Genomic DNA, 288,358 nt, shown 5'->3' with positions numbered 1-288,358 from the left:
GGGATATGACTGCTGTGGGGGGAACTAAGGGGACATGACTGCTGTGTGTGGGGGTGCACCTAGGGGACATGACTGCTGTGTGGGGGCACTAAGGGGGCATAAAACTGTGTGAGGGGGCACTAAGGGGACATAGCTATTGTGTGGGGCACTAGAGGGGCATTACTGTTTTGGGGCACTAAGGGAGCATAACTACTGTGGGGGGGCACTAAGGGGGCATAACTACTGTGGGGGGGCACTAAGGGGGCATAACTACTGTGGGGGGGCACTAAGGGGGCATAACTACTGTGGGGGCACTAAGGGGTCGAAATAACATAACAAAAACAAAGACAGGTGCACTATGCGGTCTTACTAACTCTCGTACTGGTGTAAAATTGAGAATTTGCCACCATCTCCTGCTTGGAGGACATGTCTGAGCCTGAGCACCGCGCCAAGGTTTCTCAAGTAGCTCGGGAACCTAACGCTAAACCTACCTGGGCCGTGTGGGCAATACCAGGAGCCAGTGGGCGAATTACAGGTGCGCAAGGTCCGACTCAAAGCAATCTCCCAGTAACCTCCAGCATGTGACCACGCATACAATGGGAGGAGGCCGAGAGCTCGGAGGCCCGGGCTATATCAGCCAGTCTTGGGTGGGGCTCAGAGCTCTCAGCCTCCCCCCAGTACGAGAGTTAGTAAGACCACATAGTGCACCTGTCTTTGTTTTTGTTATGTCATTTTGACTGTTTATCACATCCACACATTTGCTATCCTGTGTAGGATGTCCATTGTGGTACTTGTGGTCCACTGCAGGCATCCTCCATTGTAGGCATTTTTGCTGGGGATCGCCATTGGCAACGGGCCAGAAGTGCAGGATCTGCCCCCCGGTATAGATGCACCACTGCATATGGGGTTCAGCACCTCCTGCTTTTTAATACCACGCCAATTTGTAGTTTGAATTTTGAATTTTTGGGGGCACTAAGGGGGCATAACTACTGTGGGGGGCACTAAGGGGGCATAACTACTGTGGGGGGCACTAAGGGGGTATAACTACTGTGGGGGGCACTAAGGGGGCATTACTGTCTGGGGTTATAACTATTGTGTGGGGGGCACTAAGGGGACATAACTATTGTGTGGGCCGCACTAAGGGAGGGAACTACTGTGTGGGGGACACTAAGGGGGCATTACTGTCTGGGGTTATAACTACTGTTTGGGGGGCACTAAGGGGTTATAACTACAGTTTGGGGGGCACTAAGGGGACATAACTATTGTGTGGGGGGCACTAAGGGGACATAACTATTGTGTGGGGGGCACTAAGAGGACATCACTTCTGTGGGGGCATTACTGTTTGGGGGCACTAAGAAGAGCGAGCAGGTACGGGCGGGTATACCTTGGCACAGGCATGTTTTGGCGGTGCACTGTCTGCTGATGTTGTCCTTCCTTTGGCCTTTTACCAGTTGGGAGTTGTAGTCCTAGGAGAGGTCGCCCAGCACCCGGGCTCCTGAGTGGTGCACCTTCCTCGTGTTGCTCCGGGGTCTCCTCACCGTCCTTTGTACACATCCAGCGGTTACACGCCACTTGTCACTGGATGAGAGCCACGGAAGACGCAGGGTGATAAGTGGCGCCTTCTGTGTAATCTGCCGCTGTGGAGGGCTCTCCAGGAGCGGTGAGGTATGTGACCCCGGAGGACTTCACACCCTGAGTATACAGTATACAGGACCTGCGCCAGTCAGAACGCAACCTCTTAAAGGGACAGTACGGCCTTCCGGGAGAAGTTCTGGAACTTTATAAAATACTTTGCTTCAATTCATCAACGTTCTCAAGATCTCTGAATGTAAATGATGAACTGTTATATTCCCTGACAGCAAGCAGAGATGTTGCCGTGTACTCACCAGAGGGAGCGGCAGATTGGGCCTGCAGATGACATAACTGATCATATGATCATTGGGAGGCTGGTCATGTGACATCCGGGCATTTTGCCACCTAGCGGAGTGTAAAGAGTTAATAATAACACATCTGTTCCTTAGCGGACATCCGATAATCCGGAGTCTGCCCATCGCTTTGATGCCGGATTACAGGATGTTTACTGATCTCTCTGAGCAGGTGTGTGGTGGAATGAAGCTGGATAATGGGAGTAGTTGTCTTGCTGTGTATATCGGTGAGATTCACACCCGTGTCCTCTCCTCTGTGGACAATCTCTACAGATTCTTCTATTTCATCTCCTGTTCAATCAGGATGGATTAAATGAATAAAATGCCAGAGCTACAGTAATGACTGACAGACGACCCGAAAATGTCCTATAGATTGTTCCTGCTGGATATACTGGAAACGTATCGGGGCTATTTGTGGCAGGAGCCGCCGTCTTCTTAGTGAGTTTCATGCGTCACATTCAATTCTGATATTCGCCCTGCAGGCCACGCCCCCCACGCGCACACCACCATTCACCTGCGATTACACCTGCGGGGTCAATAGACGGGAATTCTTCATCTCTGAGAGCTTTGATGATTGAAGTGATTCCTCAGGTTAAATATAATTTGGAGAAAAGGCAGGAACCTGGGAGGCTGAGGCACAGCATGGCGCCTCCCACAATGCACCGGCGAATCATGTACAACGTGGCGCCTCCCACAATGCACCGGCGAATCATGTACAACGTGGCGCCTCCCACAATGCACCGGCGAATCATGTATAACGTGGCGCCTCCCACAATGCACCGGGGAATCATGTACAACGTGGCGCCTCCCACAATGCACCGGGGAATCATGTATAACGTGGCGCCTCCCACAATGCACCGGCGAATCATGTATAACGTGGCGCCTCCCACAATGCACCGGCGAATCATGTATAACGTGGCGCCTCCCACAATGCACCGGCGAATCATGTATAACGTGGCGCCTCCCACAATGCAACGGGGAATCATGTACAACGTGGCGCCTCCCACAATGCACCGGGGAATCATGTATAACATGGCGCCTCCCACAATGCACCGGGGAATCATGTATAACGTGGCGCCTCCCACAATGCACCGGCGAATCATATACAACGTGGCGCCTCCCACAATGCACCGGCGAATCATGTACAATGTGGCGCCTCCCACAATGCACCGGGGAATCATGTATAACGTGGCGCCTCCCACAATGCACCGGCGAATCATGTACAACGTGGCGCCTCCCACAATGCAATGGGGGATCATGTATAACGTGGCGCCTCCCACAATGCCCCGGGGAATCATGTACAACGTGGCGCCTCCCACAATGCACTGGGGAATCATGTACAACATGGTGCCTCCCACAATGCACCGGGGAATCATGTATAACGTGGCGCCTCCCACAATACACCGGGGAATCATGTACAACGTGGCGCCTCCCACAATGCACCAGAAAATCATGTACAACATGGCGCCTCCCACAATGCATCGGGGAATCATGTACAACGTGGCGCCTCCCACAATGCACCGGGGAATCATGTACAACATGGTGCCTCCCACAATGCACCGGGGAATCATGTACAACGTGGCTCCTCCCACAATGCACCGGAAAATCATGTACAACATGGCGCCTCCCACAATGCACCGGGGAATCATGTATAACGTTGCGCCTCCCACAATGCACCGGGGAATCATGTACAACGTGGCGCCTCCCACAATGCACCGGGGAATCATGTACAACATGGCGCCTCCCACAATGCACCGGCGAATCATGTACAATGTGGCGCCACCCACAATGCACCGGCGAATCATGTACAACGTGGCGCCTCCCACAATGCATCGGCGAATCATGTATAACGTGGCGCCTCCCACAATGCACCGGCGAATCATGTACAACGTGGCGCCTCCCACAATGCACCGGAAAATCATGTACAACATGGCGCCTCCCACAATGCACCGGGGAATCATGTACTACGTGGCGCCTCCCACAATGCACCGGGGAATCATGTACAATTTGGCGCCTCCCACAATGCACCGGGGAATCATGTACAATGTGGCGCCTCCCACAATGCACCGGAGAAACATGTACAACGTGGCGCCTCCCACAATGCACCGGGGAATCATGTACAACGTGGTGTCTCCCACAATGCACCGGGGAATCATGTACAACGTGGCGCCTCCCACAATGCACCGGGGAATCATGTACAACGTGGCGCCTCCCACAATGCACCGGGGAATCATGTACAACGTGGCGCCTCCCACAATGCACCGGGGAATCATGTACAACGTGGCGCTTCCGACAATGCATCGGGGAATCATGTACAACGTGGCGCCTCCCACAATGCACCGGGGAATCATGTACAACGTGGTGCCTCCCACAATGCACCGGCTAATCATGTACAACGTGGCGCCTCCCACAATGCACCGGGGAATCATGTACAACGTGGCGCCTCCCACAATGCATCGGGGAATCATGTACAACGTGGCGCCTCCCACAATGCACCGGGGAATCATGTACAACGTGGCGCCTCCCACAATGCACCGGCGAATCATGTACAACGTGGCGCCTCCCACAATGCACCGGGGAATCATGTACAACGTGGCGCCTCCCACAATGCACCGGCGAATCATGTACAACGTGGCGCCTCCCACAATGCATCGGCGAATCATGTATAACGTGGCGCCTCCCACAATGCACCGGAAAATCATGTACAACATGGCACCTCCCACAATGCACCGGGGAATCATGTACTACGTGGCGCCTCCCACAATGCACCGGGGAATCATGTACAATTTGGCGCCTCCCACAATGCACCGGGGAATCATGTACAATGTGGCGCCTCCCACAATGCACCGGAGAAACATGTACAACGTGGCGCCTCCCACAATGCACCGGGGAATCATGTACAACGTGGCGCCTCCCACAATGCACCGGGGAATCATGTACAACGTGGCGCCTCCCACAATGCACCGGCGAATCATGTACAACGTGGCGCCTCCCACAATGCATCGGGGAATCATGTACAACGTGGTGCCTCCCACAATGCACCGGCGAATCATGTACAACGTGGCGCCTCCCACAATGCACCGGGGAATCATGTACAACGTGGCGCCTCCCACAATGCACCGGCGAATCATGTACAATGTGGCGCCTCCCACACTGCACCGGGGAATCATGTATAACGTGGCGCCTCCCACAATGCACCGGGGAATCATGTACAACGTGGCGCCTCCCACAATGCACCGGCGAATCATGTACAACGTGGCGCCTCCCACAATGCACCGGGGAATCATGTACAACGTGGCGCCTCCCACAATGCATCGGGGAATCATGTACAACGTGGCGCCTCCCACAATGCACCGGGGAATCATGTACTACGTGGCGCCTCCCACAATGCACCGGGGAATCATGTACAATTTGGCGCCTCCCACAATGCACCGGGGAATCATGTACAATGTGGCGCCTCCCACAATGCACCGGAGAAACATGTACAACGTGGCGCCTCCCACAATGCACCGGGGAATCATGTACAACGTGGCGCCTCCCACAATGCACCGGGGAATCATGTACAACGTGGCGCCTCCCACAATGCACCGGCGAATCATGTACAACGTGGCGCCTCCCACAATGCGCCGGGGAATCATGTACAACGTGGCGCCTCCCACAATGCACCGGCGAATCATGTACAACGTGGCGCCTCCCACAATGCACCGGGGAATCATGTACAACGTGGCGCCTCCCACAATGCACCGGGGAATCATGTACAACGTGGCGCCTCCCACAATGCACCGGGGAATCATGTACAATGTGGCGCCTCCCACAATGCCCGGGGAATCATGTACAACGTGGCGCCTCCCACAATGCACCGAGGAATCATGTACAACGTGGCGCCTCCCACAATGCACCGGGGAATCATGTACAACGTGGCGCCTCCCACAATGCACCGGGGAATCATGTACAACGTGGCGCCTCCCACAATGCACCGGGGAATCATGTACAACGTGGCGCCTCCCACAATTCACCGGGGAATCATGTACAACGTGGCGCCTCCCAGAATGCACCGAGGAATCATGTACAACGTGGCGCCTCCCAGAATGCATAATAGTCACTGTGATGTCACAGTACAGGATAATAAACACAGTGATGTCACAGTACAGAGATAATACACACAGTGATGTCACAGTACAGAGATAATACACACGGTGATGTCACAGTACAGGGATAATACACACAGTGATGTCACAGTACAGGGATAATACACACAGTGATGTCACAGTACAGAGATAATACACACAGTGATGTCACAGTACAGAGATAATAAACACAGTGATGTCACAGTACAGAGATAATACACACAGTGATGTCACAGTACAGAGATAATACACACAGTGATGTCACAGTACAGGGATAATAAACACAGTGATGTCACAGTACAGGGACGATAAACACAGTGATGTCACAGTACAGAGATAATACACACAGTGATGTCACAGTACAGAGATAATACACACGGTGATGTCACAGTACAGGGATAATACACACAGTGATGTCACAGTACAGGGATAATACACACAGTGATGTCACAGTACAGAGATAATACACACAGTGATGTCACAGTACAGAGATAATAAACACAGTGATGTCACAGTACAGAGATAATACACACAGTGATGTCACAGTACAGAGATAATACACACAGTGATGTCACAGTACAGAGATAATAAACACAGTGATGTCACAGTACAGGGATAATACACACAATGATGTCACAGTACAGAGATAATACACACAGTGATGTCACAGTACAGGGATAGTAAACACAGTGATGTCACAGTACAGAGATAATACACAGTGATGTCACAGTACAGAGATAATAAACACAGTGATGTCACAGTACAGAGATAATACACACAGTGATGTCACAGTACAGAGATAATACACACAGTGATGTCACAGTACAGGGATAATAAACACAGTGATGTCACAGTACAGGGATATACACACAGTGATGTCACGTACAGGGATAGATAAACACAGTGATGTCACAGTACAGAGATAATAAAACAGTGATGTCACAGTACAGAGATAATAAACACAGTGATGTCCACAGTACAGAGACAATAAACACAGTGATGTCACAGTACAGAGATAATAAACACAGTGATGTCACAGTACAGAGATAATAAACACAGTGATGTCACAGTACAGAGATAATACACACAGTTATGTCACAGTACAGGGATAATACACACAGTGATGTCACAGTACAGGGATAATACACACAGTGATGTCACAGTACAGAGATAATACACACAGTGATGTCACAGTACAGAGATAATAAACACAGTGATGTCACAGTACAGAGATAATACACACAGTGATGTCACAGTACAGGGATAATACACACAGTGATGTCACAGTACAGGGATAATACACACAGTGATGTCAGAGTACAGAGATATAAACACAGTGATGTCACAGTACAGAGATAATACACACAGTGATGTCACAGTACAGAGATAATAAACACAGCGATGTCACAGTACAGAGATAATACACACAGTGATGTCACAGTACAGAGATAATAAACACAGTGATGTCACAGTACAGGGATAATACACACAGCGATGTCACAGTACAGAGATAATATACACAGTGATGTCACAGTACAGGGATAATACACACAGTGATGTCACAGTACAGAGATAATATACACAGTGATGTCACAGTACAGGGATAATACACACAGTGATGTCACAGTACAGAGATAATATACACAGTGATGTCACAGTACAGGGATAATACACACAGTGATGTCACAGTACAGAGATAATACACACAGCGATGTCACAGTACAGAGATGATAAACACAGTGATGTCACAGTACAGGGATAATACACACAGTGATGTCACAGTACAAAGATAATACACACAGTGATGTCACAGTACAGAGATAATACACACAGTGATGTCACAGTACAGAGATAATACACACAGTGATGTCACAGTACAGGGATAATACACACAGTGATGTCACAGTACAGAGATAATAAACACAGTGATGTCACAGTACAGAGATAATACACACAGTGATGTCACAGTACAGGATAATACACACAGTGATGTCACAGTACAAGATAATACACACAGTGATGTCAACAGTACAGAGATAATACACACAGTGATGTCACAGTACAGGGATAATACACACAGTGATGTCACAGTACTGGGATAATACACACAGTGATGTCACAGTGCAGGGATAATACACACAGTGATGTCACAGTACAGAGATAATACACACAGTGATGTCACAGTACAGGGATAATACACACAGTGATGTCACAGTACAGAGATAATAAACACAGTGATGTCACAGTACAGAGATAATACACACAGTGATGTCACAGTACAGGGATAATACACACAGTGATGTCACAGTACAAAGATAATACACACAGTGATGTCACAGTACAGAGATAATACACACAGTGATGTCACAGTACAGGGATAATACACACAGTGATGTCACAGTACAGGGATAATACACACAGTGATGTCCCCTGGCAAGAAAATATATTTTCTCACTTTTACTGATGATTATTCGGGGTATATTGTTGTTTATTTGGTTCATAATAAAAATGAAGTTTAAGAGAAAAGTGAAGAATATCTCTCTGAAGTAACAAGTTTGGGAAAAAGCCAAAGATTCTCTGTGCAAACAATGGAACTGAATCCACAAGTGAGAAGACGGAATCATATTCCAGACGACTGGACCATACTGTCGCGATCAGTGGGGAATTCCACACTAAACACAGGAGGGAAGGGGAACAGTAACTACCTATCAATATGAATAGGCCTTGAAGGTAGGAATATTCATAAGCAGGATACCTAGGCCCTGATTTCCCTATAAGGCCTTAGAATAAGTAGAGGACCAGAGACAACCCATTCCTCCCCAGATGGACGAATGGAAGTCTCTGTCTCAGGCCCAGATACAACAACAGGGAATATAAAAAATACAAACAAACACAACACTTAACTTCTGTAGAGATGGAAGAACAGGAACACCAGAGAGGATCTCACACCAGCTCAGCCAAACCCACATGAAGCTATCTACAGCATACTCAGAAGGGTGGGGTCAGACTATAAAGGGTGGAAGCGATGACCACTGAGCAACAGCTGAGAAAAGGGAAGTGGTCATTAACCCTATCAACACTGAATCAAGAGAAATCAAGGAGGCTGTTAGATTCCTCCACGCTCAGCCAATCTCCTTGATTTCCTGACATCAGTCACCTGAGGGACCGTGACACATACAATACAGAAAGAAAGAACGAAAACTCTCTGTGAAAGCGGAAGAAGTACAGTGTGCTGTGTGACGCAGATCCACTGATTCAGAATAGGCGACCAAGTAAAGCTACTGAGAAAAAGCCTTGTGAAAAATGTAACAAGAAGCCCAAACTGCACCACATAAGAATATCTGGAGGTAAAGCATTTGTACATGTAGCCAAAGAAAAAGGTACCAAATGGGAATCCCATGGCAAGGATGTATCCGGGTAGGCTACAGTGAATCTCTAAAGGGTTACAGAATCCTTCACCCAAAGAACAACAAGATAACAATAAGTAGAAATGTAGTAATAGATGAGAGTCATGTATCATACAAGTTTCATGATGTCAATAGTTCATCTTAAACTAGAACAACTTCAGTCACAATCCAAAGGCAACCTGTCAAGGACGTTCCCGTGGCAGGTACCAGGAGATCGGAGAGAATCTGGTAACCCGTGGTTTAAATGGACAAGTTCACTGTGGATCTTATTGTGTCTGTGTTTTGGTGAATGCCGCACCCCTTGCTTCAGGTGTTGCTTGTTGGTAATTTACTTTTCCCATAAGTAGCCGCTTCTCACTCTCGGAGGTGCGGTTTATAGATTGTCTTCCTGCCTTCTAGCTGGTCGGTTGTACCGTCGTGGCCAAAAGTTTTGAGAATGACACAAATATTAGTTTTCACAGAGTTTGCTGCTAAACTGCTGTTAGATCTTTGTCTCAGTTGTTTCTGTGATGTAGTGAGATATAATTACTCGCACTTCATACGTTTCAAAGGCTTTTATCGACAATTACATGACATTTATGCGGAGTCAGTATTTGCAGTGTTGGCCCTTCTTTTTCAGGACCTCTGCAATCCGACTGCGCATGCTCTCAACCAACTTCTGGGCCAATTCCTGACTGACAACCCATTCTTTCATAATCACTTCTTGGAGTTTGTCAGAATTAGTGGGTTTTTGTTTGTCCACCTGCCTCTTGAGGATTGACCACAAGTTCTCAATGGGATTAAGATCTGGGGAGTTTCCAGGCCATGGACCCAAAATGTCAACATTTAGGTCCCCGAGCCACTTAGTTATCCCTTTTGCCTTATGGCGCGGTGCTCCATCCTGCTGGAAAATGCATTGTTCTTCACCAAACTGTTGTTGGATTGTTGGAAGAAGTTGCTGTTGGAGGGTGTTTTGGTGCCATTCTTTATTCATGGCTGTGTTTTTGGGCAGAATTGTGAGTGAGCCCACTCCCTTGGATGAGAAGCAACCCCACACATGAATGGTCTCAGGATGCTTTACTGTTGGCATGACACAGGACTGATGGTAGCGCTCACCTTTTCTTCTCCGGACAAGCCTTTTTCCTGATGCCCCAAACAATCGGAAAGAGGCTTCATCGGAGAATATGACTTTGCCCCGGTCCTCAGCCGTCCATTCACCATACTTTCTGCAGAAGATCAATCTGTCCCTGATATTTTTTTGGGAGAGAAGTGGCTTCTTTGCTGCCCTTCTTGACACCAGGCCATCTTCCAAAAGTCTTCGCCTCACTGTGCGTGCAGATGCGCTCACACCTGCCTGCTGCCATTCCTGAGCAAGCGCTGCACTGGTGGCACTCCGATCCCGCAGCTGAATCCTCTTTAGGAGACGATCCTGGTGCTTGCTGGACTTTCTTGGACGCCCTGAAGCCTTCTTAACAAGAATTGAACCTCTTTCCTTGAAGTTCTTGATGATCCTATAAATTGTTGATTGAGCTGCAATCTTAGTAGCCACAATATCCTTGCCTGTGAAGCCATTTTTATGCAACGCAATGATGGCTGCACGCGTTTCTTTGCAGGTCACCATGGTTAACAATGGAAGAACAATGATTTCAAGCATCACCGTCCTTTTAACAGGTCAAGTCTGCCATTTTACCCCAATCAGCCTGACATAATGATCTCCAGCCTTGTGCTCGTCAACATTCTCACCTGAGTTAACAAGACGATTACTGAAATGATCTCAGCAGGTCCTTTAATGACAGCAATGAAATGCAGTGGAAAGTTTTTTTTGGGATTAAGTTCATTTTCATGGCAAAGAAGGACGATGCAATTCATCTGATCACTCTTCATAACATTCTGGAGTAGATGCAAATTGCTATTATAAAAACTTAAGCAGCAACTTTTCCAATTTCCAATATTTATGTAAATCTCAAAACTTTTGGCCACGACTGTACTCTGTGCGGCTTCTGGAGTTGCCAATTTTCTACTTTCAGATAAGTCTTGTCTGTTCTTATTGTTTTGTGTTTGTTATATTCCCTGTTGTTTGTATTTGGACCTGAGACAGAGACTTCCATTCGTCCATCTGGGGAGGAATGGGTTGTCTCTGGTCCTAACCTCATTCCAGGGCCTTATAGGGGTATAAGGGCCTAGGTATACAGCATATGAATATTCCTACCTTCAAGGTCTATTCATATTGATAGGTAGTTAGGGCCTGGATTAGGGTTGTTTAGGAGGTGACCTGTCCCTTCCCTAGTTTCAAGGCCTAGTTTCTGTTCCCCTTCCTTCCTGTGTTTAGTGTGGAGTTTTTCCCCCACACTGATCGTGACACAACCAGAAAGAAGGTACAGAAATGTGAAGAAACCATAGATGTACCAGATCAACTTCAAGTCAGAAGATCAACCAGATCAAACAAAGGCATCCCGGCTCAACACTTATCTTACATGGTCAAGACCCTTCCGGAGTCAGAGCCACCGTCATGGGAAGAGACGGAGCCTATACCGGGCGAACGGAGCGGCGCCCAGACTTGCTAGTAAGTGCAGGGGGACCCCTGGGCGCCGCTCTGCCCACAGGTATAGTTAGTTTTTCGTTTGTAGAGTAGTGAAAGGTCCTCTTTAACTTCAAACATGGAAGCTCACAAAGTTCCAGACAAGCAGTGGGGGCGCTATTCTATGTGGCCACTTTGCAGACACATAAGCAAACCATGTCAAAGAACACTGTGAAGAGAGTTCTTAGATATCTGAAAGCCTCTGTAGATACAAGTTTGAAGATATCTGCCTCAGGAGAGCTTAAACTCCTCGGCTATGTAGATGCGGACTAGGCTGATTCAGAGGACCAGAAATCCACAAGCGGTTACATATTCAAGCTAGGCGACAGTTCAATTTCCTGGTCTAGCAGAAACAGGATTCTGTTGCTGTGTCTTCTACAGAAGCCTACGCCAGTCAAGAAGTAATTGCATGATTTTCCTATCTTATGACGTAAAGTCATGATTTTATTAAAGACACGGAGGCGAGTATTGCATCACTCTTTCTTTACTGAAAATCCACAGCAGCAAAGAATTAACATAAAACCTTAAAGGGCCAACCCCCAAGTAACCCCTCCCATAAACCAGTCCATAAATAGGTCCTCTCTTGACAACTCTTCCTCTTTCTTTGATGCAACAAGCCGAACCACTTGAGAAACCGGACCGAGGACTCTCCAACCGAACTCCAACCGGGAACATGTAACGGGAACCGCAACCAGGGCGGAACTGGAACAGAGGTCAACTGGAACTAAGAACTCCTTGAAAACCGCACAGGGACCCACCAGGAATCAACCTACGGAGACAAACAGAACAAACAAAGGTAATCCCGGAATATGAAAGACCGGTCCAATCATAAGGCGTATAAACATCATATATTTTAACATATCATTCATGAACATAATCAAACAATCATATGACAAAAAACCCCATCAGAAGGGAGGGAAGTAAAAGGGCGGGGCAATACTCGCCTCCGTGTCTTTAATAAAATCATGACTTTACGTCATAAGATAGGAAAATCATGCAATTTTTTAACAAGACACGGAGGCTCGTATTGCAAGTTTAAAGCGACGATATTACAGAGGAAAAAACGTGAGGAGGCGGCCTGAAGTAAAACTCCCGAAACGTAGAAGCCCTAGACCAATCTGCTAACCGTAAAACATCTTCCAGGCGGGTCCCAGCCACTGTCATGGAGGTAGCCGAAGCTCCCCTAACCGAATGAGCTGTGAAAATAGATTTATCCACTCCGGCTTGGGACAAAATCCATTTAACCCAACGGGACAGGGTGACACTGGACACCGGAAGAAAAGGCCTGCGGAAGGAAACAAACAACTGCGGGGCCGCAGGATCCCGTAGAGAAGACGTGCGGCTCAAATACTCCTGTAAACAGAGCACCGGGCAGAGGGATAAGTTATCTGGAAAGGCCGGATAGGACACCGACCGAATACTAGTCTTTGTGCGTCGAGAGATGTTGAAAGAAACACCACTTGGAGTGAAAGATAAAGCATCGAAATCCAAGGCCCGCACATCTGAAACCCTCTTGCAAGAAATCAAGCAAAACAGGGTGACTAGCTTCGCCGAAATTTGGCGGAGAGATAAGGCTGAATTGATGGGCCAAGCAGAGAGAAAACGCAAGACCAGCGTTACATCCCAGGAACTAGTGAAGTGAGGCCTAGGTGGGCGAGACAAACGAGACCCTTTGAGAAGTCGGCACACCAAGGGATGTTGACCAGCTGGACAGCCCGCGAATCCGTTATGTCGAGACGAAATGGCCGAACGAAAGAGGTTAATGGACCAATAGGCCTTACCTTCCTCAAAGAGAGACGATAGAAACTCGAGTAAATCCGTCACAGGTGCTGCCAAGGGATCCAGACCCCGCCCCACGCACCAGTCAGACCAGCGTCTCCAGGCTGACTGATAGGCGCGTCGGGTGCCGGGGGCCCATGCGCTCCCCAAGAGGATACGAGTCGTTGACGATAAGCCTGGGACCGTCCACTGCTCCCCGAAACTCTGCATGCTAGAAGACGGAGAGAGCCGTCTGCCACCAGTGGATGACGCTGGTCCAGGGGTCCACGAAGGAGGTCCGGAAACGAGGGAAGGAGAAGGGGGTTCTCCACCAACAACTCCAGGAGTTGAGGGAACCACGACTGGGCTTGCCAAAAGGGAACTATCAACACCAAGTCCGCTAGCTGCTGCCGTACCTGCGACAGCACTCGCGGGATGAGCGCAAACGGTGGAAAGGCATAAGCTCGAAGACCCGACCAATCTTGTAGCAGGGCGTCCACAGCCTCCGACAGAGGGTCCGGCCTCCAACTGTAGAAGCGTGGTAACTGGGCGTTCCAACGTGAGGCAAAAAGGTCCATAGAGAGAGGTCCCCAAATCGACATGATGGAGGAGAATACCGCCGGATCTAATCTCCAATCGCTGAAGTCCGAAGAATGGCGAGAGCTCCAGTCCGCGAAAGTATTGCGAAGCCCTGGGATATATTCTGCGACCACTGTGAAGCCGTTGTCGAGGCAAAAGTTCCAAAATTCCTTCGCCAGGTGTGTCAGGATCGAAGAATGAGTGCCCCCCATGGCGTTGACATAACGCACGGCTGACACATTGTCCATCCTGAGTCTGATGCATGCTGACATCCTGTCCCTGGTGAAGCTGCGAATGGCAAAGGATCCCGCCAGCAGCTCCAGAGCGTTTATGTGAAGGTGAGACTCGTCGCCTGACCAGGGACCTCCGGTGGAGACCCCATTGCAGTACGCACCCCAGCCGGAGAGACTGGCGTCTGATTCCACAATTAGATCGGGCTGAGGCCCCACAATGGCTTTGCCATTCCAAGCATCCAGGTTGGATATCCACCACCTGAGTTCGTCCCTCGTCTCGCGATCCAGGGTCACTACATCCGCATAAGACGCTCCCGCTTGAAGATGGGCGATCTTGAGTCGCTGCAAAGCCCGATAGTGCAGAGGAGCCGGGAAGATTGCTTGGATAGAGGAGGAGAGAAGCCCGATGATGCGTGCCAGATGACGGAGTGACAACTCCGGGAGTCTCAACGAGTGACGCAATTCCTTGCGTATGGACCTGACCTTGGTACCTGGAAGGTATAAAGTTAGTTCGCTGGAATTCACCACAAAACCCAGAAATTCTATCGACCTGGAGGGCAGGAGACAAGATTTCTCGGTTTTGATGACAAACCCAAGACCCGTAAGAAGAGACATCGCAGAATGCAGGTGCATTAGGAGCTCCGATGGAGATTGAGCCATGAACAGGATATCGTCCAGATAAATCACCAGACGAATACCCTGACTGCGGAGCCAAGCTACCACAGGTCTCATCAACTTGGTAAAGCACCAAGGGGCTGAGGAGAGACCAAACGGTAGGCACGTGAACTGCCAGAGGAGGTTGTGCCAACGAAACTGGAGGAGCAACCTGGACAGGGGAGAGACGGGAACCGTCAGGTAGGCGTCCTTCAGGTCTAACTTCCCCATCCAGTCTCCCGGGAGCAAAAGGTCTCTGAGTAAATGGATCCCCTCCATTTTGAAATGGCGGTAGCACACAAATCTGTTCAGATTCCTTAAATTTATCACTGGTCGGAATTGGCCTTCTTTCTTTTCTACCAGAAAGATATTGCTGACAACACCGACAGAATGGGGAGGAGCCCTCTCTATCGCTCCTTTGACCACCAGAGCTTGAAGCTCTTGGTCCATGCAAGCTCGAGCTGGTTCTGGCAAGACCAGCGGAGGAGGGTCCAGCAGAGACAAATGAGAAACAGTGAGATCTATCTGAAACCCTTGGATTGTGGACAGTACCCATGGGTCGGAGGTGACCTGGCTCCAAGCGGGCAAAAAATGTCGGAGTCTGCCCCCGATACAGTGGCTGGAAGAAAACCAACGGTGTTGCGGACTTACCGAGAGGGCGTCTTGATCCAGCACCGCCTCTGAAACCTCTGGAGCGGAACGACTGGCCCCTGGATGGGAAGAAGGAGGACTGTGGCCTCTGGTCCTGGGCTGCCGATCGTTGGTTGTAGGGACCTCGAGCGTTTCCACGCGTCTGGAACTGGACACGGCCGGACAGACGGCCCCTGAAGCTGCCGGCCCGTGGAACACCCTGCGCATGGAGCTCTGCGCTTTATCAAGCGCAGTAAAGGCCCCAACAAATTTGCCTAGGTCTTTAATGAAACTGTCCCCAAAGAGAAGACCTTGAGCCTCCTTACCCGTCTCGGTAAGCGCCATATTGGACAGTTTTGGTTCAATTTTCATAAGAAGAGCCTTCCTACGCTCAATAGAGAGGGAGGAATTGACATTCCCTACTAAACAAATGGCGCGCTGCGCCCAGCCACTGAGGATTTCTGGGTCTATGGCCGTACCCTCCGTTCTGGCAGTCTCAGCCATCTCAAAAAATTTTGTCAGGGGTCCCAGACTGTCTAAGAGCTTGTCCTGACAAGCCCTAAGGGCTGAATCCAGGCCCTTGCGGGGGTTAAAACCCGATTTCGAAAGGAATTGGATCATCTTCGGATCCACGTTTGGTGTCTCACATACCTTATTCGGTACCACGGGACGGGGGCATTCAGCCTTTAATTTGTTACGGGTCTCCTTGGAGAGTGGTTTCCTCACCCTATTCTCCAAATAATGAGCCACATGAGGTAAAGGCAACCATTCAGCTGACCTAGGATGGTGTAGGCTGTCCGGGTCGAACAGGGGTTCTCCCTGCGGATCAATGACAGAGTCAGGGCCCGGGGTATTTGCCTCTGGATCCGCCGAAGAAGGGGGAAGGCTCGGTGGAGAAAACCCCTCAAAATCATCAGCTACGCGGACCCCGGCAAGGTCCATGTCAGAGGCATAGTAATCTTCATTCAAAACCTCCTCATCGGACTCCAACTCTGAGTCAGAACTGCGTTCGGGGCGAGCCCGAGCGGACTTCCACGCGCACGTTTTTTCCGCCTGGCGCGGGCAGGCTCTCTTACGTGACCTACGCACGTTGTCTGTTGATGGAGCTAAGCCATCTGTACAATCATTTCTGGAGGTTACAGGGGTAGGGGCAACAGCCGGAGTAGGGGCAGGGTTCTGCGCTCTAAGCGCTTGGTAGATAGACTGCGAAATCACAGATGACATATTCCCCATAGCATTTGCAATAGCAGCTGAAATGGATTGTTGTAAATCCATCCCATGTGATTCTGATTGGGCAGGAATTGTACCAGCAGGGGGGGCAACCGAGCTGGTGGAGGCGTCCATTAGAGAGGGCAGAGGAGATATCTCGCTGGGGGAAGACATGAAGCAAGGAGTTAGTCACTCCTGAGAGAAAATACCAGAAGGTGCGGTAACAGAGCCGGCGAGCGCAGGTACTGGCGGTGAGTCGCGACTGAATCAACCGGAAACGGAAGAGGGCGGAAGGGGGGGTAGAGAAACGCCCCCCCAGGCACCCAGGAGGAGCAAGATGGCGGCCGCGACGCTGAACCGGCCGCCGCGTGGTAGGCAAAAAGGGAGTCCCAAGATGGCGCCCGAGAATCTCGGGCCCGGCGCTCCTCCCACCCCGGGCAAGCGAACGTCGAAGTCTCACAATCGCGAGACTTAAGACGGCAAGGCGCGAACTCAAGGAAGGGAAGGAGAAATGGCGCCCGAACTGTAAGTAAACGGGGGGGGGGCGAACCGCAACAGGGAGCGAAATGCGGAGGCAAACCGGGGTTCACCTTGCCGCAAGTTAAAAACACAGACTCCCTAAGAGGATAAAGGGAACATGACAAAAGAGCTCTCAGTGACAACTAAAGGAAGGACAAAAAATGGGGGGTATAAAGAACAAGTTAACCCCTAGCAGACAGTTATAACCACAGGAACGCTACAATAAGGTTAATCACAATATAATACAAAAAAGGCATGATTCACAAGACAAGATTATAGGCACTTATCTGCTGTGGGCAGCAGCAAAGAAAGAGGAAGAGTTGTCAAGAGAGGACCTATTTATGGACTGGTTTATGGGAGGGGTTATTTGGGGGTTGGCCCTTTAAGGTTTTATGTTAATTCTTTGCTGCTGTGGATTTTCAGTAAAGAAAGAGTGATGCAATACTCGCCTCCGTGTCTTGTTATAAAATCTGGTTCAATCAACTTGTGGAAGATCTTGGTGAACCCTTAAAGGGATCCTCTCACTTCAGCAAGTGGCATTTATCATGTAGAGAAAGTTAATGTATTGTTATTCTCCATATTGCCTCCTCTGCTGGCTGGATTCATTTTTCCATCACCTTATACACTGCTCGTTTCCATGGTTACAGACCACCCTGCAATCCATCAGTGGTGGTCGTGCTTGCACAATATAGGTAAAAGCACTAGTCTATGTGCCCCCCATGGTCCCGACCACCAGAGAGGCTGATGTTTTTTCCTATAGTGTGCAAGCACGACCACCACTGATGGATTGCAGGGTGGTCTGTAACCATGGAAACGAGCAGTGTATAATGTGATGGAAAAATGAATCCAGCCAGCGAAGGAGGCAATATGGATAATCACAATACATTAGAAAGTGGCTTGTATTAACTTTCTCTACATGATAAATGCCACTTACTGAAGTGAGAGGACCCCTTTAAGTCAGCCAACAATATCTATGAAGACAAGCAAGCATACATTAAACTTGCAAGCAGTGAAAAAATTAGCGCAAGAACAAAGCACATTGATGTAAAATATCCTCATCTGGGTGATCTGGTGGAAGGAGGCAGAATTCAGATTGCTTACTGTGACGCTGAGAAAACGGAGCTGACGCGATGGCGAAACCACTGCCAAGAGCAAGTGTGAGAACTGGGAAGGAGGTCCAGGAGTAGTGCCCAGTGTTCTGTATGTGATGTGACTGCCTGTCTCCAGACACAGTGTCATAACTGTTAATAAAGTTCTGCTAAAAAGAAAAGGCAGGAAGCGGAAATAATATCTCATCCACAGGGAGCTGGACACGTATCTCATCCACAGGGGGCTAGACATGTATCTCATCCACAGGGAGCTGGACATGTATCTCATCCACAGGGAGCTGGACACGTATCTCATCCACAGGGGGCTAGACATGTATCTCATCCACAGGGAGCTGGACATGTATCTCATCCACAGGGAGCGGAACACGTATCTCATCCACAGGGGGCTGGACACGTATCTCATCCACAGGGAGTTGGACATGTATCTCATCCACAGGGAGCGGAACATGTATCTCATCCACAGGGAGCTGGACATGTATCTCATCCACAGGGAGCTGGACATGTATCTCATCCACAGGGAGCGGAACACGTATCTCATCCACAGGGGGCTGGACACGTATCTCATCCACAGGGAGTTGGACATGTATCTCATCCACAGGGAGCGGAACATGTATCTCATCCACAGGGAGCTGGACACGTATCTCATCCACAGGGAGCTGGACATGTATCTCATCCATAAGGAGCTGGACACGTATCTCATCCACAGGGAGCTGGACATGTATCTCATCCACAGGGAGCTGGACACGTATCTCATCCACAGGGGGCTGGACATGTATCTCATCCACAGGGAGTTGGACATGTATCTCATCCACAGGGAGTTGGACACGTATCTCATCCACAGGGAGCTGGACATGTATCTCATCCACAGGGGGCTGGACATGTATCTCATCCACAGGGAGTTGGACATGTATCTCATCCACAGGGGGCTGGACACGTATCTCATCCACAGGGGGCTGGACATGTATCTCATCCACAGGGGGCTGGACATGTATCTCATCCACAGGGGGCTGGACATGTATCTCATCCACAGGGAGCTGGACATGTATCTCATCCACAGGGAGCGGAACACGTATCTCATCCACAGGGGGCTGGACACGTATCTCATCCACAGGGAGTTGGACATGTATCTCATCCACAGGGAGCGGAACATGTATCTCATCCACAGGGAGCTGGACACGTATCTCATCCACAGGGAGCTGGACATGTATCTCATCCATAAGGAGCTGGACACGTATCTCATCCACAGGGAGCTGGACATGTATCTCATCCACAGGGAGCTGGACACGTATCTCATCCACAGGGGGCTGGACATGTATCTCATCCACAGGGAGTTGGACATGTATCTCATCCACAGGGAGCGGAACATGTATCTCATCCACAGGGGGCTGGACATGTATCTCATCCACAGGGGGCTGGACATGTATCTCATCCACAGGGGGCTGGACATGTATCTCATCCACAGGGAGTTGGACATGTATCTCATCCACAGGGAGCGGAACATGTATCTCATCCACAGGGAGCGGAACATGTATCTCATCCACAGGGAGCTGGACATGTATCTCATCCACAGGGAGCTGGACATGTATCCCATCCATAAGGAGCTGGACACGTATCTCATCCACAGGGAGCTGGACATGTATCTCATCCACAGGGAGCTGGACATGTATCCCATCCATAAGGAGCTGGACACGTATCTCATCCACAGGGAGCGGAACACGTATCTCATCCACAGGGGGCTGGACATGTATCTCATCCATAAGGAGCTGGACACGTATCTCATCCACAGGGAGCGGAACACGTATCTCATCCACAGGGAGCTGGACACGTATCTCATCCACAGGGAGCTGGACATGTATCTCATCCACAGGGAGCTGGACACGTATCTCATCCACAGGGAGCTGGACATGTATCTCATCCACAGGGAGCTGGACACGTATCTCATCCACAGGGAGCTGGACACGTAGCTCATTCACAGGGAGCTGGACACGTATCTCATCCACAGGGAGCTGGACACGTATCTCATCCACAGGGGGCTGGACATGTATCTCATCCACAGGGGGCTGGACACGTATCTTATCCACAGGGAGCTGGACACGTATCTCATCCACAGGGAGCTGGACACGTATCTCATCCACAGGGAGCGGAACACGTATCTCATCCACAGGGGGCTGGACATGTATCTCATCCACAGGGAGCTGGACACGTATCTCATCCACAGGGGGCTGGACATGTATCTCATCCACAGGGGGCTGGACATGTATCTCATCCACAGGGGGCTGGACACGTATCTCATCCACAGGGGGCTGGACATGTATCTCATCCACAGGGGGCTGGACATGTATCTCATCCACAGGGGGCTGGACACGTATCTCATCCACAGGGGGCTGGACATGTATCTCATCCACAGGGGGCTGGACACGTATCTCATCCACAGGGGGCTGGACATGTATCTCATCCACAGGGGGCTGGACATGTAATATAAAGCTGATGAGGGTTTGGCGGTGAGGACCCCCCTTGGTATGATCATCCGTCTGCCTTTGCTCGTGTGTCAGGTGATCGGCGGTATATTCACACGGATATCAGGAATATTCCATCACAATATCTTCCCAGGTCATCTGCATGTGTAAGATGGCCCTAAGTCTGCACGTATCTGATGATGTCATGAATCCCAGGGCCTGCCCAGCTATGATGTCACTTCTTACAGTAACCAGGCAGATCAGCGCTGATCGACCTCCTGCACCGTGACTGAGCCGGCGTCCAGGTCCAGAGAATGGCGGGCGCTTGTATTCTGACCCCGACAAATATATAAACAATCCAGAAAGACGAGACTCTGGAACATTCTTTCCTATGAGTAACTTAAGAAAAGTACAAAGTCTTGACATGAAATATTCAGCGTGAAGTTAATCAGCTCTCACTGTGTCCCCCGGGGCCCACAATATCCAGATGACCCCGGCGCTTACACTTCTCTTCAGATAATCTGATTCCCGTCTCCGAATTCTACCTGAGGCCTCTACACGTCAGTGTCCGCGCCCCCCGCGCCTGGGTATTTCTGGGCCAGGATCGCAGCAGCAATTAGCTAAGTGTTCTCCCACTTTTATCTCCCTGATCTGACGACATGCTTCTAGAACATTCTGTGGGGCAGAAAATCACCTTCTATGGGAGGTCGGCGCTGCAAGAGTCCGAGACGGGAGAATAAACAGAGGATGCACTGTCTGTTATCTATATATCTATTATCTATATCTATATATGTATCTATCTATTATCTATCTATTATCTATATATCTATTATCTATATATCTATTATCTATCTATTATCTATATATCTATTATCTATATATCTATTATCTATATATCTATCTATTATCTATCTATCTATTATCTATCTATCTATTATCTATCTATCTATCTATCTATTATCTATCTATCTATTATCTATCTATCTATTATCTATCTATCTATTATCTATCTATCTATCTATTATCTATCTATTATCTATCTATCTATCTATCTATCTATCTATTATCTATCTATCTATTATCTATCTATCTATCTATCTATTATCTATATCTATCTATCTATTATCTATCTATCTATCTATTATCTATCTATCTATCTATCTATCTATTATATATCTATATATTATCTATATCTATATATCTATCTATTATCTATATACGTATCTTTATATCTATCTATCTATTATCTATCTATCTATTATCTATCTATCTATCTATTATCTATATCTATCTATCTATTATCTATCTATCTATCTATCTATCTATCTATCTATCTATCTATTATCTATATCTATCTATCTATTATCTATCTATCTATCTATTATCTATCTATCTATCTATCTATCTATCTATTATATATCTATATATTATCTATATCTATATATCTATCTATTATCTATATACGTATCTTTATATCTATCTATCTATTATCTATCTATCTATTATCTATATACGTATCTATCTATCTATATATCTATGTATTTCATATCTATCTCAGCCGCACAGTCAGTAGTATTGTTGGGTGCAATCCCTCTGGGGGTAAAGGCACAATTCCAGGAGTCGATCCAGAGACGATTGATGCCGGGGACTCCAGATTCGAGGTGCTGGACCTTTTAGCCCGGCTCTCAGAGGCCTTTGTCGAGCACTGAGGTGGCGCCACAATTAACTGCCGACAGGATTGACACAGTGCAGGTAATTCATGAAATAAACATTAAAGCCCATACTCCATGTCCTCCTTCTGCAGAGTTAGTAACATGAGCTGTAGAGTTGTTAGAAGGAGGTCCTCCTGTAGGGGTCGACATAATGCAGGATTCAAAGGTGTATGGGATCAAGGTCCATGATTGCGGATCTCATTGAATAGTATGTGATAACCATAATGCACTGAAGTGACCAGTGTATGAGGGGTTAATAACAACAGCGGTGAACATGTACAGACCAGAACTCGGCACGACTCACCGCTGGTGGTTCCTGTGGGTCGATGGCGCTTGTTACGGAAAGGTGCGTCCAGCAGCTGCTCACCCGCGTGCAGCGGCGACACCAGTGGGTAGGAAGCTATCAACACGTATGTGCCGGCAGAACATTAGAAGTGGTGATCTAATGGTAATCGCCATAGTCTAGCGTCAGATCGCTGGTAGACGGGGCCCCTCAGGAGGGTAACGTCAGAATGTGCTGGGAGATTAGTGGATGCCTCGTAGAGATAAGTAACATGGAAGTGCACTGCACGGCAGAGGGTGACCGGAGTCAGAGGACATCCCACTCCTCCCCATGTTCATTTCACAACAAAGAGTACAAAGCTTCACCTATTACGGGGGAAATTAAAATAGTGGCATGAACAAAATTACAGCCTCCGGAGAAGGAACTGAAATAAGGGCATGTAGGGCCCGGTTAGGAGTCCTGCAAGCACCCAATATGTGGAGGTACAAAAGTCCTGGGAGACACCTACTAAATGAGAACACAGACCTAGGACGTAAGGAACCTATAAGAACCAGTAGAGTAGAGCCAAGGAGGAGAAAAAAAAAGAGAACATACAATACATTTCATATATTGAACATTAGTGTATGTTAGTGCATACATAATACAAAGACACGTGTAGTGCCCTGGAGCAGGGAGTACTTCGACCTTTGGACATTTGCCTATTTCCCCTAAGCAAAGTTAAAGCTTCTTACTTTATTTCTCTTGAAAGGGTTAACTTATATTGTTTATTCCCGTGTTACTGCATTTTATATGTTGTGATATATATCCTGTTCATTATCACTGTATTTGTGAGTCTCTGTGGAAAGGGTTAATGAACACTGAGAGACTTTTGGGACTTTGAATAAGAAGCTGGTAATTTTCCACAGCTAAAAAAACTATGATAGTGGCTCACCCTCTCAGATGTAAAAAACATGGGTGCTCTGCCTGCGGCCCACCGTATATGTTCCAAAAGTACCAATAATAATGTAGGTGACAGGCACTATATATCCCGGGGTTGCATAGATATATCACTCAGATAGGTATATTTATATATACACATTCGTACACGTGTAATTTATTCTCCATAAAAACTGATCAAAACAGGCAGTAATTCATATTGAGTAAAATAATGGAAATGAATAATAAGATAAAATCCCTCTCTAATAGATCTATAAATGATAACCCCAGGCCCGAGCCGGTCTTCACATATATTGATACAGTTTGAGGCACATGCTTGGTCCGGCCCATTGTAATAAATATAGATGTGCTATATACTTGATAAATGGATATTCAGGTCACTCTAAATAGTTGGTCCCAACCACCTGGGACGCCGGGAGAAGTGAGCCTAGTACAGCGCGGGACTCAACCGCTGAAGCAGGAGAAACACAAACCTGGATGATACGTTTGAACTGCTGATCAATCCTCCAGGCGGTAAAGTGACCGCATGTTACATTGTATCACTCTATACTCAGAGACTTGCCTTCTTTTCCCTAACACCTAATATAATGGCTTGACATGGTGATATGGACACATGAGCATGAGGGGATATTTCTACAACTATTATAACAATTGAACAAGACGTCTTTGTATACTTATATACATGTATTTTTTATGCAATTTTTTTATACATTTTTATATTTTTTCAACGCGTACTACAATAATATGGAGGGAATATACTAATCTATGAACTTATGGACCTACTGCCACGGAACTAAAATGTTTTTTTTTTTTTTATAATTACTAAGAAGGTAAACATTACTAACTATCTACCAACTATTTATAGTGACCTGAATATCCATTTATCAAATATATAGCACGTCTATACAGGGGCGTAGCTAGAAATGACTGGGCCCCATAGCAAAAAAAATTATGGGCCCCCCCTCCCGGATCTCCCACCCCCACATACCTATTGGACCTCCCACCCCTTCCAGAGCTCCCACCCAAACACCCCTCCAGGACCTCCCACCCCAACATCCCCCCCTTAAGTGTCGTCCACAGATCCCCCCCTTAAGTGTCGTCCACAGATTCCCCCCCCTTCAGTGTCGTCCACAGATCCCCCCTTTAGTGTTCTCCACAGATCCCCCCTTTAGTGTCGTCCAGAGATCCCCCCTTTAGTGTCGTCCACAGATCCCCCCTTTAGTGTCGTCCACAGATCCCCCCTTTAGTGTCGTCCACAGATCCCCCTTTAGTGTCGTCCACAGATCACCCCTTTAGTGTCGTCCACAGATCCCCCCTTTAGTGTCGTCCACAGATCCCCCCTTTAGTGTCGTCCACAGATCCCCCTTTAGTGTCGTCCACAGATCCCCCCTTTAGTGTCGTCCACAGATCCCCCCTTTAGTGTCCTCCACAGATCCCCCTTCAGTGTCCTCCACAGATCCCCCCTTCAGTGTCCTCCACAGATCCCCCCTTCAGTGTCCTCCACAGATCCCCCCTTCAGTGTCCTCCACAGATCCCCCCTTCAGTGTCCTCCACAGATCCCCCCTTCAGTGTCCTCCACAGATCCCCCCTTCAGTGTCCTCCACAGATCCCTCCTTCAGTGTCCTCCACAGATCCCCCCTTCAGTGTCGTCCACAGATCCCCCTTTAGTGTCGTCCACAGATCCCCCCTTTAGTGTCGTCCACAGATCCCCCTTTAGTGTCGTCCACAGATCCCCCCTTTAGTGTCGTCCACAGATCCCCCCTTTAGTGTCCTCCACAGATCCCCCCTTCAGTGTCCTCCACAGATCCCCCCTTCAGTGTCCTCCACAGATCCCCCCTTCAGTGTCCTCCACAGATCCCCCCTTCAGTGTCCTCCACAGATCCCCCCTTCAGTGTCCTCCACAGATCCCCCCTTCAGTGTCCTCCACAGATCCCTCCTTCAGTGTCCTCCACAGATCCCCCCTTCAGTGTCCTCCACAGATCCCCCCTTCACTGGCCTACCTCATCTTCTGCTCGTGCAGCAGTGCGCCTCGGGCCCGCCTACTCCAGTCCTGACCTGACTACTCCTCTGCTTCCTTGGCTTCCCCCCTAGCCAGGCCCGAGCCGCGGACCGCCCAAGCCCCGCCCACTACAGCCGCGGCCCACCTGGCTGCCCGGCTGTGTAAAAAAAAAAAAAAATGAATGGCGTAGGGCCCCATAGCCACTGCTATGGTTGCTATGGCTATCCCTACACCACTGCGTCTATATTTATTACAGTGGGCCGGACCAAGTACGCTGAGCAAAAATATAAACGCAACACTTTTGGTTTTGCTCCCATTTTGCATGAGCTGAACTCAAAGATCTGAAACATTTTCTACAGACACAGAAGACCCGTTACTCCCAAATATTGTTCACAAATCTGTCTAGATCTGTGTCAGTGAGCACTTCTCCTTTGCCGAGATAATCCATCCCACCTCACAGGTGTGGCATATCAAGGGGCTGATTAGACAGCATGAATATTGCACAGGTCTGCCTTAGACTGCCCACAATAAAAGGCCACTCTGAAATGTGCACAGTTTTGCCTTACTGGGGGGGGGGGGGGGGGTTAGAAAACCAGTCAGTATCTGGTGTGGCCACCATTTGCCTCACGCAGTGCAACACATCACCGTCGCCTGCCCATACCATAACCCCACCACCACCATGGGCCACTCGATCCACAACGTTGACGTCAGCAAACCGATCTCACCCACACACGCTGTCTGCCATCTGCCCTGAACAGTGAAAACCGGGACTCATCCGTGAACAGAACGCCTCTCCAACGTGCCAGACGCCATCGAATGTGAGTATTTTCCCACTCAAGTTAGTTACGATGACGAACTGCAGTCAGGTCCAGACCCCGATGAGGGCGACGAGTATGCAGACGGTTTCTGACAGTTTGTGCAGAATTTCTTTGGTTATACAAACCGATTGTTGCTGCAGCTGTCCGGGTGGCTGGTCTCAGACGATCATGGAGGTGAACATGCTGGATGTGGAGGTCCTGGGCTGGTGTGGTTACACGTGGGTTGTGAGGCCGGTTGGATGTACTGCCAAATTCTCTGAAACGCCTCTGGAGACGGCATATGGTAGAGAAATGAACATTCATTGCACGGGCAACAGCTCTGGTAGACGTTCCTGCAGTCAGCATGCCAATTGCAAGCTCCCTCAAACATTGTGACATCTGTGTGTCACGGCTGGGGATGGGGGAACCCTCAGCCGTGCGGTACCCGTAGATGTTTGGTCGCTGCTTGGCCAGGACCACAGGATCAGGGAGCAGGTCACCTCCTAAAGCCTCCCTAATCTGACCCTAACTCCTAGCGGCATGAGCCGACCTTAAAGGTAGGAGGACTCATGCTCTGGAACCTCGGGTCCCTACTAACCCTCCGCAGGTCCCTAAGCTAGGAGCTGGGTAGACTACCTGTTCCTCCTGGACATGGAGGAACAGGAGCCTAGATGGCCAAGCTGTAAATAAGGGGAAACCAATACAACTTATGGCAGTGGCAGGTACGTGGAAACTACAACCTCACCTACCTGCCACAGACACACAGCCTGGAACCCATGTAAAAGTGCTGTTGTCCACAGCAACAGAAATGACAACAGCACACACCATACATCACATGGGTAACCAGGAAACCATAAGGTGCAATAAACAAGCAACCACATACACATAAACATCACATCAGACAAGGTAACATTTTTTTTTTTAGGGCGCCTCCAGCTTACTACAAGGCTGGAGTACCCCTCAGACATCAGGTCTCAACTGCGGCTTTAAAGCCCACATAGCCACACCCACACTCAGACACACCCAGTGCACACACACTAGAAAGGAAGTTAACCCTTCACACACCAGGGAAGGGAAGACAGCAACTTAAAGGGGAATACACACAATAACCCCCGTGCACACCAGACAAGGGAAGTGCACACAAACACACATTGCCAAGGGCAACCACACGCATACCTGTTGTCCGCGGCAACAGCACTTGAGGCAAACAACTAAGTGCCCCCAGCTGCGGTTGACACAACACCAAACCGCGGGCAACTGCATGCGGCTCCCAAGGAGTCACGACCATGACCAAGGGTCGTGACACTGTGGCATTGTGCTGTGTGATCAAACTGCACATTTCAGAGTGGGCTTTTATTGTGGGCAGTCTAAGGCACACCTGTGCAATATTCATGCTGTCTAATCAGCCCCTTGATCTGCCGCACCTGTGAGGTGGTCTGGATTATCTCGGCAAAGGAGAAGCGCTCACTGACACAGATCTAGACAGATTTGTGAACAATATTTGGGAGTATTGGGTCTTCTGTGTCTGCAGAAAATGTTTCAGATCTTTGAGTTCAGCTCATGCAAAATGGGAGCAAAACCGAAAGTGTTGCGTTTAGATTTTTTGCTCAGTGTATGTGCCTTCAAACGATAAAAATCACTGTTATATCAATTGTTGTCATATATATGTGAAGACCGGCTCGGGCCTAGGGTTATCATTATAGATATATTACGGAGAGATTTTATCTTATTATTCATTTCCATTATTTTACTCAATATGAATAACCCCCTGTTTTAGGGTACTTTCACACTAGCGTTTTTCTTTTCCGGTTTTGAGTTCCGTCACAGGGGCTCATTACCTAATGCATTCTGAATGGAGAGCGATCTGGATGCATCAGTTCAGTCCCTCTTACGTTTTTTGGCCAAAATTCCTGAACACTTGCTGGCATTAATTTCCATTGAAATGTATTAGTGCCAGATCCGGCATTAAAATTGACGCATTGACGGATCCGTTCTTCCGGTTCGCGCATGCACAGACCCTTAAATCTGTGAAAAAAATAGATACCGGATCCGTTTTTCCAGATAACACTGGATAGACGTATCTGGTATTTCAATGCATTTATCAGACGGATCCGCATCCGGATCGTTTGACAAATGCCATCCACTTGCGTCCGGATTGCCGGATTCCCGATGGAACTGCCTGCCGGAATCTTCTGCCGCAAGTGGGAAAGTACCCTTAATCAGTTTTTATGGATAAAAAGAATAATCCCAGAAGACGTGTTGATTTTTCAATCCATGATATTCTTTTTATTCCATACAGTAAAGTAAGTTTACAGGACGCGTTTCGACCCGTCCAGCCTTCCAAATCAACCGCCGATAGTACATACCCAAATCTGGGCCTACAAGTCGCACCAACCGTTCGAAAGACTAAGGTTAAACCTCTAATAACCCCTTAGGCGACCTTAAAGGGATTTTATAGATGTGGACTGTGTCATAATTGTAGGAAGACAACTCCAGTAACATCCACCACTAATGGTTTACAATGGTAGATTAAAGAATCCCGACCCCCTAACAGCCAGGCAGCCATTTATATTGGGGGTCGATGCCGGGCTGTTCTGGGCCTTTCCCTTCACCCCTTATCCACATGATCAAAGGAAACTTTATTTCATTTATATATGATTTTATCAGTTCTTGTGGAGGATAAAGGATGTAACAGTGTAACGTGTGGAATATATGACTGATCCCAATCACAGCGCAGTCCGGGCCGTAGTTTACCATTGGTCCCTTTAATCATGCATTTTATTTCCAGACACGGAGGCTCCTATTGCTTTAACCCTTTCTTTACTGTCCACCAATAGCAGCAAAGAAAACATGACATAAAGGAAAGAAACCATGGCAACAGGCCCCTCCCCATCTCGTGCCAGTATAATAGAGCCCACATCCTTAAAGGGACACTGACCGGCCCAATAAGCATAATTAGCTGTATATATGACTGCACAGGTCTTCTAATGTGTAATAAAAACATATAAGTCTACCCCCTGTCCACCTTATAAATACAGTAAACTGATGTTTTATAACTGATAGAATCGTCTTCTTTCTGCCCAAGGGGCGGGGTTTCAGTTCACTTGCGCCCAGCCAGCCTCGCCCCAACCGCCGCCCAGCTCATCAATATTCATTTCGCTGGGCGGCTTCAGATGTGTTTGAGAGCAGCGCTCTGAGTGCCCGGCGCAGGCGCAGAACGCAGAGGCTGAAGCGGCCTCAAAGAAGCAGAGGGGACGCAGGCGCGATGCGATTCCGGCCAGTGAGGGTGCCGGGCTCATGCGCTGAAGCTAAAAGGGAGTCCGATGCCCATAGCTTTCTATTGGGCATGTGCCGGATCTCGGAAGGTCGGGGACAGCAGAAGCCGCCCAGCGAAGTGAATATTGATGAGCTGGGCGGCGGTTGGGGCGAGGCTGGCTGGGCGCAAGTGAACTGAAACGCCGCCCCTTGGGCAGAAAGAAGACGATTCTATCAGTTATAAAACATCAGTTTACTGTATTTATAAGGTGGACAGGGGGTAGACTTATATGATTTTATTACACATTAGAAGACCTGTGCAGTCATATATACAGCTAATTATGCTTATTGGGCCGGTCAGTGTCCCTTTAAGTCCTTCCTCTTTCTTTGCTGCTGCCACCAAGGTAAGTGCACTTCAGAACAGTTACTTTACCTTTATTTGTACCTATTTCACTGTTTCACTTGATTGGTGGTTTTTGTTATTATAGGTTTCTTCCCTTACAGGTATCGCTTATATATATATATATATATATATATATGTCTGGTTAGTTCGGCGCATTTATATATATTTTCTCCCCTGTCGCCATCGCTCCCACACCAGTCTCTGCCTCAGGGACTGGTGTGGTTTTTTCCTTCTGGCGTCCCTGGATCCATTCCCCACTTCCGTTTTATCCCTCTCTCTTCCATATATCCTCTGCTTCTTCGCCTGCTGCGTCCGTCCGCCATTGCTCTTACCTACTTCTCCTAGGGATAGCAGTTTTTCGGTCTTCCCTTGGCCCTGCCTCCTCGTTCCCCATCTCTTCCTTCTTCTCCTTCTTCTCCGCGCGCTCCTACTGACACACCTGTAGTCTTGCGAGACTTCGGGCGCCGCGTTCTTCCATTCCAGCCGGCAGTAGCGGACGACAGGCTCCTGGTCTCTGGCCTCTGGTACCCAGTTTGCTCTGTTTTTGTTGCCATTGGGCTACTACTTGATTGCCCCTTTCTGACAGCACTTTGCGGCAGGAGGGATCCAGGGTCCGTTAGACCTACTGCCCTCAACTAATTTTCTATAGGTCATTCAATAGAGAATCACTATGTCCAGGCAAAGGGTGCCCCTTAGCCCCCCTTCCCCTGTGGACCACGAATTGGAAGAAGCCCCGGGTAATCCTGGCCTTTCCCTCCTGCGGGAGTGGATAATCCCCGGGTGGATGACTCCCAGGTCCTTGCGCTCCAGCGCTCTATTACTGACGGCATCATTGTGGCTATGGGATCTATGTCCTCCACACTATCCCGGTCCATCTCTGAGAAGCTTATGGCCTATCCCTCTGCTTCCAGAGTTCAGGTTCCCCATGCCACTCTTGACTGTAGGTCATCAGCTCCTGACCCGTCAGCCTCCAGAAATGATTTGAGCAGTGTGACTTTTGCCACCCATGATAGAGCGCCTATGTCGCACAAAGGGGCCTGGACACGCCAGGCAGAAAAAGTGCGCCCTTGGAAATGTGCCAGAGCACAACCAGACACTGAGTCCGAGTCGGACTTTGGTTCAGAGGAGGAGGCTCCAACTGACGCCTTAGGCGAAACTGATGGGGACCTTGGGGATGTACCGGTGGACCAATCCATTTCAGCTCCTTCGGCCAGCGGCTCCCTAGCTGAGGCCGCCGCAGCCTCTTCAGCCCCCCTTATAGACCCAGTTGGAGAACCCCTTTTTGACCCGGATGCCCTCCATCATCCCAGATCGGCGGAGTGGCTCCCGTTAGATCATGTGGCCAAATACTTAGAGGCCCGTATGCGGTGCCCCCTTAGTAAGGAGGCCCACAATAAGCTACGGGCTGAATGCCCGAGACCCCTGGTGCCTAACAAGGTCTGTGATACCCCAGTGGTGGACCCTAAGATGGCACAATTTTTGGCCAAATCAGGTTGGAATCCTCGCAAGGGGCCTTAAAAGCCTGCCTGGACAAACTCTTGGATGTTTTTGGCCCCTTGGCCAAAATTTTTGAGCTGGCAGAAACCGCTAGAGCTGAGGACAGGCAGGTGGACCCAGAGGAACTCCGGGGCTGGGTTCAACGCGCCACAAGGATTGCTCTTTGGAGATTCTTTTATCAAGGATATAGGCAGTTTTGTGGGCGCCTTTACAGCATTAGACAAGGCCTAGTCCTCCATGAAGAGGGTGTTTCAGAATAGAGTTTCTACCAGGGTCGGCAGTTCCAGGGGCCATCTGTCCGGCGGGTCGACCTTCCAGACCCGAGGCATGGGTCGAGGCTCCTTCTCTCAGAGGTCCTTTGCTCAGAGGAACCCCTACCCAGAGGCAAGGCAATCTTCTTCTTCCTTCTTCCCCACTCGTGGCAGATCAGGCTGTTTCAGAGCCTACAGAGGTTCCATGAGATCAAGACATCCTTATGGTAAGTCCTACACCCCCTCTGCATTTTTTGGATATTTATTTAGGGGGGAGAGTCTCTTTTCTCATGTTTGGTCCAGCATCACCTCGGACCCGTGGGTTCTTTCCACAGTTTAGGGGTTCCACATAGAGTTGGTAGACGACCCTCCTTTCCTGCCACCACCACATATCCAGGTCCAAACAGGCGCAAGCTTTGGTGGATCAGGAGCTTTCGGACCTCTACCAGAAAGGGGCGGTGGAATGGGCCCCAGACGGACATTCGGGAGTTGTCAGCAGCATTTTCCTAGTGGAAAAGAAAGGAGTTCGTGAGGTACCGCCACTTCAAAATGGAAGGGATTCACATCCTCAGAGAGCTTCTTCTGCAAAGAGATTGGATGATGAAGCTCGACCTCAAGGATGCATATCTGACGGTCCCGGTGTCAGAGTCTTCCAGAGACCTGCATTTCCTCTGGAAAGGGGACATTTGGCGGTTTACATGTCTCCCCTTTGGTCTCTCTTCAGCTCCTTGGTGCTTCACCAAATTAATGCGTCCAGCTATGGCTTGGTTGCGCAGTCGAGGAGTGCGTCTAATAATCTACCTAGACGACATCCTTATCATGGCTCAGAACCGATCCATCCTTCTCAGTCATCTAGATTTGACGATGAATCTCCTGTCCCGTCTGGGTTTTCTTCTCAACGGAGAGAAGTCTGTGCTGGTACCATCTCGCACCATGGACTTTCTGGGCTTCACGGTGGATTCGACCACGTCTACGCTACGCCTCCCTCGGGAAAAAATCCATTCCATCCGCAAGGAGTTGCGCTGCGCCTTGGCGGCTCCCCAGATCTTGCTGTGGCATCTGGCCCGGATTATCGGCCTCCTGGATTCAGGCAGTTTTCCCAGCCCCACTGCATTACCGGGCCTTGCAACACTTGAAGATTGCCCACCTACACGCGGGGGCTTCATATGCAGATCTCATCTCACTGGATTCAGATACCAGAGACGAATTGTTATGGTGGATCCACAATCTCTCGGGCCCCAACCGGACTTTACGGTGGAGTCGAACGCCAGTCTTCGAGGTTGGGGCTCTCACTGCGAAGGGGTGACCACCGGAGGATGCTGGTCAGAAGATGAGTCCCACCTCCACATCAATGCTCTGGAGCTTCTGAGGGGATCCTTCGCGATTCGCAGTTTTGCGAATGGGGTGGCCAAGGCGTGCATCAGGGTGCGTATGGACAACGTCTTGGCGGTGAGATACATCAACTCCATGGGAGGCACTCATTAAGCTGTCTCTGCTAGAGAAGGACTATTGGTCGTTCTGTCTGGCCAGGGACATTGTGGTACTGGCGTAATACCTTCCGGGGCTCCACAACACTCATGCGGACTAGAGCTCTCGGTATCTCAAGAATGGCAGCGATTGGAAGTTGCACGAGCAGGTTTTCGCTGCTTTATCATCTCACTGGGGTCCCTTTTCTATCGACCTCTTCGCTTCCCGTTTGAACACTCAGCTTTTCCGTTTTTACAGCTGGCGCCCGGACCGAGATGCGGCCTTCATACAGGACTGGTTGGGGTCCCTGATGTACGCTTTTCCGCTGTTTTCCATGATTCCGCGGGTCCTGAGTCAAGTTTGCCAGCAATTGGCTGAGCTGGTTTTGGTGGTCCCCTTTTGGGGCACTCAATTTGGTTTCCCCAATTGCTAGAGCTGACAGTCGACACACCCTTCCTCCTGCCTTGCTTTCTGGTTCTCTTACGAGGACCGTCGGGGCTTCAGCATCCTCTCATACTGGATGGCCCTCTTCGGCTCCTGGCATGCAGAATTTAGGGAACTCCTGGGAAATCCGGGGGAATTTCAGAAACTACTCAACGTCTTTTGGAGGATGCAAGGGCTCCGGCACAAGAAGATCTTATAGAGCAGCCTGGAGATCTTGGTCTCACTGGTGCCTGGCTCGGGACTTGGATCCCTTTTCGACTCCTATAGCGGAGATTTTGCAGTTCCTTACTTCCTTGTTCGAAGAGGGCAAGGCTTACCGTACAATTAACTTGTTCAGGTCGGCTATCTCCTCCGCTCACCAAGGTTTCGACGGGCGTCCGGCGGGACGGCACCCCTTGGTGTGTCGTCTACTCCGTGGTTCACGCCTGGCTAGGCCCCCGAGGCCTCGGTTCTCCATGACTTGGGATGTGTCTTGTGTTTTGTCTCTTTTCTCTACCTGGCTGTCCAACCCGGATCTCTCCTTTCGCCAGTTGTCGTCCAAGCTAGTTACACTCCTGTGTCTCATCTCTTGTAAGAGAGTATCCGACGTCTGGGCTCTGGACCATGATGCCGTTTGTTCACTCCAGAGGGTGTTACCTTCAACTTTACTCGCCGCACCAAGACACACATCCACGTGGTACATTATCCCGCTTTCCCTTCGACCACAGCACTCTCTCCGGTACTCCTGCCTCAAGGAATATGAGGCTCGTACGTTAGCGCATCGCTCTTCCGTGTCTCCCCAGCTTTTTCTTTCGTTCCATCGGCCCTTCTCCCCTGTTACCAGCACTACGTTGGCTCGATGGGTTAAGTGGGTCATGTCCTTAGCGGGAGTGGACACTTCAGTCTTCAAGGCTCACTCCACCAGAAAAGCGGCGCCCACTTCTATGGCGGTAGCAGGTGCTTAACTGGAAGATGTCATGAGGCTGGTGGATTGGTCCAGAGTATCCACCTTCACGGAATTCTACTTTCGACCGTCACTACATACTTTCTCGTCTGTTATGGGTCGGCTTTGAACTCGCAATAGGAGCCTCCGTGTCTTGAAATAAAATTGCATGATTTTCCTATTCTATGACGTAAAGTCATGATTTTATGACACGGCGGCGAGTATTGCTCCACCCTTTTGCCCGTCCTGGCAATCCTTTTGGTGTCAATATGTGATTTATTTTGCCTTAATTTAGTTGCATTGATAATGATATTTATCTTCAGGGATGTTTGCCCTTTTTAGGTGTAATTCTGCAATTTCTGTCTTTCTTGTTTTGCAGGGTAGAATCATCGAGATCATTAGGAGCTTAACAGTGTGGCTCCAGTGCTGAGTTCGCCAGGCCGTAGCGATGTTTCCAGTTCCGGAGAGTTCAGCGGTTCGTGCTGCATCGGTTGAAGAGGAATGTTCCGAATTGTTCCTGTTTTTGAGTTGGTGTCACCTCGCTAAGAAAGAGGAAGGACTTAAGGATGTGGGGTCTATTATACTGGCACAAGATGGGGAGGGGCCTGTTGCCATGGTTTCTTTCCTTTATGTCATGTTTTCTTTGCTGCTATTGGTGGACAGTAAAGAAAGGGTTAAAGCAATACTCGCCTCCGTGTGTTTCATAAAATCATGACTTTACGTCATAGAATAGGAATCGCTGGTGCAACTGGAAACGAAAGATACTAAACCTGCAACAATGAAGCAGGCCTGGCATCTCAAGAGCGCATGCGCGGAGATCCACGAGCCGGCATACAGGAGAGCTGCAGGATACAGCAGGTAGAGCAAGCGAATGGGGAGTGGGGAGGCCATCTCTGTACACCAGCGATTGAGCTCCCACTTAACTCTCGTCGCTGAAGCACCGCAAGTCCCAGCCCATCTATGGAGACTGCCAGGAGCGGTGAGAAGCGCTATGGACGTTACCATTTACCTGTCATCTGCCGTTGTCCACAGGGATATTACTAAATTCCCTACATCTATCCTTAACTTACTCAGAGATGTTACTATTAACCCCCTCATCCATTGTAGACCGTCAGGGTGAACCGTTATCTATACTAGACCACCAAAGATGTTACTATTAAAGGGAGCCTGTCACCTCCATATGGCCGTATACAGCGCTTACTTTGCCCTATCGCGCACCTATACATAATTGTTACGGTACCTTTGTCTTTAGACTTGCAGAAGCTGGGGGGAAAAACTTTGATTGATATGCAAATGAGCGCTCGCAAGTGCGGCGGTCACTGTGTTGGTGCCGAGGCTGCCCTGCCTTTTTTCATTGTTCCCCAGCCTCTGCATGTGCCCGCCCATTCCCTTGCGTCATCCTCTGGTCCGGCCGAGATCCCGCGACTGTGCACTGCCTCGCACAGTGTGGTTCATGTCTGCAGATCACCTGCGCATGCTCCAGACTCCACGGTGACAATACAACACGTGTGGTTCATGTCTGCAGATCACCTGCGCATGCTCCAGACTCCACGGTGACAATACAACACGTGTGGTTCATGTCTGCAGAACACCTGCGCATGCTCCAGACTCCACGGTGACAATACAACACGTGTGGTTCATGTCTGCAGAACACCTGCGCATGCTCCAGACTCCACGGTGACAATACAACACGTGTGGTTCATGTCTGCAGAACACCTGCGCATGCTCCAGACTCCACGGTGACAATACAACACGTGTGGTTCATGTCTGCAGAACACCTGCGCATGCTCCAGACTCCACGGTGACAATACAACACGTGTGGTTCATGTCTGCAGAACACCTGCGCGTGCTCCAGACTCCACGGTGACAATACAACACGCGTGGTTCATGTCTGCAGAACACCTGCGCATGCTCCAGACTCCACGGTGACAATACAACACGTGTGGTTCATGTCTGCAGAACACCTGCGCATGCTCCAGACTCCACGGTGACAATACAACACGTGTGGTTCATGTCTGCAGAACACCTGCGCATGCTCCAGACTCCACGGTGACAATACAACACGTGTGGTTCATGTCTGCAGAACACCTGCGCATGCTCCAGACTCCACGGTGACAATACAACACGTGTGGTTCATGTCTGCAGATCACCTGCGCATGCTCCAGACTCCACGGTGACAATACTACACGTGTGGTTCATGTCTGCAGATCACCTGCGCATGCTCCAGACTCCACGGTGACAATACAACACGTGTGGTTCATGTCTGCAGAACACCTGCGCATGCTCCAGACTCCACGGTGACAATACAACACGTGTGGTTCATGTCTGCAGATCACCTGCGCATGCTCCAGACTCCACGGTGACAATACAACACGTGTAGTTCATGTCTGCAGAACACCTGCGCATGCTCCAGACTCCACGGTGACAATACAACACGTGTGGTTCATGTCTGCAGATCACCTGCGCATGCTCCAGACTCCACGGTGACAATACAACACGTGTGGTTCATGTCTGCAGAACACCTGCGCATGCTCCAGACTCCACGGTGACAATACAACACGTGTGGTTCATGTCTGCAGAACACCTGCGCATGCTCCAGACTCCACGGTGACAATACAACACGTGTGGTTCATGTCTGCAGAACACCTGCGCATGCTCCAGACTCCACGGTGACAATACAACACGTGTGGTTCATGTCTGCAGAACACCTGCGCATGCTCCAGACTCCACGGTGACAATACAACACGTGTGGTTCATGTCTGCAGATCACCTGCGCATGCTCCAGACTCCACGGTGACAATACAATACGTGTGGTTCATGTCTGCAGATCACCTGCGCATGCTCCAGACTCCACGGTGACAATACAACACGTGTGGTTCATGTCTGCAGATCACCTGCGCATGCTCCAGACTCCATGGTGACAATACAACACGTGTGGTTCATGTCTGCAGAACACCTGCGCATGCTCCAGACTCCACGGTGACAATACAACACGTGTGGTTCATGTCTGCAGAACACCTGCGCATGCTCCAGACTCCACGGTGACAATACAACACGTGTGGTTCATGTCTGCAGAACACCTGCGCGTGCTCCAGACTCCACGGTGACAATACAACACGTGTGGTTCATGTCTGCAGATCACCTGCGCATGCTCCAGACTCCACGGTGACAATACAACACGTGTGGTTCATGTCTGCCGATCACCTGCGCATGCTCCAGACTCCACGGTGACAATACAACACGTGTGGTTCATGTCTGCAGATCACCTGCGCATGCTCCAGACTCCACGGTGACAATACAACACGTGTGGTTCATGTCTGCAGATCACCTGCGCATGCTCCAGACTCCACGGTGACAATACAACACGTGTGGTTCATGTCTGCAGATCACCTGCGCATGCTCCAGACTCCACGGTGACAATACAACACGTGTGGTTCATGTCTGCAGATCACCTGCGCATGCTCCAGACTCCACGGTGACAATACAACACGTGTGGTTCATGTCTGCAGAACACCTGCGCATGCTCCAGACTCCACGGTGACAATACAACACGTGTGGCTCATGTCTGCAGATCACCTGCGCATGCTCCAGACTCCACGGTGACAATACTACACGTGTGGTTCATGTCTGCAGAACACCTGCGCATGCTCCAGACTCCACGGTGACAATACTACACGTGTGGTTCATGTCTGCAGAACAGCTGCGCATGCTCCAGACTCCACGGTGACAATACAACACGTGTGGTTCATGTCTGCAGAACACCTGCGCATGCTCCAGACTCCACGGTGACAATACAACACGTGTGGTTCATGTCTGCAGAACACCTGCGCATGCTCCAGACTCCACGGTGACAATACAACACGTGTGGTTCATGTCTGCAGAACACCTGCGCATGCTCCAGACTCCACGGTGACAATACAACACGTGTGGTTCATGTCTGCAGAACACCTGCGCATGCTCCAGACTCCACGGTGACAATACTACACGTGTGGTTCATGTCTGCAGAACACCTGCGCATGCTCCAGACTCCACGGTGACAATACTACACGTGTGGTTCATGTCTGCAGATCACCTGCGCATGCTCCAGACTCCACGGTGACAATACAACACGTGTGGTTCATGTCTGCAGAACACCTGTGCATGCTCCAGACTCCATGGTGACAATACAACACGTGTGGTTCATGTCTGCAGAACACCTGCGCATGCTCCAGACTCCATGGTGACAATACAACACGTGTGGTTCATGTCTGCAGAACACCTGCGCATGCTCCAGACTCCACGGTGACAATACAACACGTGTGGTTCATGTCTGCAGAACACCTGCGCATGCTCCAGACTCAGAGGTGACAATACAACACGTGTGGTTCATGTCTGCAGAACACCTGCGCATGCTCCAGACTCAGAGGTGACAATACAACACGTGTGGTTCATGTCTGCAGAACACCTGCGCATGCTCCAGACTCAGAGGTGACAATACAACACGTGTGGTTCATGTCTGCAGATCACCTGCGCATGCTCCTGACTCCACGGTGACAATACAACACGTGTGGTTCATGTCTGCAGAACACCTGCGCATGCTCCAGACTCAGAGGTGACAATACAACACGTGTGGTTCATGTCTGCAGAACACCTGCGCATGCTCCAGACTCAGAGGTGACAATACAACACGTGTGGTTCATGTCTGCAGATCACCTGCGCATGCTCCAGACTCCACGGTGACAATACAACACGTGTGGTTCATGTCTGCAGATCACCTGCGCATGCTCCTGACTCCACGGTGACAATACAACACGTGTGGTTCATGTCTGCAGATCACCTGCGCATGCTCCAGACTCAGAGGTGACAATACAACACGTGTGGTTCATGTCTGCAGAACACCTGCGCATGCTCCAGACTCCACTGTGACAATACAACACGTGTGGTTCATGTCTGCAGAACACCTGCGCATGCTCCAGACTCCACGGTGACAATACAACACGTGTGGTTCATGTCTGCAGATCACCTGCGCATGCTCCAGACTCCACGGTGACAATACTACACGTGTGGTTCATGTCTGCAGATCACCTGCGCATGCTCCAGACTCCACGGTGACAATACAACACGTGTGGTTCATGTCTGCAGAACACCTGCGCATGCTCCAGACTCCACGGTGACAATACAACACGTGTGGTTCATGTCTGCAGATCACCTGCGCATGCTCCAGACTCCACGGTGACAATACAACACGTGTAGTTCATGTCTGCAGAACACCTGCGCATGCTCCAGACTCCACGGTGACAATACAACACGTGTGGTTCATGTCTGCAGATCACCTGCGCATGCTCCAGACTCCACGGTGACAATACAACACGTGTAGTTCATGTCTGCAGAACACCTGCGCATGCTCCAGACTCCACGGTGACAATACAACACGTGTGGTTCATGTCTGCAGATCACCTGCGCATGCTCCAGACTCCACGGTGACAATACAACACGTGTAGTTCATGTCTGCAGAACACCTGCGCATGCTCCAGACTCCACGGTGACAATACAACACGTGTGGTTCATGTCTGCAGAACACCTGCGCATGCTCCAGACTCCACGGTGACAATACAACACGTGTGGTTCATGTCTGCAGAACACCTGCGCATGCTCCAGACTCAGAGGTGACAATACAACACGTGTGGTTCATGTCTGCAGATCACCTGCGCGTGCTCCAGACTCCACGGCTAGACAAAGCATCCCCCCATGCCCGCTCCTCTCACTGAGCCTCCACCAATAGATAACAGCCGTGGTATTTGCCACAAGTGTTGCCCCACCCCTAGACCATGCCGCTCACAGCCAATCGTTTCCAGGCGCACCGTGCTCCCATGGCAACACCAGAGGCGTTCCACCGGCACAGCCAAATCCCTGCCCGCTTATCCAGCAAGCTGGGGTTAGCGCTCCATGATCACTATGGCGGTACTCCAACTCCAGTAATTTCATATCAGAAGACTGGAACACGTCTGGGGTGAAGGCTCCGCGGGGCCCCTCTGCTCAGGGCTCTGCGGACTCCTTTATCTCCATGATTCCCAACTTCCCACAATTCTTGATACTTGATCGGCGTGATGTCCCGCAGCCCCGGAGTTTGGATTCACACGCATTGGGGCTTCAGATGGTCTCGTTGTGAGCGTGCCGCTGGCGTACATTAATATGTATTGATCGGTGGTCGGTAGGTTGCAGTAGCGCCGCTGCGGTCTTCTCGCTGCGTTCCCTCGGTCAGTGACATGTTCGCCGGTCATGTGGCCAGGATGCAGCTCGGCCCCAATGGTGAGCACGGAGAAGGCCACGGCGCTCACAGGTCATCAGTGTCTATGTCTCGGGCCAGCAGAGAGGACATGCCCTCTGAGAAAGTGCACGCGCACTAAGCTGCAGCTTGAAACGTGAGGTGCAGGGCTGCGTCTATGTGTGTTAGAAGGAGATGTCCTTACAGTGCATGGAGGTCAGACACCGGAGGTGCGGTGAGTAAAGTGCATATTCACCGCTCCCTGGGCCTCCTGTCCTCGAAGGCTGCAATCAGCTCCTCCATCATTTTACTCATTTTATCCTTTTACCTTACCCTTAACTTTCGATTCCGTGGAGAGGAGCTGCACCCGGTTGGCGTCCGGACCTGCCTAGATTCACGTGTTCGGCAGTGTTGTGCCGACTTATGCACAACCTCATCCATAAGCCCCGCTGATCTCCGGGCGGCTTAATTGTTGATGGTTCTCACACTATGTAGCGCCCGGCTATAGGAGCATCTATTACTGCTGACAACCTGCCTGTATATCCTGTCTGAGAGGTAGTCACAGCCCCGCCCCCTGCTGATGACATCACTGATATACCGCAGGAACATCTATTACTGCTGACAACCTGCCTGTATATCCTGTCTGAGAGGTTGTCACAGCCCCGCCCCCTGCTGATGACATCACTGATATACCGCAGGAACATCTATTACTGCTGACAACCTGCCTGTATATCCTGTCTGAGAGGTAGTCACAGCCCCGCCCCCTGCTGATGACATCACTGATATACCGCAGGAACATCTATTACTGCTGACAACCTGCCTGTATATCCTGTCTGAGAGGTAGTCACAGCCCCGCCCCCTGCTGATGACATCACTGATATACTGACATGTGATCAGACATGAGATCCACCCCTTATACTACAGGAACATCTATTACTGCTGACAACCTGCCTGTATATCCTGTCTGAGAGGTAGTCACAGCTCCGCCCCCTGCTGATGACATCACTGATATAATGACATGTGATCAGACATGAGATCCACACACCTTATACTACAGGAACATCTATTACTGCTGACAACCTGCCTGTACATCATGTCTGAGAGGTTGTCACAGCCCCGCCCCCTGCTGATGACATCACTGATATAATGACGTGATCCACACACCTTATACTACAGGAACATCTATTACTGCTGACAACCTGCCTGTATATCCTGTCTGAGAGGTAGTCACAGCCCCGCCCCTGCTGATGACATCACTGATATAATGACATGTGATCAGACATGAGATCACACACCTTATACTACAGGAACATCTATTACTGCTGACAACCTGCCTGTATATCCTGTCTGAGAGGTAGTCACAGCCCCGCCCCCTGCTGATGACATCACTGATATAATGACATGTGATCAGACATGAGATCACACACCTTATACTACAGGAACATCTATTACTGCTGACAACCTGCCTGTATATCCTGTCTGAGAGGTAGTCACAGCCCCGCCCCCTGCTGATGACATCACTAATATAGTGGCATGAGATCACACACCTTATACTACAGGAACATCTATTACTGCTGACAACCTGCCTGTATATCCTGTCTGAGAGGTAGTCACAGCCCCGCCCCCTGCTGATGACATCACTGATATAATGACATGTGATCAGACATGAGATCACACACCTTATACTACAGGAACATCTATTACTGCTGACCACCTGCCTGTATATCCTGTCTGAGAGGTAGTCACAGCCCCGCCCCGTGCTGATGACATCACTGATATACTGACACGTGATCAGACATGAGATCACACCTTATACTACAGGAACATCTATTACTGCTGACAACCTGCCTGTATATCCTGTCTGAGAGGTAGTCACAGCCCCGCCCCCTGCTGATGACATCACTGATATACTGACATGTGATCAGACATGAGATCCACACCTTATACTACAGGAACATCTATTACTGCTGACAACCTGCCTGTATATCCTGTCTGAGAGGTAGTCACAGCCCCGCCCCCTGCTGATGACATCACTGATATAATGACATGTGATCAGACATGAGATCACACCCCTTATACTACAGGAACATCTATTACTGCTGACAACCTGCCTGTATATTCTGTCTGAGAGGTAGTCACAGCTCCGCCCCCTGCTGATGACATCACTGATATAATGACATGTGATCAGACATGAGATCCACACCTTATACTACAGGAACATCTATTACTGCTGACAACCTGCCTGTACATCATGTCTGAGAGGTTGTCACAGCCCCGCCCCCTGCTGATGACATCACTGATATAATGACGTGATCCACACACCTTATACTACAGGAACATCTATTACTGCTGACAACCTGCCTGTATATCCTGTCTGAGAGGTTGTCACAGCCCCGCCCCCTGCTGATGACATCACTGATATAATGACATGTGATCAGACATGAGATCACACACCTTATACTACAGGAACATCTATTACTGCTGACAACCTGCCTGTATATCCTGTCTGAGAGGTAGTCACAGCCCCGCCCCCTGCTGATGACATCACGGATATAATGACGTGATCAGACATGAAATCACACACCTTATACTACAGGAACATCTATTACTGCTGACAACCTGCCTGTATATCCTGTCTGAGAGGTAGTCACAGCCCCGCCCCCTGCTGATGACATCACTGATATAATGACATGTGATCAGACATGAGATCACACACCTTATACTACAGGAACATCTATTACTGCTGACCACCTGCCTGTATATCCTGTCTGAGAGGTAGTCACAGCCCCGCCCCGTGCTGATGACATCACTGATATAATGACATGTGATCAGACATGAGATCCACACCTTATACTACAGGAACATCTATTACTGCTGACAACCTGCCTGTATATCCTGTCTGAGAGGTAGTCACAGCCCCACCCCCTGCTGATGACATCACTGATATAATGACATGTGATCAGACATGAGATCCACACCTTATACTACAGGAGCATCTATTACTGCTGACAACCTGCCTGTATATCCTGTCTGAGAGGTAGTCACAGCCCCGCCCCCTGCTGATGACATCACTGATATAATGACATGTGATCACACACCTGATACTACAGGAACATCTATTACTGCTGACAACCTGCCTGTATATCCTGCCTGAGAGGTAGTCACAGCCCCGCCCCCTGCTGATGACATCACTGATATACTGACATGTGATCAGACATGAGATCACACCCCTTATACTACAGGAACATCTATTACTGCTGACAACCTGCCTGTATATCCTGTCTGAGAGGTAGTCACAGCCCCGCCCCCTGCTGATGACATCACTGATATAATGACATGTGATCACACACCTTATACTACAGGAACATCTATTACTGCTGACAACCTGCCTGTATATCCTGTCTGAGAGGTAGTCACAGCCCCGCCCCCTGCTGATGACATCACTGATATACTGACATGTGATCAGCCATGAGATCCACACCTTATACTACAGGAACATCTATTACTGCTGACAACCTGCCTGTATATCCTGTCTGAGAGGTAGTCACAGCCCCGCCCCCTGCTGATGACATCACTGATATACTGACATGTGATCAGACATGATGTCACACCCCTTATACTGCATACATTACTGGTGCAGGGGCAGATTATTTCTGGGGTTAAGTAGGCCGCCCCCAGTAATCAGTGATCTTTCAGCGGCCTTTTCTGTCTATGCCCATAGTGGTAGGCAGCTCCCGCTGGGGGTAGGTGCCGGGCTCTATGACTCAGGATAACATTGGGGCAGATGTACGGGCTCACAAGGAGCCAGTTTCCGGAGCTCACGCCCCACGCGGCTGTTTTGGGGTCCGGCTACGAGCTCAGCTTTCTTACTCCCGGCTATGACGTCTACAACTGCATTAAGAAGCCTGACCGCGTGGCCGCACCCTCACAGGGAGCCTGTCACCTGCCTGACCGCGTGGCCGCACCCTCACAGGGAGCCTGTCACCTACCTGACCGCGTGGCCGCACCCTCACAGGGAGCCTGTCACCTATCTGACCGCGTGGCCGCACCCTCACAGGGAGCCTGTCACCTGCCTGACCGCGTGGCCGCACCCTCACAGGGAGCCTGTCACCTACCTGACCGCGTGGCCGCACCCTCACAGGGAGCCTGTCACCTATCTGACCGCGTGGCCGCACCCTCACAGGGAGCCTGTCTTCTACCTGACCGCGTGGCCGCACCCTCACAGGGAGCCTGTCACCTGCCTGACCGCGTGGCCGCACCCTCACAGGGAGCCTGTCACCTGCCTGACCGCGTGGCCGCACCCTCACAGGGAGCCTGTCACCTGCCTGACCGCGTGGCCGCACCCTCACAGGGAGCCTGTCACCTGCCTGACCGCGTGGCCGCACCCTCACAGGGAGCCTGTCACCTACCTGACCGCGTGGCCGCACCCTCACAGGGAGCCTGTCACCTACCTGACCGCGTGGCCGCACCCTCACAGGGAGCCTGTCACCTACCTGACCGCGTGGCCGCACTCTCACAGGGAGCCTGTCACCTACCTGACCGCGTGGCCGCACCCTCACAGGGAGCCTGTCACCTTACCTGACCGCGTGGCCGCACCCTCACAGGGAGCCTGTCACCTACCTGACCGCGTGGCCGCACCCTCACAGGGAGCCTGTCACCTACCTGACCGCGTGGCCGCACCCTCACAGGGAGCCTGTCACCTGCCTGACCACGTGGCCGCACCCTCACAGGGAGCCTGTCACCTGCCTGACCGCGTGGCCGCACCCTCACAGGGAGCCTGTCACCTACCTGACCGCGTGGCCGCACCCTCACAGGGAGCCTGTCACCTACCTGACCGCGTGGCCGCACCCTCACAGGGAGCCTGTCACCTGCCTGACCGCGTGGCCGCACCCTCACAGGGAGCCTGTCACCTGCCTGACCGCGTGGCCGCACCCTCACAGGGAGCCTGTCACCTGCCTGACCGCGTGGCCGCACCCTCACAGGGAGCCTGTCACCTACCTGACCGCGTGGCCGCACCCTCACAGGAAGCCTGTCACCTACCTGACTGCGTGGCCGCACCCTCACAGGGAGTCTGTCACCTACCTGACCGCTTGGCCGCACCCTCACAGGGAGCCTGTCACCTACCTGACCGCGTGGCTGCACCCTCACAGGGAGCCTGTCACCTACCTGACCGCTTGGCCGCACCCTCACAGGGAGCCTGTCACCTACCTGACCGCGTGGCCGCACCCTCACAGGGAGCCTGTCACCTACCTGACCGCGTGGCCGCACCCTCACAGGGAGCCTGTCACCTACCTGACCGCGTGGCCGCACCCTCACAGGGAGCCTGTCACCTACCTGACCGCTTCTAAACCGACCACATGGCTCGGTGGGACACGACGACGTCATGTTACCTTTCTTTACATCTTCAGATCACAGTTTTCCCGTCAGTGTTCGGGGACAGTCTCATTAAGGCCTCATGCACACCACTTCGTTCCGTTTTTTTTTTAAGGTAAGATGGAGACTTATTCATTTTAATGGGTCAGCAAAAAAATGCTGATAGTTCATCCGTTTGTGTTCCGCATCCGTTGTCCGTGTTTCCCTTCAGCAAAAAAAAATAGTGCTTTTTTCACATTTGCGGACAAGGATAGGCATTTATTACAAGGGATCTGTGGAAAAAAACGGATCCTCCCAAAAAAACGGATGTCGTGTGCATGTAGCCCAATTCTGTGATTTCATATGATGTCATCATTCCCAATCAGAGAAACTAAATAAGGCCTCATGCACACGACCGTTGTTTCATTCCATGTCCAATGTTCCGTTTTTCGTGATTTTCTGCGGACCTATTGACTTTCAATGTGTCCGTTGAAAACTCAGCTAATGCACCGTTTGTCGTCCGCGTCCGTGATCCGTGGTTTCAGTCAGTCAAAAAAAATATAACCTGTCCTATTTTTTTCACGAAAAACGGTTCGCAGACCCATTCAAGTCAATGGGACCGTAAAAAAAAACGCGGAGGCACACAAGATTGTCATCCGCATCCGTTTTTTTCCTATCATTTGCATGGCAAACTTGACTTAGATTTTTTTTTTCTTTCCTTCTTGTCTGGAGATCCTCCAAAAATAAAGGAAGACACGCGGAAACAAAAACGGAAACGGATCACGGAACAACGGAACCCCATTTTGCGGAACGGAACACAACAACGGTCGTGTGCATGAGGCCTAAGGTGAACGGTTCCTTTAAATATGTCTGTAGATAAACAAGAAACCAGAAACCATTTGTCAGTTCAGCAGGAGAGTGGGCAGCGGGTACAGGACGTGCTGAGACGATGGGAGTCATTACAGGAGTCAACACCACTGATTGCTGGCTGACAAATGATGTATGAAGTCATAGATCCTTAGAACATACGAGATCCCTGCATCTGATCCGTGTATACCAGCTGTACATATATCATTATATACAGGGGATGCCCAGGTTATACCAGCTGTACATATATAATTATATACAGGAGATACCCAGGTTATACCAGCTGTACATATATAATTATATAGAGGAGATGCCCAGGTTATACCAGCTGTACATATATAATTATATAGAGGATACCCAGGTTATACCAGCTGTACATATATAATTATATACAGGAGATGCCCAGGTTATACCAGCTGTACATATATCATTATATACAGGAGATACCCAGGTTATACCAGCTGTACATATATCATTATATACAGGAGATACCCAGGTTATACCAGCTGTACATATATAATTATATAGAGGAGATGCCCAGGTTATACCAGCTGTACATATATAATTATATAGAGGATACCCAGGTTATACCAGCTGTACATATATAATTATATACAGGAGATGCCCAGGTTATACCAGCTGTACATATATCATTATATAGAGGATACCCAGGTTATACCAGCTGTACATATATAATTATATACAGGAGATGCCCAGGTTATACCAGCTGTACATATATAATTATATACAGGAGATGCCCAGGTTATACCAGCTGTACATATATCATTATATACAGGAGATACCCAGGTTATACCAGCCGTACATATATAATTATATACAGGAGATGCCCAGGTTATACCAGCTGTACATATATAATTATATACAGGAGATGCCCAGGTTATACCAGCTGTACATATATAATTATATACAGGAGATGCCCTGGTTATACCAGCTGTACATATATAATTATATACAGGAGATACCCAGGTTATACCAGCTGTACATATATAATTATATACAGGAGATGCCCAGGTTATACCAGATGTACATATATAATTATATACAAGAGATACCCAGGTTATACCAGCTGTACATATATATTTATATACAGGAGATGCCCAGGTTATACCAGCTGTACATATATAATTATATACAGGAGATGCCCAGGTTATACCTGCTGTACATATATAATTATAGACAGGAGATGCCCAGGTTATACCAGCTGTACATATATATTTATATACAGGAGATGCCCAGGTTATACCAGCTGTACATATATAGTTATATACATGAGATACCCAGGTTATACCAGCTGTACATATATAATTATATACGGGAGATGCCCAGGTTATACCAGCTGTACATATATAATTATATACGGGAGATGCCCAGGTTATACCAGCTGTACATATATAATTATATACAGGAGATGCCCAGGTTATACCAGCTGTACATATATAATTATATACAGGGGATGCCCAGGTTATACCAGCTGTACATATATAATTATATACAGGAGATGCCCAGGTTATACCAGCTGTACATATATAATTATATACAGGAGATGCCCAGGTTATACCAGCTGTACATATATAATTATATACAGGAGATGCCCAGGTTATACCAGCTGTACATATATAATTATATACAGGAGATGCCCAGGTTATACCAGCTGTACATATATAATTATATACAGGAGATGCCCAGGTTATACCAGCTGTACATATATCATTATATACAGGAGATACCCAGGTTATACCAGCCGTACATATATAATTATATACAGGAGATGCCCAGGTTATACCAGCTGTACATATATAATTATATACAGGAGATGCCCAGGTTATACCAGCTGTACATATATAATTATATACAGGAGATGCCCGGGTTATACCAGCTGTACATATATAATTATATACAGGAGATACCCAGGTTATACCAGCTGTACATATATAATTATATACAGGAGATGCCCAGGTTATACCAGATGTACATATATAATTATATACAAGAGATACCCAGGTTATACCAGCTGTACATATATATTTATATACAGGAGATGCCCAGGTTATACCAGCTGTACATATATAATTATATACAGGAGATGCCCAGGTTATACCTGCTGTACATATATAATTATAGACAGGAGATGCCCAGGTTATACCAGCTGTACATATATATTTATATACAGGAGATGCCCAGGTTATACCAGCTGTACGTATATAGTTATATACATGAGATACCCAGGTTATACCAGCTGTACATATATAATTATATACGGGAGATGCCCAGGTTATACCAGCTGTACATATATAATTATATACGGGAGATGCCCAGGTTATACCAGAATGGTCCATATCACTATATACAAGAAGATGTATAACTTATACCAGCTGTACATACAGTACAGACCAAAAGTTTGGACGCACCTTCTCACTCAAAGAGTTTTCTTTATTTTCATGACTATGAAAATTGTAGATTTACTATAAATGGAGACAGTCCAGCACTGCTGCTACTCTCCCTAGGAGCGGCCGTCCTGTAAAGATGACTGCAAGAGCGCAGCGCAGACTGCTCAATGAGGTGAAGAAGATTCCTAGAGTGTCAGCTAAAGACTTACAGAAGTCTCTGGCATATGCTGACATCCCTGTTAGCGAATCTACGATACGTAAAACACTAAACAAGAATGGATTTCATGGGAGGACACCACAGAGGAAGCCACTGCTGTCCAAAAAACACTGCTGCACGTTTACAGTTTGCACAAGAGCACCTGGATGTTCCACAGCAGTACTGGCCAAATGTTCTGTGGACAGATGAACTTAGATAAAGATCAGATCACATTTGGAGCGGCCGATGTCACATAGAATGTAGTCTCCTCAGATGTTACAAATCAGGACGGGTCTTACATGTAATGGAGCGGCCGATATCACACAGAATGTGGTCTCCTCAGATGTTACAAATCAGGACGGGTCTTACATGTAATGGAGCGGCCGATATCACACAGAATGTGGTCTCCTCAGATGTTACAAATCAGGACGGGTCTTACATGTAATGGAGCGGTGTCACAACCAGACAGCTGAGAAGCTCTGACAGAAGCCTTTCAGAACCTCCTCCTTGAGTTTCTTTGTTGTGCTGTTCAGTTCCTCATCTCGTTAGCCTCTCTCAGCTGTCATGGAGTTGGACTGATTGCATCCCTTTAAATTCCGCCCCATAATGCATTACTGGGCGGCTTATACTTCTTCCTGGAGTGTGTGTGCACGCTGATCCTGTTTTCCAGTCTGCTACAAAGTTAAGTGCTGAACATTTATCTGTTACTTTCTGTTTGCTGGATCCCAGGTGACCCTGACTCCCTCCGTGTCTGGTGTAGGGAGCCGGTGGTCGTGTCCCCTCACTATTGTAGGGTGCTCAGGGCTTTATAGTCAAGGTTCGTGGATATGCAAACCTCCACCATTCGGATCTTTGCATAGGCTGAGCAGCCAGGGAAAGTGCCAGGTCTTCTGCAGGGGTCTCCCTTGGTTCCTTAGTTTTTGGATCCAGCGAGTCGTTTATACATGTTGCTTTGCCTTGTTTCCTGTACACCATCCGTGACATTATAAGCCGCCGTAACCGTCTCAAGCATGGATCCGGTTTCACTTTTGGCTGAACGCTTCCAGGGTCTTTCATTGGAGGTAGCTGATCTCCGTAGGACTCTTTCTCAGTTTCTAGTGACCGGTTCAGCTTGCGTTCATGGAGTTTGTTCTGAGCCTAAGATCTCGCTCCCGGATACGTTCTCCGGGGGTAGTGAGAATTTTGTGCGTTTTAGAGAGGCTTGCAAACTCCATTTTCGCCTTCTTCCCCATTCTTCTGGTGATGAGGAACGGAGGGTGGGGATCATTATATCGCTGCTCAGAGGTAACGCTCAGTCCTGGGCCTTTTCGCTGCCGGAGGATGAATTCTTTTTAGCCCTGGGTCAGATATATGATGATCCGGATCGTATTGCTCTGGCGGAGTCTAGACTACGTCTCCTATGCCAGGGTAAACAATCCGCAGAAATATACTGCTCAGAATTTCGGAGATGGGCAGTTGATACTGGTTGGAATGATGCTGCGCTCCGAAGTCAATTTTGCCATGGTCTTTCAGAGGGATTGAAAGACGCATTTGCCTTTCATGAGAGGCCTATCTCCTTGGACTCTGCTATGTCTCAGGCCGTTCGTATTGACAGGCGTCTTAGAGAGAGAGGAGAGATGTCTCCTTCCTGTCATACTCAGTCCCAGGACAGTGCAGCGGTCCCATTCTGTGCGCAGGGGTCTCAGTCGCTGTCAGCCCCTTCTGAGCAGGAGCCCATGCAGCTGGGGTTGATTGCTTCTGACAATAGAAGATTCAGCCCGCATGGGAGGGTTTGTTTTTGTTGTGGAGGTATAAATCATTTGGCAAATGTTTGTCCCTCTAGGAGATTCAGGCAGTTTTCTGGGAGTAATAAAGAAACAAACAGGAAAAAATCTTTTAAAAATGTTCCGTCTGTTACTATTGGCAGGATTGAGGCGGAAATTGAAGGTTTTCCGTTTGCTTGTAGTTCCCGTTTTGTCCTGCCTGCTAGGGTGGCGCTAGAGAGCAAGAGCATTGGGAAAGGATATACCTGTTTTTGCTATTGATTCCGCTCCACTTTCTCAGAAATCATTAAAGGGCATAGTTCACAATATCCGTTTAATTGTGAGTGATGCTCATGTGGAGGATGTGTCATGTTTCGTCCTTAGCGGTTTACCTACTCCTCTAGTGTTGGGGCTACCCTGGCTCATTAAACATAACCCCACCATTGATTGGCAAGCGAGGCAAATAAATGGTTGGAGTGACTTTTGCAGAGAGAATTGCCTCATGACATCTGTTTCTGAGGTTGCTACTAAGACTGTACCATCTTTTCTCTCTGAATTTTCGGATGTCTTCTCTGAGAGTGGAGTTCAGGATTTGCCCCCGCACAGGGAGTACGATTGCCCTATTAATCTCATCCCAGGCGCCAAGCTGCCTAAATCTCGTTTATACAATCTTTCCCAACCTGAGAGGATCGCTATGCGTGCTTATATCTCTGAGAGTCTGAGAAAGGGACACATACGACCCTCGAAGTCACCTGTTGCCGCTGGTTTTTTCTTTGTTAAGAAAAAAGATGGTTCTTTAAGACCTTGTCTGGATTTCAGGGAGCTGAACAATATCACAATTCGTGACCCTTATCCGCTTCCTCTGATCCCAGACCTATTTAACCAGATTGTTGGGGCTAAAGTCTTTTCCAAATTAGATCTAAGAGGGGCATACAACCTGGTCAAGGTCAGAGAAGGGGACGAATGGAAGACGGCCTTCAATACCCCTGAGGGCCATTTTGAGAATTTGGTTATGCCTTTTGGTTTGATGAATGCCCCAGCCATTTTTCAGCATTTCGTGAACAGCATTTTTTATCATTTGATGGGGAAATTTGTATTAGTGTATTTGGATGACATTTTGATTTTTTCTCCTGATTTCAAAACTCATAAGGAACATTTACGTCAGGTCTTGCTCATCCTGCGGGAGAATAAATTATATGCGAAACTGGAAAAATGTGTGTTTGCGGTTCCAGAAATTCAATTTCTGGGGTTTCTTCTCTCCGCTTCTGGTTTTCGCATGGACCCCGAGAAGGTCCGCGCTGTGCTTAAGTGGGAGCTTCCTGAGAATCAGAAGGAGCTGATGCGGTTTTTGGGCTTTGCCAATTATTACAGGAAGTTTATTTTGAATTATTCCTCTATTGTTAAACCACTCACTGATATGACCAGAAAGGGGGTAGATTTTTCTTCCTGGTCGGTAGAGGCGCGTAAGGCTTTTTCTAATATCAAGGAGAGTTTTGCTTCCGCTCCCATCTTGGTGCAACCTGATGTTTCGTTACCCTTCATAGTTGAGGTTGATGCTTCTGAGGTGGGTGTGGGGGCGGTCTTGTCTCAGGGTTCCTCTCCTGCCAAATGGCGACCGTGTGCCTTTTTCTCAAGAAAACTCTCCTCCGCAGAGAGAAATTACGATGTGGGAGATAGGGAATTGTTGGCCATCAAGTTGGCTTTTGAGGAATGGCGCCATTGGCTAGAGGGAGCCAGACACCCTATTACCGTATTTACTGACCATAAAAATCTGGCCTACTTGGAGTCAGCCAAGCGTCTGAACCCGAGACAGGCCAGATGGTCTTTGTTCTTTTCTAGGTTTAATTTTGTGGTCACGTTCCGCCCTGGAGTTAAGAATGTGAAGGCAGATGCCCTGTCACGTTGTTTTCCGGGAGGCGGGAATTTTGAAGACCCGGGTCCCATTTTGGCTGAAGGTGTGGTGGTCTCTGCTCTCTTTTCTGAATTGGAGGCAGAGGTGCAGGCAGCCCAGTCAGAGGCTCCTGATCTTTGTCCTCCTGGGAGGTTGTTTGTGGCTCTCGCTTTAAGACACAAGATTTTTAAGGAACACCACGATACGGTCCTTGCTGGGCACCCGGGGGCAAGAGCCACACTGGATCTCATCGCTCAGAGATTCTGGTGGCCTGCGCTTCGTAAGTCAGTTGAGGGTTTTGTGGCAGCCTGAGAGACTTGCGCTCGTGCCAAAGTCCCTCATTCACGGCCATCAGGTCCTCTCCTTCCCTTACCCATTCCTTCCGGTCCTTGGACACATCTGTGCATGGACTTTATAACGGACCTGCCTCGTTCCTCGGGGAAGACTGTGATTCTGGTGGTGGTGGACCGTTTTAGCAAAATGGTGTATTTCATCCCTTTTCCTGGTTTGCCCAATGCTAAGACGCTGGCGCAGGCATTTATTGATCACATTGTCAAATTGCACGGTATTCCTTCAGACATAGTCTCTGATAGGGGCACGCAGTTTGTTTCCAGATTCTGGAAGGCTTTCTGTTCTCGCTTGGGGGTTCGGTTGTCATTCTCTTCTGCTTTCCACCCGCAGTCGAATGGTCAGACAGAGTGCGTCAATCAGAATCCGGAGACATATCTGCGCTGTTTTGTGGCGGAGAATCAAGAGGATTGGTGTTCTTTTTTGTCCCTTGCTGAGTTTGCTTTAAATAACCGTCGTCAGGAGTCCTCTGAAAAGTCACAATTTTTTGGTGCATATGGGTTTCATCCGCAGTTTGGGACTTTCTCGAGAGAGAGGGGTCTTCTGGTTTACCTGATGAGGACAGATTCTCCTCGTCTTTGTCATCTATTTGGCAAAAGATTCAGGATAATCTAAAGAGCATGAGTGAGAGATATAAGCGTGTGGCTGATAAGAGACGTGTGCCTGGTCCGGACCTGAATGTTGGTGATCTGGTGTGGTTGTCTACCAAGAATATCAAATTGAAGGTTCCCTCCTGGAAGTTGGGTCCTAGGTTTATTGGGCCTTACAAAATCCTGTCTGTCATCAATCCTGTTGCCTACCGTCTTGATCTTCCTCAGACTTGGAAGATCCATAATGTTTTTCATAAGTCCTTATTGAAACCTTATGTTCAACCCATTGTACCTTCACCTTTGCCTCCTCCTCCGATTATGGTTGATGGGAATCTTAAATTTCAGGTCTCTAGGATTGTGGATTCTCGTCTTGTCCGCGGTTCTCTTCAGTACCTTGTTCATTGGGAGGGTTATGGTCCTGAGGAGAGTATGTGGGTCCCAGTGACGGACATTAAGGCCTCTCGTCTCATCAGGGCTTTCCATAGGTCTCATCCTGAGAAGGTGGGCTCTGAGTGTCCGGAGTCCACTCGTGGAGGGAGGGGTACTGTCACAACCAGACAGCTGAGAAGCTCTGACAGAGGCCTTTCAGAACCTCCTCCTTGAGTTCTCTTTGTTGTGCTGTTCAGTTCCTCGTCTCGTTAGCCTCTCTCAGCTGTTATGGAGTTGGACTGATTGCATCCCTTCAAATTCCGCCCCATAATGCATTACTGGGCGGCTTATACTACTTCCTGGAGTGTGTGTGCATGCTGATCTTGTTTTCCAGTCTGCTACAAAGTTAAGTGCTGAACATTTATCTGTTATTTTCTGTTTGCTGGATCCCAGGTGACCCTGACTCCCTCCGTGTCTGGTGTAGGGAGCCGGTGGTTGTGTCCCCTCACTATTCTAGGGTGTTCAGGGGTTATATAGTCGAGGTACGTGGATATGCAACCTTCCACCTCTGGGATCTTTGCATAGGCTGAGCAGCCAGGGAAAGTGCCAGGTTTTGTGCAGGGGTCTCCATTTTAGTTCCTTAGCTTTGGATCCAGTGAGTCATATATGCATGTTGCTTTGTCTTGTTTCCTGTACACCGTCCGTGACAAGCGGCCGATATCACACAGAATGTAGTCTCCTCAGATGCTACAGATCAGGGTGGGTCTTACATGTAATGGAGCGGCCGATGTCACACAGAATGTAGTCTCCTCAGATGTTACAGATCAGGACGGGTCTTACATGTAATGGAGCGGCCGATATCACACAGAATGTGGTCTCCTCAGATGTTACAGATCAGGACGGGTCTTACATGTAATGGAGCGGCCGATATCACACAGAATGCGGTCTCCTCAGATCTTACAGATCAGGACGGGTCTTACATGTAATGGAGCGGCCGATATCACACAGAATGCGGTCTCCTCAGATGTTACAGATCAGGACGGGTCTTACATGTAATGGAGCGGCCGATATCACACAGAATGCGGTCTCCTCAGATCTTACAGATCAGGACGGGTCTTACATGTAATGGAGCGGCCGATATCACACAGAATGTGGTCTCCTCAGATGTTACAGATCAGGACGGGTCTTACATGTAATGGAGCGGCCGATATCACACAGAATGTGGTCTCCTCAGATGTTACAGATCAGGACGGGTCTTACATGTAATGGAGCGGCCGATATCACACAGAATGTGGTCTCCTCAGATGTTACAGATCAGGACGGGTCTTACATGTAATGGAGCGGCCGATATCACACAGAATGCGGTCTCCTCAGATCTTACAGATCAGGACGGGTCTTACATGTAATGGAGCGGCCGATATCACACAGAATGTGGTCTCCTCAGATGTTACAGATCAGGACGGGTCTTACATGTAATGGAGCGGCCGATATCACACAGAATGTGGTCTCCTCAGATGTTACAGATCAGGACGGGTCTTACATGTAATGGAGCGGCCGATATCACACAGAATGTAGTCTCCTCAGATGTTACAGATCAGGACGGGTCTTACATGTAATGGAGCGGCCGATGTCACACAGAATGAGATCTCACTGCTGCACAAGTGATCATGGGGCAAAAAGGTTTCTCTCTAAAGTTGTTGAAGCAATCATATTTACTGTGCACTTTGCTAACTGATTTGTACCTTAGCATCCAGATGTGTGGTGTAATATGTTACTTTACACAATTTCTCGCATCCAGTAAGGTCGTTCCCCTCCACGGCAGGCATACACTTCTGCACATTTTTTGTACAAGTTGCAAATCCACTCTTCTACCTTGACATGTGGAGGTATAAACAGGTGGGCCAAGCTTTGTGGAGTGTGCTCAGGCACCAGAGGCTTCTCCTGAACATGGGTGCCATACAGTCACATAAGTCCTTTGTAAGACTGGTTACCTTTACAGGTCTTTCTCTACACCTCTCTAGCATCTGGTCTCTTTTGGAGATGTATTAACTTTCTACTGGGTGGATACAGGTCCAGGATGCACTGTCCTGTCAGTTTCACATTTGTGCTTCCTTTCTTTAGCCCTTACTAGTCTGTACTAGTTGGAATGAAATGACTTAGTCTGTTTGACTAACTTAAAACTGGCTCTAGAATGTTCCTAACCCTTCCTGTTAAGAGGGTGACACCAGCTCCATCTAGTGGTGACTAAAGTTATAGCCTATAATTACCATACCAGCATTGTTTGAAGATGTGGTTAATTTTCCCTTCATAGATATTGATGAGATACATTATATGGAGAGAAGTACTGGACCCCTCTACATTCCACCTCTAGGAGCTTTTATGACAGCCATAGCCATTAATATAGAGTTGCCAATCCCCCCCACCTCCCAATTTGCTCCTCTGGGAAGGTCCCCCCCTTGCTCTTCTGGGAAGACTTTCTAGAAGATTTTTGCCCCTTCATCCAGAAGAACATTTGTGAGTTCAGACCCTGATGTTGGAGGAAAGTGCCTGGCTTGCAGTCTCCACTCTGGTGTTGGATGAGGTTGAAGTCAGCGCTCTGTACAGCCGGTCAAGTTCTTCCAGACTCCCCCAACCATGCCAATATGGAGCATGCTTTGTGCACTGGGATACAGTCATAAGGGAACAGAAAAGGGCCTTCCCCAAACTGTTCCCACAATGTTGTCACCATACAATTGTCCAGTCGTCTGCTCATTCATTGTATGGGACCGCTGCAGCAATCTCCTGCACAGCATGAACACGAGCAGTCGTTATTGCGATCACTAGTCCTCATACAGCTGCATTGTTTCTGGGCAGCAGATCGCTGTTTAGACAGCACAATCTGCTGCCTAGAAATGATAATTAAGGTGCCTACATGAACAACTGGATCACCCAATGAATGAGAGTTTTGCTCGCTCATCGGGTGATCAGCGGCACCTTTAGGGCAGATTGTCAGGAACAGGTGTTCGCAGGAACGTTTGTTCCCAATAATGTGGCAGATGTGCACATGTAAATCCACCTTAAAGGGGTTTTGCCATCACATACAATGGGGGCATATCGCTAGGATATGCCCCCATTGTCTAAAAGACAAGTCTACAACGAGAACGGAGAGGGGAAATTAATGGAGGGAGCACTGCGCATGTGTCCTCTATTCATTTCAATGGGGCCGGTCTGCCCCATAGAAATGAATGGGAGCAGGGGCCGCGCGTGCGCTCCCATTCACTTGAATGGGAGCAGCGCTTGGTGGTGGGTGGACCCTGGGAAACCCGAGGTCCTCCAGCCACGGTTCTCCCCGCTCCATTCTCCTTGTAGGTAGGTGCGGGTCCCGCACCTATCAGACAATGTTGGCATATCCTAGTGATATGCCCCCATTGTATGTGATGGGAATAGTCCTTTAAGTGCCAAGGCCGATCCCTGATCCCCCCCATAGCATTATCCTCCTCCAGCAGACTGTACAGCTGGCACAATTCAGTCAGGCAGGTAACGTTCTTCTGGTATTCAACAGATTTGGCCATCGGACAGATAGAGAAGTGGCGCCCGCAGCAGTGGACCAAAGGAGCCGGCACTGAGCTGTGGGAAGCAGGGAAGTATGATTCCCTCCACAGGTCTGGGGGAACCCAAAATTTGTTAAAAAGGTGGAGAACTCCTTTAAAGGGGTTGTCCCGGTTCAGAGTTGAACCCAGACATAACTTTTTCTTCACCCATTCAGCCCGTATGAGCGGTGCATCGGAGCACTTCACGTCCGATGCTCCCCTTGCTCTGTATCATGCAGGACAAGGGCTGTTTGCTTCACATTTTTACACTGCTAGGCAGATGTTTTACAGGCTAGGGCTGCGCTAAAGACCACCCATTAGTGTCAGTGATGTCACCAGGCTCTCCGCTAGGCGGAAGTCTCCACCTAGCATTCCCATACAGTAGTCCGGTACGTCACCAGTAGTGAAGAAGAATGCTCCGATGCTGCAATCATTCATGCTGAATGAGAGAAGATGGGATGAGCTCCGAACTTGGACAACCCCTTTAAGTTTCAGAGAGAAGGTGGAGATGGGACCATCAGATCAGCTTTATCGCTGGAGCCGCTCTTGCCTGATGTACATTTTCCATTACCAACAGTGAAGGACTCCTCGGGATGGTGGACAAGAACATTGTTATAATGTGATCAGTACCAATTATTAAGTCATGTGATCTTACTGGTAACGGTGTGTTCCTGGTCATGTGATGTTTTTGGCCGTGTCTTGGTCCATATGACATGAACTCACCACATTACGTTATTTTTTGTCCTTTTTGCCATAAAGTGAAGTGGTTTCCCCACATGAACAGGAATTCTGAGGTCTAGAATCTGCATCACATTCTGTCCTAGTGTCCTTCATTAAGGAATGCCGCCCTGGACACAGTGATCCTTCTGCTCTCCTGATATGGGAACTTATCGCATATAAATGAACATTGAAAACAAAGATGCAGCAAGTACAATGTATTAGACATTAATTTCTGGTCACGTGACATCAAAGAACCCATGTAAATCTGATATCCCCTAAATGGAACAATCCGGGCAATAAATGGCATGCGTGTATATTGCCTTATCCATGATAATTTTTCTGGAGAATGCTCGATGAATGCAGTCTGGAAGATCAGGGTGTTAGGGGTAGATTGCTGTATCCACATCTGAGGATGATGGAGGTGAACTCCTGGTCTTATGAGAAGCTATAGATGAGTGATCACAGAGGAAACCTCTCCTTATCTGCAGCTTAAGAAGATCCAGGGTCTCAGGTGGGATTGGGACAGCTAAGAGCCTCGTTCACAAAGACTTGAGGTTAGTGATCCATGGCCTCCTAATCCAGGGAATTGGTTTATGGGATAAGCACTGACCATTGTGACCGGCCCGAGGACTCCTGTGGATCACAGAGGGGATTAGTCCATCTCATCAGGAGACACGGGAATGACTGCTGATGGGATGAAGTCTACCTATAGGACACTGTAGCTGTGTGCCAGGAGTAACCAGCACAATATCATGTACAGGACCAACTTTTGCCTATATATCAGCAGCCATCACCTTCATACTAGATATTGCCAAGCGACATTATAAAGTATGCGCCGGTGTCCAGAACCTTTCGTGCCACTTGTATCCATGTTTCTTTAATTGAATGAGGCTGAGCTGCAATACCAGATACGGACAGGACAGAAGGGGCGCTGTTCGGGTGAATAAGGAGAGCCTTTTTCCAACCCTGGACAAACATTTTAATCATTTTTAGTATGGCACATCCTGGCCTAATGCTCCTCACATAGCTGAGGGTTTGTTCCAATTGTATCCAGTGTGGGTGATCCTCTAAACAGAAAGAGCCTAGGGATAAAAAACAAAAGAAAAAAGACTTGGTGACCTTTTTAATATGCAATGATTTATTGTTAGAGGTAGAACGGATCTGGAAAATCCACAAAGAATGATTAACAGTCACGTGGGAAATGATTGCAGTGACCACTAGCAGGACAGAATCTCTATCAGGGGTCATCTTAGTTGGCAGCAGTGAGACAGAGCACAGTTAGCAGGGCGAACTGAGTGTAATCTGGGCCCACGGAAATTTAAGGTTATGAACCTCTTCCCAACCAGTACAGCTGTTGCAGATTTGATTTGGGTTCAGAACTTAGGGTTTTTAGGAGAACCACTACTTTAGGGAGTGTTTAACTGGCTGTGGTCCACCTCTGGCGATGGCTACATCTTCCTGAAAAAGACGTTCTCGTGATCCTCATAGTCCTTCATTCTCTAGGATATAAACCTTGAACTCATGGACCTGAGGGAAAGAATCCATATGGTGGTCTGATACATATGACAAACCACTGCCCAGGAGCAGAAGACCTTCCTCATAGTTAACAACTGTAGATCTTCCATCAAGGCACAGCTCCACACTTCTCATGATGGATTCTTGCCTCAGTCAGTCACACATACCATCAGGTACATTAGGACATCTACAGCATGACTGGACCATCCTATACTCCAGAAGGCGTCCTTCTGTTGGTCTTTTCCTCCAGTGGCTGGCGCCATTTCTGTTTCCTTCAGACACAGACTGTAAGGTGCAGCTACTATCAGAGTATTTATCTTGGGTTGTGGCAGGTAGCATAAAAGCTGGAGACTCCACACATATCACCTCCATGATGTTATCCTTATTGATCCACATGAAAATAGCTATCATGCTAGCAAAGACCAGGACAACGACCTTCTGCCACAGAGTTTTATGGCATATCAATTAGCTGCATCATGTGTGACCTGTTCCTGGTGGGTCTCTCTAATACCTGGAGACCCTTCTTCTTGTGATTGATGGGCTTTCCAATGGTTTGACCAAACTATCATCCTTGAATAGAATATCTAGATGATTTTCCATGATTGTCTAAGGTTGGAAAGCTCTTAGAAAACCTCCACCACCAGGTATTCTGTGGCTATCTTTAGACAGTGCTAGACTCACTTCTCCAGAGACAAGTCCCATTTCTGTCATCTGATGCTTCCTTAGAGACAGACTGGGAATGTCTCTTATTAGTCAGAAGTGGTCTTTATATCAGGAGCTGGAACCTGAAAGGGAAAGATCTGCAAGACCTCCCGAGAAGCCACAATCTTTATGGCACTGGTGCTGAAGGGGGTCGATACAAACAATATATGGTCCAGCTACATTGGGGTCGATATAAGTGATATGCTGTCCTGCTACATATGCTTTATACATGGGGCAAGGGGGTTCTGGTGCTAATGCAGGTTACAGACGGTTGCGTGTCTCCGAGACCCGGCTTGTGTTTTATGGGCACATGTGACCGTGAGTCGTGGCATTTATGGACATAATACATTGTAATCTGGGTCTTTAGCCTCAATGACTGCTGCACATATTGTGTTCCTAGAAGGCTTACGCTGCCGGCACAGACAACGTCCTGATAATTGAAGGCGCTGGACATCAAAGGAGACAACCACTCTTCCCGGAGAGGGTGCTGGTGACCACAGTCGTCCAGTAGCTATGCCATGTCCTCTCTCTATGGCTACCCGTGTGTTATGAGGCTGCGGTGCCAAGAAAATCATAAAACACTGGGATTTACATCAAGGGGAGACGCAGAAACGTCCGTGAATGATTCTGCTTTGATCCTGGCTTGAACAAAGGCTGCAGAATCACAGAAGCTTTTACCTTCGAGCAGCTGTCACATGGAGGCGAATAATTGGATAATTAAAGGTCTTGCATTATGTCAATTTTATTTGGGTTTCTTGATCCTAAATTGGAATGTACCATTGATAGGGGGTTAAGTGCTCACCCAGCACATGCACGGAATTCTACACACGCTCTGAGCGCCAGCGAGAGGACCACAGACACGAAACATGAGATGAAGGCAAACTACTGAACCCAGGGGAAGACTGTGCAGGACAACGGAAGATGAGGAGCATGGAGGAGGGTGTGATGGTAATGAGTTATAAATATGAATGTGAACAGAAAGGAGGAAGGAAGGAAAAGGAGGAAGTAGGCAGAAAAGAGGAAAAGAAGGGAAGACAAGGAAGGAGGAATGGAAGAAGGATGGAAGAGAAGGAGGGAAGAAATGGTTGGAAGAGGAAATGAGAAATGGAGGGAAGAGGAGGGAGAAGAAGGAAAGACGAGAAAAATAAAGAATGAAGGAAGAAAAAGGGGAAAAAAGAGGAAAAATAGGAGATAGAGAAGAAGGGAAGTGATTGAGGGAAGGGGAGGAAAAAATGAGAGATTAAGGGAGGGGAAGGAAGAAGAGGTGAAAATGTGACGGAAAAAAAGAGAAGGAAGAGGGTCATGACTTATGCTCATGTGTTCCATTCCATGCCGTGTGGTTGTCGGATACTGGTGGTGTGTATCTAGGGCCATGTGTCGGTGTAGCAGTGCACACCTGCCTCTGTCTTGTGTGTACTGGGGTATAAAAGAAGAAAGAAGGGTTAGTCAGATCTGAATGGACTCCACTGGATCTGAAAAACTTGAGTAATGTGGAGAAGACAGAATAGTAGATAGGCTGCTCCAGGGTTTGTCGAGCAGACTAGTGTGTCCGCATGTGTAAGATAAATGGGGTAGAAGAAAATAGGAGGACTGGTGGGTGTTGGTAACCCCTCAGATCCGCCTATTATTGGAAACCCGTTGTGAGCGCCAATAGTGATTGGTCGGTAGGAAGGTATTTTGGTACGGTATATGTTTGTTACATAGTATAAATGAACTACAATGGGTCTCGAGTGCCTGAGAGACCGTTATCTGTAGTATCAAACAAGCCAATGTGTAGTAGATGAGATAGAGCAAACAAGTAAAAACATGTATCATAAAAATACTAAAGTATCGTATACTTCTTACTCACTTCACGAGGGGGGTGGTGGTTTACCAGGATAAGCATAAAACACCTGTAAACCAACCCCCCTCATCCCAGCCTGGATCGCTTCTAGAATCTTACAAGATGAAGGCAGCCAATCACACGGGGGCTTCTGTTCACTTGTCTTTGTTATGGTAAATATCCGGCTCAACGTGTTTCGGGACGTCCCTTCATCATGAGCAAACTCCTGATGAAGGGATATTTCCCATAGTAAAGACAAGTGAACAGAAGCCCCCGTGTGATTGGCTGCCTTCATCTTGTAAGATTCTAGAAGCGATCCAGGCTGGGGGGTGTCCTAGGGTCCGCTGCCAAGTTCTTCGGGACCGTCCCAGGAGGTAGCGGTCTGGTTGCTAACCCGCAGCGAGGTCTACATCCGGGGAGGTGCCAGAATAATGCCCTTAGGGTTTGGCCCAACGTCACAGTGGTTACACATTACCACTGATCTGTAATCAGATGATCCATTACAAAGAGGAGGAAAGATACGGAAGACAGACGAGAAGGAGGAAAGAGGAAGAAAGAAGGAAGGGGGAGGAGTAAAGACAATGAAGTATTAGGAAGAAGAAAAGGGAGAGAAGGACAGGAGGAGGAAGAGAAGGAAAGAGGAGGATAAGAAGGTAGAGAAAGAGGGAAGAAGGGGCAGAAGTAAATGGAGGAGGGAAGAGGAGGAAGAAAGAGAGGGAAGACAAGGTAGAGGAAGGAGTGTTAAAGACTTAGGAGAAGAGGAAGAAAAGGAAAATATGGAAAGAGGAGGAAAAGACAAAAGGAAGAGGAAGAAAAAGTAGGAATAGAGAATGAAAAAGAGGAACATAGAAGGAAGAGCTGGGAGGAAGGAAGCACAGAAGGGAGGAAGGAATGTGGAAGGAGAAAGGAAAGACAGAGATGCCGGTGCGGTTTTTGTCTGCGTATTTGCAGTGCTGCGGCAGGATCTCCACTGGTCCCCATTATAGTGAATGGGGTCGGACTTCCGGAAGTGCTCGGCTGCACACGGCTGTTCCCCTGCCAAAACCATTAATGTCAGTGTGAATCAGGCCTAGTCCGCAGTTCATCCAGAGAATTCCCGACACTTGCACCACAGCAGAAACAGAAAACTCTTCCACCAGTGCAGGAAACCGATGTAGAAAAGAATGTATTAAAACAATCAAATATATAAAATCCTATATAAGGTATTTTGGAGGCGTGCTGCCTCCGTCTCTCCGAGGCCCCCCGGGGTCAGATAGACCTTTGTGTAGGAATGTCCTCATGCTTGTGATTGACAGACCCCTTATGATTCTCCCACGAGCTGTGGTCACAGACACAGGACGCATTATTTAGCGGCCGGTCAGCCAAGTGCCCTGTGATTGGCCGATCTGTAATTATCCCACTAGCAGAGACGTGACCATTATGGACAATTACCCGGCTATTGAAGGAAATAGTCCGATAACCAGAGCGTTGCTGATCACCGTGATCTCAGAGACGGGGCAATATCTTTAATATTGATGCAATTACCCAGCTTTAATTTGCAGTAATTAACTTCATGTTCCCAGGGCCTGAAGACATCATGACTGACAGAGGGTGAGATACTCTGCGGACGGGGAAGCCACAGGGTCGCTGCTTAGAAGGAGAAATATGAAGGCTAAGGATGGGGCCCAGAGGAAGCAGTCACACCTGGGCCGAGAGGCCTGCGGGCCCCTCTAGCTCATAAGACACCAGTATTATGAACAGGGGCCCTGGTATAGATTGCCATCAGTGTATGAGATGGTCGCTGTTCTTACAATGGAGAATGAACCAGAAACAATGGAGTATGAGCCAATCACAAAGGTGTATATAATGGTCCCATCAGTGTATGAGCCGGGCACATGGGCGTATCAGCCGGGCACATGGGTGTATGAGCCGGGCACATGGGCGTATGAGCCGGGCACATGGGCGTATGAGCCGGGCACATGGGCGTATGAGCCGGGCATATCAGTGTATGAGCCGGGCACATGGGTGTATGAGCCGGGCACATGGGCGTATGAGCCGGGCATATCAATGTATGAGCCGGGCACATGGGTGTATGAGCCGGGCACATGGGTGTATGAGCCGGGCACATGGGCGTATGAGCTGGGCATATCAGTGTATGAGATGGTCGCTGTTCTTACAATGGAGAATGAACCAGAAACAATGGAGTATGAGCCAATCACAAAGGTGTATATAATGGTCCCATCAGTGTATGAGCCGGGCACATGGGCGTATCAGCCGGGCACATGGGTGTATGAGCCGGGCACATGGGTGTATGAGCCGGGCACATGGGCGTATGAGCTGGGCATATCAGTGTATGAGCCGGGCACATGGGTGTATGAGCCGGGCACATGGGCGTATGAGCTGGGCATATCAGTGTATGAGATGGGCACTGTTCTTACAATGGAGAATGAACCAGAAACAATGGAGTATGAGCCAATCATAAAGGTGTATATAATGGTCCCATCAGTGTATGAGCCGGGCACATGGGCGTATGAGCCGGGCACATGGGTGTATGAGCCGGGCACATGGGCGTATGAGCCGGGCACATGGGCGTATGAGCCGGGCATATCAGTGTATGAGCCGGGCACATGGGTGTATGAGCCGGGCACATGGGTGTATGAGCCGGGCACATGGGCGTATGAGCTGGGCATATCAGTGTATGAGCCGGGCACATGGGTGTATGAGCCGGCCACATGGGCGTATGAGCTGGGCATATCAGTGTATGAGATGGGCACTGTTCTTACAATGGAGAATGAACCAGAAACAATGGAGTATGAGCCAATCACAAAGGTGTATATAATGGTCCCATCAGTGTATGAGCCGGGCACATGGGCGTATCAGCCGGGCACATGGGTGTATGAGCCGGGCACATGGGTGTATGAGCCGGGCACATGGGCGTATGAGCTGGGCATATCAGTGTATGAGCCGGGCACATGGGTGTATGAGCCGGGCACATGGGTGTATGAGCCGGGCACATGGGCGTATGAGCTGGGCATATCAGTGTATGAGCCGGGCACATGGGTGTATGAGCCGGGCACATGGGCGTATGAGCTGGGCATATCAGTGTATGAGATGGGCACTGTTCTTACAATGGAGAATGAACCAGAAACAATGGAGTATGAGCCAATCACAAAGGTGTATATAATGGTCCCATCAGTGTATGAGCCGGGCACATGGGCGTATCAGCCGGGCACATGGGCGTATGAGCCGGGCACATGGGCGTATGAGCCGGGCACATGGGCGTATGAGCCGGGCACATGGGCGTATGAGCCGGGCACATGGGCGTATGAGCCGGGCACATGGGCGTATGAGCCGGGCACATGGGCGTATGAGCCGGGCACATGGGCGTATGAGCCGGGCACATGGGCGTATGAGCCGGGCACATGGGTGTATGAGCCGGGCACATGGTTGTATGAGCCGGGCACATGGGTGTATCAGCCGGGCACATGAGTGTATCAGCCGGGCACACGAGTGTATCAGCCGGGCACATGGGTGTATATAATGGTCCCATCAGTGTATGAGCCGGGCACATGGGTGTATCAGCCGGGCACATGGGTGTATCAGCCGGGCACATGGGTGTATCAGCCGGGCACATGGGTGCACATGTACCTGCACATAGTAGTAATGCCCACACTGTGCCCTCTTCACAGCAGTTATGCCCAGATATTAAGTCTTGTAGACTTGATAAAGGGGTCATGCGCACCCCGAAACGCGTTGTCTCTCAATAAACCCGTACTTGTCAAAACCGGTTGTGATTTGCGCCTCACGTCCACCAGCTCGCCAGACCACAAAGGTCGTGACGGGCACGGTCAGTATTCCTTTATAGCAGTTGCTTTACCCGGACATATCCCCTTCTCCCCACTCAGCCCCCCTGACATTTCATACTCCGATGCTCTCCCTTGGCCTGCGCTGTAAAGGTGTCACCGGGCTCACTGCTAGGCGGAAGCCCCCCATAGTACTAATGAGGCACCCCTAATAGAAATAAGGCCAATCTATAAGGCACTCCTATGGAGCCCTCAGTAGTAATGCCCGCCACCACTGCCCACAGTATTTATAATGCCTCCTGCCGTACCCCCCGGAGTTATATTCATCTCTGTAGTGCCCCCATACATTATGATGCCTGTCCCCTCCCTCCAATCTTCTATACAATGCAGTCCCATGTAAATAACATCACTCCTCTCCCTCCATTCTTCTATACCATGCAGTCCCATGTAAATAACACTAGTCCTCTGCCTCCAGTCTACTATGATACAGTCCCATGTAAATCACCTCTTTCTTACAGTCTTCTATAACATACAGACCTATGTAAATAACTTAAATCCCCTCCAACACATAGTCCCATGTAAATAACATCAACCCTTACCCTTCAGTCCTCTATAATATCCAGTCCCATGTAAATAACACCAGTCATCTCCCCCCAATATTCTATAACATACAGTCCTATGTAACTGACACCGATCCCCTCCCTTCAGCCCCTCTAACATACAGTCCCAGTTAAATAACATATTTCCCTCCCACTAAGCAGGGATGAGGTATAATGGGGAGAACCACATCTCCCAGCATTTCTCTGGCACTCACATTCATTCCATGGCATCACAGGTCTCCACTGCTGAGCGCCGCCTCTTTCTGCATGGTCACATGACGGTGACCTCATCACAGGTCCTACCTCCACTTCCACTGCTGAAAAGATCACATGACTATGATATCATCGCAGGTCCTTCAGCTATGGAGTGTATGCAGATTGACAGTAAGTCCTAATCAGCCCTCAATAAAACACCTCAGCTGGCACAGGCTATATGTCCGCCCCTGATGGGTGTATGAACCAGGCACATGGGTGTATGAGCCGGGCACATGGGTGTATGAGCCGGGCACATGGGTGTATGAGCCGGGCACATGGGTGTATGAGCCTGTCCCATCGGTGTATTAGCCGGGCACATGGGTGTATGAGCCGGGCACATGGGTGTATGAGCCGGGCACATGGGTGTATGAGCCGGGCACATGGGCGTATGAGCCTAATACCATCCCTACAGTGAAGCATGGTGGTGGCAGCATCATGTCTGGAGGAGACCAGGCGCCGCTCATCTCCTGTCCAATACCATCCCTACAGTGAAGCATGGTGGTGGCAGCATCATATCTGGAGGAGACCAGGCGCCGCTCATCACCTGCCCAATACCATCCCTACAGTGAAGCATGGTGGTGGCAGCATCATGTCTGGAGGAGACCAGGCGCCGCTCATCACCTGCCCAATACCATCCCTACAGTGAAGCATGGTGGTGGCAGCATCATGTCTGGAGGGGGATCAGGCTGCTCTGCGTATCTGGAGGGGGATCAGGCTGCTCTGCGTATCTGGAGGGGGATCAGGTTGCTCTGCATAACTGGAGGGGGATCAGGTTGCTCTGCATATCTGGAGGGGGATCAGGTTGCTCTGCGTATCTGGAGGGGTTAAGGCTGCCGTGCGTATATGGAGAGGTTCAGGCTGCCCTGTGTATCTGGAGGGGTTCAGGCTGCTCTGCGTATCTGGAGGGGTTCAGGCTGCTCTGCGTATCTGGAGGGGTTCAGGCTGCTCTGCGTATCTGGAGGGGTTCAGGCTGCCGTGCGTATCTGGAGAGGTTCAGGCTGCCATGCGTATCTGGAGGGGTTCAGGCTGCCGTGCGTATCTGGAGGGGGTTCAGGGTGCTGTGCGTATCTAGAGGGGTTCAGGCTGCCGTGCGTATCTGGAGGGGGTTCAGGCTGCTCTGCGTATCTAGAGGGGTTCAGGCTGCTCTGCGTATCTAGAGGGGTTCAGGCTGCTGTGTGTATCTGGAGGGGGTTCAGGGTGCTGTGTGTATCTAGAGGGGTTCAGGCTGCTGTGTGTATCTGGAGGGGGTTCAGGGTGCTGTGTGTATCTGGAGGGGGTTCAGGGTGCTCTGCGTATCTAGAGGGGTTCAGGCTGCTCTGCGTATCTGGAGGGGTTCAGGCTGCTGTGTGTATCTGGAGGGGGTTCAGGGTGCTCTGCGTATCTGGAGGGGTTCAGGCTGCTGTGTATCTGGAGGGGGTTCAGGGTGCTCTGCGTATCTGGAGGGGTTCAGGCTGCTGTGTGTATCTGGAGGGGGTTCAGGGTGCTCTGCGTATCTGGAGGGGTTCAGGCTGCTGTGTGTATCTGGAGGGGGTTCAGGGTGCTCTGTGTATCTGGAGAGGCTCGGGATTCTGTATGTTCCAGATGTATTTCTTTTCTACTCCTATTGTTTTCTAGATCTGCTTCCTCAGCTTGTGGAGTGAAAGGAGCTCTTCTCCTTCCTCCCTACTCTCAATGCTACATCATGACTGTATGCTCCCTCACACTGACTTCACTGCTTAGATGTCTCTTGTGGGATGAAATGGGAGTAGATATAAAATGGGAAAAGATATCTTAGTAATAATACTTGCAAAGTTGCTTCAAATTTGGATGTTTCCTCTACTGAAGAGTATGGTAGAGGTGGAGAGGGACTTTATCTTATATCTATTTCTCATATCTACTGTATCTCTCATCTCTATCTGACTCCCAATAAAGATATAAAACACAACACTTACACCAGTAAGCTGCTCCAAGTACAGCGCGTTGTTTTACCTGTGTTAAGGAATTCATTTCACTCATCAGCATTTAATAAGAGATATCTGCAGAGGACATTTCACATCCAAATTATGTCCAAGAATGTGAGAAGTGTCAACGGTTACCAGAGATAAATGAGAATTTGACTAATGTGAACACAGAGACAAGGTTTTCTCCACTTCACTGAAACTGCTCAGAGCCCGAGATATTAACTCCACGCAATACTAGATAAGACTGCAGCAAATGATGTATTCAGCCAGTGATAAACTTACTATGTTTTCAGTAATACTGTTATAATACTGCCTCCTATGTACAAGAATACAACTACTATAATACTGCTCCTATGTACAAGAATACAACTACTATAATACTGCCTCCTATGTACAAGACTATAACTACTATAATACTGCTCCTATGTACAGGGATATAACTGCTATAATACTGCTCCTATGTACAGGAATATAACTACTATAATACTGCTCCTATGTACAAGAATATAACTACTATAATACTGCCCCCTATGTACAAGAATATAACTACTATAATACTGCTCCTATGTACAAGAATATAACTACTATAATACTGCCTCATATGTACAAGAATATAACTACTATAATACTGCCTCCTATGTACAAGAATATAACTACTATAATACTGCCTCCTATGTACAAGAATATAACTGCTATAATACTGCTCCTATGTACAAGAATACAACTACTATAATACTGCCTCCTATGTACAAGACTATAACTACTATAATACTGCCTCCTATGTACAAGACTATAACTACTATAATACTGCCTCCTATGTACAAGAATATAACTACTATAATACTGCTCCTATGTACAAGAATATAACTACTATAATACTGCCTCATATGTACAAGAATATAACTACTATAATACTGCCTCCTATGTACAAGAATATAACTACTATAATACTGCTCCTATGTACAGGAATATAACTACTATAATACTGCTCCTATGTACAATAATATAACTACTATAATACTGCATCCTATGTACAAGAATATAACTACTATAATACTGCCTCCTATGTACAAGAATATAACTACTATAATACTGCTCCTATTACAAGAATATAACTACTATAATACTGCTCCTATATACAAAAATATAACTACTATAATACTGCTCCTATGTACAAGAATATAACTACTATAATACTGCATCCTATGTACAAGAATATAACTACTATAATACTGCCTCCTATGTACAAGAATACAACTACTATAATACTGCCTCCTATGTACAAGAATATAACTACTATAATACTGCTCCTATGTACAAGAATATAACTACTATAATACTGCTCCTATGTACAAGAATATAACTACTATAATACTGCCTCCTATGTACAAGAATATAACTACTATAATACTGCCTCCTATGTACAAGAATATAACTACTATAATACTGCTCCTATGTACAAGAATATAACTACTATAATACTGCTCCTATGTACAAGAATATAACTACTATAATACTGCCTCCTATGTACAAGAATATAACTACTATAATACTGCCTCCTATGTACAAGAATATAACTACTATAATACTGCTCCTATGTACAAGAATATAACTACTATAATACTGCCTCCTATGTACAAGAATATAACTACTATAATACTGCTCCTATGTACAAGAATAACTACTATAATACTGCTCCTATGTACAAGATATAACTACTATAATACTGCTCCTATGTACAAGAATATAACTACTATAATACTGCTCCTATGTACAAGAATATAACTACTATAATACTGCTCCTATGTACAAGAATATAACTACTATAATACTGCTCCTATGTACAAGAATAACTACTATAATACTGCTCCTATGTACAAGAATATAACTACTATAATACTGCTCCTATGTACAAGAATATAACTACTATAATACTGCTCCTATGTACAAGAATATAACTACTATAATACTGCTCCTATGTACAAGAATATAACTACTATAATACTGCTCCTATGTACAAGAATATAACTACTATAATACTGCTCCTATGTACAAGAATATAACTACTATAATACTGCTCCTATGTACAAGAATATAACTACTATAATACTGCTCCTATGTACAAGAATATAACTACTATAATACTGCTCCTATGTACAAGAATATAACTACTAATACTGCTCCTATGTACAAGAATATAACTACTATAATACTGCTCCTATGTACAAGAATATAACTACTATAATACTGCTCCTATGTACAAGAATATAACTACTATAATACTGCTCCTATGTACAAGAATATAACTACTATAATACTGCTCCTATGTACAAGAATATAACTACTATAATACTGCTCCTATGTACAAGAATATAACTACTATAATACTGCCTCCTATGTACAAGAATATAACTACTATAATACTGCCTCCTATGTACAAGAATATAACTACTATAATACTGCTCCTATGTACAAGAATATAACTACTATAATACTGCTCCTATGTACAAGAATATAACTACTATAATACTGCTCCTATGTACAAGAATATAACTACTATAATACTGCTCCTATGTACAAGAATATAACTACTATAATACTGCTCCTATGTACAAGAATATAACTACTATAATACTGCCTCCTATGTACAAGAATATAACTACTATAATACTGCCTCCTATGTACAAGAATATAACTACTATAATACTGCTCCTATGTACAAGAATATAACTACTATAATACTGCTCCTATGTACAAGAATATAACTACTATAATACTGCTCCTATGTACAAGAATATAACTACTATAATACTGCTCCTATGTACAAGAATATAACTACTATAATACTGCTCCTATGTACAAGAATATAACTACTATAATACTGCTCCTATGTACAAGAATATAACTACTATAATACTGCCTCCTATGTACAAGAATATAACTACTATAATACTGCTCCTATGTACAAGAATATAACTACTATAATACTGCCTCCTATGTACAAGAATATAACTACTATAATACTGCCTCCTATGTACAAGAATATAACTACTATAATACTGCTCCTATGTACAAGAATATAACAACTACTATAATACTGCTCCTATGTACAAGAATATAACTACTATAATACTGCCTCCTATGTACAAGAATATAACTACTATAATACTGCTCCTATGTACAAGAATATAACTACTACTATAATACTGCTCCTATGTACAAGAATATAACTACTATAATACTGCTCCTATGTACAAGAATATAACTACTATAATACTGCTCCTATGTACAAGAATATAACTACTATAATACTGCCTCCTATGTACAAGAATATAACTACTATAATACTGCTCCTATGTACAAGAATATAACTACTATAATACTGCTCCTATGTACAAGAATATAACTACTATAATACTGCTCCTATGTACAAGAATATAACTACTATAATACTGCTCCTATGTACAAGAATATAACTACTATAATACTGCTCCTATGTACAAGAATATAACTACTATAATACTGCTCCTATGTACAAGAATATAACTACTATAATACTGCTCCTATGTACAAGAATATAACTACTATAATACTGCTCCTATGTACAAGAATATAACTACTATAATACTGCTCCTATGTACAAGAATATAACTACTATAATACTGCTCCTATGTACAAGAATATAACTACTATAATACTGCTCCTATGTACAAGAATATAACTACTATAATACTGCTCCTATGTACAAGAATATAACTACTATAATACTGCCTCCTATGTACAAGAATATAACTACTATAATACTGCTCCTATGTACAAGAATATAACTACTATAATACTGCTCCTATGTACAAGAATATAACTACTATAATACTGCTCCTATGTACAAGAATATAACTACTATAATACTGCTCCTATGTACAAGAATATAACTACTATAATACTGCTCCTAGTGTACAAGAATATAACTACTATAATACTGCTCCTATGTACAAGAATATAACTACTATAATACTGCTCCTATGTACAAGAATATAACTACTATAATACTGCTCCTATGTACAAGAATATAACTACTATATACTGCTCCTATGTACAAGAATATAACTACTATAATACTGCTCCTATGTACAAGAATATAACTACTATAATACTGCTCCTATGTACAAGAATATAACTACTATAATACTGCTCCTATGTACAAGAATATAACTACTATAATACTGCTCCTATGTACAAGAATATAACTACTATAATACTGCTCCTATGTACAAGAATATAACTACTATAATACTGCTCCTATGTACAAGAATATAACTACTATAATACTGCTCCTATGTACAAGAATATAACTACTATAATACTGCTCCTATGTACAAGAATATAACTACTATAATACTGCTCCTATGTACAAGAATATAACTACTATAATACTGCTCCTATGTACAAGAATATAACTACTATAATACTGCTCCTATGTACAAGAATATAACTACTATAATACTGCTCCTATGTACAAGAATATAACTACTATAATACTGCTCCTATGTACAAGAATATAACTACTATAATACTGCTCCTATGTACAAGAATATAACTACTATAATACTGCTCCTATGTACAAGAATATAACTACTATAATACTGCTCCTATGTACAAGAATATAACTACTATAATACTGCTCCTATGTACAAGAATATAACTACTATAATACTGCTCCTATGTACAAGAATATAACTACTATAATACTGCTCCTATGTACAAGAATATAACTACTATAATACTGCTCCTATGTACAAGAATATAACTACTATAATACTGCTCCTATGTACAAGAATATAACTACTATAATACTGCTCCCTATGTACAAGGAATATAACTACTATAATACTGCCTCCTATGTACAAGAATATAACTACTATAATACTGCTCCTATGTACAAGAATATAACTACTATAATACTGCTCCTATGTACAAGGAATCTAACTACTATAATACTGCTCCTATGTACAAGAATATAACTACTATAATACTGCTCCTATGTACAAGATATAACTACTATAATACTGCTCCTATGTACAAGAATATAACTACTATATACTGCTCCTATGTACAAGAATATAACTACTATAATACTGCTCCTATGTACAAGAATATAACTACTATAATACTGCTCCTATGTACAAGAATATAACTACTATAATACTGCTCCTATGTACAAGAATATAACTACTATAATACTGCTCCTATGTACAAGAATATAACTACTATAATACTGCTCCTATGTACAAGAATATAACTACTATAATACTGCTCCTATGTACAAGAATATAACTACTATAATACTGCTCCTATGTACAAGAATATAACTACTATAATACTGCTCCTATGTACAAGAATATAATACTATAATACTGCCTCCTATGTACAAGAATATAACTACTATAATACTGCTCCTATGTACAAGAATATAACTACTATAATACTGCCTCCTATGTACAAGAATATAACTACTATAATACTGCTCCTATGTACAAGAATATAACTACTATAATACCTGCTCCTATGTACAAGAATATAACTACTATAATACTGCTCCTATGTACAAGAATATAACTACTATAATACTGCTCCTATGTACAAGAATATAACTACTATAATACTGCTCCTATGTACAAGAATATAACTACTATAATACTGCTCCTATGTACAAGAATATAACTACTATAATACTGCTCCTATGTACAAGAATATAACTACTATAATACTGCTCCTATGTACAAGAATATAACTACTATAATACTGCTCCTATGTACAAGAATATAACTACTATAATACTGCTCCTATGTACAAGAATATACTACTATAATACTGCTCCTATGTACAAGAATATAACTACTATAATACTGCCTCCTATGTACAAGAATATAACTACTATAATACTGCCTCCTATGTACAAGAATATAATACTATCATACTGCTCCTATGTACAAGAATACAACTACTATAATACTGCTCCTATGTACAAGAATATAACTACTATAATACTGCTCCTATGTACAAGAATATAACTACTATAATACTGCCTCCTATGTACAAGAATATCACTACTATAATACTGTCTCCTATGTACAAGAATATAACTACTATAATACTGTCTCCTATGTACAAGAATATAACTACTATAATACTGCCCCTATGTACAAGAATATAACTACTATAATACTGCTCCTATGTACAGGAATATATACTGCGATAATACTGCTCCTATGTACAAGAATATAACTACTAATACTGCTCCTATGTACAAGAATATAACTACTATAATACTGCCTCCTATGTACAAGAATATAACTACTATAATACTGTCTCCTATGTACAAGAATATAACTACTATAATACTGTCTCCTATGTACAAGAATATAACTACTATAATACTGCCCCTATGTACAAGAATATAACTACTATAATACTGCTCCTATGTACAGGAATATAACTGCGATAATACTGCTCCTATGTACAAGAATATAACTACTATAATACTGCTCCTATGTACAAGAATATAACTACTATAATACTGCTCCTATGTACAAGAATATAACTACTATAATACTGTCTCCTATGTACAAGAATATAACTACTATAATACTGTCTCCTATGTACAAGAATATAACTGCTATAATACTGCCTCCTATGTACAAGAATATACCTACTATAATACTGCTCCTATGTACTAGAATATAACTACTATAATACTATCACCCCTTTTAATAATGAATGGAACACTATTCGTGGTATTTTACAAACACATTGGGCAGTCCTTCAGACTGATAGAAGACTTGCTGCATCTCACCCACAAATGGAAGAGATCATGTAACTTATGAGATATGTTAGCAATCAGCCACTATATACCACACATACGAAAAGGAATTTTTGGGAGAAGTGGTCTGAAAGGGGGATTATTTTCTTGTGGTACGACTTTTTGGGACTCTTCTAAAGGAAAGAATATAAAATTGTACATAGCATTACCTGCAACACGGAAGCAGTTATATATTAGATTTCGTACCCTGTGACTTCCTCTACATTGGGATCACTACAAGAGCCCTGGAAGTTGGGGTTCTAGAACATGTAAACAAAATTCAAGCTGCCTCGGAGGTTCTAGAAAAAGATTTGGACGGGTTAAAATCCATTCTCTGAGAGGTTTGAAATTTAGAGGAATAGATAGGATCAGATTGGGATCCAGGGGTGGGGATGTCAGAAACTAAGCGGATAGTATACAGTGTATGGGACACCGGGACTCCTTGTGGCTGAAGGAATCAAATAGTTTTAAATATTTTTTGTAAATTTGCAAGACTTTAAATTTTGGGGCATATTCTTTGGTTTTAATAATTTTTTTGTTTATTATATATTTCTTTTTAGAAGTCTGAATATTTCCATTTCTTCTTCTGTTGGGATGTAGTGAAAGAGAAAAAAGAAAGAGAAGCAACAAAGAAAAATAAAAAAAAGAGACAAAAGGGGAAAAATATATAAATATATATAATAAAATCATGAGAGGCAGACACCTGGATATACCCCCTTATTGACTTTTTGGTTGATCCTTTTGATAGTCCATTAATTAGAAACAAAATAATGGAAGATAGAAAAGGGGAGGAGATTTAATAGTCAAAATATTGAGAAATATATTTAAAGGGAACCTGTCATGTGGATATTTGATTATAATCTAACTAATTATATACAATCATTAACTACTACAAAGTGCCTCAGATGTATTCACTTACTGGTGTGACAGATGGTTACCTCATAATATACACACAAAGATGCAGCATGTTAATGAGCTGATTTGAGTCCAGCGTGATGTCATTGAGTCCAGCGTTTATTTAATTAACAGCTTTAGCCACTCCTCCGCCCACCTGCTGCTGAATTATATGGGAAATAACTGTCAATCAGCAGCAGGTGGGCGGGGAGGGTCAGGAGCTCATGAATATTCAGGACTCATCATTATCAGCTGGAGCTTTTCAATACAAGATGTTGGCAGATTGACTGCGTCAAAGAAAGTGACCCAGCATTTTGCTAAGAGAATCAGTCACTTATGTTGCCCTTACTTAGGACACCATAAAACTAGTGACAGGTTCCCTTTAAGAAACACGTTCATTAACAGCTCACTTCCTGTTTTAAAATACCTGCAAAAACATTATTTTATTTTATATTATATTTAGGGATGATTCTTACTATTTTTTGGGTTTATGGATGTGCTTTACCCACCAGGTGCCACCTTATGATGACCCTTGGTGGGTTAGACCACATCCTCTCAATATTGTATTTTTGCTATTTTTATACACCACTATTTCTATTGCACTTTGGGTTGTTTGCCTCTCACCCACGTCCTTTTTTTTCCTAGGGAGGGGCCCGGACGCAAACTTTGCCTCATTATAGATTTGCACGGATGTCACTTTTATTTATAGTATAATCATGGTATTATTGTAACGGGGAGCCAGCGACACGCTCTCTCCCTGCAGCGCCGCCGGCATCCCATTCATGAGGAGGAGCGAGGACGCGTCTCCATGGTAACAAGGGGTGGAGAGGACCCCGCTGCGCATGCCTCTTCAGTGGCCGGCATCCCATTCATGAGGAGGAGCGAGGACGCGGCTAGTGTCCTCGTCTCCATGGTAACAAGGGGGTGGAGAGGACCCCGCTGCGCACGCCTCTTCAGTGGCCGGCATCCTTCGTCCCCTACACAATGGGCGGAGGTAACTGAGCGCCAATATCAACGAGTCAGAGCTCAGGTGTATTGATGTGCTGGACATGGGTCACCTGACACTGGCCACATCACGTGACCCATCATTTAGACCTTGTCACCTCACTAGCGTTCTCTGCACGTGTGACTGCTTTTGTTTGACCTCGGCTTGTATTGACTTCGATCTTGTGTTACCCCTTGTACTGACGCGACCTCTTGGCTCCTGACCTCGGCTTGTATTGACTTCGATCTTGTGTTACCCCTTTGTGCCCTTGTTGCCTCCTGGGTCTTGACCTCGGCTTCCATTGGTTTCAGTTGTGGTTTTGCCTGGGACGCTTGTTGCTTGTGTGTTTTCTGTCCTGTCTTTTGGTTTCTCCCCTTGTTGTTTCCTCCCTTTAGGCCCCTGCACGTACGTAAGCTAGGGACCGCCACCCAGTTGTACCCCGTCGGTCAGGACGGACCGTGCCCGTCGGTGGAGTTTATGGCTGCACTTATTCATACCTTTTCGTGACAATAACATGTGTCACTACAATCTATTTATGTCACTTTATTCTAAGTATTTTATATACACTATTGTTGTAATGTTTGTCACTAATCGTGTAATAATAATTGTGGGCATTTATTTTTTAGATTTTATTAGACAGGTGGTTATGCTAAAACATGAATATGTCTAAGTAGGTTCGAGTTCCGTTATCCTTGATGTAAATGTTCCCTTTAAGATAGATTCCATTGGATCCTAATCCGACGCATGCGCTGTCTTACTTCATCTGGGTGTGCTCCTACATGCACGACGCATGCGCAGTGGTGCGTCAGGGACGCGCTGAAGGATGGAGTCGGCCATCATGGCGGATTTGCGCCCACATAGGTGGAATTCCAGGTCATTCTGATCACTATTATGTACTCCCTATATACACCCTGTACAGCTCATAGCCATCACCTCCTGACGAAGCCTTTGGGGTGAAACGCGCGTCGAGGTGTCTGTGCTTGGGGCGGCATTCCAGGTTATTAGTGAACCAGGTCACAGGGTATGTTCCATTTGGATGTTTATATGCTACTTTCTTATGTTTAGGGCATATTATATCTATATCCTTTGGCATACTGGATGCGCTCGCGGTGCGCTGTATAACCATATATCCTTGACATCAGTATAATTATGTACATTGGCGACACTGTGATAATTTATTATTCTTAACTTCACATTTACTGTGATTTGCTCAGCAACCCGACCAAAGCAATATAGTGAGTAGGTTTATTGGATATACCTTGGTGGCGCTATGTCATAACCTAATAACCAAATATATACATCACTATTCCTGATATAATGCCCTTTGCTATGCTCTCCATCATTTCTTATCTTTCTATTTTCTTTCCTTTAAATAATGAAGTGTTCCTGCGTGGCAAGACCACGTACTGTTATCTCACATATATGTTCTTATTATTATAGCCTAATTTACCACCCTAACTCCTCCCACAGCTTTTACACTACATGTAATATACCGAAACATGCGGATTGTTCCCGATTACTGTGCTATTACTTTGTGGAACGTTTAGCCGAATGATTCACGAAATATCAGCGTTTTTGTGGCCTATAGGAATGAATGTTCAAAACTAGAGTAGGAGTGACAAAAGCTAGAGTGTGAGCTGAAAAATCAGGACATGATTTCTAACCGGCCACCACTCCCTCAATTTCAAGCCCACCTACACAGATCGTATATCAAAACGTTCAGCTATCCCTGCTGCCACTAAAAATGTCCACGGCTAAACCATAGTCCTGATACTTTTCACAATATGACCATTTGTTTGCAATTGACATTCATTTAAACTCCACTCTAGCCACCTCAAATTTGAAGGGCAATTTCTAAATTGCGACTGTGCCTTCATTTTTAATATTTCAGATATGCATCAATTTAATATTTCAGATATGCGACTATGCATCAAAATGTAGGTCTGGGTCTTGTGATTCTCACAATATAAAGCTCTTCGCTGTAGGATTTACCACCAGTGAAGAGAGCAAGTTGGAGCAGTTTGTTTTTAACCGCTCTTCTCTGCCCTTGCTGTAGAGCGAGTTGCCATAGGCAAGAACACTTCACAGAATTTCCCCAGAAATTGTAGCTTTTTTTTTTATAAATCAATAAAGCTTGTAATATTTTTGTATATTTTGAGTCCCATTGGCTTTTTTGGTATATAATGAAGGGAACAGGTCCGTTTTATCTCATAGAGAACGCTGTAAAAACAAAACCCATAAAACTATATAAATGTGGTATCACTGTAATCGTACTGACCGGAGAATGAAGGGAACAGGTCAGTTTTATCTCATAGGGAACGCTGTAAAAACAAAACCCATAAAACTATATAAATGTGGTATCACTGTAATCGTACTGACCGGAGAATGGAGAGAACAGGTCCGTTTTATCTCACAGGGAACGCTGTAAATATGAAACCTATAAAACTATGGTGGAAATGTTTTTCCTATTCCAACACATTTGGAAATTGTTTCCAGCTTCCCACTATATCGTATGCAATTTTAAATGGTGCCAATTGAAAGTACCACCTGTCCTGCAAAAACAGGCCAATAAGGTTAGGTAAGCAGAAAAATAAGAAATGTACGGCTCTAGGAAGGCAAAGAGTTCAAAAACAAAAATGCAAAAACAGAAAATCGCAACATCCTGATGGGGGTTAAAGGGCTGACACTGACTGGACCGGGTATTATCCATTGGGTGGCACTAGAGAGCTGGCGAATGTCCTCCTGGATAACAGCTTATTTACAGTCCCCTTTTCCCAGGGTGCATTGCCTGCCCGAAAAGACTCCCTCCCGTGCTGCAGCAATATACTGCCCTATACTGTACGAAACCGCCCAATCATACATCATGCTGTATAGTTCTCAGTCATTCTCTATTCCTTTGTACAGTTGGAGGTGTCCACGGAGGCCGCCACGCTCTGAACAGTCCCATGAATCCGTCAGCGCCTTTTATAAGGAGTCTCCCTGATCTGTGCAGATCCATGGCAAGTGCAGTGTGGAAAATGTGCTAGAAATTCTGTCCGTGTGTAGAACCGAACTAGAGGATGGACGGGCCCAAAAACACGAGTAATGTAGAGCGCACAGTGCGGCACAGAGCGGTACCGTACAGAGCGGAACCGTACAGTGTGGCATCATACAGTGCGGCACAGAGCGGTACCGTACAGTGTGGCATCATACAGTGCGGCACAGAGCGGTACCGTACAGTGTGGCATCATACAGTGCGGCACAGAGCGGTACCGTACAGTGCGGCACAGAGCAGTATGGCACAGTATAAAGCTGTAGTGTAGTATGGTACAGTATAGAGCAGTATATTGCAGTATGGTACAGTATAAAGCGGTAGTGTGGCATAGCACAGTATGGTACAGTATAGAACAGTACAGTGTGGTATCGCCAACACGACACAGTATTAGCGCAGTATGGCAAAGAATAGAGCAGTATTGTACAGTATAGAGCAGTACAGTGTTGTGTAGCCCACTATGGTACAGTATAGAGCCATATAATGTGGTATAGTGCAGTATGGTACAGTATAGACCAGTAGTGTGGTATAGCGCAATATGGTACAGTATAGAGCAGTACAGTGTGGTAAAGAGCAGTATGGCACAGTATGCTACAGTATAGAGCAGTATAGTACAGTTTAGTGCGGTACAGCGTGTTACAGTATAAAGTACAGTGTGGTACAGTATAGAGCAGTAGAGTGTAGTATAGCGCAGCATGGCACAGTACAGAGCAGTATGGCACAGTATAGAGTAGTACAGTGCTGTGTAGAGCAGTATGGCACAAAGTAGAGCAGCACAATGCTGTATAGCAGAGTATGGTATAGTATAAGGCAGTATGGCACAGAGTAGAGCAGTACAGTGCGGTATAGAGCAGTATGGCACAGAGTAGAGCAGTACAGTGCGGTATAGAGCAGTATGGCACAGTATGCTACAGTATAGAGCAGTACAGTGCGGTATAGAGCAGTATGGCACAGTATGCTACAGTATAGAGCAGTATAGTACAGTATAGAGCAGTACAGTGTGGTACAGTATAGAGCAGTAGAGTGTAGTATAGCGCAGCATGGCACAGTACAGAGCAGTATGGCACAGTATAGAGTAGTACAGTGCTGTGTAGAGCAGTATGGCACAAAGTAGAGCAGCACAATGCTGTATAGCAGAGTATGGTATAGTATAAGGTAGTATGGCACAGAGTAGAGCAGTACAGTGCGGTATAGAGCAGTATGGCACAGAGTAGAGCAGTACAGTGCAGTAAGGGTGCAGAACTACTTGGGGGGGGGTGCTAAGGGGGCAGCACTAGGGTAAGGAGGGCACTAATAGGGCAGAACTACTGTAAAGGGGCCAGCACTATGGTAGAGGGGCACTAAGAGGGAATATCTACTATGGGGGCACACAGGGCGGGGGCAGCATATTGTAAAGTAACCGCTGACTCCACCCGTCCAGAGCTGGTAAGCGGTTTCATATTTTTTACACGACTGAGAAGCTGGAGAATGTATGGAGAGGGTAGGCATTCCTGCCTACCCCCGGGAAGGGTAGCTGCAGGCAGGTTGCTGGGGGGCCCAGCCTTCTCTAGTTATGCCCCTGACCATGAAGAAGCGTAACCAGACAGCCAGAAAACGGCCATTGTCTAGTGGACTTACATGCCAGCCGATGTGGAGGCATGGATCACTGCTTCCTGGACATCCGCCGCAGAGCGCCATTTCCCAGGAAGTGGCGGTGTGCCCCCGAGTGTAGGCGTGCTCAGCACTGCCACCCCCATGGCCAGCTATCGGGCTCTGTTCACATCTGTCACAGGGTAGGTATGGGGCATATAGAGAGGAATAGAAAGCCTACCATAACCATCTGTGAAGACGGCTTCTGATCTCCGAGAAGACATCATGTCAGGAGACTGTGCCGTTCTCAGTCACCCGTGTCTTCTACAGTCATTAGCCGCACTGAGGGTCATCACTAATTAAAAAGCAGAAGTTCTCCAGCCCTGTGGTTAGGGGAGCAGTGAAGCGTTACAGCCGCTCTTCGGTGACCCTTTCCTCCTACCTGAATGGCCAGGTGACTAAGAAGGGCAAGGAGCAGACGGACAGATGTGAGAGGGATCTTTGGCGCCAGACGTGCACCGCGTAAGGAGGCACATCTTAGCTTTGTGTAGACGCGTGAACATCTCCTAGAACAAAATGGAGCCCCGTCAGGGAGATATCGAGCCCCGTGTCAGTAATGGCCCCAATCTCCACAAGCCGTCTATGATGGACCACCATGCGACAAAATGCACACCCGGGTTTAGGCAAACTTCTTGCCCATTCTAAAGCAGCCCCATCCCTGGCTCCGTGCTCGAGGCACCATCTCCACCCTTACCAAAATGTCATTCAAAAAGAAAACTGGCCAATATCTGATTTTACCAGTGCTATAAAGTCAACCCGGTGCACATGGCGCTGGTCATCGCCACCAGTGTGATTCACTAAGACCATAGGCACTAGGGGCCGACTGCGAACCTCCACCACAACGGGCAAAACCAGCAACCAGCGCAGAAGACATGGGCTTAAGAGAAGCCAAAGGACGGGGTGATGACCCACATTGTAGACCACGAGCTTGGAGAAAACCGATAACAAGTCTCTGTGTTTGCTGATCCTCTAGGGAACATGTGCGTGCCGATCTCAGGGGCGTAAGGCTACTTTCACACTTGGGTTGTTAAGATCCGGCAGGCCGTTCCGTCACCAGAACTGTCTGCCAGATCCGGAAATCCGTGTGCAAACGGATAGTATTTGTAGACGGATCCGTCTAACAAATGCATTGAAACGCCGGATCCGTCTCTCCGGTGTCATCCGGAAAAACGGATCTGGTATTTATTATTTTTTGCATTTTTAAAGGTCTGCGCACACGCAGACAGGAAAAACTGATCCGTTTTTCCTGAACACTTGGTGCTGGATCCGGCATTAATGCATTTCAATGGAAAATAATGCCGGATCTGGCAAGTGTTCCGGAATTTTGGACGGAGATAAAACTGCAGCATGCTGCGGTATTATCTCCATCCTGAAAAGGAAAAAAGACTGAACTGAAGACGTTCTGAGCGGATTGCTCTCCATTCAGAATGCACGGGGATGAAACGGATCAGTTCTTTTCCGGTCTTGAGCCCCTAGGACGGAACTCAGCGCCAGAAAAGAATAACGCTAGTGTGAAAGTGCCCTAAAGCGTCACGTATAGCAATGGCTGCAGGAAGTGTGGGCCGATCCGCGAGAGTGACAAAGACGGAACAAGAAGAGAAACGATAAGAGGCTTTACCACCCATGCGGAGCCGGCCAAGGGAGAAAACCACCCTCTGCTCAAGGAGCCCACACAGAAGTACGCAGCTCAACGAAGAAACACAAAGAACCCGTAGAAAACGCGGCGACTGAAAATCTGAAGAAGGAATTCGTGGGGAGAAAGATGGAAGCGCTCCGGCCGGGCAAACGATGTGGCCGTCAAGAACAATGGTGGCTTACACCGTCCACAGACCCTAACCAGTTCCCGAATCACGTCCCCCTCCCCTCCGCGACTATAGTCAGCGCCGCTTACACTTTTACTCTGCAGATCTCGTCCTACAGATCGCAAAAGGTAAAATCCACAGCGTAAATTGGCTGCAGAAAATAGGCCGCTCATGACCCTCTAAATACAGACCCGGGGCAGACCCCTCCTTAATACAGACCCAGGGAAGACCCCTAATAAATACAGACCCAGGGCAGACCCCTCCTTAATACAGACCCAGGGAAGACCCCTCCTAAATACAGACCCAGGGCAGACCCCTCCTTAATACAGACACAGGGCAGACCCCTCCTAAATACAGACCCGGGGCAGACCCCTCCTTAATACAGACCCAGGGAAGACCCCTCCTAAATACAGACCCAGGGCAGACCCCTCCTTAATACAGACCCAGGGAAGACCCCTCCTTAATACAGACCCAGGGAAGACCCCTCCTTAATACAGACCCAGGGAAGACCCCTCCTAAATACAGACCCAGGGCAGACCCCTCCTTAATACAGACCCCCCCTAAATACAGACCCAGGGCAGACCCCTCCTAAATACAGACCCAGGGAAGACCCCTCCTAAATACAGACCCAGGGCAGACCCCTCCTTAATACAGACCCAGGGAAGACCCCTCCTTAATACAGACCCAGGGCAGACCCCTCCTTAATACAGACCCAGGGAAGACCCCTCCTAAATACAGACCCAGGGCAGACCCCTCCTTAATACAGACCCAGGGAAGACCCCCCCTAAATACAGACCCAGGGAAGACCCCTCCTTAATACAGACCCAGGGAAGACCCCTCCTAAATACAGACCCAGGGCAGACCCCTCCTTAATACAGACCCCCCCTAAATACAGACCCAGGGCAGACCCCTCCTAAATACAGACCCAGGGCAGACCCCACTAATAAGCTCAGAGCCCCTCACAGCTGCTCCTCTCCTGGCTGCGCTCTCTCTCCCTCCAGACGCAGTCACACAAGGCGATTTGGTCTCCATTCGGTCTGAACGCGGGGGCGGCTGCCGTCAGTCACGTGTCACAGCCACCAGGTTGACAGGAAGAAACGCCCCTCCCTGAGGCGGAGAATGGCGCTCTGTAGCGTGGGGCCGGGCCAAGGGCGGGGCTTGACAGGCAAGGGGGCGTGGTCCAGTCCTTCACCCAGAGCGCGGGAAGAGAACCTTCAGCCTGTCTCAGCAACCGCCAGGGCCTCGCCGAGGCTAGTGGTGGGCGTGTGCTGAGTGCCCCGCCCATTCCTGTGCCTACTTACAGCCTCCTCCCACTAATCAAGAAGCAGCCTGGAACTTAGAGCCCACCCACAGAAAAGGGGCCACATCTCGGCATATAGCTAGTGGGCCCCATACGCCTGTGGATCCTAACATACAGAGGAAGGTGAAGGAAGGTAAGAATGTCTACAGGAGAACTATAAGTCCCAGCAGACACCTCCTGTCAGGCAGTGTATGTCAGGAACCAGCTCTGTGTGTTTTGCCTGACAACCAATCAGAATCCAGAGTTCCTCCTGAACTGGAAATGAAGATGGCCGCCTGGTGTCACTGATGGAAGATGGCTGCCTGGTGTCACTGGTAGAAAATGGCCGCTTGGTGTCACTGGTAGAAGATGGCCGCCTGGTGTCACTGGTAGAAGATTGCCGCCTGGTGTCACTGGTAGAAGATGGCCCGCGCCTGGTGTCACTGGTAGAAGATGGCCCGCGCCTGGTGTCACTGGTAGAAGATGGCCGGTGCCTGGTGTCACTGGTAGAAGATGGCCGGTGCCTGGTGTCACTGGTAGAAGATGGCCGCCTGGTGTCACTGGTAGAAGATGGCCACCTGGTGTCACTGGTAGAAGATGGCCACCTGGTGTCACTGGTAGAAGGTGGCCGCCTGGTGTCACTGGTAGAAGATGGCCGCCTGGTGTCACTGGTAGAAGATGGCCGCCTGGTGTCACTGGTAGAAGAGGGCCGCCTGGTGTCACTGGTAGAAGATGGCCGGTGCCTGGTGTCACTGGTAGAAGATGGCCCGCGCCTGGTGTCACTGGTAGAAGATGGCCGCCTGGTGTCACTAGTGGAAGATGGCCTCCTGGTGTCACTGATGGAAGATGGCCGCCTGGTGTCACTGATGGAAGATGGCCGCCTGGTGTCACTGGTGGAAGATGGCCGCCTGGTGTCACTGGTAGAAGATGGCCGCCTGGTGTCACTGGTAGAAGATGGCCGGTGCCTGGTGTCACTGGTAGAAGATGGCCCGCGCCTGGTGTCACTGGTAGAAGATGGCCGCCTGGTGTCACTGGTGGAAGATGGCCGGTGCCTGGTGTCACTGGTAGAAGATGGCCGCCTGGTGTCACTGGTAGAAGATGGCCGCCTGGTGTCACTGGTAGAAGATGGCCGCCTGGTGTCACTGGTAGAAGATGGCCTGCGCCTGGTGTCACTGGTAGAAGATGGCCGGTGCCTGGTGTCACTGGTAGAAGGCCGCCTGGTGTCACTGGTAGAAGATGGCCACCTGGTGTCACTGGTAGAAGATGGCCACCTGGTGTCACTGGTAGAAGGTGGCCGCCTGGTGTCACTGGTAGAAGATGGCCGCCTGGTGTCACTGGTAGAAGATGGCCGCCTGGTGTCACTGGTAGAAGATGGCCGCCTGGTGTCACTGGTAGAAGATGGCCGGTGCCTGGTGTCACTGGTAGAAGATGGCCCGCGCCTGGTGTCACTGGTAGAAGATGGCCGCCTGGTGTCACTAGTGGAAGATGGCCTCCTGGTGTCACTGATGGAAGATGGCCGCCTGGTGTCACTGATGGAAGATGGCCGCCTGGTGTCACTGGTGGAAGATGGCCGCCTGGTGTCACTGGTAGAAGATGGCCGCCTGGTGTCACTGGTAGAAGATGGCCGGTGCCTGGTGTCACTGGTAGAAGATGGCCTGCGCCTGGTGTCACTGGTAGAAGATGGCCGCCTGGTGTCACTGGTGGAAGATGGCCGGTGCCTGGTGTCACTGGTAGAAGATGGCCGCCTGGTGTCACTGGTAGAAGATGGCCGCCTGGTGTCACTGGTAGAAGATGGCCGCCTGGTGTCACTGGTAGAAGATGGCCCGCGCCTGGTGTCACTGGTAGAAGATGGCCGGTGCCTGGTGTCACTGGTAGAAGATGGCCGCCTGGTGTCACTGGTAGAAGATGGCCGCCTGGTGTCACTGGTGGAAGATGGCCGCCTGGTGTCACTGGTAGAAGATGGCCGCCTGGTGTCACTGGTAGAAGATGGCCGCCTGGTGTCACTGATGGAAGATGGCCGCCTGGTGTCAGTGATGGAAGATGGCCGCCTGGTGTCACTAGTGGAAGACGGCCTCCTGGTGTCACTGACGGAAGATGGCCTCCTGGTGTCACTAGTGGAAGATGGCCTCCTGGTGTCACTGATGGAAGATGGCCGCCTGGTGTCACTGATGGAAGACGGCCTCCTGGTGTCACTGATGGAAGATGGCTGCTGTGAGAAGTCTCTTCACACTGTCCACTCCCGTCGTGCTGTGACTGGTCAGGTGGCCGCCATGTTGGATGCGCCCTGTGCTGGAATGCGGATGGTTGATGATTTTGTGCTGATATGAACTTGTCCTGATGAATTACTGCCGAGGAATCCTGAGAATCTGGGGTTTAGCCCCAGGAGGGAACAGTCGCAGCACCCAGTGATTTAACCCCTGCTCCGCCAGTTGGAATACTGTCAAGTGGTTCCTGTACTTCCGCTCATTTAGTCTCCCCAGGGGAAGCATGAGGCATCCGGGAGGTGCGGTGCGTTATTCACTGAGGCCCAGACAGAAACCAGTCAGCAATGAGCAACTTCAACAGGACTGTGTGCAGAACATTGCTCCTCAAGGACACGATGATCTGCATGCTGATTATAAGTGTATCGATAATAATGTGACTGCTTATACTACCATAGTAGTATACTATACTGCCACACACAACCTGAAAAACAGCACCTTACAGTATGTGACTAATGCCGACAAACTGTGACTGAATTATGCCAGTGTTATCCAATACATTCCAGAACTGTAAGGGTTACATAGCATCATAAATCAATATAATGCTATGTGACCCCCGGCAGCGCTGGGAGGTCAGGGCGGGTGCTGCAAGAGGAACGCTCGTCTGCAAGGTGCTGCTCCTATGTACAAGAATATAACTTCTATAATACTGCTCCTATGTACAGGAATATAACTACTATAATACTGCCTCCTATGTACAAGAATATAACTACTATAATACTGCTCCTATGTACAAGAATATAACTACTATAATACTGCCTCCTATGTACAAGATTATAACTACTATAATACTGCTCCTATGTACAAGAATATAACTACTATAATACTGCTCCTATGTACAAGAATATAACTAATATAATACTGCTCCAATGTACAAGACTATAACTACTATAATACTGCTCCAATGTACAGGAATATAACTACTAGAATACTGCTCCTATGTACAAGAATATAACTACTATAATACTGCTCCTATGTACAGGAATATAACTACTATAATACTGCCTCCTATGTACAAGAATATAACTACTATAATACTGCTCCTATGTACAAGAATATAACTACTATAATACTGCCTCCTATGTACAAGAATATAACTACTATAATACTGCTCCTATGTACAAGAATATAACTACTATAATACTGCTCCTATGTACAAGAATATAACTGCTATAATACTGCTCCTATGTACAAGAATATAACTACTATAATACTGCTCCTATGTACAAGAATATAACTACTATAATACTGCTCCTATGTACAAGAATATAACTACTATAATACTGCTCCTATGTACAAGAATATAACTACTATAATACTGCTCCTATGTACAAGAATATACTACTATAATACTGCTCCTATGTACAAGAATATAACTACTATAATACTGCTCCTATGTACAAGAATATAACTACTATAATACTGCTCCTATGTACAAGAATATAACTACTATAATACTGCTCCTATGTACAAGAATATAACTACTATAATACTGCTCCTATGTACAAGAATATAACTACTATAATACTGCTCCTATGTACAAGAATATAACTACTATAATACTGCTCCTATGTACAAGAATATAACTACTATAATACTGCTCCTATGTACAAGAATATAACTACTATAATACTGCTCCTATGTACAAGAATATAACTACTATAATACTGCTCCTATGTACAAGAATATAACTACTATAATACTGCTCCTATGTACAAGAATATAACTACTATAATACTGCTCCTATGTACAAGAATATAACTACTATAATACTGCTCCTATGTACAAGAATATAACTACTATAATACTGCTCCTATGTACAAGAATATAACTACTATAATACTGCTCCTATGTACAAGAATATAACTACTATAATACTGCCTCCTATGTACAAGAATATAACTACTATAATACTGCTCCTATGTACAAGAATATAACTACTATAATACTGCCTCCTATGTACAAGAATATAACTACTATAATACTGCTCCTATGTACAAGAATATAACTACTATAATACTGCTCCTATGTACAAGAATATAACTACTATAATACTGCTCCTATGTACAAGAATATAACTACTATAATACTGCTCCTATGTACAAGAATATAACTACTATAATACTGCTCCTATGTACAAGAATATAACTACTATAATACTGCTCCTATGTACAAGAATATAACTACTATAATACTGCTCCTATGTACAAGAATATAACTACTATAATACTGCCTCCTATGTACAAGAATATAACTACTATAATATGCCTCCTATAAGTAATAACTGATAATCGCCTATGTACAAGAATATAACTACTATAATACTGCTCCTATGTACAAGAATATAACTACTATAATACTGCTCCTATGTACAAGAATATAACTACTATAATACTGCTCCTATGTACAAGACTATAACTACTATAATACTGCTCCTATGTACAAGAATATAACTACTATAATACTGCTCCTATGTACAAGAATATAACTACTATAATACTGCCTCCTATGTACAAGAATATAACTACTATAATACTGCTCCTATGTACAAGAATATAACTACTATAATACTGCCTCCTATGTACAAGAATATAACTACTATAATACTGCTCCTATGTACAAGATATAACTACTATAATACTGCTCCTATGTACAGGAATATAACTACTATATACTGCTCCTATGTACAAGAATATAACTACTATAATACTGCTCCTATGTACAAGAATATAACTACTATAATACTGCTCCTATGTACAAGAATATAACTACTATAATACTGCTCCTATGTACAAGAATATAACTACTATAATACTGCTCCTATGTACAAGAATATAACTACTATAATACTGCTCCTATGTACAAGAATATAACTACTATAATACTGCTCCTATGTACAAGAATATAACTACTATAATACTGCTCCTATGTACAAGAATATAACTACTATAATACTGCTCCTATGTACAGGAATATAACTACTATAATACTGCTCCTATGTACAAGAATATAACTACTATAATACTGCCTCCTATGTACAAGAATATAACTACTATAATACTGCTCCTATGTACAAGAATATAACTACTATAATACTGCTCCTATGTACAAGAATATAACTACTATAATACTGCTCCTATGTACAAGAATATAACTACTATAATACTGCTCCTATGTACAAGAATATAACTACTATAATACTGCTCCTATGTACAAGAATATAACTACTATAATACTGCTCCTATGTACAAGAATATAACTACTATAATACTGCTCCTATGTACAAGAATATAACTACTATAATACTGCTCCTATGTACAAGAATATAACTACTATAATACTGCTCCTATGTACAAGAATATAACTACTATAATACTGCTCCTATGTACAGGAATATAACTACTATAATACTGCTCCTATGTACAGGGATATAACTACTATAATACTGCCTCCTATGTACAATAATATAACTACTATAATACTGCTCCTATGTACAAGAATATAACTACTATAATACTGCCTTCTATGTACAGGAATATAACTACTATAATACTGCTCCTATGTACAAGAATATAACTACTATAATACTGCTCCTATGTACAAGAATATAACTATAATACTGCTCCTATGTACAAGAATATAACTACTATAATACTGCTCCTATGTACAGGAATATAACTACTATAATACTGCTCCTATGTACAAGAATATAACTACTATAATACTGCTCCTATGTACAAGAATATAACTGCTATAATACTGCTCCTATGTACAAGAATATAACTACTATAATACTGCCTCCTATGTACAAGAATATAACTACTATAATACTGCTCCTATGTACAAGAATATAACTACTATAATACTGCTCCTATGTACAAGAATATAACTACTATAATACTGCCTCCTATGTACAAGAATATAACTGCTATAACACTGCTCCTATGTACAAGAATATAACTACTATAATACTGCCTCCTATGTACAAGAATATAACTACTATAATACTGCTCCTATGTACAAGAATATAACTACTATAATACTGCTCCTATGTACAGGGATATAACTACTATAATACTGCCTCCTATGTACAAGAATATAACTACTATAATACTGCCTCCTATGTACAGGGATATAACTACTATAATACTGCCTCCTATGTACAGGGATATAACTACTATAATACTGCCTCCTATGTACAAGAATATAACTACTATAATACTGCCTCCTATGTACAAGAATATAACTACTATAATACTGCCTCCTATGTACAGGGATATAACTACTATAATACTGCCCCTATGTACAAGTATATAACTACTATAATACTGCCTCCTATGTACAAGTATATAACCACTATAATACTTCTGTACCTTATATAGATACAGTACGATCTTCTGGATTGTTCTTTTCACCTTCTCACTATTTCTGAGTTTTATGCTTTATTGTAGAAATTATTTTAGTCGGTGACTATTGATGGAGGTTTTATAGATTGTGTTTGGTGATCAGACTCCTCTCTTCTTACTATGATTATAGATTTGGTGTTATTATATGTGGATACATATCTGACACCACAGAGATACTGCAGTGTGTCCTCAGTGCGCCGCTTCTGCTCCTGACCTCCCAATTCTCATTCTTCAGGTGTCGGCAGGGTTTATGGCGGTGCTTCGTATAGGAAATCATTCCTTGGTTCAAACTCAGTAAATTTCATATTGAGCCGTTTGGTCACCTGAACCATGTAGCGGTATTACATCCTGTATGTATTGTGTGGTGTGTTGCTGGTGAATGCTGAAATGTGTCTCATACAGAATGTCATCGATAACCTATCAGGGAATGTCTGCTGCCCACCTGATCGGGTGTGTACGGTATAAAAGCTGCCGTTCCTCCACGCCAGTCTGAGTTCATAGCGCCGAAGTCTTCACATCGACATCACGATTAAAGGTAAAGTGCCGACTCCAGTGATTCCTCACGTAACGTCAGCATCTCAGCCTTGTGAGCTCAGACCAGCGGAGAAGAGTTGTGACCCTGGAGTGGTAGGTAATTCAGCAGGTAAGTACTGCGGCAGATTGATAGGCAGAAAGTCTGCAGCATTTTACAGTAGCAGCAAAGTGAGAGTGCAGTGAGGGGCACGCTGTGAACTGAGTGAGAATGCAGTGAGGGGCATGCTGTGAACTGAGTGAGAATGCAGTGAGGGGCACGCTGTGAACTGTGTGAGAATGCAGTGAGGGACACGCTGTGAACTGAGTGAGAATGCAGTGAGGGGCACGCTGTGAACTGAGTGAGAATGCAGTGAGGGGCATGCTGTGAACTGAGTGAGAATGCAGTGAGGGGCACGCTGTGAACTGAGTGAGAATGCAGTGAGGGGCACGCTGTGAACTGAGTGAGAATGCAGTGAGGGGCACGCTGTGAACTGAGTGAGAATGCAGTGAGGGGCACGCTGTGAACTGAGTGAGAATGCAGTGAGGGGCACGCTGTGAACTGAGTGAGAATGCAGTGAGGGGCACGCTGTGAACTGAGTGAGAATGTAGTGAGGGGCACACTGTGAACTGAGTGAGAATGCAGTGAGGGGCACGCTGTGAACTGAGTGAGAATGCAGTGAGGGGCACGCTGTGAACTGAGTGAGAATGCAGTGAGGGGCACGCTGTGAACTGAGTGAGAATGCAGTGAGGGGCACGCTGTGAACTGAGTGAGAATGCAGTGAGGGGCACGCTGTGAACTGAGTGAGAATGCAGTGAGGGGCACGCTGTGAACTGAGTGAGAATGCAGTGAGGGGCACGCTGTGAACTGAGTGAGAATGCAGTGAGGGGCACGCTGTGAACTGAGTGAGAATGCAGTGAGGGGCACGCTGTGAACTGAGTGAGAATGCAGTGAGGGGCACGCTGTGAACTGAGTGAGAATGCAGTGAGGGGCACGCTGTGAACTGAATGAGAATGCAGTGAGGGGCACGCTGTGAACTGAGTGAGAAGGCAGTGAGGGGCACGCTGTGAACTGAGTGAGAATGCAGTGAGGGGCACGCTGTGAACTGAGTGAGAATACATTGAGGGGCACGCTGTGAATTGGGTGAGAATGCAGTGAGGGGCACGCTGTGAATTGGGTGAGAATGCAGTGAGGGGCACGCTGTGAACTGTGTGAGAATGTAGTGAGAACCACGCTGCAAATTGAGATTTTTGACAATATGCAATTTATCTGTTGAGGATCGACAACGTTCCACAAGAACTTCTCAGCAGAGTTACTTGTGCGACCTCGCGTAGCAAACAGGAGGCGCAAATGCTGACCGTTTGTGAGGAGAGGATCCAAGAAAACTGCTGACTGCTTCCTCCAGATCTCCTGGTCAGGAGGTGTCTCTACGACGTCTATGCCATTTCATGGTAATTAGGATTCTGTGACTCATCTGGAGTTTCTGGAAAATCCTAAGGAATTCTTTCTGACTAGGACAGCGTCTCAGCTCCACCCACCCAAATTCTCATCCTACTGCTTGAATATGTCACTTCAAAGGCTCGACCACCTCCTCTGACCTGCAGTTGTGACATTGTAAGGGCATGGAGAGGCCTGGGAAAAAGTCAGCCGTCCTGTGCCCCCCAGCAGAGCGATTTACATGCAGGACTCTTTGCCTTCAGGCCGGATGAAGCATTTGTCAAATATTTTGTTGAGGGGGGTCTTGGTGAAGAAGTCAGGAACTGAAATGGGTTGTAATGGCTGGCATTGTTACTCTTTATAAGGTTAATGGCTGATATAAATCCCATCCTGGACACTGCGGAGTTCACACCTCATGAGGGAGTCTCAAGTATGTGCTAACTGGTCAGAAAGCCGTGATGGTCCTCAGGGATAATTTCCTAATTTAGGGAGCTGTTACATGTTGTATATCGCATGTTCTTCGATATACGAGCTGATTATCGGGAACAACCGTTCCGATGAATTTGCCCAATTATCATGTGGGCTAATAGGGGCTTATGAAATGATTGTAAGGTGCAGTGGCCATAAAATACCCAGGTGGGGCAAATTCAAGACATTTATATAGAGGAGCCATAGAAAGTTCTATAGGAGGGATATTGATGACCTCCTCCTTATCTGGAAGGGTTCGGAGGTCGACATAAATTTGCTCTGTTGGTTCTGATGATTGGGACTTGTCCTTCACCAGCACAGTCACAATGACAGAGGTGGAATATTTGGATTTGACATGAATAGCAGATGATAAGAAGATCCTTACAAAGACCTAAGGAGGCCGATTCCCATAGTCTGCTGCCTTTAAAACGTGGTTGTTACAAAAAATGGAAAACGAATGTGCCTTCTGGCCAACCGAAAGGGATTAGACGCAGTTGCACTGGGATGAGAATTTCTGCCTCAGAGTAAATGGTTTTGTAATAGATTTCGGCAAAGAACTTTCAGAAATGATGTCAGCAGCCTTAAAGCAGGCGAGCGATCAGACTCCATCAGATTGTGGTAGGCCAACCATTGGTGAGACCAGTTCTTACCACCTACATCGAGTTCTCACGACCCTCACACATTACCGGCCAGTGCCACTAACTGACCCCTGCCTTCAGGGAGCAATTAATAAGCCACAATTAACGATTAGGAGGGCCCCTGCAATTAAAAATACTGTGGCCCTGAAAAATATCACTTTGCCCATATTAAAATCTACCGTGATGAGTTTTCAATGTAATATCTCCAAATGCAAATTGGGTAGCAAAATTTTGACTCGATTCCGATGCTGTCATAGAGGTCAGGTGACGGCTATGTGATTCTGCCGCCGGCACCTGCCGCCTTTATTTGTATTAATGGTTCAGTTATCTTCATTGGTGGCGCAGTGGCCACAGCCCCTTCCCGTCCCTCTCTCTTATTGGCGGCACAGGGGGGCAGGAGAGACTGCTTCCCCCTGTGCTGCTGAGGAGAACAAGGAGCGCGCTGAGAGCAGTAGCATAGCCTAGTATCGGTAAATGTCAAATCCCGGTATCGAATCGACACCGGTACAAAAGTATGGATTGAGTATCGATAATTCAATACCCGCTACAACCTTAATGCAAATGCTGTTTGAATGTAGGCCAAAAGATGTCGTCCTTGACTAGTTTTACCACAAACAAGGATTTTCCCATTAAATGATTCTTAAATCGTTCCTCTGATTGTGGTATTTACGCCATCCAGTGCCCCGTGGACCACAGCGCACAGGTCGCACCCCAACAAACAGATGTAATGTGAGAAGCGGTTTCCTAAGACATCGCCTGTACCGCCATGCTGCCCTCGTTCTTTGGTGTGACTTACCAGACCTTTGATGACTTCCTATAGAATAAAGTCTAACCCCGGTCCCTCTATCAGTTTCAGAAGAGGGAGATGTTCTGGACCGTCCAGGATCTCAACAAATCTGTTGTAAATCTGCATAATTAGAGCGCTTCCACTGATCTGTCACTTTCATTGGAGCTCCAAACGCTGGTATTTCGCTTGACAGCGAGTGGATCCCTGTTGGATCCTATTACAGTTTATGGGGTCTGGCGACGGCAGTATCCGGTCGGGCCGGAACTCCAGCAAGCTGTTCTCCAGATCAGTTTATAGTGGGCTTACTGTTATTTGCAATATACCTATGGAAGACGTGGGTGAGGCCACCAGCCTGTTTGGTCCTGTTCATAATGGCAGAAGATGCCTCCTCTCGCCCCTCTCTATGGTGATCTTTATCACTATGTATCATGCGTTCACATCTTGTTCTTTTTAATACCTCCTGGAAGACCCTAATAGAGTGATCATTGCTATCAGCGCCCCCAACTGGTCCTTCTGGGGTTTAGAATCTAAAACTTTGCGGATGGCCTAAAAGGAATGCTTCTTCCATGCCGATTATGATGTTTTAATTCTACGTCTGTATGGTCCTTTGACCTGAACACTGGCGCCAGCCTTCAGGTCATCGGGAGGTTGAGCGAAGTGCTGGCGCATGCGCACTTCGCTCAATGAAGCTGAACGGAGAAGTCCGCACGGGCGCATCAGGCACAGGCCTGTGCGCACGCGCGGGATGTTAGAGAAGAAGGAGGGGGGAGTGAGGGAGAGCCGGAGGAGTAGCAAAGGATTCTGAGGCGGCGCTGATGACAGCAAAGGAGGAGCTGGGCACGAACGGCGGCGGGTGCGGGCGGCATCTGGAAGACATGAGCATCCCCCCGGGCACCTTAGTGAGATGAATGACAGGTTAGATAAAACGTTTTTTACACTAAATGAGCCGACAGATTTAGCTTATAAGACCACATTAGGAATCACAAGAGCTCCATGCACAGAACCATATTTTTGAGTGTGGGGGACAAAAACTGGTGACAGAATCCCTTTAATCCGCTACTTGTATTATCTACTTGGAGGTATTTTTAGACATGTTGCTATAGTTTGGTTCTATATTTTATGTTTTAACTTTTGTGAACCCCAACCCTATGAGGGAGTTCTACCTTAATGGATTTGTGTGCATTTAATCCTGCTATCTGCTTCTTGCTCTTATGTATATTTTTTGACCTGAAGAAAGGGGTTTAAACCCCAAAACGCGTAATCAGAACATCATTTTATTCTCCGTGTTTGCATATGTTTTTAATAAAGACACTTTACTATTTTTACCATAGAAAGTGTTGTTACTTTTAATTTTGAAACTGTTGATTTACTGGGAGCGCACCATCTCTGGACCTTTTTTCCTTTTGTTCTTATTTGAGAATACACAAGATCGGGTTGGATTATCTAAGAAGATTTTATGTAGATCGTTCTGGAAATTATGAAATTGGTTTAGATTGGTGGTTAGTATTCCTTTCTGCTGGTCAATTTTTTGGGTTGTTTTTTGATTGGCCAATAATCTCAACAACAATAATTGGACCTGACTGAGACCTCTCTAGATTCTGTGTCTGGGATGTGGCAGTATCAAATTCAGAATGAATCTCCTAACATCGACTGAAAGTCATCATATCCCATCATAACTCTGTAGAAACCATGATACTCGTGCTCATCCTTAATTCCAAAAGATTACACATCACCAGAAACTCTCTTTATCCTTCAGAAACTGTGATCACAAGTGATGTCATTCATGATGCACCCAAGGATCTGCTCAGTAGAACTGCCCAAAACCTGATGACCTGAAGACATGAATTGATGACCTGATATGAGGAGAAGATCTCACAACGCCTCGTCTTGGTGGATTGCAGAGAGTTAGGATTCAGCTAATTACTCTATAGCAGTATTCTCTAGATCTCCTCAACCTGTGGTGGCATCAACTTCTGCAGATAGTCATACATTTTGGTAAATCTGTGTTCATTCAAATAAATCTTTGATACACACCCCATGTATGGCAGAAACATCATTTGATATCAGACTGAATGGAGAAATGGAAGGAGGTATAATGGGATGAGATATCATGATTCCAACCTGACAATAGAACATAAAAGGACACTACAGCGGTCTTGAGAATCCTTAGATGAAAGTCAGCCAGAATGAAAATGATAATTTCATCTCATGGAGAAATTGATGAGCAGATGTGAGGAGAAGATCTCACAACATCTGGTCTTGGTCATTTGAGGAGATTTAAGGTACCTTTACACAAAGTGATTATCTGTACGATAGAGCGGTGAACGAGTCATTTCTGGCTGGAAACATGGAAACATCGTAGTTGCAATCGGTGGAATCGTGACCATCATGCGTGCATTAAACAATTGCTGTTTACACAAAGAAAATCTTTAACGACCAACAATTATTTTTGTGCCTACACAAACGACCGGCTGTTGCTAGTTGCTCACTCGATTACAGATTTTACATGACAAGACAATCGTGCAGTTTCTCACGATTGAACGAGAATTGACGCGATAATTAGGTAGCTTGTGTAAAGGTACCTTTTTATGAAGCAGATATTACTCCATAACACCATGAAACTGAACTGCTGACTTTTTTCCTCTAGACCTCCTCATCATGAGGTGTGTCTGACATACATACTGTACAAAGTCCTTCCCGTTTCTGTCACTGGGACTCATGTCCTATCATGGAAGATTTTATTCAGAAGGGTCTGGAAGTTATGAAATTGATTGTTGGCCAATATTCCTACAAATATGCTTCTTTATATGAAATTTTTGGGTTATATTTTGATGGGCCAATAATTTCACCGCTGGGACTATTGCACCCATGTGGTGGCACCAACTTCTGCAGATCTTTAAACATTTTGGTAAATCTGTAATCATTCAAACAAGTATGAATCTCCTGGACCCTACCTAATGGAAGTCGGCCAGAACATTGCTATAATTTCGTCTCACCAGTGAAGCGTTTTGAACATCCCCAAGTCTAGAGTCTACACCATTGTAGATTGTTCATCGTTTGGAATCAGCTGTTCTGGTGCTAAAGACAAATGTCTAGGTCTCTAAATGAACGCTCCCCTGCTTGATGGAAGATGTCAGCGTTGGCCGATCTTTGTCAGCAGTTCTTAAGGAGCCATTATGTGGCTGTCCTAAAAAAACTGCCATCACACATAGAAACATGGGTCCTAAGTATCTCTGACTCCGTGTATGTATAGATGTTGAGGAATGGGGGATGGGCTGGCAGGATAGAGCTCTGTGCTTCCAGGCCCCGGAATAATAAGCATTAAAATGTCAGCTATAACTTTATAGCTTCTACTGTAAACAAAAAAAATTGCTAATGCGATGCTCTTATTGAAGGTGGACTTCCCCTTTAAGCAGTGGCACCCTCAGTGGTCCATCTCATGGAGTGAGGTTCCCAGGAACATCTGAAGAATGAAGTTCTGGTATTTTAATTACCTACAAATTGTCGGTTTTATTCAGATCCAATCTTCCCTTATCTCAGAGGCCATGAAGATGAGTCAGCGGAGGGCAGAGGTTGCACTGCGGCTGGACGTGTGCTCACCGCTTCCAGGCGTGCGCCGGAGGTATGCAGCTTCCTGACAACACAGAAATGGCTTGTAACAACAGGAGTCGGTGATCACAACTCTAAAACCTCCTGCGCTGGTCTGTTGGTGGCTGTCCTAATCCAGCTCTTATGTCTCTTGTTGACTTTAGGTTTAGGTTTTGTTGGCCGCACTTTCCTCGACCTTTTAGCATATGCATTAAATGGATGCAACAAACTTAGGAAGATATGTGACATGGAGGCCCTAACTCTGTGGGACCCAGGATATGCTGCTGCTTCTGGAGCCTCAGAGGTGGGGTCTCTGCTGATCACTGTGGCGCATCACAGGAGGAAAGAAGCCGCCCCCAAACCACCCACGAGGTGCCTGTACCATATGTCTAAAGCAGGTGTGAGCTGCGCCAAAGTGACTGCAGTGATAGTTTTGGTGCACTTTTCTCTTCCTCAGTCCGTCGCTCGGTCGTTTATCCAAGTTTTTTATATAAAAAAATAAAGTTGCATTCCTAGAATAAATCTGACGCTTCTTGACGCCTCTTGGCCACGCTATTTTCCACTTACTCTTTAAAACTATGTAGTGAGGCGTAAAAAGTGTCTAAACCCCATAATAAACTTGGTGCCTGAAAACTATGGGGCAGGGATCATCCACCTCTGGCACTCCAGCCGTTCTGAAACTCCCAGAATGCTTCATTCACATCTATGGGAGTTACAAAAACTCCTGAATAAGTGTGCATGATGGGAGTTGTAGTTTCACAACACCTAAAGTGCAGAAGGATGCTGATCCCTGCTATAGGGACTACCGAAATAAGACATCTGATGGGATTTGCTCAAGCACATTCACACCGCCCTCGTGGACAATTATGTAACGAGGCCAGAGATCTGTAAGGAGCTTGTTTGTTCTCCACAAAGCTGCCAACATCCACAGTGCCCCCCCATAGTAGTGACATCCACAGTGCCCCCATAACGGTGACATCCACAGTGCCCCCATAACGGTGACCTCCACAGTGCCCCCATAACGGTGACATCCACAGTGCCCCCATAACGGTGACCTCCACAGTGCCCCCATAACGGTGACCTCCACAGTGCCCCCATAACAGTGACCTCCACAGTGCCCCCATAACAGTGACCTCCACAGCGCCCCCATAACAGTGACATCCACAGTGCCCCCATAACGGTGACATCCACAGTGCCCCCATAACAGTGACATCCACAGTGCCCCCATAACAGTGACATCCACAGTGCCCGATAACAGTGACATCCACAGAGCCCCCATAATGGTGACATCCACAGTGCCCCCATAACGGTGACATCCACAGCGCCCCCATAACAGTGACATCCACAGTGCCCCCATAATGGTGACCTCCACAGCGCCCCCATAACAGTGACATCCACAGTACCCCCATAACAGTGACCTCCACATCGCCCCCATAACAGTGACCTCCACAGTGCCCTCATAACAGTGACATCCACAGTGCCCCATAACAGTGACATCCACAGTGCCCCCATAACAGTGACCTCCACAGCGCCCCCATAACAGTGACATCCACAGTGCCCGATAACAGTGACATCCACAGAGCCCCCATAATGGTGACATCCACAGTGCCCCCATAACAGTGACATCCACAGCGCCCCTATAACAGTGACATCCACAGTGCTCCCATAACGGTGACATCCACAGTGCTCCCATAACGGTGACATCCACAGCGCCCCCATAACAGTGACCTCCACAGTGCCCCCATAACAGTGCCATCCACAGTGCCCGATAACAGTGACATCCACAGAGCCCCCATAATGGTGACATCCACAGTGCCCCCATAACGGTGACCTCCACAGCGCCCCCATAACAGTGACCTCCACAGCGCCCCCATAACAGTGACATCCACAGTGCCCGATAACAGTGACATCCACAGTGCCCCCATAACAGTGACCTCCACAGTGCCCCCATAATGGTGACATCCACAGTGCCCCCATAACAGTGACATCCACAGCGCCCCCATAACAGTGACATCCACAGTGCCCCCATAACAGTGACATCCACAGTGCCCCCATAACAGTGCCATCCACAGTGCCCCCATAACAGTGACCTCAACAGTGCCCCCATAACAGTGACATCCACAGCGCCCCCATAACAGTGACCTCCACAGTGCCCCCATAACAGTGACATCCACAGCGCCCCCATAACAGTGACCTCCACAGTGCCCCCCATAACAGTGACATCCACAGTGCCCCCATAACAGTGACCTCCACAGTGCCCCCATAACAGTGACATCCACAGTGCCCCCATAACAGTGCCATCCACAGTGCCCCCATAACAGTGACCTCAACAGTGCCCCCATAACAGTGACATCCACAGCGCCCCCATAACAGTGACCTCCACAGTGCCCCCATAACAGTGACATCCACAGCGCCCCCATAACAGTGACCTCCACAGTGCCCCATAACAGTGACCTCCACAGCGCCCCCATAACAGTGACCTCCACAGTGCCCCCATAACAGTGACCTCCACAGTGCCCCCATAACAGTGACATCCACAGTGCCCCCATAACAGTGACCTCCACAGCGCCCCCATAACAGTGCCATCCATGGCTGCTGATGGGGTCATGTGACCAGACACATCACTCCTCCATTCCAACACACTGCATCTGTACTAACAGTGCTGCCATTTTCAGACTATGCATGTACAGCCCCCCCCCCCCTACTGGTTACCCCCCTCTGTACCTTTACTGAAGGCTAATAGCAATTTATTCATCACTTTTAGTGCAAATAATAAAGGAATGGCAGAACATAGAGCCATAAGACTAGAGGCTCCAGGATTGTTATTACATGAAGCCATTAATACAGGCCGGTCAGGAGCGGGGAGAGGTCCTCTCTAAAGGGGTTGGCCACGTTCTGGCTACTGCTGACCAAGGTGTTTGTAATGTGATTATATGGCACTTACTATTATCACCTTTGTTGAATTCTGTGCCTATTTCTACATTTATTTGGTATGCCCCCTTGTTTGTGCTGTCCACACAGTGGTCCTGTCCATAGAATGGCTGCTGGTGGAGGGTTATGTGACCGGACGGCTCCCCCCCATGTGATGTCTCCTAATACACTGCACCTGCAGTCCTGGGAGCTTAGTACAGATGCGGTGTGTTGGGATGGACGCATGGTGTGACCGGTCACATGACCCCCCATCAGCGGCCATCTTATGGACATCTTATGGACAGGACTCCTATGCAGACAACACAGAAGGTTCGGCTTATGAAATATCACAGAATGTCATCAAAGGCTAAATTAGCAAGTGCCATATAGTCATCTCACAAACCCATTGGTCACAAGTAGCCAGAAAGTGGCCGAACCTTTTAATTGTATTTTAGTGAAATATTATTCCTTTGCTTCCTCAAGAATTTCATTGCAGAATCCTGGAAGTCTCTGGATGAACAGAGCAGCTTTGTGTCTGGTAAATGAGATGGAATCTCCCTGACCTCTGTAGGGTCACTGGTGATATCACTCGGGTGCCGGTAACATATTCATTATGGTGTCTCATCAAGAAAAGGTATCGGCTGCTTGAGAGCTTCATTGGTGGTGATCATCGGTGGAAGTGCTAATTCTGCTGAAACAGATGAGGCATCGGAGACCAGCAATCATGTCTTAGACCAGAATGTGTGACTCGGAGAAGGCTGCCATTGTCTCCTATTTATGATACAACTATGGGATTGAGGTACCAAGGTCTCACACATGAAGGTTTAGCCATCCCCTACATATTATTGACAACATTTCATGTCCCAATTGATAATTTTTGCTACACCTTCATTATACCTGGGCAACCATGAGTGGGATTTCTCCTGCTCCTAGATGTAGCTGGCTTTCTGGACCACCTCTTCGAGGGGGTCGCATAATTAGATTGTGATTTTCGGTGCTCCCTCTTGTCTATGCATGTTACATGGTCAAACGTGGTGGTCACCTCTTTTCTTAAAGGGGTTGTGTGGGCTTTTAATATTGGTGACCTATCCTTAGGATAGATCATCAATATCACATTGGTGGGGCTCTGTCCCTCTTCCTGCTTGGTGCTGCTTTGCCATAGACAGCTGATGTGTGGGACCCCCACCGATCTGATAGTCATGACCTATCCTGAGAATAGGTCATCAATAGTAAAAGCCTGGACAACCCCTTTAACTGTTTCACTGAAAGTTGCCTTTTTGACCCTCATTACAGTCCCTATTTTCTCTTCTATATTTTAAGTCTGTGCAGCTCATATTCTGATGGACAACATTAAAGGTGATTACCCTTCATCTTCCTCCGTTTTAACCATTTATTGGTGCTTAGGTACTGGATAGGTCATCGGCATCTGATTGGTGGTTTCAGAAGGCACCGGCTCTTGCAGTAGCACCGCGGCCCTCTCGCAGCCTACCGTAAGCCAGTGACCTCACTTCCATTAGTCACATGGCCTAGGCTGAGCTGCGACACCAAGCACTGCCACTATACAATGTACAGCGTGGTGTTTGGTGAGCTGCGAGAAGGCCACGGCGTTACTGCGAGCATCGGTGACTTATACAGCTGATCAGCCGAGGTCCCAGATATCAGACTCCTACCTCTCAGGTACTGATGACCTATCTAGAGGAAGGGTCATCAGTTAAAAAATCTTTGAAAACCTCTGTAAAGGAGTTACATCATGGAATGGTATGTTATCATGGTTTAAAGCAGGCATCCTCAAACTGCGGCCCTCCAGCTGTTGCAAAACTACAACTCCCAGCATGCCCGAACAGCCTACAGGTATCAGCCTACAGCAGGGCATTGTGGGAGTTGTAGTTTTACAACAGCTGGAGGGCCGCAGTTTGAGGATGCCTGGTTTAAAGCATTGAATCCATAACAGTACAGAAATCTGGTTCCTTGTTAGAAATCTATTTAACATTAATCTATTTGAACTAGGCCTTGGTAGTGGCGGTAGAAATCCAGGCATTGGTAGTGGTGGAAATCCAGGCATTAGTAGTGGCGGGGGAAATCCAGGCATTAGTAGTGGCGGGGGAAAGCCAGGCATTAGTATTGGCGGTGGAAAGCCAGGCATTGGTATTGGCGGTGGAAAGCCAGGCATTGGTATTGGCGGTGGAAAGCCAGGCATTGGTATTGGCGGTGGAAAGCCAGGCATTAGTAGTGGTGGGGGAAAGCCAGGCATTGGTATTGGCGGTGGAAAGCCAGGCATTGGTAGTGGCGGGGGAAAGCCAGGCATTGGTATTGGCGGTGCAAAGCCAGGCCTTGGTAGTGGCGGTGGAAAGCCAGGCATTTGTAGTGGCGGTGGAAAGCCAGGCATTGGTAGTGGCGGTGGAAAGCCAGGTATTGGTAGTGGCGGTGGAAAGCCAGGCATTGGTATTGGCGGTGCAAAGCCAGGCATTGGTATTGGCGGTGCAAAGCCAGGCCTTGGTAGTGGCGGTAGAAAGCTAGGCATTGGTAGTGGCGGTAGAAATCCAGGCATTGGTAGTGGTGGAAATCCAGGCATTGGTAGTGGTGGAAATCCAGGCATTAGTAGTGGCGGGGGAAAGCCAGGCATTAGTATTGGCGGTGGAAAGCCAGGCATTGGTATTGGCGGTGGAAAGCCAGGCATTGGTATTGGCGGTGGAAAGCCAGGCATTGGTATTGGCGGTGGAAAGCCAGGCATTGGTATTGGCGGTGGAAAGCCAGGCATTGGTATTGGCGGTGGAAAGCCAGGCATTGGTATTGGCGGTGCAAAGCCAGGCATTGGTAGTGGCGGGGGAGAGCCAGGCATTGGTAGTGGCGTGGAGAGCCAGGCATTGGTAGTGGTGGTGGAGAGCCAGGCTTTGGTAGTGGCGGTGGAGAGCCAGGCTTTGGTAGTGGCGGTGGAAAGCCAGGCATTGGTAGTGGCGGTGGAAAGCCAGGCATTGGTAGTGGCGGTGGAAAGCCAGGCTTTGGTAGTGGCTAGAGATGAGCGAATAAATTTGTTTATCAAAACAGACTTCTTGAGCAGTGAAGGACTCGCCCCACCGCTCCTTCCCCCTTGATTGCCAGAGCTGGACATCTTGCCCGACCCTGCCAAGCTTAGACACGTGTAGCTCTGCTACATAGGGCTGTGGCTCTGATCACATCTGTGTCGTAAGAAGCCTTTGCCACAGATTCTGCCCTCAAAATGATGGACACCTCTGTGGAACCTGATCGACCCCATTACAAGTCAGTGCTGTCCGCTGTCATTTAGGGTGGTGGCACACAGCTTTTGGTGGAAATTTTCGATGCCTATTTTTCAGCCAATGCCAGAAGTGGGCAGAAAACACTGGCTTTGGCGCAAAACCACCCTAATAATGGAAACCACCCGGCATGTGGACAGAGCCTTGGAGCTTCAGCATTTAATCCTTCATTGTTTTATGGTTACAAAATGTGCAATTTGACAAAAGAGCCTTTTTTTCCTGGGCCGCCTCGACCACCCCTGTCTTTGATTCCAGGTCACTGAGGGACTTGTGTAAGATTTTCCGAGCTTTATTTGTTGTTTTTTCCTTCCCCTGGATCGACTTGCAGGATAACCGTGATCCCAGATAACCTCACGAAGAGGTCGCACAGACTTTAATTTAAATGTACCGAAAAACCTCTGAGGACAAGAGAAAGATTGTCCCTGTGTAATAACCGAGCCGTTTTTGTAAAGTTGGTTACTGAGAGCAGAAATAATCATCCATTCCACCCTGGAAGCCTCAGTAATTTGCACACCCAGAGCTCTAATAATAGGATTCTGTGCGATTACATCATAGGCTGCACCATGATGAAAGCCGCTGACCTACCAGGACACGTCTTATCTAGCCCGAGTCACCAGTCACAGCAGGGCAGCCTCATGCATTTTTCACTTCCATGAATAATTTCCCTTTACTTAAATCTACTTCGAAGAATGAAAAAAATTTCATTGACGTCTCGTCTTTGAAATTCATATGAGGCTGGACTGATTTTACCAAGAAACTCTCTTCCTCTCCTCCAGTCTGAATAATACATCTCAGATTAATGGGCGAGAGTCGCGCTCGGAGTAGTCCCAGCGCAGAGCCAATTAGGGCCTGAACCAACACCCCAAGCTGGAAGCGGCTGCAGATATCCACGTCAGGAGGTCTCATGCACATGTCCTGCTTAGAGGTTCTAAAATCTCCCCAAATACATATGTGTACGGCTACTGTCACACCGGTGTTTACTGGATCCAGAAGGGTTAAGCAAAAACGCTTCCGTTACTGGTAATACAACCGTCTGCATCCGTTATGAACCGATCCGGTTATATTATCTGTAACATAGCCAAGACGGATCCGTCATGTACTCCACTGAAAGTCAACGGGGGACGGATCCGTCATGTACTCCACTGAAAGTCAATGGGGGACGGATCCGTCGTGTACTCCACTGAAAGTCAATGGGGGACGGATCCGTCATGTACTCCACTGAAAGTCAATGGGGGACGGATCCGTCATGTACTCCACTGAAAGTCAATGGGGGACGGATCCGTCATGTACTCCACTGAAAGTCAATGGGGGTCGGATCCGTCATGAACTCCACTGAAAGTCAATGGGGACGGATCCGTCATGTACTCCACTGAAAGTCAATGGGGACGGATCCGTCATGTACTCCACTGAAAGTCAACGGGGGTCGGATCCGTCATGTACTCCACTGAAAGTCAATGGTGGACGGATCCGTCATGTACTCCACTGAAAGTCAATGGGGACGGATCCGTCATGTACTCCACTGAAAGTCAATGGGGGACGGATCCGTCGTGTACTCCACTGAAAGTCAATGGGGGACGGATCCGTCATGTACTCCACTGAAAGTCAATGAGGGACGGATCCGTCATGTACTCCACTGAAAGTCAATAGGGGACGGATCCGTCATGTACTCCACTGAAAGTCAATGGGGGACGGATCCGTCATGTACTCCACTGAAAGTCAATGGGGGACGGATCCGTCATGTACTCCACTGAAAGTCAATGGGGGACATATCCGTCATGTACTCCACTGAAAGTCAATGGGGGACGGATCCGTCATGTACTCCACTGAAAGTCAATGGGGGTCGGATCCGTCATGTACTCCACTGAAAGTCAATGGGGGACGGATCCGTCATGTACTCCACTGAGAGTCAATGGGGGACGGATCCGTCATGTGCTCCACTGAAAGTCAATGCGGGACGGATCCGTCATGTACTCCACTGAAAGTCAATGGGGGACGGATCCGTCATGTACTCCACTGAAAGTCAATGGGGGACGGATCCGTCATGTACTCCACTGAAAGTCAATGGGGGACGGATCCGTCATGTACTCCACTGAAAGTCAATGGGGGTCGGATCCGTCATGTACTCCACTGAAAGTCAATGGGGGACGGATCCGTCATGTACTCCACTGAAAGTCAATGGGGGACGGATCCGTCATGTACTCCACTGAAAGTCAATGGGGGTCGGATCCGTCATGTACTCCACTGAAAGTCAATGGGGGACGGATCCGTCATGTACTCCACTGAAAGTCAATGGGGGACGGATCCGTCATGTACTCCACTGAAAGTCAATGGGGGACGGATCCGTCATGTACTCCACTGAAAGTCAATGGTGGACGGATCCGTCATGTGCTCCACTGAGAGTCAATGGGGGACGGATCCGTCATGTGCTCCACTGAAAGTCAATGGTGGACGGATCCGTCATGTGCTCCACTGAAAGTCAATGGGGGACGGATCCGTCATGTACTCCACTGAAAGTCAATGGGGGACGGATCCGTCATGTACTCCACTGAAAGTCAACGGGGGACGGATCCGCCATGTACTCCACTGAAAGTCAATGGGGGACGGATCCGTCATGTACTCCACTGAAAGTCAATGGGGGACGGATCCGTCATGTACTCCACTGAAAGTCAATGGGGGACGGATCCGTCATGTACTCCACTGAAAGTCAATGGGGGACGGATCCGTCATGTACTCCACTGAAAGTCAATGGGGGACGGATCCGTCATGTACTCCACTGAAAGTCAATGGTGGACGGATCCGTCATGTACTCCATTGAATGTCAACGGGGGACGGATCCGTCATGTACTCCACTGAAACTATATAACTATATATGTACAGCTGGTATAACCTGGGCATCTCCTGTATATAATTATATATTTACAGCTGGTATAACCTGGGCATCTCCTGTATATAACTATATATGTACAGCTGGTATAACCTGGGCATCTCCTGTATATAATTATACATGTACAGCTGGTATAACCTGGGCATCTCCTGTATATAATTATACATGTACAGATGGTATAACCTGGGCATCTCCTGTATATAATTATATATGTATAACTTCTTCCAGGCCAGCTGATATATAATAATATACAGAAGTTTCCAAGGCCAGATGGTGACTAGTAGGACCTGGGCCTAGTGGGCTGTCTGGCTCAGGCTGAATGCTGCTGAATCGACGTGGCAGTGGGCCAGTGGCACAAGCCTGAACACTGGAGGCTGGCTGGGCTCACTGTGGGCGGCGCGCTCTGGCTGGGTGGTTTGAGGTTTCTGAGACGCTGAGTGACTGAGCGTGAGTGCTGCCGCTGCGACTGGCTGGCAGAGAGGGCGATGGGGGTGAGTCACTGTGTAGTATAGAGTCTACTGTGGGCAGTGGCAGACTAGTAGTGCGGCACCCGCGGTGAGGTCCCATCCCGCGCTCCTCTGTTCCCGACTTCCCGCCTGCACAAACCAGAATTGGCAGCTGCAGCGCTGATAACGTTGTGACGTCACATACACGCGCAGTGTGATCCAAACGTGCTGCCAGGCCCTGCCTTCTGCCAATTGGTACTTAAAGTGACCATGCCTGAGCAGACCCGCCGTCCCGTCACCCATAACAAATAAAAGGTTTTCTTCTGGCTGTCCGTCCTGGCCTTGCGCCGGACGGAGGACCAGGAGTCTAAAAACCAGGCTGTCCTTCCTAAAACTGGACGTCTGGCCACCCTATTTGTATCCCAGGACGGGTGCTGTTGTTTGCTCTCCGGTATGAGAACGGAATGCATTCTGGAGCGCTCCGTTCTGTTCTGTTACGTTTTGTCCTCATTGATAATGAATGGGGTCAAGACAGAAGCATTTTTTTTCCGGTATTGAGACCCTATGACAGAACTCAATACCGGAAAATATTAACGCTAGTGTGAAAGTAGCCTTTAACCCAGTCATAAGGGAGGTAACCATTGAAAAATGGGTGTCCTCCTGGTGGCTGCTTCCCATGCCTGACCCCTTGGAGATAGTCATGATCTTAATTTCTTGGAGATAAGTAGGGCACTGTTATCTTTGGACTATTAGATGTCCAGAGGCTCAGCCTCTACCTCTTTGCTTTTCAGACATTTAGCTCAGACGTGAACTAGCCTTTAGATTTTGGTGCTGCCATTCCTCAAAGCATAGCATCATATTTCACCCAGCACTAATGACCAGACTCTAGTGACCTAACAGCCGACCACCTCCTAAGTTATCCATGCCTGATCTATTTCACTTATTTCTAAAGCTCTTCATAAAAACTTCTCCGAATCTGTCCATCATGGGAGATGGTGCCTCAGTCTTAACTTTGGACTGCTGGTACCCAGGGGAAACCCATGAATGGGGAGGGAAAGGGGGAGAACCAGACCCTCAGGCCCCTTTGCTCATCAACTCGTCGAATAACCACACGGACACCATCTTTAACTTAATAAACTCTTTACTGGGTGATGATCGGCCACAGCTACAGATTACACGGCAATAATCGTCATACCATCCTCCCCACCAATCATTTCTCCGCTGCGGTGTGCCAACCTCTGCTCCCAGAGTGCACGTACGCCCAATGTCACTTGTTCCGACCAGTTTTGTTATAACCTTGCCGCCAGCTGTGACTTCAAAACCGCCCGAAGCTCTCGAACCTCAATAAAAGAAAGAGAACATGAACAACAAAGTCCAACAACCACAATCCCGGTATACAAAAGAAGGGCGGGCGGGACCAGCACTTCCCATGCCGTCAAGAGGAAGTACCGAGGGAAGGAAGGGGGTTATATCCACTCCTTCCCCCTCCCCTTCCTGTCCCTCGGCCCTCCCTCCACTGCCTTTCTTCTGTCTCCCATTGCCTGCACTATTAACCCTTCCGCCCCCACTATCCACCTGCTGCCACATTAACCCCTCCTGCAACACGGAAACCCGGAAAAAAAGGGCGGGGCCCTAAACTACCCCATAAAAGAAAAGGGGGGGGGTGGGGGAAACCATCAGTCCCTCATCCCCCTCCCTATACGGTCGGGGGCTCTCCATTCTCAACGAACCCATAAACTTTCATTAACACCACAATCTCATCCATGCTATTTGTATCTTCAGATGACTTTGACTTGTCTGCATTGTGGAAGGGTGATAGTCTAGAGAGCATAAATTTGAGGGAGCTAGTCTTCAATTTGTTTTGGTCTGAAATCTCAAAATCTGACACTAGTCACCGCAGTCCCACTCAGAAATCCACACACTATTGGACCTGATATCCAATGACTCTTTGGTGGAGGGATGGAGAATAGCTGAGCCTGGTGTGGTCATCCCATGGACTTCTGCTGAATTAACAACCCAGACTCTTAAAATGCTGCCCAAATACATCTTCGACAAAGATCCCTTCAGACAAGGAACCAGTGAAATACTAGTAAACCTCGTATTTTGACTTTCAGTTTTATGATAACTCTCTGGATGATCCCCCCCCAAAGTTGTGTTCTTTCAAGTGGGTTCCCCTGGTATATTGTGAAGAGCAGGTCCCCAATCAGCTTTATTCCATGCATACATGCGGCCTGTTAGTGTCTGCTCTTACAAAGGTGTCGGTAATTTTTACTTATGGGATTGTTCTATGGAAGCACACCCTAAGTCAGGTTCCATGGAACCCATGTAGAAGAATCCATGGACTTTACCAAACATTTACATATTGGGATTACAAAAAAATAAAAACTTGAAAAATAATGTTCCAGTGCTCAAGAACGTCACCTTGTTCCACCTTACAGCAGAGATGATTTGAGATTCACATCTAAAGGAGGATCAGAAATGTTAGTCTATCTCTGTCGGGCTGTTCCAGCATGAAATAAATTCTGGGATTCCCGACCATCAAATGCAAGAATTCTATTCTACCAGCACGGCCCCGGATTCTTCCACAAACTACTGGCAACTTTTGCCATTGACTTTTCATTTTTTTCATGATTTTTTATAAATAATTGATGGGTCTGAATAACACGATGGCTGCTACCAGATGAAAATCTCGACTTTCTGAGGAATCTTTCAGATTTATCTATAAAATATCACAAACAATAAAAAAAATCCTATTTCAAAATTCTGTTAAAAAAAAAGTAGCAAAATAAAAGCTGTGCCGTCTTTGCGCCCAGCCTAAAAAGTGTTCCACCGGCGCTACTACTTATGAGATAGAGACTGTTCATCCCACGGGGCCCTCTGAGAGTGCCGTGCCTCCACCGTCTTCCCGACGATTATGTCTCCACGTTAGTAACTTGTGTGTGCTGAACAATTAAGAATTGATATGCGGAATAAGAAAAGAAAACCTCCTCCCGTGTGAATAGGCCCCAGCACCGGAACATTGTCTGCGAGCTGCGCTCGTTCTGGGAGGTGAGGTTGTTCTATCAATCTAGAGCCTATAATAGTGTAGTTTAGTGTCTGGGCCTGGACTCTGGTGGAGATATTGTGCTGCGATGAATGAGACGGAGGCGCAGGCTGAGCCTCTACGCTAGGCCCTCCCGTTGTCTATTCAGGCCAGACCTAATCGGCTTCTGCATATCTCTGCGCCAAAGCCTCTCTCTCACTAGTGGATTTTTTCTGGGTTTTGTTACTGTTCTTAAAAAGCTCAGCTGGCTGCTGGGCCTGAAAAGAATCAAATTATTAAAGATTTTGTGGAAAATCCACTGAGAAAAGGCCATGTAATAATGATAGCATTGTCCGCCGGCGAGCCTTCCCAGCGGCCGGCGGGGGAAATGATCAACATGGGCTTTGTCTTATTAACCCTTTCTATTGAGACAAAATAATATTTAGCTTTCCACTAAATCGCTTCTTATGTCCCTAATCCTCCGGCTCCTCTCGCTGTCTCCATCCTGCCGTCCTGCCAAAGAGGCTTCTATCTCCTGGAAAGCAGCAACCTCACCACTGCAGTGTACAGACACTGACCACTGCCACTCACTGCAGAGTACTGCCCCTCACCACTGCAGTGCACAGACACTGACCACTGCCACTCACTGCAGAGTACTGCCCCTCACCACTGCAGTGCACAGACACTGACCACTGCCACTCACTGCATAGTACTGCCCCTCACCACTGCAGTGCACAGACACTGACCACTGCCACTCACTGCAGAGTACTGCCCCTCACCACTGCAGTGTACAGACACTGACCACTGCCACTCACTGCAGAGTACTGCCCCTCACCACTGCAGTGTACAGACACTGACCACTGCCACTCACTGCAGAGTACTGCCCCTCACCACTGCAGTGTACAGACACTGACCACTGCCACTCACTGCAGAGTACTGCCCCTCACCACTGCAGTGTACAGACACTGACCACTGCCACTCACTGCAGAGTACTGCCCCTCACCACTGCAGTGTACGCACACTGACCACTGCCAGTCACTGCAGAGTACTGCCCCTCACCACTGCAGTGTACAGACACTGACCACTGCCAGTCACTGCAGAGCACAGCCCCTCACCACTGCAGTGTACAGACACTGACCACTGCCACTCACTGCAGAGTACTGCCCCTCACCACTGCAGTGTACAGACACTGACCACTGCCACTCACTTCAGAGTACTGCCCCTCACCACTGCAGTGTACACACACTGACCACTGCCACTCACTGCAGAGTACTGCCCCTCACCACTGCAGTGTACAGACACTGACCACTGCCAGTCACTGCAGAGCACAGCCCCTCACCACTGCAGTGTACAGACACTGACCACTGCCACTCACTGCAGACTACTGCCCCTCATCACTGCAGTGTACAGACACTGACCACTGCCAGTCACTGCAGAGTACTGCCCCTCACCACTGCAGTGTACAGACACTGACCACTGCCAGTCACTACAGGTCACTGCAGAGTACTGCCCCTCACCACTGCAGTGTATAGACACTGACCACTGCCACTCACTGCATAGTACTGCCCCTCACCACTGCAGTGTACAGACACTGACCACTGCCACTCACTGCAGAGTACTGCCCCTCACCACTGCAGTGTATAGACACTGACCACTGCCACTCACTGCAGAGTACTGCCCCTCACCACTGCAGTGTACAGACACTGACCTCTGCCACTCACTGCAGACTACTGCCCCTCATCACTGCAGTGTACAGACACTGACCACTGCCAGTCACTGCCGAGTACTGCCCCTCACCACTGCAGTGTACAGGCACTGACCACTGCCACTCATTGCAGAGTACTGCCCCTCATCACTGCAGTGTACAGACACTGACCACTGCCAGTCACTGCAGAGTACTGCCCCTCACCACTGCAGCGTATAGACATTGACCACTGCCACTCACTGCAGACTACTGCCCCTCACCATTGCAGTGTACAGACACTGACCACTGCCAGTCACTGCAGAGTACTGCCCCTCACCACTGCAGTGTACAGACACTGACCACTGCCAGTCACTGCAGAGTACTACCCCTCACCACTGCAGTGTATAGACACTGACCACTGCCACTCACTGCAGAGTACTGCCCCTCACCACTGCAGTGTACAGACACTGACCACTGCCACTCACTGCAGAGTACTGCCTCTCACCACAGAATAATGCCCCTTACCACTGCCCTTAACTAATGAACACTGCCACGCACTGTTGAGCATTGCCCTTCACTTCTAACCAGTACCACTTACTACTGACCACAGCCCCTTACCACTGACCACATGTCAGTGATATAGAAGTGATGAGAATGTCTGTACAGCGCTGTGGAATATATCAGTGATATATAAGTAATGAGAATGTCTGTACAGCGCTGGGGAATATGTCAGCGATATATAAGTGATGAGAATGTCTGTACAGCACTGTGGAATATGTCAGTGATATATAAGTGATGGGAATGTCTGTACAGCGCTGTGGAATATGTCAGTGATATATAAGGGATGAGAATGTCTGTACGGCGCTGTGGAATATGTCAGTGATATATAAGGGATGAGAATGTCTGTACAGCGCTGCAGAATATGTCAGTGATATATAAGTGATGAGAATGTCTGTACAGCGCTGTGGAATATGTCAGTGATATATAAGTGATGAGAATGTCTGTACAGCGCTGTGGAATATGTCAGTGATATATAAGTGATGAGAATGTCTGTACAGCGCTGTGGAATATGTCAGTGATATATAAGTGATGAGAATGTCTGTACAGCGCTGTGGAATATGTCAGTGATATATAAGTGATGGGAATGTCTGTACAGCGCTGTGTAATATGTCAGTGATATATAAGGGATGAGAATGTCTGTACAGTGCTGTGGAATATGTCAGGGATATATATAAGTAATGAGAATGTCTGTACAGCTCTGTGGAATATGTCAGTGATATATAAGTAATGAGAATGTCTGTACAGTGCTGTGGAATATGTCAGTGATATATCAGTGATGAGAATGTCTGTACAGCGCTGTGGAATATGTCAGTGATATATAAGTGATGGGAATGTCTGTACAGGGCTGTGGAATATGTCAGTGATATATAAGGGATGAGAATGTCTGTACAGCGCTGTGGAATATGTCAGTGATATATAAGTGATGAGAATGTCTGTACAGCGCTGTGGAATATGTCAGTGATATATAAGTAATGAGAATGTCTGTACAGCGCTGTGGAATATGTCAGTGATATATAAGTGATGAGAATGTCTGTACAGCGCTGTGTAATATGTCAGTGATATATAAGTAATGAGAATGTCTGTACAGCGCTGTGGAATATGTCAGTGATATATAAGTGATGAGAATGTCTGTACAGCGCTGTGGAATATGTCAGTGATATATAAGTAATGAGAATGTCTGTACAGCGCTGCGGAATATGTCAGTGATATATAAGTGATGAGAATGTCTGTACAGCGCTGTGTAATATGTCAGTGATATATAAGGGATGAGAATGTCTGTACGGCGCTGTGGAATATGTCAGTGATATATAAGTGATGGGAATGTCTGTACAGCGCTGTGGAATATGTCAGTGATATATAAGGGATGAGAATGTCTGTACAGCGCTGTGGAATATGTCAGTGATATATAAGTGAGGAAAAGAAAAAAACGGCCCTTGATTATTGACCACTACCTCTTACCACTCACCACTGACCACTACTCCGCCATACTTACTACTGTAATTTATATACACTGATCAGCCCCTCAGTACTAACCACTGCAGTGTATGTACACTGACCACTGGCCTCACCACTGACTGCTGCCCCTGATTACTTCTGCTGACACTGCCCTTCATTACTGATCACTGCAATGTATGGATATTGACTACAGCCCCTCGCCACTGGATACTGCTCCTCACCACTGCCCCTTACCACAACCAAAGGAGGTGAGGCAGAAGAGGGGCAGCAGATCCGGGCTGCTGGACACAATAAGTAGGGTGAATGAAGCGCTGCTCCTTTTGAGGCAATAGGGCTCCTTTTTCAAGTCTCAGAAAAAGTAGCAGAGCTGTAAGTGACAACAGCGACCCACGCTGAAGGATCACGAGTGGCTGTTTTTAGCATCTTGATAAAGTTGTGTTCCTGCACTGGAAAGATATCCCATCAGACCACTCTGGTCTAATCATCCCTGCCCTCATCTAGAAGGCTCTGAAGAAGCCATGACACTTGTAAGGTGGAGATAACTCCTGTTACAATCAGTCTTGTGTTTATGAAGTAAGTTCTTCCAAGTCTAGGTTTGGAGATAGAAGGGGACAGAGCGACCTCGACTCGAGTGAGAGCCACCTCCTAAGGTCGGTGAGAAGAACCAGTTGTGCTTCACCAACCGAATGGAAGGGGCTACCTGCACTCAGAGCACCTAGCCCCTGAAGGGCACTGAGGCAACGTGGATGCTGAGTGGACAAACGAAAAGCCACCGTCCGCTGAGTAGGGATGAGTGAATCGACTTCAGGGGAAACATCCAAAGTCAATTCGCATAAAACTTAGTTCTAATACTGTACGGAGCAAGAGCTCCGCACAGTATTAGAATGTATTGGCTCCGATGAGCCAAAGTTATTGCTTTGCGAAGTCTTACGAGACTTCACGTAATAACTTTATTAATTAATTTGTACCGTAAAAAAACATTTCCCGATCTCGGTTCGGTTCGGCTCCGTACAGTGTTAGAACTAGGTTTTATGCAAATCGGCTTTGGATGTTTCATCCGAAGTCGATTCGCTCATCCCTAGTTCTGAGCTTTGTGCCCTCACTTCTGCCTGAGATCTTTAACCGCTGCGCATCGTGAAGTAAGCCGAGCCGTCCCTGTCCGTAGTCCCCCTCCAGACAGTTAACCATTTCCTGCATTTCTCAGTTCTTTCCGCTTATTTTTAACTTTTTTATTACCTACTGCTGCATTTTTTTTTATTTGGGATTTTATTATTTTTGTCTCCTGTTTATTCTTTTATTTTTGTACGCTCCTCGTGCGTTGTAGGATTTGCTGCCTTTATACTTGTTCTCGTTATTCATGGATTAATTGGCAAATGAGGGATATTTTGTGGGATTTTTATTCAGGTGAATTATTGTATTAAATCATAGTAATTAAAAAATCCTGAGCATGTCCAGATGTGTCATATCCACAGTGGGGTTAAGTAGTATGTTTAGTGAAGCCCTATGAGAGCTTGTTGTTTTTTTTTGCAGGGCAAGTTGTAGTTTTGGGGTTCACATAACGTACTGATTAACTTTTATTTACTCTTTTTGGGGGGAGATGGGAAAAAACAGCAATATACCACCAATTAGTTTTTACGTTATACATTTTTCGGCGTTCCATTTTTTTTACATAAATAACATGATACCTTTTGCTCTCTGTGATTACAGTGATACCAAGTATATGTAGATGTTTATGTTTTGCTACTTATAAAAAGTAGCACAATAAAAAAAAATTGCATTGCAGCATCCCAAAACCCATTTCTAAGGAACTGTGTTGGGGCTTGATTTTTGTGGGATGACATAGTTTTCGTTAATATCATTTTGGGTGAACATAACACTTTTTATAAAAAATTTCTGGTGGCGAATAAGCAAAAAAATTCTGAAATTCTGGCTTTGTTTTTGTTTTTATGGTGTTCACCGTATGGGATAAATTATATGGTAAATGTGCGGTGTGGGTCCTGATCCGTAGAGTGGATTTTATTTTGGCAATTTTTTCCTTTGTATTTTTTAACTTCTTTTTAAACAATTCACTAGTCCCACAAGGGGACTTTAACAGGCAATTGTTTAATCACTTCTGTAATGCATTGTACTGTCAGTGCTATACTGACTGACAGATACTAACACAACCAAGGTCACTATTGGTTAATATGGTACATAAATTGGGCAACCAGAAATCCAGTATAAATAAACAATAGAGCGGTGGCCCTATCAATAATACTTAACTTTTAATAATATATAAAAAACATTGCCCAAAAGATAAATGATAGAAAATAAATAAAAATTGTGCAATTTTGCCAGTGCATAAGGTAGAAACAACCTGCAGGTTAACGGTATCAGAGGGTCCCTAACCTGAGAGCCTAGTGTCTTGCCTTAATTGCCCCTACTTGGCCTGAGCTGCCCTTTAACGCCCCGGTAGCGGAGCACTCGCCCCTCTGAGCCGTCCCTCAAATCTGACTAGGGCTCCCTGCTGTACCCTAAAATGGAGTAGTTTCCAGGCTGAGGATAAGCGGGATGCGCAGGCAGAGATTCCCAGGTGATCAATAAAGTAATATTGTTTCTATAATACATTGTACTGCTTATGTAGTACACTGTATTATACTGTCTGTGCTATACTGAGCAGGCTGCGAGAAATACACTACAGGCAGACACAGACCCTGGTGGCAAGTGAAAGGCAGCTCCAAATGTATTATTTTTTTTACCTGGACCTTTGGGGCCCATTATAGCATCAGAGCCTGGGCCCTGGGCCCACCGGATCATGTGGTAATGTGGTGGGCCAGTGTGATGCTAACTGGATTCTCCACCGCACATGTGAACCTAGCCTTACAGGATTTGCTGCTAAGGGGACAGTTATTTGTTGGTTTCTGAAAGGTTATGCTAAAGATCCAACCAATATGGCGGCTGCTCCGAGGGTCACAACAGAACAGAAACTGAATGGCAATATAAGTAAGAAATGAGGAAATTCTTATCTTCTGATAAAGGTTTTAGAACTTTATGGTGAGAGCAGTTCAGATATTGGGGGTCTGCACGTGTAACTGGCAGTAAGATATATCCATGAGGCCAGCCAGGTGGCGATTTTTCACACTATATATTATATATATTGCGCTTATTCTATATTTCATTCTGTGTAATGTAATTCCCCACAATCTTTAGATCCCGAACTTTGAAACATGTTTTTACAATTTTCCCCCTAAATTTTGAGGTATATTTTTAGCATTTTCACAGATTTTAATAGTTTTTCCTTGTGTTTTATACGATTAGGTATTTTGAGCGGCAGGTCCTGGGATGGCGGTGACGCGGCTAGTCACACCGATTCTTGAGTCTTGTTTGTCTTTCCCATTAATGGAGTCCGGGGTAAGCGTGTTTTGCTATATGTTTTCCCTGAATTGCTGGATCGGTTTTGTTTTGGCCTCATTTATCCGCTCGCCCCCCAGGTCTCCGCTCTACAGGTATCTGGTGAAAGGGAAAATAATCCCTTTATGTTACAACAATCTTGTCTGCTTACCGCACATCCCAACACTGGTTTCCCATACATTTCCTTTTAATATGTGCAAAGCCTTTTTTAATGAATCGTCCAAATACTGAGAGATTGCCGACTTATCTCGGTGGTGTACCTATAGTGCAAACAATGGCCGACTCCTAGGTGCGGAACTGCCATTCATGGCCTTCTCTTCACAAAAAAAATCAAAAACAAACACAAAAACATCAAGTTTGTTTTCAGGAATCTCTGCCAGAAGTTCTACTATAGGACGGAATAATATTCTTCATGGACGGTGAAGGCAAATCCCATCCTACAAGAAAGCCACGTCTGGTTCATCGCTCGTAGCCTCATACAGAGGAAAATTGGAGAATTTTGGAATCCAGTATATATATTACGATGAATGAATTTGTTTTACTTGATCCTTTTCAATAGTTTTTGTCTTTTGGTTATTTTGCTGGAGTTAATGGCACAAAGAGAACATAAAGAAGTGAACTTGAGTAAACACAATGGAAATGTTTTATGCAGCGCAGTGATCTCGACTGTTCATGGCAGGACTGGAGGACATGTGGATCTGGGCATGGGCTGACTTGCAGTGAATATCTCATCTAGTGGTCACAGAGTCTTAATAGAATTTAGCATATACATATTTTTTTTTTTATTTAATGTGAAAAAGGATTTGTTAAAATTTCAGTCATCGCAGGTTTAAAGATAGAAGGAACAGAGCCAAAGATTCAGAAGAAATCTTCCATAAAAGAAGGGCCCCCTTGGATTTAGTCTCAGGTGTTGACCCTTGGTCAGAAGCCACCTCCATCAGGTTATTTCTCAGGGAGACCTTCTCCGCGCCTGTGCAGTGTTTGGGGTCCTACACCCTCCCGATGGGACTGAGCTCTGGGCTGTGTTATAAAAATGTAGTAGGAAAGTAACCGGGACCTAGAGCGACCAGCAGATTGGAAGGATGGCTTCACTGGAGACCTTGTTCAGAAAAGGACGCGTTTCGGGGATAAACCCCTTCTTTAGGACAGTCCTGTAAATATCCTGTACATCTTGAGAGGGGATTTAGGCCCTATATGTGTTTATTATAGCTCTAACATATTCCGTAGTGCTGTACAGAGATTGTCATGAGTCAGCACAGTCCCTACCTGTGATGGCTATCCTCCGGCACTCCAGCTGTGGTAAAACTACGACTTCCAAGAAGTACACTTGATTGGCTGTTCTCAGAACTCCATAGAAATGAATGGAGCATGCTGGGAGTCATAGTTTCACCACAGCTGGAGTGCCGGAGGTTAACCATCACTGATCTATACCCAATGGACCTCCCTATCTCGCTCATGTTTGGGCCAGTTACAGTTTGAGTCAGTTATCCTATCAGTATGTGTGGGAGGATACCCTTAAAGGGGTCCTCTCGCTTCAGTAAATGGCATTTATCATGTAGAGAAAGTTTATACAAGGCACTTTCTAATGTAGTGCGATTCTCCATATTGCCTCCTTTGGCTAGATTTCCTATATTGTGCAAGCATGGCCACCGCTGATGGATAACCAGGGTGGTTGTAACCATGGAAATGAGGACTCTATAATGTGATGGAAAAATGAATCTACCCATAAAAGGAGGCAATATAAACAATCACAATACATTAGTAAGTGCCTTGTATTTACTCTACATGGCAAATGCCACTTATTGAAGTGACACAACCCCTTTAAGAACATGCTGAGAACATACAAAATCCATGGTCATCGTTTGTTGGATTCAAGCTTTGGTGCATTTTAACCACTGAGCCACCAAGCTGGCATATGTTCTTTCTTGGTTGCAGTGGTGCCCCTCTGAATTATTGTCTTTGACCTGGTCACACACAATACCAGTCATTGTGGTGCTCTGCTTTTTCACCCTTCTAGCCCAGTACTAAGAAAGACCTTTGGTTTGTTTTTTTAAGATGTCCTTCCTTTCTCATTGCTTTGCCATGTAGGGGTTTTCAATTTTTTTGATGCTCCTGGTCTGCAGACCGCTGTAGTGAGATCTCACATAAATCGATGCAGTAACGTCATGGTCAGACGATGCAGTAACGTCATGGTCAGACGATGCAGTAACGTCATGGTCAGACGATACAATAAAATCATGGTCAGACGATGCAATAACGTCATGGTCAGACGATGCAGTAACGTCATGGTCAGACGATGCAGTAACGTCATGGTCAGACGATGCAGTAACGTCATGGTCAGACGATGCAGTAACGTCATGGTCAGACGATGCAGTAACGTCATGGTCAGACGATGCAGTAACGTCATGGTCAGACGATGCAGTAACGTCATGGTCAGACGATGCAGTAACGTCATGGTCAGACGATGCAGTAACGTCATGGTCAGACGATGCAGTAACGTCATGGTCAGACGATGCAGTAACGTCATGGTCAGACGATGCAGTAACGTCATGGTCAGACGATGCAGTAACGTCATGGTCAGACGATGCAGTAACGTCATGGTCAGACGATGCAGTAACGTCATGGTCAGACGATGCAATAACGTCATGATCAGACGATGCAGTAACGTCATGGTCAGACGATGCAATAACGTCATGGTCAGACGATGCAGTAACGTCCTGGTCAGACGATGCAGTAACGTCCTGGTCAGACGATGCAGTAACGTCCTGGTCAGACGATGCAGTAACGTCCTGGTCAGACGATGCAGTAACGTCATGGTCAGACTATCCAATAAAATCATGGTCAGACGATACAAAAAATTGATGGTCAGACGATGCAGTAACGTCATGGTCAGACGATGCAATAACGTTGCAGTCAGACGAATATGAATGTGCCATTCTGAAGACTAGTGTCACGGATGGTGTTGCAGAAAACAAGAAGTAACAAATAAAGATCCGACTGACTTGATCCCAAACTAAGGAACAAAATTGTGAGCCCTATTAAAGCCCTATAGCTCTCCCTGACTGCTCAGCCCATGCAAAGATCTCTGTGATAGAAAGCTGCATGTCCAAGTACCTAGACTGAGTGACACCTGAAAACGCTATAATAGTGAGGGGACACGACCACCGGCTCCCTGCACTTAATACGGAGGGAGTCAGGGTCACCTAGAATCAAGCCAACAGGAAAACACAAATAAAGGGATAGACTTATCTGAGAAACCAGCAGTAGCAAACTTCTAGCAGTGAGCACAATCCAGGAAGTAGTATAAACCGCAAAGTGAGGCAGTATGGGAGGGGATATAAAGGGAGGCAATCACTGCTAATAGATGACAGCTGGGAGAGGGAGAAGAGATGTCAAAGCGAAACCAAAACAAAAGAACATCATGCAAGAGGTACTGAAGAACGTCTGTCAGAACTTCCCAGAGATCTGGCGGTGACAACTAGAGAGGCTCCGCAGAAGAAATAAGACAGGAGCCTGGAGATCTCTGACACTCTCCCTCCAGCATCACCATTACATCTGTATTCCTCCTGCTGCCATTAAGTGAATGGTGTATATGGGAGAATAGGTGGAAAGTAGGACAATACCTCGACTACTGTCAGTGGGGAAGGGGATGTTACAGAGGCCACGATTTTGGGCCAACACTGGACTTCTCGCCTGCCCTGGTCTATGTCCTGGTGCCACCAACCAGCCTCTCATTTTCCCTTGCTCTGTGACACCATGCAGGGTGTGGCCTGCTTCTGCCACTCCTGCTCTATAGGGCATGCACTCTCTCTGGCTCTTAAAGGGCCAGCGCATGCACTCTAATTACACAGGGTCCTAGCTTCCTGATTCAGTCTGGACCTTCATGCCTCCCAATGGCTGGCCACCTTCAAGTACTTCAGGCACCTTCCTGCCTGAAAAGTAGGTTCCTAGTCTACTAGTATCCTGCTCAGTTGTGCCTGTCTAACAACTTCTGCCCATTTTCTATGACCCTCAGATTCCTGACCTGTGCCTGATCTCCGTATTGAGTTTTTATGCCAGGGGGAACTGCCAGGATAATGCACATAGGATTAGCCCAAAGTCAAATCTTTTGGTTGACACAGTGGTTCTTCACACATTGCCATAACAAGTAGACAGTGATGCTGCCACATGGAAGGAGAGGGGAGAGTGCTATTGCCAGTGGGGGAGAGGTGGGAAGAGAGAGAATGATGCTGTCAGTGAGGTAGGGAAGCAATGCTGGTGCCAGAGGGGAAAGTGGGAAGGGGGACAATGCTGCTACCAATGTGAAATGGGCAAAGTGCTGCTGCCAGTGATGAAATGGGCAGAGAAAGAATGCTGCTGTCAGTGGGAGAGGAGTGGGAAGAGAGGGAATGCTGCTGCCACTCAGGAATAAGTGGGAAGAGAGTGAATGCCATTGTCTGTGGGAGAGGAGTGGGAAGGGGATGAATGCTTCTACGAGAATTTGATTAATATTTCAGCAACCACTACTGTAAATAGACCACAGTCCTGACCATAACCATAGAGGGTATATCGCTGTATTCTGCTGCAGAACTTCTATGACCGATGTTCTGGTACTATCACTCCCAGCATATCCCGGCCAGTAGTGGACAGTATCTCGGGAGCCACAGACAGCAGAATATTATAGTCATCATTTCCAAGCCTAAAAGAACTATGGGTTAATTTATTAAGACCAGCGTTTTAGATCCCTTGTGCTGGAGGTGGATCCGATGACATCTACATTACTTTGCCGTATCCACCGCCGGTCAAAATGTAAGACCGCTTTCTTGCTGGCTTAAATGTAGACCATTTTCTACACCTAAAACAGGCATAGAACATGATAAATGAGAAGGGCCTTCCGGCCCGTTTCCTTCCCTGCCCCCTTTATTAAACCTGGCTTGAGGGGGGGGGGGGGGGGGGGGGGAGTTGCAGATTGAGCTGCAAACAGTGACAGATACAGTGTATACGCCAGAAAACGTATATCACTTACTAAATGACCCCCTATATTCCTTGCCAATATATGAAGGAGGGTTAATTTAGGGAATTAACATAGGGGTCTGATCAGGGATTTAAATTTTTAGCGTCTGTTCTTGGATCTGGAGATAGGTGTAGTAGTGAGGGGCTGTAAAACATGCAGGAGAACTCATCATGGTGGTCTGGGGCAGATGGAGAAGAAAAGGAAATGTGAACATCTACAATGAAAAGAGATGTCATTGGAAGTAACTACATGGCAATCTCTTATATCTAGCAATATGTTCAATGTTTATTGCAATAATTTACCACATTTACATAATCGTGCCCTTCGCTTTCATGAGTGACATACACAATGCTAATTAGATAGTTCCCCCTAAACTCTTAGCTCTGCCTATTCGGCCTCATTGCTGGCAGTTTTGTCTTCCTGACTACACCCCCGATTATGTCATATAGAGAAGTAGATTAAAGAAAAACTTGTCCACAATCCTAATTGTCATCTTAAATCACTGAAAATTCTGATGTGCTTGTGTTTGTCAGTGATGAGGTGGCCCAGGCCCAAGTCCCTCAAGGTCCAGACTGGATCCAGAAGCCGGGACCCTGTGTAATTGGGGATACACCCCCTCCATGAACACCTGCTCCATATACAACCCTTCCATGTACATCCCCTCAGTCATATACAGCCTCTGCAGGTACACTGCTCCATGTATATTCCCTCTAAGAGCACCCCCTTCATGTACATACCCTCTAAGTGCACCCTCCATGCACACCCCAATATTCTATTTAATTGGTGCATAAACAAAAATAAATGATAAATGGCAAATACTCTTTGAAAAGTCCTTCCAAATATTTGAACCATTAATATGAATTATAATAGAACAACCCCCCCCCCCCCCCGTTACGACAGATGTTCCCACGGACAGGCTTGCATGGTATGAACGTCAGGTTGAGTAGGTGTCCTGGATTCGGGATGGATCATGAGTGACCGGAGAGGAATGTGTGCAAATAAAGCCGGCCGCAGTCTATTAAGAGCGTCTCAATTTCTCCCACCGGCCCCAGTCTCCCACTTGAATGTGCTCTCCAGCTGATGCGTCTAAATAGGTACTAATCCCTTCATGGAAAGTATGAGGTCGGTGCCACGCTGTACAAAACACACAAGGCGAATCATGGCCCAGCAGAAGACAATGGCTTCTCCATTCTGCGCAGAAACAGTATTAATCAAGCTTTCACAATGTATAGAGAGGATGGGCCGACAGACAATAATACAGGAATCTGTGGGTTAATGTAAGGCCGAGGTTTTCAGGGGATCTCAGCCCCTCCATTGTGCTGAATGAAAGAAAAGAGCATCTCACTTCTGTCCAGCAAATAATCCTCCACCAATTTCTAGTGGAATAATTAACTGAGCCGCTTAATTCAGCACAGATTTCCTGATTTGACTCAGAAGGAACCTTACAAGCCGAGTAAGCCTCTTCTGTAAAGAAGCCAATTGGCAGAGCTTTGGTTTGGTCTCCAGCTCTGGGCAAGAGGAGGGAACGTTTTGTTTCAGAGAAAATCATCGGCAATAACTGCTGGCGGGGACATAAAGAAGGGGGTCCTGCAGAAGAAAGCCCCGGCAGGAGAGCCGCGCTGCCCACCAGGGTGACCCAGATTTCATTGTGAAGGTGAAAAAACACAAGATAAGGGAAAGATCCCCGACAGGTTCGTTGTCAACTGTCCGTTTCCTGAACATACAGAAAAACTTAAATGTCAGCACTTCATTTAAATAGTAAATTCAATGCTTAAAAATACAGATTAGAAAAATGAATCTAATAATTCTGACGGCGACAATGTAGACGGTGGTGAGAACAAAACACGACCATCTAGTATCTCCGACATCCTTTATCTGGGGGACTGATTGCCAGGAACTCCCAAAAAAGGGACTCGAGGAGGTTGGTTGGTGAGATCTTCAGACTCCTTTACAAGAGGCGATGACCGACCCAGACATTACCCTATAGAAACGTAGAACCCATGCTCCAACAACCAATGAGATGTATGGCTGACAATATTGGAAACTGTAGGAGAACGGTGACTAAACGAGAGCCAATCGACTTACTATGTCATGACTTGCTATGGGCAGACACCTGTCCATGTAAATGGACCTATATCAAGGGGGTACTGTTTCCCCTCGTGGAGAGCGCCTGGTAGGCAGAAGGAGTCTTATAGGCCATGCAATGCTCCCCTGGGAAAAGGGTATGTAAATTAGATCTCTTTACAAAACCAAGAAAGCCGTGCTTCTGAGGGCCACCAGTCGGAAGGTAGCTCTCCTATAAGTCAATGTATTGCACAGCCGATTCCTTCCCGGCAATCATTGCTCTCTAGCGGAGGAGACTGCTGAAATACATGCAGCGATCTCCTCCTCAGTGTTGGGAGGAGCGATCGTTATGCCATAGCTCTTCCCGATACAGAATCATTGTTTGCCGGGAGCAGATTGTGATTAGACACTATGATCTGTCGCCTGCCAACAATGATTTTTTAACCCGTCAAAAGATCTCCATTATGTGCAGAACGAGCGTTTACTCGTTCGTTGGGCAGTCGGCGGCAGTATTACACTGCAAGATGATCCCTAAAGAGCGTTACTACGAACACTCGTTAGCAATCATCTGCCGAAAGGTCAGCAGGTGTAATACACCCTTTAGTTCTGGAGTTTAGCACCAAATAACCTGACAAGGACCAGAAGATGCCGGATTCTCATCCTCTAGAACAGAAGTAGAAAAAATTAAATTTTCCAGTCAGTTGGTTAATCAACAAAAGTGTCTTTAGCATCGACCGGATACTTGGAGAAGCCCCTTATATTTGCTGAATCTGAATTTAAAGGGGTATTCCCATCAGACAATGGGGGCATATCGCCACCTCTGGGACCCGCACCTACAAGGAGAATGAAGCGGGGAGCTATTTTCGGCGGCCCCATTGAAACAAATGGAGGGCAGTTGCGCATGCGCAGTGCGGCCTCCATTCATTTCCCCGCTCTATTCTCGTTGTAGGTGCGGGTCCCAGAAGTGGGATCTGCACCTATCAGTATATGGGGGCATATCCTAGCCATATGCCCCTATTGTATGTGATGGCAAAACCCCTTTAAAACCTTCTGAGGTCCCACCTGGTGTAAGACACGTTCTCCATTCATGGTTGATGTGCTTCCTATTACCATATCGTTACCTTTGCTAGTTACTCCATGTCAGCTCTTCCATAACTATCTGCTCACAACACATCCAGTGCTCCTCTAGACCCTCAGATCCTGCATTGACCAGACCGTTCACGGGATAAGGGTCTTCCATTGTTTATGGATGCAGCATTAAATTCTGCTCCACAGTACATCCACAGAAACATGACCGACTACACATTTTAGACACTTCCAGAAGTCCTTAGATGTAAAAAATGCTTCAGTGGCCTTGTGTCTGTGGTTTTACTACTACAGCTTAAAGGGCATCTGTCAGCAGATTTGTCCCTATGACACCGGCTGACCTGTTACATGTGCGCTCTGCAGCGGAAGACGCCTGTGTTGGTCCCATGTTGACATGTGCAGTGCTGAGAAAACGGATGTTTTAGTATATGGAAACGAGCCTCGCGTTGCCATTACTCCTCTTAGAGGCTCTGCCATCTCTGAAACCTGCCACCCCCTCTCCACTCTGACAGGACCTGGAGTGATGACGATCTCACTGCCCGGTCCTGTAAATTAAAGTGCAGAGGGCGAGGCAGATGCAGAGAGAGCAGAGCCTCTAGGTGTAAAGGTAACGCCCCCGTTGCTCCTAGATCATCTTTAGCATTTATTAAAACATCATTTTTCTCAGCACTGCGGGAGCACGTGAACATGGAACCAACACAGATACCGCCAGCTGCCGAGCCACATTCAACAGGTCAGCCGGTGTCATGGGGACAGATCTGCTGACAGATGCCCTATAAACTTTCAATCGTTCGGATCCATGTTTCTGACTTTCCATTCTCTCCACTGCCTTTAGTTATTATCTCTTATTATATCTAAATTATTCAAAACAGAACCTTGTTTAGTTAATAAAAAATAAAGATATTTATTTAGAATGAAGATTAGTATTTGAGGGGATATTCCCAGAATGTAGCATATAACAGCAGTCTGGATGTGTAGTCTGGAGCATCACCTATAACAGCAGTCTGGATGTGTAGTCTGGAGCATCACCTATAACTGCCGTATGGATGTATAGTCTGGAGCATCACCTATAACTGCCGTATGGATGTATAGTCTGGAGCGCCCCCTATAACTGCCGTATGGATGTATAGTCTGGAGCATCACCTATAACTGCCGTATGGATGTATAGTCTGGAGCATCACCTATAACAGCAGTCTGGATGTATAGTCTGGAGCATCACCTATAACAGCAGTCTGGATGTATAGACTGGAGCATCACCTATAACTGCCATATGGATGTATAGTCTGGAGCATCACCTATAACAGCAGTCTGGATGTATAGTCTGGAGCACCCCCTATAACTGCCGTATGGATGTATAGTCTGGAGCATCACCTATAACTGCCATATGGATGTATAGTCTGGAGCATCACCTATAACTGCCGTATGGATGTATAGTCTGGAGCACCCCCTATAACTGCCGTATGGATGTATAGTCTGGAGTGCCCCCTATAACAGCAGTCTGGATGTGTAGTCTGGAGCGCCCCCTATAACTGCCGTATGGATGTATAGTCTGGAGCATCACCTATAACAGCAGTCTGGATGTGTAGTCTGGAGCATCACCTATAATTGCCGTATGGATGTATAGTCTGGAGCGCCCCTATAACTGCCGTATGGATGTATAGTCTGGAGCGCCCCCTATAACCGCAATCTGGATGTATAGTCTGGAGCATCGCCTATAACTGCCGTATGGATGTATAGTCTGGAGTGCCCCCTATAACAGCAGTCTGGATGTGTAGTCTGGAGCGCCCCCTATAACTGCCGTATGGATGTATAGTCTGGAGCATCACCTATAACAGCAGTCTGGATGTGTAGTCTGGAGCATCACCTATAACAGCAGTCTGGATGTGTAGTCTGGAGCATCACCTATAATTGCCGTATGGATGTATAGTCTGGAGCGCCCCTATAACTGCCGTATGGATGTATAGTCTGGAGCGCCCCCTATAACCGCAGTCTGGATGTATAGTCTGGAGCATCGCCTATAACTGCCGTATGGATGTATAGTCTGGAGTGCCCCCTATAACAGCAGTCTGGATGTATAGTCTGGAGCATCACCTATAACTGCCGTATGGATGTATAGTCTGGAGCGCCCCTATAACTGCAGTCTGGATGTATAGTCTGGAGCGCCCCCTATAACCGCAGTCTGGATGTATAGTCTGGAGCACCCCCTATAACAGCAGTCTGGATGTGCAGTCTGGAGCGCCCCCTATAACAGCAGTCTGGATGTATAGTTTGGAGCACCTCCTATAACAGCAGTCTGGATGTATAGTCTGGAGCACCCCCTATAACAGCAGTCTGAATGTATAGTCTGGAGCGCCCCTATAACTGCAGTCCTGATGTATAGCCTGGAGCGCCCCCTATAACAGCAGTCTGGATGTATAGTTTGGAGCACCTCCTATAACAGCAGTCTGGATGTATAGTTTGGAGCACCTCCTATAACAGCAGTCTGGATGTATAGTCTGGAGCACCCCCTATAACAGCAGTCTGAATGTATAGTCTGGAGCGCCCCTATAACTGCAGTCCTGATGTATAGCCTGGAGCGCCCCCTATAACAGCAGTCTGGATGTATAGTTTGGAGCGCCCCTATAACAGCAGTCTGGCTGTCTAGTCTGGAGCGCCCCCTATAACAGCAGTCTGGATGTATAGTTTGGAGCGCCCCTATAACAGCAGTCTGGCTGTGTAGTCTGGAGCGCCCCCTATAACAGCAGTCTGGATGTGCAGTCTGGAGCGCCCCCTATAACAGCAGTCTGGATGTGCAGTCTGGAGCGCCCCTATAACTGCAGTCTGGATGTGCAGTCTGGAGCGCCCCCTATAACAGCAGTCTGGATGTGCAGTCTGGAGCGCCCCCTATAACAGCAGTCTGGATGTATAGTCTGGAGCGCCCCCTATAACCGCAGTCTGGATGTGTAGTCTGGAGCTCCCCCTATAACAGCAGTCTGGATGTATAGTTTGGAGCACCTCCTATAACAGCAGTCTGGATGTATAGTCTGGAGCGCCCCCTATAACAGCAGTCTGGATGTATACTCTGGAGAGCCCCCTATAACTTCAGTCTGGATGTGTAGTCTGGAGCGCCCCTATAACTGCAGTCTGGATGTATAGCCTGGAGCGCCCCCTATAACAGCAGTCTGGATGTATAGTCTGGAGCGCCCCCTATAACAGCAGTCTGGATGTATAGTCTGGAGCGCCCCCTTTAACAGCAGTCTGGATGTATAGTCTGGATGTGTAGTCTGGAGCGCCCCTATAACTGCAGTCTGGATGTATCGTCTGGAGCGCCCCCTATAACTGCAGTCTGGATGTATAGTCTGGAGCGCCCCCTATAACAGCAGTCTGGATGTATAGTCTGGAGCGCCCCCTATAACAGCAGTCTGGATGTATAGTATGGAGCGCCCCTATAACTGCAGTCTGGATGTGTAGTCTGGATGTGCAGTCTGGAGCGCCCCTTATAATAGCAGTCTGGATGTGTAGTCTGGATGTGTAGTCTGGAGCGCCCCCTATAATTTCAGTCTGGATGTATAGTCTGGAGCGCCCCCTATAACAGCAGTCTGGATGTGCAGTCTGGAGCGCCCCTATAACTGCAGTCTGGATGTGTAGTCTGGAGCACCCCCTATAATTTCAGTCTGGATGTATAGTCTGGAGCACCCCCTATAAAAGCAGTCTGGATGTGCAGTCTGGAGCACCCCTATAACTGCAGTCTGGATGTATAGTTTGGAGCGCCCCTTATAACAGCAGTCTGGATGTATAGTTTGGAGCACCCCCTATAACAGCAGTCTGGATGTATAGTCTGGAGCGCCCCCTATAATTTCAGTCTGGATGTATAGTCTGGAGCACCCCCTATAACTGCAGTCTGGATGTATAGTCTGGAGCGCCCCTATAACTGCAGTCTGGATGTATAGTTTGGAGCACCCCCTATAAAAGCAGTCTGGATGTGCAGTCTGGAGCGCCCCTTATAACTGCAGTCTGGATGTGCAGTCTGGAGCGCCCCCTATAACAGCAGTCTGGATGTGCAGTCTGGAGCACCCCTTATAACAGCAGTCTGGATGTGTAGTCTGGAGCGCTCCCTATAATTTCAGTCTGGATGTATAGTCTGGAGCACCCCCTATAAAAGCAGTCTGGATGTGCAGTCTGGAGCACCCCCAATAACAGCAGTCTGGATGTGCAGTCTGGAGCGCCCTCTATAACTGCAGTCTGGATGTGCAATCTGGAGCGCCCCTTATAACAGCAGTCTGGATGTATAGTTTGGAGCACCCCCTATAACAGCAGTCTGGATGTATAGTCTGGAGCGCCCCCTATAATTTCAGTCTGGATGTATAGTCTGGAGCACCCCCTATAACTGCAGTCTGGATGTATAGTCTGGAGCGCCCCCTATAAAAGCAGTCTGGATGCATAGTCTGGAGCGCCCCTTATAACTGCAGTCTGGATGTATAGTCTGGAGCGCCCCCTATAACAGCAGCCTGGATGTATAGTTTGGAGCACCTCCTATAACAGCAGTCTGGATGTGTAGTCTGGAGCGCCCCCTATAACAGCAGTCTGGAGCGCCCCCTATAACTTCAGACTGGATGTATAGTCTGGAGCACCCCCTATAACAGCAGTCTGGATGTGCAGTCTGGAGCGCCCCTATAACAGCAGTCTGGAGAGCCCCCTATAATTTCAGTCTGGATGTATAGTCTGGAGCGCCCCTATAACAGCAGTCTGGATGTGTAGTCTGGAGCGCCCCCAATAACAGCAGTCTGGATGCATAGTCTGGAGCGCCCCCTATAACAGCAGTCTGGATGTATAGTCTGGAGCGCCCCTATAACTGCAGTCTGGATGTATAGTTTGGAGCACCCCCTATAAAAGCAGTCTGGATGTGCAGTCTGGAGCGCCCCTTATAACTGCAGTCTGGATGTATAGCCTGGAGCGCCCCCTATAATTTCAGTCTGGATGTGTAGTCTGGAGCACCCCCTATAACTGCAGTCTGGATGTATAGTCTGGAGCGCCCCCTATAACAGCAGTCTGGAGCGCCCCTTATAACAGCAGTCTGGAGCACCCCCTATAACTGCAGTCTGGATGTATAGTCTGGAGCGCCCCTATAACTGCAGTCTGGATGTATAGTTTGGAGCACCTCCTATAACAGCAGTCTGGATGTGTAGTCTGGAGCGCCCCCTATAACAGCAGTCTGGAGCGCCCCCTATAACTTCAGACTGGATGTATAGTCTGGAGCACCCCCTATAACAGCAGTCTGGATGTGCAGTCTGGAGCGCCCCTATAACAGCAGTCTGGAGAGCCCCCTATAACTTCAGTCTGGATGTGTAGTCTGCAGCACCCTTTATAACAGCAGTCTCGCTGTCCTGTGATATTGACCGTACCAGGTGTCTGGAGACTAATGGCATTGAGAAGCCCTCATGTTCTTGTCATTACCATCTTCCTCTGATCTGAAGCTGTGAGGAGTTTTCTTGAAGCTGTTCTTCATCTTCAGAGTCTGGGGGTAGATCTATCAGATGAAGCCTGACTTTAGATCTGGGATGTGCACACCTGGTCTCCAGGATCAGAGGGCGAGCAGGTGTCCCAGCCTCTCCTGTGTGCGGAGCCTTTTATTGACGTATTTCCCGTGACATTTTTAATGTCTGCGATGTTCTTCAGGATTTGTCCGGAACATCTCAGAGGCTCAGGGATTCTCTGGACAGGTTTACCTTTAACATTTATCACCAATATGAAGGCTTCAGATTAGGAAACGTAATGCTATGTTGGTCTCTTTCACAGTATCACCCATGGTTGGCTTAGGCTACTTCCACACCAGCGTTAAAGTTTTCCGGTGTGGAGTTCCGTCATAGGGGCTCAATACCGGAAAGAAACGCATCACTTTTGTCCCAATGCATTCTGAATGGACAGCAATCTGTTCAGTGTGCATCAGGATGTCTTCAGTCCAGTCCCTTTTACGGTATTTGCCTGGAGACAATACCGCAGCATGCCAAAATTCTGGAACACTTGCCGGATCCAGCATTAGTTTCCATTGAAATGTATTAATGCTGGATCTGGCATTAAGTGTTCTGGAAAAACGGATCCGGTTTCCCCATCTGCGCATGCGCAGACATTTAAATCTGTGAAAAAGATAAATACCGGATGCTTTTTTCCAGATCACACCGGAGAGACGGGTCCGGTATATCAATGCATTTGTCAGACGGATCCGCATCCTGATCCGGAAACAAATGATATGCGTTTGCATACAGATTTCCGGATCCGGCAGGCAGTTTCCGGATTCTTCTAACGCCAGTGTGAAAGTACCCTTAGATACCTTCCACTTAACACACAGATATGCCATCAATGAACAGACTGACGTAAGGTAAAAGGCAAAGGCATCGACAACGTCTCCAGAGAGTTACTTAAAATGAATCCATATTTAATTCTCAGTATAGAGTTAACACATCTAGCAATGTACAGGGAACACCATGGCAATAACTGTAATGCCGCCACTAATGTGCTGTCAGCAAGAACCAGGATAAGACTTTCAGGTCACAACAACAGTAGCAAAGCAGTGACAACACTGTCCTGACGAGTTATCTCTGAAAATATATACTCTCACTAATATATACATTTGTTCATAAAATAAATAGTCATAAAAAAAAATCATCCAACGTAAAAAATACAAAAAAGTTGTCATCTAATTTGTACATAGCTTTGGAACATGATATTACACAATACAGGTGCATCATGGAAGAAGGAGGGCGACAGGTTTACGGTGAAACGCTGTATTCTCAGTCACAGAAGTCGAGAACAAGAAGACATTGGAACGTGGTGGAGTCAGTCTGTTGAGGTCATCATATGTATGGATGACGAGTTGCGTTCTAATCGGTCATTGACTTGTTTCCATTTATTGACCAAGACCATCTCAATTTCATCATCCATTATCAAGAAGAACTTTTTGTCATTCATCAAGACCTCAGATGACCAACATGGAGTCTCTGAGGCTCTTCGTCGCAGCTATCAGTGAGATCTTGCTGGTCCTTGAAGAGCCGACAACTGGAGTCACTGCCTATTGCGCTCTCGGGCTAATAATCTCCCTGGTCACCAATGAATTTAAGACTTTTCAATAAACTGCAACAAAAATTCTCAGAAGATGAATTAGTACAAAACTTCACATCTTGTGTTTTATCTTAAAAAAACTATTGTCTAAGCAATTTCTTTCATAGAAAGAAAAGGATTCTATTTGTATAGTTCTGATCAGGTGGATAGCAGCATTGTAAGGAGAGAAGAACCCATTCTGCCTTCTGACCAGACATTCCCCTTGGCGTCCTTCCAGCCCCTTCAGTTCTGGTCATATTGGCTTGTCTATTCCTCGTCACTTGCTGTGAATACACATGGGTCTAAATCTCTAGCTAGAAGGACGTATTATTTGGATCGTTAGTCTCGTCCATTTTCGAGACCATGAAAGAAGGAATGGAACCAGAAGCAGTATAGGAAGCGCAGGCTTGTACTGCCGGAGAGGACAAGGATCAGTCGATTAAATATAAAAAATCTGGTACAGTAAAGAGGAAACACATGAGACTGATAAAGGTTTTTGTAGTCGTGATACAGCGCACTCGATTCAATGGTCTCGTCTAATATTTCTATTCTGTAGAAGAAGAATACAATGAGAAGTAGCTGAGCTTGTTAAGTGCAGATTTCACTTTACTGTAGACACCTTTGTGACCATCAATCATCTTTCAGTTATTGCTCAGGTGACACGAGACAAGTTTTTCAGTGCTGGCGTAAGAAAACTCTAGATGGAACATTTCATTGATTGATGTGCTGTATAATATCATTTGGGTCCAATTAATGCTATTGGTCGGAACACTTTTGGATGTGATTTAACATTTTTCTTGGTCAATGGCCACCACGGGCACTCTCTTCAAGGCTACTAGTTGCATGAAATGATCCAAGAAGTTCAATACAACATATTGAATTTTGCAAGGATGGAGGGTCATTTTCATCATAGAACAATACTGTATGAATGCCCCTTTAGAATGGCCGCCATCATAAATAATGTTGGCATGTGGTATTTCATGATTATGTCAATTGCCAGTTTTAATCAACGATTCTCTCTTGTGTCGGTTTGATGTACGTGACGATGGCATATGTGTCTACATTCAGTAGAACCTTCTGCCGATGGGAATGGAACTATCATGTTTTACTTAGGATATAAATATGGCAGTTTTGGCAGGGCATGGCTATATCATTCGACAATGCTTTATTTATCTATCTAGAGATTAGAACATGTTCTCTGAAGTCAGCATTATAGAAGACAGGCAGTGTTTTGTGCTACAGTAGAAACATCTGGAATGTTAAATTCATAGGCTCCATCTTTGGGGTTGAACCTTCTCTAACCGTAAAAAGTAGATAGGCGCAATATCACATAATTTTCCGCTTCGTGGTGACATGTTAGAAGGTTTGCTTTTATCAGCATTGTGAATCAACAATGAGTTTACAGATATTTCCACCTAAGTGAAAAGCTACTCTGCATGGACATCTTGGGATTTCAAAGAAGCTGTAGGACACTTGTCAAACAGTAAAAGGTCTCTGTCATATTGAAAGGACTCACTGAGTCAAGCCTGGCCAACAAAGTCTTCAGTTTATGGTTTGGAAGAGTCTTATCAATGAATCCTTGCTTATTTACATGTGTGGACATCATAGACCCTTATGCATTCCTGACAGCTAACATAGCAACACCAGTGAAAGATGCAATGACATTTTTCTTTTCGTTTTTCAGTCCTTGTGTTGTGTCCTCGTCCACAGCATAAGAGATCACACCCATCGATCCCGTGAGAGGTGATGTTGCATATCCTGTCTCGTGTTCCAAAGGATCCAGTCTCAGGGTTGGGTTCACAAAAGTTAGGAGAGCTCTCATAGTAAATCAGATCCCTCTCAGTTGGTGGCTTGAAGAAAGTATATTTTGGTCGAAGGGTCTCAACCCAACCACGGGATTCACGATGCTTCTCCACAACCATCTCTGAAGCGCTGTCATACTTGTCCTTGAGATAATCTCCGATCATTCTAAAATCTGGCTGTGACCACCAGCATGTCTTCACCTCACAGCTTCCGGACAACCCGTGACACTTACATTTGAGATGTCTGTGGTCTGTGATGGACTATAGAAGAAGAAGGAACCAGTCAGTCATACCACAAACAATAATGCATCTCAAAATCAGAACATTTTAGGACATACAGTCAGGTCCATAAATATTGGGACATCAACACAATTCTAAAATTTTTGGCTCTATACACCACCACAATGGATTTGAAATGAAACAAACAAGATGTGCTTTACCTGCAGACTGTCAGCTTTAATTTGAGGGTATTTACATCCAAATCAGGTGAACGGTGCAGGAATTACAGCAGTTTGCATCTGTGCCTCCTACTTGTTAAGGGACCAAAAGTAATGGGACAATTGACTTCTCAGCTGTTTCATGGCCAGGTGTGTGTTATTCCCTAATTATCCCAATAACAATGAGCAGATACAAGGTCCAGAGGTAATTTCCAGTCTGCTATTTGCAGTTGGAATCTGTTGCTTGCAACTCTCAAGATGAGATCCAAAGAGCGGTCACTATCAGTGAAGCCATCATTAGGCTGAAAAAACAAAACAAACCCATCAGAGAGATAGCAAAAACATTAGGCCTGGCCAAAACAACTGTTTGGAACATTCTTAAAAAGAAGGAACGCACCGGTGAGCTCAGCAACATCAAAAGACCCGGAAGACCACGGAAAACAACTGTGGTGGATGACCAAAGAATTATTTCCCTGGTGACGAAAATCCCCTTCACAACAGTTGGCCAGATCAAGAACACTCTCCAGGAGGTAGGTGTATGTGTGTCAAAGTCAACAATCAGGAGAAGACTTCACGAGAGTGAATACAGAGGGTTCACCACAAGATGGAAACCATTGGTGAGCCTCAAAAACAGGAAGGCCAGATTAGAGTTTGCCAAACGACATCTAAAAAAGCCTTCACAGTTCTGGAACAACATCCTATAGACGGATGAGACCAAGATCAACTTGTACCAGAGTGATGGGAAGAGAAGAGTATGGAGAAGGTAAGGAGCTGCTCATGATCCTAAGCATACCACCTCATCAGTGAAGCATGGAGGTGGTAGTGTCATGGCGTGGGCATGTATGGCTGCCAATGGAACTGCTTCTCTTGTATTTATTGATGATGTGACTGCTGACAAAAGCAGCAGGATGAATTCTGAAGGGTTTCGGGCAATATTATCTGCTCATATTCAGCCAAATGCTTCGGAACTCATTGGACGGCGCTTCACAGTGCAGATGGACAATGACCCAAAGCAGACTGCAAAAGCAACCAAAGAGTTTAAGGGAAAGAAGTGGAATGTTCTGCAATGGCCGAGTCAATCCCCGGACCTGAATCCGATCGAGCATGCATTTCACTAGAGTAGAGGCCTGGCAGAGCGTCACCAGGGATGAGACCAGCGTCTGGTGATGTCTATGCGTTCCAGACTTCAGGCTGTAATTGACGGCAAAGGATTTGCAACCAAGTATTAAAAAGTGAAAGTTTGATTTATGATTATTATTCTGTCCCATTAGTTTTGGTCCCTTAACAAGTGGGAGGCACAGATGCAAACTGCTGTAATTCCTGCACCGTTCACCTGATTTTGATGTAAATACCTTTACTGCAGGTAAAGCCGACAGTCTGCAGGTAAAGCCGACAGTCTGCAGGTAAAGCTGACAGTCTGCAGGTAAAGCAGACAGTCTGCAGGTAAAGCCGACAGTCTGCAGGGTAAAGCCGACAGTCTGCAGGGTAAAGCCGACAGTCTGCAGGGTAAAGCCGACAGTCTGCAGGTAAAGCCGACAGTCTGCAGGTAAAGCTGACAGTCTGCAGGTAAAGCCGACAGTCTGCAGGTAAAGCCGACAGTCTGCAGGTAAAGCCGACAGTCTGCAGGGTAAAGCCGACAGTCTGCAGGGTAAAGCCGACAGTCTGCAGGGTAAAGCCGACAGTCTGCAGGGTAAAGCCGACAGTCTGCAGGTAAAGCCGACAGTCTGCAGGTAAAGCCGACAGTCTGCGGGTAAAGCCGACAGTCTGCGGGTAAAGCCGACAGTCTGCGGGTAAAGCTGACAGTCTGCAGGTGAAGCTGACAGTCTGCAGGTAAATCCATCGTGGTGGTGTATAGAGCCACAAATGTTAGAATTGTGTCCATGTCCTAATATTTATGGACCTGACTGTATCTATGTTTCATGTGATTACTGGTTTTGAAGGATCACTGATTTGTCTTTGCGATAGATGGTGGTACGTTGTGGGTGAAATTCTGAAAGATGTCATTGGAGACTTGAACCTCCTCCATCTCAAATGTTCAGGGCAGTATTTCTGACAATTCTGTGCAGATAAGGGTAGACCTGTGTCTTAAATTATATCAAAGGGCTCCAAGCTTATGCTCCTACACTGTGCTACAAAACACAACAAACCACAATGTGAACACCCCCTTAGAGACATGTATATACCCCCTGTGGTACCTATACACAGATTGAGGACCTAGGGTGTCAATCTGCTGTGGGTTATGGATTCATCTCTCCATAAAGCATAATAATTCCTGAAGAATAGGGGAAAATTGGAAGCTTGAAACGTTTGTCTTATCTACGTATTAGTGCAACCACCATTCTACAGAGGTTGGACACTGACTTTCCCTACAGCAGAAAACTTTATTACAAATGCTGAACCCTAATATACTTACTGTTCTTCCTGCTTCATTGTTGTGCCTGTTCATCGCTGAGCGAGCGTCTGGTCTGTTCTCTCGAGCGTCTGCAAATTCTCGAGACACCATGCTTCCGAAGTCCATGTCCTCACTGCAGCCACCCCATTTCCAGCCTTCTCCCGGGGGACCCTTGTGATGGTTGTCACATCCACAGATTGTTGCTGTTCCCTCAGCACAGGCTCTAGTGACAGCAAATGCCACTCCAGCCGAGGCGATGGCGTGAACAAAGGCAGATTCTCGTGTCGCTGGAAAGGAGGAAAATTAGATTAGAAACTGAATTGGTTCACACAGACCCCTAGATAAGCAAAGGAACACGATGGGGAATATAAAGCTGTGAGGTAGCGCCTGTAGGTCAGTGTGAGTGTCGTATATGCCTGAGCACCTGTAGATCTGTATGTCCCTGTGAGTGTCTGTATGTCCCTGTGAGTGTCTGTATGTCCATGTGAGTGTCTGTATGTCCCTGTGGGTGTCTGTATGTCCCTGTGGGTGTCTGTATGACCCTGTGGGTGTCTGTATGTCCCTGTGAGTGTCTGTATGTCCCTGTGGGTGTCTGTATGACCCTGTGGGTGTCTGTATGTCCCTGTGGGTGTCTGTATGTCCCTGTGGGTGTCTGTATGTCCCTGTGGGTGTCTGTATGTCCCTGTGGGTGTCTGTATGTCCCTGTGGGTGTCTGTATGTCCCTGTGGGTGTCTGTATGTCCCTGTGAGTGTCTGTATGTCCCTGTGAGTGTCTGTATGTCCCTGTGAGTGTCTGTATGTCCATGTGAGTGTCTGTATGTCCCTGTGAGTGTCTGTATGTCCATGTGAGTGTCTGTATGTCCCTGTGAGTGTCTGTATGTCCATGTGAGTGTCTGTATGTCCCTGTGAGTGTCTGTATGTCCCTGTGAGTGTCTGTATGTCCCTGTGAGTGTCTGTATGTCCCTGTGAGTGTCTGTATGTCCCTGTGAGTGTCTGTATGTCCATGTGAGTGTCTGTATGTCCATGTGGGTGTCTGTATGTCCCTGTGGGTGTCTGTATGTCCCTGTGGGTGTCTGTATGTCCCTGTGGGTGTCTGTATGTCCCTGTGGGTGTCTGTATGTCCCTGTGGGTGTCTGTATGTCCCTGTGGGTGTCTGTATGTCCCTGTGGGTGTCTGTATGTCCCTGTGAGTGTCTGTATGTCCCTGTGAGTGTCTGTATGTCCCTGTGAGTGTCTGTATGTCCCTGTGAGTGTCTGTATGTCCATGTGAGTGTCTGTATGTCCCTGTGGGTGTCTGTATGTCCCTGTGGGTGTCTGTATGTCCCTGTGGGTGTCTGTATGTCCCTGTGGGTGTCTGTATGTCCCTGTGAGTGTCTGTATGTCCCTGTGAGTGTCTGTATGTCCCTGTGAGTGTCTGTATGTCCCTGTGAGTGTCTGTATGTCCCTGTGAGTGCCTGTATGTCCCTGTGAGTGTCTGTATGTCCATGTGAGTGTCTGTATGTCCCTGTGAGTGTCTGTATGTCCCTGTGAGTGCCTGTATGTCCCTGTGAGTGTCTGTATGTCCCTGTGAGTGCCTGTATGTCTATGTGAGTGTCTGTATGTCCCTGTGAGTGTCTGTATGTCCCTGTGAGTGTCTGTATGTCCCTGTGAGTGTCTGTATGTCCATGTGAGTGTCTGTATGTCTATGTGAGTGCCTGTATGTCCCTGTGAGTGTCTGTATGTCCCTGTGAGTGCCTGTATGTCCCTGTGAGTGTCTGTATGTCCCTGTGAGTGTCTGTATGTCCCTGTGAGTGCCTGTATGTCCCTGTGAGTGTCTGTATGTCCCTGTGAGTGTCTGTATGTCCCTGTGAGTGTCTGTATGTCCCTGTGAGTGTCTGTATGTCTATGTGAGTGTCTGTATGTCCCTGTGAGTGCCTGTATGTCCCTGTGAGTGTCTGTATGTCTATGTGAGTGTCTATGTCCCTGTGGGTGTCTGTATGTCCCTGTGAGTGTCTGTATGTCCCTGTGAGTGCCTGTATGTCCCTGTGAGTGCCTGTATGTCCCTGTGAGTGCCTGTATGTCCCTGTGAGTGCCTGTATGTCCCTGTGAGTGTCTGTATGTCCCTGTGAGTGCCTGTATGTCCAAGTGAGTGTCTGTATGTCCCTGTGAGTGTCTGTATGTCCCTGTGAGTGCCTGTATGTCCCTGTGAGTGCCTGTATGTCCCTGTGAGTGCCTGTATGTCCCTGTGAGTGTCTGTATGTCCCTGTGAGTGTCTGTATGTCCCTGTGAGTGTCTGTATGTCCCTGTGGGTGTCTGTATGTCCCTGTGAGTGCCTGTATGTCCCTGTGAGTGCCTGTATGTCCCTGTGAGTGTCTGTATGTCCCTGTGAGTGTCTGTATGTCCCTGTGAGTGTCTGTGTGTCCGTGTCTTCTACACAATGCTGGCTGGTTTCCATTCGCTAACACTCCGAGGCTTATAGGGCTTTCCTTTTGTAGTCCCTGCTCATCAGACAGGTAGTCCCTGGAGGTATCTGCTCACCAATCTCTGATGAAGATGGGTCACCACTGCGGCCCATGACTGGCTAAGTTGTCTTCTCCTGACATTTTCTGTTTGTTGAGCCAGGGCCAGGAAGTAAATATCTGTGGGAGCCCAGTAAGCACTAGACTGGTGCAGCAGGGAAACAGTGAGGTGCGTAATTAGTTTTTTTAACCTGTTCTGCCACATAGAAAGCTTATTCAATCCCATCAGATGTTTACGTTTCTTTATAGAAGGTATAAGTGCCCCAGATAGAGCCCCTGCTGGCCATGGTGCAGCTATGACTAAGGACTCTGCCTTACAAGTCATGTGCAGTTTACTAGCCAATCATGTAATAAACATGATTATGTGTCATTTGACCAGTTGCATGGACTCTTCTCCACCAGGTAGAGGAGTCCATGCAGGCACATTCCGCATAGGTAGCAAGTAAGATTCAGGGCTCTGATCTTCTCTGCAGTGATATTACTAGAATGAAACCGCCAAACCCATCATCTCAGGTGCAAAATGCAGCATTGGTTTCTCTATGGAAGGTAGGAACATCATGTTATATTATACGTGCACAATCTACATAAGGCATTAGGTCTCCCTGCGCCTTCTGGCCGCCTTGACTCTTCTAAAATGGTTCTACAACTGCATTGTCTATTGGAAAACGAATGGAGCCTTGTCCACTCCTGAGTCACATATTCATAATGTCCAGTTTAATACAACCATATAAGTGGGTTGCAATGTCTCCCATGCCTGGAGGTCCCCCCGCAACTCGATTACTTCCTAATGGACATTGGATTCAAGATCTTCCATTGCCACTTATCGATACAATCCGAGTATTTAATCATCATAAACCATGTTCTTGGTGGAGGAGCATTCTCATTGTGGACAGTCACCCCCATCATTGCAGTATTTATGCCCTGATAGGGAGCACTGGTCAAATCTGGGGCAAACTGTCTCATCGATGGCATCGTTAGGAGTTGAAAACGGATGTGTCTACCCTGTACGGACCTTTATGTCTCACACTTATTTTATCTGGGCTAGAAGAAGCAACAAGTCATCAGCGATGGTTCACAGCAAAGGACAGCCAGGGGTGAAGAGGTCTCCGAGGCTTTCTCTTGATCAATAGGATATCTGCCAGTGACAAGTGAAAATTGGAAGAAAAGTGTGGGGACAATAGGACTGCAGCAGGCCCACCTGAGGACTGAATGGGAGGCTGTGTGTGAGAGGTCTGATCATATGTGACAATCCCCCGTAACCCTGCCCGGCCGGTGCAGCACATGGTCCTTATTACCTGCTGGGAGAATGAATCCCCCTTTGTGCTGGCACTGTCACGCCGTATTACTGGCACAATGGCCCCAGATATTTTATATGAAATTCCCCCTCAGCGGTGATTAGCGAGGACCCACTAAGTCATAGCAACCTAGAACTATGCATTGCAAGGGCCTCGTTGTCGGCCAAAAGGGAAATCCCTATTGAAATGGTTTAATAAAACAATCTAAAGGGCGTGTGAATTGTGGGTGAGCGCTCTCACTTTTTTCTCTTTGGCTTAATCTCATGGTCTCAGAGATATTGTGCTCACGGCAGATCCCAGCGGGGTGCGGACCGGGGTCTCCCGTCAATTTCTTTTACAGAAACTTTTCCATAAGATGCTGGTGCCACAACCCCCCGCAGAAAAGAGAAACATGGACTTATCAAAAGAAGAGCCCCCCGAACACATCCTGAACGCCAACCATTCCTCTTCCGCAGTCCACAGGTCATGACCTGGATTCTGGGGTCATCTTCTCAGCTCCCGCTGACCCTTACAACTTGTCACCTTCAGGCAATGAGCTTTAAGGAAAAGATGAAGCGTTGAGCCCCTGAATGACTGGTTAACTAACAGCTCGCAGGGTCTGACCACAAGGAAATCATTGGCGGTGCCAAGTGACCATACGTGTATGGTTCTATCGTTATATCATGTCTGAGAGGTTGTCACATCCCCGTCCCTGCTGATGACATCATTGATATAATTACATTGTGATCAGACATGAGAGCCACACACCTTATACTACAATAACACCTATTCATCGATTACTGCTGACAACCTGCCTGTATATCATGTCTGAGAGGTTGTCAATCTTTTATTGAAAAATCTGCAACAAAGTATTTACAAGCAGTTTCCGGATTTCCAGAGATGATTACAGTGCGGTACATTAATATCGCCCCCTACAATCCCTATGTTTCTTAAATAGGACCCCCACCCCAACATATCTGTCCAGCCTAAAAGACCAGAACAATGCCCCCTGTGCCCAGTCTCTGTTGAAGAGACCTCTATGTCCTGCAGGCTGGTCTCCTGTGACATGTAAACATTAAAGTTCTCAATGGACAATCTCTGATAAATTTCCCGATGTCTCGCCTTAGTTTTCAGACTGTTCACAGGTCACCGAGGTTTCTTAATTTTTTTTCCTTTTCCCACTCCTCTTTCCTTTGGTGCCCCATCTCTTGGTGGACACATACACCTCAATGTCTCTCTCCTCCTTCATCAGCGGACTCCTGGATATTCTGGCTGCAGATATCCTCACCTTCTCCTAAGACCTGGAACCTCGCAGGAGAGATCTCCACAGCAGGTGATCCTGGCCTCTTAATGGTTGTATGTATGTGTGGTTCCTGTTCAGATGACACGGTCTTTGTTTTTACCACTTGAAATCCCTCCTCAGTGGCTGACTCCATGATTTCTGTGGTGGGACTGGAACCTTGATGTTTGGAAGGGTTCTCTCCAGGGCCTCACTGGATGTCTCCATACTGATGGTTTCTAGAGTTTCTATATTATTACTGGAACCTTGCTGCTCAGAGGAGATCTCACCAGCTGCTCCAGATGTCTCCACGCTGACAGGTGTCACTTGCTATTTATTTCTGCGCGGTCACTTACACTTTCTGGCTGTGGCTCCACCAAGGCTGGATCATGGCGCTTAGATTCAGTTCCTGCAGATAATTCAGGGAAATCTTCCCCATCAGATGGATCTGCGCTGTTTTTATTGTGCTGAGCAAGTGGGCATTTGCGGAAAGTATGTCCATATTCTGCACACAGGTTACAGATGACACATCCCGTGCAGGTCTCTTTCGTATGATCCAGTCCTCCACACATTGGGCATTTCACATGCGGGCAGGTATAGGCCATGTGTCTGCCCCCACATCTATGGCACAGTCTTGGCTGCCCAGAATAGTAGCAGATCCCCCTGTCAGATCCCAGGTAGTAGACATGAGGCAGAAGTCTGGTGACTCCATAGTTCTGCATCAGCTGGACTCTTACTTTGTAGCCTCCATTCCAGATTCCTTCTTCATCATAGATCTTATCAGGTGAATCGAGTGTAGAGTCCCACTCCAGTTGGAAGGAAACACTCCAAATTGCTATATTTAATTTCATGTCATTTTATGTATTTCCTTTGTCACAGCTGCTAAATTCCTATTTCAGGCTGGTGAATTTATTACATACATCCAACACTAGAGGTCTCTGTAACACCATTTATATAGGTCAGCACACAGTAAGTTAAGGGAGATTAGGAGTGAGGAGTTAGGAGGAGAGGAGACAGACTTGGCTCTGTCCTCCTGGGCCTAGCCCAGGGAGTGAAGCTACTTCAACCTTTGTAATCGAAGACTAGGACTTTATTGATCCTTTACTGTAATAGCCCTTCCAGGGACCCTTCCGGGGACTAAGAGAATAATTGCTGTATCTTGTGCAATCTTTTCAAAGAATAGAGCAGAGAGTTTGCCTGCCACGAGGGAGACCGTCCTTGAGTTGCTGAATCACTGAAGAACTGAATATTGCTGAATTGCTAAGTGCAGAATAGAACTTACAGGATCCGAACTATTATTGAAAGGCTGAGTAACCAAAGCAAGATCAGGAACCAAGTACAAGTAAGATCATCATTCCTACACAGTTGAGCTGGAACCTATATACACCACCTCACTGAGCTTGTTATTGGGATTTACAGCTTTACCATCTGTATTTATGACAAAGTGCTGCTATTGGATGATACTGATTTCAAGACTACAATTTACAAGTAAAGTTCCTATATGGTTCAACTACTGCCTCTCTCATCATTCTACTCTATCTCCTAATTGAACCTCACGGTGCTGGCGTCACGAACACAGGGGCCCAGCCACCAAAGCACCCTAAGCATACCCACTACCATCAAGGGCACCTCGACTTCTATCTGGCTGGTGTTCCCTGCAACAGAGAGTGCCCCGGAGGATTTAGTGCTGTCTTCCCCTCTACTGCACGCCGGCCCAGGGAGCTGCAAAAAGTGATTACAACTACTACACCCATTCGGCACCACCATTACACTCACATACTGCCCCTGCGGTCCGGCTCGTTGCACGAGGACCAAAGCCAGTAAAACATGTCTGCTAGTGCCACCAACTCATACTGGAGGAAAATTGTCACCTCTGTGGTCATAGGTTTGAACAACTGGAGAACCTGCAGATTTGTCCAGATTTCATGATGTTTGGTAGAATTACATTTTTCACAGAACAGGTCCAGTCTCTGTGGGAGCTTGAAGCTGATGTCATGGATCCTGGTGGTTGGGACATGATCAATTCATAATCCTCAGACGCATCAAATCCCGTAAAGTGTTTCAGCAGATCACGGCCTATGAACTGCCTTGTGGGGGTGTCTTGTTCTGGGCCGGTGTACTGGATCCGTACTGCATTCCTTCTCTGTGGGGTTTGCAGATCTTGTCACATTGGAGAATAGTCTCTTCTGGGTTCTGGCAGTGTTTAGCTCATTATTGCCCTGTGCTGCAGGTTTACTTGCCCCCGGCTGCTGGGCTCTGGAGCTGACCTCTGTGGCTGATGGTGATGGTTTAGTGACCTTTTATGTTGCCTCTGGGGTCTAATAATGTTTGGCTCAGTGTCGCTCCCAGCTGCTGGGCTCTGGAGCTGGTCTTCTCTGTGGCTGATGGTGACGGCTCAGTGACCTCCATGTTGTCTCTGGGGTCTAATAATGTTTGGCACAGTGTCGCTCCCAGCTGCTGGGCTCTAGAGCTGGCCTTCTCTGTGGCTGATGGTGACGGCTCAGTGACCTCCATGTTGTCTCTGGGGTCTGGCATTGTGTGACTCAGTGTGGCCCCTTTCTGCTGGGCTCTGGAGCTGGCCTTCTCTGTGGTTGATGGTGATGGCTCAGTGACCTCCATGTTGTCTCTGGGGTCTAATAATGTTTGGCTCAGTGTGGCCCCTTTCTGCTGGGCTCTAGAGCTGGCCTTCTCTGTGGCTGATGGTGACGGCTCAGTGACCTCCATGTTGTCTCTGGGGTCTGGCATTGTGTGACTCAGTGTGGCCCCTTTCTGCTGGGCTCTGGAGCTGGCCTTCTCTGTGGTTGATGGTGATGGCTCAGTGACCTCCATGTTGTCTCTGGGGTCTAATAATGTTTGGCACAGTGTCGCTCCCAGCTGCTGGGCTCTAGAGCTGGCCTTCTCTGTGGCTGATGGTGACGGCTTAGTGACCTCCATGTTGTCTCTGGGGTCTGGCATTGTGTGACTCAGTGTGGCCCCTTTCTGCTGGGCTCTGGAGCTGGCCTTCTTTGTGGCTGATGGTGACGGCTCAGTGACCTCCATGTTGTCTCTGGGGTCTGGCATTGTGTGACTCAGTGTGGCCCCTTTCTGCTGGGCTCTAGAGCTGGCCTTCTCTGTGGCTGATGGTGACGGCTCAGTGACCTCCATGTTGTCTCTGGGGTCTGGCATTGTGTGACTCAGTGTGGCCCCTTTCTGCTGGGCTCTAGAGCTGGCCTTCTCTGTGGCTGATGGTGACAGCTCAGTGACCTCCATGTTGTCTCTGGGGTCTGGCATTGTGTGACTCAGTGTGGCCCCTTTCTGCTGGGCTCTGGAGCTGGCCTTCTCTGTGGCTGATGGTGACGGCTCAGTGACCTCCATGTTGTCTCTGGGGTCTGGCATTGTGTGACTCAGTGTGGCCCCTTTCTGCTAGGCTCTGGAGCTGGCCTTCTCTGTGGCTGATGGTGACGGCTCAGTGACCTCCATGTTGTCTCTGGGGTCTGGCATTGTGTGACACAGTGTGGCCCCTTTCTGCTGGGCTCTGGAGCTGGCCTTCTCTGTGGCTGATGGTGACGGCTCAGTGACCTCCATGTTGTCTCTGGGGTCTGGCATTGTGTGACTCAGTGTGGCCCCTTTCTGCTGGGCTCTGGAGCTGGCCTTCTCTGTGGCTGATGGTGACGGCTCAGTGACCTCCATGTTGTCTCTGGGGTCTGGCATTGTGTGACTCAGTGTGGCCCCTTTCTGCTGGGCTCTGGAGCTGGCCTTCTCTGTGGTTGATGGTGACGGCTCAGTGACCTCCATGTTGTCTCTGGGGTCTAATAATGTTTGGCTCAGTGTCACTCCCAGCTGCTGGGCTCTGGAGCTGGCCTTCTCTGTGGCTGATGGTGACGGCTCAGTGACCTCCATGTTGTCTCTGGGGGTCTAATAATGTTTGGCACAGTGTCGCTCCCAGCTGCTGGGCTCTGGAGCTGGCCTTCTCTGTGGCTGATGGTGACGGCTCAGTGACCTCCATGTTGTCTCTGGGGTCTAATAATGTTTGGCACAGTGTCGCTCCCAGCTGCTGGGCTCTGGAGCTGGCCTTCTCTGTGGCTGATGGTGACGGCTCAGTGACCTCCATGTTGTCTCTGGGGGTCTAATAATGTTTGGCACAGTGTCGCTCCCAGCTGCTGGGCTCTGGAGCTGGCCTTCTCTGTGGCTGATGGTGACGGCTCAGTGACCTCCATGTTGTCTCTGGGGGTCTAATAATGTTTGGCACAGTGTCGCTCCCAGCTGCTGGGCTCTGGAGCTGGCCTTCTCTGTGGCTGATGGTGACGGCTCAGTGACCTCCATGTTGTCTCTGGGGGTCTAATAATGTTTGGTACAGTGTCGCTCCCAGCTGCTGGGCTCTGGAGCTGGCCTTCTCTGTGGCTGATGGTGACGGCTCAGTGACCTCCATGTTGTCTCTGGGGTCTAATAATGTTTGGTACAGTGTCGCTCCCAGCTGCTGGGCTCTGGAGCTGGCCTTCTCTGTGGCTGATGGTGACGGCTCAGTGACCTCCATGTTGTCTCTGGGGTCTGGCATTGTGTGACTCAGTGTGGCCCCTGGTGCTGGGCTCTGGAGCTGGCCTTCTCTGTGGCTGATGGTGACGGCTCAGTGACCTCCATGTTGTCTCGGGTCTGGCAGTGTGTGACTCAATGTGGCCCCTGGCTGCTGGGCTCTAGAGCTGGCCTTCTCTGTCGCTGATGGTGACGGCTCAGTGACCTTTATGTTGCCTCTGGAATCCGTGGACTGTTGTGAGTCAAGGATGAGTCTGTTGGGAATAGCTTCAGTGTCTGGGACTGGTATTACTGGGATGACTGGAGACAAGGCCAGGCTGTTACTGACTGTAGCGTCTGCACAGGTTACATAGTTAATATGGTTGAAAAAAGACATAAGTAAATCAAGTTCAACCAAGGGATCGGTGGGGACGCGAATTCAAGAAATAAGTGAGATTTAGATTTCTACACGTTTTCATAAGCATTAATGTTTACTTTTAAGAATTCATCTAAAGCCTTTCTAAAACTGTCCACTGTTCCTGCTGTGACCACGTCCTGAGGAAGTCTACTCCACAGATTCACAGCTCTTACAGTAAAGAAGTTTTGACGTTTCTGGAGACTGAAGTTTCTCCTCCCCAGTCGGAGGCAGCGCTCCCATGTGTTTTGAGGGAATTTTACATGGAACAGTTTTTCACCATATTTTTTGTACGGCCCATTTATATACTTGTACAAGTTAATCATTTCCCCCTTTAGACGTCTCTTCTCAAGACTAAATAAATGTAATTATTTTCTTTCTTCATAACTTAGACCCTCCAGGCCCCTAATCAGTTTAGTCGCTCTCCCCTTTACTTTTTCCAGCTGCAGTGCATCCTTTCTATGGACTGGTGCCCAGAAGTGAACTGCATATTCCAGATGAGGCCGCACCAACGCTTTGTAAAGTGGTAATATCACATGGAAAAGAATATACAAACCGGATTCCCAAAAAGTTGGGACACTATACAAATCGTGAATAAATACTGAATGCAATGATGTGGAGGCGCCAACTTCTAATATTTTATTCAGAATAGAACATAAATCACGGAACAAAAGTTTAAACTGAGAAAATGTACCATTTTAAGGGAAAAATATGTTGAATCAGAATTTCATGGTGTCAACAAATCCCCCAAAAGTTGGGACAAGGCCATTTTCCCCGCTGTGTGGCATCTCCCCTTCTTCTTACAACACTCCACAGACGTCTGGGGACCAAGGAGACCAGTTTCTCAGGTTTAGAAATAGGAATGCTCTCCCATTCTTGTCTAATACAGGCCTCTAACTGTTCAGTCGTCTTGGGCCTTCTTTGTTGCACCTTCCTCTTTATGATGCGCCAAATGTTCTCTATAGGTGAAAGATCTGGACTGCAGACCGGCCATTTCAGTACCCGGATCCTTCTCCTACGCAGCCATGATGTTGTGATTGATGCAGAATGTGGTCTGGCATTATCTTGTTGGAAAATGCAGGGTCTTCCCTGAAAGAGATGACGTCTGGATGGGAGCAGATGTTGTTCTAGAACCTGAATATATTTTTCTGCATTGATGGTGCCTTTCCAGACATGCAAGCTGCCCATGCCACACGCACTCATGCAACCCCATACCATCAGAGATGCAGGCTTCTGAACTGAGCGTTGGTCCGGATGACATGGCGTCCCAGATTTCCAAAAAGAACTTTGAATCGTGACCCGTCTGACCACAGAACAGCCTTCCATTTTGCCACACTCCATTGTAAATGATCCCTGGCCCAGTGAAAACACCTGAGCTTGTGGATCTTGCTTAGAAATGGCTTCTTCTTTGCACTGTAGAGTTTCAGCTGGCAGCGGCGGATGGCGCGGTGGATTGTGTTCACTGACAATGGTTTCTGGAAGTATTCCTGAGCCCATTCTGGGATTTCCTTTACAGTAGCATTCCTGTTTGTGGTGCAGTGTCGTTTAAGGGCCCGGAGATCACGGGCATCCAGTATGGTTTTACGGCCTTGACCCTTACGCACAGAGATTGTTCCAGATTCTCTGAATCTTCGGATGATGTTCTGCACAGTTGATGATGATAGATGCAAAGTCTTTGCAATGTTTCGCTGGGTAACACCTTTCTGATATTGCTCCACTATCTTTCTGCGCAACATTGTGGGAATTGGTGATCCTCTACCCATCTTGGCTTCTGAGAGACACGGCCGCTCTGAGAAGCTCTTTATACCCAATCATGTTGCCAATTGACCTAATTAGTGTTAATTGCTCTTCCAGCTCTTCGTTATGCTCAAATTTACTTTTTCCAGCCTCTTATTGCTACTTGTCCCAACGTTTTTGGGGATTTGTTGACACCGTGAAAATTTGAATCAACGTATTTTTCCTTTAAAATGATACATTTACTCGGATTAAGCGTTTGATCCGTCATCTACGTTCTATTACAAATAACATATTGACATTTGCCATCTCCACATCATTGTATCCAGTTTTTATTCACGATTTGTTTAGTGTCCCAACTTTTTTGGAATCCGGTTTGTATAATGATACAGAAACAATAATGACATGGTGTCCCAATCTGAATATAAATCACATACTTGGTAAATGAGGACCCTCAAAACGCAATACTTTATTTAGATCTAGATAAAAGAGTATCCCAAACCTAACTATGAGGCTGACTACAGTACACACAAGATACAAATAGAAACAGATATCAACAATAACCAAAACCACTCTCGCAGAGAACACTAGGGGAATGTACTCAGCAATCAAGGTAGGGTGAATGACCGGTAAACCAGGGAGGGGGAAATAGGGGCATAGAAATTACTGAACTGAGCTCTTTAAGCACTTTTGGGTGTAATCCATCTAGACCCTGAGCCTTGTTCACATTTACCTTATTTAACTTATCTTGGACCATATCTACAGTTATCCAGTTGAGTATATTACTGGATGTACTAACACCAGCAGCACCGATATCAGCTCCTTTCTCTTCTTTTGTACATACAGAGCTAAAAAATAAATATTTAGTAACTCTGCCTTTTCCTTATTTTCAGTGACTAACCCCCCTTTACCATTATTTAGGGGACCTACCTGCTCAGACCTTGTTTTTTTTAGCATTTATATATTTAAATAATTTTTGGTTATTTGTTTTGCTCTCTTTTGCAACCTGCTGTTCGATTTTTATTTTTGCTAATATTATCTCCTTTTTACAGATTTTATTAAGCTCTTTTTGGTTATACAGTTGAGTTTCTATCTCCTCTGTGATGTTTGGGGGTCTGTAGATTACACCAAGTATTATTTCTTCAGTGTTTATATTCCTTTGAACTTCCACCCATGCGGTTCCCACATCTTCACCATCCGCACCCACAATTGCCTCTTTCACACTGTGTCAGGTTCATTAACTCCTTATCTGAAACAGGATCACTATAACCCCATAGTTTAACACTTCTGTCCACTACTTGGTTGAATTAACCCCTCAGTGACCATGCTGCTGTCTCCCGCAGGGTCTATAGGCAGCCGCCATGATTCTCACAGCTTTACCTTGCATTACAATGCTGTGCACGTCCTCATAGTCCTTCCTGCTGATGGTGTCCCTTCTCTTGGCCGCCTTCCTTTGAGGGACGTGCACAGGGACCTGGATTTTGGGCCCGGCATTAGCCCCTCTTCTCTGTGTCTCTCTCAGTTCCCGGATACAGTTATCTAAATGCTCACAGTCTCTCTCTGTAGAGTCTGTCTCTCTCTGTAGAGGTTGTCTCTCTCTGTAGAGTCAGTCTCTCTCTGTAGAGTCAGTCTCTCTCTGTAGAGTCCGTCTCTCTCTGTAGAGTCCGTCTCTCTCTGTAGAGTCCGTCTCTCTCTGTAGAGTCCGTCTCTCTCTGTAGAGTCCGTCTCTCTCTGTAGAGTCCGTCTCTCTCTGTAGAGTCCGTCTCTCTCTGTAGGGTCCGTCTCTCTCTGTAGGGTCCGTCTCTCTGTAGGGTCCGTCTCTCTGTAGGGTCCGTCTCTCTCTGTAGAGTCCCTATTTCTGTGGAGTCCGTCTCTTTCTGTAGAGTCCCTCTCTCTGTAGAGTCAGTCTCTCTCTCTATTTGTAGAGTCCCTCTCTCTGTAGAGTCCGTCTCTTTCGGTGGAGTCCCTCTCTCTGTGGAGTACGTCTCTCTCTCTGTAGAGTCCGTCTCTTTCTGTAGGGCCCCTTTCTCTGTGGAGTCCGTCTCTCTCTCTGTGGAGTCTGTCTCTTTCTGTAGAGTCCCTCTCTCTGTGGAGTCCGTCTCTCTCTCTGTAGAGTCCGTCTCTTTCTGTAGGGTCCCTCTCTCTGTGGAGTCCGTCTCTCTCTCTCTCTCAGTCTGGAGATCTTCAGTCCTTTCTTCTCTATGACTTTCTCAGTGACTTTACTCCTCGCAGTCACAGCTGCGTCTTCACCCGATCACCAGAATTATAGGAACAACCTTCCTCATCGTCATGACGTAGGCCCAGCTCCAGACCCGGGGCTCGTCTGGAGGCATCAGCCCAGCTCTCCTCACCTCCTCCTGGGTCTGCAGCCATGACCCCTCCCTAGTGGGAGCTCCGCAGCACGCAACTCACACCTGTCTGAGAGGTTGTCACAGCCCCGCCCCCTGATTATGACATCACTGATATAATGATGTGTAATCAGATATGATATTACAGTAACATCTATTTATCACTGCTGACAACCTGCCTGTATATCATGTCTGAGAGGTAGTCACAGACCCGCCCCCTGCTGATGACATCACTGATAATAACATGTGATCCACACACCTTACACTACAGGAACATTTATTCATTTATTACCACTGACAACCTGCCTGTATGTCATATCTGCGAGGTAGTCACAGCCCCGCCCTCTACTGGTGACATCACTGATATGACGTGATCAGACATGAGATCACACACCTTAGAGTGCAGTATGTAGCACACTGTATTTACATTAGTAGCAGTTTTTATTACCTGGTAAAGTAACGTTTCTGGAAATATCAGTAAGGGAGAGTTGACATCACCGTTTCATTTTCCATTGTTCTGATCCGTCGGAAGAAAAGAAAGAAGAGGATCCTGTAAAAAAACGGATCCTGTGCATCGTTTTGTGGACAGAAAAAATGCCCTGCATGCAGTACTTTTTTCTGTCTAAAAAAACATCTCTGGTGGAAATAGCCCAATTGGATGCCAAATGTGCGTAACGGATGCACAGGATCCTCTTTTTTTTAAACGATCCAGTTTTTTTAAGGATCCGTTTTTTTCTCTTCTGATGGATCAGAAGAATGGAAAATGAAATGGCGCTGTGGACTCTCTCTAAATCAGTTCTTTGAAGGGTCAGATGTCACACAGATCTTACAACCAGTGTCAATTTTAGATGGAGAGACCTTGACAGGACTGTTTTAGTATAAGTAATGGGATATCAGTGCAGTGACGAACCCTATAAATGCCCAAACAAAAATATTCCTATTGGGTTTTGTCTCCAGAAACTCTGCAGGCCAAAATATCTCCATGACAACAGACAACAGACTGACCCTGTGTAGTCTGACCCTGCAGTCGTATCTACTGTCTGTCCCCTAAGCCTTGCTTACCGCCCACATGTAAGTAGGGGGCCACAAACCTAACAAGAACTGTCCATGTCTTTCTATAAGCTCGTAAAATGATTTTATTTGCTCACTAAATCAAGTGAGAAAGCAAACAACCTACCTTCCCTGCCCCTACCTGTAGACCTACCAACCAAACTATCCAACTTTCCAAGCTATCAGCCAACCAACTGACTGCCAAATAACTATGGGAGACACCAACCTACATTCAGTACAAAAAAAAGCACAAAAATAACTTAACTATGATTCTGTACCAGAAAACGAATCAGCAAACCAACAACCAACTACCCAGGCTACTAACCTACTTTAAACCAAATAAACCAATCAACCTCTGACAAATGCTACCTTTCTTTTTTTTTTTCTATAAACCAGTCGGCAAATTAAGCACCAACCTATAAAGTAAGCAACCAACTAAAAAAAGCTACCAACCTAAAAGTACCATCCATATTGGATAAGGATCGGCCATATTGTACTGTAACCTGTCAGATGCTGTTTTCTTATGTAATATGTGTTTGGCCAGTACCTGAGCATGTTTCCATGCGAGTCAGAGGTGATCTAAAGAGGAAGTCCAGGTTATCTTCCACTAGATCAAGCCAACCAACGAACCCCCAAAAAAACAACCAAACACAGTAAGCAACTCAAAAAAAAAATCCACCTAACCAAGAAACTAACCAGCCAACCCACTAAAACTCCACAGCGCCAACCAACCAAATAACCGACTAGCCAAATAGCAGGAAAACAAACAGCCAACCAACCAATAAAAAATGACCAACCAGCCAACCAAAAAGCAGCTAACCAGGCAAGCAACCAAATAAACAAGCAAATCAATAAACCGAACAGATAACCAACCAACCAACCAACCTGCCAGGACAACCAATTAACTATCAACAATCAAACAAAATACACCAAACTATAGACCATGGACCAGTGACCATCAATCTCATTTACCTCCAGACCTGCTAGCGGTGGGCGATTCTCCATAGGAGAAAGGACAGGTCGTTGTCTGATGTGGCGTCACATTGGACTCATGTTTTTAATCATGTTACTTCCATAATCAGTTTTAGCCTTTGGCTCCTTATTGTATCTCATTCTACTGCTGAGATGTCTACATTTTGAGCTCTAGACAATTCCTGGTGCCCAGTTCACGTCTACTGATTAAAGTCATGCAAGTTATCCCCTTGCATGGAAGCCCTCTGCACAGTGACTGCAGCTGCAAGTAGGGTCAAGACCCATCCAAAGCCACCATGTCTCCCAATAGTAGTTCTTATGGATTATTCCCAGTCCTGATGACACCAGATATTCCACATATAAGTATACATATCAGCAGCGAGCTGAAACAGTCCGAGAGGCAATGTAAAGGACACAACACAAAAATTTGGTTGCAGACAGAAGCAATTTTTTGACATTTGGTGCTTACTATGACGTTTCTCTCAGGGACGCCCAGTTAGCAGCAGTAATGAGCTTTGAATAATAATCGAATGACCAAAAATGAAGCTGTTGAGGAATATTCGGGGGAAACAGGAGACTCATTCTTCACCACCCCGAACCCTTGTTATGCAGACTAGTGTCAGGGCCGGTAGATACTGACAATGGGATAGGGGGGCTGAGCCACACAGAGACTCATTTATGTGCCTTAGGGCTCGTTCACACAACCGTGCCCTGTTTTGCGGTCCGCAAATTGCGGATCCGCAAAACACAGATGCCGCCCATGGGCCTTCCGCAATTTGCCTATTGGACAAGAATAGGACATGACTTATAATTTTTGCGGGGCCAATGGAGTGCTATCCGCATCTTTTCCAGCCCTGTTGAGGTGAATGGGTCTGCACCCGAGCCGCAAAAAATGCGGCTCGGATGCGGAACCAAACCACGGTCGTGTGAATGAGCCCTTATTCTGCTTTCCTCAAAGTGTGTCCAAAAATACAAAGCGAGAACTTTGGGCCTCGGAACGGTGTAAGGTACACAGGTAGCAGTCCCAAACCCTATTTTTTAAGGGGGTGTCCAGTGGTATGAGAATAAAGGGAAAGGGTCATGAGAAAATAAAGGGAAAGGGACTAATTTTTTTTATGTTTTAAGAATTTATCATAATTTTTTCTCTATTGTAACTTTTTGTATAAAAATAGAAACCTAAAAGCCTAATAATAGCCTGACAATGACAGATGACACCTCTGTATAGATAACCTAGGGTCCGTCACTCACTTTAGGGGATGATCACAGCTCATCTCCTCCTCTCCCTTCGTGCACAGCCACCTCTGCTGAAAGCATGCCCACTATACTCTCCCATCACCAATATGTCAACTCTTGTCCTTCCTCCAGTGACCTCTGCACAGGTTACAGAGTATGCACACTCCAATAGAAGTCTATAGGTGTTGGAAACCGCTCAGCTTCTCCTCTTCTCTGCACATTAAGTTCTGCACAAGTCACAGAGCATGCTTTCCCATAGAGGTCAGTAGGTTATGGTTGCCTCGATCCCCCCTGCCCAGGTCACATGATCACAACACTCTCCCATATAAATCAGTAGGTGATGGTCCAGCTAACCTCTTCCCCTCCCTGCACAGTGACCTTGAGGCTTGAACCTCGTTTACTGATAAAAGTAGTCAGTAGGTGATGGTCACAGCTCATCTCACCCCTACACAATGACTTCTGCACAAGTCACAGACCAAACCCACAAAACTCTCACATGGAAGTCAACAGGTGATGGTCACTGCTCACTTCGTCCTCCTCCCTGCACAATGACCTTTTACAAGTCACAGAACATGCCCACTACACTCATATGGAAGTCAACAGGTGATGGTCACTGCTCACTTCCTCCTCCTCCCTGCACAATGACCTTTTACAAGTCACAGAACATGCCCACTACACTCATATGGAAGTCAACAGGTGATGGTCACTGCTCACTTCCTCCTCCTCCCTGCACAATGACCTTTTACAAGTGACAGAACATGCCCACTACACTCATATGGAAGTCAATAGGTGATGGTCACTGCTCACTTCCTCCTCCTCCCTGCACAATGACCTTTTACAAGTGACAGAACATGCCCACTACACTCATATGGAAGTCAATAGGTGATGGTCACTGCTCACTTCCTCCTCCTCCCTGCACAATGACCTTTTACAAGTGACAGAACATGCCCACTACACTCATATGGAAGTCAACAGGTGATGGTCACTGCTCACTTCCTCCTCCTCCCTGCACAATGACCTTTTACAAGTGACAGAACATGCCCACTACACTCATATGGAAGTCAATAGGTGATGGTCACTGCTCACTTCCTCCTCCTCCCTGCACAATGACCTTTTACAAGTGACAGAACATGCCCACTACACTCATATGGAAGTCAACAGGTGATGGTCACTGCTCACTTCCTCCTCCTCCCTGCACAATGACCTTTTACAAGTGACAGAACATGCCCACTACACTCATATGGAAGTCAATAGGTGATGGACACAGCTCTCCTCCTCCTTGCACAATGTAAAATATATAGGTGAAACATTACTTATAATGAGTATCTATAATCACTGTTGTGAGCAGTACCAACCCGCAGTCCTCACATGTCACTGGATACGGTGGTAATAGAAATGGATCATGTGACTGATAAGACCTGGAGTCTCACATATATCAATAAGTGAAGGATTTTGACCATGAAACGTTGAAGTGCCTTTACCTTTATCCAGCACCGGCCCGAAGATCGCCAAGTTGTCGTTCACCGTTGTACAGTTCCACCTTCGCCCTCGGAATTGATGTTGACACTCCTGGATGCCGATTTTGACTCCTTCAGCCACACTGGGCATTATCTCCATATAATTCCGACAGAAACGCATCTGCTTGCCTACAAGACCAGGAATGGTCCCGCATGGGATGGGCTGTGTACCAAGGGTTGAGTACTGCTGACTGATGGCCAAAGACCTGAAACAAAAAAGCACAAGGTATGTAAAATGCATTAGTGACAGGTGATGCCATGTTTATATGCCGCTGTATGTGGTGGCAAGACCTACTCAGCCTTCATACATCACAGAACCCTAGGAAGCTGAGCTATAAGGAGCTGAGGTGGTCAATGGGAAGTGGGAAATAAAATGGTATCATTGACCCAAACGAGTGGCTAAACAGTCCCTACAACTACAAGCAGCAATTCAGGACCCTGCAAACAGCTCCTCATATCTCATCTTCTCTGAATGTTGAGGTTTTTGTCTTTACATCATTATTATAAGGTGATGGGAGATATTGTGTGTGTTCAGGTGGTGACTTCATCTTTATTTGTTCCTTTGTGTGACCAAAGCCCCCCTAGCCTGATGTCCTACATACTGCTGCTCGTATCTATGTAAGTAGAGCGTTCAGATGTCATGGCTGACTGGTGATGGAGCAGGGGTGTCTCAGGCTGACCTAATAGACCCTCTCTCTACAGTCACCATAATGTAAGAAATATGTGAACCAGACCAAAGTTACCACCTCACCGTACTGAGGAGCATGGGGTGGGCCATGGACCTTCTTCCTTTGGATGGAAGTATGGTGGCTCTGTCTCTGGTTGACCCCATTCCTTGGTGGGACATAAACCTATATGGAGGTTCCCTCTCTTTGAAGCAGATTAACGCGGCCAGTGTAGATTCTAGTTGCCTACAAAGACCCCAGTGCCAGGTTGAGACACCAGGTGGGTTTCTATGCTTCTTCCCATAAGCACAAGAGCCAGGGGCGTAGCTATAGGGGGTGCAGAGGTAGCAGTCGCTACCGGGCCCAGGAGCCTGAGGGGGCCCAAATACCCTTGTGCTGCATAAGAAGACACACAAAGCACTGAGGGAAGGGGGGCCCCAAGTCTAACTCTTGCACCAGGGCCCATGAGCCTTTAGCTACGCCCCTGACAAGAGCTGACCCTCAGATGAATGTTCAGCAGCCTCTCCATTAGGTAACCAGATGGCGGGAAGCTGGATCAGTCGGTAGTATCGGCGGTGACGTTCACACGCCCTGGTGTCATAGTCCCCACATACCACACATTATTCATGTGATTAGAGCTGTAGACCACGTCTATATTACCAGATCCTTGGTGACTACCATTAACAGTCGCCACTACAGGAACCACAGAGGAGGTCACCATTCAGACACTGATCACCCGCTGTCCTGATTCCCCAGCGATCAGCTGTAACCTGGAAGTTATCCTGCAGCGCCCCCCACAGGGCTGATATTACATGGTGAAGGACAGGACGGGTCTTCCAGAGAGGTGATGAGCGAAGAATCCCGGCCCTCCCTAACCCAGAATGCCCTATAGCATATTATAAAGGTAAACTGATCCACATTGTTATGTACAGTGACATCCACTCCTCTGCCTCTCTTCTATCGTGTCTCACTGGATAAACCTTCACCATAGTTCTGGAATTCTATTCATGAACTAGGTAGCTCAGGATGAACATAGGTCCTTCCCCATATCATGATACAATAATACAACAACAATGCTGCCCCTGTGGCTGGGATCTGCCGGTGGTTGGGGGTCCCAGGGGGGCTGTAACCTGCTTGGCTACACTGGTTGCGATTGGATATCTGGCCTCGTTCTCGGATCTGATCCACGGAGATGACTCGCCCTCATTATACAACGTGGTGATCTCACACTGGGAAGAGAACTAATTGATTTCATTCTGCAGGCCGTGGCTTGCTGCAATAATTGGAGAAATTTCCAGCTCTCCAGACCGGTCTGACCCGACCTGAGCTCTTGCTCCCAGCTGTTTGCCTCCTCATCCCTCCCTCCTGTGTCTCATATACAAGGAGAAGATAAGACACCTGCAGAACTGTGATGTCATCAGGGTCACATGACACAGGTGAAACCCCTGGAAATGGCAATCCCCCTAATACGAGGGGCTGGTCTACACAATGTGCGAGTGAACGCGAGCATGGCACCAGACGCTCCAGGACTCCAAATGGGCGAGAGCATGCTTGAAGGAATCCAATCACAGACCAGCATCCAGAACTCATACTACTGTATGCATCAGGAAAGACATCCCTTTAAGAATACATGTACCATAATAACTATCTGCATTCATCAGTACACACGCATAGATGTCACTCTGTCATATATACTAGGGGATAGCGGCATCGTTCTCTCTATAGCCCATCGTTCCCCTCTCCCAGTCAGCAGGATCCGTGTAAATCTCCTCAGTCACTAATGCAGAAAATGGTAGACAAGACCAGGGATGTGGAGGGGATGCAGCTGAAGCTTTGTATGTGAGAGGGGAGGAGGGGGTGCACCAGCAGCTTCTCTGGTTACCTGGGCCTGCATGCTGTGAGAGAGGAGGAGGGGGTGCACCGGCAGCTTCTCTGGTTACCTGGGCCTGCATGCTGTGAGAGAGGAGGAGGGGGTGCACCGGCAGCTTCTCTGGTTACCTGGGCCTGCATGCTGTGAGAGGGGAGGAGGGGGTGCATCAGCAGCTTCTCTGGTTACCTGGGCCTGCATGCTGTGAGGGGAGGAGGGGGTGCACCGGCAGCTTCTCTGGTTACCTGGGCCTGCATGCTGTGAGAGGGGAGGAGGGGGTGCACCGGCAGCTTCTCTGGTTACCTGGGCCTGCATGCTGTGAGAGGGGAGGAGGGGGTGCACCAGCAGCTTCTCTGGTTACCTGGGCCTGCATGCTGTGAGAGGGGAGGAGGGGGTGCACCAGCAGCTTCTCTGGTTACCTGGGCCTGCATGCTGTGAGAGAGGAGGAGGGGGTGCATCCAGCAGCTTCTCTGGTTACCTGGGCCTGCATGCTGTGAGAGGGGAGGAGGGGGTGCACCAGCAGCTTCTCTGGTTACCTGGGCCTGCATGCTGTGAGGGGAGGAGGGGTGCACCAGCAGCTTCTCTGGTTACCTGGGCCTGCATGCTGTGAGAGGGGAGGAGGGGGTGCACCAGCAGCTTCTCTGGTTACCTGGGCCTGCATGCTGTGAGAGGGGAGGAGGGGGTGCACCAGCAGCTTCTCTGGTTACCTGGGCCTGCATGCTGTGAGAGGGGAGGAGGGGGTGCACCAGGCAGCTTCTCTGGTTACCTGGGCCTGCATGCTGTGAGAGGGGAGGAGGGGGTGCACCGGCAGCTTCTCTGGTTACCTGGGCCTGCATGCTGTGAGAGGGGAGGAGGGGGTGCACCGGCAGCTTCTCTGGTTACCTGGGCCTGCATGCTGTGAGAGGGGAGGAGGGGGTGCACCAGCAGCTTCTCTGGTTACCTGGGCCTGCATGCTGTGAGAGGGGAGGAGGGGGTGCACCAGCAGCTTCTCTGGTTACCTGGGCCTGCATGCTGTGAGAGGGGAGGAGGGGGTGCACCAGCAGCTTCTCTGGTTACCTGGGCCTGCATGCTGTGAGAGGGGAGGAGGGGGTGCACCAGCAGCTTCTCTGGTTACCTGGGCCTGCATGCTGTGAGAGGGGAGGAGGGGGTGCACCAGCAGCTTCTCTGGTTACCTGGGCCTGCATGCTGTGAGAGGGGAGGAGGGGGTGCACCAGCAGCTTCTCTGGTTACCTGGGCCTGCATGCTGTGAGAGGGGAGGAGGGGGTGCACCAGCAGCTTCTCTGGTTACCTGGGCCTGCATGCTGTGAGAGGGGAGGAGGGGGTGCACCGGCAGCTTCTCTGGTTACCTGGGCCTGCATGCTGTGAGAGGGGAGGAGGGGGTGCACCGGCAGCTTCTCTGGTTACCTGGGCCTGCATGCTGTGAGAGGGGAGGAGGGGGTGCACCGGCAGCTTCTCTGGTTACCTGGGCCTGCATGCTGTGAGAGGGGAGGAGGGGGTGCACCGGCAGCTTCTCTGGTTACCTGGGCCTGCATGCTGTGAGAGGGGAGGAGGGGGTGCACCGGCAGCTTCTCTGGTTACCTGGGCCTGCATGCTGTGAGAGGGGAGGAGGGGGTGCACCGGCAGCTTCTCTGGTTACCTGGGCCTGCATGCTGTGAGAGGGGAGGAGGGGGTGCACCAGCAGCTTCTCTGGTTACCTGGGCCTGCATGCTGTGAGAGGGGAGGAGGGGGTGCACCAGCAGCTTCTCTGGTTACCTGGGCCTGCATGCTGTGAGAGGGGAGGAGGGGGTGCACCAGCAGCTTCTCTGGTTACCTGGGCCTGCATGCTGTGAGAGGGGAGGAGGGGGTGCACCAGGCAGCTTCTCTGGTTACCTGGGCCTGCATGCTGTGAGAGGGGAGGAGGGGGTGCACCGGCAGCTTCTCTGGTTACCTGGGCCTGCATGCTGTGAGAGGGGAGGAGGGGGTGCACCGGCAGCTTCTCTGGTTACCTGGGCCTGCATGCTGTGAGAGGGGAGGAGGGGGTGCATCAGCAGCTTCTCTGGTTACCTGGGCCTGCATGCCGTGAGAGGGGAGGAGGGGGTGCACCAGCAGCTTCTCTGGTTACCTGGGCCTGCATGCCGTGAGAGGGGAGGAGGGGGTGCACCAGCAGCTTCTCTGGTTACCTGGGCCTGCATGCTGTGAGAGGGGAGGAGGGGGTGCACCAGCAGCTTCTCTGGTTACCTGGGCCTGCATGCTGTGAGAGGGGAGGAGGGGGTGCACCAGCAGCTTATCTGGTTACCTGGGCCTGCATGCTGTGAGAGGGGAGGAGGGGGTGCACCGGCAGCTTCTCTGGTCACCTGGGCCTGCATGCTGTGAGAGGGGAGGAGGGGTGCACCAGCAGCTTCTCTGGTTACCTGGGCCTGCATGCCGTGAGAGGGGAGGAGGGGGTGCACCGGCAGCTTCTCTGGTTACCTGGGCCTGCATGCTGTGAGAGGGGATGAGGGGGTGCACCGGCATCTTCTCTGGTTACCTGGGCCTGCATGCTGTGAGAGGGGAGGAGGGGGTGCATCAGCAGCTTCTCTGGTTACCTGGGCCTGCATGCTGTGAGAGGGGAGGAGGGGGTGCACCAGCAGCTTCTCTGGTTACCTGGGCCTGCATGCTGTGAGAGGGGAGGAGGGGGTGCACCGGCAGCTTATCTGGTTACCTGGGCCTGCATGCTGTGAGAGGGGAGGAGGGGGTGCACCGGCAGCTTCTCTGGTTACCTGGGCCTGCATGCTGTGAGAGGGGAGGAGGGGGTGCACCGGCAGCTTTTCTGGTTACCTGGGCCTGCATGCTGTGAGAGGGGAGGAGGGGGTGCACCGGCAGCTTCTCTGGTTACCTGGGCCTGCATGCTGTGAGAGGGGAGGAGGGGGTGCACCGGCAGCTTCTCTGGTCACCTGGCCTGCATGCTGTGAGAGGGGAGGAGGGGGTGCACCAGCAGCTTCTCTGGTCACTGGGCCTGCATGCTGTGGAGGGGAGGAGGGGTGCACCGCAGCTTCTCTGGTTACCTGGGCCTGCATGCTGTGAGAGGGGGAGGAGGGGGGTGCACCGGCAGCTTCTCTGGTTACCTGGGCCTGCATGCTGTGAGAGGGGAGGAGGGGGTGCACCGGCAGCTTCTCTGGTTACCTGGGCCTGCATGCTGTGAGAGGGGAGGATGGGGTGCACCGGCAGCTTCTCTGGTATCATGGGCCTGCATAGCTGTAGAGAGGGGAGGAGGGGCGTGCACACAGCAGCTTCTCTGGTTACCTGGCCTGCATGCTGTGAGAGGGGAGGAGGGGGTGCACCGGCAGCTTCTCTGGTTACCTGGGCCTGCATGCTGTGAGAGGGGAGGAGGGGGTGCACAGCAGCTTCTCTGGTTACCTGGGCCTGCATGCTGTGAGAGGGGAGGAGGGGGTGCACCAGCAGCTTCTCTGGTTACCTGGGCCTGCATGCTGTGAGAGGGGAGGAGGGGGTGCACCGGCAGCTTCTCTGGTTACCTGGGCCTGCATGCTGTGAGAGGGGAGGAGGGGGTGCACCGGCAGCTTCTCTGGTTACCTGGGCCTGCATGCTGTGAGAGGGGAGGAGGGGGTGCACCAGCAGCTTCTCTGGTTACCTGGGCCTGCATGCTGTGAGAGGGGAGGAGGGGGTGCACCGGCAGCTTCTCTGGTTACCTGGGCCTGCATGCTGTGAGAGGGGAGGAGGGGGTGCACCAGCAGCTTCTCTGGTTACCTGGGCCTGCATGCTGTGAGAGGAGGAGGAGGGGGTGCACCAGCAGCTTCTCTGGTTACCTGGGCCTGCATGCTGTGAGAGGGGAGGAGGGGGTGCACCAGCAGCTTCTCTGGTTACCTGGCCTGCATGCTGTGAGAGGGGAGGAGGGGGTGCACCAGCAGCTTCTCTGGTTACCTGGGCCTGCATGCTGTGAGAGGGGAGGAGGGGGTGCACCAGCAGCTTCTCTGGTTACCTGGGCCTGCATGCTGTGAGAGGGGAGGAGGGGGTGCACCGGCAGCTTCTCTGGTTACCTGGGCCTGCATGCTGTGAGAGGGAGGAGGGGGTGCACCGGCAGCTTCTCTGGTTACCTGGGCCTGCATGCTGTGAGAGGGGAGGAGGGGGTGCACCGGCAGCTTCTCTGGTTACCTGGGCCTGCATGCTGTGAGAGGGGAGGAGGGGGTGCACCGGCAGCTTCTCTGGTTACCTGGGCCTGCATGCTGTGAGAGGGGAGGAGGGGGTGCACCAGCAGCTTCTCTGGTTACCTGGGCCTGCATGCGTGAGAGGGGAGGAGGGGGTGCACCAGCAGCTTCTCTGGTTACCTGGGCCTGCATGCTGTGAGAGGGGAGGAGGAGGGTGCACCAGCAGCTTCTCTGGTTACCTGGGCCTGCATGCTGTGAGAGGGGAGGAGGGGGTGCATCAGCAGCTTCTCTGGTTACCTGGGCCTGCATGCTGTGAGAGGGGAGGAGGGGGTGCATCAGCAGCTTCTCTGGTTACCTGGGCCTGCATGCTGTGAGAGGGGAGGAGGGGGTGCATCAGCAGCTTCTCTGGTTACCTGGGCCTGCAATGCTGTGAGAGGGGAGGAGGGGGTGCATCAGCAGCTTCTCTGGTTACCTGGGCCTGCATGCTGTGAGAGGGGAGGAGGGGGTGCATCAGCAGCTTCTCTGGTTACCTGGGCCTGCATGCCTGTGAGAGGGGAGGAGGGGGTGCACCAGCAGCTTCTCTGGTTACCTGGGCCTGCATGCCGTGAGAGGGGAGGAGGGGGTGCACCAGCAGCTTCTCTGGTTACCTGGGCCTGCATGCGTGAGAGGGGAGGAGGGGTGCACCAGCAGCTTCTCTGGTTACCTGGGCCTGCATGCCGTGAGAGGGGAGGAGGGGGTGCACCAGCAGCTTCTCTGGTTACCTGGGCCTGCATGCCGTGAGAGGGGAGGAGGGGGTGCATCAGCAGCTTCTCTGGTTACCTGGGCCTGCATGCGTGAGAGGGGAGGAGGGGGTGCACCAGCAGCTTCTCTGGTTACCTGGGCCTGCATGCTGTGAGAGGGGAGGAGGGGGTGCACCAGCAGCTTCTCTGGTTACCTGGGCCTGCATGCTGTGAGAGGGGAGGAGGGGGTGCACCAGCAGCTTCTCTGGTTACCTGGGCCTGCATGCTGTGAGAGGGGAGGAGGGGGTGCACCAGCAGCTTCTCTGGTTACCTGGGCCTGCATGCTGTGAGAGGGGAGGAGGGGGTGCACCAGGCAGCTTCTCTGGTTACCTGGGCCTGCATGCTGTGAGAGGGGGAGGAGGGGGTGCACCGGCAGCTTCTCTGGTTACCTGGGCCTGCATGCTGTGAGAGGGGAGGAGGGGGTGCACCAGCAGCTTCTCTGGTTACCTGGGCCTGCATGCTGTGAGAGGGGAGGAGGGGGTGCACCAGGCAGCTTCTCTGGTTACCTGGGCCTGCATGCTGTGAGAGGGGAGGAGGGGGTGCACCAGCAGCTTCTCTGGTTACCTGGGCCTGCATGCTGTGAGAGGGGAGGAGGGGGTGCACCAGCAGCTTCTCTGGTTACCTGGGCCTGCATGCTGTGAGAGGGGAGGAGGGGGTGCACCAGCAGCTTCTCTGGTTACCTGGGTCCTGCATGCTGTGAGAGGGGAGGAGGGGGTGCACCGGCAGCTTCTTGGTTACCTGGGCCTGCATGCTGTGAGAGGGGAGGAGGGGGTGCACCGGCAGCTTCTCTGGTTACCTGGGGCCTGCATGCTGTGAGAGGGGGAGGAGGGGGTGCACCGGCAGCTTCTCTGGTTACCTGGGCCTGCATGCCTGTGAGAGGGGAGGAGGGGGTGCACCGGCAGCTTCTCTGGTACCTGGGCCTGCATGCTGTGAGAGGGAGGAGGGGGTGCACCGGCAGCTTCTCTGGTTACCTGGGCCTGCATGCTGTGAGAGGGGAGGAGGGGGTGCACCAGCAGCTTCTCTGGTTACCTGGGCCTGCATGCTGTGAGAGGGGAGGAGGGGGTGCACCAGGCAGCTTCTCTGGTTACCTGGGCCTGCATGCTGTGAGAGGGGAGGAGGGGGTGCACCAGCAGCTTCTCTGGTTACCTGGGCCTGCATGCTGTGAGAGGGGAGGAGGGGGTGCACCAGCAGCTTCTCTGGTTACCTGGGCCTGCATGCTGTGAGAGGGGAGGAGGGGGTGCACCGGCAGCTTCTCTGGTTACCTGGGCCTGCATGCCGTGAGAGGGGAGGAGGGGGTGCACCAGGCAGCTTCTCTGGTTACCTGGGCCTGCATGCCGTGAGAGGGGAGGAGGGGGTGCACCGGCAGCTTCTCTGGTTACCTGGGCCTGCATGCTGTGAGGGGAGGAGGGGGTGCACCGGCAGCTTCTCTGGTTACCTGGGCCTGCATGCTGTGAGAAGGGAGGAGGGGTGCACCAGCAGCTTCTCTGGTTACCTGGGCCTGCATGCCGTGAGAGGGGAGGAGGGGGTGCACCGGCAGCTTCTCTGGTTACCTGGGCCTGCATGCCGTGAGAGGGGAGGAGGGGGTGCACCAGCAGCTTCTCTGGTTACCTGGGCCTGCATGCCGTGAGAGGGGAGGAGGGGGTGCACCAGCAGCTTCTCTGGTTACCTGGGCCTGCATGCTGTGAGAGGGGAGGAGGGGGTGCACCAGCAGCTTCTCTGGTGACCTGGGCCTGCATGCTGTGAGAGGGGAGGAGGGGGTGCACCAGCAGCTTCTCTGGTTACCTGGGCCTGCATGCTGTGAGAGGGGAGGAGGGGGTGCATCAGCAGCTTCTCTGGTTACCTGGGCCTGCATGCTGTGAGAGGGGAGGAGGGGGTGCACCAGCAGCTTCTCTGGTTACCTGGGCCTGCATGCTGTGAGAGGGGAGGAGGGGGTGCACCGGCAGCTTCTCTGGTTACCTGGGCCTGCATGCTGTGAGAGGGGAGGAGGGGGTGCACCGGCAGCTTCTCTGGTTACCTGGGCCTGCATGCTGTGAGAGGGGAGGAGGGGGTGCACCAGCAGCTTCTCTGGTTACCTGGGGCTGCATGATGTGAGGGGAGGAGGGGGTGCACCGGCAGCTTCTCTGGTTACCTGGGCCTGCATGCCGTGAGAGGGGAGGAGGGGGTGCACCAGCAGCTTCTCTGGTTACCTGGGCCTGCATGCCGTGAGAGGGGAGGAGGGGGTGCACCAGCAGCTTCTCTGGTTACCTGGGCCTGCATGCCGTGAGAGGGGAGGAGGGGGTGCACCAGCAGCTTCTCTGGTTACCTGGGCCTGCATGCCGTGAGAGGGGAGGAGGGGGTGCACCAGCAGCTTCTCTGGTTACCTGGGCCTGCATGCTGTGAGAGGGGAGGAGGGGGTGCACCAGCAGCTTCTCTGGTTACCTGGGCCTGCATGCTGTGAGAGGGGAGGAGGGGGTGCATCAGCAGCTTCTCTGGTTACCTGGGCCTGCATGCTGTGAGAGCGGAGGAGGGGGTGCACCAGCAGCTTCTCTGGTTACCTGGGCCTGCATGCTGTGAGAGGGGAGGAGGGGGTGCACCAGCAGCTTCTCTGGTTACCTGGGCCTGCATGCTGTGAGAGGGGAGGAGGGGGTGCACCGGCAGCTTCTCTGGTTACCTGGGCCTGCATGCTGTGAGAGGGGAGGAGGGGGTGCACCAGCAGCTTCTCTGGTAACCTGGGCCTGCATGCTGTGAGAGGGGAGGAGGAGGTGCATCGGCAGCTTCTCTGGTTACCTGGGCCTGCATGCCGTGAGAGGGGAGGAGGGGGTGCACCAGCAGCTTCTCTGGTTACCTGGGCCTGCATGCCGTGAGAGGGGAGGAGGGGGTGCATCAGCAGCTTCTCTGGTTACCTGGGCCTGCATGCTGTGAGAGAGGAGGAGGGGGTGCACCAGCAGCTTCTCTGGTTACCTGGGCCTGCATGCTGTGAGAGGGGAGGAGGGGGTGCACCGGCAGCTTCTCTGGTTACCTGGGCCTGCATGCTGTGAGAGGGGAGGAGGGGGTGCATCGGCAGCTTCTCTGGTTACCTGGGCCTGCATGCTGTGAGAGAGGAGGAGGGGGTGCACCGGCAGCTTCTCTGGTTACCTGGGCCTGCATGCTGTGAGAGGGGAGGAGGGGGTGCACCAGCAGCTTCTCTGGTTACCTGGGCCTGCATGCTGTGAGAGGGGAGGAGGGGGTGCACCAGCAGCTTCTCTGGTTACCTGGGCCTGCATGCTGTGAGAGGGGAGGAGGGGGTGCACCGGCAGCTTCTCTGGTTACCTGGGCCTGCATGCTGTGAGAGGGAGGAGGGGGTGCACCGGCAGCTTCTCTGGTTACCTGGGCCTGCATGCTGTGAGGGGAGGAGGGGGTGCACCGGCAGCTTCTCTGGTTACCTGGGCCTGCATGCTGTGAGAGGGGAGGAGGGGGTGCACCAGCAGCTTCTCTGGTTACCTGGGCCTGCATGCTGTGAGAGGGGAGGAGGGGTGCACCAGCAGCTTCTCTGGTTACCTGGGCCTGCATGCTGTGAGAGGGGAGGAGGGGGTGCACCAGCAGCTTCTCTGGTTACCTGGGCCTGCATGCTGTGAGAGGGGAGGAGGGGGTGCACCAGCAGCTTTTCTGGTTACCTGGGCCTGCATGCTGTGAGAGGGGAGGAGGGGGTGCACCAGCAGCTTCTCTGGTTACCTGGGCCTGCATGCTGTGAGAGGGGAGGAGGGGGTGCACCAGCAGCTTCTCTGGTTACCTGGGCCTGCATGCTGTGAGAGGGGAGGAGGGGGTGCACCGGCAGCTTCTCTGGTTACCTGGGCCTGCATGCTGTGAGAGGGGAGGAGGGGGTGCATCAGCAGCTTCTCTGGTTACCTGGGCCTGCATGCTGTGAGAGAGGAGGAGGGGGTGCACCAGCAGCTTCTCTGGTTACCTGGGCCTGCATGCTGTGAGAGGGGAGGAGGGGGTGCATCAGCAGCTTCTCTGGTTACCTGGGCCTGCATGCTGTGAGAGAGGAGGAGGGGGTGCACCAGCAGCTTCTCTGGTTACCTGGGCCTGCATGCTGTGAGAGGGGAGGAGGGGGTGCACCAGCAGCTTCTCTGGTTACCTGGGCCTGCATGCTGTGAGAGGGGAGGAGGGGGTGCACCGGCAGCTTCTCTGGTTACCTGGGCCTGCATGCTGTGAGAGGGGAGGAGGGGGTGCACCTGCAGCTTCTCTGGTTACCTGGGCCTGCATGCTGTGAGAGGGGAGGAGGGGGTGCACCAGCAGCTTCTCTGGTTACCTGGGCCCGCATGCTGTGAGAGGGGAGGAGGGGGTGCACCGCAGCTTCTCTGGTTACCTGGGCCCGCATGCTGTGAGAGGGGAGGAGGGGGTGCACAGCAGCTTCTCTGGTTACCTGGGCCCGCATGCTGTGAGAGGGGAGGAGGGGTGCTCCAGCAGCTTCTCTGGTTACCTGGGCCTGCATGCTGTGAGAGGGGAGGAGGGGGTGCACCGCAGCTTCTCTGGTTACCTGGGCCTGCATGCCGTGAGAGGGGAGGAGGGGGTGCACCGGCAGCTTCTCTGGTTACCTGGGCCTGCATGCCGTGAGAGGGGAGGAGGGGGTGCATCGGCAGCTTCTCTGGTTACCTGGGCCTGCATGCTGTGAGAGGGGAGGAGGGGGTGCACCAGGCAGCTTCTCTGGTACCTGGGCCTGCATGCTGTGAGAGGGGAGGAGGGGGGTGCACCAGGCAGCTTCTCTGGTTACCTGGGCCTGCATGCCGTGAGAGGGGAGGAGGGGGTGCACCAGCAGCTTCTCTGGTTACCTGGGCCTGCATGCCGTGAGAGGGGAGGAGGGGGTGCACCAGCAGCTTCTCTGGTTACCTGGGCCTGCATGCTGTGAGAGGGGAGGAGGGGGTGCACCAGCAGCTTCTCTGGTTACCTGGGCCTGCATGCTGTGAGAGGGGAGGAGGGGGTGCACCAGCAGCTTCTCTGGTTACCTGGGCCTGCATGCTGTGAGAGGGGAGGAGGGGGTGCACCAGCAGCTTCTCTGGTTACCTGGGCCCTGCATGCTGTGAGAGGGGAGGAGGGGGTGCACCAGCAGCTTCTCTGGTTACCTGGGCCTGCATGCTGTGAGAGGGGAGGAGGGGGTGCACCAGGCAGCTTCTCTGGTTACCTGGGCCTGCATGCTGTGAGAGGGGAGGAGGGGGTGCACCGGCAGCTTCTCTGGTTACCTGGGCCTGCATGCTGTGAGAGGGGAGGAGGGGGTGCACCGGCAGCTTCTCTGGTTACCTGGGCCTGCATGCTGTGAGAGGGGAGGAGGGGGTGCACCGGCAGCTTCTCTGGTTACCTGGGCCTGCATGCTGTGAGAGGGGAGGAGGGGGTGCACCGGCAGCTTCTCTGGTTACCTGGGCCTGCATGCCGTGAGAGGGGAGGAGGGGGTGCACCGGCAGCTTCTCTGGTTACCTGGGCCTGCATGCTGTGAGAGGGGAGGAGGGGGTGCACCAGCAGCTTCTCTGGTTACCTGGGCCTGCATGCTGTGAGAGGGGAGGAGGGTGTGCACCAGCAGCTTCTCTGGTTACCTGGGCCTGCATGCTGTGAGAGGGGAGGAGGGGGTGCATCAGCAGCTTCTCTGGTTACCTGGGCCTGCATGCTGTGAGAGGGGAGGAGGGGGTGCACCAGCAGCTTCTCTGGTTACCTGGGCCTGCATGCTGTGAGAGGGGAGGAGGGGGTGCACCAGGCAGCTTCTCTGGTTACCTGGGCCTGCATGCTGTGAGAGGGGAGGAGGGGGTGCACCGGCAGCTTCTCTGGTTACCTGGGCCTGCATGCTGTGAGAGGGGAGGAGGGGGTGCACCGGCAGCTTCTCTGTTACTGGGCCTGCATGCTGTGAGAGGGGAGGAGGGGGTGCACCAGCAGCTTCTCTTGTTACCTGGGCCTGCATGCTGTGAGAGGGGAGGAGGGGGTGCACCAGCAGCTTCTCTGGTTACCTGGGCCTGCATGCTGTGAGAGGGGAGGAGGGGGTGCACCGGCAGCTTCTCTTGTTACCTGGGCCTGCATGCTGTGAGAGGGGAGGAGGGGGTGCACCAGCAGCTTCTCTTGTTACCTGGGCCTGCATGCTGTGAGAGGGGAGGAGGGGGTGCACCAGCAGCTTCTCTGGTTACCTGGGCCTGCATGCTGTGAGAGGGGAGGAGGGGGTGCACCAGCAGCTTCTCTGGTTACCTGGGCCTGCATGCCGTGAGAGGGGAGGAGGGGGTGCACCAGCAGCTTCTCTGGTTACCTGGGCCTGCATGCCGTGAGAGGGGAGGAGGGGGTGCACCAGCAGCTTCTCTGGTTACCTGGGCCTGCATGCCGTGAGAGGGGAGGAGGGGGTGCACCAGCAGCTTCTCTGGTTACCTGGGCCTGCATGCTGTAAATAGGGATGGGATGAGGAGGAGGATGTAGCAACTGTTTTTCTCTATGTGAGACTGCATGCTGTGGTAGGGAAGGAGAGGGGGATGCAGCTGCAGATTTTCTGTTCCCTGGGACTGTATGCTGTTAGAAGGGGATAGAGCTGCAGCTTCTCTTTCTCTGTGTTTTTAAGACTAAGAGCCTGTAAGCCCACAGCCAGCCCGTAATAATCAGCCATCAGTAATCATCCATAATAATGAACAGAAGTATCTGTGATTATTATTGAAGCAGGAGGAACGTGCACAGGATGTCCGTGATTTGTAGGATCCCCTCCTACAGTAGCTGCTGATTGCTTCAGTTGAGTTACATTTGGCCACCTGCCTAATAGTGATCCGTCAGCTCCTGGCTGCTCACTATTTAGCATCCGCCAGCATTGACTGGTAGAGCTGCGCTCTCTAGTGCTCTGTGAATCCTGCCGTTCAGAGCCGCTGCCAAAGTAAATAAAAGGAGAAGCCACAATCCAAGGGAAGTCAATCTGAGTCGGAGGCCCTAATGCTGCTTAATGCCCCCGGCTGCTCCTCCTCTGCACGGTTTTACAGAAGAATCTCACCTGTGTCTTCTGCAGCCAAATACACCAAATATTAAACCTTCATAAGATCGAAGAAGAATCAGAGACAAAGAGAAGTAACGAAGCATCATCCAAGGAGCACACGACTTGCGCTTTCTACCCTAGGACCTCCCATTTACCCCGGAGACAGATGCAGACTGTGGAGGAATGGTAAGCTCTGCTCAGCCTGCACTTCCCGATTCATAAATACAATGTCAGGACTAAAGTGAAGACTGACAAAGACAGTGCAATTTTACAAAACGATGCAAATTACTGTGGAAAGCTCGGTGGCAACCCCTAGAGGCCCTGCAATCACCACCAGTAGTGGTCGTCACTCATGCCGGCCATTAAGATATATTAAGGGACTGAGATACAAAAATAAAGTGCCCCATTAGAACAAAAGGGGTAATCCATTAGTCCAGTCCTAGAAAGTCTCTAAAATGACCCATTACAGGGTTCTCCTCTTTGGACAGTCCCTAATTGTTAGAAAGAACTCTTTACAATAGGCTGATGACAAAGTGTCCTTCTGCTGGGACCTCCAGCGATCAGGCAGTAAATGATCAGTTTCCCTGCAGCTCCAGCACAGGAGCAATGAGACATTGCCCATTCATATCACTGAGATGCCTGTGTGAAACAGGACAGGTCCTTCAGAGACACTTTCCACTCCGCCTAATATTAATTCCCCTAGTTGGGTATATGGAAATGGACTCTTTTTGGAGGTGATTTAAGTTGAGCTCCCAAGTTTTCGATAGAAGTTGCCGCTGCCATTGCACTTTTACGAGGAAACTGGTGCACGGATCAGAATTCATGGCACTTTACCCTAAGGCCTCATGCACACGACAGTTGTGTTTTACGTCCGCAAATTGTGCGTCCGCCAAAAAAAAACAGATGCGGCATCCGTTTTTTGGGGAGGATCAATTTTTTTCCACAGATCCCTTGTAATAAATGCCTATCCTTGTCCGCAAAATGTAAAAAAAGTAGGACATGCACTATTTTTTTTTGCTGAAGGGAAACACGGACAACGGACGCGGGACACAAAGGGATGAGCTATCAGCATTTTTTTGCTGACCCATTGAAATGAATGGGTCCCCATCCTATCCGCAAAAAAAAAAGGAACGGAGGCCGAGAAACACAACTGTCGTGTGCATGAGGCCTTAAAGCAATGATCACACAGACGACATAGACAGACTATAGTAGATCAGAGTCTTCCTTCACTTCCTGTGGAGAGAAGAAGGGCAGTATGACCATTTAGCCTGTTCTTCTGAATTTTTACTCATATTGTGATACTTGTGAAGTTGTGGGGCATGGTGCAGGTCTTCATTGTCCAAGGTGGTCGCACCCTTTTATCTGGTGTCCTTAAAGTTTTAGACGTACAAAGGCAGCAAAGTTCATAAGGATTCCTCGGTCTTTTGGCCCATCATCCTTTCCAAACCCATTACAGAGATTCCCTGGTCATGTTACACTTTCACAAGGGAGAATGGGGGTTACAAGCTTCAGTGGGTCCATGTATGAGCACATCTACAAATCTACCTTCCCAAGATGTTCTATACTTGATAGAACAGTGTCCTGACTCTTCCTGCCATCACTTCCCTCCATGTTGGGGTCATTTATTACATCTGCTGCCTGGTCACATTCCATGGACAGAAGAACCAACACAAAGACAGACCTCCTGGAGGCCATATCTTCCCACACACGACGGTGTCACTGATAATAAGTGTCCATCACCCATGTACCTCAAGGTATGGCTCTCAGAAGTCTCAACAATGGCTAGCCTCTCCATTGTGTTGTCCGCTCTCCCTGTAGCTTCCCTCACAAGGGTCACCCAGGACTCTCATCTCACTCTGTTTCTATAACCTTGACCCTATCGTTTTACCTTTCTTTAAGTGCTCACCCAGCTAATGAGGCCCCGACACGAGCAGAAGACAATGTTATTCAGTAACTTGTATCATACAACACCGGCCTCCCATGGCAGGGTCACATTTCACAGGGAGCATTCTGAAAACCGATCAGGTGGCTAGGATCAAATAGACCGCATGTTATCACACCTGTAGTCATGGCCAGACACTTATCTAGGGAGGACTGGGGGATATTCAGGATCATCCTCGCCATCTTCAAGGCCCTCACCGCTCAGCATTGGCTACTAGTGATTATTCTGCTACGTGGCTGCTCTCTGGTGATAGGGTGGTTCTATATGGTAGCATTATAAGAGCTTGCAGTCTCATAGGTGAAGCTGTTCATCTAGGATATATGGAGAGACTAGAACTATGAGATAGCACTATAGAACTATATGGCCAGGGTTATATGAGGTCATACTGTAGACAAAGGCTTCACAGCAGAAATCATAAAGAAGCCCATCTGCCAGTGCAGTAGAGACTCTTATTTGTACATTTTTTTATGACAAGTTTACAGTTTCCATAAATCAAATGAAGTTAACGAGGAATTTTATATGGAGCCTGTAAAAACAAGGACAACTGCTCCACGCACAACTGTAGCTGAAGTATTGGGAGGGGAGTGCGCTATGGCTCACTATGGAAGACTGTAAATTATGGCAAACGTCTGGGGAGAAAAGATTCATTAGATCCAGTAATTATCCATCAGCATTCACCTTTCTGGAGGGGATTTCTCTCTGTGAGGACTCGGCGGACGCATTCCTCCTGCTCACCTATATCATTATACATCCATCTCATCAAAGTGCTGAGCCCCAGGGCAATGTTCCTGCATGGTTCCTATGGGGAGGCTGGTCTGCCATCATCTCCACTGTCACAACATGCAGACTCTGCTTCCTTCACACAGTGCGCTCACCGAAAAGCAAAGCCGGCAGCAAGCAGGGAAGATATAGTCCATATATAGTCCCTTGGGACCATTGCACCCATAATATCACTGCAGCTGCTTTATTTGTGGTGGAGTGACATCCATACTTGTACACTCTTCCTCCATAGTAGATGGAGATATGGAAACAGCTGGGTGCGCTTACTGGGGTCTTTCTATATTTTCCCCACATTATACAGGGAAATAAAGAGTGACCAGGAGACTAAAGTTATAATATCTATACCACATGAAATGCTGTGAAAAAGGCGGAAAACAAGAGTGGATTCTGTTCCCCATCCCCCCCCCCCCCCCCCAAAAGAGAATAATGGTGAACCCATAAGTGATAGCATTAGCTCCGTATATAGTCCCATCATATGAGTATCTCATAATCCTGTAGTCATTAGTTCCATATGTAGTCCTATCATAGTACCACATATCGCCATCACACCATCCAATAGTCATTATCCCCCTGTACAATGCGTTTGGAAAGTCTTCAGACCCTTTCACTTTTTCCCATTTTGTTATGTTGCTCTTTGTGATAAAACTAAAATAAATTGAATAAATAAAGTTTCCTATCAGTCTGCACGCAATCCCCCATAATGAGAAAGTGAAAACAATTGTAGAAATTTAGGCTAATTTATTAAAAGGGAAAAACTGGAGAAAAGTGTTCCAGTGTTTTGTTCTGACACTTGACATTTAGCTCTGGGGCCTCCCATTTCTCTGGATCACCTTTGAGATGTTCTACACCTTGATTGGAGTCACCTGTGGTAAATTCTGTTAACTGGACATGATTTAAAAATACTCAGCCCTGTCTGTATAAGATCTCATAGCTGCATATCAGAGCCAAAATAAAGCCATGAGGAGGACAGAACTGCCTATAGAGTTCAGAGACAGGATTGTGTGGAGGCACAAGTCTGAAGAAGGGGACAAAACATTTCTGCCGCACTGAAAGTTCTAAAGAGCACAGTGGTCTCCATAATTCTTACATGAATCGGGGAAACAGGTCTTGGTAAGAGAGGTGACCAAGAACCCAATGGTCAAGATACTGTGTGCAGATGGGAAAAACTTCCCGAAGGTCGAGCATCCAACAATCTGGGCTTTATGGCTGAGAAGAAATAAATCTCTTCTCAGTAAGAGACACATGAAAGCTGCCTGGAGATTGTAAAAAAAAAAAAAGGTCCCCTAAAGGGCTCTGATGGAACTTTTTGTCCTTCTAAGCATGTTTGGAGGAGACCAGACGCCGCTCATCACCTGCCCAATACCATCCCTACAGTGAAGCATGGTGGTGGCAGCATCATGTCTGGAGGAGACCAGGCACCGCTCATCTCCTGCCCAATACCATCCCTAGAGTGAAGCATGGTGGTGGAAACATCATGTCTGGAGGAGACCAGGCACCGCTTATCACCTGCCCAATACCATCCCTACAGTGAAGCATGGTGGTGGCAGCATCATGTCTGGAGGAAACAAGGCTCCGCTCATCTCCTGCCCAATACCATCCCTACAGTGAAGCATGGTGGTGGCAGCATCATGCTGGTGGGATAGGGAGACTGGTCAGGGTGGAAGGAAAGTTGAATAGAGTAGAATACAGAGAAATTCTTATTGAGAACCTGATTCAGAGCTCTGGATTTCAGACGGGGGCTGAAGGTTCACCTTCCAAAGAGACAATGGCCCTAAGCACACAGCCAAGACAACACAGGAGCAGCTTAGGGACAGATCTGTAAAATGTGGCCAATCCAGAGCCCTGAACCCAATTGAACATCTCTGGACCTGAAAATGGCTGTCTACCAACGCCCCCATCCTACCAGACAGAGCTGGAGAGGATCTGCAGAGAAGAATGGCCGAAAATACCCCAAATCCAGGTGTAAACCTTGTGGCATCATCTCCAAGAAGACTGGAGGCTGGAATCACTGCCAGAGGGGCTTAAACTAAGTCCTTAGTAGAGGGGATGAAGACTTATGTCAATGTGAGATTTTAGTTTTTCCTTCTGTGAGATTTCTCACCTTCTGTTCTCACTTCACTATGGGGGGTTGAGGGCAGAATGATGGGGGAACTGATGGCACAAGGAGCTAGAGAACAAAATGTGAGGAAAGCAAAAGGGTGTGAACACTTTCCGAATGCCCTGTATAGCCTTATTATAGTAGCACATCCCATTGTCACATCCCCCGTGGTCATGATGTTGCTTCCAGGTCACAATCATGCTGCTATAGGTTCCATCATAGTTCCATATATCCACATCATGCCACCATATAGTTAACCATTTATTAAGCCAATGTTTATAGGACGCTCTGATTCTGTCATACGCAGGCATCGTGTTAGTTGTAGCACGTCTCGTGCAGTCCACCCGCCAGAACTCAAAGTACGCCAGCTATGACCAGACACAATGTAGTGGAAAGTGAGGAAAAAAATTCCAAATGGGATGAAATTCTAAAAAAAAATACAATTCCACCACAGTTTTATAGGTTTAGTTTTTACAGCGTTTCCTATGCGGTAAAACTAACCTGTTACTTTCACTCTCCGGGTCAGTACAACTGCAATGATACCACATATGTATAGTTTTTCTTGCGTTTTAATAGTGAAAAAAACTTAAGAATTTTGGGGAAAAAACTATTTTTTTCTTTGCATTATTATTTTCTGACCCCCATATTTTTTTTTTACAGTTTCTTGGGATAAATATTTTAATAGTATGGACAGTAACATGTGGCAATACCCTCGATGTTAATTTTTTTGGGGCGGAAAGGTGGATGATTTTTATATATTTTAAAAAAATCTTTAACATTTTCTTTCTTTTTACCTTTCTTTTTTACACGTTTTAATAGTTCCCATAGGGAAGATTGCTCTTCTCATAGAGCCCAATGCATAGGAACTAATGTGCAGCAGCCTCATATCACTCAGGAGTACAGAGGCTGCTACACACTACATCTGGCTCCCCCGATCCTCGTTAGGGGGGGCCAGAGGACAGCCAGGAGCACGCGCTCCTGGTTTTTAACCTCCCAGATGCCATGGTCACATTTGAGGGGCTTAAGTGTGCGCGATTGGCGTTATTGTCGATCACATACACTAGTCCTGGGTGCCTGCTGTTTAAAATATCAGGCACCCGGTGTCTGTGGCACCAGCTGTTTTTGCGAACAGGCACCATCTATAGATTATCGACCACCGGCGTAATTTACACGAGGCGGTCGGGAAGGGTTTAAAGTAGCAAGCGTGATGAAAACTCCCAAAAGTTGCAGATGCATACGCAAGCAGGGTTAGTGCCCAAAGTTGTGCATTTTTGACACCAATAGACTGACATAGTATACAAAGTCCAGCCGTGTAAGAATACAGCCATAAATACAATCCCGACAACATATCCATCATATTATCCTCACACAACGCTATGTGCCCGTGATACTGCCACTATATCATGGCCATCACCGATCATGGCTTCCGTCAAAACTTCGCTTGAACGCTGCACAGAGATCCATCTCCATAAAGCATTCGAACGGACGGGCTCCGCCGAGGAGAAACTCACCATCTCTGAGACTTCAGTGAATAACTTCGCACTTTAATTTTTTAACTTTTTTTAAATTTTAAACTTGAAAAGACATTTTAAAACTTGAATTCAAGTTTTAAAATGGTTTTCAGGTTTAAAAATCTAAGTCCGAAGTTATTCACTGAAGTCTTGGCGATAACGAATTTCCCTCCCCGAAGCCCATACATTTGAATGCTGTGCAGAGACGGATCAACGTACAGCATTCAAATGAAGTTTTGACCAAAGCGACTTTGGATGAGTGATGTGAAGCTCGCTCCGCTCAATACTAATGGTCATCATGGCACCATAGCAGGGATCAGCAACCAGCTGTTCAGAAACTACAACTCCCAGAATGCTCCATTCACTTCTATGGGAGTTTGCATGCTGGGAGCTGTAGTTTCACCGAAGTTTGCTAATCCCTGCATTATAGTATCCTATCCCAATGCTGTGTATCCATGTAATATCAACATGGCGACATGATTCCCGCACAGCACAAGCCCATCACAACGCTTTGTGTTCATATCCACATACTGTATAATCATTGTGCTGCTTCTCATCATAGCATCATACACCTATATAATACCGTCATATAGCCGTGATGAAACGATCCCAACATGGTAATAGTGACACCATCATAGTACCGCGTAGCTATATTAGGCTCCGTTCAGATAATACAAGCGTCGGCGTCCGTTCAGAACGGATCCATTTGTATTATCTGTAACATGGCCGAGATGTTTTCTATTGTGCCAGATTGTGTCAGAGAAAACGTCCCCATTGACTTACATTGTGTGTCAGGACGGACGGATCCGTTTGTATTATCTGTAACATGGCCAAGATGGATCCGTCTTGAACACCATTAAAAGTCAATGGGGGACGGATCCGTTTTCTATTGTGCCAGATTGTGTCATAGAAAATGGATCCGTCCCCATTGACTTACATTGTGTGCCAGGACGGATCAGTTTGGCTCAGTTTCGTCAGACGGACACCAAAACGCTGCAGGCGGCCTCCAGAGCGGAACGGAGATGGATCGGAGGCGAACTGACGCATTCTGAGCGGATCCTTTTCCATTCAGAATGTATTAGGGCAAAACTGATCCGTTTTGGACGCTGAGCCCTGAACGGATCTCACAAACGGAAACCAAAACGCCAGTGTGAGAGGAGCCTTACACTGTCATGTGGTCATCATGGTACTATACAATCCAAATACAATGCTTTGTGTCCTTATTATAACATCTAGTGTTCCTGGCACCCGCTGTGTGCGCAATACCGATGTCAGTCATCAGGGCACAATGGGCTGTAAATACATATCATATAAACATATAATAATCAGAATATTAAAAATTCCCATCACAGTACCTAACAGCAACACAATACCATCATCTGGCCCTCATGGAACTGTGCAATCCAGAGAAATGATCGAACTATACAATATAAAAACGGTGAACTGCTGAAAAGTCCAGTCATAATATTATATAGCCAAATAATGCTGTGAAATGATCATTATGGCACTACACAACCAAAGTTATCTGCCAAACATAATTACTCTATATCTGTCCTTCCTCTATACCTCCTTCTACATTACTCTCCCCTCATTCTTCTAGATATGCCCTCCTTCTGCCACAATACTTTGTGCTCCTCCTTTTAGACCTGTCCTCCTCCTACATTACTCTGCGCTCCTCCTTCTAGACCTGTCCTCCTCCTTCTAGACATGTCTACCTGTCACATTGATTTGTGCTGCATATTCTAGACCTGTCCTCCTCCTACATTACTCTGTGCTCCTCCTTTTAGACCTGTCCTCCTCCTACATTACTCTGTGCTCCTCATTCTAGACCTGCCCACCTGTTACATTACTCTGTGCTCTATCTTCTAGACCTTTCCTCCTCCTACATTTCTCTGTGATCCTCCTTCTAGACCTGTCCACCTGTTACATTGCTCTGTGATCCTCCTTCTAGACCTGTCCACCTGTTACATTACTCTGTGCTCCATCTTCTAGACCTGTCCACCTGTTACATTACTCTGTGCTCCTCTTTCTAGACCTGTCCACCTGTTACATTGCTCTTTGCTCCTTCTTCTTGACCTGTCCACCTGTTACATTACTCTGTGATCCTCCTTCTAGACCTGTCCTCCTCCTACATTACTCTGTGATCCTCCTTCTAGACCTGTCCACCTGTTACATTACTCTGTGCTCCATCTCCTAGACCTGTCCACCTGTTACATTACTCTGTGATCCTCCTTCTAGACCTGTCCACCTGTTACATTACTCTGTGCTCCTCTTTTTAGACTTGTGCACTTGTTACATTACCCTGTGCTCCATCTTCTAGACCTGTCCTCCTCCTACATTACTCTGTGCTCCTCTTTTTAGACCTGTCCACTTGTTACATTACTCTGTGCTCCATCTCCTAGACCTGTCCACCTGTTACATTACTCTGTGATCCTCTTTCTAGACCTGTCCACCTGTTACATTACTCTGTGCTCCTCTTTTTAGACTTGTGCACTTGTTACAATACCCTGTGCTCCATCTTCTAGACCTGTCCTCCTCCTACATTACTCTGTGCTCCTCTTTCTAGACCTGTCCACCTGTTACATTGACTTGTGCTTCTTCTTCTTCTAGACTTGTCCTTTTTTCTTCCGCAATAGTCTATGCTCCTACTTCTAGACCTGTCCTCCTCCTACATTCCTCTGTGCTCATCTTTTTAGACCTCTCCACCTGTTACATTACTCTGTGCTCCATCTTCTAGACCTGTCCTCCTCCTACATTACTCTGTGCTCCTCTTTCTAGACCTGTCCACCTGTTACATTGACTTGTGCTTCTTCTTCTTCTAGACTTGTCCTTTTTTCTTCCACAATAGTCTGTGCTCCTCCTTCTAGACCTGTCCTCCTCCTACATTCCTCTGTGCTCATCTTTTTAGACCTCTCCACCTGTTACATTACTCTGTGCTCCATCTTCTAGACCTGTCCTCCTCCTACATTACTCTGTGCTCCTCTTTCTAGACCTATCCACCTGTTACATTGATTTGTGCTTCTTGTTTTTCTAGACTTGTCCTTTTTTCTTCCACAATAGTCTATGCTCCTCCTTCTAGACCTGTCCTCCTCCTACATTACTCTGTGCTCCTCTTTTTAGACCTGTCCACTTGTTACATTACTTTGTGCTCCTCTTTTTAGACTTGTGCACTTGTTACATTACTCTGTACTCCATCTTCTAGACCTGTCCTCCTCCTACATTACTCTGTGCTCCTCTTTCTAGACCTATCCACCTGTTACATTGATTTGTGCTTCTTGTTCTTCTAGACTTGTCCTTTTTTCTTCCACAATAGTCTATGCTCCTCTTTCTAGACCTGTCCTCCTCCTACATTACTCTGTGCTCCTCTTTTTAGACCTCTCCACCTGTTACATTACTCTGTGCTCCATCTTCTAGACCTGTCCTCCTCCTACATTACTCTGTGCTCCTCTTTCTAGACCTGAACTTTGCCTTTTACATTGCTCTGTGCTCCTTCCTTTAGACCTATCCTCCTCCTACAATGCTACTACACAATAATACATATCCAAATCATAGTTTATCATGTAATAATAGAGTCCTCCATAGTACTATATATCCACATCATATTATTATCATGTAGTAATAGAGTCCCTCCATAGTAATATATATTTACATGATATGGGCATGCTGTAGAAATAGACACTCATAGTGAGATATAACAAAAAATCACTTACCAAAATTTTCATTTCCTGTGGTCCGTAGACAGCACATATGGGTTAATGCCCCCCTAGGTACAACCAGACAGAGACAGATTAATATGCAGTAATGATCAATCAATCAATTAACCAATCACCATGGACCCTATAAAGCTGAGCAGACAGAAGGAGCCAGTGTATTTTATGCAGCAATATTACATTTATATAAGGGAGGGAAAGTTTTGCTGCCTATGGACTCCAGGAAATGAAAATTTCAGTAAGTACATTTTTGTTTTCTTGATCATCTTACAGCAGCACAAGCACAAATGGGATTTGTAAAGAAGCGTTTAAGTTGGTGGAAAGAAGATGCCATTTCAAGAACTCTTTGCCAAATTAGAGCTCTTTGCAGTCAAACATGTTTAGCCAGTAATGTTTTGTGAAAGGTGAAGATGTTGACCATATGGTAACATTGCAAATTTGTTCTCATGGCATATGCCCCAGTTCAGTCCAGGAGGTGGTAGTGGAGCAGGTGTAGTACACTCTTATATGAAGAGAAGACTGAGGAGGCTGGTAGCACATATCAATAGATCCTCTTGATCCACCGACCTACTGGCATTACTTGCTCTCTTTTATTGGGCCCCTGATGTTGAAGTGACAGGGCCTCAGATTTTCTGATGGTATTAGTCTATTGGAAGTATGTTAAGACAGCTCTTCTGACATAAAGGGATGGCAATTCCTCCTTCTCCTGAACCTGTGGATCTGGAGACAAAAACAGAGAAATCTCCAGGGTACTGTTCTTAGTTGATGGGACGTTAGGGAGGAAACCAGGCATGGTCTTTAAAATAATCAAATAATCCCCTAAATCTCTGAAATATGGTACCTTGTATGCCCAAGACTGTAGCTTCCAAGGGGATGGCAACTAGGAAGAAAGTTTAATATACAAGTCTGAGAGAAGAGTCTTCCAATGGCTCAAACTGATGTTTAGTCAGTGCAGCTGGCACTATGGACAAGCCCCAAGAAGAAGGTGCAGGACACTGAAATGCTGGATTGAAATTCTTTAAGGCTCTAAGGGAAATCCTGACAAGATGATGGTTAGAAGCTTTGCAACTGTGCATTGCTGCCGGTTAAATGCACCTGGAGTGCTATATTTCAAGCCTTTTTATTCCATTCTGCCAAAAAAAAATGAAATATGGAGGTGGGAGAGCTTGTTGAAAGAGAATTTTGAGAACAGAAGAAATTAAAAATTTCCCAAATCCTATTATGTACCTGTACTCTTTTTGGCCCTTCTGGCAGCTAACAAAGCTTTAACAACCTGAGTGGAGAATCCTAGGTTTAACAGGTTGTCCTGGTCAGCATCCAGACTGTGAGATGGAACTTTTGCGGCTGAAGAAGAAGAGTCCCCTTCTGGGAGAGAAGGTCCAGAATTCCTGACAGTGATCAATACCTGACCACAGGAGCAACAACCGGGCCCTGCAAGGCCTGAATGGGAGAATGGCTATGACTTTTGCCTCTTCTTTCCGACTCCTGAGCACTCTAGGCACTAATGGAAGCAGTGGGAATACATCAGCTTCTCCTCCCAACTGTCGATACAACATACAATATGATACAATACACTGTATTGATCCTGAGGGAAACTTCTGTATCACAGAGCGATACTAAGAATAATGGTTGCCTTTTCATTCTTCTCTAACACCATGGCATCCAGAGTTGTTTTACCCGTATTTCTTAACTATCTGAGAGAATATTGTAGAGTTGAAGCTCCACTCTCCTGGATGAAGCTCCCCGTGCCATTGCTTGTTAATGTAAACCTTTGGTAAATAATTTGACTTTGCATTGTGCATGTAAGGCTGAAAGTGAGCTAAGGCCAGTCTGATATCCCTCAGGTTGGAGGATAACTCCCTTTTCTTGTGCCACATTTTCTGAATACACAGTCTGTCTACATGTGTACCCCATAACTAGGCGTAGGCATCTGTAGTAAATACTTTCTTCAGAGAATTGCCACATAGCCGAGGCTGGGGTTTTAGCCATCACTTCAGCTATTGTCAAGTCGATGAACACACCGAAAAATCCTTGTCTAGGCTCTTGTGACATCTGTTTCACGAAGTGTGTATATTGTCTTGGAGGGGCCGTATATGAGCTTGTTTTAAGAAGATGAGGAACGACTGTATTCTTGTCTATGTTGAGGAAAAAGATATCTGGAGGGCTTCTTCTGAACTTGAGTGCATAGATTTCGCATTCTTAAGGACACCCCAGTGTTTGATGGAGTCTTCGACCATAGAGAAGAGGACATTTTCAGTCTGAAAACTTCCAATATACCTGCCATAAAAAATCTTAAGATTTCTGGCTAGTATTCTTTTTACAAGATGTGGATGTGTCCTGCTTGAACTTAATTTTCTTGATCTGTCAAAAATTTGTTGCCTCTTTTCAACTTTGGACATCTTCATTTTGCCCAAAAAAGGATCCAGTGGGGGCCTTTTCTTAGTGTCTGTGGACATGACTCCATTACCATTGTTCAGAGACTCTAAAATATTCTCTACTTGAAGACCAAATAATGACCCTGGCTGAACCGGCAGATTGCAGAAATGGTTCATGGATGGTACATTGGCAGGACACTGTTTGGAAGCATTAGTGAGTCCACAAATGTAGAGGAAAATTATACAATGTTCAAAGGAGCATCAAATAGGAACGTTGATGCAGAGTCTGATAAAGGTAAGCCCTATAGGATCTCTTTTCTAGGCACCCCTTCTTCTGGATTTTGAGACAACTGGGGCATAGGATTATTTTAACATCGCTCCTGAAGGAACCCATTGATAGGAAAGTATAATTACTTTCCTATCAATGGGTTCCTTCAGGAGCGATGATTCTTCTGAGGGGAGCACTGCTTTTTGGACTCTGTCTAATTTATAGAAAGACTTAAAGGCTATGTATACCTTCAGAGGTAATTTTTGTTTATGATTGCATTTTACTCATTTTTGGCTAATTGGCCTTCATTAAAAATATTGAGTCATTCTGTCACAAAGGGTTAACAGTTTTTCTAACTGTGTGACTGGTACTTCCGCTTTGTGCCAGTCATCTAATAAACCTTATTTCTAAACACTTATAAGCCACATTCTTATTAGATAGATAAGAACTGACTATAATGAGTGTTTATAATGTCAGATGAGACCAGAGATAAGGAGCCTGTCAGCTCCCCAACTGACGGAAAAGAGATACAATCCAGAGGCTGCTTCTAGAGCATCTCAGCCATGTACAGAAAAAAGGGTTCTGTATTTTTAATAAAGACCAATTGAAAAAAAACTAAAGATTTTTAGCTCAAAATGAGTACAATACAATAATTTAAAAAAATGCCCCATTGAGTACATAGCCTTTAAATCAAGAGTTTTCTTCCCAGCTTATCCCAGTCCTGCTTCAGTTATTTTTCCAGTACTGGATAAGCAGGAAACACTCTGTCCTTTAGAATAGTCTCTCCCACATATTCTGCACATTGATGTCCGTCTCTACTGTGTCACTGACTTCAATAAATTGTCAAACATTATTTCACTTGTCTCCATCATGACCTAGAGAAAAATAAAAAATACACTGGCTCTTTCCATCTGCTCAGCTTTATAGGGCCCATGGTGATTAACTAATTGATTGACTGATAATTACTGTTTATTAACCTTTCACTGTCTGGTTGTACCTAAAGGACAAAACCCCATTTGTGCTTGTGCTCAAGTAGGCTGATCAAGAAATCATGTAGTAATAGAGTCCTCCATAGCACTATATATCCACCATCATATTATCATGTAGTATTAGAGTCCCTCCATAGCACTATATATCCACATCATATTATCATGTAGTAATAGAGTCCTCCATAGTACTATATATCCACATCATATTATCATCATGTAGTAATAGAGTCCTCCATAGCACTATATATCCACCATCATATTATCATGTAGTAATAGAGTCCTCCATAATACTATATATCCATATTATATTATCATCATGTAGTAATAGAGTCGTCCATAGTACTATATATCCATATTATATTATCATCATGTAGTAATAGAGTCGTCCATAGTACTATATAGCCACATCATATTATCATGTAGTAATAGAGTCCTCCATAGCACTATATATCCACATCATATTATCATATAGTAAGAGTCCTCCATAATACTATATATCTACATCATATTATCATGTAGTAATAGAGTCCTCCATAATACTATATATCCACATCATATTATCATGTAGTATTAGAGTCCTCTATAGCACTATATATCCACATCATATTATCATGTAGTAATAGAGTCCTCCATAATACTATATATCCACATCATATTATCATGTAGTATTAGAGTCCTCTATAGTACTATATATCCACATCATATTATCATGTAGTAATAGAGTCCTCCATAGTACTATATATCCACATCATATTATCATGTAGTAATAGAGTCCTCCATAGTACTCTATATCCACTTTATATTATCATGTAGTAATAGAGTCCCTTCATAGTACTGTGTATCCATATGATTATAATATCATCATGTAGTAATAGAGTCCTCCATAGTACTATATATCCACATCATATTATCATCATGTAGTAATAGAGTCCTCCATAGTACTATATATCCACATCATATTATCATCGTGTAGTAATAGAGTCCTCCATAATACTATATATCTACATCATATTATCATGTAGTAATAGAGTCCTCCAAGGCTCCATAGTACTATATATCCACATCATATTATCATGTAGTAATAGAGTCCTCCAAGGCTCCATAGTACTATATATCCACATCATATTATCATGTAGTAATAGAGTCCTCCATAATACTATATATCCACATCATATCATCATGTAGTAATAGAGTCCTCCATAGTACTGTGTATCCATATGATTATAATATCATCATGTAGTAATAGAGTCCTCCATAGTACTATATATCCACATCATATTATCATCATGTAGTAATAGAGTCCTCCATAGTACTATATATCCACATCATATTATCATCGTGTAGTAATAGAGTCCTCCATAGTACTATATATCCACATCATATTATCATGTAGTAATAGAGTCCCCCCATAGTACTGTATATCCACATCATATTATCATGTAGTATTAGAGTCCCTCCATAGAACTATATATCCACATCATATTGTCATGTAGTAATACACTACGTGCAGAATTATTAGGCAAATGAGTATTTTGACCACATCATCCTCTTTCTGCATGTTGTCTTACTCCAAGCTGTATAGGCTCGAAAGCCTACTACCAATTAAGCATATTAGGTGATGTGCATCTCTGTAATGAGAAGGGGTGTGGTCTAATGACATCAACACCCTATATCAGGTGTGCATAATTATTAGGCAACTTCCTTTCCTTTGGCAAAATGGGTCAAAAGAAGGACTTGACAGGCTCAGAAAAGTCAAAAATAGTGAGATATCTTGCAGAGGGATGCAGCACTCTTAAAATTGCAAAGCTTCTGAAGCGATCATCGAACAATCAAGCGTTTCATTCAAAATAGTCAACAGGGTCGCAAGAAGCGCGTGGAAAAACCAAGGCGCAAAATAACTGCCCATGAACTGAGAAAAGTCAAGCGTGCAGCTGCCAAGATGCCACTTGCCACCAGTTTGGCCATATTTCAGAGCTGCAACATCACTGGAGTGCCCAAAAGCACAAGGTGTGCAATACTCAGAGACATGGCCAAGGTAAGAAAGGCTGAAAGACGACCACCACTGAGCAAGACACACAAGCTGAAACGTCAAGACTGGGCCAAGAAATATCTCAAGACTGATTTTTCTAAGGTTTTATGGACTGATGAAATGAGAGTGAGTCTTGATGGGCCAGATGGCTGGATTGGTAAAGGGCAGAGAGCTCCAGTCCGACTCAGACGCCAGCAAGGTGGAGGTGGAGTACTGGTTTGGGCTGGTATCATCAAAGATGAGCTTGTGGGGCCTTTTCGGGTTGAGGATGGAGTCAAGCTCGACTCCCAGTCCTACTGCCAGTTTCTGGAAGACACCTTCTTCAAGCAGTGGTACAGGAAGAAGTCTGCATCCTTCAAGAAAAACATGATTTTCATGCAGGACAATGCTCCATCACACGCGTCCAAGTACTCCACAGCGTGGCTGGCAAGAAAGGGTATGAAAGAAGAAAATCTAATGACATGGCCTCCTTGTTCACCTGATCTGAACCCCATTGAGAACCTGTGGTCCATCATCAAATGTGAGATTTACAAGGAGGGAAAACAGTCCACCTCTATGAACAGTGTCTGGGCGGCTGTGGTTGCTGCTGCACGCAATGTTGGTGGTGAACAGATCAAAACACTGACAGAATCCATGGATGGCGGCTTCTGAGTGTCCTTGCAAAGAAAGGTGGCTATATTGGTCACTGATTTGTTTTTGTTTTGTTTTTGAATGTCAGAAATGTATATTTGTGAATGTTGAGATGTTATATTGGTTTCACTGGTAAAAATAAATAATTGAAATGGGTATATATTTGTTTTTTGTTAAGTTGCCTAATAATTATGCACAGTAATAGTCACCTGCACACACAGATATCCCCCTAAAATAGCTAAAACTAAAACAAACTAAAAACTACTTCCAAAAATATTCAGCTTTGATATTAATGAGTTTTTTGGGTTCATTGAGAACATGGTTGTTGTTCAATAATAAAATTAATCCTCAAAAATACAACTTGCCTAATAATTCTGCACTCCCTGTAGAGTCCTCCATAATACTATATATCCACATCATATCATCATGTAGTATTAGAGTCCCCCCATAGTACTATATATCTACATCACATCATCATGTAGTATTAGAGTCCCCCCATAGTACTATATATCCACATCACATTATCATGTAGTATTAGAGTCCCCCCATAGTACTATATATCCACATCATATCATCATGTAGTATTAGAGTCCCCCCCATAGTTCTGTATATCTACATCACATCATCATGTAGTATTAGAGTCCCCCCATAGTACTATATATCCACATCATATCATCATGTAGTATTAGAGTCCCCCCATAGTTCTGTATATCTACATCACATCATCATGTAGTATTAGAGTCCCCCCATAGTACTATATATCCACATCACATTATCATGTAGTATTAGAGTCCCCCCATAGTACTGTGTATCCACATCATATCATCATGTAGTATTAGAGTCCTCCATAGTACTATATATCTACATCACATTATCATGTAGTATTAGAGTCCCCCCATAGTACTATACATTTGCCTTCTCCTCTAGGTTCATGGGATGAGGCTCATGTTTGGGATGACGTTTTCTTTGTCCTAATTTTGCCTCCTTGCAGGAGCTGCTGTTATTGTGGATGCACATGTCAGACAGGTCTGAGCAGGACTCCTGAGACATTTCACTTGCCGCCCGGGGCCACAGATTTGCCTCCTCACATCGACAGGATTTTTTTTTGTGTCTTAAAGAATGTGGAGTCTCTAACCTCTAGCTATTTATATGAAGTCCTTAAGTCGGAGAACACAGGAGCAGCGGAGGCCATGATCTCTGAACAGGAGGACAACGATTAATAGTGTCTGATAGAAATGGTGTAAATGTGCCCGCTGCTATAAGTGAGGTCCTCGGATCAGTACAGCGCGCGCAGTAGGGTCCACGTATAGCGGAGGTCGGAGACGGTGCAGGGGCTGTGCTCTGCTGTGGAGCCCGAGTGACTGTGTGACTAAACCATAGCCCCACGGCTGCTAGAAATGGTGTGAATGTGCCCGCTGCTATAAGTGAGGTCCTCAGATCAGTACAGCGCACGCAGTAGGGGCCACGTATAGTGGAGGTCGGAGACGGTGCAGGGGCTGTGCTCTGCTGTGGAGCCCGAGTGACTGTGTGACTAAACCATAGTCCCACGGCTGATAGAAATGGTGTAAATGTGCCCGCTGCTATAAGTGAGGTCCTCCGATCAGTACAGCGCACGCAGTAGGGGCCACGTATAGCGGAGGTCGGAGACGGTGCAGGGGCTGTGCTCTGCTGTGGAGCCCGAGTGACTGTCTGACTAAACCATAGTCCCACGGCTGATAGAAATGGTGTAAATGTGCCCGCTGCTATAAGTGAGGTCCTCCGATCAGTACAGCGCACGCAGTAGGGTCCACGTATAGTGGAGGTCGGAGACGGTGCGGGGCTGTGCTCTGCTGTGGAGCCCGAGTGACTGTGTGACTAAACCATAGCCCCACGGCTGATAGAAATGGTGTAAATGTGCCCGCTGCTAGAAGTGAGGTCCTCCGATCAGTACAGCGCGCGCAGTAGGGGCCACGTATAGCGGAGGTCGGAGACGGTGCAGGGGCTGTGCTCTGCTGTGGAGCCCGAGTGACTGTGTGACTAAACCATAGCCCCACGGCTGATAGAAATGGTGTAAATGTGCCCGCTGCTAGAAGTGAGGTCCTCCGATCAGTACAGCGCGCGCAGTAGGGGCCACGTATAGCGGAGGTCGGAGACGGTGCGGGGCTGTGCTCTGCTGTGGAGCCCGAGTGACTGTGTGACTAAACCATAGCCCCACGGCTGATAGAAATGGTGTAAATGTGCCCGCTGCTAGAAGTGAGGTCCTCCGATCAGTACAGCGCGCGCAGTAGGGGCCACGTATAGCGGAGGTCGGAGACGGTGCGGGGCTGTGCTCTGCTGTGGAGCCCGAGTGACTGTGTGACTAAACCATAGCCCCACGGCTGATAGAAATGGTGTAAATGTGCCCGCTGCTATAAGTGAGGTCCTCCGATCAGTACAGCGCACGCAGTAGGGGCCACGTATAGTGGAGGTCGGAGACGGTGCAGGGGCTGTGCTCTGCTGTGGAGCCCGAGTGACTGTGTGACTAAACCATAGCCCCACGGCTGATAGAAATGGAGTAAATGTGCCCGCTGCTATAAGTGAGGTCCTCCGATCAGTACAGCGCACGCAGTAGGGGCCACGTATAGCGGAGGTCGGAGACGGTGCAGGGCTGTGCTCTGCTGTGGAGCCCGAGTGACTGTGTGACTAAACCATAGCCCCACGGCTGATAGAAATGGTGTAAATGTGCCCGCTGCTAGAAGTGAGGTCCTCCGATCAGTACAGCGCACGCAGTAGGGGCCACGTATAGCGGAGGTCGGAGACGGTGCGGGGCTGTGCTCTGCTGTGGAGCCCGAGTGACTGTGTGACTAAACCATAGCCCCACGGCTGATAGAAATGGTGTAAATGTGCCCGCTGCTAGAAGTGAGGTCCTCCGATCAGTACAGCGCGCGCAGTAGGGGCCACGTATAGCGGAGGTCGGAGACGGTGCAGGGGCTGTGCTCTGCTGTGGAGCCCGAGTGACTGTGGGACTAAACCATAGCCCCACGGCTGATAGAAATGGTGTAAATGTGCCCGCTGCTAGAAGTGAGGTCCTCCGATCAGTACAGCGCGCGCAGTAGGGGCCACGTATAGCGGAGGTCGGAAACGGTGCGGGGCTGTGCTCTGCTGTGGAGCCCGAGTGACTGTGTGACTAAACCATAGCCCCACGGCTGATAGAAATGGCCGCAGTTACTGAGCTCACAGCCACGAGAGGAAGAAGTCAGGATACAGAAAGAAAACGTGGCGACAGGTCGGAGCCCTCACATAAGCTCCATCTCCGTATCATGAACATTTCTGCGACTTTCTAACAGGCTTTGTATTTTTACAGCTTCACTGTTTCAAGATCTTTGCTTGTTATCAGCGTATGGAAAAATGACGACTTGCATGTCTGGAATCCTGTGCTGACCGTTCCCTGATCACACTGCTGAGGGTCTGCTACAGTGTACAAAACTGTGATATATACAACTCCGCACAGCTCGCAAAATGCACCTGAACCTGAAGGTGTAAAAAAGTAAGTACCAGTCATGGAGTTGTCCTCGTCATTTTGCCATTCACTCAGCTTTCTTCCAGTGGCCTCAGAAATCACCTCCGTTATATTCCTCCGCTGGAAAATGGTGAAACTGACCACAAACAAGCCAATAATGACACCTGCTCTGAACTGTGGAAATAATTGTTTCCTGTGGAACTGCAGGTTCAGAGCTTCACCTCCCTTCTCCCAGTCCTCTCACCTCGTCAGACACTTAATACTGACACAGCTGGACCAGTAATTACATTATCTCACCCATCCTGTATTATACTCCAGAGCTGCACTCACTATTCTGCTGGTGCAGTCACTGTGTACATACATTACTTATCCTGTACTGATCCTGAGTTACATCCTGTATTATACTCCAGAGCTGCACTCACTATTCTGCCGGTGCAGTCACTGTGCACATACATTACTTATCCTGTACTGATCCTGAGTTACACCCTGTATTATACTCCAGAGCTGCACTCACTATTCTGCTGGTGCAGTCACTGTGTACATACATTACTTATCCTGTACTGATCCTGAGTTACATCCTGTATTATACTCCAGAGCTGCACTCACTATTCTCCTGGTGGAGTCCCTGTGTTCATACATTACTTACCCTGTACTGATCCTGAGTTACATCCTGTATTATACTCCAGAGCTGCACTCACTATTCTGCTGGTGCAGTCACTGTGCACATACATTACTTATCCTGTACTGATCCTGAGTTACATCCTGTATTATCCTCCAGAGCTGCACTCACTATTCTGCTGGTGCAGTCACTGTGTACATACATTACTTATCCTGTACTGATCCTGAGTTACATGCTGTATTATACTCCAGAGCTGCACTCACTATTCTGCTGGTGCAGTTACTGTGCACATACATTACTTATCCTGTACTGATCCTGAGTTACATCCTGTATTATACTCCAGAGCTGCACTCACTATTCTGCCGGTGCAGTCACTGTGCACATACATTACTTATCCTGTACTGATCCTGAGTTGCATCCTGTATTATACTCCAGAGCTGCACTCACTATTCTGCTGGTGCAGTCACTGTGTACATACATTACTTATCCTGTACTGATCCTGAGTTACATCCTGTATTATACTCCAGAGCTGCACTCACTATTCTGCTGGTGCAGTCACTGTGTACATACATTACTTATCCTGTACTGATCCTGAGTTACATGCTGTATTATACTCCAGAGCTGCACTCACTATTCTCCTGGTGGAGTCCCTGTGTTCATACATTACTTACCCTGTACTGATCCTGAGTTACATGCTGTATTATACTCCAGAGCTGCACTCACTATTCTGCTGGTGCAGTCACTGTGCACATACATTACTTATCCTGTACTGATCCTGAGTTACATCCTGTATTATTCTCCAGAGCTGCACTCACTATTCTGCTGGTGCAGTCACTGTGTACATACATCACTTATGTTGTACTGATCCTGAGTTACATCCTGTATTATACTCCAGAGCTGCACTCACTATTCTGCTGGTGCAGTCACTGTGTACATACATTACTTATCCTGTACTGATCCTGAGTTACATCCTGTATTATACTCCAGAGCTGCACTCACTATTCTGCTGGTGCAGTTACTGTGCACATACATTACTTATCCTGTACTGATCCTGAGTTACATCCTGTATTATCCTCCAGAGCTGCACTCACTATTCTGCTGGTGCAGTCACTGTGTACATACATTACATTACTTATCCTGTACTGATTCTGAGTTACATCCTGCATTATACTCCAGAGCTGCACTCACTATTCTGCTGGTGGAGTCACTGTGTACATACATTACTTATCCTGTACTGATCCTGAGTTACATCCTGTATTATACTCCAGAGCTGCACTCACTATTCTGCTGGTGCAGTCACTGTGTACATACATTACTTATCCTGTATTATACTCCAGAGCTGCACTCGCTATTCTGCTGGTGCAGTCACTGTGTACATACATTACTTATCCTGTACTGATCCTGAGTTACATCCTGTATTATACTCCAGAGCTGCACTCACTATTCTGCTGGTGCAGTTACTGTGTACATACATCACTTATCCTGTACTGATTCTGAGTTACCTCCTGTATTATACTCCAGAGCTGCACTCACTATTCTGCTGGTGGAGTCACTGTGTACATACATCACTTATCCTGTACTGACCCTGAGTTACAGCCTGTATTATACTCCAGAGCTGCACTCACTATTCTGCTGGTGCAGTCACTGTGTACATACATTACTTATCCTGTACTGATTCTGAGTTACCTCCTGTATTATACTCCAGAGCTGCACTCACTATTCTGCTGGTGCAGTCACTGTGTACATACATTACTTATCCTGTACTGATCCTGAGTTACATCCTGTATCATACTCCAGAGCTGCACTCACTATTCTGCTGGTGCAGTCACTGTGTACATAGATTACTTATACTGTACTGATCCTGAGTTACATCCTGTATTATACTCCAGAGCTGCACTCACTATTCTGCTGGTGCAGTCACTGTGTACACACATTACTGATCCTGTACTGATCCTGAGTTACATCCTGTATCATACTCCAGAGCTGCACTCACTATTCTGCTGGTGCAGTCACTGTGTACATACATTACTTATCCTGTACTGATCCTGAGTTACATCCTGTATTATACTCCAGAGCTGCACTCACTATTCTGCTGGTGCAGTCACTGTGTACATACATTACTTATCCTGCACTGATCCTGAGTTACATCCTGTATTATACTCCAGAGCTGTACTCACTATTCTGCTGGTGCAGTCACTGTGTACATACATTACTTATCCTGTACTGATCCTGAGTTAGATCCTGTATTATACTCCAGAGCTGCACTCACTATTCTGCTGGTGCAGTCACTGTGTACATACATCACTTATCCTGTACTGATTCTGAGTTACATCCTGCATTATACTCCAGAGCTGCACTCACTATTCTGCAGTTTGTTACAGTAAGCAGCCTGTGGACAGATGCTTTGTATCATCTTAGCTGAGCCCTTTTTATGGATAAGGTGTTAGTTCTTCCTGCATCAGATGATTACAGAATGTGGGATAATGGCACCTCCCATAGTGCAAACCACCACAGCCATCCCTGTGCAGATGCTGAACAAGCAGGGTGTTATGGTGACTGGGCTTTTTTGGTTTGTAGACAGTATTGTTTCATTTGTTGTAAGGTTCTCCACTCTTTTAGTTGTAGCCCTGTGTGAGAGCAGACATGTGGAGGTGAGTCCCCACCATTGTCTGCAGACCCTCCATAGCCAATTACAAGGCATCAGTTGAGTATCCACAGGGCTTGAACATCTGTGGAGAGTCGAGCACCCTACCTTATGGGATGATTTCCTCCCACTCGCTGTGAATTCCTTGTGGCTTTGATCTACCGTCACCTGCAATTCCCTCAGATAATTCTGTAATTGTCGTAACTCTTAGAGGATGAAATTGATTTGTACAGGAGAAGATCTCTGAGGCTTAAGACCATCATCCATCATTCCAAGAGAACCATCTACAGAAATGCTGATCGTATTAAATGCTTATCCTGCCGCTGAGCACTGATGTTCCCGCGCAGGGTAAACAAGTTGTTACAATGTACGATTGTCCGGATTATTTTCCTCTTCCCCGGAACATTTAATAAATACAGGAGTTCACATCAAGGTCTTGTATCCTTCAGAGACAATGTGCTGCAAAGGACAAGGTGGTGGAAGCTTCCGACATGTCAACTATTACCATGATTTCTGGATGTGACTGATCTTCTCCAGTAGAAATCCCATTGTTCATTTTATTTGGAAGACAGATGAGAGATGTAATGGTGGTGTAGAAGATCTACTCAGTATCTAGAGCAGTCAATGGGGCTATCCCACAAAGTCTTCATTAGAGGGCACACCTCCAGAAACAATTAACTAATCTTGGGCAAAATCAGTGGCATGGGCAACCCTACTGTGGAACAATACCCTAAAGCAGGGCTGGCCAACCTGCAGCTCTCCAGCTGTTGTAAAACTACAACTCCCACCATGCCCTGCTGTAGGCTGATAGCTGAAGGCAGACTGGACATACTGGGAGTTGTAGTTCTGCAACAGCTGGAGAGCCACAGGTCGGCCATCCCTGCCCTAAAGAGAAGGTACAGCAACCCTACTGTGGAACATTACCCTAAAGATAAGGTACGGCAACCCTACTGTGGAACAATACCCTAAAGAGAAGGTATGGCAACCCTACTGTGGAACAATACCCAAAAGAGAAGGTACGGCAACCCTACTGTGGAACAATACCCTAAAGCAGGGCTGGCCAACCTGCAGCTGCTTTCCAGCTGTTGGAAAACATACTGGGAGTTATAGTTCTGCAACAGCTGGAGAGGCATAAGTCGGCCATCTCTGCCCTAAAGAGAAGGTACAGCAACCCTACTGTGGAACAATACCCTAAAGATAAGGTACGGCAACCCTACTGTGGAACAATACCCTAAAGATAAGGTACAGCAACCCTACTGTGGAACAATACCCTAAAGATAAGGTAGGGCAAACCTACTGTGGAACAATACCCTAAAGAGAAGGTACGGCAACCCTACTGTGGAACAATACCCTAAAGAGAAGGTACGGCAACCCTACTGTGGAACAATACCCTAAAGAAAAGGTATGGCAACCCTACTGTGGAACAATACCCTAAAGAGAAGGTATGGCAACCCTACTGTGAGGAGGACTATGACATAGTGGGAATAACTGAGACATGGCTGGATGATCGCTATGACAGGGGGAATAACTGAGACACGGCTAGATGATAGCTATGACTGGGCAGTTAATGTACAGGGTTACAGCCTGTTTAGAAAGAATCATCAAAACCGGAGAGGGGGAGGGGTCTGCCTTTATATAAAGTCTTGTCTAAAGCCCACACTCCGTGAAGATATAAGTGAGGGACATGGACATGTGGAGTCAGTGTGGGTAGAGATACATGGAGCTAAAAACAATAATAAATTACTAATAGGAGTTTACTATAAGCCACCTAATATACCGGAGTCCACAGAAAATCTACTACTAAATGAGACAGACGAGGCGGCAAATCATAATGAGGTGGTTATTATGGGGGAACTCCACAGATATAGACTGGGAAACTGGGACCTGTACATCTCATAAAGGAAACAGGTTCTTGGCAATAACCAAAGACAATTACCTCTCCCAACTGGTTCAGGACCCGACTAGAGGGACGGCCATACTGGACCCAGTACTAACCACTAGGCCTGACAGAACAACAGACGTGCAGGTCGGCGGACACCTGGGAAATAGTGACCAGAAAGTAATAACCTTCCAATTATCCTTCAAAAGAGCGTTTCTACAGGGAGGAACAAAAATACCAAACTTCAAAAAAGCTAAATTTAGCCGACTAAGAGAGGCCATAGGCCAAACTAACTGGGACAAAGTCCTCACAAATAAAAATACAGCCACAAAATGGGATATCTTTGAAAGCATCCTAAAATCTCATTGTGAGAGGTACATACCGTATGGGAATAAAAGGTTAAGGAACAAAAAGGAACCAATGTGGATAAACAGAACTGTAAAGAAAGCAATAAATGACAAAAAGAAAGCATATAAAACACTAAAACAGGAGGGTAGCACGGAAGCACTAAAAAACCATAAGGAAAAAAATAGAACATGTAAAAAACAAATAAAAGCGGCCAAACTAGAGACCGAGAGATTAATTGCCAAAGAGAGTAAAACTAACCCTAAAATGTTCTTCAATTATATAAATGTTAAAAAGTATAAATCTGAAGGTGTCGGCCCTCTACAGAGTAATGAGGGGGGAGTCACAGAGAGCGACGAGGAGAAAGCAAAGCTGTTAAATATTTTTTTCTCCAATGTATTCACTAAGGAAAATAAACTGTCAGATGACATGCCGAATGTAAAAAAAAAATCCCCATTAAAAGTGTCCTGTGTGACCCAGGAAGAAGCACATCAGCGACTTAAAGAGATTAAACTAGACAAATCGCCAGGACCAGATGGCATACACCCCCGTATCCTAAGGGAATTAAGTAATGTCATAGCCAGACCCTCATTTCTGATATTTGCAGATTCTATACTGACAGGGAATGTCCCACAGGATTGGCGCATGGCAAATGTGGTGCCAATATTCAAAAAGGGTCCAAAAACAGAGCCTGGAAACTATAGGCCGGTAAGTTTAACATCTGTTGTGGGTAAACTGTTTGAAGGTTTTCTGAGGGATGCTATGTTAGAGCATCTTAACGGAAATAAGCAAATAACGCCATATCAGCATGGCTTCATGAGGGATCGGTCATGTCAGACTAATTTAACCAGTTTCTATGAGGAGGTAAGTTCTAGACTTGACAGCGGCGAATCAATGGATGTCGTGTATCTGGACTTCTCCAAAGCATTTGACACTGTACCACATAAAAGGTTAGTATATAAAATGAGAATGCTCGGACTGGGAGAAAACGTCTGTAAGTGGGTAAGTAACTGGCTGAGGGATAGAAAACAGAGGGTGGTTATTAACGGTACACACTCAGATTGGGTCACTGTCACTAGTGGGGTACCTCAGGGGTCAGTACTGGAGGGGTCACTGCCACTAGTGGGGTACCTCAGGGGTCAGTACTGGAGGGGTCACTGTCATTAGTGGGGTACCTCAGGGGTCAGTATTGGAGGGGTCACTGTCACTAGTGGAGTACCTCAGGGGTCAGTACTGGAGGGGTCACTGTCACTAGTGGGGTACCTCAGGGGTCAGAATTAGGGGGGGTCACTGTCACTAGTGGGGTACCTCAGGGGTCAGTACTGGAGGGGTCACTGTCACTAGTGGAGTACCTCAGGGGTCAGTACTGGAGGGGTCACTGTCACTAGTGGGGTACCTCAGGGGTCAGAATTAGGGGGGGTCACTGTCACTAGTGGGGTACCTCAGGGGTCAGTACTGGAGGGGTCACTGTCACTAGTGGGGTACCTCAGGGGTCAGTACTGGAGGGGTCACTGTCACTAGTGGGGTACCACAGGGGTCAGTACTGGAGGGGTCACTGTCACTAGTGGGGTACCTCAGGGGTCAGTATTGGAGGGGTCACTGTCACTAGTGGAGTACCTCAGGGGTCAGTACTGGAGGGGTCACTGTCACTAGTGGGGTACCTCAGGGGTCAGAATTAGGGGGGGTCACTGTCACTAGTGGGGTACCTCAGGGGTCAGTACTGGAGGGGTCACTGTCACTAGTGGGGTACCTCAGGGGTCAGTACTGGAGGGGTCACTGTCACTAGTGGGGTACCACAGGGGTCAGTACTGGAGGGGTCACTGTCACTAGTGGGTTACCTCAGGGGTCAGTATTGGGCCCTATTCTCTTCAATATATTTATTAATGATCTTGTAGAAGGCTTGCACAGTAAAGTATACATTTTCGCAGATGACACTAAACTGTGTAAAGTAATTAACATTGAAGAGGACGGTATACTGTATATATACTACAGAGGACAGTATACGGTATATATACTACAGAGGACAGTATACTGTATATATACTACAGAGGACAGTATACTATATATATACACTACAGAGGACAGTATACTATATATATATACTACAGAGGACAGTATACTGTATATATACTACAGAAGACAGTATACTGTATATATATTACAGAGGACAGTATACTGTATATATACTACAGAGGACAGTATACTGTATATATACTACAGATGACAGTATACTGTATATATATACTACAGAGGACAGTATACTGTATATACACTACAGAGGACAGTATACTGTATATATACTACAGAGGACAGTATACTGTATATATATACTACAGAGGACAGTATACTGTATATATACTACAGAGGACAGTATACTGTATATATATACTACAGAGGACAGTATACTGTATATATACTACAGAGGACAGTATACTGTATATATACTACAGAGGACAGTATATTGTATATACACTACAGAGGGCAGTATACTGTATATATACTACAGAGGACAGTATACTACTACAGAGGGATCTGGATAGATTGGAGGCTTGGGCAGATAACTGGCAGATGAGGTTTAACACTGACAAATGTAAAGTTATGCACATGGGAAGGAATAATGCAAGTCACCCGTACATACTAAATGGTAAAACACTGGGTAACACTGACATGGAAAAGGATCTAGGAATTTTAAAAAACAGCAAACTAAGCTGCAAAAACCAGTGTCAGGCAGCTGCTGCCAAGGCCAATAAGATAATGGGTTGCATCAGAAGGGGCATAGATGCCCGTGTCGAGAACATAGTCCTACCACTTTACACATCACTAGTCAGACCACACATGGAGGACTGTGTACAGTTCTGGGCTCCTGTGAACAAGGCAGACATAGCAGAGCTGGAGAGGGTCCAGAGGAGGGCAACTAAAGTAATAACTGGAATGGGGCAACTACAGGACCCTGAAAGATTATCAAAATTAGGTATTAATTAGTTATTCACTTTAGAAAAAAGACGACTGAGGGGAGATCTAAATACTATGTATAAATATATCAGGGGTCAGTACAGAGATCACTCCTATCATCTATTTATTCCCAGGACTGTGACTGTGACGAGGGGACATCCTCTGCGTCTGGAGGAAAGAAGATTTGTAGACAAACATAGAAGGGGATTCTTTACTGTAAGAGCAGTGAGACTATGGACTCTATACTGTAAGAGCAGTGAGACTATGGACTCTTTACTGTAAGAGCGGTGAGACTATGGATTCTATACTGTAAGAGCAATGAGACTATGGACTCTGTACTGTAAGAGCAGTGAGACTATGGACTCTTTACTGTAAGAGCAGTGAGACTATGGACTCTTTACTGTAAGAGCAGTGAGACTATGGACTCTTTACTGTAAGAGCAGTGAGACTATGGACTCTTTACTGTAAGAGCAGTGAGACTATGGACTCTTTACTGTAAGAGCAGTGAGACTGTGGACTCTTTACTGTAAGAGCAGTGAGACTATGGACTTTTTACTGTAAGAGCAGTGAGACTGTGGACTCTATACTGTAAGAGCAGTGAGACTATGGACTCTATACTGTAAGAGCAGTGAGACTATGGACTCTGTACTGTAAGAGCAGTGAGACTATGGACTCTGTACTGTAAGAGCAGTGAGACTATGGACTCTATACTGTAAGAGCAGTGAGACTATAGACTCTATACTGTAAGCAGTGAGACTGTGGACTCTGTACTGTAAGAGCAGTGAGACTATGGACTCTTTACTGTAAGAGCAGTGAGACTATGGACTCTATACTGTAAGAGCAGTGAGACTATGGACTTTTTACTGTAAGAGCAGTGAGACTATGGACTCTATACTGTAAGAGCAGTGAGACTGTGGACTCTATACTGTAAGAGCAGTGAGACTATGGACTCTATACTGTAAGAGCAGTGAGACTATGGACTCTTTACTGTAAGAGCAGTGAGACTATGGACTCTTACTGTAAGAGCAGTGAGACTATGGACCTCTATACTGTAAGAGCAGTGAGACTGTGGACTCTATACTGTAAGAGCAGTGAGACTGTGGGACTCTATACTGTAAGAGCAGTGAGACTATGGACTCTATACTGTAAGAGCAGTGAGACTGTGGACTCTATACTGTAAAGCAGTGAGACTATGGACTCTTTACTGTAAGAGCAGTGAGACTATGGACTCTTTACTGTAAGAGCAGTGAGACTATGGACTTCTATACTGTAAGAGCAGTGACACTATGGACTCTGTACTGTAAGAGCAGTGAGACTATGGACTTATACTGTAAGAGCAGTGAGACTAGTGGGACTCTATTACTGTAAGAGCAGTGAGACTATGGACTCTATACTGTAAGAGCAGTGAGACTATGGACTCTTTACTGGTAAGAGCAGTGAGACTATGGACTCTTATACTGTAAGAGCAGTGAGACTATGGACTCTTACTGTAAGAGCAGTGAGACTATGGACTCTATACTGGTAAGAGCAGTGAGACTATGGACTCTATACTGTAAGAGCAGTGAGACTATGGACTCTATTACTGTAAGAGCAGTGAGACTATGGACTCTATACTGTAAGAGCAGTGAGACTGTGGACTCTATACTGTAAGAGCAGTGAGACTATGGACTCTATACTGTAAGAGCAGTGAGACTAGTGGACTCTTACTGTAAGAGCAGTGAGACTATGGACTCTTTACTGTAAGAGCAGTGAGACTATGGACTCTTTACTGTAAGAGCAGTGAGACTGGGACTCTATACTGTAAAGAGCAGTGAACTATGGACTCTTTACTGTAAGAGCAGTGAACTATGGACTCTATACTGTAGAGCATCGACTCTATACTGTAAGAGCAGTGAGACTGTGGACTCTATACTGTAAGAGCAGTGAGACTATGGACTCTTTACTGTAAGAGCAGTGAGACTATGGACTCTTTACTGTAAGAGCAGTGAGACTATGGACTCTTTACTGTAAGAGCAGTGAGACTATGGACTCTTTACTGTAAGAGCAGTGAGACTATGGACTCTTTACTGTAAGAGCGGTGAGACTATGGACTCTATACTGTAAGAGCAGTGACACTATGGACTCTATACTGTAAGAGCAGTGAGACTATGGACTCTATACTGTAAGAGCAGTGAGACTATGGACTCTTTACTGTAAGAGCAGTGAGACTATGGACTCTTTACTGTAAGAGCAGTGAGACTATGGACTCTTTACTGTAAGAGCAGTGAGACTATGGACTCTTTACTGTAAGAGCAGTGAGACTATGGACTCTTTACGGTAAGAGCAGTGAGACTATGGACTCTATACTGTAAGAGCAGTGAGACTATGGACTCTTACTGTAAGAGCAGTGAGACTATGGACTCTTTACTGTAAGAGCAGTGAGACTATGGACTCTATACTGTAAGAGCAGTGAGACTATGGACTCTATACTGTAAGAGCAGTGAGACTATGGACTCTATACTGTAAGAGCAGTGAGACTGTGGACTCTATACTGTAAGAGCAGTGAGACTATGGACTCTTTACTGTAAGAGCAGTGAGACTATGGACTCTATACTGTAGGAGCAGTGAGACTATGGACTCTTTACTGTAAGAGCAGTGAGACTATGGACTCTTTACTGTAAGAGCAGTGAGACTATGGACTCTTTACTGTAAGAGCAGTGAGACTATGGACTCTTTACTGTAAGAGCAGTGAGACTATGGACTCTTTACGGTAAGAGCAGTGAGACTATGGACTCTATACTGTAAGAGCGGTGAGACTATGGACTCTATACTGTAAGAGCAGTGAGACTATGGACTCTATACTGTAAGAGCAGTGAGACTATGGACTCTTTACTGTAAGAGCAGTGAGACTATGGACTCTTTACGGTAAGAGCAGTGAGACTATGGACTCTTTACTGTAAGAGCAGTGAGACTATGGACTCTATACTGTAAGAGCGGTGAGACTATGGACTCTTTACTGTAAGAGCAGTGAGACTATGGACTCTATACTGTAAGAGCAGTGAGACTATGGACTCTTTACTGTAAGAGCAGTGAGACTATGGACTCTTTACTGTAAGAGCAGTGAGACTATGGACTCTTTACTGTAAGAGCAGTGAGACTATGGACTCTTTACGGTAAGAGCAGTGAGACTATGGACTCTATACTGTAAGAGCAGTGAGACTATGGACTCTATACTGTAAGAGCAGTGAGACTATGGACTCTGTACGGTAAGAGCAGTGAGACTATGGACTCTTTACGGTAAGAGCAGTGAGACTATGGACTCTGTACTGTAAGAGCAGTGAGACTATGGACTCTATACTGTAAGAGCAGTGAGACTATGGACTCTTTACGGTAAGAGCAGTGAGACTATGGAGCTCTCTGCCTGAGGAGGTGGTGATGATGAGTACAATAAAGGAGTTCAGGAGGGGCCTGGATGTATTTCTGGAGTGTAATAATATTACAGGCTATAGCTACTAGAGAGGGGTCGTTGATCCAGGGAGTTATTCTGATGTCTGATTTTTTTATTCCCCTAAAGTGGGGAAAATTGGCTTCTACCTCACAGGGGATTTTTGCCTTCCTCTGGATCATCTTGCAGGATGAGAGGCCGAACTGGATGGACAAATGTCTTTTTTCAGCCTTATTTACTGTTACTGTGGAACAATACCCTAAAGAGAAGGTACGGCTGTATAAGGTAAATAAAGGTCTGATGTCATCGTATATCGCAGAGTGGAATATTTTTGGAGATTTGATATCATATATATATATACAGAATAGTAAATATGATGTCATCGTAAGTCTGACATATAGATCAGTGTGATTTCTATGTGTCTAACTTTATAAGAAGCCCTCAGTTCTGTGACCAGGACTAGTGCAAGTTGTATGTAAACAAGAATGTTCCCAGTCAATGACAGAAAGCAGAGATCTTGAAAGTGGTGAGGAATTCAGACACAGAGTCTGTTGGGATATATTCACACAAGATTCAGGTTATGTCTGAAATTGGGCCAAAAATCCCATCGTGAATAAACGCGGAGAGAGAGCCTGTCCTTCTCTGTGATCAGGGGCCCGGGGACACCATTCAGGTACGCAGCTCCCCGCTCACCATCTCATCAATCATTGGCTGATGGCTCATCTCTGTGCAAGCCGCGAGTCATATACATATATACCACTCCCTGACATCCCAGACACCAGAAGGAAAGCATGCACGTGCTGGACCAGGCATTAGATGGCAGAATACACAAGCCTATGGCAGCACAGAGTATTTCAGACAAGAGTTACACAGGAAAAGATCAGGATCTCCAGCAACACAGAGTATTTCAGGAGAGGAGTGTGGAGTCTCAGGATGAGAGTTACACAGTGGATGGAGCAGGGACCCCAGCAGCACAGAGGACTTCAGGAGAGCGTATTGTTCCTCTGTGTCCTCCATGGTGGCACCTCACAGTCTACAACTCACTACTCACAGATGATCATAATTCTCACTATATGGCAGAACTGGAAACACAACAACAAAGGGTTAAACCTTCCATCAGCGAGACAAATCCCTTCAGGTGCAGGATCTGAGAACGGACTACTACCCTCAGCGTGCTCTGCCAGTGCCACACAGTTACTTCTTCTCGACTTCCTGCTCCTCTCATGGAGTCCTCCTTGCACTGATCTTCTATCTGACAGTACAAGGCAGGGGACCCCTGACAGATGACCCCCACCTCGCCCTGTGCTGGTGCCAAGCTTCTGTGGGCCGTTTGCCTTCTAGGCTGTAAAAGTCACAGGTATTTCTGCCACGCTGCGCCATCACCAGGCCGGCTACATCAGTATGGTCCCACTACAGGAACATTGGAGCCGCCTTGTGCAGCCTCATCATTGAAGACTCCCATCATCATCACAGCCCGCACAGGCACTCCCAACGTCAGTGACAACAGATTAGGAAAATTCCTCTGAAACAAGGAAACATTTACCTGGTGTCAGTCTCCTGCCTCCCGCCAAACAATGCAGAATTAATACCGCTACAAATTACTAGTACAAGACGTCTGGAGGGAGGGGGCCGCACATCGTACATCACACACATTGTATGTACATTATACACTACACATCATTCACTATGTACATCATACATTACATACATCATACACTATGTACATCATACATTACATACATCATACACTATGTACATCATACATTACATACATCATACACTATGTACAGTCAGGTCCATAAATATTGGGACATTGACACATGATCGATTGGAAATGAAACAGACAAGATGTGCTTTACCCGCAGACTGTCAGCTTTACCCGCAGACCGTCAGCTTTACCCGCAGACCGTCAGCTTTACCCGCAGACCGTCAGCTTTACCTGCAGACCGTCAGCTTTACCTGCAGACTGTCAGCTTTACCTGCAGACTGTCAGCTGTACCTGCAGACTGTCGGCTTTACCTGCAGACTGTCGGCTTTACCTGCAGACTGTCAGCTTTACCTGCAGACTGTCGGCTTTACCTGCAGACTGTCGGCTTTACCTGCAGACTGTCGGCTTTACCTGCAGACTGTCGGCTTTACCCGCAGACTGTCAGCTTTACCTGCAGACTGTCAGCTTTACCTGCAGACAGTCAGCTTTACCTGCAGACCGTCAGCTTTACCTGCAGACTGTCAGCTTTACCTGCAGACTGTCAGCTTTACCTGCAGACCGTCAGCTTTACCTGCAGACTGTCAGCTTTACCTGCAGACTGTCAGCTTTACCTGCAGACTGTCAGCTTTACCTACAGACTGTCAGCTTTACCCGCAGACTGTCAGCTTTACCTGCAGACTGTCAGCTTTACCTGCAGACTGTCAGCTCTACCTGCAGACTGTCAGCTTTACCTGCAGACTGTCAGCTTTACCTACAGACTGTCAGCTTTACCTGCAGACTGTCAGCTTTACCTGCGGACTGTCAGCTTTACCTGCAGACCGTCAGCTTTACCTGCAGACTGTCAGCTTTACCCGCAGACTGTCAGCTTTACCTGCAGACTGTCAGCTTTACCTGCAGACTGTCAGCTTTACCCGCAGACTGTCAGCTTTACCTGCAGACTGTCAGCTTTACCTGCAGACTGTCAGCTTTACCTACAGACTGTCAGCTTTACCTGCAGACTGTCAGCTTTACCTGCAGACTGTCAGCTCTACCTGCAGACTGTCAGCTTTACCTGCAGACTGTCAGCTGTAATCTGAGGGGATTTACATCCAAATCCGGTGAACGGTGCAGGAATTACAGCAGTTTGAACCTTCCTGATCAAAAGTTTAAGACCACTTGAAAAATGGCAAAAAATCATATTTTACATTGTTGGATCTTAACAAGGTTCCAAGTGGAGCTTCAACCTGCAACAAGAAGAGATGGGAGGGAGACAATTGTTTTTTTGAGCATTCAATTTAATGAAAACAACGATTAAACTGAAACAGGCTGTTTTTCATTTGATCCAAAGTTTAGGACCACGTGCCTTTAAAAGGCCAAATCTGTGCAAAGATGTGGATTCCTTGTCATTGTCTGTCAGGTAGTCACACGTTGTGATGGCAAAGGCAAAAAACTCTCCCTTTTTGAACGTGGTCGGGTTGTTGAACTGCATAAGCAGGGTCTCTCACAGCGCGCCATCGCTGCTGAGGGGGGACGCAGTAAGACAGTCATTTGGAATTTCTTAAATGATCCTGAGGGTAATGGAACAAAAAAGTCAAGTGGAAGACCCAAAAAATGTCATCAGCACTGAGCCGGAGGATCCAATTGGCCGTCTGTCAAGACACTTGACGATCCTCGACCCAAATTAGGGTCCTTACTGGTGCTGACTGCAGCCCCATAACCATCAGACGGCATCTGAGACTGAAGGGCTTCAAAAACAAAAAACGTCTTCAAAGACCTCGTCTCCTTGAACGCCACAGAACTGCACCAAACATGGGACATTCAAAGGTGGAGAAAGTTTTATTCTCTGCTGAGAATTTTTTTTACCTTGATGGTCCTGATGGTTTCCAACGTTACTGGCATGACAAGCAGATCCCACCTGAGATGTTTTCTACGCGCCACAGTGGAGGGGGCGCCATAATGGTCTGGGGTGCTTTTTGCTTCAGTGGAGCTTCAGGAAGTGCAGGGGCGTCAAACGGCCGCTGGCTATGTCCAGATGTTGCAGAGAGCATTCCTCCTGACTGAGGCCCTCGTCTGTGTGGTAACAGGACAACGCTACAGTACACAATGCCCGCAGGACAAGGGACTTCCTCCAGGAGAATAACATCACTCTTTTGGCCCATCCTGCGGGTTCCCCTGATCTAAATCCAATTGAGAACCTTTGGGGATGGATGGCAAGGGAAGGTTACAACAATGGACAACAGTTCCAGACAGTAGATGGCCTTCGTGCGGCCGTCTTCACCACTTGGAGAAATATTCCCACTCACCTCATGGAAACGCTTGCATCAAGCATGCCGAAACAATAACGGCGGAGCTACTCATTACTGAGGTCATGTTTGGAGGTTGGATTTCTGTTTTGGGGGGGTTTAGTTTTTTTTGGGGAGGTGTGGGCCTAAACCTGATCAGCTGAAAAACAGCCTGTTTCAGTTTATTCGTTGTTTTCATTAAGTTGAATGTGCAAAACATGTTTTGTCTCCCTCCCATTTCTTCTTGTTGCATGTTGAAGCTCTACTTGGAACCTTGTTAAGATCCATCCATGCTAAATAGGATTTTCTGCCATTTTTCAAGTGGTCTTAAACTTTTGATCAGGACTGTCTATGTGCCTCCCACTTTCTAAGAGACCAAAAGTAATGGGACAAAATAATAATCATAAATCAAACTTTCACTTTTTAATACTTGGTTGCAAATCCTTTGCCGTCAATTACAGCCTGAAGTCTGGAACGCATAGACATCACCAGACGCTGGTCTCATCCCTGGTGATGCTCTGCCCGGCCTCTACTGCAACTGTCTTCAGCTCCTGCTTGTTCTTGGGGCATTTTCCCTTCAGTTTTGTCCTAAGCAAGTGAAATGCTCAATCGGATTCAGGTCCGGGGATTGACTCGGCCATTGCAGAACATTCCACTTCTTTCCCTTAAACTCTTTGGTTGCTTTTGCAGTATGCTTTGGGTCATTGTCCATCTGCAATGTGAAGCGCCGTCCAATGAGTTCTGAAGCATTTGGCTGAATATGAGCAGATAATATTGCCCGAAACCCTTCAGAATTCATCCTGCTGCTTTTGTCCGCAGTCACATCATAAATAAATACAAGAGAAGCAGTTCCATTGGCAGCCATACATGCCCACGCCATGACACCACCACCACCATGCTTCACTGATGAGGCGGTATGCTTAGGATCATGAGCAGCTCCTTTCCTTCTCCATACTCTTCTCTTCCCATCACTCTGGTACAAGTTGATCTTGGTCTCATCTGTCCATAGGATGTTGTTCCAGAACTGTGAAGGCTTTTTTAGATGTCGTTTGGCAAACTCTAATCTGGCCTTCCTGTTTTTGAGGCCACCAATGGTTTCCATCTTGTGGTGAACCCTCTGTATTCACTCTGGTGAAGTCTTCTCCTGATTGTTGACTTTGACACACATACACCTACCTCCCGGAGAGTGTTCTTGATCCGGCCAACTGTTGTGAAGGGGGTTTTCTTCACCAGGGAAAGAATTCTTCGCTCATCCACCACAGTTGTTTTCCGTGGTCTTCCGGGTCTTTTGGTGTTGCGGAGATCACCGGTGCGTTCCTTCTGTGTAAGAATGTTCCAAGCAGTTGTTTTGGCCGCGCCTGATGTTTTTGCTGTCTCTCTGATGGGTTTGTGGTGTTTTTCAGCCTAATGATGGCTTCACTGATAGTGACCGCTCTTTGGATCTCATCTTGAGAGTTGACAGCAACAGATTCCAAATGCAGATAGCAGACTGGAGATGACCTCTGGACCTTGTATCTGCTCATTGTAATTGGGATAATGAGGGAATAACACACACCGGCCATGGGACAGCCGAGAAGACAATTGTCCCATTACTTGTGGTCCCTTAACAAGTGGGAGGCACAGATGCAAACTGCTGTAATTCCTGCACCGTTCACCTGATCTGGATGTAAATACCTCAAATTACAGCTGACAGTCTGCAGGTAAAGCTGACAGTCTGCAGGTAAAGCTGACAGTCTGCGGGTAAAGCTGACAGTCTGCAGGTAAAGCTGACAGTCTGCGGGTAAAGCCGACAGTCTGCGGGTAAAGCCGACAGTCTGCGGGTAAAGCCGACAGTCTGCGGGTAAAGCCGACAGTCTGCGGGTAAAGCCGACAGTCTGCGGGTAAAGCCGACAGTCTGCGGGTAAAGCCGACAGTCTGCGGGTAAAGCCGACAGTCTGCGGGTAAAGCCGACAGTCTGCGGGTAAAGCCGACAGTCTGCGGGTAAAGCCGACAGTCTGCAGGTAAAGCCGACAGTCTGCAGGTAAAGCTGACAGTCTGCAGGTAAAGCTGACAGTCTGCAGGTAAAGCACATCTTGTTTGTTTCCGTCGCATTTACAATCACGAAATTTGGCACACAGGTCCATCAGGTGTCCGGGAAGGTTTTAGACCGGGTCTCAGCTCTCTAGGACGTACCGTTCCTGAAATAATCTCCCCAAAATACATTGGCCAATAGAAGCTTGGTCACATGACCCTTATCAGCCAATAGAAGCTCGCAGGCCCTTAGTCTCCACATACACACAGTTTTACACCAGGTTTTCATAACAAGCCTGCCATTTTTCTTCACTGCTGTAGGTCAGCTTCAAAGGGGCAGAGCTCTGTGGATGACACTGTTAAGGGAGCGGAGTGCTGTGGAGGTCACAGTTAAGGGGTATATTGCTGTAGAGGCCACTGTTAAGGGGCAGGGTGTTGTGGAAATCACTGTTAAGGAGATGGAGTACTGTGGAGGTCACTATTAAAAGCATGGTCGCTGTGGTGGTCACTGTTAAAGGGGCGAACTGCTGTGGAGGTCACTGTTTAAGAGGCGAGTGCTGTGGAGGTCTTTGTTAGGGGGCAAGGTGTTGTGGAGGTAACATTTTAAGGGAACGGAGCTCTGTGGAGGTCACTGTTAAGGGGGCGGGTTATTTTGGAAATCACTGTTAACGAGATTGGGTACTGTGGAGGTCACAAATAACGGATCGGCCGCTGTGGAAGTCACAATTAAAGAGACAGGGTTCTGTGAGGTCACTGTTAAGGGAGCGGGGTTCTGTGAGGTCACTAATAAGGCAGCGGGGTTCTGTGAGGTCACTAATAAGGCAGCGGGGTTCTGTGAGGTCACTGTTAAGGGAGCGGGGTACAGTGGAGGTCACTGTTAAGGCAGCGGGGTTCTGTGAGGTCACTGTTAAGGGAGCGGGAATCTGTGAGGTCACTGTTAAGGGAGCGGGGTTCTGTGAGGTCACTGTTAAGGGAGCAGGGTTCTGTGAGGTCACTGTTAAGGGAGCGGGAATCTGTGATGTCACTGTTAAGGGAGCGGGGTTCTGTGAGGTCACTGTTAAGGGAGCGGGGTTCTGTGAGGTCACTAATAAGGGAGCGGGGTTCTGTGAGGTCACTGTTAAGGGAGCGGGGTTCTGTGAGGTCACTGTTAAGGGAGCGGGGTTCTGTGAGGTCACTGTTAAGGGAGCGGGGTTCTGTGAGGTCACTGTTAAGGGAGCGGGAATCTGTGAGGTCACTGTTAAAGGAGCAAGGTTCTGTGAGGTCACTGTTAAGGGAGCGGAGTACAGTGAGGTCACTTAAGGGAGCATGTTTCTGTGAGGTCACTGTTAAGGGAGCGGGGTACAGTGGAGGTAACTGTTAAGGGAGCGGGGTTCTGTGAGGTCACTGTTAAGGGAGCGGGGTTCTGTGAGGTCACTGTTAAGGGAGCGGGGTTCTGTGAGGTCACTGTTAAGGCAGCGGGGTTCTGTGAGGTCACTGTTAAGGGAGCAGGGTACTGTGAGGTCACTGTTAAGGGAGCGGGGTTCTGTGAGGTCACTGTTAAGGGAACGGGAATCCGTGAGGTCACTGTTAAGGGAGCGGGGTACTGTGAGGTCACTGTTAAGGCAGCGGGGTTCTGTGAGGTCACTGTTAAGGCAGCGGGGTTCTGTGAGGTCACTGTTAAGGGAGCGGGGTACAGTGGAGGTCACTGTTAAGGGAGCGGGGTTCTGTGAGGTCACTGTTAAGGGAGCGGGGTTCTGTGAGGTCACTGTTAAGGGAGCGGGGTTCTGTGAGGTCACTGTTAAGGGAGCGGGGTACAGTGGAGGTCACTGTTAAGGGAGCGGGGTTCTGTGAGGTCACTGTTAAGGGAGCGGGGTTCTGTGAGATCACTGTTAAGGGAGCGGGGTACTGTGAGGTCACTGTTAAGGGAGCGGGGTTCTGTGAGGTCACTGTTAAGGGAGCGGGGTACAGTGGAGGTCACTGTTAAGGGAGCGGGGTTCTGTGAGGTCACTGTTAAGGGAGCGGGGTACAGTGGAGGTCACTGTTAAGGGAGCGGGGTTCTGTGAGGTCACTGTTAAGGGAGCGGGGTTCTGTGAGATCACTGTTAAGGGAACGGGGTACTGTGAGGTCACTGTTAAGGGAGCGGGGTACTGTGAGGTCACTGTTAAGGGAGCGGGGTTCTGTGAGGTCACTGTTAAGGGAGCAAGGTTCTGTGAGGTCACTGTTAAGGGAGCGGAGTACAGTGAGGTCACTTAAGGGAGCATGTTTCTGTGAGGTCACTGTTAAGGGAGCGGGGTACAGTGGAGGTCACTGTTAAGGGAGCGGGGTTCTGTGAGGTCACTGTTAAGGGAGCGGGGTTCTGTGAGGTCACTGTTAAGGGAGCGGGGTTCTGTGAGGTCACTGTTAAGGCAGCGGGGTTCTGTGAGGTCACTGTTAAGGGAGCAGGGTACTGTGAGGTCACTGTTAAGGGAGCGGGGTTCTGTGAGGTCACTGTTAAGGGAACGGGAATCCGTGAGGTCACTGTTAAGGGAGCGGGGTACTGTGAGGTCACTGTTAAGGGAGCGGGGTTCTGTGAGGTCACTGTTAAGGCAGCGGGGTTCTGTGAGGTCACTGTTAAGGGAGCGGGGTACAGTGGAGGTCACTGTTAAGGGAGCGGGGTTCTGTGAGGTCACTGTTAAGGGAGCGGGGTTCTGTGAGGTCACTGTTAAGGGAGCGGGGTTCTGTGAGGTCACTGTTAAGGGAGCGGGGTACAGTGGAAGTCACTGTTAAGGGAGCGGGGTTCTGTGAGGTCACTGTTAAGGGAGCGGGGTTCTGTGAGATCACTGTTAAGGGAGCGGGGTACTGTGAGGTCACTGTTAAGGGAGCGGGGTTCTGTGAGGTCACTGTTAAGGGAGCGGGGTACAGTGGAGGTCACTGTTAAGGGAGCGGGGTTCTGTGAGGTCACTGTTAAGGGAGCGGGGTACAGTGGAGGTCACTGTTAAGGGAGCGGGGTTCTGTGAGGTCACTGTTAAGGGAGCGGGGTTCTGTGAGGTCACTGTTAAGGGAACGGGGTACTGTGAGGTCACTGTTAAGGGAGCGGGGTACTGTGAGGTCACTGTTAAGGGTGCGGGGTTCTGTGAGGTCACTGTTAAGGGAGCGGGGTTCTGTGAGGTCACTGTTAAGGGAGCGGGGTACTGTGAGGTCACTGTTAAGGGAGCGGGGTTCTGTGAGGTCACTGTTAAGGCAGCGGGGTTCTGTGAGGTCACTGTTAAGGGAGCGGGGTACTGTGAGGTCACTGTTAAGGGAGCGGGGTTCTGTGAGGTCACTGTTAAGGGAGCGGGGTTCTGTGAGGTCACTGTTAAGGGAGCGGGGTACTGTGAGGTCACTGTTAAGGGAGCGGGGTTCTGTGAGGTCACTGTTAAGGCAGCGGGGTACTGTGAGGTCACTGTTAAGGCAGCGGGGTTCTGTGAGGTCACTGTTAAGGGAGCGGGGTTCTGTGAGGTCACTGTTAAGGCAGCGGGGTTCTGTGAGGTCACTGTTAAGGGAGCGGGGTTCTGTGAGGTCACTGTTAAGGCAGCGGGGTTCTGTGAGGTCACTGTTAAGGGAGCGGGGTTCTGTGAGGTCACTGTTAAGGGAGCGGGGTTCTGTGAGGTCACTGTTAAGGCAGCGGGGTTCTGTGAGGTCACTGTTAAGGGAGCGGGGTTCTGTGAGGTCACTGTTAAGGGAGCGGGGTTCTGTGAGGTCACTGTTAAGGGAGCAAGGTTCTGTGAGGTCACTGTTAAGGGAGCGGGGTTCTGTGAGGTCACTGTTAAGGGAGCGGGGTTCTGTGAGATCACTGTTAAGGGAGCGGGGTTCTGTGAGATCACTGTTAAGGGAGCGGGGTTCTGTGAGATCACTGTTAAGGGAGTGGGGTACAGTGAGGTCACTGTTAAGGGAGTGGGGTACAGTGAGGTCACTGTTAAATGGGCAGTCGCTGTGGAGGTCTCTGTTAAAGGTCCAGGAATGGTGGCGGTCACAGTTAAGGGAACTGTAACCTATGGTCAGTGTTAAGGAGCGGGTGCTGTAGAGGTCACTGTTAAGGGGGTGGGGTGCGTTGGAACTCACTGTTAAAGGGGAAGGCTGCTGTAAAGGTCAAAGTTAAGGGGATGGGCCGCTGTGGAGGTCACTGTTATAGGGGATACTTGATATCTTTTAACGACACAAACAATAAATAGATTAAAAATACCCGTGCGAAGTCGGGTCCTTCTGCTAGTACATTATATACATCATACACTATATACATCATACACTATATACATCATACACTATATACATCATACACTATATATCATACACTATATACACCATACACTATATATATCATACACTATATACATCATACACTATATATATCATACACTATATACATCATACACTATATATCATACACTATATACACCATACATTATATACACCATACACTATATATATCATACACTATATACATCATACACTATATACATCATACACTATATATCATACACTATATACATCATACACTATATACACCATACACTATATATCATACACTATATACATCATACACTATATATCATACACTATATACACCATACACTATATACACCATACACTATATACATCATACACTATATACACCATACACTATATACATCATACACTATATACACCATACACTATATACATCATACACTATATACACCATACACTATATACATCATACACTATATACACCATACACTATATACATCATACACTATATACACCATACACTATATCAGACATCTCAAACTGCGGCCCTCCAGCTGTTGCAAAACTACAACTCCCAGCATGCCCGGACAGCCTACAGGTATCAGCCTACAGCAGGGCATTGTGGGAGTTGTAGTTTTACAACAGCTGGAGGGCCGCAGTTTGAGCATGCTTGCACTATATACACCATACACTTAATACATCATACACTATATTTGACGGTTTTCTGAGAGATGCTGTATTAGAGCATCTCAACGGAAATCAGCAAATACCGCCATATCAGCACGGCTTCATGAGGGATCGGTCAGACTAATGTAATCAGTTTCTATGAGGAGGTAAGTTCTAGACTTGACAGCGGAGAATCAATGGATGTCGTGTATCTGGACTTCTCCAAAGCATCTGACACTGAACCACATAGAAGGTTAGTATATAAAATGAGAATGCTCGGACTGGGAGAAAACGTCTGTATGTGGGTAAGTAACTGGCTGAGGGATAGAAAACAGAGGGTGGTTATTAACGGTACACACTCAGATTGGGTCACTGTCACTAGTGGGGTACCTCAGGGGTCAGTATTGGAGGGGTCACTGTCACTAGTGGGGTACCTCAGGGGTCAGTACTGGAGGGGTCACTGTCACTAGTGGGGTACCTCAGGGGTCAGTACTGGAGGGGTGACCATCACTAGTGGGGTACCTCAGGGGTCAGTACTGGAGGGGTCACTGTCACTAGTGGGGTACCTCAGGGGTCAGTACTGGAGGGGTCACTGTCACTAGTGGGGTACCTCAGGGGTCAGTACTGGAGGGGTCACTGTCACTAGTGGGGTACCTCAGGGGTCAGAATTAGGGGGGGTCACTGTCACTAGTGGGGTACCTCAGGGGTCAGTACTGGAGGGGTCACTGTCACTAGTGGGGTACCTCAGGGGTCAGTACTGGAGGGGTCACCGTCACTAGTGGGGTACCTCAGGGGTCAGTACTGGAGGGGTCACTGTCACTAGTGGGGTACCTCAGGGGTCAGAATTAGGGGGGTCACTGTCACTAGTGGGGTACCTCAGGGGTCAGTACTGGAGGGGTCACTAGTGGGGTACCTCAGGGGTCAGTACTGGAGGGGTCACTGTCACTAGTGGGGTACCTCAGGGGTCAGTACTGGAGGGGTCACTGTCACTAGTGGGGTACCTCAGGGGTCAGTACTGGAGGGGTCACTGTCACTAGTGGAGTACCTCAGGGGTCAGTACTGGAGGGGTCACTGTCACTAGTGGAGTACCTCAGGGGTCAGTACTGGAGGGGTCACCGTCACTAGTGGGGTACCTCAGGGGTCAGTACTGGAGGGGTCACGTCATAGTGGCGGTACCTCAGGGGTCAGAAATTAGGGGGGGTCACTGTCACTAGTGGGGTACCTCAGGGGTCAGTACTGGAGGGGTCACTGTCACTAGTGCTCAGGGGTCAGTACTGGAGGGGTCGCTGTCACTAGTGGGGTACCTCAGGGGTCAGTACTGGAGGGGTCGCTGTCACTAGTGGGGTACCTCAGGGGTCAGTACTGGAGGGGGTCGCTGTCACTAGTGGGGTACCTCAGGGGTCAGTACTGGAGGGGTCGCTGTCACTAGTGGGGTACCTCAGGGGTCAGTACTGGAGGGGTCGCTGTCACTAGTGGGGTACCTCAGGGGTCAGTACTGGAGGGGTCGCTGTCACTAGTGGGGTACCTCAGGGGTCAGTACTGGAGGGGTCCGCTGTCACTAGTGGGGTACCTCAGGGTCAGTACTGGAGGGGTCGCTGTCACTAGTGGGGTACCTCAGGGGTCAGTACTGGAGGGGTCGCTGTCACTAGTGGGGTACCTCAGGGGTCAGTACTGGAGGGTTCGCTGTCACTAGTGGGGTACCTCAGGGGTCAGTACTGGAGGGGTCGCTGTCACTAGTGGGGTACCTCAGGGGTCAGTACTGGAGGGGTCAGCTGTCACTAGTGGGGTACCTCAGGGGTCAGTACTGGAGGGGTCAGCTGTCACTAGTGGGGTACCTCAGGGGTCAGTACTGGAGGGGTCGCTGTCACTAGTGGGGTACCTCAGGGTCAGTACTGGAGGGGTCGCTGTCACTAGTGGGGTACCTCAGGGGTCAGTACTGGAGGGGTCGCTGTCACTAGTGGGGTACCTCAGGGGTCAGTACTGGAGGGGTCACTGTCACTAGTGGGGTACCTCAGGGGTCAGTACTGGAGGGGTCACTGTCACTAGTGGGGTACCTCAGGGGTCAGTACTGGAGGGGTCACTGTCACTAGTGGGGTACCTCAGGGGTCAGTACTGGAGGGGTCAGCTGTCACTAGTGGGGTACCTCAGGGGTCAGTACTGGAGGGGTCACTGTCACTAGTGGGGTACCTCAGGGGTCAGTACTGGAGGGGTCACTGTCACTAGTGGGGTACCTCAGGGGTCAGTACTGGAGGGGTCACTGTCACTAGTGGGGTACCTCAGGGGTCAGTACTGGAGGGGTCACTGTCACTAGTGGGGTACCTCAGGGGTCAGTACTGGAGGGGTCACTGTCACTAGTGGGGTACCTCAGGGGTCAGTACTGGAGGGGTCACTGTCACTAGTGGGGTACCTCAGGGGTCAGTACTGGAGGGGTCACTGTCACTAGTGGGGTACCTCAGGGGTCAGTACTGGAGGGGTCACTGTCACTAGTGGGTACCTCAGGGTCAGTACTGGAGGGGTCACTGTCACTAGTGGGGTACCTCAGGGGTCAGTACTGGAGGGGGTCACTGTCACTAGTGGGGTACCTCAGGGGTCAGTACTGGAGGGGTCAGCTGTCACTAGTGGGGTACCTCAGGGGTCAGTACTGGAGGGGTCGCTGTCACTAGTGGGGTACCTCAGGGGTCAGTACTGGAGGGGTCACTGTCACTAGTGGGGTACCTCAGGGGTCAGTACTGGAGGGGTCACTGTCACTAGTGGGGTACCTCAGGGGTCAGTACTGGAGGGGTCGCTGTCACTAGTGGGGTACCTCAGGGGTCAGTACTGGAGGGGTCGCTGTCACTAGTGGGGTACCTCAGGGGTCAGTACTGGAGGGGTCGCTGTCACTAGTGGGGTACCTCAGGGGTCAGTACTGGAGGGGTCGCTGTCACTAGTGGGGTACCTCAGGGGTCAGTACTGGAGGGGTCACTGTCACTAGTGGGGTACCTCAGGGGTCAGTACTGGAGGGGTCACTGTCACTAGTGGGGTACCTCAGGGGTCAGTACTGGAGGGGTCAGCTGTCACTAGTGGGGTACCTCAGGGGTCAGTACTGGAGGGGTCAGCTGTCACTAGTGGGGTACCTCAGGGGTCAGTACTGGAGGGGTCACTGTCACTAGTGGGGTACCTCAGGGGTCAGTACTGGAGGGTCACTGTCACTAGTGGGGTACCTCAGGGGTCAGTACTGGAGGGTCGCTGTCACTAGTGGGGTACCTCAGGGGTCAGTACTGGAGGGGTCAGCTGTCACTAGTGGGGTACCTCAGGGGTCAGTACTGGAGGGGTCAGCTGTCACTAGTGGGGTACCTCAGGGGTCAGTACTGGAGGGGTCCCTGTCACTAGTGGGGTACCTCAGGGGTCAGTACTGGAGGGGTCGCTGTCACTAGTGGGGTACCTCAGGGGTCAGTACTGGAGGGGTCGCTGTCACTAGTGGGGTACCTCAGGGGTCAGTACTGGAGGGGTCGCTGTCACTAGTGGGGTACCTCAGGGGTCAGTACTGGAGGGGTCGCTGTCACTAGTGGGGTACCTCAGGGGTCAGTACTGGAGGGGTCACTGTCACTAGTGGGGTACCTCAGGGGTCAGTACTGGAGGGGTCACTGTCACTAGTGGGGTACCTCAGGGGTCAGTACTGGAGGGGTCACTGTCACTAGTGGGGTACCTCAGGGGTCAGTACTGGAGGGGTCACTGTCACTAGTGGGGTACCTCAGGGGTCAGTACTGGAGGGGTCACTGTCACTAGTGGGGGTACCTCAGGGGTCAGTACTGGAGGGGTCACTGTCACTAGTGGGGTACCTCAGGGGTCAGTACTGGAGGGGTCACTGTCACTAGTGGGGTACCTCAGGGGTCAGTACTGGAGGGGTCACTGTCACTAGTGGGGTACCTCAGGGGGTCAGTACTGGAGGGGTCACTGTCACTAGTGGGGTACCTCAGGGGTCAGTACTGGAGGGGTCACTGTCACTAGTGGGGTACCTCAGGGGTCAGTACTGGAGGGGTCACTGTCACTAGTGGGGTACCTCAGGGGTCAGTACTGGAGGGGTCACTGTCACTAGTGGGGTACCTCAGGGGTCAGTACTGGAGGGGTCACTGTCACTAGTGGGGTACCTCAGGGGTCAGTACTGGAGGGGGTCACTGTCACTAGTGGGGTACCTCAGGGGTCAGTACTGGAGGGGTCACTGTCACTAGTGGGGTACCTCAGGGGTCAGTACTGGAGGGGTCACTGTCACTAGTGGGGTACCATCAGGGGTCAGTACTGGAGGGGTCACTGTCACTAGTGGGGTACCTCAGGGGTTAGTACTTGGAGGGGTCACTGTCACTAGTGGGGTACCTCAGGGGTCAGTACTTGGAGGGGTCACTGTCACTAGTGGGGTACCTCAGGGGTCAGTACTGGAGGGGTCACTGTCACTAGTGGGGTACCTCAGGGGTCAGTACTGGAGGGGTCACTGTCACTAGTGGGGTACCTCAGGGGTCAGTATTGGAGGGGTCACTGTCACTAGTGGGGTACCTCAGGGGTCAGTACTGAGGGGTCACTGTCACTAGTGGGGTATCCTGGTCCAAGGGGTCAGTATTAGGGGGGGTCACTGTCACTAGTGGGGTACCTCAGGGGTCAGTACTGGAGGGGTCACTGTCATAGTGGGGTACTCAGGGGTCAGTACTGGAGGGGTCACTGTCACTAGTGGGGTACCTCAGGGGTCAGTACTGGAGGGGTCACTGTCACTAGTGGGGTACCACAGGGGTCAGTACTGGAGGGGTCACTGTCACTAGTGGGGTACCTCAGGGGTCAGTACTGGAGGGGTCACTGTCACTAGTGGGGTACCTCAGGGGTCAGTATTAGGGGGGGTCACTGTCACTAGTGGGGTACCTCAGGGGTCAGTACTGGAGGGGTCACTGTCACTAGTGGGGTACCTCAGGGGTCAGTACTGGAGGGGTCACCGTCACTAGTGGGGTACCTCAGGGGTCAGTACTGGAGGGGTCACTGTCACTAGTGGGGTACCTCAGGGGTCAGTATTAGGGGGGGTCACTGTCACTAGTGGGGTACCTCAGGGGTCAGTACTGGAGGGGTCACTGTCACTAGTGGGGTACCTCAGGGGTCAGTATTGGAGGGGTCACTGTCACTAGTGGGGTACCTCAGGGGTCAGTACTGGAGGGGTCACTGTCACTAGTGGGGTACCACAGGGGTCAGTACTGGAGGGGTCACTGTCACTAGTGGGGTACCTCAGGGGTCAGTACTGGAGGGGTCACTGTCACTAGTGGGGTACCTCAGGGGTCAGTATTAGGGGGGGTCACTGTCACTAGTGGGGTACCTCAGGGGTCAGTACTGGAGGGGTCACTGTCACTAGTGGGGTACCTCAGGGGTCAGTACTGGAGGGGTCACCGTCACTAGTGGGGTACCTCAGGGGTCAGTATTGGGCCCTATCCTCTTCAATATATTTATTAATGATCTTGTAGAAGGCTTGCATAGTAAAGTATACATTTTCGCAGATGACACTAAACTGTGTAAAGTAATTAACACTGAAGAGGACAGTATACTGTATATATACACTACAGAGGACAGTATACTGTATATATACTACAGAGGACAGTATACTATATATACACTACAGAGAACAGTATACTGTATATATACACTACAGAGGACAGTATACTGTATATATACTACAGAGGACAGTATACTATATATACACTACAGAGAACAGTATACTGTATATATACACTACAGAGGACAGTATACTGTATATATATACTACAGAGGACAGTATACTGTATATATACTACAGAGGACAGTATACTGTATATATATACTACAGAGGACAGTATACTATATATATACTACAGAGGGCAGTATACTGTATATATTCTACAGAGGACAGTATACTGTATATATATATATATATATATACTACAGAGGACAGTATACTGTATATATACTACAGAGGACAGTATACTGTATATATATATATATATATACTACAGAGGACAGTATACTGTATATATACTACAGAGGACAGTATACTGTATATATATACTACAGAGGACAGTATACTATATATATACTACAGAGGGCAGTATACTGTATATATACTACAGAGGACAGTATACTGTATATACACTACAGAGGACAGTATACTGTATATATATACTACAGAGGACAGTATACTGTATATATACTACAGAGGACAGTATACTGTATATATATATACTACAGAGGACAGTATACTGTATATATACTACAGAGGACAGTATACTGTATATATACTACAGAGGACAATATACTATATATATACTACAGAGGGCAGTATACTGTATATATACTACAGAGGACAGTATACTACTACAGAGCGATCTGGATAGATTGGAGGCTTGGGCAGATAAGTGGCAGATGAGGTTTAACACTGACAAATGTAAAGTTATGCACATGGGAAGGAATAATGCAAGTCACCCGTACATACTAAATGGTAAAACACTCGGTAACACTGACATGGAAAAGGTTCTAGGAATTTTAATAAACAGCAAACTAAGCTGCAAAAACCAGTGTCAGGCAGCTGCTGCCAAGGCCAATAAGATAATGGGTTGCATCAGAAGGGGCATAGATGCCCGTGTCGAGAACATAGTCCTACCACTTTACACATCACTAGTCAGACCGCACATGGAGTACTGTGTACAGTTCTGGGCTCCTGTGAACAAGACAGACATAGCAGAGCTGGAGAAGGTCCAGAGGAGGGCAACTAAAGTAATAACTGGAATGGGGCAACTACAGGACCCTGAAAGATTATCAAAATTAGGTATTAATTAGTTATTCACTTTAGAAAAAAGACGACTGAGGGGAGATCTAATTACTATGTATAAATATATCAGGGGTCACTACAGAGATCACTCCCATCATCTATTTATCCCCAGGACTGTGACTGTGACGAGGGGACATCCTCTGCGTCTGGAGGAAAGAAGGTTTGTACACAAACATAGAAGAGGATTCTTTACTGTAAGAGCAGTGAGACTATGGACTCTGTACTGTAAGAGCAGTGAGACTATGGACTCTTTACTGTAAGAGCAGTGAGACTATGGACTCTTTACTGTAAGAGCAGTGAGACTATGGACTCTTTACTGTAAGAGCAGTGAGACTATGGACTCTACTGTAAGAGCAGCGAGACTATGGACTCTTTACTGTAAGAGCAGTGAGACTATAGACTCTATACTGTAAGAGCAGTGAGACTATGGACTCTATACTGTAAGAGCAGTGAGACTATGAACTATTTACTGTAAGAGCAGTGAGACTATGGACTCTGTACTGTAAGAGCAGTGAGACTATGGACTCTTTACTGTAAGAGCAGTGAGACTATGGACTCTATACTGTAAGAGCAGTGAGACTATGGACTCTGTACTGTAAGAGCAGTGAGACTATGGACTCTGTACTGTAAGAGCAGTGAGACTATGGACTCTTTACTGTAAGAGCAGTGAGACTATGGACTCTTTACTGTAAGAGCAGTGAGACTATGGACTCTTTACTGTAAGAGCAGTGAGACTATGGACTCTTTACTGTAAGAGCAGCGAGACTATGGGACTATTTACTGTAAGAGCAGTGAGACTATGGACTCTTTACTGTAAGAGCAGTGAGACTATAGACTCTATACTGTAAGAGCAGTGAGACTATGGACTCTTTACTGTAAGAGCAGTGAGACTATGGACTCTATACTGTAAGAGAGTGAGACTATGGACTCTATACTGTAAGAGCAGTGAGACTATGGACTCTATACTGTAAGAGCAGTGAGACTATGAACTATTTACTGTAAGAGCAGTGAGACTATGGACTCTATACTGTAAGAGCAGTGAGACTATGGACTCTTTACGGTAAGAGCAGTGAGACTATGGACTCTTTACTGTAAGAGCAGTGAGACTATGGACTCTGTACTGTAAGAGCAGTGAGACTATGGGCTCTTTACTGTAAGAGCAGTGAGACTATGGACTCTTTACTGTAAGAGCAGTGAGACTATGGACTCTGTACTGTAAGAGCAGCGAGACTATGGACTCTTTACTGTAAGAGCAGTGAGACTATGGACTCTATACTGTAAGAGCAGTGAGACTATGGACTCTGTACTGTAAGAGCAGTGAGACTATGGACTCTTTACTGTAAGAGCAGTGAGACTATGGACTCTTTACTGTAAGAGCAGTGAGACTATGGGCTCTTTACTGTAAGAGCAGTGAGACTATGGACTCTTTACTGTAAGAGCAGTGAGACTATGGACTCTGTACTGTAAGAGCAGCGAGACTATGGACTCTGTACTGTAAGAGCAGTGAGACTATGGACTCTTTACTGTAAGAGCAGTGAGACTATGGGCTCTTTACTGTAAGAGCAGTGAGACTATGGACTCTGTACTGTAAGAGCAGTGAGACTATGGACTCTATACTGTAAGAGCAGTGAGACTATGGACTCTTTACTGTAAGAGCAGTGAGACTATGGACTCTATACTGTAAGAGCAGTGAGACTATGGACTCTTTACTGTAAGAGCAGTGAGACTATGGACTCTTTACTGTAAGAGCAGTGAGACTATGGACTCTTTACTGTAAGAGCAGTGAGACTATGGACTCTTTACTGTAAGAGCAGTGAGACTATGGACTCTTTACTGTAAGAGCAGTGAGACTATGGACTCTTTACTGTAAGAGCAGTGAGACTATGGACTCTTTACTGTAAGAGCAGCGAGACTATGGACTCTTTACTGTAAGAGCAGTGAGACTATGGACTCTTTACTGTAAGAGCAGTGAGACTATGGACTCTTTACTGTAAGAGCAGTGAGACTATGAACTCTTTACTGTAAGAGCAGTGAGACTATGGACTCTTTACTGTACGAGCAGTGAGACTATGGACTCTTTACTGTAAGAGCAGTGACACTATGGACTCTTTACGGTAAGAGCAGTGACACTATGGACTCTGTACTGTAAGAGCAGTGAGACTATGGACTCTGTACTGTAAGAGCAGTGACACTATGGACTCTTTACGGTAAGAGCAGTGACACTATGGACTCTGTACTGTAAGAGCAGTGAGACTATGGACTCTTTACTGTAAGAGCAGTGAGACTATGGACTCTTTACTGTAAGAGCGGTGAGACTATGGACTCTATACTGTAAGAGCAGTGAGACTATGGACTCTATACTGTAAGAGCAGTGAGACTATGGACTCTATACTGTAAGAGCAGTGAGACTATGGACTCTATACTGTAAGAGCAGTGAGACTATGGACTCTATACTGTAAGAGCAGTGAGACTATGGACTCTTTACTGTAAGAGCAGTGAGACTATGGACTCTATACTGTAAGAGCAGTGAGACTATGGGCTCTTTACGGTAAGAGCAGTGAGACTATGGACTCTATACGGTAAGAGCAGTGAGACTATGGAGCTCTCTGCCTGAGGAGGTGGTGATGGTGAGTACGATAAAGGAGTTCAGGAGGGGCCTGGATGTATTTCTGGAGTGTAATAATATTACAGTTATAGCTACTAGAGAGGGGTCGCTGATCCAGGGAGTTATTCTGATGTCTGATTGGAGTCGGGAAGGAATTTTGTATTCCCCTAAAGTGGGGAAAATTGGCTTCTACCTCTCAGGGTTTTTTTGCCTTCCTCTGGATCATCTTGCAGGATAACAGGCCGAACTGGATGGACAGAGGGCTTTTTCGGCCTTATGTACTATGTTACTATGTATATACACCATACAACATATACATACAGCGGTGCTGTGGAGGTCACTGTTAAGGGGGTGCGTTGCTGTGGAGGTCACTGTTACGGGGGCGAGGTGCTATGGAGGTCACTGTTAAGGGGGTGCGATGCTGTAAAAGTCACTGTTAAGGGGGTGCGTTGCTGTGGAGGTCACTGTTAAGGGGGTGCGATGCTGTAAAGGTCACTGTTAAGGGGGTGCGTTGCTGTGGAGGTCACTGTTAAGGGGGTGCGATGCTGTAGAGGTCACTGTTAAGGGGACGTTGTGCTATGGATGTCACATTTTAAGGGGACAGGGTGCTGTGGAAATCTTATACTAAGGGAGCGTGGCGAGGTGAAACTGAAACGCCCCAGACGAAGCAGGAGCGAAACCTGGGTTGGGCTTTATCTTATGTTCCAAGTGATGTTCAAGATTATGATCTTGTAAGTATAATAAAGAAGCGTGAACTATTTTGCATGCGGGTCTGGGCTATGCTGATACTCTCTCTGAAGGGGTGAGACGCATACTGTGCCAGAGGGCCACATGACGGCCATTGAAAGTGTGCATCTCACTCAGAGGAGCCTGGGTGAGCACAGAAAAGTCCCGGCAAAGCATGGATAGGGGGTGCTGTTTGCACCAGGAGTGTGTCACCAAGGGGCCCGGCCTTGGTGGAGTAAAGGCCCTAGATATAGGTGGCCACTAAGCTACTTAGCTTAGCTGGCTCCAGCTAGTCCGGGGCGGGCTTTTACTGGGAACAGGCAATGTGTTGGGTGGGTGTCTCTTCCTCATGCTCCACTCCAGGGATGCTATTTAAGGCCTCATGCACACAACCGTTTTTCGGGTCCGCATCCGTGCCGCAGTTTTTGCGGCTCGGGTGCGGACCCATTCACTTTAATGGGGCCGCAAAAGATGCTGACAGCACTCTGTGTGCTGTCTGCATCCGTTGCTCCGTTCCGAGGCCCCGCAAAAAAAATATAGCATGTCCTATTCTTGTCTGTTTTGCGGACAAGAATAGGCATGTCTACAATGAGCCGCCCTTTCCGTTCCGCAAATTGCGGAAGGCACACGGACGGCTTCCGATCGTGTGCATGTAGCCTAATCCTGTTGCTGGACTTCGGTGGGAATCTCAGTCTGAGGAAGGAGCAGGCTGTGCTAAAGCCTGTGGAAGCCGGGACCCTCTGACCCTGTGTGGGGTAGGCACTGCGGTGTTTTGGGGGGCTGGGTGGTAGAGCCGGATCCTGCTAGAGAGGGACGATACTGTTTAGTCAGTGGCCGGACGGCCGAGGATTTGTTTGGATTTATGTTTTGGTTGCTGTTTGTGCTGAAGAAAGCCAAATAAATGCACTGGAAGAAATCTGTGAGAATGACCCCCGAATAAAAAGACGATCCCTTACAATACCCACTACCGCTCACTGGTTCAGAGACTAAGAAGCTGTGAAGGAGGAAGGATAAGGAGGAGATTGGAGGAAGCAGTGATTGGGTTAGGTTACTTTTAAGGGGGTGAATGCTTTGGAGGTCACTGTTAGGGGGTGGACAGCTGTGGAGGTCTGTTTTCAGGGGGCGGACTACTCTGGAGGTCAATGTTAAGAGGGTGGGGTGCTGTGGAGGTCACTGTTAAGGGGACGGGCACTGCGGAATTCACAGTTGAGGTGGGGTACCATGGAGGTCAATGTTAGGGTCCATTCACACGTTTGTAGAATGGGTCCACATCCATTCAGCAATTCTGCGGTACAGGTGCAGGCCCCTTCATTCTCAATGGGGACAGAAAGTATGCGGACAGCACACATTGTGCGGCTCCCGAAAAAAATAGAACATGTCCTATTCTTGTCCGCAATAGCGGATTAGAATAGGCATTTCTATAGGGGTGCCGGCCGGGTGTACTGCGGATCCGCAATACACTATGGACGTGTGAATGGACCCTTAAAGGGATTCTCCTGGAATTAAGAAAATCAAAATACTTAAATATTGCCTAATTATAAATATATTCCCAAATACCTTTCATTAGTTATAATGGCTCGTTTTGTCCCAGAAGCAATCATTAGGAGAAATAAAATGGCTGCCTTCCTATTAGTGCACACAGAACCCGTCCTAATCACACAGGAGGACAAGTTACTTCACAACACTGAGCTAAAGTGCTGCCTCATCCTCCCCTCTGCTCTGCTTGTCAGGGATTATGATCCTGAATACAACTGATAAGATCTTCAGCTGAATCTCTGTAGGAATGAAGGTCATGAGGAGACATGAAGTACAGAGAGGACGGACAGGACAGACTGTGGTAATGGAGACTGCATAGAAGAGCTGCTGCTCACCAGCCACATCCCCACCTCCTCTCTGTACTTCATGTCTCCTCATGAAATCCATTCCTACAGGGATTCAGCTAAAGATCATATTAAACTGTATTCAGGATAATAATCCATGTAGGAGAGGAGGATGAGGCAGCTCTTTAGCTCACTGCTCTGAAGTAACTTACGCTGCTGTGTGATTAGGACAGGTTTTCTGTGTGCTAATAGGAGAGCAGACATTTTATTTCTCTTGCTCTCCAGACAACACAAGCCATTATAACAAATGAAAGGTATTTGGGAATATATTTATAATAAAGTAATATTTAAGTATTTTCATTTTCTTAATTCCTGGAGAACCCCTTTAAGGGGGTAAGGTTCTGTAGCGGTCACTGTTAAGAAGGCAGGCTCTGTGCAGGTCACTGTTCAGGGGGCGGGCATTGTGGGGTGACTGTTCAGGGGGGTGGGCATTGTGGGGTGACTGTTCAGGGGGGTGGGAATTGTGGGGTGACTGTTCAGGGGGCGGGCATTGTGGGGAGACTGTTCAGGGGGCGGGCATTGTGGGGTGACTGTACAGGGGGCAGGCATTATGGGGTGACTGTTCAAAGGGCGGGCATTGTTGGGTGGATGTTCAGGGGGCGGGCATTGTGGGGTAACTGTTCAGGGGGCGGGCATTGTGGGGTGACTGTTCAAGGGGCGGGCATTGTGGGGTGACTGTTCAGGTGGCGGGCATTGTGGGGTGACTGTTCAGGGGGCGGGCATTTTGGGGTGACTGTTCAGGGGGCGGGCATTGTGGGGTGACTGTTCAGGGGTGGGGCCACAGTGTAGGTAACTTTTCAGGGGTGGGGAACTGTGTAGGTCAGTGTAAAGAGGGCTGGGCACTGTGGAGGTCACAGTTAAGAGGACAGCATACTTTGGAGGTCAACGTTAAGGGGGTGGGCTACTGTGGAAGTCAGTGTTAAGGGGACAGGCCGCTGTGGAGAAAACGTATGGGGGCGGGGGGCTGTGAATGTCACAGTTAACAGGGTGGGGCACTGTGGAGGTTGCTGTTAGTGGGGCGGCCTGGTGTGGAGGTCAAAGTAAAGGGGGTGGGGTGCTGTAGAGGTCACTGTTATGGGGAGGGGTGCTGTAGAGGTCCCTGTTATGTGTGAGGGGTGCTGTAGAGGTCACTGTTATGGGGGAGGGGTGCTGTAGAGGTCACTGTTATGGGGGGGGGGTGCTGTAGAGGTCACTGTTATGGGGAGGGGTGCTGTAGAGGTCCCTGTTATGTGTGAGGGGTGCTGTAGAGGTCACTGTTATGGGGGAGGGGTGCTGTAGAGGTCACTGTTATGGGGGAGGGGTGCTGTAGAGGTCACTGTTATGGGGGTGGGGTGCTGTAGAGGTCACTGTTATGGGGAGGGGTGCTGTAGAGGTCACTGTCATGAGGGTGGGGTGCAGTAGAGGTCTCTGTTATGGGGGGATGCTGTAGAGGTCTCTGTTATGGGTGAGGGGTGCTGTAGAGGTCCCTGTTATGGGTGAGGGGTGCTGTAGAGGTCACTGTTATGGGGGTGGGGTGCAGTAGAGGTCACTGTTATGGGTAGGGGTGCAGTAGAGGTCACTGTTATGGGTGAGGGGTGCTGTAGAGGTCACTGTTATGGGGGAGGGGTGCTGTAGAGGTCCCTGTTATGGGTGAGGGGTGCTGTAGAGGTCACTGTTATGGGGAGGCGTGCTGTAGAGGTCACTGTTATGGGTGAGGGGTGCTGTAGAGGTCACTGTTATGGGGAGGGGTGCTGTAGAGGTCACTGTCATGAGGGTGGGGTGCTGTAGAGGTCACTGTTATGGGTAGGGGTGCAGTAGAGGTCACTGTTATGGGTGAGGGGTGCTGTAGAGGTCACTGTTATGGGGGAGGGGTGCTGTAGTGGTCACTGTTATGGGGAGGGGTGCTTTAGAGGTCACTGTCATGAGGGAGGGGTGCAGTAGAGGTCACTGTTATGAGGAGGGGTGCTTTAGAGGTCACTGTCATGAGGGAAGGGTGCAGTAGAGGTCACTGTTATGAGGAGGGGTGCTGTAGAGGTCACTGTCATGAGGGAGGCGTACTGTAGAGGTCACTGTTACGGGGAAGGGGTGCTGTAAAGGTCACTGTTATGGGGGAGGGGTGCTGTAGAGGTCACTGTTACGGGGGAGGGGTGCTGTAAAGGTCACTGTTATGGGGGAGGGGTGCAGTAGAGGTCTCTGTTATGGGGAGGGGTGCAGTAGAGGTCACTGTCATGAGGGAGGCGTACTGTAGAGGTCACTGTTATGGGGGAGGGGTGCTGTAGAGGTCACTGACATGAGGGAGGCGTACTGTAGAGGTCACTGTTATGGGGAGGGATGCTGTAGAGGTCACTGTTATGGGGGAGGGGTGCTGTAGAGGTCACTGACATGAGGGAGGCGCAGTAGAGGTCACTGTTATCGGGGAGGGGTGCTGTAGTGGTCACTGTTATGGGGAGGGGTACTGTAGAGGTCACTGTTATGGGGCGGGGTGCTGTAGAGGTCACTGTTATGGGGAGGGGTGCTGTAGAGGTCACTCATGAGGGAAGGGTGCAGTAGAGGTCACTGTTATGGGGAGGGGTGCTGTAGAGGTCACTGTTATGGGGAGGGGTGCTGTAGAGGTCACTGTTATGGGGGAGGGGTGCTGTAGAGGTCACTGTTATGGGGGAGGGGTGCTGTAGAGGTCACTGTTATGGGGAGGGGTGCTGTAGAGGTCACTCATGAGGGAAGGGTGCTATAGAGGTCACTGTTATGGGGAGGGGTGCTGTAGAGGTCACTGTTATGGGGGAGGGGTGCAGTAGAGGTCACTGTTATGGGGGAGGGGTGCTGTAGAGGTCACTGTTATGGGGGAGGGGTGCTGTAGAGGTCACTGTTATGGGGGAGGGGTGCAGTAGAGGTCACTGTTATGGGGAGGGTTGCAGTAGAGGTCACTGTTATGGGGGAGGGGTGCAGTAGACTTCACTGTTATGGGGGAGGGGTGCAGAAGAGGTCACTGTTATGCGAAGGGGTGCAGTAGAGGTCACTGTTATGGGGAGGGGTGCTGTAGTGGTCACTGTTATGGGGGAGGGGTGCTGTAGTGGTCACTGTTATAGGGGGGTGCTGTAGAGGTCACTGTTATTTGGGAGGGGTGCTGTAGAGGTCACTGTTATGGGGGAGGGGTGCTGTAGAGGTCACTGTTATGGGGGAGGGGTGCTGTAGAGGTCACTGTTATGGGGGAGGGGTGCAGTAGAGGTCACTGTTATGGGGGAGGGGTGCTGTAGAAGTCATTGTTATGGGGGAGGGGTGCAGTAGAGGTCACTGTTATGGGGGAGGGGTGCTGTAGAGGTCACTGTTATGGGGGAGGGGTGCTGTAGAGGTCACTGTTATGGGGGAGGGGTGCTGTAGAGGTCACTGTTATGGGGGAGGGGTGCAGTAGAGGTCACTGTTATGGGGGAGGGGTGCTGTAGAGGTCACTTTTATAGGGGAGGGGTGCTGTAGAGGTCACTGTTATGGGGAGGGGTGCTGTAGAGGTCACTTATGGGGTGGGGTGCAGTAGAGGTCACTGTTATGGGGTGGGGTGCTGTAGAGGTCACTGTTATGGGGGTGGGGTGCTGTAGAGGTCACTGTTATGGGGGAGGGGTGCAGAAGAGGTCACTGATATGGGGGAGGGGTGCAGTAGAGGTCACTGTTATGGGGGAGGGGTGCTGTAGAGGTCACTGTTATGGGGAGGGGTGCTGTAGAGGTCACTGTTATGGGGAGGGGTGCAGTAGAGGTCACTGTTATGGGGGAGGGGTGCTGTAGAGGTCACTGTTATGGGGGAGGGGTGCTGTAGAGGTCACTGTTATGGGGGAGGGGTGCAGTAGAGGTCACTGTTATGGGGGAGGGGTGCTGTAGAGGTCACTGTTATGGGGAGGGGTGCTGTAGAGGTCACTGTTATGGGGAGGGGTGCTGTAGAGGTCACTGTTATGGGGAGGGGTGCTGTAGAGGTCACTGTTATGGGGGAGGGGTGCTGTAGAGGTCACTGTTATGGGGGAGGGGTGCTGTAGAGGTCACTGTTATGGGGAGGGTGCTGTAGAGGTCACTGTTATGGGGAGGGGTGCTGTAGAGGTCACTGTTATGGGGGAGGGGTGCTGTAGAGGTCACTGTTATGAGGGTGGGGTGCTGCAGAGGTCACTTATGGGGTGGGGTGCAGTAGAGGTCACTGTTATGGGGGAGGGGTGCAGTAGAGGTCACTGTTATGGAGGAGGGGTGCTGTAGAGGTCACTGTTATGGGGAGGGGTGCTGTAGAGGTCACTGTTATGGGGAGGGGTGCTGTAGAGGTCACTGTTATGGGGGAGGGGTGCTGTAGAGGTCACTGTTATGGGGGAGGGGTGCTGTAGAGGTCACTGTTATGGGGGAGGGGTGCTGTAGAGGTCACTGTTATGGGGAGGGTGCTGTAGAGGTCACTGTTATGGGGAGGGGTGCTGTAGAAGTCACTGTTATGGGGGTGGGATGCTGTAGAGGTCACTGTTATGGGGATGGGGGTGCTGCAGAGGTCACTTATGGGGGTGGGGTGCTGTAGAGGTCACTGTTATGGGGGAGGGGTGCAGTAGAGGTCACTGTTATGGAGGAGGGGTGCTGTAGAGGTCACTGTTATGGGGAGGGGTGCTGTAGAGGTCACTGTTATGGGGAGGGGTGCTGTAGAGGTCTCTGTTATGGGGGAGGGGTGCTGTAGAGGTCACTGTTATGGGGGAGGGGTGCTGTAGAGGTCACTGTTATGGGGGAGGGGTGCTGTAGAGGTCACTGTTATGGGGAGGGGTGCAGTAGAGGTCACTGTTATGGAGGAGGGGTGCTGTAGAGGTCACTGTTATGGGGAGGGGTGCTGTAGAGGTCACTGTTATGGGGAGGGGTGCTGTAGAGGTCACTGTTATGGGGGAGGGGTGCTGTAGAGGTTCACTGTTATTGGGGAGGGGTGCTGTAGAGGTCACTGTTATGGGGGGAGGGGTGCTGTAGAGGTCACTGTTATGGGGGAGGGGTGCTGTAGAGGTCACTGTTATGGGGGAGGGGTGCAGTAGAGGTCACTGTTATGGGGGAGGGGTGCTGTAGAGGTCACTTTTATAGGGGAGGGGTGCTGTAGAGGTCACTGTTATGGGGGAGGGGTGCTGTAGAGGTCACTGTTATGGGGAGGGGTGCTGTAGAGGTCACTTTTATAGGGGAGGGGTGCTGTAGAGGTCACTGTTATGGGGAGGGGTGCTGTAGAGGTCACTTTTATAGGGGAGGGGTGCTGTAGAGGTCACTGTTATGGGGGAGGGGTGCTGTAGAGGTCACTGTTATGGGGGAGGGGTGCAGTAGAGGTCACTGTTATGGGGAGGGGTGCTGTAGAGGTCTCTGTTATGGGGGAGGGGTGCTGTAGAGGTCACTGTTATGGGGGAGGGGTGCTGTAGAGGTCACTGTTATGGGGAGGGGTGCAGTAGAGGTCACTGTTATGGGGGAGGGGTGCTGTAGAGGTCACTGTTATGGGGAGGGGTGCTGTAGAGGTCACTGTTATGGGGAGGGGTGCAGTAGAGGTCACTGTTATGGAGGAGGGGTGCTGTAGAGGTCAACTGTTATGGGGGAGGGGTGCTGTAGAGGTCACTGTTATGGGGGAGGGGTGCAGTAGAGGTCACTGTTATGGGGGAGGGGTGCTGTAGAGGTCACTGTTATGGGGAGGGGTGCTGTAGAGGTCACTGTTATGGGGGAGGGGTGCTGTAGAGGTCACTGTTATGGGGGAGGGGTGCTGTAGAGGTCACTGTTATGGGGAGGGGTGCTGTAGAGGTCACTTTATAGGGGAGGGGTGCTGTAGAGGTCACTGTTATGGGGAGGGGGCTGTAGAGGTCACTTTTATAGGGGAGGGGTGCTGTAGAGGTCACTGTTATGGGGGAGGGGTGCTGTAGAGGTCACTGTTATGGGGGAGGGGTGCAGTAGAGGTCACTGTTATGGGGAGGGGTGCTGTAGAGGTCTCTGTTATGGGGGAGAGGTGCTGTAGAGGTCACTGTTATGGGGGAGGGGTGCTGTAGAGGTCACTGTTATGGGGAGGGGTGCTGTAGAGGTCACTGTTATGGGGAGGGGTGCTGTAGAGGTCTCTGTTATGGGGGAGGGGTGCTGTAGAGGTCACTGTTATGGGGGAGGGGTGCTGTAGAGGTCACTGTTATGGGGGAGGGGTGCTGTAGAGGTCACTGTTATGGGGGAGGGGTGCAGTAGAGGTCACTGTTATGGAGGAGGGGTGCTGTAGAGGTCACTGTTATGGGGAGGGGTGCTGTAGAGGTCACTGTTATGGGGAGGGGTGCTGTAGAGGTCACTGTTATGGGGGAGGGGTCCTGTAGAGGTCACTGTTATGGGGGAGGGGTCCTGTAGAGGTCACTGTTATGGGGGAGGGGTGCTGTAGAGGTCACTGTTATGGGGGAGGGGTGCTGTAGAGGTCACTGTTATGGGGGAGGGGTGCAGTAGAGGTCACTGTTATGGGGGAGGGGTGCTGTAGAGGTCACTGTCATGAGGGACCAGTGAAAAAATCCAGCAAACTGCCAATGTGTTTCGAAATATTCTTCTTCTTTATTTCTCAAAACTCAATAGATTATTTCATATAACGCGTTTCGGCATATAGCCTTTGTCAGTGACGACAGATTAGGAAAATTCCTGGTGTCAGTCTCCTGCCTCCCGCCAAACAGAATTAATACCGCTACAAATTACTAGTGCAAGACGTCTGGAGGGAGGAGGTCACATCACACATCATACATCACACACATTGTATGTACATCATACACTACACATCATTCACTATGTACATAATACACATGATACCATATATTTATCACACACTACATACAGGTGAAACTCGAAAAATCTGAATATCATGCAAAAGTTCCTTTATTTGAGTAATGTAACTTAAAATTAGAATTTTGTGAAAAAGTTCAATATTCTCGGCTCAAAGTGTCCCCCTCTAGTCAGCTAATTAATCCGCACCCCCTGAGCAAAGGGGACCTGAGATTGTGACTTTGGGGTTTCATAAGCTGTAGCCATAATCATTATAACAAAGGCTTGAAATCTCTCGCTTTGCCTGTAATGAGTCTCATATATTAGTTTCACCTTTTAAGTTGCATTAGTGAAATAAATAAACTTTGCACAATATTCTAATTTTTCGAGTTTCACCTGTATATAATACATTATATATGTCATACTCTATATACAGTACATCATACATTATATAGAAACCTAGAATGTGTCGGCAGATAAGAACCATTCGGCCCATCTAGTCTTCCCAATACACTGAATACTATGGATAGCCCCCGGCCCTATCTTATATGAAGGATAGCCTTATGCCTATCCCATGCATGCTTAAACTCCTCCACTGTATTTGCAGCTGCCACTTCTGCAGGAAGGCTATTCCATGCATCCACTACTCTCTCAGTAAAGTAATACTTCCTGATGTTACTGTTAAACCTTTGCCCCTCTAATGTAACACTGTGTCCTCTTGTGGTAGTTTTTCTTCTTGTAAATCTTCTCTCCTCTTTTCCCTTGTTGATTCCCTTTATGTATTTAGCCGTCTCTCTCATCTCCCCTCTGTCTCGTCTTTCTTCCAAGCTCTACATGTTAAGGTCCTTTCATCTTTCCTGGTAAGTTTTATCCTGCAATCCATGGACCAGTTTAGTAGCTCTTCTCTGAACTCTCTCTAGAGTATCAGTATCCTTCTGGAGATATGGTCTCCAGTACTGAGCACAATACTCCAGATGAGGTCTCACTAGTGCTCTGTAGAACGGCATGAGCGCCCCCCTCTGTCTACTAGTAATGCCTCTCCCTATACACCCAGCCTTCTGCTAGCATCTCCTGCTGCTCTATGACATGGTCTGCCTACCTATCCTTCTGGAGATATGGTCTCCAGTACTGAGCACAATACTCCAGATGAGGTCTCACTAGTGCTCTGTAGAGCGGCATGAGCGCCTCCTCTGTCTACTGGTAATGCCTCTCCCTATACACCCCAGCATTCTGCTAGCATCTCCTGCTGCTCTATGACATGGTCTGCCTACCTTTAAAGGGGTTATCCCATCATAATGATCACTGTTAAATCTGTTAATGATTTGACAGTGATCATTTTTGTAAATATACTTTATTAACAAATCCCCACCGATTAGGATAAAATTCATCCCCACTTACATGATTGTTGTGACTCGGTCTCCCCTGGTTACGACCTCCGCTCTTCTCCAAAAGCCGGAAGGTCGCGCTTGCCCAGAAGACTCCTTCTTTTCTCCCGGCCGGTCCGCTCGCTGTTCTGAACGCGCACGCTGCCGCGCATGCGCGACGGTGACTTCTTCCCGGCCAGAATAGTACAGAGCTGCGAACGCGCACGCCGGCTCTGTAGGAATAAGTCACCATTGCGCATGCGCGGCGGCGTGCGCATTCAGTCCAGCGCGCGGCACGGCCGGGAGAAGACTTCAATCAAGATGAAGCCCGCCCCCAGCCAGAATCCAGGAAGTGAACGCGCGGTGGCAGCAGGTAAGTTTAAAAACGCTAAGTGGGATAACCCCTTTAAGTCTTCTGAAATAATGACCCCTAAATCCCTTTCCTCAGATACTGAGGTCAGGACTGTATCACTGGTTGTATATTCTGCTCTTGGGTTTTTACCCCCCAGGTGCATTATCTTGCACTTATCAACATTACATTTTAGTTGCCAGATTTTTGACCGTTCCTCTAGTTTTCCTAAATCCTTTTCCATTTGGTGTATTCCTCCAGGAACGTCAACCCTGTTACAAATCTTTGTGTCATCAGCAAAAAGACCCACCTTACCATCGAGGCCTTCTGCAATGTCGCTGATAAAGATATTAAACAATATGGGTCCCAGAACAGATCCCTGAGGTCCCCACTGGTAACAAGACCCGATATAGGTGATATACTGTACATCACATACTATATACGGCATTCACTATATACATTATAGATCATACCATACATTCATCACACACTAGATACATAATACAATACATACGTCATACATTATATACACTTTATACCTCATGCACCATACATTATATACATCATACATTATATACCTTATATACGGCATTCACTATATACATAATACATTATATACGTCATATACTATATACTCTATATACATATTACGTTATACACATTATATACGTCATACTCTCCCGGGGTTGCCGGTAAAGCACATGCTGTACGTCTGTAGGGACATCATGTAGGGCCCCTAGTTAAAGGTCGCCTCTCATGATAGGAGATGTCGGTGTCTGATAGGTTCATACATCGGAGTGACTCGCGGGAAGCCTGTAGGACAGGTCCTGCCTGACGCTCGTCTACCACATTTTTGGCATGTATATTCATTGATATTTATGTCGAAATATTGTGACATCCTGGCCGCACCCCATCCTTCGAAAACTGTTCTTACAAAGTTTTATAGGATTCTAGGTCAATATCTTCACTTGTATCACTGTCTGGTGACGTCATAGTATAAGGTGTCATTAGGGATCATACAGAGCGGTGCGGAGGTGACCAGTGAGCGTCCCCCCCATTAGCATGGTGACACCTCAGTCACAGATCTAACAAGTACGTCTCAACTGCAGTGTGAACTGGAAACTATAGAGACAATGACCCTGAAGCCATAAACGCCAGCTTAGGAGGAGCAGAACCTGAGATGAGACGTCACCATTTCTAGTCTTCATCCTCTGGTGTCTCCTGTTACCTACTCTGACTATAAACTGAGAACATAACCGCGCCATACAGTGACCAGGAAAGAGTGTCGTACAGTTCCTGTATATAGCACTATTGCCTGCTTCACACTGCTATCCGCGAGAACAGTGTCATACAGTGACCAGGAAAGAGTGCCGTACAGTTCCTGTATATAGTACTATTGCCTGCTTCACACTGCTATCCGCGAGAACAGTGCCATACAGTGACCAGGAAAGAGTGCCGTACAGTTCCTGTATATAGCACTATTGCCTGCTTCACACTGCTATCCGCGAGAACAGTGCCATACAGTGACCAGGAAAGAGTGCCGTACAGCTCCTGTATATAGTACTATTGCCTGCTTCACACTGCTATCCGCGAGAACAGTGCCATACAGTGACCAGGAAAGAGTGCCGTACAGTTCCTGTATATAGCACTATTGCCTGCTTCACACTGCTATCCGCGAGAACAGTGCCATACAGTGACCAGGAAAGAGTGCCGTACAGCTCCTGTATATAGTACTATTGCCTGCTTCACACTGCTATCCGCGAGAACAGTGCCATACAGTGACCAGGAAAGAGTGCCGTACAGTTCCTGTATATAGCACTATTGCCTGCTTCATACTGCTATCCGCGAGAACAGTGCCATACAGTGACCAGGAAAGAGTGCCGTACAGCTCCTGTATATAGTACTATTGCCTGCTTCATACTGCTATCCGCGAGAACAGTGCCATACAGTGACCAGGAAAGAGTGCCGTACAGCTCCTGTATATAGCACTATTGCCTGCTTCACACTGCTATCCGCGAGAACAGTGCCATACAGTGACCAGGAAAGAGTGCCGTACAGCTCCTGTATATAGTACTATTGCCTGCTTCACACTGCTATCCGCGAGAACAGTGCCATACAGTGACCAAGAAAGAGTGCCGTACAGCTCCTGTATATAGCACTATTGCCTGCTTCACACTGCTATCCGCGAGAACAGTGCCATACAGTGACCAGGAAAGAGTGCCGTACAGTTCCTGTATATAGTACTATTGCCTGCTTCACACTGCTATCCGCGAGAACAGTGCCATACAGTGACCAAGAAAGAGTGCCGTACAGCTCCTGTATATAGCACTATTGCCTGCTTCATACTGCTATCCGCGAGAACAGTGCCATACAGTGACCAGGAAAGAGTGCCGTACAGTTCCTGTATATAGTACTATTGCCTGCTTCACACTGCTATCCGCGAGAACAGTGTCATACAGTGACCAGGAAAGAGTGCCGTACAGCTCCTGTATATAGCACTATTGCCTGCTTCATACTGCTATCCGCGAGAACAGTGTCATACAGTGACCAGGAAAGAGTGCCGTACAGCTCCTGTATATAGTACTATTGCCTGCTTCACACTGCTATCCGCGAGAACAGTGTCATACAGTGACCAGGAAAGAGTGCCGTACAGCTCCTGTATATAGTACTATTGCCTGCTTCACACTGCTATCCGCGAGAACAGTGCCATACAGTGACCAGGAAAGAGTGCCGTACAGTTCCTGTATATAGTACTATTGCCTGCTTCACACTGCTATCCGCGAGAACAGTGCCATACAGTGACCAGGAAAGAGTGCCGTACAGCTCCTGTATATAGTACTATTGCCTGCTTCACACTGCTATCCGCGAGAACAGTGCCATACAGTGACCAGGAAAGAGTGCCGTACAGTTCCTGTATATAGTACTATTGCCTGCTTCACACTGCTATCCGCGAGAACAGTGTCATACAGTGACCAGGAAAGAGTGCCGTACAGTTCCTGTATATAGTACTATTGCCTGCTTCACACTGCTATCCGCGAGAACAGTGTCATACAGTGACCAGGAAAGAGTGCCGTACAGTTCCTGTATATAGTACTATTGCCTACTTCATACTGCTATCCGCGAGAACAGTGCCATACAGTGACCAGGAAAGAGTGCCGTACAGTTCCTGTATATAGTACTATTGCCTGCTTCACACTGCTATCCGCGAGAACAGTGCCATACAGTGACCAGGAAAGAGTGCCGTACAGTTCCTGTATATAGTACTATTGCCTGCTTCACACTGCTATCCGCGAGAACAGTGTCATACAGTGACCAAATATCAGTGCCATGCAGTGCCTACATATTTGATCTCGTGCCCTGTGGCATGAAGATATTGTACCACTGCCATATTGTGACCAAATAGCAGTCCCAGGCAATAACCCTGCCAAACTATGCATGTAAAATGCTGCCATAGCATACCCACATAATACTGCCATACAGTGTCTAATTATATTATATTACCATAAAGTGAGAACATAACAGTGTCATATAGTAATACTGCCATACAGTGTTTGTAAAATGCTGTTGCACACTGCTTATATAATTTCACTATACAGTGCTTACATAATACTGCCATACAGTTCTTGTAAAATGCTGTCATACGGCACCTACATAATACTGCTATATAGTGCCAACACAATACTACTTTACAGTGCCTACATAATACTGCCATACAGTGCCAACACAATACTACTATTGCTTCAGAGGCGTAACTAGTAACAGCAAATTTTTGAATAGGCCTCCCCCCCACCCTCCAGCAATTTCTTCGCAAACCCTCACTACTGTGGCTAATTAGACGAGGCCCGGCAGCTGCTCCATCTACAGTACTGTTTATGGGGGCCCTGACAATAAAATCTTTTAGTCCTCCTCCTGGATGGGCCCCTTCTGAGTTTGGGCACCAAAGCAGCTGCTTCCCCTATGGCTACGCCCCTGCAGAGCTTACATTATACTGCCATAGAGTGCTAATGCATTACTACTATGCATAGCTTATATCATACTGCCATACAATTCAAACCCAATACTACTATACAGTGCCTACATAATACTGCCATAGAGTGCTGAAACAATCCTACTAAACAGTGCCTACACAGTGCTTTGAAAATACTGCCATACAGTGCTTACATACTACTATGTAATGCCTAGTTAAACATTTTTAATATATGGTGCCCACATAATACTGCCATACAGTGCGTATATAATACTGTATCACACTTACACAACACTATTGTACGGCGCCTACACAATATTGTTATACAGAGCAAAGTTACATTATATTACAATGCACTGAAAATATACCAGCGCCATACAGTGTCCAAGTACCAGTGGTATGCTGTGTCTAAATAATACTACCGTACATGAATAATAGTGCCATATAATGCCTGCACAGCACCTCACTGCCCAAATAGTGGTGCTGTGTATAACCGCCATAAAGTAGGCAGAAATATCCGGTGCCGTGCTGTATGTTTTCTGCTGAGGAGCCACGGATGGAGCGACGGAAGCCGTCAGCAGGCTCATCTCCTATAGGACTAGCAGTATCATGTAAGGTAAGTTGTACTTTAGGTTGGTGGCCCCTTTAAACCTTATCTAATTACGGCTCAGTGGGGACGGCCATGGCCGCGAGCCTCTCTGATTTCTTAATCATTAGGCGCCTTTTATTTATGACCTATGGTAACTGATTAAATGAATAGCTTCCATGATCAGATCTCCCACAGGTTCTCCATGAATCCGATCCCACTAATTACCTCACGCGGCGCGATGAATGAAGCGCAATCACCGAGATCCTGTGAGAATTGAAGCCAACATGAAATTATAAATAATGGCCTATAGGACTGTGTGACCCAAATGCATAATGCACCTTCTGCACGATGAACGCTCCATCTTAATGATCTGCTTGAATCTGTCTGAAAATACAGTACAGACCAAAAGTTTGGACGCACCTTCTCATTCAAATTTTTTTTTTTTTTTTTTCATGACTATGACAATTGTAGATTCGCACTGAAGGCATCAAAACTATGAATTATCACATGTGGAATTATATACATAACAAAAAAGTGTGAAACAACTGAAAATATGTCATATTCTAGGTTCTTCACAGTAGCCACCTTTTGCTTTGATTACTGCTTTGCACACTCTTGGCATTCTCTTGATGAGCTTCAAGAGGTAGTCACCTGAAATGGTCTTCCAACAGTCTTGGAGGAGTTCCCAGATATGTTTAGCACTTGTTGGCCCTTTTGCCTTCACTCTGCGGTCCAGCTCACCCCAAACCATCTCGATTGGGTTCAGGTCCGGTGACTGTGGAGGCCAGGTCATCTGGCGCAGCACCCTATCACTCTCCTTCATGGTCAAATAGCCCTTACACGGCCTGGAGGTGTGTTTGGGGTCATTGTCCTGTTGAAAAATAAATGATGGTCCAACTAAACGCAAACCGGATGGAATAGCATGCCGCTGCAAGATGCTGTGGTAGCCATGCTGGCTCAGTATGCCTTCAATTTTGAATAAATCCCCAACAGTGTCACCAGCAAAGCCCCCCCACACCATCACACCTCCTCCTCCATGCTTCACGGTGGGATCCAGGCATGTAGAGTCCATCCGTTCACCTTTTCTGCGTCGCACAAAGACACGGTGGTTGGAACCAAAGATCTCAAATTTGGATTCATCAGACCAAAGCACAGATTTCCACTGGTCTAATGTCCATTCCTTGTGTTCTTTAGCCCAAACAAGTCTCTTCTGCTTGTTGCCTGTCCTTAGCAGTGGTTTCCTAGCAGATATTCTACCATGAAGGCCTGATTCACGCAGTCTCCTCTTAACAGTTGTTCTAGAGATGTGTCTGCTGCTAGAACTCTGGGTGGCATTGACCTGGTCTCTAATCTGAGCTGCTGTTAACCTGCGATTTCTGAGGCTGGTGACTCGGATGAACTTCTCCTCCGCAGCAGAGGTGACTCTTGGTCTTCCTTTCCTGGGGCGGTCTGCATGTGAGCCAGTTTCTTTGTAGCGCTTGATGGTTTTTGTGACTGCACTTCGGGACACTTTTAAAGTTTTCCCAATTTTTCGGACTGACTGACCTTCATTTCTTAAAGTAATGATGGCCACTCGTTTTTCTTTACTTAGCTGCTTTTTTCTTGCCATAATACAAATTCTAACAGTCTATTCGGTAGGACTATCAGCGGTGTATCCACAACGCAACTGATGGTCCCAACCCCATTTATAAGGCAAGAAATCCCACTTATTACACCTGACAGGGCACACCTGTGAAGTGAAGACCATTTCAGGTGACTACCTCTTGAAGCTCATCAAGAGAATGCCAAGAATGTGCAAAGCAGTAATCAAAGCAAAAGGTGGCTACTTTGAAGAACCTAGAATATGACATATTTTCAGTTGTTTCACAGTTTTTTGTTATGTATATAATTCCACATGTGTTAATTCATAGTTTTGATGCCTTCAGTGTGAAGCTACAATGTCCATAGTCATGAAAATAAAGAAAACTCTTTGAATGAGAAGGTGTGTCCAAACTTTTGGTCTGTACTGTACCTTCTGATCAGGATGAAAGATGGAACTCTGTCCTAACATACCCTATGCTGAAATGGCCGCTCTACGGACCTGTGGGAAAGGACGGTGAGAGGCAGGGTTACCTCTGGTTGGCCGCATCCCTTTTTCCTCATGATCAGCATAGACCTGGATAGGACTCTCCAAAGCATGTCAACAAGAAGGAAGGGTAACCAGCCGAGGGCCAAGATGCCCTTCTGTGAGTAGAATTTGCTCCAAATTAGTGCCATTTTCAAAATTTCTTCCTCATGAATTTGTCTAAAAGTACATTTCCAGGGAAAGACATTATCAATGGCCAAAGGGTTACAAGACTGCTCCAAATCCAGCACTCACGACCATATGTATTTAGTAGGAGGTAGAAAAGATGTCCATATGAAGTGATGCGTCTTTAGGACCCAGGTTCATAACTCTCCAGACCTTGGAACTTTTTGCAGCTTTTTTGGGGCATGAAAGGCAAACAATAAAAATGGGAACAGTATTGAGGCCTCTGAACTCCCCCTTCCAGCCTTTCACTTGCTCCACCTATGTCTTCTGGACACATGAGAAGACCCAGGTCTGAGATCATTGGAAATGGAAAGAATCAAGGAGACTCCTCGCGATGCTTCTGTCCTTTTCCAGACTCCTCTGACCTTCTCTGGACTCCTTTGTCCCCCTCCAGACTCCTGTGTCCTCTCTAGACTTTTCTGTCTTCTCCAGACTTCCTAGTCCTTTCCAGACTCCTCTGTCCCCTGCAGACTCATGTTATCCTCCAGACACCTCTATCCTTCTACAGACCCCTCTGTTCTCTCCAGACCCCTCTGTCTCTTCCAGATTCTTGTATCCTCCCTAGACTCCTCTGTTCTCTCCAGACCCCTCTGTCTCTTCCAGACACCTCTATCCCTCTCCAGACTCCTCTGTTCTCTCCAGACCCCTCTGTCTCTTCCAGATTCTTGTATCCTCTCCAGACTCCTCTTTTCTCTTGAGACCTCTCTGTCCCCTTCAGACTTTTTTGTCCTCCTCATGACTCCTGTTCCCCATCCAGACCCTTCTGTCTCCCTCAGATTCCTGTGTCCTCTCCAGGCTCCTCTGTTCTCTCTAGACCCCTCTGTCCCCTGCAAACTCCTTTGTCCTCCTTTTGATTCCTCTGTCCTCTCCAGACCAATCTCCCTTGAGAACAAAAGAACATATAAATTGGACATTGATTTATTTTATCTGCCCCCATTCACATTAGATGGTTATCTAATTAGACTGACATTCATCTAATGTGTATGGCTACCATAAGCAAGACGAATGGAAAGATGGAAACAGTCATTGAATAACAAAGATTTCATTGAAAAGCCTGAAGGTCCAAACAGAAGATGTAAAGGCAGCAGACATGTGTCATCAGACTTGTGCAGGGGTCATCAGAATAATATTGCGTGAGGACTGGAGGGTCCCTTTAATATTAGAATTACAGGTGGTGGAGACGTCTTTTACATTTCAGCAATATCACTAGAGGTTGATTGTTCTCAGCAAACAGAAGCTACGGTCTCAAGACGCGTCCATCACCTGCTGGCGTTTCCTCAGCTAACAGCTCCTTAGAAGTGGGCTGATCTGTGAAAACAGGGGAAGCTCCATATAAAGAACATTTAATCCAGTTGTTATTTTGGTTAATGCCTTTATATCTTCAGCCTGGATGACAAGCGCTGCCGCGTTTCCAAGGTGTGCTCTGTTTTCTGCCTGTTGTATAAACATTCTCCAAGGTTTTTTTGTGTCATGAAGTTTCTGTGTCTTTAAGTTTGTTCTCCGTTTGGATCTTCTTCCAGCAGCGTGACTGTCATCCCAATGTTATCAGTATGGGTTTTCCCAGGTTTTAGTAGAATTAAGAAAAAAATGCTTAACCCCTGATTGACATAACTTATAATGTAAACAGCTGGGGCTTATTCTAATGAACAGCAATACCAAAAAGATCTCGGGTCCAGTGGTGCTCATGTACTCTGCTCAAATACTCATGTTTCCTCCTTGTAAACTCATGTACCCTCCGTGAAGACTTATATAGATTCCTAGAAGAATCATGTACCCTCATCATAGACTCGTGTACCCTCATCATAGACTCATGTGCCCTCCTCAAAGACTTATATGCCCTCATCATAGACTCATGTACCCTCCTCAAAACTTATATACATTCCTAAAAGAATCATGTACATACCTAGAAGACTTATGTACCCTCATCATAGACTCATGTACCCTCATCATAGACTCATATACCTTCATCATAGACTCATGTACCCTCCTCAAAGACTTATATACATTCCTAAAAGAATCATGTACATACCTAGAAGACTTATGTACCCTCATCATAGACTCATGTACCCTCATTATAGACTCATGTACCCTCATCATAGACTCATGTACCCTCCTCATAGACTCATGTACCCTCATTATAGACTCATGTACCCTCATTATAGACTCATGTACCCTCCTCATAGACTCATGTACCCTGATCATAGACTCATGTACCCTCATCATAGATTCATGTACCCTCCTCAAAGACATATCAATTCCTAGAAGAATCATGTACATTCCTAGAAGACTCATGCACCCTCATCATAGACTTATGTGCCCTCATCATAGACTCATGTACCCTCATCATAGACTCTTGTACCCTTATCATAGACTCATGTACCCTCATCATAGACTCATGTACCCTTATCATAGAGTCATATACCCTCATCATAGACTCATGTACCCTCATCATAAACTCATGTACCCTCATAGACTCTTGTACCCTTATCATAGACTCATGTACCCTCCTCATAGAATCACATACCCTCCTCATAGACTCACGTACCCTCCTCATAGACTCACGTACCCTCCTCATAGACTCGCGTACCCTCCTCATAGACTCATGTACCCTCCTCATAGACTCAAGTACCCTCCTCATAGACTCATGTACCCTCCTCAAAGACTTATACACATTTCTAGAAGAATCATGTACATTCCTAGAAGACTCATGTACCCTCCTCCTAGACTCACGTACCCTCCTCCTAGACTCACGTACCCTCCTCATGGACTCATGTACCCTCCTCATAGACTCATGTACCCTCCTCATAGACTCAAGTACCCTCCTCATAGACTCATGTACCCTCCTCAAAGACATATATACATTCCTAAAAGAATCATGTACATACCTAGAAGACTTATGTACCCTCATCATAGACTCATGTACCCTCATCATAGACTCATATACCTTCATCATAGACTCATGTACCCTCCTCAAAGACTTATATACATTCCTAAAAGAATCATGTACATACCTAGAAGACTTATGTACCCTCATCATAGACTCATGTACCCTCATTATAGACTCATGTACCCTCCTCATAGACTCATGTACCCTGATCATAGACTCATGTACCCTCATCATAGATTCATGTACCCTCCTCAAAGACATATCAATTCCTAGAAGAATCATGTACATACCTAGAAGACTTATGTACCCTCATCATAGACTCATGTACCCTCCTCAAAACTTATATACATTCCTAAAAGAATCATGTACATACCTAGAAGACTTATGTACCCTCATCATAGACTCATGTACCCTCATCATAGACTCATGTACCCTCCTCATAGACTCATGTACCCTGATCATAGACTCATGTACCCTCATCATAGATTCATGTACCCTCCTCAAAGACATATCAATTCCTAGAAGAATCATGTACATACCTAGAAGACTTATGTACCCTCATCATAGACTCATGTACCCTCCTCAAAACTTATATACATTCCTAAAAGAATCATGTACATACCTAGAAGACTTATGTACCCTCATCATAGACTCATGTACCCTCATCATAGACTCATATACCTTCATCATAGACTCATGTACCCTCCTCAAAGACTTATATACATTCCTAAAAGAATCATGTACATACCTAGAAGACTTATGTACCCTCATCATAGACTCATGTACCCTCATCATAGACTCATGTACCCTCCTCAAAGACATATCAATTCCTAGAAGAATCATGTACATTCCTAGAAGACTCATGCACCCTCATCATAGACTTATGTGCCCTCATCATAGACTCTTGTACCCTTATCATAGACTCATGTACCCTCATCATAGACTCATGTACCCTTATCATAGAGTCATATACCCTCATCATAGACTCATGTACCCTCATCATAAACTCATGTACCCTCATCATAGACTCTTGTACCCTTATCATAGACTCATGTACCCTCCTCATAGAATCACATACCCTCCTCATAGACTCACGTACCCTCCTCATAGACTCACGTACCCTCCTCATAGACTCGCGTACCCTCCTCATAGACTCATGTACCCTCCTCATAGACTCAAGTACCCTCCTCATAGACTCATGTACCCTCCTCAAAGACTTATACACATTTCTAGAAGAATCATGTACATTCCTAGAAGACTCATGTACCCTCCTCCTAGACTCACGTACCCTCCTCCTAGACTCAGGTACCCTCCTCATGGACTCATGTACCCTCCTCATAGACTCATGTACCCTCCTCATAGACTCAAGTACCCTCCTCATAGACTCATGTACCCTCCTCAAAGACTTATATACATTCCTAAAAGAATCATGTACATACCTAGAAGACTTATGTACCCTCATCATAGACTCATGTACCCTCATTATAGACTCATGTACCCTCCTCATAGACTCATGTACCCTGATCATAGACTCATGTACCCTCATCATAGATTCATGTACCCTCCTCAAAGACATATCAATTCCTAGAAGAATCATGTACATACCTAGAAGACGTATGTACCCTCATCATAGACTCATGTACCCTCCTCAAACTTATATACATTCCTAAAAGAATCATGTACATACCTAGAAGACTTATGTACCCTCATCATAGACTCATGTACCTCATCATAGACTCATATACCTTCATCATAGACTCATGTACCCTCCTCAAAGACTTATATACATTCCTAAAGAATCATGTACATACCTAGAAGACTTATGTACCCTCATCATAGACTCATGTACCCTCATCATAGACTCATGTACCCTCCTCAAAGACATATCAATTCCTAGAAGAATCATGTACATTCCTAGAAGACTCATGCACCCTCATCATAGACTTATGTGCCCTCATCATAGACTCTTGTACCCTTATCATAGACTCATGTACCCTCATCATAGACTCATGTACCCTTATCATAGAGTCATATACCCTCATCATAGACTCATGTACCCTCATCATAAACTCATGTACCCTCATCATAGACTCTTGTACCCTTATCATAGACTCATGTACCCTCCTCATAGAATCACATACCCTCCTCATAGACTCACGTACCCTCCTCATAGACTCACGTACCCTCCTCATAGACTCATGTACCCTCCTCAAAGACATATATACATTCCTAAAAGAATCATGTACATACCTAGAAGACTTATGTACCCTCATCATAGACTCATGTACCCTCATCATAGACTCATATACCTTCATCATAGACTCATGTACCCTCCTCAAAGACTTATATACATTCCTAAAAGAATCATGTACATACCTAGAAGACTTATGTACCCTCATCATAGACTCATGTACCCTCATTATAGACTCATGTACCCTCCTCATAGACTCATGTACCCTGATCATAGACTCATGTACCCTCATCATAGATTCATGTACCCTCCTCAAAGACATATCAATTCCTAGAAGAATCATGTACATTCCTAGAAGACTCATGCACCCTCATCATAGACTTATGTGCCCTCATCATAGACTCATGTACCCTCATCATAGACTCTTGTACCCTTATCATAGACTCATGTACCCTCATCATAGACTCATGTACCCTTATCATAGAGTCATATACCCTCATCATAGACTCATGTACCCTCATCATAAACTCATGTACCCTCATCATAGACTCTTGTACCCTTATCATAGACTCATGTACCCTCCTCATAGAATCACATACCCTCCTCATAGACTCACGTACCCTCCTCATAGACTCACGTACCCTCCTCATAGACTCGCGTACCCTCCTCATAGACTCATGTACCCTCCTCATAGACTCAAGTACCCTCCTCATAGACTCATGTACCCTCCTCAAAGACTTATACACATTTCTAGAAGAATCATGTACATTCCTAGAAGACTCATGTACCCTCCTCCTAGACTCACGTACCCTCCTCCTAGACTCACGTACCCTCCTCATGGACTCATGTACCCTCCTCATAGACTCATGTACCCTCCTCATAGACTCAAGTACCCTCCTCATAGACTCATGTACCCTCCTCAAAGACATACACATTTCTAGAAGAATCATGTACATTCCTAGAAGACTCATGTACCCTCATCATAGACTCATGTACCCTCTTCAAAGACTTATATACATTCCTAGAAGACTCATATACCCTCCTTAATGACCCATGTACAGTACCGTCCCCAAAGACACTTGTTCTCTTTGTAGACTCAAGCACTCTCTTTAAATACTCATATTCCCTTCTCAAAGACTCATCCTCCTCAAAGACTTTATTCTACCCTTCTTGAAGACTCGTGGACTCATGTAACCTCCTAAAAGACTCATCTATCCTCTTTAAATATCCATGTACCCTCCTTAAAGAACCTTGTTACCGGTCCTAGAGACCCATTATTCCAACAGTTTTTTTGTGTTGCGATGGGGTCCTATGGTTATGTGTTACTGTCCTGGTTGACTCCCTATGCCAAGCATCTTAAAACACATTGAGTTAGCCGTCTCTTGTTGAAGACATCTACGTTCAATGGAACATGGGAGCTGCTCGGAAACTCTTGTTAGGAATGCTGCATTACCAAACTGAGTCTATTTTACATTGCAGTCCCCAAGATATCATGATACTTTAGGATCTTTCCACATTTACATTGGAGCCTCCATCGGCAAATCTATCAGATATATTAGCAAAGTGCGGTATGAAGTGTTATCCTTGCTGTCAAATCAGCAACTATAACAGAATTAAAATGAACCCCAATATAAGTCAATGCGGACAGTCAGTTGCCACTGGAATCTGTCATATGACAATATAAATGTAAGCTTGATGTGAACAGAGCCTTACACAAAGACTTGTGAAACCGATAACTGTTCTCATCAGAAGGTAATCATGTGCAGACACGTTCACCCTCAATGTCACATAATTGGGACTGTGTAGCAACGCCATCATGTAGTTTTGGGATGCCATCATTCATAAATACATGATGCCATAGACTTCAATGGTTCAGGTCATGCTCCTTGCTGTCACCAGAAACAGAGAAGGCAATTTGATCATCAGCTTTTCATCTGGAAAGGACACAGAGACCTTATTTTGCAGACTCGCGCCTCACTCTGACAATATATATGTTGGCTAACATCTTGTGAGAACATCAGTTGTAGCCACTCTTCAGACATAAACCACTTATGGCCCTAGGCTGGGACAAGCCGTGATTTGAATGACTGTGAAGAGAGGGGCTTCCGAGGGTCCAGTGATGAAATCCCGGCCTTACAGCTGTCAGTGCACACAAATGACAGGGGCTTATTCCCTCAATTGCTGGATTATGTATTTGTGTGAGAACACATTACACAAAGCTGCACTTTAAGGTAAGATTTGGCAAAGCCGCCCGGAAGCCCCCGTGTAGAGCGCAGGTGAAGCCATCTTATGAAATGAATGAATTTTCAGTTATTATTATAGATTTACTGAAGGGGTTTTCAAAAGTCGCTTTGATCTTGGAACGTTTTACTCCAATTTTCTGCCCCGGGTTAATCTGCCATAGATTTATTTTCAGCCTTAAAAATTGTCTGGTGATTGTTTCTAGGCATCAAGTATTCGATGAGATCATGAGAGGTGGACAGCGGGAAAAGTGAGACAATTCCCCAGTGAACTCCTTGCCTCAAAACTCCCTGATCTTAGTAAGTACGAGGATTCTGTACAAGAAATCTCCGGCCACTGAATACTGGTCAGTCCTAATTACAAATAAATAACCATCAGTCCTCCTGATCACCCTATACTGGCCAGTCCTACTGATCACCCTATACTGGCCAGTCCTACTGATCACCCTATACTGGCCAGTCCTCCTGATCACCCTATACTGGCCAATCCTCCTGATCACCCTATACTGGCCAGTCCTACTGATCACCCTATACTGGCCAGTCCTCCTGATCACCCTATACTGGCCAGTCCTACTGATCACCCTATACTGGCCAGTCCTCCTGATCACCCTATACTGGCCAGTCCTACTGATCACCCTATACTGGCCAGTCCTACTGATCACCCTATACTGGCCAGTCCTCCTGATCACCCTATACTGGCCAATCCTCCTGATCACCCTATACTGGCCAGTCCTCCTGATCACCCTATACTGGCCAGTCCTCCTGATCACCCTATACTGGCCAGTCCTACTGATCACCCTATACTGGCCAGTCCTACTGATCACCCTATACTGGCCAGTCCTACTGATCACCCTATACTGGTCAGTCCTACTGATCACCCTATACTGGCTAGTCCTCCTGATCACCCTATACTGGCCAGTCCTACTGATCACCCTATACTGGCCAGTCCTACTGATCACCCTATACTGGCCAGTCCTCCTGATCACCCTATACTGGCCAGTCCTCCTGATCACCCTATACTGGCCAGTCCTACTGATCACCCTATACTGGCCAGTCCTGATCACCCTATACTGGCCAGTCCTACTGATCACCCTATACTGGCCAGTCCTACTGATCACCCTATACTGGCCAGTCCTACTGATCACCCTTTACTGGCCAGTCCTACTGATCACCCTATACTGGCCAGTCCTCCTGATCACCCTATACTGGCCAGTCCTACTGATCACCCTATACTGGCCAGTCCTACTGATCACCCTATACTGGCCAGTCCTACTGATCACCCTATACTGGCCAGTCCTACTGATCACCCTATACTGGCCAGTCCTACTGATCACCCTATATCGGCCAGTCCTACTGACACCCTATACTGGCCAGTCCTACTGATCACCCTATACTGGCCAGTCCTACTGATCACCCTATACTGGCCATTCCTACTGATTACCCTATACTGGCAAGTCCTACTGATCACCCTATACTGGCCAGTCCTACTGATCACCCTATACTGGCCAGTCCTACTGATCACCCTATATTGGCCAGTCCTACTGATCACCCTATACTAGCCAGTCCTACTGATCACCATATACTGGTCAGTCCTACTGATGCCTCTATATTGTTCAGTCCTCTTCATCCCTCAAAATTGGTCAGTCCTCCAGATTCTTCCATATTGGTCAGTCCTCCTGATCCCTCTATTTTAGTCAGTCCTCCTGATTCCTCTATGTTGGTCAGTCCTCCTCATCACTCTATACTGGCCAGATCTACTGATGCCACTGCATTGTTCAGTCCTTCTGATCCCTCTATATTGGTCAGTCCTCTTGATTATTCCATATTGGTAAGTCCTCTTGATTCTTCCATATTGGTAAGTTCTCTTGATTCTTCCATATTGGTCAGTCCTCTTGATTCTTCCATATTGATCAGTCCTTCTGATCCCTCTATATTAGTCAGTCCTCCTGATCCCTCTATATTGGTTAGTCCTCTTCATCCCTCAATATTGGTCAGTCCTCTTGATTCTTATATATTGGTCAGTCCTCTTCATCCCTCAATATTGGTCAGTCCTCTTGATTCTTATATATTGGTCAGTCCTCTTCATCCCTCAATATTGGCCAGTCCTCTTGATTCTTCCATATTGGTCAGTCCTCTTGATTCTTCCATATTGGTCAATCCTCTTCATCCCTCAATATTGGTCAGTCCTCTTCATCCCTCAATATTGGTCAGTCCTCTTGATTCTTCCATATTGGTCAGTCCTCTTGATTCTTCCATATTGATCAGTCCTTGTTGGTCAGTCCTCCTCATCACTCTATACTGGCCAGATCTACTGATGCCACTGCATTGTTCAGTCCTTCTGATCCCTCTATATTGGTCAGTCCTCTTGATTATTCCATATTGGTAAGTCCTCTTGATTCTTCCATATTGGTAAGTTCTCTTGATTCTTCCATATTGGTCAGTCCTCTTGATTCTTCCATATTGATCAGTCCTTCTGATCCCTCTATATTAGTCAGTCCTCCTGATCCCTCTATATTGGTTAGTCCTCTTCATCCCTCTATATTAGTCAGTCCTCCTGATCCCTCTATATTGGTCAGTCCTCTTCATTCCTCAATATTGGTCAGTCCTCTTGATTCTTATATATTGGTCAGTCCTCTTCATCCCTTAATATTGGTCAGTCCTCTTGATTCCTCTATATTGATCAGTCCTACTGATTCCTGTATGTTGGGCAGTCCTCCTGATCACCCTACATTAGCCAGTCGTACTGACCTCTGCATTGTTCAGTCTTCCCTCTATATTGGTCAGTCCTCTTCATCCCTCAATATTGGTCAGTCCTCTTGATTCTTCTATATTCGTAGTCCTCTTGATTCTTCTATATTGGTCAGTCCTCTTGATTCTTCTATATTGGTCAGTCCTCCTGATCCCTCTACATTGATCAGTCCTCCATACTCCTTTATGTTGTTCAGGCCTCCTGATCCCACGATGTTGGTCAGACTTCCTCACTCCTCTATGTTGGTCAGTTCTTCTGACCCCTTTATTATATTCGCTCTCCAGGTTCTAATAAAGCAGATGTTCTGGGCAGCCCTGTGTCCACTGCACATCATCAGACATGATAATGGCAACAGAGCCAATCCTTCCCAGCCTATATTATCATTATATTGAAGATGCCCTCCACCCCCCATGATCTCTCATTATTTTTGTGACTCTCGGGGAGTAATGTCCTCTGGAAGGACAGATACTTGTGTTTGTTCCTTCTATTGGAGCTTTATTTGCATATATGCATGCCTCAGTATTTGCATATAAGAAAGTGCAGTTCATTAAACCTACTAATTATGCTTTAAGCTCCACTGGTGCCCTGCTGAGAGGAGATGGGATGCTGCTGCTCATCCGCCTGGCTGGGGTATCTGGGGACCGGGGAAGACAGAGTTTTAGAATAATATCCCTCAGTCCCTCGTCTCGTCTTTGTACAAGCACAAACTTAAAAGCTAAAGCAAAGCTTTATAATATGATTTCTTAAGGTGTCAGCTTGTCTTTAGGGATAGAAGCTTCCATGCAGCCGAAATCAGAATGTAATAGAAGAACCATCGATTAGTGTTCAAGAAGTTCTCCTGTTCTACGTATAAAGAATCTCCTGACATTCTGGAGACAACTGATACTTTATATCTAAGACCAGATAAGGGGTAGGGAGTTACAGAGGCTGAGGATTGTAGTTCACCCATTCATACTGCATATTTATATCCACAAGAAATGTATCGAGACTGATGACATCTCAGACATTCGGCCTACATAGTCCTAACGCTTTAGCCCATGCTTCTTTAGAGTCCCAGCATATGATGGTTATTCTATACATTGTGGTGTGACTGCCGGACATTGTCAGATCTGTGGACACATTACGAGGCTATCCTTGCCTTTGGCACAGAAATGGAGGGCTGTTCTTATTTTAATGGCTGTAAAGCTTCATTTATGAAGTTCCGAGATGGCAGTCGGCTCACCCGCCCAGTAGGTCATAAACCTCCATATTTTTCATTCACCTGGATATTTGTGGTAAGTTTCCCACACTCTCTTTGGAAGCCTCATCCAGCCCTGTACCCTCTGGTGCTTCCTCTGTTTATTGCTCAGAGAACTTCCTGTGCTATACGCAGTCTATACTGTGCTTGGAAAACACCTGGTTAATTGATTTATTGGCCGGATGGGACACATGCAAATAAATGATACGATATGGGAACCATATTACTGAATACTTCTCACCAGCCTTGGTATTTAGGTGGTGAAAATGACTAGTGTACATAGAAGCACAGAGCATAGAAGCAAAGATTGTCAGTTATATACCTGTATACATGACATCAAGGCACAAATATAAAGAGTCATTGGCCATAGTATCGGTGGCCATACACATTATTTTAAAGTGGATCAAATCAGACGATTTCAACCAAATTTGAGTGATATTTAGCAATGATTGATCATTTTAGCTGACCAATGACAGACAATTATCATTTGAAAAGAAGTCAGTCATGTTTAAAATTTTTGCCCGATAGATGAAAGATCTTTCATTCTAAAAAGATACTTGGTGAATGAAAGGAACGTTTCCAGAAATATCTTTTATCCATCAACTGGTTTCATTCAAAGTCTAAGGGAAGTTTGAACAACTGTAACAGCCAATGTGGACTACAATGTCCATGGCCGTGTCTACAAAACGAATGTTCACTTGATGATTGTTTAACCATCAACTAACCTCTGTCTATGGTGCATGGCCACTTTATGGGCATGCTTTACTCAACCTAGCCACCAACTATGACATGAGAGATGCAGAAGTCGAGAAAGATGGAAGATTGCTGAAAGAAGCATCAACATTTGTAGATGACAAAATTCATAGGTCAATATGAAAGAATACCTGAAGACCCTATCGAGAAACCTAAAAGAAGAAATTGTCTCTAAATATAAAGGTGGGAATGTAGATATGATGGAGAAGACACAGAAGAGGGAGCTTAGATTACAGTAGTTTACCATAAAATATCCAAAATTACAACATAGAGGAACACACAGTAAAATGTAGAAGAAGTCTTCACGTTAAGAAATGTGAGAGAGTTATCCAGTTAAGTGCTGGACGACAAAAGTCGAGACAGGAAAGGTTTTGATGTCTATGACCTGTGGAGTTTGGTGAAGACCTAGGATGAAAATAAACAAGTGGATGCTAACTAAATGAGGAGGACAATTCCTTGTATTCTTAACATTTAATGAGAAGAAACATCTCAATGGTGAAGACAATCTTGGGAAAGATGAAGGGAACAGAAACGGGACAACTGGCACAGCTCAGGATGTTCTAGAAGTCACACGGGGTCAGAAGTTAAGACAACTTTATAATAAAAATTATAATATTTCAGAACATCTAAGATGATGTGTTTCTTTTTATGTCTATATGGAAGAAGTTCCAACATTCCCATCGAAGTCAAACATACGACATTAGTGTGATGACCAGACTGAAGTAAGCTACGTCTAGATTAGATAATGTATAGGAGTCAACTACAGTCTGACCCCATTATCTATCCATCTCATATTCATCTATCTTATATCTATCTATCTATCTATCATCTATTTATTCATCTCATATCTATCTATCATCTATCTATTATCTATCTATCTATCTATCTATCTATTATTTATCTATCTATCTATCATCTATCTATCATCTATCTATCTATCTATTATCTATCTATCTATCATCTATCTATTATCTATCTATCTATCTATCTATCTATCTATCTATCTATCTCCTATCTATCTATCTATCTATCTATCTATCTATCTATCTATCTATCTATTATCTATCTATCTATCTATCATCTATCTATTATCTATCTATCTCCTATCTATCTATCTATCTATCTATCTATCTATCTACTATCTATCATCTTTCAAATCCAATCAAATCAAATCCGCTTTATTGTCAGGACTAAATACATTTTAGCATTGCCAAAGCAAGTGGGAAATAATTGGGTAGGGTTGGGGGATGGGGACATATACAGGGTGGGGGTATAGGAGTCCATGGTATATCAGGCTCCTCTCAGTCTATGGCAGGCAGTAATCTATCTATCTATCTATCTATCTATCATCTATCTATCAATCAATCAGCTATCTATCATCTATCGATCTATTATCTATCTATCTCATATCTATCTATTTATCTATCTATCTGTCATCTATCTATTTATCTATCTATCTATCTATCTATCTCATATCTATCTATCTATCTATCTATCTATTATCTATCTATCTATCCATCTATCTATCTATCATCTATCTATTTATCTATCTATCTCATATCTATCTATCTATCTATCTATCTCATATCTATCTATCTATCTATCTATTTATCTATCTATCTATCTATTATCTATCTATCTGTCTATCTATCATCTATCTATTTATCTATCTATTATCTATCTATCTCATAGCTATCTATCTATTGACCAATCAATCGATCTGTCTATTTTTTACATCTATCTTCCAGTTATTCGCAGTTGATGTTGGGTTTTCGATATTTTACCCCCTCCTCTTGTATGAAGACAATAAATACAAGAGATTGAGGAATTCAATTGTGTCTTAGAAGCATTTCTACCCACAGAGCTCGTCACAATCAGCCAAGACCTTTTCTTCCTCAGTGATAAATTGTCTATCTTAAGAAAGCTTGGACAAGACATATTTGGGTTACGGGTCTTCCTCTGAAAAGCTGTGAATAAATAATTAACACACGGATTAAAGCTCATTCCCCGGACAATGGGCACAAAGATGATGTTCCATCATGAACTCCTCAGCACAAATCCTTCTAGGACTGTCCCCAAAGCACAGGCGGTTCTATAGTCCTGGAACATGCAGTACAATGACCGGGGATGGAGCATTTTCTAAAATGTTAAAAAAATGATCTCCCCGTATAAGTCATTTCACACTAATTACACATAAAAATGTGCTAAGAATATGAATAATTTATAAGAACACTAAATAATGAGAATATATCCATATGAATGATGTAATAGAATGAAACCCACAAACATAAAAAAATATTTAAGAATTAAAATAAAAGTTATTTAGCTTTTTTGTTCTATAGGTTTGTGATTTAGAAAAGATAAAAATCTCAGAGCTCGTGTTAGAGATCGACCTTTGTTCATGTCTTTAGAATTGTATATTTCATTTAATTATTAACGTTAAACGACGTTTTATTGTATTATTTCAATCTTTTAAATCTGATCACATTTTACTTTTTTACATCAACATTTTTTAGTTTTTTATCTTTTCACACAAGTTTTTAGTTTTTTATCTTTTCACACAATTTTATTTTATTTTTTTACAAAAATCCAGTTATTGATCTATTTGACTACAATCAATGTTGCAGTTTGGGCTTTGTTTTTGGTCAATGTTTTTGTGGATTTTTTATTTTGTCTTTATTACGGTAATTCTTCTGTCTGACCCCATGTCCTTTCCTTCCATATTTACACTTAATATGCAATATTACCACCTAAATTCATTGTCTGCTGCAGTTTAAGGTGTGGAAAAATCTTTACATGAGAAGGAAATATTTTTTGAATTTGAAAAACAAATGAAGAAACCAATTTCCAGAATCTAGTTAGCCTCCTGTGAGTTTTATGAAAATGTGCTCCATACGGTAAACTTGCCTCATGTTTTTTTGCCTCATTAGATTTTTGAATCACTATTTCACCATTTTTGCATAGAAATGATCTGCGTCAAAGTCTGAGAAGTTCCTGACACTTGAGAAGAAGACGTGGCCGCGGGGTGAGATGACACAAGTGTATTTAATGTCACTTAACAGGAACAGCACAAACAGGAGTGACAATCATTACCGCTTTACATGGCCATGTCTCCCAGCATTTCCTGCATTTGGGGTTGGGGAAGGGGGACTGCAATTTTTTTTCAATTTTTTTTCTTTTTGGCTACAAAAAAATCCCTTTGATAATCGTCCTTTGCACGTGTCTGAATTTGTCCATTTGCTTCTCAGCCAAAGGGGTAACAATAGATTAAAGGACAGTTAACCCTTGCAATTCAAAAATGCCTGCAATTCAAAGACAACTATTTAGTAGAGATTGCTACGACCTTGTCCCGGCCTCAGAGCCCTGCAGCACCCAGTGCCACATAGCGAGCTGCACATTCCTCTGGGATGAAACGGGTTAATGTTTTATGGCTTTGACTGCAGGCAAAGTTATGATGTATTTGCAAAATCCAGGAACGAGAAAAAAAACATGAAGCTAAGGCTGAAATAATATCTGATGCCACAGTCTTAAAGCAGCACCTTTCACCCTTTATGTTCGAGGGGAGGAGCTTCTCATTTACATGACACTGTGCCTTTAAGGTTCACGAATAATAGCTTGTAAATGACACTTTGGTCACTGACTTCTAAAACAAACTATTTGTGAAATTCTCCAAATCTTTATTTAGGGAACAAAAAATAAAAAAATGAACATTAAGAAACAAGATCAATTTCTTCAAAAATAAAAAATAAAAATCTTTGAGAAATTTCCAAAGAATCCCAAAAATAAATTTAAATTTCCTCTTGTTGGTTATGGTTTTATTTTAATTAAAGTTTCTTGCTGAATTTGACCTATTTAACCCCTTCAGGACCCTGCCATTTTTTACCTTAAGAACCAGGCCATTTTTTTGCAAATCTGACATGTGTAAATTTATTTGGTGATAACTTTAAAACTGCTTTTACTTATCCAGGCCATTCAGAGACTGTTTTATCGTCACATATTGAACTTCATGACAGTGGTAAATTTGAGTCCAAAAATTTCATTTTTATTTATTAAAAATACCACATTTACCAAAAATTAGGAAAAATTAGCAATTTTCAAAATGTAAATTTCTCTGTTTTTAAAACAGATAGTGATACCTCCTAAAATAGCTATTACTTTAGATTTACCATATGTCTACTTCATGTTTGGATCATTTTGTAAATTGCATTTTCTTTTTTGGGACGTTACAGGCTTAGAAGTTTAGAAGCAAATCTTAAAATTTTTAGGAAAATTTCCAAAACCCACTTTTTGAGGACCAGTTCAGGTCTGAAGTCACTTTGTGAGGCTTATATAATAGAAACCACCCAAAAATGGAACCATTTTAGAAACGACACCCCTCACGGTATTCAAAACTGATTTTACAAACTTTGTTAACCCTTTAGATGTTTAACAAGAATTAATGGAAAATGTAGATGAAATTTCAATATTTCACTTTTTTGGCAGATTTTTCATTTGAATCCATTTTTTTCCCCGCTAACAAAGCAAGGGTTAACAGCCAAACAAAACTCAATATTTATGGCCCTAATTCTGTAGTTTACAGAAACACTCCACATGTGGTCGTAAACTGCTGTACGGGCACACGGCAGGGCGCAGTAGGGAAGGAGCGCCATACGGTTTTTGGAGGGCAGATTTCCCTGGTATAATTATAAGCTGCCATGCCACATTTGAAGCCCCCTGATGCACCCCTAGAGTAGAAACTCCAAAAATATGACCCCATTTTGAAAACTACGGGATAAAGTGGCAGTTTTTTTTGGGGTACATATGATTTTTGTTTTTTCTATATAACACTTTTAAAAAGAAATAGCTGTTTTGGCACAGTTTTTATTTTTAGTTTTTTACAATGTTCATCTGACAGGTTAGATCATGTGGTATTTTTATAGAACAGGTTGTTACAGACGCGACAATACCAATTTTTTTTGGTTGTTTGTTTCAGTTTCACATAATAAAGAATTTTTGAAATAAAATATTTTTTAGTGTCTCCACTGTCTTGTGTAGGGGCTCATTTTTTGTGGGATTAGATGACGGTTTGATTGGTATGATTTTGGGGTGCATATGACTTTTTGATAGCTTGGTATTACACTTTTTGTAATGTAAGGTGACAAAAAATAGCTTTTTTTACACCATTTTTTTTTTTTTTTACGGTGTTCATCTGAGGGGTTAAGTCATGTGACATTTTAATAATCCCGTTTGTTACGGACGCAGCGATACCTAATATATCATTTTTTTTTAATTTTGTTTTACTTTTAATACAATAAAAGCATTTTTGAAACAAAAAAAATAATATTTTAATGTCTACATATTCTGAGAGTCATAGTTTTTTCATTTTTTGCCCGATTGTTTTATTTAGGGTCTAATTTTTTGCGGGATTAGGTGATGGTTTTATTGGTACTATTTTGGGGTGCATATGCCTTTTTGATCGCTTGGTGTTGCACTTTTTGTGATGTAAGGTGACAGAAAATGATTGTTTTAGCACAGTTTTTATTTTATTTTTTTCTATGGCGTTCAGGTCAGGGGGTGGATCATGTGATATTTTTGTAGAGCCATTTGTTACAGATGCGGCAATACCCAATATGTCTGTTTTTTAAAAAAAAAAATCGACAATTTCATATTTTTTACTTACATTTTTTTTTTTATTATGAAAAACACTTTTTTTTTTACTTTTTATTTTTGTCCCACTCTGGGACTTCAACTGGGTTAGGGGACTTCTGAGGTCTGATCCCCTCTGTAATTCATTACAATACAACCTTTGGCTGTCAGCCTAAGTGCTGGATCTCACAGGCTTCCGTAGAAGCATCGGGCTGCCTTCTCTGCCATCGTGTCCCCGCCACTGCAACACGGGGACCCGATGGGGAAGCACAGGGCACCCGTACCCTCCGCAAACCCTCTGCTCGCCACGGTCATACAAGGGGTTAACAGGCCAGCATCGGTGTTTTCACCGATACCGGCGTATGCAGCAGGGGGCCAATTGTCAGTGACTGCCGGGTCCGTGACGCTAATCGGGCGGGCTCCTGCATCTGCCCGATCAGCCCGCCGTACATGTACGGCACTGGTCGTTAAGGAGTTAATTACTTTTATCATTGACAATTTCCAATGAGTTTTAACCATTTAATGACTTTCTGTCTTTGTCCAGAACCATAAAAACGACAGTTTGGACACACGAATGTCTGAAAGTACAGATTTTTCCAACACTACAAGCTCTTGGGTTTTCTCAGGTTCATTTACCCAGATTTAAAATATTAAAATGGAAACAAGTCCAAAAACAAAGGAAACCTGAAAGAATAGAAACCATCTGCAAGAAACCTTTTGCCTGTGTGTGCGATAGAAGGAAACGACCCCCAATTAATCTCATTTTTAGTATCTCATTTATTCCTTAGAGAAATAAAGAAATAAAAAATTTGAAGTTTTTTTTTCTGTAAAAAATAGGTCAGAAAAGTTACATAAAAAACAAACGCTTTCATAAAGAAAGTTTCTTTTTCTTTTTGCCCTGTAGGTGAAGAGCAGGGACTGGAGAGAGCGGAGGTGACAGGGAATATTTATGTGGGTTTCGGTGGAATGTCTTCCCCTGTCAGCTCCAGGAATGCATCAATGCTTTGTAATTATAAGCTGTATAATAACTGTGAATTAAACATTGCTCATTATGGATTACAGGCCAGGTGTTCCTTCTGCCTGTCTTATCAAGAGCACATTTGCATTTTATGACCTTCTAATTGAAATGAATTCTGTCTTGCAGACATACCTGAGATGCCTGTGAGACAAGGAACCTCACCCAATGGTGACACTGAGAGCACAGCCACCCCATGTACCCTTCACCCCACCTGCAAATCCCATACAAGGGCCTCCCAGGTGAGGCAGGACTGATCCTCATAGGTGAGGGGCTGCAGTGCACCATCCTGGGCACACAGTGATCGGGAGGGGGTTATTAGTGGAGTATTACCCCTGGCAGAGTGCCCTGTAGCTCCCCTCTTCCTCGGCTCTTGCCCGGTCAGGCCCCATTAGCTGACTTTATAATTACAGATGAGGCTTGTGCTGCAGTGAAGATCTTCTGTCCAAACATCTCACCACATACCAGGACCCTGCGCTGCTCCCCACAGGTACATACCTGGTCAGACATATCTCCCTGCAGCTCCTCAGGCAAAGAAAGAGAAGAGGGAGCACCTGCCCTTACTGCCGAGGGCACCCTAAACAGTGTATGGTTGTTGGGGTTCACAGTGGCGTATTGGCTCTGAACCCTCAAATCCCTAACCCTAAAATATAATCATCTTATTACACCTTAGATCGTAATGGCTCTTTCTATAAAGGACGAGCAGATCCCCAGTGATCACTGAGTACAGACCAAAAGACGAGCAGATCCCCAGTGATCACTGAGTACAGACCAGAAGACGAGCAGATCCCCAGTGATCACTGAGTACAGACCAGAAGACGAGCAGATCCCCAGGGATCACTGAATACAGACCAAAAGACGAGCAGATCCCAAGTGATCACTGAGTTCAGACTAGGAGACGAGCAGATCCCCAGTGATCGCTAAGTACAGACCAGAAGACGAGCATATCCCCAGTGATCACTGAGTACAGACCAGAAGACGAGCAGATCCCCAGGGATCACTGAATACAGACCAAAAGACGAGCAGATCCCAAGTGATCACTGAGTACAGACTAGGAGACGAGCAGATCCCCAGTGATCGCTAAGTACAGACCAGAAGACGAGCATATCCCCAGTGATCACTGAGTACAGACCAAAAAACGAGCATATCCCCAGTGATCACTGAGTATAGACCAAGAGACAAGCAGATCCCCAGTGATCACTGAGTACAGACTAGGAGATGAGCAGATCCCCAGTGATCACTGAGTACAGACCAAGAGAGGAGCAGATTCCCAGTGATCACTGAGTACAGACCAAGAGACAAGCAGATCACCAGTGATCACTGAGTACAGACTAGGAGACGAGCAGATCCCCAGTGATCACTGAGCACAGACCAAGAGACCAGCAGATCCTCAGTGATCACTGAGTATAGACCAAGAGACAAGCAGATCCCCAGTGATCACTGAGTACAGACTAGGAGATGAGCAGATCCCCAGTGATCACTGAGTACAGACCAAGAGAGGAGCAGATTCCCAGTGATCACTGAGTACAGACCAAGAGACAAGCAGATCACCAGTGATCACTGAGTACAGACCAAGAGAGGAGCAGATCCCCAGTGATCACTGAGTACAGACCAGGAAAAGAGCAGATCCTCAGTGATCACTGAGTACAGACCAGGAGACGAGCAGATCCCAGTGATCACTGAGTATAGACCAAGAGACAAGCAGATCCCCAGTGATCACTGAGTACAGACTAGGAGATGAGCAGATCCCCAGTGATCACTGAGTACAGACCAAGAGAGGAGCAGATTCCCAGTGATCACTGAGTACAGACCAAGAGAGGAGCAGATTCCCAGTGATCACTGAGTACAGACCAAGAGAGGAGCAGATCCCCAGTGATCACTGAGTACAGACCAGGAAAAGAGCAGATCCTCAGTGATCACTGAGTACAGACCAGGAGACGAGCAGATCCCAGTGATCACTGAGTACAGACCAAGAGAGGAGCAGATCCCCAGTGATCACTGAGTACAGACCAAGAGAGGAGCAGATTCCCAGTGATCACTGAGTACAGACCAAGAGAGGAGCAGATTCCCAGTGATCACTGAGTACAGACCAAGAGAGGAGCAGATTCCCAGTGATCACTGAGTACAGACCAAGAGACCAGCAGATCCTCAGTGATCACTGAGTACAGACTAGGAGACGAGCAGATCCCCAGTGATCACTGAGTACAGACCAAGAGAGGAGCAGATCCCCAGTGATCACTGAGTACAGACCAAGAGACTAGCAGATCCCCAGGGATCACTGAGTACAGACTAGGAGACGAGCAGATCCCCAGTGATCACTGAGTACAGACCAGGAGACGAGCAGATCCCAGTGATCACTGAGTACAGACTAGGAGACGAGCAGATCCCCAGTGATCACTGAGTACAGACCAAGAGAGGAGCAGATCCCCAGTGATCACTGAGTACAGACCAGGAAAAGAGCAGATCCTCAGTGATCACTGAGTACAGACCAGGAGACGAGCAGATCCCAGTGATCACTGAGTACAGACCAAGAGAGGAGCAGATCCCCAGTGATCACTGAGTACAGACCAGGAAAAGAGCAGATCCTCAGTGATCACTGAGTACAGACCAGGAGACGAGCAGATCCCAGTGATCACTGAGTACAAACATTAGAGATGAGCAGATCCCCCTGATCCACAGTGATCTCCTACAACAACCCAAACATAAGAGATGAGTAGGTTCCACCTGATACCCAGTGATCTCTGTCTAGAAACTTTAGAGATGAGCAGATCCCCCTGACCCACCAGTGATCTCCTACAACAAGCTAAACATAGGAGACGAGCAGAGGTCACCAGACGGCCACAACCGAAGGAGCTAAATATACAATGTAACAAATCATAAGAAACACTGAAAACAATATCCTAATAAATAGCGATACATTATACAAACACCGCCGCACACACCCCTCTACCAGGCACAGTCTAGCCTCTGCAGTGCAGGGTTCAGGCTGCCCAGTCTTGTCTTTCCTGATTTTTTGTTTCTCCCTCACAGCAAAAATTGAAAGAAAAAAAAAAAGTTTTTGTTGTTTTCTTCTGTTGACTGCAAAAGAGCAAATCCTGGACAACTCCTACCATCTCTACGTTATCTGTATGAGGCTGGGGCCCCCAAATGCTGCCCCCCCCCCCATCACATCATAACACTCAATGATAATACTACTTATAATGCATTCAGCGGGGCACTTACCACCAGATTGGATAGGTTGTCAGAACCTGGCGAAGTCCACAGAGAAACAGCAAATATCCAAATGAGAACATTGTCCAGAAGAAAGGAAGCGAAGTTCAGATTATTCTCTGGAAAATTATATAATATAAAAAAGAAACTATCCAGAAAAATATCCAGAAAGTGAGAACCCCAAAGGGTGGAGCAGACAGAGCCCGATCTTCCTCCTGTACTGGGCACTGCAGGTAGGTGGGCAGGAGTCCGACTCTTCTACTGTGCTGGGCACTGCAGTAGGTGGGCAGGAGCCCGACTCTTCTCCTGTGCTGGGCACTGCAGTAGGTGGGCAGGAGCCCGACTCTTCTCCTGTGCTGGGCACTGCAGTAGGTGGGCAGGAGCCCGACTCTTCTCCTGTGCTGGGCACTGCAGTAGGTGGGCAGGAGCCCGACTCTTCTCCTGTGCTGGGCACTGCAGTAGGTGGGCAGGAGTCAGACTCTGTGCTAGGTGCTGAAGGCAGGTGAGTAGGAGCCTGGCTCTACCTTAATTTGGGTGTTGCAAGTAAGTAGGTAACAGCTTGTCCTGGGTGTAGGTGGGTAGTTACCTTGCTCACCTCTAGTACTGAGAAGGATTTGGTGTAGGAACCAGGCTCTCCTCTTGTCCTGGGTGCTGCAAGTCAGTAGGAATCTGGCTTTCCTCTTGTATTGGGCAGGTGGGTAGAAGCCTGGCTCCACCTTGTCCTGGGTACTGTAGGTTGGCAGGACCTTGGTCCTTCTCTTGTCCTGGACAGGAAGGCAGATACCTAGTTCTTCCCTTATTCTGTTTGCAGTAGGAGCCTAGCTCCTCTGGTTCTGGGTGCTGCTGATGGGCAGGAGCCTGGTTCTAATCTTGTATTGGGTGCTGCAAGTGGGCTCCCCTCTGGTTCTGGGTCCTGCAGGTAGGCAGCAGCCAACCTCTCCTCTGGTCCTGGATGCTGCAGGTGGGCAGGAGCCTGACTCTCCTCTTGTCCTGGGTGCTGCAGGTGGGCAGGAGCTTGGCTCTCCTCTTGTCCTGGGTGCTGCAGGTGGGCAGGAGCTTGGCTCTCCTAGTGTCCTGGGTGCTGCAGGTGGGCAGGAGCTTGGCTCTCCTCTTATCCTGGGTGCTGCAGGTGGGCAGGAGCTTGGCTCTCCTCTTGTCCTGGGTGCTGCAGGTTGCACTGAGCTCACCCTCTGGAGAACACACCACAAGCAAATATTAAAAAGAAGAAACTTTGGAGCAGACTCCTTCCCTGCAAGGACCCAATCAGCAGCTCTTGCCAAGGGGGAATTGTGATGACACTGCTGCTGCTCTGTCAGTCAGGGAGGAATGAGCTAATTGCCAGGAGATAGTCATGTTGGCCCACAAGCCCCTCCACTGCTGCTGCTCCACTGCTGTCCTTCACAAGAGGGGCAAGAATTAAGGCACATTAAATAGACCAGGGGACCCCTGGGGTTCATGTAGCTATAACAACCTCACTCCCAGGGCAGGCAGAGGGGGGAGAATGAGCCTGCTTCTCTATTCACTGCCAGATCTGCTGCTCCTTCACCCACTGCACTTCATTTACTGCAGGAAGACCTGTCCTGGAGGTGTGAATAGCGCACAGAGGAGTATACATAGATATAGTGCATGGTATTATGAGATACAGAAAGAAATGATATAGTACAGTAGTGTACACATATACTGCAGCGTAATACACATATATACAGTAATATACACACATATAGTACAGTTTTATATATTTTCAGTCCAGTTCCATTATTAACAATTCCGACTCTCAATGTCAGAAGCGTGTAGCTCATAAAGGGAGTTATGCGTGCTGAACTGGCTATATAAGATGTGTGATAGGCTGTCTGCACACATATCTTTCGGTGGGTATATGAGGGGTGTAATAGGCTGTCTACACACATATCTCTCAGAGGGTATATAAGGTGTTTGATAGGCTGTCTGCACACATATCTCTCTGTGGGTATATATAGTGTGTGAAAGGCTGTCTGCACACATATCTCTCTGTGGGTATATATAGTGTGTGAAAGGCTGTCTGCACACATATCCCTCAGTGGGTATATATAGTGTGTGATAGGCTGTCTGCACACATATCTTTCGGTGGGTATATGAGGGGTGTAAATGGCTGTCTACACACATATCTCTCAGAGGGTATATAAGGTGTGATAGGTTGTCTGCACACATATCCCTCAGTGTGTATATAAGGTGTGTGAAAGGCTGTCTGAACACATATCCCTCAGTGGGTATATATAGTGTGGGATAGGCTGTCTGCACACATATCCCTCGGTGGATATATTAGGTGTGTGATAGGCTGTCTGCACACATATCCCTCGGTGGATATATAAGGGCTGTGATAGGCTGTATGCACACATATCCCTCGCTGGGTATATAAGGTGCGTGATAGGCTGCCTGCACACATATCCCTCAGTGGGTATATAAGGTGTGATAGGCTGTATGCACACATATCCCTCGGTGGGTATATAAGGTGTGATAGGCTGTCTGCACACATATCCCTCGCTGGGTATATAAGGTGCGTGATAGGCTGTCTGCACACATATCCCTCAGTGGGTATATATAGTGTGTGATAGGCTGTCTGCACACATATCCCTCAGTGGGTATATAAGGTGTGTGATAGGCTGTCTGCACACATATCCCTCAGTGGGTATATAAGGTGTGTGATAGGCTGTCTGCACACATCCCTCAGTGGGTATATAAGGTGTGTGATAGGCTGTCTGCACACATATCCCTCGGTGGGTATATAAGGTGTGATAGGCTGTCTGCACACATATCCCTTGGTGGGTATATAAGGTGTGATAGGCTGTCTGCACACATATCCCTCGGTGGGTATATAAGGAGTGTGATAGGCTGTCTGCACACATATCCCTCGGTGGGTATATAAGGTGGATAGGCTGTCTGCACACATATCCCTCGGTGGGTATATAAGGAGTGTGATAGGCTGTCTGCATACATATCCCTTGGTGGGTATATAAGGAGTGTGATAGGCTGTCTGCACAGATATCCCTCTGTGGGTATATAAGGTGTGTGATAGGCTGTCTGCACACATATCCCTCGGTGGGTATATAATGAGTGTGATAGGCTGTCTGCATACATATCCCTTAGTGGGTATAAGGAGTGTGATAAGCTGTCTGCACAGATATCCCTCGTGGGTATATAAGGTGTGATAGGCTGTCTGCACAGATATCCCTCGGTGGGTATATAAGGTGTGATAGGTTGTCTGCACACATATCCCTCGGTGGGTATATAAGGTGTGATAGGCAGTCTGCACACATATCCCTCGGTGGGTATATAAAGTGTGTGATAGGCTGTCTGCACACATATCCCTCAGTGGGTATATAAGGTGTGTGATAGCCTGTCTGCACACATATCCCTCAGTGGGTATATAAGGTGTGTGATAGGCTGTCTTCACACATATCCCTCGGTGGGTATATAAGGTGTGATAGGCTGTCTGCACACATATCCCTTGGTGGATATATAAGGTGTGATAGGCTGTCTGCACACATATCCCTCGGTGGGTATATAAGGAGTGTGATAGGCTGTCTGCATACATATCCCTTGGTGGGTATATAAGGAGTGTGATAGGCTGTCTGTACAGATATCCCTCTGTGGGTATATAAGTTGTGTGATAGGCTGTCTGCACACATATCCCTTGGTGGAGCGAACTAAGAGGCAACCAGACGTGTCTACTACGTTTGGGGCTCCGGAGTAGAAAGATGGTCACTGTGCTTTTTCTATCCATGCTGCTTTGGCAGAAAAGGCTTCAATTTTGTCAGCAGTATCGGGATTGGACTTCTGTTGATTGGTAAAGGGTTGACTCATCATGTTTTCTGCTTCACGGAACTGATGGACATTGGCGTGTCAAACAAGAGACATTAGAGAAAAACACCCTGCAGCCATTGCTGGAAGAACACAAGCTGATGGGGGCAGCGTTATGATATGGATAAAAGTTTTCGTGGCGTTCACTATCCACTCATTAATGTGGAAGGTACTCTCAACCGATTTGGGTGTGAATCCATCTTTGCAGATACTCCCATACATGGCGATTGTCTTCCCTGGGGCAGATTGGATATTCCAGCGAGACAATGCGACATGTCATGTGACTAGAAATGTCCGACATATGTTGGAAGAGCATGACCAAGACTTCCAAGTTATACTCTGGCCCCCTAATCCTGTGGGACCACCTCAATGGTTGTGCTCGCTCTATGGATCTTCCCCATGCCCCCTCCAGTAGCTGTGGGACCACCTTCATGGTCATGTTTGCTCTATAGATCCCCCCCACACTCCTCAAGCATCTGTGGGACAACCTCAATGGTCGTGTTCTCTCTATGGCCCCCCTACGCCCCCTCCAGTAGCTGTGGGACCACCCTAATTGTTGTGTTTGCTTTACGGATACTCTACTATGCCCCCTCCAGCATCTTTGGAACCACCTTGATGGTTGTGTTCTCTCTATGAATCCTCCCCACGTACCTCCAGCATCTGTGGGACCATCTCAATGGTCGTGTTTTTCTCTATGGATCTCCCCCACACCCCCTCCAGCAGCTGAGAGACCACTTTTATGGTTGTATTCTCTCTATGGATCCCCCCATCCCCCTTTAGCATCTGTGGGACCACCTCGATGGTTGTGTTCTCTCTATGGATCCCCCCATTCACCTCCAGCAGCTGTGGGACCACCTCAATGGTTGTGTTCTCTCAATGGATCCCTCCCATTCCCCTCCAGCAGCTGTGGGACCACCTTTATGGTCGTGTTTGCTCTTTGGATCTTCCCCACACTCCTCCAGCAGCTATAGGACCATCTTGATGGTCGTGTTCTCTCTATGGATCCCCACCATTCACCTCCAGCAGCTGTGGGACCACCTTAATGGTCGTATTTGCTCTTTGGATCACCTCCACGCCCCTTCAGCATTTGTGGAACCACCTCGATGGTGGTGTTCTCTCTATGAATCCCCCCCATAACCCTCCAGCAGTTGTGGGATGCACTGCAGTCACAATGGCTCCAGATACTTTAACAACCTACCTTATTGAGTCACCCCAGCCCCTCTAGCTGCTGTCCATGCTGAGTATGGTGGTTACTCTGGAGATTAGTTAATGTTCATTATAATGTGTTTCGACCGTGTATAATAGACAGGCAGTACAGTATTATATACACATATACAGTGCAGTGCTATATAGACATATAGGGGATCATTTATGAAATCAGATGCGTCAGTTTTGTGGTATAAAAAAGTTGCAAGTTAGGGAAACTGCGACATTTTCGGGGCATTTTGTGATCCTTGCCACTTTTCTATGTTTAAGAGCTAAGGGTGAGATTAGACCTGGATTATGGCTCTACTATGTGTGACTTGCAAAAGTCGCAGCCCACGCCAGGCCACCTAAAGGTGTAAACCACAGTTCAGAAATTGGGTCAGGAACACACAAAAAAAGCCAGATTTAAAGGTGACATGACCCCCATATTGTACAGTCCTGGACAAAGGTTTTAAAAATGACCCAAGTTTTGGTTTCCACACATCTTGCTGCTTCAGTGTTTTTGGATCTTTTAGTCACGTTTCTATGGTAACTGAAGGACGATTATGAGCATTTCATGAGTTTAAGGATATATTCACATGAATCAGCATTAGGCCTCATGTACACGGCGGTTGCCCGGCCATGCCCATATTGCAGCCCACACGGATATGGAATGGAGTCAGGGAGCCCCATGGAAACACTACGGAGTGCTTCTGTGGGGTTTCTCTCCGTGCCTCTGCACCGCCAAAATATTAGAACGGTGCGGACGGAGCATGGACACATTCAAATTGATGTTGCCTGAGCATTGGGGACCACAATACACGGTATGGCCGAATGAGGCCTAATTCAGGCCATTTTCTATGCCTAAAACAGGAGTATAAAATGAATGAGACAGGCCGCCCCCCCCCCCCCTTCCTGCTCACAGCACGCCCACTTTTTTAGACCTGGAATGATAACCTTTACGGCGCAATCTGCACAAGAAATACACCTAATATAGACGTTTTTCTGATTATAAATTACCCTCTAAATATTTCTTCTTTTTTATCTGCTGGATATCAGTTTCTGGACCAAATCCTGACTACTGACAACCTGTTATTACTAATACAATGCTTGGAGTTGATCACAATTTCTGGGTTTTTCTTTGTCCATTAGCTTTTTTAAGATCAAGAACAGGTTCTCTATAAATTGAGGACTTGTTTGGTTTCTTGGTCATGAACCCAAAATTTCAATGTTTTGTTCAGCGCGGAACTTAATTCTTACTTTTGCCTTGTGACATGATCTCCATCCTGCGGGAAAAGCATTTGTTCGTCACCAAATTTCTCCAAGGTGGTTGGGAGAAGTCGATTCTAGACGGTTGGGAGAAGTCACTTCTGGATGGTTGGAAGAAGTTGCTCTTGGATGGTCAGGAGAAGTAGCTCCTGGATGGTCGGGAGAAGTTGCCCCTGGGTGGTTGGGAGAAGTTGCCCCTGGATGGTTGTGACAAGTATCTCCAGGATGGTTGGAAGAAGTTGATCCTGGATGGTCAGGAGAAGTTGTTTTTGGATGGTCAGGAGAAGTTGTTTTTGGATGGTCAGGAGAAGTTGCTCCTGGATGGTTGGGAGAAGTTGCTCCAGGATGTTTGGGAGAAGTTGATCCTGGATGGTTAGGAGAAGTTGTTTTTGGATGGTCAGGAGAACGTTGCTCTTGGAAGATGTTTTGGTCCCATTCTTTATTCAGGACAGTGTTCTTAGGCAAAATTGTGAGCCCACTCCCTTGCATGAGAAGAATCCCACACATGAATGGACCCAAGATGATTTACTGATGGCATGACACAGGACTTGTGCTCACGTTTTCTTCTCCAGACAATAATTTTTCTAGATGTCCCAAACAGTCTGAAGGGGGTTTCATCAGAGAAGATAACTTCCTTGATGTTTTTCTTGGAGAGTAATGGCTTCTATGCTGCCCTTCTTGACACCAGGCCATCCTCCAGAAGCCTTCCCCTCACTTTGCATGTAGATGCCCTCACACCTGCTTGCTGCCATTCCTGAGCAGACTCTGCACTGGGGGACACCCAATCTCCTAGATAAATCCTTTATAGGAGTCATTCCTAACACTTTCTCCAGAGCTAACGAAAAGATCACGGAAGTGATGTCAGCATCTCATTTTGTGGCTGGGCTGAAAAGAAGTGGAAATTGAGTTTTTGTGCAGTATTATATATACAGAGCAGTATTATATATACATATACAGAGAAGTATTATATATACCAGGCATGTCCAAACTGCGGTCCTCCAGCTGTTGCAAAACTACAACTCCCAGCATGCCTGGATAGCTTACAGCTAGCTGGAGGACATGCCTGATATATACATATATAGAGTAGTATTATATATACAGAGCAGTATTATATATACAGCGCAGTATTATATATACATATACAGAGCGGTATTATATATACATATACAGAGCAGTATTATATATATAGTGCAGTATTATATATACATATACAGAGCAGTATTATATATACATATACAAAGCGGTATTATATATACAGAGCAGTATCTTATATACATATACAGAGCAGTATTATATATACAGTGCAGTATTATATATACATATACACAGCGGTATTATATATACATATACAGAGCAGTATTATATATACAGTGCAGTATTATATATACAGAGCAGTATTATATATACATATACAGAGCGGTATTATATATACATATACAAAGCGGTATTATATATACAGAGCGGTATTATATATACAGAGCAGTATTATATATACATATACAGAGAAGTATTATATATACAGAGCAGTATTATATATACATATACAGAGCGGTATTATATATACGGTATATACGGTGCAGTATTATATATACGGTGCAGTATTATATATACATATACAGAGCAGTATTATATATACAGTGTAGTATTATATATACATATACAGAGCAGTATTATATATACGGTGCAGTATTATATATACATATACAGAGCAGTATTATATATACAGTGTAGTATTATATATACATATACAGAGCAGTATTATATATACGGTGCAGTATTATATATACATATACAGAGCGGTATTATATATACGGTGCAGTATTATATATACATATACAGAGCAGTATTATATATACAGTGTAGTATTATATATACATATACAGAGCAGTATTATATACATATATAGTACAGTATTATATCCACATACATAAAGTGATTAGGGTGTTTTAAACACATACTGTATGCAGTACAGCATTAAATACACATATACAGTGCAGTATAATATATACTTATACAGTACAGTATTATAAACACACATATATCTGCTATATATACAGTGCAGTGTACTATATACTTATATAGTACAATATTATACACACAGATACAGTGCAGTATTATACACATATATATTACAGTATTAAATATTATATACTGTAAATATATAGATACTATATATACAGTGCAGTACACTATATACTTATATCATACAGTATTATACACATATATACGGTGCTGATTATACACATGTACAGTACAGTATTATACACACATATACAATGCAGTATTATACACATATGAAGTGAATTATTAAAACAATATATAGTACAGTATTACATACATTACATTAATATACATATAAAGTACATCATTAAATACCCAAACCCAATACAGTGCAGTATTATACATATATATATTAAAGTTTTATACACATATATTTAATACAGTATTATACATATATAGTGAAGTATTATACACATGGGTTTCTTTTTGTCAGCCTCTTTCTTTCCTGCCCTCTGTTTCTCCCTCCCTCTTGTCTTGTCTGTTTCACTCTCTTTCTCTATTTTCCTTCCTTCCTCTCTTTCCTTCCTCCCTTCCTCTCCTTCCTTCCTTATTACCTTCCTTCCTCTTCTTTCTGTCTTCCTTCCTTCTTCTCCTTCCTTCCTCTTCTTAATTCCTCCCTTCCTTCCTCCCTTCCTCTCATTCCTTCCTTCCTTCCTTCCTCTCTTTCCTTCCTGTCTCTACTTCCTTTCTTCCTTGCCTCCTCTTCTTCCTTTCCTTCCTTCTTTCCATTTTTCCTTCCTTTCTATACTTCCTTCCTCTCCCTCCTTCCTTAATTCCTTCCTCTCCTTCCTTCCTCTCTTTTCTTCCTTTCTGTACTTCCTTTTTTCCTTGCTTCCTCTTCTTCCTTTCCTTCCTTCCATTTTTCCTTCCTTCCTATCCTTTCTTCCTCTCCCTCCTTCCTTAATTCCTTCCACTCCTTCCTTCCTTTCTTCCCACCTCTTCTTCCTTCCTTCTTTCCATTCTTCCTTCCTTCCTCTCCTTCCTTCCTCTCTTTCTCTATATATTATTCTCTCCATATTTATTTTACTAGAGGTCATGTGATTCTATAGACACCAGCACAATAGCGCCACCAGCTGTGAAATTTGATTAAGACAATTGGTCTTTCAGTTGAAGTAACTGCAGATCCATTTGTACTAGTCTTCCTCTATACATCCTACTAGGGATGCGTAATCTTCTTCAGTTTCCCGCAGGCCGTAGTTTCCCTTTTCCGCACTGTAGGATGGCTGAAGGAGGAGGAGGGAGAAGCAGCTGCAGATTCTTTTGCTGTGTGTCTGTGAGAGAGGAGGGGAATGCCGCTGCAGATTCTATATCTCTGCTTCTATAAAGCTGTATCATGACATCATCACCAGCCTCCTGCGCTTCCTCCCTGACAACTCCCTCCTCCTCCTCCAGTGGCAGCTCCTCATCCTCCATGAGACTTTCTTCGTGTGGGCATCCACAGGGCGGTCAATACTATTTGTTAGCTGCTCTTCATCCGCCGCTGTCTCCTCTTCTAGAACATCTGCTCTAAGATTATTATCAGGGATGTACAATTGTTGGTGCTGCAGTTATCCCTACTGAAAAATCTGGTGGCCTCTTCTCCAGGCCATGCTACGCAAGCGCTTTGATGAGCTGCCACAGTCTGACCTCAGAATGACATGTGCTCCCTGATGAGGCTTTCTTACTCTACTTGAACAGATGCTCTCTATGTGCAAGGTGTAGTGGCAGACTATTCTGTCGCTACAAGTCCAGGACAGCGTTAATGATGTTCCTGCCATTGATGCTGACTACGATGCCCAGTTGGAGCTGACGGGGAGACAACCAGCGGGATGTTTGCTGCTTGATGTTCTTTAGCAAGCGATCGGCTGTGTGTTTACTGACTCCCAGGCCTATCAGCTCCAACATTGTATGGCAGCGCTTCACTTTACACATATGATAGGAGGGAGGGGAAGTGGCAGTAACGTTTTGCCCTGCTTCTGTTGAGGATGGGAGAATGTTCATTGCGTAGGAGATAGAGGAGGAGGATAAGCGCCTGGTGTGGAGGGGTCAATATGACCTCGCCTTCATGTTGCGGTGCTGCCTCACTGCAAAAAACATTGACCCAGTGGGCCTGTATTGTCCTTGCCTGTAAGAGCTGCTCCAGCAGCATGCACCCTACCACACAGCATATTCTACCCCACATGAGCGTACAAGGCAGAAATGGCGTTTTTAGAGAAATAATACAGGCTAAGTATCCTCCAGAGAGGTAGAGCTTGCATCATCAGCTATAAAAAGGCAGCAGAACCCACTAAGTGGTATGGCAGCGACTGCACCGCCAGCAGCTTGGCCAGGAGTTAAGCTTGCGCACCAGCGGATTGCTGGGTGTGCAGAGTTGTTTCCTGGCCACACATTCTTCTATTGATGGCTGACGATGGAGCGCAGGAGGAGAAGCAGTAAGTGATGATGAGGATGAAAAATACATTGTACTGCATGTGGATGTGGTCTGAAGGAGGACCTTATTCTGCGCTATCTGGTGGCTTCTATTTTCTCACAGTAACTGGTGATGCCGCTTCATGTGGTTTAATAGAGCTGTGGTGCCCTGTTTGTGTTTGAATGGCCACAGCTTATTTTAATGCTGTAGTACAGGGCCTTGCACAGGGCAATGCTTTTGTCTTCTGCCACTGTGGAGAAAAACTACCAGAAGATACTCGCACAGAGCAGGTGAGCTCGGCCTAGGACTGGTGCGTTTTGGGCCTCCGTCCACAGTATCAGCAGCATCACCATTTCCAAAACAGATCTGGCCCTTTTGAGAGGTTCTGGCCATACGTTGCCTCTGGTCTTTGTTGCCACCGCTGCCTTGACCCTCCTCTTACTACAAGCTAAAAAAAATCTAACAAGTGACTATTATAGCCTCCTAGACGGGCTAAAAAAAAAAAAAGTTAAAAAAAGTTAGAAAATATATTTAACCCTTTCATGACTGGGCCCAAAAGGGCCTGAATGTCCAGGAAACTTTTTGTGATTTTGTGCACCTGGTGGTTTAGTAACCATAGCTTTTTTATTTGTTTGACTACAAAATAAAATTTTTGGACTTTTTATTAGAATGTTTTTTTTGTTTTTTTTAGGTTTAATTTGTAGGAAAACTGCTAATATTATTAAAAAGTATAGTTTTTTTAATTATAGCTTTTTATTTCTTAAATATTAAAACTGACACAAAAATTAATTATTTCAATGGGTTACCTATTTTGTGACGATAGTTTTCATATATAACATGTATAGGTTTGAGAGAACGGGGTGACTATGGTGACGGTTTCTCTTAGCGACGGCATTTTTAATATTTTTTGACTTTTTTAATTTTAATTTTTTGTTATTATTTTTTTCTTATAAAAAAAAATAAAAATTGGCACATAATCTGTTCCCCAGGAGGTCATTAAAAAAGCTCTGGAGGGCATCGACTTTTTTTTATTTTTAAACTTTCCACTATAACTGGGGCATCCACAGGAGTCTCCTTAGACCCTGCAGCTCTGCTCCTGCTCTAGACACCCCACCGCTTCCTGCTCATCCCCCCTGCGCTCGGGCAGTGCTGTCCTCCTACTGACACAGGAGAAGACAGAAGCGGTAATAAGCTGCTCCTATCTTCTCCTCAGGGTCCCCGCTGCGTCTGTCAGCTGGGACCCGAACTGCTCCTGCTAGATTGCGGGAGCAGGAGCTTTATTCCCAGCACTGCTCAGCGCTGGGATTAAAGCGCTGCCAGCACGTGTATACAGACGTGGACAAAATTGTTGGTACCCTTTGGTCAATGAAAGAAAAAGTCACAATGGTCACAGAAATAACTTTAATCTGACAAAAGTAATAATAAATTAAAATTCTATAAATGTTAACCAATGAAAGTCAGACATTGTTTTTCAACCATGCTTCAACAGAATTATGTAAAAAAATAAACTCATGAAACAGGCATGGACAAAAATGATGGTACCCCTAGAAAACACAGAACATAATGTGACCAAAGGGACATGTTAATTCAAGGTGTGTCCACTAATTAGCATCACAGGTGTCTACAACCTTGTAATCAGCCATTGGGCCTATATATATGGCTCCAGGTAATCACTGTGTTGTTTGGTGATATGGTGTGTACCACACTCGACATGGACCAGAGGAAGCAAAGGAAAGAGCTGTCTCAAGAGATCAGAAAGAAAATTATAGACAAGCATGTTAAAGGTAAAGGCTATAAGACCATCTCCAAGCAACTAGATGTTCCTGTGAGTACAGTTGCACATATTATTCATAAGTTTAAGATCCATGGGACTGTAGCCAACCTCCCTGGACGTGGCCGCAGGAGGAAAATTGATGACAAATCTAAGAGACGGATAATCCGAATGGTAACAAAAGAGCCTAGAAAGACTTCTAAAGAGATTCAAGGTGAACTTCATGCTCAAGGAACATCAGTGTCAGATCGCACCATCCGTCGTTGTTTGAGCCAAAGTGGACTACATGGGAGACGACCAAGGAGGACACCATTGTTGAAAACGAATCATAAAAAAGCAAGACTGGAATATGCCAAACTACATGTTGACAAGCCACAAAGCTTCTGGGAGAATGTCCTGTGGACAGATGAGACAAAAATCGAAGTTTTTGCCAAGGCACATCAGCTGTATGTTCACAGACGAAAAAATGAAGCATATCAAGAAAAGAACACTGTCCCTACTGTGAAACATGGAGGAGGCTCTGTTATGTTCTGGGGCTGCTTTGCTGCGTCTGGCACAGGGTGTCTTGAATCTGTGCAGGGTACAATGAAATCTCAAGACTATCAAGGAATTCTAGAGAGAAATGTACTAGCCAGTGTCAGAAAGCTTGGTCTCAGTCGCAGGTCATGGGTCTTGCAACAGGACAATGACCCAAAACACACCGCTAAAAACACCCAAGAATGGCTAAGAGGAAAAAATTGGACTATTCTAAAGTGGCCTTCTATGAGCCCTGACCTCAATCCTATTGAGCATCTTTGGAAGGAGCTGAAACATGCAGTCTGGAAAAGGCACCCTTCAAACCGGACACAACTGGAGCAGTTTGCTCATGAGGAGTGGGCCAAAATACCTGCTGAGAGGTGCAGATGTCTCATTGACAGTTACAGGAAGCGTTTGATTGCAGTGATTGCCTCAAAAGGTTGCGCAACAAAATATTAAGTTAGGGGTACCATCATTTTTGTCCATGCCTGTTTCATGAGTTTATTTTTTTACATAATTCTGTTGAAGCATGGTTGAAAAACAATGTCTGACTTTCATTGGTTAACATTTATAGAATTTTAATTTATTATTACTTTTGTCAGATTAAAGTTATTTCTGTGACCATTGTGACTTTTTCTTTCATTGACCAAAGGGTACCAACAATTTTGTCCACGTCTGTATATGTGCTAGCTGCACGGGGCTTGTGCAGATAGCACATATATAGCGTATGTCAGTCGGGAAGGGGTTAAACAAATATCAAAATTCACATCACCCCCCTTTTCCTTAGAATAAAAAAAGAAATTCATAAATGCTAAAAAATATAAACATAAACTATTAAAATATAAAAATATTTATCCCATATGGCGAATGGTGTAATAGAAAAAAAATTTGAATGGCCAATTCAACATTTTTTCATCAATTCTCTTGTCCCAAATTTTTTTTACAAAATTTGATCAAAAACACTCCTAAATGGTATCAATAAAAACTATAGTGTCACGGATGTTCCCGCGACAGGTGGCAGGAGATCGGTGAGACTGGCAACACGTGGTTTGATCTGACAGGTTTTCCATTTGGATCCAATGACTGTCGGTGCTGTTTCTGTTTCTTGCCTCACCTTCTTTCCCCAGGTGTGGCTATTGGGGTCATGTAACCTTCTCTATTTATAGTTGTCTCTCCCACTATGCTGTGCGGTTTATAGCTTCTGTTGGAGTTGTGGAGAGCTGGTGTGTGGATCTCGGCTGAGTTAAGTGTTTTCTTTCCCTTTTGTATTTTGTTTGGGTTATTTTGTGTGTTGCATTTCCCTGTCATTTGTATTAAGGCCTGAGGGAGACTCCTGTTTATCCTTCCTTTTGGAGGAACAGGTTGTCTCAGTCCTGACATTAGTACTACATTGTACACCATATTAAATGGTGGCATTAGAAAGCACAACTAGTTCCACAAAAAACAGGCTCTTATATGGCTACGTGTAAGAAAAAAACCAAAAACGTTATGGCTCCATGAAGACGGAAGAAAAATGAAAACACAAAAATGAAAAGACTTCTGGTATCCAAGGAATTAAACGGTACTGGCAAAATTGCAAGTGTTTATTACTGTAATTTAAAATATTATCTCCCTCTAATTCTCTTCTACTGTCCCTATCACAGGATATCAGTGGGTTATGTCTGATGTCCTGCTCGCTCGGCACAGGCACCCCCCTGTCTGCTGCCCCTGGTTGGCTGATCCACTTCCTCCCAGTGACCATCCTCCTGGTTTTGCCCACCAAGGGCAGTAATATGGTGCCATGGGCTGTTTTATCTGATTGTCTGAAGTGAATTAGAAAATCTTTCGATTCGTTTGGAACACAAATTTTTGTGAAAGTTGTAACAAATCCAATTCATTATGAATCAATTCACTCATCCTTAGGGTCCATTCACACATCCACAAAATAGGTCCGCATCCCTTCCGCAATTTTGCGGAACAGGTGAGGACCCATTCATTTTAAATGGGGCCGGAATGTGCTGTCCGCATCTGAATTTGCGGATCCGCACTTCCGTTCAGCAGAAAAAATAGAACATGTCCTATTCTTGTCGGCAATTACGGACAAGAAAAGGTATTTTCTATGAGAGTGCTGGCGATGTGCGGTCCGCAAAATGCGGAATGCACTTTGGCGGTGTCCCTGTTTTGCAGATCCGCAATTTGCGGATCCGCAAAACACATACGGATGTGTGAATGGACCCTTAATAGGTTTATTTCCTGTTTTTGGAAGCATGGATATGGACACTGTAATGTGAATGGTGCCTTCTGTTTGATATCTTCAAGCCTCAGTGGCAGCAACTTTATGGAGCTTTAGGGCTCATTCAGACTGCCGTATGCTGTCCTGATTTTTATTGACTAGTATAGGACATGTGTTATTTGTTTTGCGGAGCCATAAAACTGAAGAAAAGGGCCCCATAGAAGTGAATGGATCTGCATCTATTCCGCAAAAAATCAGAACCGCATTTTGCCGGACAGCAAACTGGCCATCTGAATGAGTCCTTATGGAGAGATCTTTGGAATAACAGGTAAAGCAGACAATAAATAGGATTTTCTTTTTTGGAAAGCGGCCACTTACAGACCATCCAAACAAAGCAATAGCTGATCTTAAGGAGACCAGCTAAAGAAAGCACCGTGGAGCCTCAAGTTAAGAGTCACAGCAATCCAAAGTGCAAAGCTCCCTGGGAAATAGTGATATGCAAAATAACTGTGGAGCCCCAGTTATGGGTCCTCAACACAGAGAAAGCCAGATATCCTTCAAAGAAGGAAAACCAAGCAAAGGGCAACACCCCGAAACAGCTGTCTGTGGATGGATAACCGGCTTAGGTCTTCCCCGTCACAGCCTTAAAGCTTGTAAAAGAGCGGGATCTTGACATAGGGGCCACTTAATATGGTGGATCTGGTGATCTCTGTAATGGAGACAACCCTTTGCTTGGTTTTTCCTTCCTTTGAAGGATATCTGGCTTTCTCTGTGTTGAAGACCCATAACTGGGGCTCCCCAGTTATTTTGCACTTACAGACCATGATATTCTTCATATTGGAAATATTGTACATTGTCTCTGGGAAGCCAGTAAGCTAGCAGCATTAATGGGGTTCTGTAGGACTATCCATGTTTTATTGATGGGGTCTAAGCTCCTGGTTCCTCACCAATCAGCACAATGAAGGGGTAAGTGGCTTTGTCTGGTAGTGGCACTCATCCATTGGTTGGTCAATGATGACCAATTTTAAGAACAAGCCATCAATGTTTTAGTCCCTGAGAACGGCTTCACCTATAGAAACACAATTAGTGGCTTTGATGGCTGATGATTTAGAAGACTTCAGCATCATTTTTCCCTTTCGTCCTTTTTTCTTGTTGTCCCATCTTCTGACGACTGATACATATATTATTGTTAAATATTTATAAGCACTATTAATTCCATGGTGCTTTACATCTAAGAGGGGTTTTACATACATAATCTCAAGCAAGTGCCATGAGCATGAATTTATGAAGAGACAAGTACAGGGGGGAGGACCATGCCCGCAAGAGCTTACAATCTATAAGACAAGGGGAAGGACCAAGTAGGTGAGGGTAAAAGCTGCTCATCTGGCTGTGTGGTGGCAGCATGCTCATTGTAAGTGGTAGGCTTTCCTGAAGAGGGGGTTTTCAGGTTACTCTTGAAGGTTTGGATGTTGGAGGAGAGTCTGATGAGCTTGGGTAAAGAGTTCCAGAGTAGGGGAGAGGCACATGAGAAATCTTGATTATGTGAAAAATAGATGAGAGGAGAACAGAGGAGGTGGTCCTCTGGGGATTGGAGATTACGTGTAGGGATGTATCGGGAAAGTAGCTCAGAGAGGTACAGTATGAGAGTTGAGGATAAATTGGAGGGGAGCGAAAGTACTTGGATGGGAGGCCACAGAGAAGGATGTTATCATGTTACAGTAGTCCAGGCGGGAGATGACGAGGGCATGCACTAGCATTTTAGCTGATTCACGGGTGAAGAAGGAGCGAGCATGACAGATGTTCTTGAGTTGAAATCAACAAGTGGAGGTGAAGGTTTGAATGTGTAGCTTGAAAGACAGGGCAGATTCAAATGTTATCCCCAGGCAACAGACCTATGAGACTGGAGAAAGTGGGGTGCTATTAACTGCCTTGTATAGGTCAGGTAGGGGGGCTGAGTGATATAGGGGAAAAACGATGAATTCCGTTTTCTCCATGTTGAGGAGATGAATAAGATATAGCTGACAGGCACGGGATTCTGAAGAGCAGGGAAGTGACATCTGGGCCAGAGAGGTAGATCTCAGGCGGTATTGGAAGGACAGGTCTAGACGGAGGAGAACAGAGTAAAGTAGAAGGCAGAGAATGGGTCTAGAAGGAGAAGGAAAGATTAATGTAGAAGACAGAGGACTGGTCAAGAAAGAGGGACACAGAGTAATAACGTCTAGCTTGAGTAGCAAGCAGATCGTTGGTGACTTTGGTTAGGGCGGTTGCAGTGAATGGGTCCAGGGAAGGCATCTTGAGAATGAGCATGATGGTGGCATGTTTAAAAGGGGAAGCGAAGACACCAGTGGTGATCAGTTGAAGAGGTGGGTTAAGGCAGGGATACCTACAGTACAGACCAAAAGTTTGGACACACCTTCTCATTCAAAGAGTTTTCTTTATTTTCATGACTATGAAAATTGTAGATTCACACTGAAGGCATCAAAACTATGAATTAACACATGTGGAATTATATACATAACAAAAAAGTGTGAAACAACTGAAAATATGTCATATTCTAGGTTCTTCAAAGTAGCCACCTTTTGCTTTGATTACTGCTTTGCACACTCTTGGCATTCTCTTGATGAGCTTCAAGAGGTAGTCACCTGAAATGGTCTTCCAACAGTCTTGAAGGAGTTCCCAGAGATGCTTAGCACTTGTTGGCCCTTTTGCCTTCACTCTGCGGTCCAGCTCACCCCAAACCATCTCGATTGGGTTCAGGTCCGGTGACTGTGGAGGCCAGGTCATCTGGCGCAGCACCCCATCACTCTCCTTCATGGTCAAATAGCCCTTACACAGCCTGGAGGTGTGTTTGGGGTCATTGTCCTGTTGAAAAATAAATGATGGTCCAACTAAACGCAAACCGGATGGAATAGCATGCCGCTGCAAGATGCTGTGGTAGCCATGCTGGTTCAGTATGCCTTCAATTTTGAATAAATCCCCAACAGTGTCACCAGCAAAGCCCCCCCACACCATCACACCTCCTCCTCCATGCTTCACGGTGGGAACCAGGCATGTAGAGTCCATCCGTTCACCTTTTCTGCGTCGCACAAAGACACGGTGGTTGGAACCAAAGATCTCAAATTTGGACTCATAAGACCAAAAGCACAGATTTCCACTGGTCTAATGTCCATTCCTTGTGTTCTTTAGCCCAAACAAGTCTCTTCTGCTTGTTGCCTGTCCTTAGCAGTGGTTTCCTAGCAGATATTCTACCATGAAGGCCTGATTCACACAGTCTCCTCTTAACAGTTGTTCTAGAGATGTGTCTGCTGCTAGAACTCTGGGTGGCATTGACCTGGTCTCTAATCTGAGCTGCTGTTAACCTGCGATTTCTGAGGCTGGTGACTCGGATGAACTTCTCCTCCGCAGCAGAGGTGACTCTTGGTCTTCCTTTCCTGGGGCGGTCCACATGTGAGACAGTTTCTTTGTAGAGCTTGATGGTTTTTGTGACTGCACTTGGGGACACTTTCAAAGTTTTCCCAATTTTTCGGACTGACTGACCTTCATTTCTTAAAGTAATGATGGCCACTCGGTTTTCTTTACTTAGCTGCTTTTTTCTTGCCATAATACAAAATCTAACAGTCTATTCAGTAGGACTATCAGCTGTGTATCCACCTGACTTCTCCACAACGCAACTGATGGTCCCAACCCCATTTATAAGGCAAGAAATCCCACTTATTAAACCTGACAGGGCACACCTGTGAAGTGAAGACCATTTCAGGTGACTACCTCTGGAAGCTCATCAAGAGAATGCCAAGAGTGTGCAAAGCAGTAATCAAAGCAAAAGGTGGCTACTTTGAAGAACCTAGAATATGACATATTTTCAGTTGTTTCACACTTTTTTGTTATGTATATAATTCCACATGTGTTAATTCATAGTTTTGATGCCTTCAGTGTGAATCTACAATTTTCATAGTCATGAAAATAAAGAAAACTCTTTGAATGAGAAGGTGTGTCCAAACTTTTGGTCTGTACTGTATATATAGTATAAAAAGTGAGCTTCTTCCTTCTAAACCATATGGAGATGTGTGTGCCACCATAGTATTGGGGAAGTAGTTACTGAGTAACTCATGTTCCCAGGAGTGAAGTTGTCGAGTCCTATCCATAAGCAGGGCATCCATAAATCTCCACCACTTACATCTATGGGGCGCTCATGAGTGTCCTACTGGGATCTTAGATTTTGAGCCCCATTGGTGACAGCTTGATGTTAATGTCTGCGGAATATGTCAACGCTATATAAGTGCATAAAATAATAAATAAAATAAATAATAAAGTATCTCATGTATGCAACATGGGGGAGGAGCGCTGAGTCCCTGTGGTGCTCTTCACAGTGGACAGCTGTTTTCCTACCATCACTGCTGCTTTTTTATTGTCTACAGCCCTCAATAAATGTCTTTTTTAGTGTTAATTTGAATTGTTTTGCTGAGCAGCAGGACTGTAAAATCCACAATTAAGGCTGTGCATCCATTCCTTGTAGTTAGGACTCCACACTTACATGGTGAGGTGACCTCAGTGTAGGTCTGCTAGGACATGATAATTACCTGCCTCCTTAGGCTTTCCCGAACTCAGTAAGGGGCAGCCTCACCAACCACAGCTCTATAACATAGTCAGATAGATCACGTGCTGAAGATCGATGTTTGCCTTGATGAGAACTTTTAAGATTTGTGATCCATATAGGCCCATCTTTAATGTGCTCTTCATCTTTGGTTGGCTCAGTAGATCAATGCTCCAGTTCTCCCCTGGATGTCTATTCCATAAAAAATTTTATGGGAAATAATCTTGTCCATTCACTACACTCTATCCCAAAAATTCATGGAAACAGCGATGGAAGAAGAACGTCTTGGGCCAACAGCATGGGTTTGGAGACATTAATGTGAGATGTTCAACCAAAGCCACTATTCAGACCATCGCAGACGCACAGAGGATGTGTGGGTACTTCTTATACAACTACTCAGTCTAGGGTCGACTGGCCAAATGATCCTCTGGTTGGTCCAGATTTTGAAACAGGTAGTTGGCCTAAAAGGTCCACCAGAACATAAGCCAATTTGATGCTAATTTAGAGTCATCCACTTGCTGCTATTGTCAGTTATTACTAGTAGGCCATAATTACATCTGGCTGACCCAAAGTACCCCAATCAGACCACTGAGGTCTTCCACAGGATGGCCATACTGCAATTATCAATTATTTAGGCAAAGCGTGTGATCTCTGCAATCACATCAGTTGGAGTTATGTATATTAAAGAGGTTTTCCCACAAACATAAAATTGGTGGCCTGCAAGCTCAGAGTGGCCTAAAAACATTAAAAAACAATACTCACCTCCTCCAAGCCACTCCACCGCTGTTCCATTGCTGCCCAAATCCCCACTGCTCTCTGCTTCCAGATTCCATCTCAACGTGAAAACTGTCTGCTCAGCCAACTAGTGGGGTCACCACTGCGGCCAGTGAGAAGACGTTCCATGTCAAGATGGGAGCAAGAAGCAAAGAGCTGTGGAGACCTGGCAGCTGATGACGGGGGATCAGAGGAGGTGAACATTGGTTCTTTTATGTATTCAAGCCTTTCTGAGCCCACCAAGCTGTCTTGTGCTAGAAAGCCCTTTAATATCCGCCTCTGCTTTATGTTTCCCATTGTCCAGTAACTTGTCTATAGTCTGAGGGCAAGTATTCTTTACTGAATGACTCTATTAGACTAGAAAATGAGGAAACAATAAGATATAGTCTTTGCATCGTTGTATATTGCATTACTTAATATACCTATTATACCATCATTATACCTACAGTACACCCCCTCAGAGCTGACACTTTCATCCATTTTTTCCGTCCTTTCCTGTAACAAGGAGCAGATCCTCCTAAAGGTTCCCAGATTTGGTTATTACTTTGCTTCCTGATATGTGACATTTCCGAGTCCTTAGAAGTTAATAGATGAAGGACCCACTTGACTTGTTCTCAATGTCAGCCAGTCCCCTTGAATTAAATAAGTCCGGTCACTTGATAGAACTGTGAATAGGGGATGAAGGATGCCTGGTGTTGATATAATGGCTGGGGTGCACTCTTGTGTCTCCTCTTTCATCATCAAGTAGCTGTTGATTGTTCGGCAGTTCATTGAATGAAGTGGAGTGTGGCCTGGAGGATGAGCGGGCAATCAGGCTGGTAACGTATTCACGGGGCGCAGCCCATGGCACCTGTCCAAATTCCACTTTTAACCATGAGAAACAATGAAAAATGAAAATGATTGTTTCCTCACTGTTGAGATAATGATCGAGAGATGGTGACCAGAAGCTCCTACATGTTCAGAAGCAATTCCCAAAAATCAACAGCCATAATATAAAAACCTATAATGTCAACCATAAAATCTCTCGACAGGCCATACAAATTCACAGAGAGGGATTGGTCCACATCTACAATGCAGCTGATGCTGTTAGAGCGAAATGTGGCAAAAATTCACCACTTTTCTTGTGATTTCTAAAATTTTCAAATTGGCCTCCAAAGGAGATATACAGTACTTGAGGTCGGATTTATTATCTAGAATAAAATGGAGTACGTACAGACAACTGTTATAATTTTATATCCACTGTCGTGGTTCCGAAAAATGATTGAGGGAGAGCAGACTGCCTGAGAGTAGTTGTAAAACGTTCACCTTTTTATCGCACATTCTTGGTGAACATGGTGGTATATGGAAGAGACATGTCCTACTGCCCAGCGGGTTGCACCAAATCCATTTTGTCATGTTTGCGAATAAATTTGTCACAATTTGTACCACATTTACTTCCTGTAATTCTCCAGTGCGGACTCACGAGGCTATAATGTGATGAAGTTCTATCGAGGCGTAACAGCGAAAAGATCTGACACCAAGAAAGGGTTCAACATGTTCGCACTAAATATATGATGAAGAATATCATCCAGGACACACAATTGTGGAACCTGAACCACTGATCTACACTCATAGCTGAAAATAAGGAAGACGGCCTGAAGACCCTGATGGTGAAAGGGAAAGATGGGAGAAATAAGACAACAGAGGAGCAGGACTGGGATTGTCTTCTTGCCTTTCACTTTAGAAATCCTAAGAACATCAAAGACAATGAAAAAATAAATCCTTGGCCAGATCCACCTACACTGTCCAACTAATGTGAAGACTGAACGTTTTCATATTCAGGATGTATTATGGAAAGACTCTACACAAGTCACTTAAGATGTGTTCCCATAGTGCAAATGAAGCATGTATTTTACTACAAGACCCACAGAAGAAATCTAAGGCTGACACTCGAATTTCTGCAGCAGACATACCATGGATGTTCTATGCTTGAGGGGTAGCCTCAAGGTCATCTGCTCCGTTAAACTTTGGCTTGTCCGCACATCTTTCATTTTCATGGGATGCAGACTGTGGTTGAATTTGGTGCAGATTTTAGAATGGATATAATAGTGAGGATCACTGGGGCCACTGACTGGTCCTATTTCCAGGTAGGTAGGTATATTAATCTTGTGACAGCTCCGTTGGGGTTCTTGTGGGTCGTTTCAGGCTGTGCAATCTGTTCTTAGAATGTTTTTTTTCTTGCCTTGGGATGATCTGAATAGGGAAGAGATGGATGGAGTATGCGATATTCACACTTCCCCTTTGATACTACGAATGACCCAGACCAGTTGTCTCTACAGCCCAACAAACGCCGCTTATGACCATCTGTTACCAGACACAAAAACTCAACAAGAACTGAGAGGCATCTGATTCCGTATTTACAAGAGCCAGATAAAGGGAATTGAGTCAGTACACAAACACTCAGCCCGGCACAAAAGACTGACAAAGGCCGAGGGAGGAAAATGAATGACAATGGCCCCTGCTCTGTTTTCCTTCCCTCCATTATAAACTGAAAAGGCCAACTTTTTACAAGGCTGCGGACGCTTTCTCTTTTTGTGGCAGGTCATGTCCCCGGGCTTTTAAGAGACTTCTTAGCGGTGGCTCAGGACTGCCCATCACACGGCTGGAAATTAGTCAAGGTTATAATGTCTTCATGCACAGCTAAGGTGACCACCTGTCCTGCATTTTGCCCTTGGTAAAATTAGGGGATGGTGTTACTTCAGATTGTTTTGTCCCCAAAGTAA

At 46.9% G+C, this 288,358-nt stretch overlaps 2 protein-coding genes across 4 annotated transcripts; one reads left to right on the top strand and one right to left on the bottom strand.

The window, feature by feature from the left end:
* Positions 1-95,482: 95,482 nt before the first annotated feature.
* Positions 95,483-106,517, top strand: LOC122939536 (glycine-rich cell wall structural protein 1.0-like). The gene is made up of 4 exons (XM_044295602.1): positions 95,483-95,543; positions 100,759-100,992; positions 105,512-106,291; positions 106,366-106,517. Exons 1-4 carry the CDS (start codon positions 95,483-95,485, stop codon positions 106,515-106,517), a joined length of 1,227 nt encoding a protein of 408 aa, XP_044151537.1.
* A 28,256-nt stretch (positions 106,518-134,773) lies between these two features.
* WNT3A (Wnt family member 3A) lies at positions 134,774-265,463 on the bottom strand. Of its 3 annotated transcripts, XM_044295134.1 has the most exons (5): positions 265,004-265,463; positions 183,289-183,341; positions 158,837-159,078; positions 140,088-140,353; positions 134,774-137,498 (listed from the first exon to the last, which is right to left on the bottom strand). In XM_044295134.1, exons 3-5 carry the CDS (start codon positions 158,991-158,993, stop codon positions 137,019-137,021), a joined length of 903 nt encoding a protein of 300 aa, XP_044151069.1. In that variant the 5' UTR covers positions 158,994-159,078; positions 183,289-183,341; positions 265,004-265,463; the 3' UTR covers positions 134,774-137,018. The 3 variants fall into 3 exon arrangements, with proteins under 3 accessions (XP_044151069.1, XP_044151068.1, XP_044151070.1); XM_044295133.1 differs by lacking the exon at positions 183,289-183,341; XM_044295135.1 differs by lacking the exons at positions 183,289-183,341; positions 265,004-265,463 and adding an exon at positions 196,429-196,545.
* Positions 265,464-288,358: the final 22,895 nt, after the last annotated feature.

Source organism: Bufo gargarizans, chromosome 5 (assembly GCF_014858855.1).
Source record: "Bufo gargarizans isolate SCDJY-AF-19 chromosome 5, ASM1485885v1, whole genome shotgun sequence".
In the NCBI taxonomy this organism is placed as follows: domain Eukaryota; kingdom Metazoa; phylum Chordata; class Amphibia; order Anura; family Bufonidae; genus Bufo; species Bufo gargarizans.
This window is presented reverse-complemented; position numbering and strand designations above follow the sequence as displayed.

Excerpts from the sequence above, each read along its gene's own strand:
- LOC122939536 (XM_044295602.1), top strand. The coding sequence starts at position 95,483 with ATGGCTGATATAAATCCCATCCTGGACACTGCGGAGTTCACACCTCAT. Across the intron at positions 95,544-100,758 it reads ACCTCATGAGGGAGTCTCAA|GTTTAGGTTTTGTTGGCCGC; the intron begins GTATGTGCTAAC and ends TGTTGACTTTAG. Across the intron at positions 106,292-106,365 it reads CGGTGGAAAGCCAGGCATTG|GCATTGGTAGTGGTGGTGGA; the intron begins GTATTGGCGGTG and ends GTGGAGAGCCAG.
- WNT3A (XM_044295133.1), bottom strand. The coding sequence starts at position 265,074 with ATGTTCTCATTTGGATATTTGCTGTTTCTCTGTGGACTTCGCCAGGTT. Across the intron at positions 159,079-265,003 it reads ACAACCTATCCAATCTGGTG|GTCTTTGGCCATCAGTCAGC; the intron begins GTAAGTGCCCCG and ends TTTTTGTTTCAG. Across the intron at positions 140,354-158,836 it reads CGGGCCGGTGCTGGATAAAG|CGACACGAGAATCTGCCTTT; the intron begins GTAAAGGCACTT and ends CCTCCTTTCCAG.